Genomic DNA, 288358 nt, shown 5'->3' on the forward strand with positions numbered 1-288358 from the left:
TTTCTCTCTCTTTCTAAGGTTTTTCTAGACATCCATATCATAGAATCATAGTCATCACATCACAGGAAGGAATTCCATTCAGCCCATTGAGTCTATGGTGGCTCTCTGCACAGCATTCCTGTCAGTTCTGCTGCCCCACTCTATCCCAATAGAGCAGTGAATTTATTGTCTTCAATTGTCCATTCAATTTCCTTCAGAAATCATTCATCATCTTGTTCCATGGCCATTATGGGCAGCAAGTTCCTGGACATTACAACTTGCTATACAATTCTTTCTTCCTCCTCTTGCCCAGCATCTCTCACATCTGTGTCTCACAGATCTTGTGTCACCCCAAATGCTTTAAATTGTCTACCCCATTCAATCCAGCAATAACCTTCTACAGCTCTATCAAATTTACCATTGATCTCTTTTGATCCAAATCAAAAGGAAGAACCAACAAAACTTGGAAGTTACAACTGGTTCAAACTCATCTTGTGTATATTAATATGGAACTCCAGTTTGGACTAATCCTGTCTTTTCCAAGTTTTAGTTGTTTCTTCTACTTTCACCATGTAGCCTGTGCCTTAGCAAGCCTTAATCTTGTAAAATTCCCCATCCCTGGAATTTGTATCGCTGCTTTAGTTGATACCTGTTTCATATATTCCTGCCCCAAAAATGGCTTTTACAAATACCTCACCTGTTCCTCACTGCTTCACTGAAATAATCATAATTCTTATTACTGTTTCTGTGCCTGAGCAGGATGTGGTCTAGATTAAAAGGCCTCTGACTCAAACAATACACCCACTCCTTGGCAAGACTAACAGTTGCTTATCTACTTAAAACCATATTTCTATTTAAGGCAACAAGCCTTTTGCTATCTGACACTTGCTTGGACAGTGAGAAGACAAACCCTTCGCAATTAGGCAGTGGAGATGGAGACTAGATCATTTATTGCATTCTCACAGACTGCGCATAAAGTAAAGCCCATCCCTTATCTTTAAGTCAGCCCCAGCAAATACTTGATCATACCACACTCCATCTGAGACTATTACTAATCACATTGGAACATATATTCCTGAACACTGAAAACAGAATTTCAAATCTTCATGCACAGCCACTTGAAAGTTGCTGAAGCAGTGAGCTCATTTCTGTTCATTTGTGGCTCTGCGATTGTACTTTGACTCTCACTGGCGTTTCCCACAGCAGTCATACAAGCAGATGAATCATCCCTCACTCATTCCCCAAGTAAACAGGTGATATAAGAACATTTCAGCAAAGGAAATCAACAACTGGCTGAATAACTCTGTCATGGGACAGTGATGAAACAAGTGAGATTTTCTCATTTTTGCTTTGAGTGCAGGGGTGAGTGTGATCGGTGGCAGCTAAGATGTCACCCCTAAGAAGATTCATCTATCTCTGGAAAAAAAACAAGAGAAAATCAGAGTAAAGGAATGCTGTTCATGAACAGCAGCACTGACACTAGATTTATAATACTGGTATCTGTCACGGCAGTGCTCCTCAAATATCATCATACTCAGCTCCATGAGATATATGTATATTGAACATCTTTACTTACCCTCCATTCTCTCTGGCCCCAATACAGTCTCCACAGAGTACCTGACTCAGTCAGCACACTGATTTGCCATGGTAAGCCCTCCATACTCTCCAGGTGGGATAAATATTTCTGCAATCCTGAACCCCTAACCACTACTTGACATCCTACTTTTGCCCCTCCTGAACATTGCCTCACCCCTACACCATCTCATTCACCGCCCCCGCAACTGTTCTCAATCCCTTGCAATCTCTCCCTTACGCCAGATCTCACCCCCTGGCAACTACCATGAACTTCCAAATACCCTGCAACTACAATCTATCACTGTTCTTCTGCTCACTCCTCCGCTGTGTCTTTCTGTAGCGGGCTTTCCTAGTCAGGCTGTTTTCCATCCATTCAGGACCCAGCCCCACACTCCCGAACTCTGAATGTACAGCCCTTTAAAAACAGGGGCCAATGTCACCCCAGGCAGCAGAATGTGGATTTGTCATGTGCTCCAAATCCATCCAACTTAAAAATCAAAGCCCATATTTCAATTGCAATCAATTAAATAATTTAACAGTGAAAAATCATGATTATGTCACCAACATACTGACTGCATATTGAATTCCAAAGTAGCGAAGGCATTTTCATGCCTTAAGCATGATCCATGTGTCTTCAAGCTGGTGCAGTTAGTGGCAAAAATGATTACACCATCATGTTTGTAACTGATGTAAAATGCTAAACCTGTTGTCTTCAGCAAACAAACCTCAAAACATTTCCTCAACAAAATACTGCAATTATTGGTAAATAATGAACACAGTTCGCCTCGTCATCTGAAGTTAGATTTGCCATGAGTTTACAAACACCAGGCCGGAATCTACAAATTTTTAAAACTGAAATTTTAGCTAATCCCAAGGAATACCCAGAATCTTAAAAACCCAATCAGAGAGAATGCATCTAGTAATAGGAAATGGACCAAAATAGATAAATGAAGTAACTGCAGGGATTACTCTTTAAAAAAGCCCAGGAGTGGCATGGTGGCTCAGTGGTTTGCACTGCTGCCTCACAACACCAGGGACCCAGGTTCAATTCCAGCCTTGGGTAACTGTCTGTGTGGAGTTTGCACATTCTCCCTGTGTCTGTATGGGTTCCCTCCAGGTGCTCTGGTTTCCTACCACAATCCAAAGGTGTATAGGTGAATTGTTTGTGCTAAATTGCACATAGTGTTCAGGGATATTTATATTAGGTGCATTAGTCAGGGGTAAATGCTGGGTAATGAGTCTGGGTGGGATACTCTTCAGAGGGATGTTTTGGGCTGAAGGGACTGTTTCCACACAGTAGAGATTCTAAATGAAATCACAAGATATAGTTTGAAAATTACAGAAATAAGACAGAAGTCAATGTACTAAATTTGTGGAAAAAATTGAAAGGATGAAGAGGGAACAAGAACAAATTAAATGGGAATACTGGTGAAAATCAAGAAAATGGGAAAGCAGTGGGAAACCTTTGAAATGGTGACCAATAGAGTCCAGAAAACACATAACTCACTAAAAAGTGAAACAAACTCGCCAATAATTAACCACCAAGGAAAAATAAGGATACTGTATAAGGAAAACTTTTAAACCAATGGAAAAGACCTAGACAACAAAAGCAAGGATTACAAACTGAGATATTGAATGGTGGCAAAGGGTCAAAAACAATTAGGAAAGCAATGATAAGTCTCAAGGAAGAAGACAAAGAATTGTGATGTGTCACACGAACACATGATAACAAAAAAACTCAGGGGAAATTGCTGGTGGACTAGTTATCAGCTAATGTATTCCTATATCTAAAAAAGAAAGGAGTTAAGTGACATCAAGAGATCTATAACCAATTAACCTAATGCTGGTAGTAGGAAACGTCATGTAATTCCTACTGAAGGGCATAATTGAAATGGAAAGTGAAGTCAGACTGGACTGACTTCCTTCCATTCTTTGAAGAGATAACAAAAGATTAGACAAGGGTAATGTAGTAGAGACAATATACTTGGAATTTTCAAGTATTTCCACAGGGTACTGCATGGTAGATATATGACTAAGGTCAGAATATGTACAATTGGGATAAAGTAGACTGGACTGTAAGCTGGTTACGAAACAAGAAACATAAAGGAGGATTAAAAGGAGTCGCCCAGTTTTGGCAAAAAAGTGGGAAGTAATGTTCCACAAGAATCAGTTTTGGGACCACTATTCAACACAAAAAAGACTTGGATTTGGGAATTTGAAGCATAATTTTGAAGTGTGAGGTCAAAACAAAACTGGACTTTTGTTAATACTGTCAAGGACTGTGGCAAATACAGGAAGACATAAAAAAACTTGCAGAATAGATAGAGTCATAGAGATGTACAGCTAGGAAACAGACCCTTCGGTCCAACCTGTCTCTGTCGACCAGATATCCCAACCCAATCTAGTCCCACCTGCCAGCACCCGGCCCATATCCCTCCAAAACCTTCCTATTCATATACCCATCCAAATGCCTCTTAAATGTTGCAATTGTACCAGCCTCCACCACATCCTCTGGGAGCTCATTCCATACATATACCACCCTCTGCATGAAAACGTTGCCGCTTAGGTCTCTTTTGTATTTTTCCCCTCTCACCCTAAACCTATGCCCTCTAGTTCTGGACTCCCCCACCCCAGGGAAAAGACTTTGTCTATTTATCCTATCCATGCCCCTCATAATTTTGTAAACCTCTATAAGGTCACCCCTCAGCCTCCGACGCTCCAGGAAAAACAGCCCCAGCCTGTTCAGCCTCTCCCTCTAGCTCAAATCCTCCAACCCTGGCAACATCCCTGTAAATCTTTTCTGAACCCTTTCAAGTTTCATAACATCTATCCGATAGGAAGGAGACCAGAATTGCAAGCAATATTCCAACAGTGACCTAACCAATGTCCTGTACAGCCGCAACATGATCTCCCAACTCCTGCACCCAATACTCTGACCAATAAAGGAAAGCATACCAAACGCCTTCTTCACTATCCTATCTACCTGCGACTCCACTTTCAAGGAGCTGTGAACCTGCACTCCAGATGGGGTCCGTTTGGAGGTGGCGGAAATGACGAAGGATGATACGATGTATCTCTGGAGGTTGGTGGGGTGGTAGGTGAGGACCAGTGGGGTTCTGTCCTGGTGGCGATTGGAGGGGCGGGGCTCAAGGGCAAAGGAGCGGGAAGTGGAGGAGATGCGGTGGAGAGCACCAAGGATATATTTCCCTCCCCTCCCCTATCAGTGTTCCGGAAAGACCATTCCCTCCGCGACTCCCTTGACAGGTCTACACCCCCCACCAACCCAACCTCCACACCCGGCACCTTCCCCTGCAACCGCAAGAAATGTAAAACTTGCGCCCACACCTCCCCCCTGACTTCCCTCCAAGGCCCCAAGGGATCCTTCCATATCCGTCACAAATTCACCTGCACCTCCACACACAGCATTTATTGCATCCGCTGCACCCGATGTGGCCTCCTCTACATTGGGGAGACAGGCCGCCTACTTGCGGAACGTTTCAGGGAACACCTCTGGGACACATGCACCAACCAACCCAACCGTTCCGTGGCTGAACACTTTAACTCCCCCTCCCACTCCGCCAAAGACATGCAGGTCCTTGGCCTCCTCCATCGCCAGACCATGGCAACACGATGCCTGGAGGAAGAGTGCCTCATCTTCTGCCTAGGAACCCTCCAACCACAAGGGATGAATGCAGATTTCTCCAGCTTCTTCATTTCCCCTGCCCCCACCTTATCTCAGTCCCAACCCTCGGACTCAGCACTGCCTTCTTGACCTGCAAACTTCTCCCGACCTCTCCGTCCCCACCCCCTCTCCGGCCTATCACCCTCACCTTTACCTCCTTCCACCTATCACATTCCCAACGCCCCTTCCCCAAGTCCCTCCTCCCTACCTTTTATCTTAGCCTGCTTGGCACACCTTCCTCATTCCTGAAGAAGGGCTTATGCCTGAAACATCGATTCTCCTGCTCCTTGGATGCTGCCTGACCTGCTGCACTTTTCTAGCAACACATTTTTCAGTTCTGATCTCCAGCATCTGCAGTCCTCACTTTCTCCTTACCATTAAGTGTATAAGTCTTGCTAAGATTTGCTTTCCCAAAATGCAGCACCTCACATTTATCTGAATTAAACTCCATCTGCCACTCCTCAGCCCATTTGCCCATCTGGTCAAGATCCTGTTGTAATCTGAGGTAACCCTCTTCGCTGTCCACTACACTTCCAATTTTGGTGTCATCTGCAAACTTACTAACTGTACCTCTTAGATTACATTACATTACAGTGTGGAAACAGGCCCTTCGGCCCAACAAGTCCACACCGACCCGCCGAAGCGCAACCCACCCATACCCCTACATTTACCCATTACCTAACACTACGGGCAATTTAGCACGGCCAATTCACCTGACCTGCACATCTTTGGATTGTGGGAGGAAACCGGAGCACCCAGAAGAAACCCACGCAGACACAGGGAGAATGTGCAAACTCCACACAGTTAGTCGCCTGAGGCGGGAATTGAACCCAGGTCTCAGGCGCTGTGAGGCAGCAGTGCTAACCACTGTGCCACCGTGCTCGCATCCAAATCATTTATGTAAATTACAAAATGTAGAGGACCCAGCACAGATCCTTGTGGCACTCCACTGGTCACAGGCCTGCAGTCTGAAAACCAACCTACCACCACCACCCTCTGTCTTCTACTTTTAAGCCAGTTCTGTATCCAAATGGCTAGTTCTCCCTGTATTCCATGAGATCTAAACTTGCTAATCAGTCTCCCATGGGGAGCCTTGTCGAACGCCTTACTGAAGTCCATATAGATCACATCTACTGCTCTGCCCTCATCAATCTTCTTTGTTACTTCTTCAAAAAACTCAATCTAGTTTGTGAGACATGATTTCCCACGCACAAAGCCATGTTGACTATCCCGAATCAGTCCTTGTCTTTCCAAATACATGTACATCCTGTCCCTCAGGATTCCCTCCAACAACTTGTCCACCACTGAGGTCAGGCTCACCGGTCTATAGTTCCCTGGCTTGTCTTTACCGCCCTTCTTAAACAGTGGCACCACGTTTGCCAACCTCCAGTCTTCCGGCACCTCACCTGTGACTATCGATGATACAAATATCTCAGCAAGAGGCCCAGCAATCACTTCTCTAGCTTCCCACAGAGTTCTCGGGTACACCTGATCAGGTCCTAGGGATTTATCCACCTTTAACTGTTTCAAGACATCCAGCACTTTCTCCTCTGTAACCTGGACATTTTGCAAGATGTCACCATCTATTTCCCTACAGTGTATATCTTCCATATCCTTTTCCACAGTAAATACTGATGCAAAATATTCATTTAGTATCTCCCCCATTTTCTGTGGCTCCACACAAAGGCCGCCTTGCTGATCTTTGAGGGGCCCTATTCTCTCCCTAGTTACCCTTTTGTCCTTAATAGATTTGTAAAAAACCTTTGGATTCTCCTTAATTGTATTTGCCAAAGCTATCTCATGTCCCCTTTTTGCCCTCCTGATTTCCCACTTAAATATACTCCTACTTCCTTTATACGCTTCTAAGGATTCTCTCGACCTATCCTGTCTATAGCTGACATATGCTTCCTTCTTTTTCTAACCAAACCCTCAATTTTTTTAGTCATCCAGCATTCCATTTACCTACCAGCCTTCCCTTTCACCCTGACAGGAATATACTTTCTCTGGATTCTTGTTATCTCATTTCTGAAGGCTTCCCATTTTCCAGATGTGTGATTGTTGAATGACTGTTAACATATATGAATATAATTTAGTACATTTTTGGAAGGAAGAATGAGAAGCCCACATACTCTTTAAGAAAAATGTTTTGAAATGCAGAAGGATCTGGGGAACAGATAAATCACGAAAAGTAGTAATACAGGTTAGTAAAACTTTGACTTCTGTAACCACCTCATTGGTGACCCAGATTACCTCAGTCTTTGAGCCTGATTCAGATGGAGATGTGAGAAGTGTCCTTTTAGCAGAGACTTTAGTGCTTGCTGCCTCTACTTCTTTCATTGGTGGTTTTGCAGATCTATCAGCACTACGATGATGAGCTCTTAACCATTTAGAGACCTGGGTGATTGGTTTCTTTGGCCTTCCCAAAGAGGTGCTCGTGATATTCACATACACAGCACACACACGCTGGCACCCCTGACAGTATGGAACATCCTACAGAACGCACTTGAAATGGACCACACCATTTTATGTCTTTGGAGCTTTAGATTAGATTAGATTAGATTAGATTAGATTATTAGATTAGATTAGATGATTAGATTAGATTAGATTAGATTACTTACAGTGTGGAAACAGGCCCTTCGGCCCAACAAGTCCACACCGACCCGCCGAAGCGCAACCCACCCATACCTCTACATTTACCCCTTTAACCTAACATTACGGACAATTTAGCATGGCCAATTCACCTGACCCGCACATCTTTGGACTGTGGGAGGAAACCGGAGCACCCGGAGGAAACCCACGCAGACACGGGGAGAATGTGCAAACTCCACACAAGTCAATCGCCTGAGTCGGGAATTGAACCCGGGTCTCTGGCGCTGTGAGGCAGCAGTGCTAACCACTGTGCCACCGTGCCGCCCACTGGCACCAGTGTTGCTATGTCACAATCACCAAGCAATCAAGGATAGAACTAGCACTGAGGATGGAATTTTCTATTCTGGTGTACAGCTTTGGCAGAAGATGTGAGTGTGAGTGTCACTTATGTTTGAGGCAAGTCAACCTTCGCATGTTCAAAGCTACATGCTTCCTTTATCCTTTAAAGAGATTTATTGTGGAATATATTTTGAAACATTGCCTTCCCAAAAGTTTCACAATCATTAGATTAGATTACATTACAATGTGGAAACAGGCCCTTCGGCCCAACAAGTCCACACCGACCCGCCGAAGCGCAACCCACCCATACCCCTACATTTACCCCTTACCTAACACTACAGGCAATTCAGCGTGGCCAATTCACCTAACCTGCACATCTTTGGACTGTGGGAGGAAACCGGAGCACCCGAAGGAAACCCACGCAGACACGGGGAGAATATGCAAACTCCACACAGTCAGTCGCCTGAGTTGGGAATTGGACCCGGGTCTCTGGCGCTGTGAGGCAGCAGTGCTAACCACTGTGCCACCGTGCCGCCCACAATTGCTTCTTACAGCTTTGAAGCAATCACATCTGTGTCATCTCTAATACCACATTTTGCATGTACAATGCAGAAGTGTGTTCAGCATGAAGTCTTTACTGAAGGCATAGAGTCATACTGCAACGAAACAGACCTCTCAGTCCAACTAGTCAAAGCCGACCATGTTCCCAAACTAAACTTAGGCCCACTAGTTTCCTTTCATAAGAACTCAATAGTCATGCTGATTTGCAGAGACTCAACATCTAACATTTCTTGCTTCTGAGTTTCTGCAAGTGGACCACAAGAGGTGTTCCAGCAATGCTTCAATTCTCCAGAAACTTCCCAACCAGACACCAATGGGTCACTAATGCTTACAGTAACCAATGAGGGTGGTTTGGACAGCTTCATTGTTATTGTGAACTTAAAATATCTGCCTACAGTGTTTGAGCTTCATGGCAGAGGTCACATGACTATGGTAGACGAAGAAGAACATTTGTACAAGATTGCATTTCAATCCAAACAGTCAACAGTAACTCCTGGGAAATTGGTTGTCCATTCTAGGAGACTCTGGGCAAACTGACAGGGCTAAAGCTCTACCAGGGAAAGAAACAGACTGTCTATAATCTGCACAAATCAATGTTGTATTTGGTAGTGTATCCACCTACTGTGGCAGCACAATATTCTTGCTTATGAAATGATGTTCACTTGATGTCAGTTTTCAGCGTACAACTACGTGAAAAAATGAAAGGAAAATGTGGGAAGGATCATAGTTTGAACTGGGGCGACCATGGAAGGGATTTCTGCCATCATGGTCTGGTCTGGTCTATCCTTTAGGTTTGTCCCAGTCCCCTTAATGCTGATTCAGTTGGTAAATCTAGTCTGCTCTGCTGTACCAGTAACCTAGACATTGGCTGAAGTAATTCTAACTCTTTTACTACACCTTTGGTTAGAACCATATCTCTCTAAGTACAGAGTGTTTCTATCAATATCCTTTTCAGATTATCATGCTTATATATCACGGACCAATTTACATTGACCCTTGCTCCACAGACAGAGCACGTATTAATGAGTTCCTGAACCATTTAAGTAAGTACGACTTTCAGTTGACTACATCTTGCCAAAACTGCTTTGTTCAATTTCCAGAAGGAACATGTTATTGAAATATGTGTCCCATTGTGTTCTGTGAGATAAGACAAACAATCACTGGAATATGTTTCAAACAAAGCAGAAGGTCACAAAGGAAACAAACTTGAATTCATGAGGCCAGTTCAGACAAAACAGAATAAAACAGGCCACAGATCAGAAAATGGAGCAAACGCAAGTTTTTATTAATCCTTAAATGTCTTTGAGTTTTTAAAGTAAAAGTAAACAACTTTTTTTCTTTTGCCTAAGAAATTTAGAGATCACACAAGCAGAACAAGGAGGGAAAAGAAAACTAAAGAATAGAGAGAGAGAGGTACAAGAGATTTATGCATGTAGAGAGGGACTAACAGGTTTGATGATGGGGAGGGACTAGTGGGAATCACCATGACATGTTTGTCACTTACAAACTATGTTGATCACATTTATTAAGGTCATTTATGGGTTCCAAACTTTTCTCTGCTGGTTAAAGAGATGGTCGAACTACTTTGTAGAATAGTCTTGAGCCATTCATCATAAATGAAAAATATGTGTCACAAAATATGGTTTCCTTATAAAGTTATGTTTTGACTAGGATTTCGTAATTGAAATATAACTGCAATTTTGTGTGACCCCTTAAGAGAAAAGGCATGCATTGTCGTCAAATCCAAACTTTACGTTGTGCAGTTCTAACTTTGAAACTGCACTGGAGCAAGTGTGCAGTTAAAAGAAATGATTCTCTGGGAACCATGAGCCTGTGAAAAATATGAAACCAGAAGTAAGAAGACCAGATATAGGAAGCTATGACTGTTTTTTTTAAAAAAAGTGATTCAGCAATCCCCATGGTTCCTATGCATTCTCTAAAATGCTGTGTGACACCATTTTACATTCAACCTCGGTGTGTGTTGAGCACTTGCCTTTGTCAATGTTGAGAGCTATTTTCAGACTATGACTCATTTGTTCCTTGCTTTATTTTAACTTTATCAGCTGTGTTCTGGAGTCAGTTCAGGAATTCAACAAGGAGACAGAAGCAAAACAGAGGGGCCAGTCTTTTGTCTCAAAGAAGTACAGAAAAAGAAAACAGGGGAGAGAAAGAGATTGAGAGAAAGGTAGACATAGACATGTCACTGATGTTATACACCTGACATTAACCCAACCCAGTGAAGAGCTGTAAAGCATTGATGCAGAAGATTAAAAATATTGAAAATGAAATGCAAACCTTTGCCGTGCAACTTGCTGCCTAGTTATCCATCTTACCCCATTCTGTGCCAGTACCTCACACTTACTGTATTAATATACTGAAATTTTTACCCAGATAATCAGTAGAACATGGATTTTTCTCCCTCATGGAATGGCTGGAACATAGAAACTAGGAGCAGGAGTAGTCCATTCAGCCCTTCCATTCTGCTCCATCATCCAATGTTCATGGCTGATCCTTGATCACAGTATCATATTCCCACTTCCTCTCCATTCCAACTGATGCCTTTAATATCTGTAGAAAATGAGACAAATAGCAGAGCTGCATTTAAGGGGAAGTTAAAGATATTAATACAACAGAAATGAATGGAAAGACATGGTAATAGCATTAGAAAAAGTACATGAGGATCAAGCTGGTCTGAAGCACAAAAATATTGATAAAAATCAGTTGAGCCAAATGGCTTTTGTCTGTGTTGTAAATTCTACGTAATAGGTAAACTGAAATATTTTTCAGCTGCTTTTATGTGCCGTAACTCAGGAACACTCCTGCAAATGACTTGGGCATGAGGCTTAGGATCAGCCCGTGAGATAAACAATACTTGAAAATCCACAAGGCAGTGTTTTGCTAGTGTTGACATCTTTGGCCATAAATCCTGCTGACAGCGAATGGGTTAAGATCAATTTGTGGTTGCTGTACCAAGTACATGCACTGTTCGCAAGCTGGACACATGATGGAAAAGTACTAAAACAGGATAAGCTTTTAAGAACTGGAACATGACACAGCAGTTCGCAGTTTTGCGCCAAAACGTATCATGTGATATGCCAGTGAATTGAAAACTGGTTTAAGTCAGGGTTAGCAAAGGTGCAGCAGATGGTGCACCACTTGCACATTATCCTGCTACCAAAGTAAGTGCGTTTTAGTGAAACACATAAATATCGATGGATACCTGGAACTTTGTTACTCAAAGCTAAGAGTTGTCTTGACTTTGAGAAGATCATAGCTCCTGATAAATATCCTACTTGTGAGTATAATTGCTCCCATCACTCGTTTTTAAGAATGCATCCGTCCAAGACAACCTTATCACAGGCTGAGAGTTTCCAATGAAAATACTGGAGAATGTATCAGCATTGTTTGAATATGTGCATCCCACTGAGCAAGACTCCAAAAGTACACATTCAGACAACTGAGTTTTAGTGCTAGTACAGTCTTTGATCATGAGAATATCACAGCCAAGCCTGATTCCCTCCTCACACAATATTCTGGGAATCAAACCTTCCATCAGAAAGCGTTGGAGATCAGGAATGTGAACTGTGCTCCATTCATCACTCATGCCATGAACTCCAATGCCAAACATAGTGTCCCTACTGCCATATCCTTTGAGATCTTGTAACAGAATGTGCTAGAAGCTCTCCAATGAGATGTGTCTATAATGGGGTCAGACAGATTGAAAATCAACCTGCAAATCCTTCTAACAAATACTAAGGGTAGGCAGTAAGAGTGGGAGAGATTCCTGGTCAGTCACATAATGGAAAGAAAGTTGAAGTCTCTACCATCACTATCCATAACTCCAGACTACAACATTCATGTTGTCACAGTAACTCGACTTCACTGAGTAAACTGTTCTATGATCTCAACTGGACAAGTCAGATTACAGAACTCTGGCTTGAGGTATCATATGTTTAACCTTTGTAATTGGCTACTGTGTAATTTTTATTAATTGTAACTCGAATTAACTGTATCTGTACAGTGTAATTGTGACACACTGCTGTCATTCCAGCAGAGGTGAATTAGCTAAGCACTAGGTAAGAGTTAAACAGCAGTGATTCAGCAGTAATGAAAAAGAGAAATAAAAAAGACAAAGCAAGTTATTTAATTATATAAGACTATTAAAATGATCTTAAAATATTCAGCAAAACTCAGGGCAGTGATGGCCTCCTGATATTATCACGAGACTATTAATCTGGAGACCAGGTAGTGTTCTGGGTCCTGCCATGGCAGATGGTGGAACTTGAATTCAGTGATATGAAAATCTAGAATTAAAAATCTAATGATGATCATAAAACCATCACTGATTGCCAGGAGAAGCCCATCTGGTTCACTAATGTTGATTAGAGAAGGAAATCTGTCATCCTTACCTGGTCTGGCCTACATGTGACTCCAGACCTACAGCAATATGGTTTAACTCTTAATGCCCTCTGGTGTTTAGGGACTGGTAATGATTGCTAGCTTAGCCAGTAATGCCCACATCCTGTGAACGAATTAAAAAAACAAAGCTTCAATCTGTTTCCCAACATTACAGTGCCTCAAGTCTAGGGAAATTATATCTTTGTCTCAAGTTTTGAAGTTTCTACTTAATTGACTCTTTAGTTTCTTTGCTATGGACTGTGAAAACAACCAATTATTCTTTTCAAAGTTTTTTTTATTTCATTCTTGGAACATGGGCTTCGCTGCCTTTGCCATCATTTACAGTCCATTCCAATTGAGAAAGTTTTGGAGAGCTGCGTGGCTGCTCAGTCCATTTGGTGTAGGAGAGAGGGAGTTCCTGGATTTTGACAACTGAAGGAATGGCAATACATTCCCAAGTAAAGATGGTGTATGGCTTTGAGGAGAACTTGCAGATCCTTCCAGATGGTAGTGGTCATGGGTTTGGAAAGAGGTCCACTATTGGGAATCGGTGGAGGAAGGGATGGGCATTTGAGGATTTGGTGCCAATCAAATGGACTGCTTTGTCCTGGGAGATATCAAGATTCTTGTTGGAGCTGCATTCATTCAGGTAAGAGGGGAGTGTTCCATCATACTCCTGACTTGTGCCTTTTAGATGGTAGATAGGCTTTGAGGAATCAGGTGGTGAGTTACTTGCCATAATATTCCTAGCCTCTGACATGATCTTGCAGCCACAGTATTTATATGGTTTGTCCACTTCAGTTTCTCATCAGTGGTAACCCCCAAGATGTGGCCATCAAGGGATTGAGTGATGGTAACTTCATGAATGCCAAAGAGTGATGGTTAGACTACCTCTTTTTGGAGACATTCATTGCCAGAAGTAGTGGGTAGATGTTCCTGTAAAGTCTGCCAACATGAAGTTTTCACAAATCTGACAGCCTAAACTTTCTCAGTTCTATTAAACTGCAGACTTATAACTAAACTCTCCTGATTTGGACAGTCTTTTGCTGAAGTAATCAATACCCTGAACTGCCCTTGATCATTATAGAAGATAAATTAAACTTACTTATGAACTCAACTCTGGCAGTTTATGAACTGAATAATAAAAAATATTCAATCCTAGATTTGCCTGCATTGAAAACAAAGCTAGTGGTCTTAAGTGTTTATGTCACCTGTCATAAACCAAACTGTATAAACATCTTTCCATTAACACCACAGGGGTCTTTAGTAACCTGTTTTTCTACAATTATTAAAGTTAGGTCACTGCTCTGGATGCATTTTCGGACCTTTTTTCTATAAAAAGAAATTTACAGAAACAACCGATGTGCATCTGCTTTTATTTTGAAACCCCAATTCAGGAAATGATATTAATATACATAAATTATATACCTTTCATTCCGCTTTCTACGTGTTGGTCATTGTTTCTTTTGCCACTTATCTTAAATCTGTGCTTTCTTGTTCATGATCCCTTCATAAGTGAGAACAGTTTCTCCCGATTTATTTTGTCTAAACCCTTCATGATTCTGAATGTCTCTATCCAATCTCCACTCAGTCTTCTCTTCTTTGAAGGAAATAGTCACAACTTCTCCAATCTACCCCCATAGCTTCACGTCCTCATCCTCAGAAACATTCTTACTATTTTTTTCTGCTTTAGCTCTCATGCCTTCATAACTTCCCAAAACCGCAGCATCCAGAACTAGGTGCAATCCAGTAGAGACCAATGTTTTGGTGCTTTAAACTGAGAGGTCAAAGGAAACTTCCTGATCTTGCATGAATACGTTCAGTGCCCCCAGTACTTAAAGGCAGAACAAGTTGGAGGCAGGGCAACCTTAAAATTGATCTCCTTGCTGGGAGTACTGAATTTACCTTTATATCCCAATGTCACCCTAAGGAGTGCATTCATTAACTGAGTACTGGTGAGTCTTTATAATTTATTAGGTCAATGTGCATGCACAGGCTTTGTGAAATATTCATAGTGAATTATTAGACCTAACTCACTTCTGGTAATTGATGTTATCTCCTCGATGGACTGTAACTATTATTTACTCCAGAGCCAGGCTGACATAAAAAAAATTAAGATCACAGCTACCAGACTTTTGGTATTATAAATACATTGCTATAACTCCCAACAGCTGGGCTATCGTGTTAATGGAAGGTCAGGCTCCATGTCTATTCCTGACAAGTTTATATAGTTGCTTAGTAACATGTTACACAACAATATAAACACCACTGACTATCCAGAAGCCAGTTAGATGAGTTGATCATCATGTTCAGGCCTACGTAATCAATTGGAATAACCTAAATCAGAGTAGCTCAAAGGGAACAAATGGATGTGTTAAAATATGTGAAAGAATGTATGATGCACCTGTAAGGAGTTGGGATTTGCTTACTACTGTTTAATGCTGCAGTTGACATGCTGTGCTCTTTAACTAAATAAAAGGTACAATTTCATAGCAACACCTAACCCCATCTCTAACCAACTATCCTAGGCTTTTAAATAATACTGACTGACATCAATTAGTGTAACCCTCTAACCAAGTAGACCACTCCCATGAACTCTAACTAATAATTTCTGTGCTATCTCTAAGTAAGTAGCCTAAGCTAGCACCAACAATATGCAAGATTCTGAAGGCCGTGACAGAGATTTTGAGAGATTGTTTCCTCTAGCTGGAGAATCTAGAACAGAAGCATACAGCCTCAGGGTGATCATTTAAGACTGAGATAAGGCGAAAGCCCTTCAGTCAAAAGTTTGTGAATTTTTGAAATTCTTTACCCAAGCAGGGTCTAACTGTGGAAAGAAAGCAGATTTAATATTTCAGGTTCAGTGACCCTTCTTCAAAAGGGTCTGAAAAAGGGTCAAATGGACTCAAAACGTTAACTCTGTTTTCTCTCCACAGGTGCTGCCGGTGATCTTTTCCAGCAAATTTTGTTTCTGTTTCTGATTTTTAGCATCTGCAGTTCTTTGCATTTTTTTTGTCTAGGATCTGTCACTGTCATCTGTCTATTTTCTAAATGGTGAGAAAATTCCTAAAGCCAAAGTACAAAGGGATCTGGGAGTGTTAGTCCAGGATTCTCTAAAGTTGACTCGCAGGTTGAGTCCGTGGTTAAGAAAGCAAATGTAGTTGTCACTTATCTTAAGAGGGTTGGAATGTAAAAGCAGCGATCTGCTTCTGAGACTTTATAAAGCTCTGGTTAGGCCCCATTTAGAATACTGTCTCCAGTTTTGGGCCCCACACCTCAGGAAGGACATACTGGCTCTGGAGCGTGTCCAGCGGAGATTCACACGGATGATCCCTGGAATGGTAGGCCTAACATACCATGAATGGCTGAGGATCCTGGGATTGTATTCATTAGAGTTTAGAAGGTTGAGGGGAGATCTAATAGAAACTTACAAAATAATGCATGGCTTAGAAAGGTGGACGCTGGGAAGTTGTTTCTGTCAGGTGGGGATACTAGGACCCGTGGGCACAGCCTTAGAATTAGAGGGGGGTCATTTAAAACGGAAGTGCGGAAACATTTCTTCAGCCAGAGAGTGGTGGGCCTGTGGAATTCATTGCCACGAAGCGCAGTGGAGGCCGGGACATTAAATGTCTTCAAGGCAGAGATTGATAAATTCTTAATCTTGCCAGGACTTAAAGGATACGGGGAGAATGCGGATAAGTGGCATTGAAATGCCCATCAGCCATGATTGAATGGTGGAGTGGACTCAATGGGCCAAATGGCCTTACTTCCACTTCTATGTCTTAAGGTCTTATGGTCTTATTGAATGCAATTAAGGTTACAATAGGTCCGTGGGGGATTCAAGGGACACGGAGAATGAGCAAAGTTAAATTCCAACATCAGCTATGATCATGTTTAATGGAGAAGCAAGCCTGTTAGAAGCAGGATAGCCTACTCCTAATCAGTTACACTAACCCTACAAAACATGACAAGCAACCAGAACTAGTTCCTACTAGCAAACCAACAGTCATTGATTCCAGCCCACAAATCACAACTTCCAATCATTCTAGCCCAAGATTAGCTTAACCAACAACTACAACTTTATTAACTCCAGTATTCCCTGCTCCCACCAGATTCATCAAAAAACCCTAATACCTAACTCAAACCCATGACTATATCTCTCATTTTAGCTGGAGGTATAGCCCTAACCTAATCCCAGTCCTAACTGACTCTTCCAACAATTCTATGAGGGTAGCATAGTGGTCAGCACTGCTGCCTCACAGCGCCTGGAACCCAGGTTTGATTCCATCCAAAGGCACCGTATGTGTGGAGTTTACACATTCTCTGTGTCTGCGCTGGTTTCCTCCAAAGATGTACAGGCTAGGTGGGTTAGCCTTGGGAAATGCAGGGTTATAGGGATAGGATAGAGGGGTGGGTCTGTGTGGAATTCTCTTCAGACTGTCTGTTTCCTGTTGGCCTGTTTCCACACTGTAGGGATTCTATGAACAATGCTCCTCATTCGACAATAACTCCTGTACCTGACACTGTGATGTTTACCTGCATTGTGCTATCCACTGAGATATTTCTGGATCAGTATCGTGCTCATTTCCTTAAAGTCCCAAAATATGCCTGCTGGGGTCAGTGACCATTCTGGAATAACTGCAGTGTTCCATGGGACATTGTTATCTGATCAATTCATTCCATGTAGGGATATCAATTTAATAGTGAACATGCCAAACAGCACTCAGCTAAATATAAAGCTTTGAAAGAATCTCTCTAAAAGTTCAACGTGAGGCAGTGAAAGGAACTCCTTCAGTGCAATGGGACAAGGGAGTGATTATGTTTCTTAACTGCAACTATCTGCCTTGGAAAACAAGGGTCAGCCAACTTCAGTCCGCTACAATATCATTTGCTACTTGAGTCAGCTGGAAACAAAACCCTTGAGTCTAGTCAAAGGAAACTCATTCATTGGAATCAGAGTTCCAGGAATCCAGATTCCCTTTTATCGGTATTGCCGTGAATCCTGATCTAGTCCAGGTTCTTGCAAGTGTACTATATAAATAGTGGCTGGGTAGGAGTTTGAATGCATGCACAGTTTGTGTTGGGTATAGTTTGTTTCCTGTATGTTTGTGACTGTAATTGGAGACCATTCTTTATTAGCTAACCTATCTACAAATATAAATAGTCTAGCTTTTCCAATCGCAGGGAGGTTCAGACCCAAGCAGAAAAGGTACACTGAACCTTTATAGAACTCTATCTGGACTACAGCTCGAGTGTTGTCTGACTTTGGGCAACACATTTTTGGGAAGAGTGATGGGGCCTGGAGATAACACAAAGATAATTTATCAAATGACATCGGGGGAAGCTGGTGGCATGGTAGTAATATCATCGGACAAGGATTCCAGGCTAATGCTTTAATGACAGGTTCAAATCCAACCAGAGCTGGTAGATTTAATTCAATAAATCTGGAACTAAAAGCTAATTTCACTGATTGCCATGACAATTATCACTGATTACTGTAACAATCCATCTAGATTACTATATTCATTCACCAGTGAAGATTCAGCAGTGGTAATGGCCCTACCTCTGACCTAGAAGTTCAAGTCCCAACTGCTCAAGAGGTATGCCATAACATGTTTGAGCTGGTTCATTCATAGTATTTATGCACACACCATCCTGACTTGGAAATATATCCCCATTCCTTCAGTGTCACTGGGTAAAATCTTGGAATATTTTTCCCCTCATTGTATTGTTGGTTTATTGACACTGAATGAACTGCAGCAGTTCAATAAGGCAGCTCACCATCACCTTCTCAAGGGCAACTGGGGACAGCCCATGCAGAGGACCCACATACCCTAAATAATTAAATGGCTAGTGTCCCTAGAGAAGGGAATCTTCTATCCTTGTCTGGTCTAGCCTATTATAATTTCAGATCCCATGAGTCTTACTGACTTATAATTAGCCAGTCCTTCTCACCACCCCCATGTTATAATGTCAGATATAAGATACTGCCATTGATTTTTCTTGCTAGTCCTGGTCTAAGTTACTGATATCATGGGGTAAGGATGCCCACATGGCATCTTGGACAGTATATAAACTTAATTTATCTTCATAATTGAGCTTATTATATATAATAGGTAGCTACATTTCATCCAAAATATATGATTGCTTGTGAAACGTAGAAATATAGGAGGAGTAGGCTATTCAACCCATTCAATATGATCATGGCTGATCATCTAACTCAGCTTCCAGTTTAAACCTTCTCTCCATACCCTTTGATCCCTCTACCTTCTTAAAAACACTCACTGTTTTGCCCTAACCACAGAGAATTTCACACTCTTACTACTGTCTGGGTAAAAGCAATTCTCCTTATCATAGTCCTAAGTGACCTACCCCACATCCTTATATTGTGTTCTGGACTACTCCATCATTAAAATATCCTTCTGGCAGTTACCCTGTCTAGTTCTATTAGAATTTTATAGATTTTGGAGATCCTCACTATTCTTTTAAACTCCAACAAGTATAGTTCCAATCAATTCAATCTCTCTTGCTACATCAGTCCTTCCATTCCAGGAATCAGCCTGGCTAACCTTTGTTGCACTTCCTCCATAAGCAGAACATCTTTTCCCAAGAAGGAGAACAAAACACTACACAGTACTCTAGATATGTGTTACCAAGGGCCTGTACAATTGCAGCAAGACATTCCTGTTCCTCTATCAGGCTCACCTTAAGTGTAAGCTCCACTGCATTATTACTAATGCTCATACATTTACACACAGTATTGACAACAAACACATAATCAGAAGTTGAACAAGTTAGCCCTTCGCAGGAAGTCCTTTATATGCTGATAAGTGCAGCCTATTTCATGATGTCAGTTAATCCTTTCAGGTCCTAATACATGTTCTATATGTGACTCCAGGTCCACAGCTTTGATTCTTAATTGCCCTCTGAAATTTAGCAAGCCACTCAGTTCAAGGGAAATTAATGATGGATAACAAATGCTTGCTTCTCTAGTAATATCACCATCTAATACAAAAATAACAAGATAGAGTTGCTAATTCTAATTGGACACTGTATATATCAACACAGGAAGTGATGTAGCCTCATATGACCTTGTCTTTCTTGTAGCCTTGTGGAAGGATGATACCATAGTAAGATATTTCTTAATTAAAATGACTGTTTTCCTTATTTCAGCAGGTTACAAAAATTCTTTAGAAACAAAATGAGAGAAAATATAGATATCAGAGTTGAGGAAGTTTAGTTTGCCTTTATGAATCATTGAAATGACTGACACAAAAGGTAATACGAGGGGAAAAAAAAACATTTTTAATGTAGGGGTGGTTAGACTGTGTGTGTGTGTGGTGAAGATATCTTCGATCAAAACTTTCAAAAACTAATTGGGCAATTAAATGATGTGAAATCTTTTAAGGTCTACAAGGAAAAGTTAGGTGAGTGGGATTAGCTGAGTTGCTCTTCAGAGAGATGGGAAGGACATTAAGGTAGAACAAACTCCTTCTATTCTGTAACTATTCTCTGATTTGAAGGGCAAAGCTGGGTAGAATACAATGTGTCAACTGTATTGACTTTTCAATGGTTAGGCTGCCTACACAATTGCATCTTGCATTTCCAAGCCTTACCTTGAAGACATAAAGATTATCACTAGTCCATTACTGGGTGTTCTGCACACACTGTTAGGATGTTCTAATTTAAATTTATGGGTTTAGAGATCCTTAAAGCATCAAAGGCTACAGAAAGAAAATAGAAATATGATATTGAGATAGAGGATTTGCCAGGATCATGTTGAACAGTGGAAAAGGTTTGATGGGCTAAATGGCCTACTCCTGCCTGTATTTGCTATGTTTCTATGCATTGGTTTTTGATTCTTACCTCTAAGTCAAACTCCAATGCTGAGAGTTGAGTAGTTAATCTAAGCTGATACTCCAATGCAAAATATTGAGAGTCTGTACTGTGATTTTTTTTTTGGATGTGGTGTCAATCTGTGATATTAACTCAATTGTTAGGTGGATGTAAAAGATCTCCAGTACAATCTCCAGGTCCACAGCAGTCCTCAGCTAAATTAATCCAGTCACCAGAATTGCCAGAAATAACATATGTTCAGATAAATGGTCATTTTTCTGAAATCTTAACTCTGCTCCTCTTCACAGGTGATGCCAGGCCTGCAAAGTATTTCCATAATTTCTTTGGTTTTATTTCAGGTTTTCAGCATCAACAGTATTTTAATTTGCTATCACCATAAATAATCTGGTTATTATTTAGTGCTGTCTGTGAGACATTGCTGCGTGCACATTAGCTGTTACTTTTCCTGCATTCTAACAATGAATGCTTCTAAACTATTCAATCGGCTTTAAAGTGCTTTCAGATGTTCTGAGGTTGTGAAAGGCGGTATATAAATGCAAGTTGTTTCTTTCTAACTTGTCTGCTCTTTCGGTGTTTCTGGTCTTGCCATCATCTCCCATCCCTGCTCTGTTATGGCCAACAGATGCAACCTGAGCTACTGTTTTGCGCTTTGGCAATCAGTTTGTCACTTTTAGCCATGTCCCCATTCTTATCATTTCTGATAAGTAACCCACTACTTGTCCTCTCCCCTTCCCAAGTTTCCCTTATTAGTCATCTTCATAGGCTTTAACTGACCCTCACTGTGAACTTCTTTTGGTTCTGCTTTCCCACATACTGGTTAGAATGCCTGATCTCATGAACAGAGACTAATACTTTGGGCCTTCCAACTCCAGTTCTCCAGTAACACTTCAGACCCTCTCACCCATGGCCAGTATTGCAGAATTTGGACAGCAACAACTTCTCCATTCCAATAAGCAGCAGCAAAGACTACATTAAGTGACAGGACCTATACCATTGCATTTTTTGGCTACGCGGGTTGTTTTTTTATCTTTTTTTTTGCTAGTCCAGGGACAGTCCCCCTCAAGGAGGAGAGTCCCCGCACATGCACGCACACAGTCACACAGGCCGGTGCGCTGCTGGAATGTCTCTCCCCTCCAAGGGCTGGCACCACGCACCTGTTTTTTTTTATTACCCCCACACTACTGCCTAACTGCGGTAGTCCTTATTTTTCCCCAGCACCCATGGTGTGTGTGTGTAAATGTGAGACACAGTGAGAGACACAAGGTGCACAATCTTTATTCAAATTCCACCACCGGGAAGATAGGAAAACACCCGAGTGGCCAGTGACAAGCACTGCCCTTCACATCAAAGGGCAATGCTGTGTGATCAAAACAGTGAAGGGGAGGGTAGGGACTAAATCAAAATAGAGTTGGAGGGAGAAATAATGCACTCCACTCCCTGTGGCGCCCACCTCTCCCTGAACAACTCCAGGGTGTTGGTGGACACCGCGCGGGTTGTTTTTTAACTGGGGGAGGCACCGAGCCAGTTATTAGTAGGGACCTTCCCACAATGCGGACAGAATGTATTCTGTCTATAGTGCCTCGCAGTATTTGAAGGAGCAACTCCAATTTATCCCATTTCCCTGCTATTCCACATAAAAATTGGAAACTCAGATTAACTCAAATCCGTGTTTTATTCATACAGTGGGATCTTGTATTTCAAAAGCTCAATGACACCACCTGGTGTTTTACATGGGGTGATGTTTCCCTGTCTCCCCATTCACAATACGGCCAAAGCTGCAGCTTCAGCACTCCGTTCAGAATGCGCATGGTGAAAGCGAGCCCCGCCCCTTGAGGGCGCTGCCCTGCTCTAACCCCGCCCCTTGAGGGCGCAGATCCGTTGAAACCTTCCACGTTGAAAGTCAGATAGCAAAAGGAACCCCGCCCCTTGAGGTCGTCGGGCAGCCGAAGACCCGCCCCTTGATGGCGCCGCCCCTCTGCCCACTCACGGCGAGGAACCCCTCCTCTACCCCTGTAAGGGTGCGCATGCGCGATCGGCGCTTTCGTTGGTCGGGTGCGCGGGGCGAGCGTGTGGTCACGGGTTGAGGCGGGAGTGCGCGCGCGCGCCCTAACCGGTGAGAGCAGAGGGCCGGGCGTCAGCGGCGAGCCCCGGGGCCTGGGCTGGTCATTGGCGGCGAGGATGCTGAGGCAGCGAGTATGGAAACCCTGAAAGTGAAGGACCGGATCCTGGAGAACATCTCGCTGTCGGTGAAGCAGGTGAGAGGCTGTCGCGAGCAGCACCTTTACCGGCGGGTTTACTGCTGCCGACCCATTCGGTCGCCGGGCACCAGCGACTCAGACAGGGCGGTGCACACAGACTGGCTTCCATTTTTATTTGGAGCACTCCAGTGTTTTTAGGATCGCCTTGTACCATCCTGCCCGTTTTCCAAAGCAAACTACAGCCCGATGTTCTTTGTTGACAACTGCATTCTTCTTTTGGTGGGGGAAAGGCTCCAGGATTGAGCAATCACATTGGCCTGGTGAGCTGAATGGCCCTGACCTGTTTCTCACTTGGCTACAGTAGCCACGAAAGCGCTGCCTTTTCTTTTCAGATGCTTTGTCGTAGATTAGTAACCTTTCGACAAAAAGAAACTCCCTTGATCAAAATCTTACCATGTATGCATTCCCCACCACTTAGATATTGTCCGTGTTTATCACAGGCACCAGCCTTTGGCAAATAACCCTAGCTATTACCATTAAAGTAAATTGCAAAGGCGCTGGTTATCAAATATTAGATGTTATAGATCAATGGATCAATCGTTCATCACAGCCGTGGCTTGATATGAAATATAGGATGTGGATCCTCATGTCATGTTGTCATCAGTCATTACAATGAACTCGTTTGCTTAATACTTCATACTTTGTAAACTTATTAAATGAAACCTTAAAGAAACACTGATGCTGTAAATCAGAAGCAAAAGGCAGAAATTGCTAGAAACTCAGCAGGTCTGGCAGCATCTGTGCAGAGAAATCAGAATTAATATTTTGGGTCAAGTGAACCTTCCTCAGAACATACATTTAACAATACAATTTAATTTGGACTTATAAATGTTTTAAAATTGATTTAGCACAAAGCATTATAATGTATGGGCCACTACTTTAGTAAACTCTCAAATGGTTTATTAGCCATATATTTAGGCAGACAGATCATTTCACCTACTCATCAGCTAGATACGGTAGGAAATGTGTTCTGTGTGGATCATTGTCATCTTGCTGACTCGCACCTTATTGTCTGTCATGTTTGACATCTCTTAAAATGAAGGTTGAGGTTACTGGACAACAAGGTGCTTTCAATCATGCTTTCACATGACTGGTCTAAATTTGGTAAATTTTTGAAAGGAATGTTGAGACTGGAGATTGGAAGACTTTCTATTCTGGTCACCAATTGCCAGCATCAAACATGTTAAGTCAGACACTGGATAGGCTAGATATAGAGATCCATATCCTTTGTAATTGAATGGTATTCTGTCTGTTCAAACTAGAACATTCAGTTACCAACTTCAACATTGTACAGTTCTTCAGTGTATTGTCCAAAGCCAATGTATTTTAGCAAAGAAGAGAACATTTCATAGAAATGCTTATTCCAGAATTAATATTTGGATTAAATTAGTGTTAATCCATTCGCATTTGCTATAGTATGTAGTAACTGAACATATTTAAATACTTGTACCCTATACAAATACACATAGGTGTTGATCATTCTGCCACACTATAACTAGCAAAATGAAGCAGCAGTTGTTATATGCGGAAGAGGATCTCACTTATAGTGAGCAGATCCAATAATATATTGATGAATTTAATTGTGAGTTCTTTTAAAATAATATTTAATAGAAGTTCACCCAGGTGTTATCTGTGTCACATTTCTGCATAGGTTGCTTACTTCTCTAGAATTCGGAAGGTCAAGGGGTGATCTAATTGATGTCTTCAAGATATTAAGAGGAAAAGAAAGGGTAAATAAAGATAAACCTTTTCCATTGGTTGTGAATTCTAAAATTTGTGGGTATAATCTGAGAATTAGGGCCAGACAATTCAGAAGAGATGTCAGGAAGCATTTATACAGGATGGTAGAGATTTTGAACTCACTTCTATCAATGGCAGTGGATGCAGAATCATTTGTTAATTTTAAGTCTGAGATAAATTTTTATGAAGCAAAGGTATTAAGAGCTAATGACCAAAGGTAGATATATGGATTTATGCCACTGATCAGCCATTATCTTGTTGATGAAACAGGGTCAAGGAGCTGAATGGCTTATTTCTGTTTCTGTTTCCTAATTGAGTATATTTAATTGTCCGTGTTTTAAGAATAAATTGAATTTGTATGTTTATAGTCATGGAATTAATGGTTAAGTCAGTTGGACTGTTTTGAACAACATGGTTTTGTCTTTCGTTGGAGCTGATGATCTTTCATATTCTATAGTAGATGGTTTCTGGATTGGGGATTTGGAATCAAGTTGGTAAATCCTTTAGGTTTCAGCGTTTTGAGTCTAACATTAAAGTGTGTGAAGTGAATTGCATGGATTGTGTTTATTGACATCATGTCTGTTGTGACTCGCCATGGCTGAAAGCCACACTGATTCCAGGAGGAGTTCCTCAACCACAGGGAGGGGGTGGGTTGAGGAGGAACTTGGCAATGACCTTTCTAACAGTCAACAGCCGTGAGATTCCCCTCTAGTTACCACAGTTGGGCTTGTTCCCTTTCTTGAAATGCTCACAACTGTGGCATCTCGGAGCTTTCCTGAGATGCTCTCCTCCTTCCAGATAAGGAAATAAGGACATAAACAAGAGCACTTTGCTTCCACGCATCAATAGCTCAGCAGGGGTACTATCTCCTCCAGAAACATTGTTGTTCTTCACCTAGCGGATGGCATTCTCTACTTTGTGCAGAGCTGGGTGTTTGTGAGTTCGTGATGTGTAGCATGCGGTGGGATGCGTTCAAGAGTGCTTACATTGATAACAGAGCCCAAAAAGAAATAACAAATACCGCATTGCTAATGCAAATAGCAGAGGATGGCTTTCATCTCTCGACAGCTGCAGGAGAAATGCAGAGAGAAGAATCTACCCCAATACATGGCTTCCTTGATCTTACAAAGGCCTTTGACACTGTCAATCAGGAAGTATTGTGGAGTGTTCTTCTCTGCTTATGCCCGAAATGTCGATTCTCCTGTTCCCTGGATGCTGCCTGACCTGCTGCGCTTTTCTAGCAACACATTTTCAGCTCTGGTCACATCATCTGCATGTTCAATGCGAGATTCCCCAAGCAGGTGCTGAGCTCCCAGCTTCTAAACATCAGCTGAGCCCCAGGTAGATACGGAAAGTGCTTCAGTGATACTTCAAGGCCTCACTGAAGTGTGCCATTCCCAGACGCCTGGGAGTGACTGGCCCAACCGTCCAATGTTGGAGGAGTAGCATCCAGGACGGCGTCAAGCACCTCAAGACTTGCCGTTGGGGAAACTTGTGGAAGCTAGGTAAAAACAGTGTAAGAAGCGCACTGCCACAACAACACCCCACCCTCCCCAATGGAAGCCACTTCAGTCTGTACAGCAACCCACAGGCTTACTGAGGTTGGAAGAGAGTTATCCTTGTCTGAGGGACCACCAATGTTGGTATTTATTACATTTTTAAAAGGTAATTATATCCATCTCCACAACTAAAACATTTAAAAGGCATTTGGATGGGTGCATAGGAAGGATTTAAAAGAATATGGTTCAAACGCTGTCAGATGGGACTAGATCAGTTTAGGATATCTGGTTGGCATGGAAGGGTCTGTTTCCATGCTGTATATCTCTGACTCTAAAATGTTACTTCACACCATTCCTTTATTCCCTGGTACAGTATACGCAATGTGGACCAGATAGAGAATAAATTTCCATTTAGTGTTCCATGAAATATTCCCAGATTCAACACTGCATTTTAAAGCCCTTCTAAGTATGATACTTTAGCATGACAATCTGTTTGCATGCCCTGTTTAAGTGTGCTTTATTCTTTGATTTGGCTGGTCTCTGAGATGAAAAGACATTGCAATGCTAAAATTGCTGTATTAGGTTGATTTTTCTGTTTTTGAGATGCTTGCCAGCTAAAAGATATTTGATTTTTCTAGTTTTAAAAAATACTGCAACTCTTCTTAACTTTCTTTACTGTCAAAGTAAAATCTAGAGTTTGATGTCTGAATGTCTTGGCTTCTGGAGCTATTACTTTGGTCCTATGTGGATTATAGCCTTCTTCTTGGTCATACTTAAAAACAGCATTGCTCTCTATTGCCCACCTTCTACCAGTGGCCTTGGTTACATTTGTTATGATCTACACAAATTGTTAGGGTCCTGGTTCATTTTCTGATCTGTGCTTTGCAAGGCAGTTGTCATTGACAGGCAGTGAAGCACGTTGATGTCTTTTTTCCAGCAACAATCCTACAGAGCACCCCTTGTATAATTACACGTTGGAATTACAGAACCAGATATGTTCAAATACAGCATGAACATTGCACACTTAGTTTAAAAAGCAACCTGTTCTGCGATGTCATTACGTGCTTCCGAAGTAGGTTGGACTTGAACCTGGGCCTTCTGGTTCAGAGATAGAAACACTACCTCTGTGCCACAAGAGTCCTCTAAATTGACCACCAGTGCCAACACATTACTGACCATGTACTTTTTAATCTGCCTGATTGGAGATGTTCTGACACACACCTAGGGCAGTTGGGACTTGAATCCAAGCCTCATGGCTCAGGAAGGGACAAGAGCCCTATCAACATATTTTCTCATCAACCTTGTTGGCAGATGAAATTGTACACTGTTGAAACAGTGGGATTTGTATCTGGCCTCCTAGGCTAGAGGTAGGAATCTTACCACTATGCCACAACAGCCCAATCAATGGAACAAAGAAGAATTTGGAACAGCTGCTGCAGGCTAAATGCTCAGTTTAAGTAAGAGTTTGTCTCTCCAGCGATGCTGTAGGAAGGCATTCTATTTATAAAAGTTAAAAGCCATTCTTTGAGAGGGGGATGTTTCTGAGTCTTAACAGTTTGAACGGTCACCTGTCGATGTGCAAGGGTGAACGGTGTTAGTGACCTGCTCTCTAAAATAGCAAATGGTGGTATAGTGATTTTTGAGAAGATTTGTAGTTCAGGTTGATAAGTATGTAAGTTAGCTCGCTGAGCTTGAAGATTTGCTTTCAGACATTTTGTCACCACACTAGGTAACATCATCAGAGAGTCTCTCTTGAAGCCAGTGAAATGGTGGTATAAGCTAACCTGATTTTCTGCAGAGGGGACCTGTTATTGCTTGCCAATTTCCCCCATCCTCACCCAGGGTATTGCTTTAATAAGTAGTTTAAATTTCCCAGGTTGTGAGACGAACTAACTGTGTAGCTGGGTTATGTATCTGAGGTGAATTCCATTGCTATGTAATGTATATGCAGATTGTAAACAGGAGTGTTGAGAATCTGTATAATACTTCCAATTAAAAGAATGTAATCACAGACTCATCATAAGCAGCACCACAAGGCATCTGCTATAACTAAAAACTATAGCAAGTATGATTGAATGACATTGGCGTAAAGGAAACTTGTTCTCAACTTGTGCGCAAATCGTTTTACATAAAGTTTATTGGTAAATGTTGGATAACAATGGCAGTACAGTGAAAGGAAGCAATGTGGAATTCATTGAAGATTGGCTGAGTGGCAAGACAAGAGTGGACATTCAGAGTACTTGGAAGACATTGATCCTATAGCAATTAGACACTGCAGTAACACTGATTAACACTGATTACTGCACATTCAGTCATTGTTTTATACAGATTGAAAGGCACATCCTTAAATATTTTTAACTGGGATAGTAACTAAAAGAGCAAATCGTAAACAAGGCACAAAATATTTTTCTCCATCTGAGCAATCTAAATTAGTCCCATTTACTTGTTTATTCAAACATTCAGCAGTTTGTTTAAAGGAATTTGTGCAAACTTCTACAACAGTTTCCAAGAATTTCAAGTTCTAACTACCTCTGCAACAAACCTATTACATCCCCACGACAGTTCTTTTTCTGATCATCTTAAAATAGCGCCCATCATTGCAGTTCCAGATTAGTAAAGACCCTGTCATTATTTGTTATTGTAACCTGAAAACCCTATGTAGTCATCATTTAATGTTCTGAGCTGCAGCATAGAAAAACATCCTAACTTCTCAAATGTCTATAACAAGCCCCTCATCCGTTGTAGTTCATGTAGACACCCCATATCTGAAATCCGGAAAGCTCCAGAGTCCGAAAGTTTGTTTTTGTGAAGCTTTTTTCTCATTAACAAGGTTGTTTGACATGCAAACAGTTAACCCAAGTCCACCCCCACTCGGAGTGTCATTCAGATGTGACATTGGGGGGCATGGCCCAGTACTGACCGGCCTCAATTCTGTCTCAAGGCCCGTTTTACTCTCCGTGAGTCTATTCTTTGGAAAGATTTTTTAAAATTTCATAATTAAACTGCCATTTGTTCTGAAATTTGAAAAATTCTGAATTCTGAAAATCAGCCAGTCCCGAACATTTCAGATTGTGTACCTGTATTCAATTAAATTTGTTGCATTTTCAATTTCTGTTGTTAAAGTAATAAATTATACATGATTTCCAATTATAAGTTAAACCTGAGATATCTTCAAATCAACCTGTTCAGGGATGTATTTGCATGCTTCTGGACCAGGTGGATCTTGAACCTGGGCCTCCAAGTTCAACCTGGTATCATTGTCTCTTTGCTTTGATCCAAAACCAGTGAACCCAAAGACTGGCATTGTCTTCTTTCCAAGGGTTCCCTTCACCATTCTATTTAAAGTCCCATTATTTAAGATGTACTTCATTTCCCTGTTGTTACTTCTAAAGGGAGTTTCTTTACACATTGAATTATATCTACCAATCTTACCATAGGCTAAACTCTTCTGAAGAGCCTACATCATTTAAGTAGTCCCCCTAATGTGTCTGGAGTCATTTTTGACCAGGAGCTCAGAAGCCAAAGGTATCATTCTGGTAATGAAAGCGGACAGAAGCAGCATTCTTGTGCCAGGTGACTTGCCTGCTAACCCCACAAAACCTATCTAACCCCAGTATGTGTAAATGTAGAGTGTGATAAAATACTCATCATTGCCTAGTAAAGTGGAGAGCAACAATGCTTAAAGAATTTGACACTATCAAGATATAGTAGTTCACCTGACTGGTCCCTTTTCCCTGCACCACTGGCTACAATATGTTAGATCTTTCAGAATGTTATTTCAGCTGTAATGCCACCTCTCCTATAGTAGCAAACAGTATAAAGAGCAAAATAATGGGAAAATTAATTGGTCCACATTCCCCTCCAACATTAAATGTTAGAACAGGGTTTCACACCCCTAGGTGGATTTAGATTACAGGCTCAGAAACTACATTACAACGGATTCAAATTTTCTTAACATGTTTAAATACAAGGCAACATTGTGTGGATTATAGGCAAATGGTACTGCCTGGGGTTTAGATTAGAGTGATGCTGGAAAAGCACAGCAGGTCAGGCAGCATCCGAGGAGCAGGAAAATCGATGTTTCAGGCAAAACCCCTTCATCAGGAATGGAGGCAGGGAGCCTTCAGAGTGGAGAGATAAGGTGTTGGGGAGAAGGTAGCAAAGAGTACCTTCCCCCACCCCCCACCTTACCCCACCCCCACCTTACCCCAGTTCCAACCTTCCAGCTCAGCACTGTCCCCATGGCCTGTCCTACCTGCCAATCTCCCTTCCCACCTATGTGCTCCACCCTCCCCTCTGACCTATCACCTCCATCCCCACCCCCATTCACCTGTTTGTACTCTTTGCTACCTTTTCCCCACCCCCAACCCATCTCTCCACCCTGGAGGCCCCCTGCCTCCATTCCTGATGAAGAGCTTTTGTCCGAAACATCGATTTTCCTGCTCCTCAGATGCGGCCTGACCTGCTGTGCTTTTCCAGCACCACTCTGATCTAAACTTTGTTTCTAGCATCTGCAGTCCTCACTTTTGCCTAAATGGTACTGCCTGCCTAACTTGCCTGTGTTTATTTAGTCCAGGTTCTCATGTGACTGGAAAATCTAGTCCTGTATCCTGAGGGAGTGAAACATCTGGAACATTGTCAAAGATGTGTGCAATGGTGTTTTTGAATCTTTCCTGACAACATTGGAACACCTAATTCTTGAGCATAGTTGGAGCTCATTTATAGTGTAATTAAAATAGAAAATGCTGGAGGTACATAGGTCTTTTAGTATCTGAACAGGGAAAAGTAGTCAACATGTCTGTTTAATTACTGACAGACTTTTTAAAAAAAACTGCTAAAAATTCAGAATTAGAACAGAAAACACAGGAAATAAAAAATCAGTTATTTATGGGCACTATAGAATTGCAGTGATTAAGTGAAAAGTTTGAAGAGAAGAAAATTCTGTCTATGCTTCACTTTTTATATTTAATTGGTAAGTAATTGAATTAGTTTAGTGAGTGTCACTGAGCACCCTTCACCACAATATGGTATTGTTTGAGTTGTAGTTCAATGTTCAAAACCAGGTTTTGAGTTAAAATTGTACATCTCTCTATATATCTTGTGAATTTTTGAAAGGTTGACACTGTCTGGTTGTTTTGAATGGAAGAGGAAGGCATAGTAATGCTAATGTCCAAAATGGACATTGTCCCCACTGCTGCTTCCTTTCTTCCATTTACATGTGCAAAATATTGGCAAATTACATTTAGTATCTTCTGTAAACAAAAATGAAAATCATGTAAAAGTGCTTGGTTTCTCAGAAGTAGGGATTGAAGCTCAAAGTAACAACATCTGCATTGAAGGAGCAAAGAATCGAAGAGAAGGTATCCAGGACATGTATAAATCCAAGCATAGAGTTGGCATTGGAATAATATTCCTAGTGCCATTCTTAGGTCCTTTTCCCGAGGTTTCACTCACAAAATGCAATTCATACACACCAACTTCTGCGAACAGTTAACATAGAACAATACAGCACAGAACAGGCCCTTCAGCCCACGATGTTGTGCCGAACATTTGTCCTAGTTTAAGCACCTATCCATGTACCTATCCAATTGCCGCTTAAAGGTCACCAATGATTTGGACTCTGCCACTCCCACAGGCAGCGCATTCCATGCCCCCACCACTCTCTGGGTAAAGAACCTACCCCTGACATCCCCCCTATACCTTCCACCCTTCACCTTAAATTTATGTCCCCTTGTAATACTCTGTACCTGGGGAAAACGTCTCTGACTGTCTACTCTACCTATTCCCCTGATCATCTTATAAACCTCTATCAAGTCACCCCTCATCCTTCACTGTTCCAATGAGAAAAGGCCGAGCACTCTCAACCTATCCTCGTACGACCTATTCTCCATTCCAGGCAACATACTGGTAAACCTCCTCTGCACCCTCTCCAAAGCTTCCACATCTTTCTTAAAATGAGGCGACCAGAACTGCACACATTACTCCAAATGTGGCCTTACCAAGGTCCTGTACAGCTGCAACATCACCTCACGGCTCTTGAATTCAATCCCTCTGCTAATGCACGCTAATACACCATAGGCCTTCTTACAAGCTCTATCCACCTGAGTTGCAACTTTCAAAGAGCTATGAACATTGACCCCAAGATCCCTCTGCTCCTCCACCTTACTAAGAACCCTACCGTTAACCCTGTATTCCACATTCTTATTTGTCCTTCCAAAATGGACAACCTCACACTTGACAGGGTTGAACTCCATCTGCCACTCCTCAGCCCAGCTCTGCATCATATCTAAATCCCTTTGCAGCTGACAACAGCCCTCCTCACTATCCACAACTCCACCAATCTTCGTATCGTCTGCAAATTTACTGACCCACCCTTTGACTCCCTCTTCCAAGTCATTAATAAAAATTACAAACAGCAGAGGACCCAGAACTGATCCCTGCGGAACTCCACTTGTAACTGGGCTCCAGGCTGAATATCTACCATCTACCACCACTCTCTGACTTCAACCGGTTAGCCAGTTCGCTATCCAAATGGCCAAATTCCCCACTATCCCATGCCTCCTGACTTTCCGCATAAGCCTACCATGGGGAACCTTATCAAATGCCTTACTAAAATCCATGTACACTACATCCACTGCTCTACCCTCATCCACATGCTTGGTCACCTCCGCAAAGAATTCAATAAGACTTGTAAGGCAAGACCCACCCCTCACAAATCCGTGCTGGCTGTCCCTAATCAAGCAGTGTCTTTCTAGGTACTCATAAATCCTATCCTTCAGTACCCTTTCCATTATTTTGTCTACCACCGAAGTAAGACTCACTGGCCTGTAATTCTTGGGGTTATCCCTATTCCCTTTTTTGAACAGGGGCACAACATTCGCCACTCTCCAGTCCCCTGGTACCACCCCCGTTGACAGTGAAGACGAAAAGATCATTGCCAACGGCTCTGCAATTTCCTCTCTTGCTTCCCACATAATCCTAGGATGTATCCCGTCAGGCCCGGGGGACTTGTCTATCCTCAAATTTTTGAAATGCCCAACACATCTTCCTTCCTAACAAGTATCTCCTCTAGCTTACCAGTCCATTTCATACTCTCCTCTTCAACAATACTGTTGTCCAAGCTGCAAAGGGATTTAGATATGATGCAGAGCTGGGCTGAGGAGTGGCAGATGGAGTTCAACCCTGTCAAGTGTGAGGTTGTCCATTTTGGAAGGACAAATAAGAATGTGGAATACAGGGTTAACGGTAGGGTTCTTAGTTGTGGGCGGCACGGTGGCACAGTGGGCGGCACGGTGGTACAGTGGTTAGCACTGCTGCCTCGCAGCGCCAGAGACCCGGGTTCAATTCCCGCCTCAGGCGACTGACTGTGTGGAGTTTGCACATTCTCCTCGTGTCTGCGTGGGTTTCCTCCGGGCGCTCCGGTTTCCTCCCACAGTCCAAAGATGTGCACGTTAGGTGAATTGGCCATGTTAAATTATCCGTAATGTTAGGTAAGGGGTAAATGTAGGGGTATGCGCAAATGGGTGGTTTGCGCTTCGGCGGGCCGGTGTGGACTTGTTGGGCCGAAGGGCCTGTTTCCACACTGTAAAGTAATCTAATCTAATACGGTCCCTCATTTGTAAATACTGAAGAAAAGTACTCATTCAAGACCTATCTCTTCCGACTCAATACACAGTCTCCCACTACTGTCCTTGATCGGACCTATCCTCGTTCTCGTCATTCTCATGTTTTTCACATACGCATAAAAGGCCTTGGGGTTATCCTTGATCCTACCCGCCAAAGATTTTTCATGCCCTCTCTTAGCTCTCCTAATCCCTTTCTTCAGCTGCCTCCTGGCTATCCTGTATCCCTCCAACGCTCTGTCTGAACCTAGTTTCCTCAACCTTATGTAAGCCTCCTTCTTTCTCTTTACAAGACATTCAACCTCCCTCGTCAACCATGATTCCCTCACACGACCATCTCTTTCCTGCCTGACAGGTACATACATAACAAGGACACGTCGTATCTGTTCCTTGAAAAAGTTCCACATTTCAGCCACATCCTTCCCTGACAGCCTATGCTCCTCAGATCCTGTCTTGCTAGTTTATTAAAGCCTATACAAGCTAGGTGACTTCTTTGACCACCTTCACAGACGTGCAAAGTCGAGTCAAAAGAGGCCCTGAACAAAGGAAAATACATCCCCATTATACAGGTCAGTTAGTAATGCTCACAGATGCTCTGGCCATTCTCCCACAGTCACATGCCACTCAAGACAATCCCCAGCCACTCCCTCACAGTCACATGTTACCCCAGGTACAATGGTAGGATGATATCATCCTTGGACATCATGCAAATGTAAATGCCCTAATCCTGTGGAATCGTTATACAAATGACTTCCTGACTCAATGATTCCCCAAGACAATATAGTTGCAATATACCTAGCTTCAGGAGATGGTTAGAAAGCATTTCTGAATGGAAGAGATTGAATGATAGTTTAATTTGATAATAGTAGAGGAGTAGTAGCAAATGACTGTCCAAATGGAGTGGGGGTCTTGCATTAATATCGTCCCCACCCACTTCCAGAATGTTCATTAGTGTAGTTTAACTCTTTAATGTCCAGAGAGAGAGTGTCCCATTTAATTTTTTAACATTACACCATGCTCAGGGATACTGGATCACCTAGGTATGGAGTATATAGGGGAAAGCTGTTGATTAGTATTGTTTGTGTTATAGGAAGATTCTGCATTGACTACTAAGGAACTTTGAGAAGCATTGTTTACAGCAACAGGAATAGGCCTTTAAGCCCACATGAGGCCATTCCGAAAGATCATTACTTCCACTTTAATGCTTTATTTTTACCGCAACACAATCCCTATGTTCCTTTATGTTTTATGGTATTTAGAAATTTAATAGTCTCTAAACATTTTAAATGTTCTTCCATGGTCCTCTGTGGTCAAGAGTTTCAAAGATTAACAGCCCTTTGCGAAAAGTAAAACTTCACCTCAGTCGTGAAAAGCTCTCTCCTTATTTTGAAGTTGTACCCTTTTGTTCTCGACTCCCCAACCAGAGTGAACAACTTACCGGGTCTACCTTGTCTATCCTTTTAAGTAATTTGTAAGTTTCAATGAGGTCACCTTGTTCTTTGATTCCCTAGAATGCCCAGTTTTCCCAATGTTTCTTCACAAGACAGTCCCACCACCCCAGGAATAAGCCTGATGAACTTTTGTTCTACTCTTTCCATGGCAATAACATCCTTCCCAAGTTGAGGCTAAAATGACGCAGCTCTTCCAGATGCAGTCCAACTAAGGTCCTCTACAATGGAGAAAGGCTTTATTGCTCCTGTACTCCAATCCCCTTATAATAAATTGCTATGCCTTCATTGACTGTGTGCAGGTTATTTTAACACCAACACTTTCTAACCTCTTACCATTTAAGAAATACTCTGTCCATCTTCCTACCCAAATGGAAAACTTCACACTTGTTCACATTATATTTCATCTGCTATTTTCATGCCCACTCACTAAGTCTACCCAAATCCTCTTGGGGATGAGAGAATATCGTAAAAGCCTTCTGAAAATTCAAGTAAGCCATGCTCACCAATATCCCTCTAACAATTGTGATACATCCTCCAAACTCTGAGAGGCTCATCAAGCAATACAAACAAGCTGATTGTGCCCAGTCAGAACATTATTATCCAAAGTACTAATTTATCACATCTTTTCTGATAGATTGTAGGTTTTTTTTCTTAGTACTGATGTTAGGCTAACAAATTTGTTTCTCTGTTTTCTCTCTCAATCGCTTCTTAAATTTGGAGTATCATTTTTAGCCCTCCAATCTGCAGAAATTATTCCAGAACCCATAGAATTTTAGGAAATGATCATCAATGCATCCACCGTGTTTAAAGCTCCCTCATTCATTGTACTGGAATGTCAAATCAGGTTCTGTTGATTTATCAACCTTCAGTCACATTGATTTCTCCAGCACAGCTTTTCTACAAATGCTGATTCCCTTCAGTTTCTCATGCACCCTTGTTCCTTGCATCTCTAATTCTGGAGAAATTTCTTGAATTCATCTCCTTGATAGATGCAAAGTAAGCATTTACCATTTCATTATTCTCCATTATAAATTCTTCAGACTCTGCCTGTCTTGGATACAAATTTGTCTTAGCTAAATGTTTCCTTTTTGTGTACCTGTAAAAGCTTTTATAGTTTATTTTTGAGAGTTTCGTAGTTTACTTATTCTATACTCGTTCTATCAGTTTTTGGTCCTCATTTGCTGTATTCTAAATTGGGTTTACTATTATTTCAAGTAGCTTTGCAGACGTCTCTTTTAATCTTCTACCATCCTTAACTTTTGTTATTCATAGTTGCCGAATGGGATTTTGTATTTTGAAGGAACTTATAGTTGCTGTAAACTATGTAATAATTTGTTAAAGATTATCCATTACCTATGTACCATCATATCTGTTAAAGTATTGTCCCAATCCACCTCACCTAATTTGTACCTCATGCTTTATTCATTTCCTGTTTTCAAATTAAGCTTCCTGGCTTCAGATTATCTAACCCACTTTCAAACATAATGTAAAGTTTTTGTATCGTGCTGTACAGGACATTGGTAAGGCCTCTTCTGGAATAGTGTACCTCGATGTGGAAAGGATATTATTAAATTGAAAGGGTTCAAAAAAGATTTACCAGGATGTTGCCAGTAATGGAGTGTTTGAAATATAAAAATAGAGTAGATAGACTGGGACATTTTTCACTTGAACATAGAAGGTTGAGGGGTAACTTGTAGAGGTTTAAGGAACCTTGATGGGCATAGACAAGGTGAATAGCAAGGGTTTTTTCCCTCAGGAAGGGGGGTTCAAAACTAGGGAGCGTATTTTTAAGGTGAGAGAAGAAAGTTTTAAAAAGGACATGAAGGGCAATTTTTTTTTAAACACAGTAGTTCGTGTGTGGAATGAACTGCCAGAGGAAGTGATTGATGCAGGAATAGTGACAGCATTTAAAAGACATTTGGACAAGTACATGAATAGGAAAAGTTTGGGGGGACATGGGCCAAACGCAGTCCCTTCAGGACTGAAGGGTCTGTTTCCATGCTGTATGACTAAAGATTATTAATTAGACCTTTTTTTTTACTATATATTTCTTGATCTAAAACAGCTTGTTTGTCCCTGAATATATTGTTCTAGAAAACTATCCCAAATGTATTCCAGAAACTCATTCTCCACTGCACTGGTGCTTATTAGATTTGCCTGAGCCATATGTAGATTAAAATTACCCAAGCTGCGTGTTTCATTAATCTTCTGATTAATATCATACCCCACATCACCACTCCTGTTTGGTAGTCTATAAGCAACTCCTACCAATGTTAGCTATTTTTGTTTCTTATATCACAGTCATAGAAATTTACAGCATGGAAACAGATCCTTTGGTCCAACTCATCCAGGCTGACCAGATAGCCTAACCTAATCTTAGTCTAGTTTGCCAGTGCTTGACCCGTATCCCTCTAAACCCTTCCTATTCATATACCCATCCGGATGCCTTTTAAATGTTGTAATTGTACCAGCATCCGCCATTATCTTCTGTGTAACTAAACATTCCAGGCTTACAGGAGTGTTATTAAACACAGAAGGAGATATTAGAGCATGTGACCAAAAACGTGGTCAGAGGTAAAGCGCATCTTTAAAGTAGGGGAGCGCAGTAGAGAGATTTAGGCATGGAATTTGAGAGCTCAGGGCGTTGAGAGCTAAAGGCATGGCCAACAACAGTTAAACTATTTAAAATTAGGAATGCCTGAGAACTGTGTGGGAGTGAGAGGATTGATGAACATATATGGGGGCAAAATGGATGGTGGAACACTGGTGAAGAGTAGTAATAGATTGAGTTGAGATCATAGAAGATTTGACAACTGGAGTGAGGATTTTAAAATCAATGCAGTGTAGATCGGCAAGTAAGGAGGCATGAGGAAAGAACAAAAAGAAAGGTCTCTGAAAAGGTGAAAAGCAGTGAATAAATTCTAAAAGGGAGGATAATGGGACATACACAAAGACATAAAAGATGAGTCTGAAGTTGAAAATTACAACAGCAGAATCTTTTGCCAACTCCTGCTATTGGAATAAAATGGGAGTAGTATTATAATCTGACATTAAGTTCACAAATGTTAAGTTCAGACTTTGAAAGTGCCTAATTAAAGATAAGCTGCTGTTCCTCAACCTTTCATTGAGCTTCATTTTAGAACTATGTAGGAGGCTGAGATCAGAGTGGAAGAGAGAATTAAAATGACCAACAACCAGAAATTTGGATCTTGACTGCAGACTGAACAAGTGTGCTCTGCAAAATAATCACCCAGTTTACTTTTGATCTTCACAAAGTAGAGGAGAGTGTGTTGTGTGGAGCAAATATGGTCCACTAAACAAAATGATGTAGTAGTAAATTGCTATTTAAATGGAGAAAACATTTGGGGCTTTAGACAGTGAGAACATCAGGTGATGTATCCTTTATACTTGGGAAAGAAAGGGTTTATTGGGTGATTGAAGAGTGAAACCAGTGTTTGTTCTCCATCTCTGCTGCCTGATCTGCTGAGTATTTCTAGCTTTTCTTTTTCATTTTCAGGTTGTCAATATTGGTTAAGTTTTTAGTGGAAATAAGTCCTTTTTGTTTTTGATACCAAAATCGGGACTTGTAGTGAAGTGCCCTAGCCACTTATACCTCGACAAAGTCTCAACAGTGTTTTTCATTCATTATTCCATTTGCAAAGTTAATTCTTGGAAACTCTTGCTCATCCTTTTGATGTCAAAATGAGTTGCAATCACCTGGAAGCTAAAACAAAACTAATATATATTAGAAGTGTTCGAATTTAAAAATCTGTTCTAGCATTTGAATTGAATTAGGTTTATTGTCACATACTCTCACGAGTACAGTGAAAAGTTTACAAGTCATCACCTATGGTGCCACCTTAGATCCAAAGGGATCTAGGTACAGAAATTTAGGTACAAGCAGAAAGGAAACAAAGTTTAGTAAGGAAGACTGTAATGTTTAACTTTTTAAAAAGTAGAAAAACAAAGAAACAATGTAGCTCTTTTTATTTTGATAGCTTTCATCTATATTCTCTCTTTGATCACTTCCAATCTGACTACGATTTATCTGTTTGATGAATGCTCCGCACAAAAACATACATTTCCTTTTTCAAATGTATAATGCCAAAATATTTCATTTTACATAAAAGCTTTCTGGACTCGTGAGGTTGGGAAAGGCACAAACCTTCGGTTTCACTTGCACATACTATCCTTGTGAACTTTCAGCAGAAAATACAGGCAGGAATGATACTTCTTCTTTCCCAGCTACTCTGAAGCCACATTACTGTGTTCTGTTTCACAGAGCAAATCACTGATGGATTCCTAGTCTCATGCAGCAGAGGATTTATTCTTTCCCAACATATCAACTTCCTGTAAATCTGAGAGCGGTTTCTGATTACTGTACAAAACTGTGTAATGTTTCAAATTCTGTTCACATACAGTAATTTTATTGCCTCTTTGGTTTCTTGAGCATTGCATGTTGGGTTGTGGTTAAAGGATAGTTTGTAATTGAGCATGTTGTAGTTTTTGCAGTGTCAGCAGCCTTTCCTTATGTTGCTTGTTAACCAACCTCAGCTCAGAGCTGAGATCAGCAGCTCCATCACTGGGAAAGAATGGAATCCCCTTCAAAATGTCACTTATTCTTCTAATGTGGAGGTGCCAGTATTGGACTGGGGTGGGCAAAGTAAAAAATTATACGACACCGGATTATAGTCCGGTGCAAGCTTTCGGAGCTCTTGTTCCTTCAGGCAGCTAGTGAAAGAGATACATTGGGCACAGAATTTATTGTTAAAGATCAAAGAATCATATAACTTGTGTGAATGTATTGAACAAACCTAGGTGGCTATTAAGTGTTTAATTGGTTAGAATGGGGGTGCAGGTTTTGATTGATTATTCTTCTGACATAGCAGCTTTACACCTGGGAGCAATATCACATAACCTTGTTGAGTGCATACAGTATGTCTTTTTAAGAATGCAGAGAGGGTAGAGAGTGTAGAATGTTACTGTTTTGAAACAAATGACCATGAGAGAGCTATTTTCATTTGACGTTGAGTCATCAATCAAACAATAAATATAAGATTCTGGATTGGTGGTGCTGGAAGAGCCTCGGATGCTGCCTGAACTGCTGTGCTCTTCCAGCACCACTAATCCAGAATCTGGTTTCCAGCATCTGCAGTCATTGTTTTTACCTAATAAATATAAGAAACAAGAGTCAGCCTCCTTGCGATTTCAGAAAGCAAAACCTGATTCCATTGCTACATTTAGCATTTCAAATTGCATTGCAGCAGTGTTGTCAATGTTCCTTGGCTGGATTTTGTAGTCCTGAAAGTAGCAGTACTCCTCTTGGATTGGAGATGTCTGCAGACTCTACTGTTTGCAGAGAGCATTGCAACACTTGTGAGGATCTTGATCACTAAATAGTTTCATCTTAATTATTGATAAAATCATAGTTTAAAACATCTGATCATACTGCAAAATGTCAGATCATTGCCTGTCATCTATCCAAACATTTAAAGAAAAAGAATATATTAACATGGGTAGGATGCTGTACAGTTTAACTGTGATGGTCATGCTGACGTTTGCATGATGTTTGGTCAGTGTAGTAACATATGTAACAAGTCAAGAGGTTTTATCATATCCCTGCATTGCCTTGGGAAAGAGGTCTGACAACAACCTGATGTGAATTCTAATCCCCACCATTCCTGATCATGTGTCCGGTGCATGTACAGAATGAACTTACAGGGGAAATAGTGGAGGGTGGTAAAATTACAACATTTTAAAAGGCATCTGGATGGATATATAAATAGGAAGGATTTAGAGGGATATGGGCCAAATGCTAACAGATGGGACTGGATTAGTTTAGGATATCTGGTCAGTATGGACGAATTGGACTGAAGGGACTATTTCAATCTCTAACTCTATCTGATACAGTTCAAATAGAAACATGTAAGAATGTGAATTGCATAAAATTGCTTTGAGGAAAGAACCATTCTTGACACGTCGCTCTTTGCTACGAGCCTGCCTGTGTTGTAAGATAGATGGAGAAACCCAAGAGATAGTGAGCAATTTCTAAGTTTACCAAACTGGTGGTTTTCATTGTGTGAATATCACATGATAGTCAGCATTTTGGAAGAGGCAATGAGTCAAGAACTATTTCTCAATGCTTGGCAGAAAATGTGAGTCATATACATTTATGCCTCATTATTGAACATGAATATGGTAAACACTACATAGAGTGGGATTCAAGTGACAAATAAAGTTGACAGGAATCTGCTGTAACTTTCCTCAGGAAATTGCCAAATTAAATGAGATGCTCTTCTCTAAGTGTAAGGATGAGAAAAGATCAAATTTGATCTAATTTTTTACTTTTTTTAAAGAAACTGGCAAGACAGCCTCTAGGGACGATGAACAAAAACTCTAAAGTTCAATGGAAACTGTCAAAATAAACTTTTCAAAACTAAGATTAAAATGTCATTTCTAGTGTAATTTGCTTTCTGTCAACCTGTGGTCCTATTAAATGATGGAATTTTAACAATCAACCTTTATCAGTTAGTCCAGTGATTCTGAAATGGGATCTGCAGATCAGTGGGCTTAAAGGCATTTTCCACAATGTCTGCCGCACATAACCAGTGTGGGTGGGTTACTGCTTAAGGCACCATGATTAAGCCTAATTGATTTGAGTGGTGGCTGGAGGCATCTTAGTGGATCATCCACCTGCCCAGTTCCATCAACACATTGGGCTTCTTTGCCCCTAGTGATTTCACCCTTCTGCCAATAAAAGACAGAATGCAGCAAGAAATAGGTACACCATCTCACTAAGTGTAAGTAAATAACTTGTTTTCCTAATGGCATGATCAACACACTGTAAAAGCAGCATGTTTTATTTATGGATATTATGTAATGATGTGGATGTTTGTGATTGTTAATTCATTTGGAAGAAGGTCCTTCACCAAAAAAATAGTTTCAAGGAATGGTGTGTTAGTCTGCAGCAGTTAAGACATCTTGTACTGCAATGGTAGTGCCCCTACTCCTGGGCCAGAAGTTAATTAAGTTCCACTCCAGGACTTTATGATGATGGGAGGTATATTCATAATGTGATCTAACAGGCTAATTATCGGTCTGTAAATCCTCTAAAATGCTCCACAGATGATAAGTGGGAGAATTTCCTGGTCAGAAGACCATGACAGACCACTGCAGTACTTTACTAATAAAAATCAAAGACAGTCCAGTGTAAGTTCCAGTACCATCTTAGAGTTTGGTACTTGAAAGAGGAGGTGATCTCCTATGATGTGAGGGAAAATGTCATTATTGGAAACGTTTGTGAGCCAAAAATCAGAATTCAGTTGTTTTCCATGTACATTGCATGTCAAGTCTCAATTTTTCATGTAATGTATTTTCATATTTTCTGAAAGAATTGCTACCAAATTTGAATGACTCAATACTAATTGTTTGTACAATCTTCCAGTATTTCTGTCCATTGATTGACTGTTTGATCAATGAAATCATGTTTGCACATCTGCTGCCCTTGTTCTCTCTGATGCTAGAGGTTGAGAGTTTGGAAGTTGCTATTGAAAGATCTTTGGGAATTGCTTCCATGCACCTTGTATATGGTGCTGTTTTAGGCAAGATGAAACCGCTCCTCAGGGGTCCACGTTACCATTTTTCATTTCTTTGCAATCCTAAAAACAGTAATAGTATCACCTCTTGACCTTCTTTTACAATAAAACATAAATAGCTTACAAGATCTCTTAAAAGATCTTACAAGATAGCTTAAAGAATGCAATTTAATACACCACTAGTATTCAGCTGCTTGCTAATTAGAATGTTGATTGGTAAAACAAAGAATTGCAAATGCTGGAGATCTAAAAGGATAACCAAAATTGTTGGTGAAACTCAGCAGGTCTGTGGGAAGAAAGCAGAGTTAACATTTTGAGACTGGTAACTTTTTTTCATTAGAACTGATAGCTAGGAATATCTGGTATTTTTGTAGAGAATGAGGTTGGGAGAGGTGAGTGAATAGGTGGAGGTGGAGCCCACAGAGAGAGGGAGTGCAGTATGAAAGAGGTAGATAAACAAGGTTATTATGGTGGCAGGGCAGAAGAGAAACCGAAGAAGTGATAATGAGAGCTGAGGGTAGCAGAGAATTGGTAGTCTGTGCTGAAAGCAAACCATATAATGTGATAATACAAGTGGATGAAAATGGGTTGGCTGTGCTAAAAAGTAAAGCAGAAATTTACCTGTGCTTTATTCAATCTAGCCTACTGTATTTGCTGTTTAGTGTGGAATCCTCTACACTGGGGAGACAAGTGCAGTTTGCTTTTCAGAACTTCTACCTTCTCCGTAAAAATGACCCAGAGCTTCTAGTCACCTGATCTCTCCCCAGCTCCCCCACGACATCTTCAGCATAAATACTAGGATTTCCTAGCCGCTATCAGTTTTTCAAGAAGAGTCACCGGGCTCAAAACGTTAAATTTACTTATCTCCCATAGATGCTGCCAGACTTGCTCAATTCCTCCAGTAATTTCTGTCCTCGGCATAAATACCAAAATAATGTACGAGTGAGATGACTGTGAATAATGCATATTTGGAAATGGCACATATTGCTTTGAATATTATAGAGTTCAATATATTAAGAACTTTGCTCCACAGCATTGACTTCAGCTTGTTATACAATAACTGTACAACAACAATTAGTGTATTGTGGAATTCATTGTCTCGTGTGGTACTTAGATGCTGGGCTAGGTGCCAAATTCTGATGGTGTAAGACCTGAACATCTCATCTTTTTAACCAAAGTTTTGAAAGCCTCTAGTAATTTTGAACTAATGCCACGTTATCACTGACATTATCTTGTCCACCATATGGAGAAAGTTAAAAAGCACACCACTATCTGCAATATAATGCATGCTATCTTGAATATGCAGTAACTGTTTGGTTAAAGGCAAGGAAGTGGGCGAAGCTGAGGATCAAGAGCTGAAAGGAAGACATTATTAATTTTTTGTGAAGGTCTGTACTCAACATGTAAAGTTTGGCGTTTGAATACATTGATCACAGAGGATCACTGAGTTTTTTTCTGGTTAGCCGCGGATACTGCTGTCCAGAAACTTGCTTTTTTGCATCTCATTTTTGTTGACTTAAAACCATGTGGTGCGTATCAGTAATGATGACCATGAAACACTAGATTATCATTGTTTTAAAATAAATTTGGTTCTTAAATGTCCTTAGGGAAGGGAAGCTGCTACCCTTGCCTAAGAAGCGACCCAGATCCACAGTGATTTGACTGATACTTTATCTGTCCTCTGAATTGACCCAGCAAGTCAAATAGGCTACGTGGGATCAGGATCTGATCCCAATCACTTGAGGTACAATGAGTTTAAAGTTTTAATGCTATATGTTCTTTGGCCATTGATTTCTATTGATGAAGGCAAGATTGCCAGATTGTGATAGCCCAGAAATCTGGTAGATCTGTTTCTTGGATCTTATTTTGTGTGATTGATCTCGTGAAATATGGGATTGTATCCATGGGAGTACAGTTTTTCTTGATAAAAGGCATGCATCTTTGTGCGATGATCATATATGCATATGTCTCATACATGTTTGGCATGTTATACTAATTAGTTATCTAGGTGCAGTTACACTGGTCAGTTTGTATCCGTTATTGTGTACACTGCATTCCTGGTTCATGGGCATACTAAAAGTGTAATTTAGAGTCAACTTTGGGGAGTGCATTTCTAAATATCAAATGCACTGCGTTTAGTGTTAATTTAAAATTCCCTTTGCTGTTGAGTTGAATAATTATCTAGTATTCAGTCACCCTCGAAATGCTGACTTTTCTGAGTGTCCAAGTCTGTGTTTAGTATAAAGAATGGTTGTTTTCTTTCTTTCTCTCTCCTCCACACCCAAGATTCAGGGTTATTTTGCTGCCTGTGAGGAGGAGACACCAGCAATTCGAAACCATGACAAGGTGCTGCAGAGGCTGTGTGAACATCTGGATCATGCACTACTTTATGGGTAAGGAATGACTTAGTTGCTGGATTAGTGGTGCTGGAAGAGTACAGCAGTTCAGGCAGCATCCAAGGAGCAGCGAAATCGACGTTTCTGGCAAAAGCCCTTCAACAGGAATAAAGGCAGTGAGCCTGAAGCGTGGAGAGATAAGCTAGAGGAGGATGGGGGTGGGGAGAAAGTAGCATAGAGTACAATGGGTGAGTGGGGGAGGGGATGAAGGTGATAGGTCATGGAGGAGAGGGTGGAGTGGATAGGTGGAAAAGGAGATAGGCAGGTAGGACAAGTCCGGACAAGTCATGGGGACAGTGCTGAGCTGGAAGTTTGGAACTCGGGTGAGGTGGGGGAGGGGGAAATGAGGAAACTGTTGAAGTCCACATTGATGCCCTGGGGTTGAAGTGTTCCGAGGCGGAAGATGAGGCGTTCTTCCTCCAGGCGTCTGGTGGTGAGGGAGCGGCAGTGAAGGAGGCCCAGGACCTCCATGTCCTCGGCAGAGTGGGAGGGGGAGTTGAAATGTTGGGCCACGGGGCGGTGTGGTTGATTGGTGCGGGTGTCCCGGAGACGTTCCCTAAAGCGCTCTGCTAGGAGGCGCCCAGTCTCCCCAATGTAGAGGAGACCGCATCGGGAGCAACGGATACAATAAATGATATTAGTGGATGTGCAAGTAAAACTTTGGATGTGGAAGGCTCCTTTAGGGCCTTGGATAGAGGTGAGGGAGGAGGTGTGGGCGCAGGTTTTGCAGTTCCCGCGGTGGCAGGGGAAAGTGCCAGGATGGGAGGATGGGTTGTAGGGGGGGCGTGGACCTGACCAGGTAGTCACGGAGGGAACGGTCTTTGCGGAAGGCGGAAAGGTGTGGGGAGGGGAATATATCCCTGGTGGTGGGGTCTTTTTGGAGGTGGCAGAAATGTCGGCAGATGATTTGGTTTATGTGAAGGTTGGTAGGGTGGAAGGTGAGCACCAGGGGCGTTCTGTCCTTGTTACGGTTGGAGGGGTGGGGTCTGAGGGCGGAGGTGCGGGATGTGGATGAGATGCGTTGGAGGGCATCTTTAACCATGTAGGAAGGGAAATTGCAGTCTCTAAAGAAGGAGGCCATCTGATGTGTACTGTGGTGGAACTGGTCCTCCTGGGAGCAGATACGGCGGAGGCGGAGGAATTGGGAGTACGGGATGGCATTTTTGCAAGAGGTAGGGTGGGAAGAGATGTAATCCAGGTAGCTGTGGGAGTCGATGGGTTTGTAAAAAATGTCAGTGTCAAGTCGGTCGCCATTAATGGAGATGGAGAGGTCCAAGAAGGGGAGGGAGGTGTCAGAGATGGTCCAGGTAAATTTAAGGTCAGGGTGGAATGTGTTGGTGAAGTTGATGAATTGCTCAATCTCCTCGAGGAAGCACGAGGTGGCGCCAATGCAGTCATCAATGTAGCGGAGGAAGAGGTGGGGAGTGGTCCCGGTGTAATTACGGAAGATCAACTGCTCTACATAGCCAACAAAGAGACAGGCATAGCTGGGGCCCATACGTGTGCCCATGGCTACCCCTTTGGTCTGGAGGAAGTGGGAGGATTCAAAGGAGAAATTGTTAAGGGGTGAGGACCAGTTCAGCCAAACGAATGAGAGTGTCGGTGGATTACTTTGCACCTAACATCCAATGAGTTATCCTTGAAGTGTTGTCACTTGCTCTGTTAATGTTGTCTTTTAAACTTAGAACACCAGAGGAATTAGATTAAGGTCTGAGACTATTTCCATGAGCCAGCCCTTGCGTGCTATAAGCTAGAATATGACTTTACATATACTTTAAATATTAATCCTGAACCAGCGTATATACTGTAAAACTTGTACATTTTTTTCTACTGCTCAGGTAGTTGTCACATGTCACTTCCACGTTCTTTTCGTACATACTTTCTTGTCAATCTGTTCCGAGATATGACTCATCTCTGGAGCAGGTAGAACTTGAACCCAGGCCTCCTGACCCAGAGGTAGGTACACCAGCATCATACTGCAAAGGCCCATCCCAGGAGACCATATACAGATATAATGAAATTATGGTTTCCCTTTTTGAGTTTAATTTAATTTGATGTTAGGTGTTGCTGTTTCAACCACAAGTGTAACAATGGAAATTAATTTTTAAGATAAAAAATACATGCACGTGAATAAAATAAAAAATTATTTTTCTGCATATTTACAACTTTGGATGTGGGGACAAGTCCCTCCCGCTTCAACGCCTAATTCTGCCTTTTATTTGGAATTTTACTACATGCAATCATACAATCCTTTTCATTGTTAATAGCTTTGTATCTGAGCAGCATGATTACCAGCAATCTGTCACTTGATGTTGATATCAAGTCACAATTTATAAAAGTGCAACAGATGTGCCAAAGTTGCATATGTGTGTGGAATAACAGACTGACTGCAAACAGGAAACTGTCAAGAATGTATCCTTAGAGCATTTCTCAACAGTGGTGAAACATGGACAATATATGCTACGCAAGAGGAAAGGCTATCTGTTTCCACCCTTGCTGTCTTAGATATATCCTTAATAGCTCTTGGCAAGACAAGGCCACCAACCCAGGTCCTGGAGCATGCTGATCCAATCACTATTTCATCATTGCTAAGGCAATAGAATCTGCACTAGCTTGACCACAATTATCAGGTGGATGACAGCCCTAATCCCAAAATCCTTCCTTATGATGAAGTAGCCACACTGTTAGGATCTCCTAAGCATTCATGCCTCTGCTATACGGACACTTATGAACGAGATATTACGATTGTGGATATTGACATTGACAACTAGAAGATAGTTGCTGTCAGCTGTGATCTCTCAATGCTGACTGTTGGAAAGACGTTGGAGGTGGTGAGAAAAAACTTAAAGCTCGATGGGCCAGAAAGTCATGAACCTTCTCAACTCACTCCCTTTCTTCAGCATGCCAGGTATCTTCCTGAGGCACACCAGGTGATGCTCATGCAGTTGACTGCTATGCCAGAAGCCATCACCTTATGAAATGGAAGGCTGCGATCACCTTTGCTAAAGGGGCAGTATGTGACCTTGAACTTATTCTGTTCTTGTTACAGCAGTTTCACTTTGGCAACCAAGCATCTCCACACCTCATCCAAATGAAATCTCTGTGCAAGCCATCTTTGTCCCCTTTCTCCTGGGAGAGATTTTAAATGCAGAAACCATCTGAGTGAGGGCAACTTCAGAAAAAACAATGCTATTTACTCCAAAAGAGCATTATGAGATTGCAACCTAAGTTAACTTCTCTGCATAAATTAAAGTAGAACTGAAATGGGAAGGAATCTCAAAGTTATGAAAACATACTGATTTTACTTTAAAATTTCCATGTTAATTTTGCAGAAATGCAATGGTAGCAAGCAGTAGTATAAAATACCTAATTTAAAAAAATAAATTATGACACTAATTAATCTTAAGAAATACTGTTTTTTTTAAAATCAGCTTGTGTTGGAGTACCAAAGGATCTCCCATCCACAGCCCTTCGACCTCATAGTCCTGGAACTGTGCACTGCCTGGTTCTACCTCTTGCCCAAAATTCATAAACCTGACTGCCCTGGTCGACCCATTGTCTCCGCCTGCTCCTGCCCCACCAAACTTATTTCCTCATACCTTGACACCGTCCTGTTCCCTTTGGTCCAGGAACTCCCTACGTACATTTGGGACACCACCCTCCATGACTTTCATTTACCTGGCTCCAACATCTCAACTTCACCATGGTCATCCAATCCCTGAACACATCCATCCTCCAAGACCTCAGTTTCTTCTTCTCCCGCCGACCCAACCAGTATCCCTCCACTGACACACTCCTTTGAATGGCTGAACTGGTCCTCGCCCTCAACAGCTTCTCCTTTTGAATCCTTCCACTTCCTTCAGATCAAAGGAGTAACCATGGGCACTGGTATGGGCCCCAGCTATGCCTGCCTGTTTGGATATGTGGAACAGTCCATCTTCTGTAGTTACACCAATACTATTCCCCACCTTTTCCTCTGCTAATTTGATGACTGTATCAGCGCCACCTCATGCTCCCATGAGGAGATTGAACAGTTCATCAACTTCACAAACACCTTCCATCCTGACATCAAGTTCACCTAGACCATCTCAGAAACCTCCCTCCCCTTCCTGGATCTCTCTGTCTCCATTTCTGGTGACCGACTCAGCACGGACATCTCCATCAAACCCACCGACTCCCACAGCTACCTGGACTACACCTCCTCCCACCCCCCTCTTCCTGTAAAAACGATATTCCTTACCCTCAATTCCTCCACCTCTGCTGTATCTGCTCCCAGGAAGAGCAATTTCACTCCAGGTCATCCCAGATGGCCTCTTACTTCAAGGACCACAATTTCCCCTCCCACGTGGTCAACAATGCCCTCCAGTTAATCTCCTCCACTTCCTGCACCTCCGCTCTTGAACTCCACCCCTCCAACCGTAAACAGGATAGTACCCTCCTGGTCCTCCCCTCCCTTCCACCCCCCAATCTCTGGATACAACTCATTATCCTCCGCCTTTTCCAGCACTTACAGTCACACCCCACCACCAGAGAGATATTTCCCTCCCGATCCCATCAGCATTCCTCCGAGACCATTCCGTCCGTAACTCCTTTGTTAGGTCCACACCCCCACCAATCCACCCTCCACTCCTGGCAGCTTCCCTTGACACTGCAAGAAGTGTAAAACCTGTGCCCACACCTCCCCCTCACCTCCGTCCAGGGCTCCAAAGGATCCTTCCATATCCAACAGAGATTTTCTGTACCTCCAGACACCTTCTCTTCTGTGTCCATTGCTCTCGATGTGGTCTCCTCAACATTGCGGAGACAGGATGCCAACTCGCGGAACATCAGAGAACATCTCTGGAACACACACACCAAAAAAACCCCCACTGCCCTGTGGCCAATTACTACAACTTCCTCTCCCATTCTGCCAAGGATATGCAAGTCCTGGTCCGCCTCCACTGCCAAAACCTAGCCACCCGATGCCTGGAGGAAGAGAACCTTGAGCTTCATCTTCTGCCTTGGGACCCTCCAACCAAACGGCCAATGTCAATTTCACCAGTTTCCTCATCTCCCCTCCCCCACCGGATCTCAGATCCAACCCTCTAACTCGGCACCACCCTTTTGAACTATCCCATCTGTCCATCTTCCTTCCCACCTATCCACTCCACCCTCTGCTCTGACGTATCACCATGACCACCCCCACCTGCTTCTACCTTTTGCCTTTCACACCTCCTTCTCCTACTCCTCCCCTCTCCCCCAGATCCTTCGACTCTCCTATTTCTTGGATGCTGCCTGACCTGCCTTGCCTTTCCAGTAATTGGTTGAGCTGCTTTTGACATTTGTGCTTGTTGGTAATATAATTGATATGCTCACCATTATAAATTGGCCATTTTTGTATGTTTTTCTTTGCAGCATAGATGTCAGATATTCAGTTATTTCTGGTGCACAGTGTGTTCTGGCTTGTGCACAGAACTGAGCACTATTTTGATATTCTGACTGATGTCTCACTTGTGTGTCTTTATTGTGCTGCTTGTTACGATTCTAAATTTGCTGTTTAGTTTGCAGGACATTTCCTCTGGGTACTGGGTATTGGTCGTCCATTTTACACGGAGTGAAGCGGTGAAGCAGATTGACGTGCTGCAGCATGTAGCTACGAACCTTGGTCGCAGTGAGTTTCAAACTACAGATATGCATCTAATCTATATCATGAATTTACATTTGTACTGTTTGATTTAAGAATAAATTTAAATTCTTTACTTTTATTTTTCCCTGCCCTGTTTTCATCCTCCTCTCCAACTCTGTTTCAACACCCACCACTATCTACATGTCAGGTTTTACCATTACCAGACCAATGCTGCCAAGTTTGATCGTGTTGTCAAGCAGGGCTAACACCATACTTGTTATAGTACAGGTCTTGGAGTAGTGTTAAGAAGCGGGAATCATGCCTGATTTTACACCCTCTCAAAGTGGCCCTGATGCTGTCCTGGCTTATTCCTTCTTGACCTATCTCACTCAACCCTTTTTCAACCTCTTAGGTCGGGCCTGGCTGTACCTTGCATTAAACGAGAATTCTCTGGAAAGCTACCTGAGGTTATTCTGGGAAAATCAAAACCTGCTTCATAAGTACTACTTCAAGTAAGTCCAACCTCATCAGAGCAAGTAGAATTATTAAAACCAGCAACATGTTAATTTAGAATTAAAGATTGTAATTCCACAGGCTAGTGACATATCACTGGTAGGAAAGCAGTAAATTCTGTTGTACGTACAATATACACGGGTGTATAAATTGATCTTTGCCTCAAAATTCCTCCAAAAACAGGTGTTGACTTATTTGCTGAGTTTTAAAGTGAACCTGGGTGTTCATCATCAGTCTCATTTAGGCACTGGATCTGCTTTGTAACACAACCTGTATCATCTGCTTGATCCCTTACACTGAGTTATAAGATAGTAGGTAAAATATCTTGTTTGTAGGATGAAATATTGGGACTGGCTGCTAACCAAAATATAAACTGTCAAGAGCTGAAACGGGCACAACTTCTATGCTGAATATATGCAAAAACATAATTCTTGGGCTAATAAAATGGTATCTTGTATGACACACATTGTAATATACAGTAATCACAGTCAAAAGCACTAATCAGGCATAGGGATGTTGGAGAATGATGGGTAATGTTATCTGGTGGTTCGTTGTTATATAGAATCCTTTTTATCCTTTCTGTAGAAGTATAATGAAGCTTTGGTATCAATGCAAGGGATATGATATGCTCCCCAGTTACCTACAGCCAGCAATTTTAAATTCAAGAAATAATGACATCATTACTCTGGGTGTAACACAAGGATGAGCTGACAGCAAAAGTGCTGTGTCAAAAGTACTTGCATTAGATAAATGCATGACCTATCACGTCATATGACCACCAGGCTGGTGGTTATATAACGCGATAGTGTGCATTAAGACAAGGCTTGCATTCATCGATGGTGCAATCCAGAAAACCTATGTATCATTAAATTTGCTGTAGTCTGGCAACGGGGGCAGTAAGGGTTTTGTAGTGGAGCCACCAAGTAATTTCACAGGGGTAAAGGGCAAGTGAGTATGAAGATATGCTCCCCAGTATCATAAGCCATTAGCTCCTCATCTCCACTCTCCACAGTCATGTTTAAGTCTAGAAAGATTATAAGACTCGGTATACATAGAATATTGCTCACATCTGGAGAAATTATTCTGATAAGAATGAGAATTCCATACATTTTTGCAGTTGGCTTAATATCTTAGCAGCAGTTTAAGCCATAAAATCAAAGGAAAATAACTAACCAAGACGATCTCGTACATGTATACTGGATCTCTTAAAAAGTATTGCTCCTGTGTTGCCATGCCCTGTGAATTTTGTGATTGTTTACGTACAAAGCATAGTGGTAAAAGTAATTAGATTTTAGAAATGTATGTAGTTAAATCAGCACTGTTCTCAATATAAGTTGCTCAGTCTCCTTTATCAAGTGGCATTCTCCATTGTATCTAAAATAATACACAAAGTAAGACATTGCATTTGTAATAGAAGAAAGTAAAACACTTGGATAAACAGAGATCAATGATCTTGTAGATATGTGATATCTTACTGTCGTGTTTCTTTTGAACCCTAAGGAATGCCTTAGTCTGCAGTCATGATCACCTGACTCTCTTCCTCACATTAGTGTCTGGCCTGGAATTCATTCGATTTGAGTTGGAGTTGGTAAGGAACATGCATTTAAGTGATATAGTGTAAGTTCTTAAAATATATGAAGGAATAGCATAAGACAGCAATGAGCCTTAAATGATGAGAAGAAGTATTTTTCTCAGCATCGATATTGCAGGACTGTCGAGAAGATTGTTTGTTTAATGGAGCTAGTAAAGACACATTGAGTTAAATGGGCCCTTCTGTGCTCTGTACAAGTCAAAATGTGGAATAATTATCATCTATATGTCAATATCTGTTTGCATTACGGCCTTGTTAGTGGCACAGGCTCCCTTTCTGGGAGGTCCACATGGCTGGCTGAAAAATTCACCAAGAGCAGTTTTAAGAATGTTTTTTTCTTGGCAGTTAGATTATAAGCAAGTTTCTTCTTGATCTGTGGCTGTCTCCAAGATTCAGAATCTATAACAAATATCAATTTCATGTATCTTACACAGTGTGAATGTAATTCTAAACCTGAGTTGCCCAACCAAGAGAACGTTAGGCCTAGCGAATGAGTGAACCTGTGAGATGCATGACTTGTATTTATTTTGGAATCTTGACTTGATTTACTTTTTGACAGGGATAAAGTTCACTATTCCTTACCTCCCTTGAGATTAACAATATTAATAATAAAGCAAACTGTACATGCTTGTGGAAGGTCTGGATCTAATGCAAGTGAAAAACATTTCAATCCATGTTCTGAACTGCCTCTAATACTGATGAAAGTGCAGACTTTATTAATAAGGAAATTTGTTTTTTTTTATTGGATCTTCACCGTAAAACTTCACAGTTAAGATGTTTTGTTTTGGCTCCTGGTCACTGTCTATTCACATGTTTGTTTCTTTAAATCTAGGACGTTCCCTACCTGGACCTGGCTCCATATATGCCAGAATATTATAAGCCGCTGCACTTGCTGGACTTTGAAGAGCGCCTGCCCAATTCTGTGCATGGTTCTGACAGCCTGTCACTCAATTCATTCAACTCTGTCACCTCCACTAATCTAGAATGGGACGATAGTGCCATCGCACCCTCCAGTGAGGGTAAGTTCTAATCTTTTGCTGTATCCAAAGAATCCAGTCATCTCATTGTAAACTCGTTCACATTGAGTGTATTCATGTGTTTAAGCTTATAATACTTGCAGTGATTTGTGGGAGTTTTGGCTGTTATATGAATCATACAGTACAGAAGAAGCCTTTTGGCCCATCAAGTCTGTACTGCAAATATATACCACTGCCTATACTAGGCCCTGGAATATTATGACACTTCAGTTGTTCATCCAAGTGCGTTTTAAAAGTTGAGGTTACCAGCCTGAACTACCCTCCCAGCATTGTATTCCAGATGTCCACCTTTTGTGGTGTACGGAGAGTAAAACCTACCATCTCTAGATTTATGAACTAGCATATTCCCGTCCTAATCACAATTCAGTGACCATTCAAGAAAAGAATGTTGGCAAATGTGGGATTGGATCTGCATGTGCTGTCCTCTGTGGTAGAATAAATAGTGCAATAGTAGTCAAAATGAAGATAAATAGAGGGCTTTTTAAAACCTTTGTTCAGTGTTGCCATACACTGCCTTTCAAAGGAAAGGTGGGGGGCATTAGGAAGAGTCTTGGAAATCACCTTCCCTAACCCCTGTAAGAGGTGCCCCCTCCACACCCACACATACACCCACGCACGCACGTGCACACACACACACGCACACCCCACTCTCCCTACCCCCACCCTCAAACAGAGCTAGAAAATGACTTATTGGAAGAACTGATAAGCTCACCCTTCTGTCCCCAACCTAAGGAATGAGGAGGGTATGCAACTACAACATGAATAACCCTGAGCAAGTAGCTGAAAATGATTGAGTCATTTAAAAATATCTCTTACCAAAAAGAGAACTTAATCATGTGTTAATCAATGCCATTTCCAATTAAGTTGATTGTTGGTGAGCTATAGTAAGGGTAGAAAAAATTAAGGCATCCTCAGGTATGATCCTTTTGTATCATGCAAATGGTTCAGCGGTTAATAACATGAGCATATACTGGGGTATATGAATAGTAGAGCACAGATTGCAAAGATGTCCTTTTGTAATTGAAATGCTTTGAAATGCATTGTCCATTACAAACATTCATTGCAAGACCATGTACAGTTGCATTGCAATAATGCAGCAAATATTCAACATCTTGAAGTCTTCTGCTGGTTTTTGTAAGTCACTTTGAGAGAAACCTGGGTAAAGTGTAGCTTGTTAGGTGTTTGAAGTTTGAATTGCAGCCATGATTTCATTGCAAGTCATAGATCATGAATCCAAGGGTTAGACAACAGGATTCTGTACTCCAGTGGGGTCTGGGAGGTCATTGTGTACCTTCAAGACAAAGGTCATGACACTGAATACAAGGACATGGAGATAGTATGGGACGAAGGCATTAAGAAAGAAGATCAGCCATGATTTAAAATGGTGGAGCAGATTGAAGGCACTGAATGGCCTACTTCTGCTTGTATGTTCCTAACTATTTCCAGTCTTTGTGGAATTTTGGACTAAGTAGTATATATTTTTTTAATAAATTAGTCAGCCCTTTTGAGAATGAACTTTAGGAATAATTTCCTCATGGAAAAGGTTGTAGAAGTTTGGTACCCTCTTATGGAAATGGCAGTTGATACTAGATTCAATTTTAAAACTGATTGATAGGTTTTGTTTGCCATAGATATTAGGGGAAATGGGGCAAAGTTGACTATATGGAATTAATTTGTAGATTGACCGTGATCTCTTTGAATGGCCGAACCAGCACAGGAACATGATTAGCCGAATCCTTTTCTATCAGAGATGAACATTCACTTTGTCTCAGCGTTTCTGTCGTAGACCCCAAGAAGCATGCTTGGCAACTACCTTGCCTACTGACCCTGTACAGTACAGAATAGCTGCCAACCAGTAATTATTAAGTACAGATGTAACTATAACTGCTTTACAGGTAGTGGATACACAGTATCCCATCTTCAGCATCATGGGCACCAAGTCTATATCTATTATGAAAGGAGGACCACTATGCTGCCTAATCAAAAATAACTTCTGTTACCAACAGATACTACAAGCCTATATATACATCCAGTCATGCAATACTTGATCTAAGGAGACTGTGGGCAAAGCATAGTTTTCCTTCTGGAGTTAGTATGTTCCAAGCTACACAAATTGGTAGATTGCAGTGCAAACTCTTCAGTTTCAAAATCTATACAAATAATGACTGGAGCCGCAATTCAAGAATTGTCAATGCGTCAGCCAAGTCAAATGCATTAAGCTATAAAGTGTGCCATCAGCAAACTGAGACATCATTCGAGCCTATGGAACTCTCTGACGGTTTTTTCCACCTCAACTTTTACCCTTGAGTATAGAATTAGGATTACTTTGATTTTCTGAAAGTTTCCACAGCTGGGTCCTTGAGAGACATCAGATTTTATATTGGCTTTTGATGCATAATACCATTATGCAAAGCTCATTAACTTCCACTGCTAATTGCATTTACTTTTAACTGCAGATTCCAGAGTAGATGAGGTTCACATTAAACATTATATGCCATCAAGTGTCACAGACAGTTCCACCTCAAGCAACAATAGCATGAGCCACTAAAATAGTCACACCTGTGTCACACTGACTTGGAAAGTAGTTTCACTCCCACTGGCTAGACTGTCTTCCTTAAATAGGAAAGGATGCATCCTGTACTTCAAGGCACTTTGTTTTTGAGGGTTACTCTTTGGTTTTTTGGAGGTCACATTTTCATTCTTACTGTTTTATTAGGTCATGTGGTCACATAATGACATCATCTTGAATTAATGATTGAAGCTTATTTGAACTGCAGACATGATTTCATTCTAACCTTATAACAGAAGCAGAACTAGAAGAATTCATCAACATCCTCAGTTATCAACCCCATTAAAGTTAACATCACAATATACAAGGGAAACATTAATTTCCTAGATGCCACAGTATTTAAATTTGCACAAGACAAAAGGTATAAAATAACAAAAGTTTTTTTTTCAGCATAACTGACACACATTTCTACACAGAAAAAACATGACGGTAAACTCACTTTGGCCAGAAAATGCATTTCCATCAGATTTTCAAAAAGCTGGAATATTTTAACCAATCTCTTATTTGAATGTAACAATTGGTACAGTGTTTATTACAATAGCATCCATCATAATCTTTCTGTAGTGTAGCTCCTGAACACATGCAGCCTTAAGCTAGAGATAACCACATTTATTTGAAAATGATTCATTACGTCTGTTATTTCAGATTTTCCTAGTTATCCTGTCTGTGGCTTCCCTTTCTTCCAGCCTGTTCCTCTTTCACCCCCAAGCAGTGCCTTGTGGCCCCTCTGTCCTGTGCCCCACTCTGCATGTAACAATCTCATTATTCCCCATTTTAATCTGGTTAGTCGCTGAATAAAGGAAAATTTCTGGACAATTTGGGGATTTGTAGGGGAAGATTTGCCTCCTGCCCCAATGTATTTTGTGTTGCTATTCATAATCATGTGTTGCTATACTTAATCATCCTGTATTAAAATTAGGCCATTTGTATACTATAAGAGCTGCAGCTGGTAGTATTGTGCTGCCAAGAAACATCTCTGCAGTATTAGTCACGCAGACGATTTTTGTATGTTAAATCTTGGATGTTTCTAATTTGCTTATGTTGCAGAAAAAGTTAGTTTTGTAAGTTACAATGCCGTAAATTGGCAAGCTAGTTTTCAATAGAAAAACCAGGTACAATCATAAGATGGTGCTGATTATGAATACCATGTGGAGTAATGGGGAAGATGGCATGAATTAAAATCTTTCATTGTCCTCCCAACCCCAACAATTTAAAGACTTGGATAATGGAAACAAAGCGTTATACAATATGGAAATAGACCCTTTGGTCCAACTCATCCGCACCGACCAGACATCCCAATCTGACCTAATCCCATTTACTAGCATTTGGCCGATATCCCTCTCAACCTTTCCTATTTGCATACCCATCCAGATGCCTTTTAAAGCTTGTAATTGTACCTGCCTCCGCCACTTCCTCTGGCACCTTGTTCCATATACGTACCAACTTCTGTGTGAAAAGGTTACACCTCCGGTCCTTTTTAAGTATTTTCCCTCTCAACTTATACCTATCCCTTCTAATTTTGGACTCCCCACCCTAAGAAAAAGACATTGGCTATTCACCCTATCAATGCCCCTCATGATTTTTTAAACCTCTACAAGGTCATATGTTGCTCGAACGTAGTTGATGGAATGAGAAGGAAGGGTGAGACCACACACCAGAGATGGCGCTATGCCCCCAGCTATATTTTAGCCTGGATTGTTCTTTGTCTTACAACTGAACTTATCGACTTCTGTTGACTCATGCCAGCTACCTGGTCATTCTAACTGGTGAAATATAAACTTTTCTACCAAGCATTCAATATTTTTTATCAGGAAGTTATAAGATAATATAACCCAGTGGTGGTAACTACACAGTGTGAACGTTCTTACATTTGTTCCTGCAGTGCATTGGAGGGACAGCAATGTGATACGACCACTTATAGGTATGTCTTGTTTTTTAATTGGCAGGCTCTTCAACAAATAATAGAAACTTTTTTTGTTCCAATTCTATGGATAATTTATGAAGTGAGACCTGCTGAGCTTACTGCATTAGAGAGAAAATGATTTGAAGTGGGAAAGGACCATTTTTGTTCAAAAGGTTGATATTCAGACAATGTAAAGATTTAATGTTATTAAATTTCAGTCAGTGCAAATCCTGCCTACACAATTCACACGAGTTCATTTGAAAGACATGGTGAAGGACTGAAGAATGTCCAACTGTCAGATCTGCAGAACATTGAGTATGCAATTTCAGAATAGGGATCTCAATCATGCAGTGAATTCATTTAGAAGAATTATCTATCAACTTTGCAATTGGAATATCACTGGACATCATTTGGAGAGGCTGAATGGGCAATGATCTGTAATTTTATATGCTATGTATTCAATGTTTTTATTTTCTGTATAGCTGGCCAGATGCTGCACCTAGAAAATACTTCAAACTCCCATTAATGGCACATTCCTGAGAGAAGCTGCTGCAGTCTGACCATTGTTTGCTACGCTCAACATGTTGGAGATCCCAAGAATGGTCCAGCAGACTGTAATTTATTTTGCTTTTAGGCCAAAGAATAGTGACTAAATCATCACAGAGGTTTGTAATCAGCTGCACCACTCCCAATGAAATCAATTGTCACCGACACTTTGTTTTGGTGCACTGCCTTACAGGCATCAATGCCTGGATCTCTGGTTAATTGCAACTGTCCAATTTCAAATACTGAATGTGTTTTACAGCACAGCATATAATTCAGAACACAAACAGTGATGTTCCACCATTGCTATCTATTGGTTTGCTGCTATCATCTGTAATGAAAATAGGAAAAATTGGTGAGTCACTACGAACTAAGTGCAATTAGAGTCCTAGAGATGTACAGCATGGAAACAGGACCCTTTGGTCCAACCTGTCCATGCCGACCAGATATCCCAACCCAATCTAGTCTCACCTGCCAGCACCCGGCCCATATCCTTCCAAAAATCTTCCTATTCATATACCCATCCAAATGCCTCTTAAATGTTGCAATTGTACTAGCCTCCACCACATCCTCTGGCAGCTCATTCCATACACATATCACCCTCTGCGTGAAAAAATTTGGACCTTGGGTCTCTTTTAGATCTTATCCCCCTCTCACCCTAAACCTATGCCTCTCGTTCTGGACTCCCCAACTCCAGGGAAAAGACTTTGCCTATTTATCCTATCTCAATTGAGTAATAACCCACAGCAGGTGAAGAGGGTGGAGGCTCAGTAGCCTTGATAAATACCAGAGCTGCACAACAATATTTGTACGAGGAGCTTACAGCAGTGTATTTAAAATTATCCCATGCTGTTAAAGTATAGCTGTGTGTTTCTGTCAGCACTTTGTCTCTCCGGTGAGTCTTTTATTGATCAAGCAGAGGATACGGTATTGAAACAGAGCAATTTACTAATTTCATTAGTGTGTGTCAAGTTAGAGACAGTAAGTCGCCTCGCATTTACCAGTCATCTGTTGACTTTGTATGATTGCTATTTGGGGACACTGTTTTTGTATTGCAGCATCATGTCCAAACTCATTGCATCTGCACAATTGGTATGTCCAACAGTGCCTCTTTATTTCAGCTGTCTGTTCAAAATTAAAAGTCCCAGAATACAAAACATCATCCATTTCCTGTGGGGGTAGCTGTCCCATGTCATTCTATATCCAGCACCTGTACAAGGATGGTAGAAAGGCATTTGAAATTGGCTGCAGGCTTGCTGGAATAACCAACAATCATTTTGACATCCATGTACAATGGAAGTTCATCTCGTGCTATTTTAATATTGTACCATGATTTTCATTTGTTACAGATTTTGTTTCTTTTTTTGTTTCTGTCTCTTCTTTCCATTATAGATTATGATTTTGGAGATGTCTTTCCAGCAGCACAGTCCATACCCAGCACAGACTGGGAAGGTGGGACTCTTTTAGGCTTGTGTATCACACACTGTTGCTGCTTGCTGCATGCTTTGCCCCTAACACTCTCCCACATTGCATGCCTGCTAGGGCTGCTTAAATTGGTGTTTATTTGTGTATTTGGTGGGAATATGTCAGACAAAGGAAAATAGGTAATGGCTGAAAATCATGAATTGAAATCTTTAACATGATTCATAATTCTGTGGTGATGGGATTCACAATGGGAATCTGGCTCTTTTACAGAAATCAATTGCACTGTGTACTACTTTGATAAATACAACCATTTTAGTTCTTGCATTTTAACAACCTTTTTATATATTAAAGCACAGCTCAGGAGCATTGTCACTAGCACCTCAGGTAGATGGCTAGTACCTGGCAGCCATTGGGGAAGGCAATGCCAGATATCTCCTGCACACATTCATCTTTTGCATTGGCATAGGTTTCCATTAACCAAACATATCTTGCCTGTAAGAATAATATATAAATTACTAATATTGCTATAGTCCAATGTGTTGTGAATAGTTTATCTTTTACTGCTACTGTAATCCTGGATCACAGAGTAATATTGAGGGATTTTAATTTTACTTTGAATTAACTGCAGTCTCATTTTATTGTATCTTTACTGTAGAACTGTTGAGTAAAAGTTAAGAAACCTGAATATTGCTTAATATAATGCAGTTCCTCTATTGAAATAAGGCCCAGCTTTCCAGTGGAGAGTATCTGCATGGTCACATTTCCTTTTTAGATTTTTTTAAATTTGAGTTTGTTTTATATGCTGTAGCTCAACCCGGGCTAATCAGTGACTTTCCATAATATTAATTGTGTACAACCACTATCTGTGTTTTTTTAAATTAATTTTAATCCACCTTTTTTATGTCATTGTGACCTAATCAAGTTACAAAGTGTAACTAGATCTTTGCACTGTTGTAAGGCATAACTGTTCAAGCATAACTTCTGTTGCCACATGTTGGGCTCAGATTCTTTGCAGATGGAACTATCGATAAATATGGCTAAATGATTTTTCAAAGACCGATATGGAGGACATTGAGAATTTCAACATTAGGTTGCCCATTGCCAAGAATATTATAAACTTGAAGTTGCACACTGCCAAAATGATACAGTTCCACACTATCATTCACTTTGGTCTCGCTCTGCTTCATGTCTGTCTTTTGAGAATTCTGTCAGCTTAGGGTGATTGATTCCAGATATAAGAATTGATCATAAACTAACCCTTGGTCTTTATTTGTACAAGTGTTCAGAACCTTCCTCCATCTAGACATCCTCAACTACCTCACATCCACTATTCCTACTCCTGTTTTGTTGGCTTCAGTGGAATGGCAGGCATGTTATGTTCTTGAATTGCCCTTGATGAGCACATTCAGCAGTAAGCAGGAGATGATTTACATCATGGCCATGCCTTCAAAATCCAGTACACTGCCAGGAGATTCCATAATTTGCTTTTGAAGAAATTCTTCATAGCAAGGTGCCCTCATCCTGGGACATTCAACCCTGGCTTTGCTTTTTGGGCTGTCCAACCTTGAGACGTGAACTGGACAGTAGTCCTGGAAATGGCCTGTTAATTGACCACTGCTGATATAATACTGCCCCAGTGTCTCTTGTACACTGGAGTAGAGTCAACTTTTACTTTTATCCCTACTCTAGCTCCTCAAAAAAAAATCAACTCTTAGAATCTGGCTAAGATAAGTTTGTGTGTGGTCTTCAAAATGTTTGGTTGCTATTCCTCCTGATTTCCTTGGGTCTTTGCATTGGATCTGTATTGTTTTATATTTAATAGTTCCTGCATTATACCAGAGAAATGACTGAACCCTGTAGATTGGTGGCTTACTTGAATGAGAATCAATCATAGTTGTAAAGAATGGAAACAGACTCTTCAGTCCAACTAGACTCCGCCAACCATGTTCCCAAACCAAACTAGTCCCACTTTCCTGCGTTTGGCCCATATCCTTCCAAACGTTTCCTATTCATCTACTTATCTAAACGTTGTTTAAATATTGTAACTGTACCTACTTCCACCAGTTCTTCTGGCAGTTCATTCCACACACAAATCACTGTGTTTAAATCAAAAAGGTTCCTTCTCATTTCAATTTTAAATCTTTCTACTCTCGCCTTAAAAACATGCCCTCTAGTTCTGAATTCTGCCACCTCAGGGGAAAAACAACCTTGACTATTCACCTCATCAAAGCCCCTTGTGATTTTATAAACCTCTGAGGTCATCCCTCAATCTCCTACACTCCAGTGGAAGAAGTCACAGTCTATAACTCATTTCCCCCCTACTTTCACAGAAGAAATGAAAGCAGCTTAAGTATATTTCTGAGACAGCAATATCTTTATCTTCAAAATTCTGGATAATGAATCTCTCCACACAATATGGTATCGGTATTAAGTGAGTGGATGTACAACCCTAATTATAGGTTTACAGGTAATTGTGGGAAATGAACTCAATGGTACACTATCTCATCAGTCTTTCTTAAAATGCTGCTTCAAATAAATCCATTCTCCTTGTTGTTTTGTTAATTTAAGATAATATATATTTGCATTTGAATGAAAACAATTCCTAAAATAAACATTGGCTTCCATATTTTTGTATTTTTTTTCTCTAGAGGGTGAATTGACGGACACAGTCAGCAGCTGTCCCCGATCTGGAACTTCAGAGAGTCTGCCATCAAACAACAAAACTAGGAGTCCAACTCTGCGCTACAACCCCTTCAATAATGAGACCGAGGGATCTATCCTTACATCAAGTGACACTGTGGTGCCATGTTCTGAGCCCCAGAGAGAAGAGAGCACACCAGATCTCCAGGAGAATAGTGCAGACCTTGAAGTAATTAGGTCAGCCATTGTAAAACGGGCTTTACTGGGGAGTTGCCTGCAAACATATTAAAAGATTTATAATCCCAGCCTCTTAAAGACATTGGTATTAACTGCTTTCTATGCCTTTGAGGGCCAGACAGGGCTTTGTTTCCTCTGAAAGTCCTCACCAATAATTATTTCCCAGTTGATATCATGTTTTTTATAAAAATATATAATTCTAGCCACACCGCTGTTCGTGAGATTTTGTGAGGGAGTAGGTGATGACGTAATGGTATTATCACAAGACCATTAATCCAGAGATCCTGATAATGTTCTGGAAACCTGGATTTGAATCTTGCCATTGCACATGGTGTAATTTGAATTCAATAATACTCTGGAAATTGGAGACTAATGATGACCATGAAGCCATTGAGGCCAGTAACAAAAGTCCCATCTGGTTCACTAACGTCCTTTAGGGAAGGAAATCTGTCACCCTGACTTGGTCTGGCCTACATGTGAGTCCACAGCAATCTGGTTGACTCTTAACTGCTCTCTGGGTAATTAGGGATAATAAATGCTGGCCAAGCTAGTGACACCCACAAACCATTGAAAGAATTTTAAAAAGCTGACTTTTTTGCAAACTGTTTATAACAATAACTCTAATTCACCAAGAGCGTAGTTGTGCTAAAGTGAGTTGGAATGCTTTGAGGTTGTGAAAGCTGCTGTGTATGGTACAATTCCTTCCTGAAACATTGAAGGAGTTAATGTTTATAATCTTTGGTCATTTCAATTCCATAGATTGGCAAAGAAGAGGAGAATACCCAAAAAGAAGAGAACAAAATCCGAGGAACAAATTCTAGATTCTAAAACTACAGAGGTACAACTATTGACAGGAGAAAGTGCAAAGTCCAAACAGAGCAGTGATGCTGAACTAGAAGAACAGAATGAAAAACTGGGTTTACAGAAATCCCAAGGGATTGACACTGGTGAAGAGAATTGCAACTCCCAGGGCAAGATGTCACTAGTGACACATAGCGAGTCTGATGCGGATGCTCCTCAGCCAGGTCTGTTAATACCACAGATGAAGGACACTTCTATGAACAGTGTCGGGAATCCCTTGAGCAAGGTGATGGAGCAGCTCAATGGAACGTTGGATGCAAAAACCTGGATGTCAGATAGTGATCACCTACCTGAGCAGCCCTTTCGGACTTCTGTCCCGGGGGAAGCCCCGGATGAACCTCCGTTTAGCCAATATAGTGAGCGGATGCCACCTGCCGTGGATTTCTACAAGTTTACCGTCGAAAGTCCAAGTGCTCCTGGAACAGGTAGCTGCCACTATGACACTACAGGGGAAAGCCAATCAGCGCATGTTTTTAGTGGCCATGAAACTGCTGACGCAGAAATGTGCAAAGGAGAGAAAATCCCTCCTGTAGACGAGTCAGACAGCCACAGGACAGAAAATGCAGAGGTTCTTCCAGAACGGGATAAACAGGCTGATGTTGAAACCGGCAAAATATCAGAGGCCAGCTTGGAGCAATTGCAAATTCAGACCATGAGCTCTGAGAGTACAAAGGAGGAAGAGAAAGCTCAAAGCAGTCCCTCTGAATTAACCCATCCTGCTGACTTCAGGTAAAGTGGTGTGATCATTAAATATTCTAACCATATTTCATTTTAGTTGGAGTAAAGAATAAACAATATTAAGTTTAGTGCTTGTCTCATCGAAGCCGTAACACTTAACGGAAGCTGTTTGTGTTGGTGTTTGAGTCCTCCATCTCTGTAATTGGCACTGAAATGTGATTTCCAAATTCCAGTTGATGGTATAAAGTCCTGGATATCCCAAAATAAGTCAGTCTGAATTTCCAGACCATAAAAGGAGATTATAGTCAACCTGGCTGTTCCTAATATTCCTCAAGATCTTTCACACTGCTGCTTTCATTAAACAAAATACTATTCACCTCCCTCTTATTGATATCTCTGTCAATTTTCTCAATAATCAATCTGTCCTATACAGCATTAAGGTTCTGATCTGTGCTGTAGTTTCTGTGTATTAAGTTTCTCCATTCCAAGAGTTGCAGTCTAAAGATATGGGATAGGTCATTTAAGACATATGAGGCAACATTTATTCACGGAGGTTGGCTAACTTGTGGAATTTGCTAATGCATAAGGTTATGGAGACTAATTAAGAAAAGTTTTTTTATGCATAAGTATCATGGAGTATGGAAAGATAGGAATATGGCATTGAGATAGAGGATTATCCATGATATTAATGGCCTCCTCTTCTAGTTTCTGTATTTCTATGATATAATTGATTAGGTAATAACCCAAATCTCTCAATATTGAGGGACCTGGATAGAGTATTGGATTAATCATTCACCTCTGGAGACTGATTTGAGGGCAGCCCAAACTGGTAAAGTGAAACTGAATTTTGTATTCACTTATTATCGTCCTACATGGGAAAACATTTAGGTAGTATCAAAGCAGGTCATGTGATTGTGGACAAGATTATCCCTCGCTGATCATTTTACTTGAAGTGCTGACTACTGTAGTGAAAATATGTCACAATATTCTGCAACTAAAGTGCTCTATGTAAGTAAAAAATGTCACAGTCAGGGAGCACTTCAAGAATAATGATTGACTTATCATAAGGCTTAGATTGTACGGGGCCAAGAAAGGAGGAATGTAGAATAATAATACTTCACTAGAGGATGGTTAATTTTGGCTGAGACCAAATTTGGCCCCATAAATTGAAGCCAAAGATTGGGAGACAGCAATGTATTGGAGCAATTGTGGCTCCTTAAAGGACACATGGTTCAGGCGTAGTTCAAGTACCTTTCCATATATAAGGAACAGGACAGCAACCAAAGCCAGAGTTCTCTGCATTCCTAAACAGTTAGAGTAGGATAAAGCTGAAGTAAAGGATTTAGCAGGTACCAGTTTGATCAAATGCAGGAGCATCAGACTAAATATTAAAAATGCAGAAAGCAAATTAAAGGAATTGCATTACTTAAATTAACACGTCAATAGTAAAGTGGTTGTCAAGAGTGAAGGGACTGATTAAGGACCAAAGCGGGGATTTGCTGGTGGTGGGAAAGCATGGATAAAGTACTAAGTGAGTGCTCTGTGTTAATACTTGCTAAGTATTCCAATCCTGTTGGGGACCACAACATTTAAAGTAGTATTCCAAACAATTAACCCAACAGAACTGCATCACAGAATTTTGTGTGTTATAAACAAAATTGTTAATGTACTTCAAAAAAAATTTAAGCAGACCAAACACTATTATTCACAGTCAAAAAATCATACGACACCAGTTTATAGTCCAGTTTGAAAACACCAGCTTTCACAGCGCTGCACCTTCATCAGGTGCTGATGACAGAGGAAGATCTTAGACACAGAATTTATAAGGAACAGATTGAAGAGTCATATAACTACAGCTGATCAGGAAGACTTAAAGTGAAGGAACCCTTGGAGGCAACGATCATAATATGATAGAATTTACTCTGTAATTCGAGAGGGAGAAGGGGGAATCAGATGTGATACAGTTGAATAAAGACAACGACAGAGGCATGAGGGAGGAGCTGATCAGAATTGATTGGGGGAGGAACCTAGCAGGAAAGCCAGTGGAACAGCAATGGCAGGAGTTTCTGGGACCTATTAGAGAGCATAAATTCATCGTGAGGGAAAAAAAGGCATACTAAAGGGAGGATGAAGCAAACATGGCTGACCAGGGAAGTCAGGCACTGCCTAAAAGAAAGCCTATAATGTGGCAAAGGGAATTGGGAAGATTACAAAGATCAACAGAGGACAAAGAAGAAAGAAATAAGGAGGGAGAAGAGTAAATATGAGAGTAAGCTCGGGAAGTCATAATGAGGAACAAAGAAATGGCTGAGGAACTGAATAAGTGCTTTGCATCAGTCTTCACAGTGGAAGACTTGAATAATATCCTAAAAATTCAAGAGAGTCTGGGCTGGGGTGGGGGGAGACGCAGGGAGCAGAGATGAGTATGGTTGCCATCACTAAGGAGAATGTGTCAGAAAAACTGAAAGACCTGAATGTGGATGAATTGCCTGGACTAGATAAGCTACACCTTAGAGTTCTGAAGGAGATAGCTGAAATCTGATTGAAACTTACAGAATACTGAACGGCCTGGACAGAGTGGATGTTGGGAAGATGTTTTTATTGGTAGGAGAGACTAGGACCCGAGGGTGCAGCCTTAGAGTAAAGAGAAGATCTTTTAGAATGGAGATAAGGAGAATTTGTTTTTTTAGCCAGTGAGTGGTGAATCTGTGGAATTCATTGCCGTAGAAGCCAGGTATTTCAGTATATTTAAAACAGAGATAGATAAGTTCTTGATTCCCAAGGGGATCAAAGGTTACAGGAAGAAAGCAGGAAAATAAGGTTGAGAAACCTATAAGCAACGATTGAATGGCAAAACAAATTTACTCCTCTGTCTTATGATTTTATCATGACTATTATTCACAGTTTAGGTACAAAGACTTGCGTTGTTCCTTCTATGAAATTAAAAATAAAAGGGAAATTATGCTTTAGTTATACAAGTGAGATCATACCTGAAGTATTATGAGCAATGTTAGTGACTTTATTTAAAGAAGAACATAAATGCTTTGGAGGCAAATCGGAGAAGGTTTACAAAACTAATACCTGGAATGGAAAAGTTGTCCTGTGGGGAAAAGTTGGACAGGGTAGTAGACTGTCTTTGCTGAAGCGTAGAAAAATTAGAAGTGACTATTGGAACATAAAATCCTGAAATACCTTGATAGGGTAGATGTGGAGTGGCCGATTTGTCTTAATGGAGAATCTAGAATGAGGGATCACTGTTTTAAAAATCAGGGGGTTGCCCATTTAAAACCTATTAGGCAAATTGTTTTCTGAGTGTTGTGATTCTTTTGGAATTCTGTCCCTGAAATGATGATGGAAGCAGAGTGCTTGAATATTTTTAAGATCGAGGTAGATAGATTCTTGCTAAGCAGTTTATTGATGGTAGGCGGAAGTGTTGTTTTGAGGTTTTGATCAGCCACGATTCTTATTGAATTGTGGAGCAGGCTCCAGGGGTTGAATGCCTACCCCTATCCATATTCGTACAAAATCTCGATTGGTATTCCTGGGGCCAACCCCAAGGGTGTGCTGCCACTGTCTGGAATTTGCTTTTCTTGTTAGTACTCCAGCTGTTCCTCCGAGATAAGGTTCTATAGGAGTCTTTCCATTAGCTTTTCAGCTACGTGACCCACCACCTTTTCTTTATCAGCCTCACTATTGTGGATGCCTAAGCTCCTTGCTTGTAGTTCTATCCAATTGTCTTCCCCACAGTTTCCCAAGTTAACTCTGCTGCCTGTTTCTGTCATAGAATTCTGTGAGTACCAGTGTAGATTTCTTCCATAAGCTACAAACCATACAAATCCTCTGAAAATCCATACTAACAGCCACAACTGCATTCCGGTCATTGAATGTGAAGTTAGTATTTCCTCTGTTCAAAATGCACCCCTAACTGATAATTACCTGTTGGCTTTCTGAGTCTGATGAAATGCAGAGTTCACCATGACAAAGCTATTATTGCCTCTATCTGGTCCCACACTTATTGCCTGCTTCTATCAGTAGGTATGAAAGTAAATTTTAAATAAAGGAAATGCCCCGCTTCCTGTGATGCTTTCAAATAAATTATGACTAGAAGTTGATTAATCAAAACTTCTAACCTGTTCTGTCATATGATAAGATCATGACTGATCTGATTGTGGCCTCAATTCCACTTTGCTGCCTAACCCATATATTCACGAATCCATCTAACTCTGCCTTAAAAATATTGAACCTCATTTCCACCACTCTTTGGGGAAGAGAATTACATAGACTCTGAACCCTCTCTGTGTTTGAGCGAGAGAGAGAATATTTTCTCCCCTCTGTCTTATAAGCTCTTATTCTATCATCTCATTCATTTCAGCACTGAAGATTTGGTTGGAAGAATCCGGATAGACCAAAATAATTTTAAATGGCGTGCAAGAAGGGAGAGGAGTCTGTGAATGCTTGAGTATTGTATCCAGTTTTGGTGCTACACTCCAAGGATGTAAAGGCTGTGGGGATGGTTCAGAAGAGATTTTCTAGATTCTAGAGCAGAGACTAGGCTGAGTTGTCCAAAATCAGAAAGGAACTGTTTCAGTGGCCGAAGAGTCAATTACCAGAAAAGTTAGTTTTAAGGTAATTGGCAAAGGAACCAGAGGCAGCATGGAAAAATCTTATTTTTACACTAAATGTTAGAGTGGTCTGTGCTGTTCTATTGGTACTACAGTTCTAAAATTCATCATTACATTTACCTTGCCCCTCTTTTTTACCTGTATTTCTAGTTTCTGTCTGCCTCTCAGTCATTCCCAAAATATTCATCTTTGGACCCAACTGTTAATATTTAGGTTGCTTACTGCTGACCCAATGCTCTGTTGTCAGTCTACAGGTAATCAGTGACAGTAGCTCTTGATGATGTCGCCTCTAGGTTTTTTGTTCTGAAAACAGCACCACATAGATTTGAACTGAATAGAGAGAGAAAATTTGCATTTTTTTATTCTGTGGCATGTTGTTCTGGTGGAGGTATCCTCAACGTATACTTTGTGATCCTCATGCAAAATATTGTAAAGCTGATACTCCCCTCAATTTTCTTGTAATCGGTTTGATTTGACAAACAGCCTGGTGCATTGTTCCACTGCTTTACAACACCCTTTGCCATAGGTGGAGGCAGCAGTCTCATGATTAATGTTTCCATTCCTTTCCCCTCAGGGTTGACAATAATTTGCTGCTTTTGCTGATGATTCACGTTTTCAAGGAGAATGAAGAGCAACTTTATAAGGTGAGAGCACTCTGCAAGACTGCATTAGAAAATCACTTTGAATTTTTAAAATTACACACAAGAAACCTGAACTCCCTGTTCAGTGTCCAGTTTGTGCTGACCCATCATTTCCCACATGTCGCCACAGGAAGCAGGGTGTTTCCTTTATTTAAATTTACCTTCATACATACCTTCTTCATTTGCGATGAGGTAGCATTTGAGATATTACACTTCGTCGCAACACTGAGTTTTAGAGAGATCAAGATCTTTCATCTAAAATTACAACTTCTGATTGCTACCCAGTGACCTCTCCTGGAAAGTGTGAATATGAAATGAAGACCAGTTCAGGCTTCCGTATTTTGCTGCCACTTGCACATTATAAATGGCTCCTTGGATGAAACACTGGTTAATTGCCAGCACCAAGGAGTAGGGATAGGTGAAAATGATCCAAATGTGTTGAGTCCTCTGAAGAGATTGGCTGCCCTCAGTGTGAGTAAGAGGATCTCTTCTGTAGCTCTAACTTTCCAAGAGGAGAATCTTGGATTCTGTTGTCTCAAGACAACATGGAAAAAAAGCCACTCATTAAATAAATGAAAGCTCAGTAAAATATAAGAAAAAATATAAACAACTGATAGAACCTAAAACATGGCGATATCAACTGAGCAATACGAATCAGACAGAGAACTAACCTAGATTAATCAGAAAAACTCATCAGTGGACAAGTATTGCTTTTATAGGAAGCAAAAAGGGGCTTTATTTCAGACCCCCACTGGAAAGTGTGTTTTTTGGATTTGGTAGTGCTTTTGTCTCTGAATGAAAAATTTCTACAGTTGTGGAACAACTTATAAATTCTGTTGATCCAGATACTAGGCCAGAGCCTGGTTAACTGAAACATTCTTCATGTAAAAGTTTCTATTGCTCAATGTCACGAACAGGCTTCTAGTTTGAATTGTTGGCTTTTCTGTGGCTGTTCCTTTTTGATGAAACAGCTTGTGCTTCAAATTTTTAAAACATTTTTCTTTCTCTTCTAACATTGCTCCTTCTGTTTCTTTTGCCAGATGATGCAAATGTGGACAGGTCACATGGAAGGGAATTTACAGTTGCTTTATGTGTTGTTGACTGACTGTTACATCTACTTGTTGAGAAAAGGTAATTCTGTTGAGTTTGGGGTAGATGTCATACACTTGAGTGAAGTGCATCACCTTGAAGATCATATCCCAGCCCTTTGTTGAAATGGAAGACTCTCACTGTTTCTGTTTAAGATGAACAAATAAGTTGAGTTTTCTTCCAGTTCCAACATTTTGCAGAGCACATTCCACAATACTGCTACTTTTCAGTTTAATGCTAAAAGTCAATAGATTTGAAGGCAAATGGTTTGTGAATTGTGCAGCTGGCACAAATAGTGCATCTGTATTTGCTGAATTAGCAGCTGTTTCCCTTGGTACAAGTTTTTGCAATAGTCCCCTGGCTATAACAATATTGAGACCACTTATGAAAGATGCTTTGTCCACTCCTGCTGTACATAGCGAGAATCTGCACTTTCAAGTCATGAGGAGAAAATAAGGGCTTTGCAAAAGAACATTGCACTAGAGTAGTGAGTCTTGTTGGCTGAGATGTCTCGTGTAAATAAGAAAAGTTACGAGTTCTGCACCATTCAGATTATCTCTAAAATGAAGCTCAGTGTTGTACACAGAGAAGTTGTTTAAGTCATTGCAATAAAATCAGTGCTGTGAATTAGAATACCATGTCTTTGTCTAACTCAATCTGTTGGTCTACACAGGAGCTGCAGACAAGCCCTATGCATTGGAAGAAGCTGTGTCTTACAATGAGCTTGATTACATTTCGGTGAGTTTGCTGGAGAATATACAAGTAGTGGGTGTCAACTGAGGATGTACAAAACTTAGTTATGATGTCCTTATCCATTTTTGTTTCTATGTCCTACCAACCCTCCACTCTAATGTCCTACTGAGGCTCTTTGATCTCTTTCAATGAACAAAGGCCACTTGTGTCGGACACTGGAGGGCTTCTTTAACCTGTAGATTTAAAGATCAGCAAGACTGTGCATTCCAAATAAAATCAGAGGAAGGAAATTGCTGTAAAATTCAGTAATTGTGTGTACTGTGCAGACTCCTGTTGTGGATACAGTGACAAACTGTCTGTTACCCTGGAAATTTTTGTGGAGCTTCAGTAGGTAATTATAAAACTGTTGGAGAGAAAGGTTGCTCTCCAGTGGGTGGTCAGGAGGTAGAACGAATCTACTTACCTTTACAGCTAGAGAGAAAATACACAAGCAGGACATGCCATAGAAAACAACACTGTCCCAGAAATTTAGAAAGTTTTCATTGAACCATGGTCAATAACTGAGAGTTGATTTCATTTATTCACATTGCCTTAAGGAAAAAGGTTATAAAACAGGATCAATTATCATAAAAATACAGTTCCTGAGAAACCTTATTCTAAAGTATTGCAATATAATATCCTTCCGTCATTGGATCATCAGACACACACTGCACTGACTTCAAACTCCAAGAAGTTTGAATCTCTGATAGGATGCTCCCCACCCCCCAGGGCTGTCCAATAAAGTTTCTGACTGAGTTTGAATTGGAGGCAGATATCTGACAATGTGACTTATTTACCTGAATGGACAGAAACGTGTACAAGTCCTGGGTAAGTATGCAACTAACCCCCATCATTCACGTGTGCACATACCTGCCCCCCGCCACCGACTACTGTGCCCCACCTAGCCACTGTCCCACTAGCACACTAAGATATATAAAGTCTTACCCAAGCTAGAGCAGCTAGTGCTATAAAAGATGGGGCAGGGTGGGTGCTTGGATTCCCTTCTGTGAAATTTCTGAGATGTCCTGTGCTGAGTGAGTTTTGCAAGAGCCTCCATTCAGAGTTTGGTCAGAACTATCAGAGGAAGGTAAATGGTTAGCTTTTGTCTGATCAACATCAGAAACAGGAGTTTCTGCACTGACTGGGAGATTTGGTCCATAATGCTTTATTGTAATAATTTGCTGATTTATTATTTAGTTTAAATAAGTTTTGGTTTTGTGTGTGCTGACCTGTGTACAGTATTCAGTGTTTGCTATGTTTCACTCACTTTTCACTACTAAAGGTGGGGCTTGGTCAGCAGACCATTCAGCTTGTTTGCACCAACCGGCGGAGGCAGTTCCTACTTGACACAGCAGATGAATCTCTTACAGAGTAAGTGCAAATTGCAGTAATCGTTAATAATGCAGTGTGGTGTCACCACATCATTTCCTTGAACAAACCCCTGCCAGACATTGTGATCATAAACAGTCTACAATCTTGCACACACCAAGGTATTTTTGAGATGAATGCATAAATTAAGAGGGAGGAATTGGCCTCTCAGCCCCTTGAGCCTGTTCTGCCATCAATAAAATCTTAGCTGATCTGATTTCTCCATTTCCCAGATGACTTTTACACCCAGTGCTTATCAAGAATTTATCGCTGGTTTAAAAATATTCCACAACTGTGTCTCCTCCACATTTGGGGAAGAAAGTTCTCAATTCTCAACAGCCTGTGAGAAAAATATTCTCCTCATCTCTGTCCTAAATGGGCTACCTTTTACTTTGACCCTAGTTCTAGATTCTCCTGCAAGAGGAGACATCATTTCCATATCCACTCTGTGAGCACCTCTCAGAATCTTGTATGTTTCAAATTAAGTCACCACTAACTCTTCCAAACAGGATTCCTGGGTTTATACAGGTATTTGTGTTTTGAGTTTGAAATAAATATTGAAGACATCTGCTTTGAATCAAATTGTCTGTGTATATAATTACGTTGTCTTAAACCTTAAACTTGTCTTGTAATGATACTGTAACGAGCCACTCTCCAAGATGCTTATCACTAGCTTTTTGTGCTTATCTCAAGAGTCTGATTAGTAACATTTGTATAGAAGTTGTTAATTTACACTCACAAGCCTGCTCAGCCATTTATTGAGATTATGACTGTCTGATTGGTGACCATCTCCATATTTCTCTGCCCACTTCATACTTTTTTAGTTAACAAATATTTATCAACCTCCATTTTATAATTGACAACTTGATTCATAATCAAGTTTTTTTTGTAGAACAGGGTTCCAAACCTCAATCACTTGCATGTAACAATGATTCCTAACTTGTACTAGGCTCACACTAAAGAGAGTTTTTTTACATGTCTGGGTGACAATCCTAAATCTGTAATTTTTCTGAAAATTAGTGAAGCGTACTTATATTTGCAGCCTCTATCACTTAGTGCCAATCTAAAAGTTTGCTGATCTCAGTCAAAATTTGTAAGGAGCAAGCTTCAATGACATTGGCCAGTTCATAAATTTAGCTCTGTCTCCCAAACCCAATTGGAGATTCGTGTGTCGGACACTGATAAAATATGCTCAGTTGTGCTGTCCACAACCCTAAAGAATACATTGCTTTCAAAATGCAACCATGCATATCTAGTGGGTTGAGGTATTAAGAGGATGTTTGGCATCTATAGAACTGCATGTCAAAACAAGCATGTCTTTTCTCCTGAAGGGGGAGCATTGGGTCAAGGAAACTGCTGATCAATTCCAGTATTTATCAGCAACAGCAATAGCAGTGTGATTAATGAACCTGTAGTACTAAAGGTAATGCCTCTAACTAGTTATTTTAGCTTAGTCACATTTTGTTTGAGCACCAATTATAGTGTTTTCCTTATTTTTCCTGATGTTTAGGTTTTTCCTTGCTGCCTTGAGATCTGCCATGATTAAGGGCTGCAGAGAGCCTCCATATCCCAGCATCCTTACTGATGCAACTATGCAGAAACTGGCACTGACTAAGTTTGTGGCCCAGGAGTCAAGCTGTGAGGTAATGTGATAACTGAGCTGGATGATCTGCTGGATGATTTTTCCTTCTGGTAAACGAGCAGAACAAACTTTGCTGTTTAGTCTCAACTTGGGAATGTGCACTGCTGGGCAATTAAGCTAAGGCTCCTATAGGCCATGTGATGGGAAAGAGCGACAGGGTTCCATTTCATTGTGGATGAAGTATCAGTTGTTAGCTCTTAGCAAAGGGAGAATGAGTGATGGTGAGAAAAAGAAATGGGTTGAAAAATGTCTACAAAGCCAAGATAAAGAATCAAGATCCTTTGTGCAGGACACAAAGTTTTACTAAATTGATGCAAAAAAAATCTTTGTTTTAGCAAGAAGTTAGGCCAAGGTAGGGAATGGAATCTTTTTTTTTGCAGTTTAATATCTTGGTAAAAGCTGAGGTCAAACAATAAAATGAAATGCAAGTAAGAGGAAAATCATATGCCATTTTGAAACAGAAGATAGCAATAAGTTGACAGGCAATGCTCAAGGGGAGAAGGATCAGAAGAGTTTTTCGAAAGTGGAATGAAAGTTGTTTTCCGTACGTGTCTCTTTTGCACCAGTCTTGTTGCAGCTGCTACTGTGCCTGACTTGTGGATATATTTTCAGGGGTCAGAAGTGACTATCCATCTCTACAGTTTGATTCATTGGGAGGATCCCATGGATGTAACTGCAGGGCCCCAGAGGAATGTCTACATGGCACATGGAAATACTGTTACAAAAGAAGGAATTCTGCATTACAAGGCTGGCACCAGTTATTTGGGCTCACCAATCTGGAAGTCCTCATATGTAGTGCTTAGGTAAGGTTCTCCACATCAGATTTGAGCACCATATTCAATTTTTTCTCTTGATTCTGTGGACCTGTGGATGTACTTGGCAAGAATAGTGAATATTTATAGACTAGCAAGATTTCTATTTTTATTTCAGTATTTTCCTTCCACTGCTTCCCTGTAGACATTGATTGTTGCTGAATATCTGTACCTATGCATGACTTCTCCCTGGTTTCTGTGCTTATTGTGTGATCTGAGACATACAGTTTAGATTGAACAACTCGACCATAGATGGCATCGTAATCGCCCAGAGCTTGGTGTCCTAATACAGTTGATTGGTTCAGTAGTTGTTTCCTATAGCAATGGGGTATTTAGTGCATTGGCTGCAAGTACCTAACTCAAGACAGGCATAGTGTTGAATAGGAGTTTAAGCTTGCAATAGTTTGTCTTGAGTAAGTTGTCATAGGTCACTGAGCTTCTACAATTCTTGTAGTAATGTTACTTCAGAATAGATTCTGACCCAGTGACTCTTAAAGAACAGTGATTTATACGTCCAAGTCAGAACATTCTGTGACTCTGGCTACTTCAAATGATGTCCAATTACCCGCAAAAGATCCTTGAGCCAACAAGAAGTGCTGTATAGTTCCATCCTATTCACATTGCTTCCCTGCACAAGCTGCAGCTTGCTTTCCATCACACTTACTTTTATATTGAACTCCTACTATCCCGTTGATGTGACGTTTGGAAATGACCTCTCTGATTTCTCTAATATTATGGGAAAATGTAGATATTTTGACATAAAATCAGGGTATTTATGATAACGTAGATTGCTGTGAAATGGAATTTAAACTGTTTAGGAATGAATTATTTCCATATTCCAAGGAAGGATATATTTGCAGTGAAAATGGTACAGCAAAGATTCAGTAGATTGATTCCTGGATTTAAAGGGATTGTCCCTTAACGTGAGGCGAAGTGAACTGAATCTGGTGTTTAGAATAATAGGAGGTAAATTCACTGAGACATGCACGTTCTTAAAGTGGTTCGCAGTACAGACACAGTTAAGTTGTTTCCACTGGCTGGGAATCTAGCATACTGGTATGGTCTCATTCATTAATTATTTAGAACTGAGATGCAAAATTTCTTCACTCAGACAAAATTTCTGGTGTTGTTATGTTTGAGAATAGCCAGCCGGTGCCATTCTATTAATGAAGTTGTTTTATTTCTGTAGCAACGGAATCCTCTACCAGTATCCCGACAGGATAGATGTAACGCCACTTATGTCAGTAAACTTGGCGTAAGTACTTCTGTGAAAAACTGAGCAGTTCATCTCTGTTTACGTTTGCCTCTGATGTGCATGTTTATGTGTCTCGTGCACTTTTTTTTTCTCTCTCGCGCGCTCTGTCTTGCGCGCGCTCTCTCAAAGATGGGAAAGATACTAAATGAGTATTTTCGATCAGTGTTTACTGTGGAGAAGATCGTGGAACATGTAGAATGTGGGGAAATACATAGTGACATCTTGAAAAATGTCCATATTACAGAGGAGGTGGTGCTGGGTGTTGTAGAATGCATAAAAGTGGATAAATCCCCAGAACCTAATCAGGTGTACCTTTGAACTCTGTGGGAAGCTAGGGAAGTGATTGCTGGGCTCCTTGCTGAGATATTTGTATCATCAATAGTTACAAGTGAGGTACCAGAAGACTGGAAGGTGGACCAGTGAGCCTATATCGGTGGTGGGCAAATTGTTGGAGGGAATCCTGAGGGACGGGATTTACACATATTTGAAAAGACAGTGACTGATCAGGGATAGTCAACATTGCTTTGTGCGTGGGAAATCATGTCTCTCGAACTTGATTTGAGTTTTTCAAGAAGTAACAAAGAGGATTGACGAGGGCAGGGCGGTGGACGTGATCTGTATGGACTTCAGTAAGGTGTTCGACAAGGTTCCCAATGGGAGACTGGTTAGCAAACTTAGATCTCATAGAATACAGAGAGAACTATCCATTTGGGTACAGAACTGGCTCGAAGATAGAAGACAGAGGGTGGAGGTGGAGAGTTGCCTTTCAGACTGGAGGTCTGTGACCAGTGAGATTGGTGCTGAGTCCACTGCTTTTCGTCATTTATATAAATAATTTGGATGTGAACATAGGAGGTATAGTTAGTAAGTTTGCAGATGACACTAAAATTGGAGGTATAGTGGACAGCAAAGAAGGTTACCTCGGCGTACAACGGGATCTTGATCAGATGGGCCAATGGGCTGAGGAGTGGCAGTTAATTTAGATAAATGTGAGGTGCTGCATTTTGGAAAGGCAAATCAAAGCAGTACCTATACAGTTAATGGCAAGGTTCTGGGGAGTGTTGCTGAACAAAGACCTTTTGTGAAGGAGGTGTTTGGTATGCTTTCCTTTATTGGTCAGAGCATTGAGTATTGGTGTTGGACTGTAATGTTGCAGCTGTACAGGACATTGGACCTTTTGGAATATTGTGTGTAATTCTGGTCTCAAGCCTGTTGGAAGGATGTTGTGAAACTTGAAATGATTTACAAGGGTGTTGCTGGGGTTGGAGGGTTTGAGTTGTCAGGAAAGGCTGAATAGGCTGGGGCTGTTTTCCCTGGAGCATCGGAGGCTGAGGGGTGACCTTATAGAGGTTTATAAAATCGTGAGGGGCATGTATAGGATAAATGGACAAGGTCTTTCCCCTGGGGTGGGGAATCCAGAATTAGAGGGCATAGGTTTAGGGTGAGGGTGAAAGATTTAAAAGGGACCTAAGGGGCAATTTTTTAATGCAGAGGGTGGTGCGTGTATGGAATGAGCTGCCAGAGGAAGTGGTGGAGGCTGGTACAATTGCAACATTTAAAAGGCATCTGGATGAGTATATGAATATTAAGTGTTTAGAGGGATATGAGCCAAGTGCTGGCAGATGGACTACATTAGGTTATGATGGCTGGTTGGCACAGACGAGTTGGACTGAAGGGTCTGTTTCCGTGCTGTACATCTCTATGACTTTAATTGAAAGGAATCCAATTGCAAATTCCTATAGCAAAAAACATTAGAGATGTCATGAAAGTCCAAATCTATTGTTCATCCTTGTTTGTTTTGTTTTTAGCACAGTCATGCTGTTTTTGAAGGTCGCACCCCAACCCCCTTTGCTGTTTGTATTGTAGTGGAGAACAGTGTGGAGGCTGTCGCAGGTCCAGCACAACTGAGCGACCGCACACGTTCCAGGTGATTCTAACTGCGCGCCTGGCTTTGGAACTCAGTGCTGAGAATGAAGAAGAGATGGCTGACTGGATGCAGCACCTTTGTCAGGCAGTATCAAAAGGGGTAAGTCAGCTACAGCTGCAATGAGATCCCAGTCACAAAAAGCACAAAATACATTTCCTGCAATTGAATAGGGTATGGTATTCCATCCATTATTTATTGCAGCTATTTTGTTTCATTCTGTTGCACTGTCTTTTCTGATTGCGAATATTAAATATCATATTTCTGTCTTCAAGTGACCAACCTTCAAAGGTGCTTTGTTTTTTTATGAAATGTTTAATGTAGCATTTTATCATGAAGGCTGAGACATAATGCACTGGGCACCCTGCAGTAGCACTCTCATGTACCTCTTCTTCATTGTGAACCCAGATAATGATAGTTACCATACTAGACTATCCCATTTTTACCACCCATAATTCTGTCCTTAGAGAATCCAAAGAATCTTGCATTTCATGAGGAATTACTGGATATTAAATTGTGGAATCCCTGGGATCAGCTAACCCAGCCCTAAAAATGGTCAGTTACCCATCGGGACATTTGTAAATTTTTGAGGGCAGTGGAGCAGATGGCGATTCGATTTCTTTTCTGAGTTACTTATAAAGTAGGTGTAGTCTGTCCTATCCTTTACAGTATAATAAATAGTGGTAGTGTTTGGCTTTTCTTGACTTCCCCTTGCCAACAGTTAAGGCCACAAAGGAATTGTAAAAAGGTGTTAATGCTATAATACTGAACACTGCAGGGGGTTAATGTTCCATTCTGTACTAGGACTCGCAAATGAATAAAAAGATATTTTACACTGCTGCTGTTGGGTAATCATTGCGCTGATTGCCTGTTTGGTTATAGACATGATTTAATTATGACCTCACAAAACAATGTCTTTCATCCCTCTTTCCAGATCCTGTAGCAGCTAATTCAACATTATCTGCCATTGTTAACTTCCTAAAAGCTCAATATTTGAAATACCCATAAATCCTTCTGTGTACCAGAGACAATGTGTACACCTGGTGGAAGACAATAGCTTGTGTTAAATAACAACAGGCACTTTATGGTGTCATTGATATCATTGCATATGCAACAACTGCGATGACAGAGTCCACGGTGAATTTGAATCTTGAGTAGAGTGAGCAGACTGATTCCAGAGTCTTCCACCTGAATTTTTGATTTTTTTGTTTGTTTGCCCTTCAGTTAGCAGTAACTGTTGAGCGTATTAACTGTTGTGTTGTCAGATCATTCCCCAGGGCATTTCACCCTCTCCATGCATCCCATGCTGCCTCGTTGTGACTGACAGGATGCTGATTACTTGCCATGAGGACTCTCAGACCAGCTTCTTCCGATTATTGGGCAGCGCTGAACTAACGAGTGTCAACAGCATCTCCACCAGTCCTGGCAGAGAGTACTGTGTGATGGTGGGTAACACTTCAGTATCTTATACTTAGTAATTTTCTTGTTAGAAAATGTTTTGATTTTGCAAATTTTGTTCCTGTCTCTATTGCAAAGGATCTTATTGTTGCTGGGCTACAATTGATCATAGAATCCTACAGTGTGGAATCAGGCCATTCGGCCCATTGAGTCCACACTGATCTTCTGAAGGGCATCCCACACCGATCCATCCCCCGTCCCTGTAACCCTGCATTTCCCATGGGTAATCCACCTAGCATGCACATCTTTGGACTGTGTAAGGAAACCCAGGCAGATACCGGAAGAAAGTGCAAACTCCGCACAGACTATCGCCAGAGGGTGGAATTGAACACGGGTCCCTGGCACCTTGAGGCAGTAGTGCTAACCACTGAGCCACCATGCTGACATAAATGTCCTGTGGTTTTCCTTAATTTGCAGCATGGTGGGTGGAATTTTAAGTTTAGAAGGCAGAGGGCTGCGAGGGTCACCTGCAAGGAGTAACAACTAAAGCTGTCTCTACAAATTGGTGAAAAGTTTATTCAGAATTCCAGAAGTTTTAAAATTATTGTTTCTGCTGTGCAGTTACAGTGCTGTGTCTACACCTTATTAAAGCTCTACAGCCTCTGTTGACTTGCTTGGCATTGTATGTAGAATAAAGGAACAATCCTGATCATCATAGCTTTGTATATTTTGTAGAAGAAGCACAAATGATTTTAATGTATAATTCTTGAGATCTCCCTGAACCGTGAGAACTGACACTCTGTTTTTCTCAGGGCATGTGGCTATCTGTAACCCATCACTGGGAGTACAATCCAAGTTCACTTGCTTTTCCATCAAGTTGAAAAGTGCCTGTTCTCTGCTGTATTTATGACAAGAAAGTACCATTTAAGAAATGGCAGACTGCAGAGCAGTGGGGCTTGAAGCCATGGGGTTATACTCATTAGTGTTTGTGTTTAACTTTTTTGTATTTTTTAAAATCTTCTTTCTCAGAGGCAGCTCTCAGAGTGAGCAGAACCTCTGACACTCCTGTTTGTTTTTTTTTCTTTTATTCCCACACTAACGCCTAACAGCGGTAGTGCTTATTTTTCCCCAGCATCCAAGTGTTTGTGTTTTAATTCTCAAGATTGAGGAGCCCCTGCCAGTGTGATTGATTAAGCTAAATAATTTAGTTACTATTTTGGTGAACTAATGATAAAATTAAAGAAATTACGTAGGGGTAGTTTTCCTAAGTAGCATGTGGCTGTTGGAAGGTGGAATATACAGGGGAACAATGAGCTCCACCTCCTCGTTTTCACAAATCAGTTGAAAGGTTGATCCCACTACCAGAACCAACTGGCAATCCTTGATGTTAGTAGCCACATAACTTCACAAATTGTTTTCTCACAACAGAAATATGAGAAGAGAAATAGAACATTCAGCCCCTCATCTGTCCTGTTCTTTGGTTAAATTATGACTGATGTGTATCTTAAGCTCTCCTATTAAGTGAGTAGTTGAACTTGAGCAAAAGAAGAGTTGCAATATAAATTGGACATAAAATCCTCATCTTGAATAAAATATTCTAGTTTTTTGAATGCACACTATCCCTACCCTGTCCAAGATTGGAATGGTACAGCTACCATAGTTGGTATTATCCAACACTTAGATATCTTTTAGTTGGCTAGATAATTGCCTGTTGTGCTGCTGTTGCCTTGTATTACATTTTCGCTTATTCTAGTGTTTCTCAAATTGTGTTCTAGGAGATGTCTGATGATCAGAAATCTCCTCCGTGGTTCCTGTATTTCAGTTGTGCTGAAGAGCTGCAACATTTTCTTACTGCATTGAACATTGCATGGAGGAAGATCTACCAGGTAAGCTGGAATGTGCAGAATACTTCACCAGTAATGAGCAGTGCAAGTAGTAGGATTTTACCTGCCATTGCATGTTCACATATCAAAAGGATAATCTCTCCTGTTATCTTGGGTTATTTAAGCTGTCTGCCAGACAATCCCCTGATGACCATGTTAATGCAATATGTCGTGCATTAAAAGTAGGGAAAATCTCCAATTCAATCCATATTGAGTTGTTTTCAGCTATCCACTATGATATTGGAGCGGTTTATTTAAACTCAACTGTGCTGTACTTTCCCACTTCCTGGGTTTGGAACAAATATAGCAAACCAGATTCCTGCTCATAACTCTTGTTCCAATATCTGTGTATAGTCCTTGGGTAAGGACAGGACTAGAACTTGAATCGATGCTTTTATTATTTTCAGTAGTGTTGCATTTTGACTTGTGCTAATTCTCCTTTCGAGGTGGATCTACCTCAGAAATCGCTTCAAGATCCCTCCATTCAGAAGAAATGTGATGACGCAGTCCTGCTCATTCGGACCACGTGGCAGCGAAGTGATAGTCTTTCACGTGGACGTGCTGAACGTGAACCATGGTGTTGAGCACCTTGGAACACTGGCCATATGGTGCAATAATGCTGCAACTGTTACTGACTTCCTGCATTTCCAAATGTGTGAGAGCAGTGGTCTTCCTGGAGGTGTGGAGAGGAAAATGGGATGTAAAAGGAAATGGTACCAATCCAAATGGACAAACTGACAATTCTTTGGAAATACATCAACAATGTCATTTATTAGAAAGGATGAAGAGGAGGGAACGGAAGAGATTTTGAATGAAACTCTGCTTATTGAGCTGGGAATAGGTGTGCTTTCACACTTTCACTTGTGAAATGTGTGCATTCTCAATGAATTTGTCTGATGGCTTCACCAAGATACATTCAATGAACATCACATCTCTGAAAGCTTGTTACCTAACTGCATGACTGTCTCCTTCATTAAGAGTTTTTTTTTATATAAAGAGTTGCTTGAGCAAAATCAAATCATTTCTTCTTTGGAGAAGTTCAAGGACTAGTGTGCAAAGATCAAGGGAACCTGAGAAACACTTCTCTCTGAATCACTGCCTTTTGTTGCTGAAACACTCACCTATGTTTCTAAAATGGAACAGGTGATGTTTTAAATGTCTTTGCATCCCAGTCTCTGAATGCCTACTTGTAACAGTCTGAAGGTTTTAGGGAATTTTTGTTTTCCCCAATGTCAGTGACTTAAAAGACTGGATATCATCATGTGATGTATAATCACAGCTTTGGGCCTTTCCAGATTTTAGGATCTAATTTTTATAGACAAAAGTGCTTTTATTAAGTTATACTGTTTAAGTCTGGCTGCACTCCAGTCACTTTTAAATGAAGCCTCTTAAGGTTTAATCTGTAAATATGTTTCAGTTGTGTCCCATGAGGTCAGTGTCTATAAAGCTCAGTTTCTGACCTTCTTCCTGGTAAATGGAGAATCTTGCACAAGATATTTTTCATTAATGGAGACTCTCTGGACTGTGGTTCCTATCTTTACATCTGGTGAAGCAACCACTGCATCCTCTGCTTTAATTCGAGTGTCAAAGATGCTGTTTAAATGCAAATGCACTACTAGATTGAACTGATAATTGGTAATATGACGAAAGCATTTTTATTTTCAGCCAACTCAGTGAGGTTGGATTTTCCAACTATATGTCAGAAAAAATCATATGCAAGAAATGGCAGGTAGGAAAGAGTTGTTGATCTGTAGCTCAAGTTAGATGTTGTATTTTGAGTCGTGTCAAAAATTCAAAGCTTTCCCCACTTATATCATGTATTTTACTAAATGATTCATTCATTTAAAGTACAGGTAGACAATCCTTTATACGAAATCCTTGGGACCAGCTGTCTTTTGGATTTCGGAATTTTTTTTGGATAAAGGATTAAATTACATTTTCATAGTAAAATAAAAAAATTACCAAACAGCAGACCTGCCTGTGATTACTACGAGTGCTGAGACAGAATTGACGCCTGCCCAGTGCTGGGCAACACTGCTACTTCACATCTGAGCAACGTAGGTTGAGTGGGTATGGAGTTGGGTTAACTGTTTGCATGCCAAACAACCTTGTTCTGGAGAGAAAAAGCTTCACGATAAATGTTCGGATTTCGGAATTTCAGATAAAGGATTGTCTACCTGTGGTAGTTCTAACCTGGAAACAGTTCCATTGCTGAGATTGTAGATAGGTAATAGACATTAGGTGCAGGAGTAGGCCATTCTGCCCTTCGAGCCTGCACCACCATTCAATATGATCATGGCTGATCATCCTTAATCAGTAGTGGAATAGTGTGCAAATAACAAATACATGCACCAATGTTTACAAGAGCTCCTGTATAACAGTAACATTTACAGTGGTATGTTTGAAAGTTTCTCAGGCAAAGGTACCAACTCCTTGGCCAGAAGGCCCAGGCCTATGCGGACCAAGCAAATCTCAGTGCTGTTTTCAGCCAGTTATTATCTGTGTTGTATAACGATATAAACTCTCTTCTTTTGCTGCCACTAGGCACTGTGAATATACTGCAGTGTAGTGTTCATTACCCCATCTCAATCTAGTGGCAGTATCTCAATGTTGCAGAACATTTTGTAGTCTACCTCTATTTATACACTAACCCAAGTATTGCTTGTTCCTGTGAGCTCAGCAATAAATGTGCACATTACCTTCATTTTTCCTTTTGCAATTTTTGAATTCTGAAGAAATATAGTAATATGCAGGCTGAGGGAATATTGAGATTTGGGCAAATAATGGTTTTTGCAGTTTAATGGAAACTCAGCTTTTGTTTCCTAGCATGGTAACTATATACTCTTCTGTCTGAGGCTTGCATTTGCTGTATAGTTCAGGATGAAAATTCACCTCCCTGGTGACAACTGTTGACAAATGCTAAACTCAGGGTAGCTGATCAAGTGATCTATCGGTGTCTATGCAATAATAACCACCCAGAGCTGACACCCATAAAAAACAGGATCCTTGAAATCTTTTATCACAACAAGAATCAGAGCCCTTGGAAATCTGTATTTCAGCAGAGTTCGTGTTCGTAGAATTTGAAAATTAAAATGAGCACCTTCATGATGGAGAAGAGGGAGAAAACTCCAAAGTCACTAGTTTCTCTCGCCAAACTGTATCTAAGCTTCCTCTCTCCTAGCGTTAAATAATGCATTAGTGGCAGTTAAGATGTTTTCGAAATGCTTAACTCTATATAATTTTGTTCAGAACTGCTCAAACCTGATCATTGTATTGAGAAGTCACCTGATTATATTCTGATCAACCAAACTCAACTTGTAATCCTATTTGTTTTCTACACATTAATAGGCAGAAAGAGCTGCACGTTGTAGCTGGGGTACTGGCGAAGCATTATGTAAAGAAAACCTTTAAATAATAGAAATCAAATACGTGGAACTGTCTGTGGGTGACCTATTCCTTGTGAATGCTTTGCTTACATGCTTAAAAGAAAAAGAGTCAGTTATACTGACAACAACCAAAAGCCATGTAGCTACAACAAATGAGTGATTAAAAACAATAAACCCAATATAACTAAATAGTAAAGGATTTAAAACCCGAGGATTTATGACTTTTTTTTACCAGAGCCAAGCCACAGTTAATATATTTTCAAAAGCACCAACATTGGAGTAATGGAAGGACTGAGTGGTTAATTAACACTGAATCAAAAATGTTTTTGAACCCTACAAGAACAAAAATGTACACCCTACTTTGGAGAGTCTGATCTGGTTAATCAATTTGTGCATTTCTTAGATCAATGCTTCCCAAACCCCCTCCTGTTGTGAAAGTTGCTGAGATAGTAGACCTGTGGAAGTGGAAAGAAAAGCTGTTTACGCCAGAGTTTTTTCAGTCAAATGCATCTACCTTTCCATTATGTTTTCCTGGACAGGATTGAGTAATTAAGCCATTCCCACTATTAAGTGAACCTGGAGGGTGGAAAGGGGTCACATAGCTATTGATACTTGGTCAGAGATTCACAGCAGCTATTGCTGCCTCAGAGTGAGGTTGTGACCCACCGATTGGGAAGCCTTGACTTGGCAGTTGTGCAAAAATTAAACTTTATTTGCCACCATGTTTTTAAGCTCTGCAGATTGCACCTTGTTTTGTAAAACTCCTATGTTACACTGCCTCAACTGAGCGAGGATGAGTTGAAACCAAAAGGTGACCCATTACATTGACAAAGGACTATGTAAGTGTTCAGTCTATTAACTCCTGTATTTGAGTATTTCATAACAATCCAGAACTCTTGTACTTTCCATTTGTCAAAGTGAAGGGTCACCTAAAATGAAATCAGTATTAAAACTGGATTTTTAGAGGTGCTGATTTTTGGGATTCTGATATAGACTTGCTATATAATTTTAGATGTTTTTAGATTTTGATTTAACTAAACTCCCTCAGACCCTTGACTGATGTGAATCTTGACAACCCAAATGTGGGAATGTTCTTTTATTGCATTCTGCTTGTAAGATATTGTTTAAAGTTAAGTGTGAGGTTTCCTCTTTTCACCCAATATCTCAGCAAGTTTAAGCATAGAGCAGCTGAGTCTTACAAATCAGGAGGATCCCGGGTTCAGTATTTGATTCATGCTTGGAAGACTGATCTCTGGGATAGCAAATGGGGTGCTAGAGTTTGCAGTGATGTAGAATTCGTGAGGTTTCTACACTGACTGACTAGCACTAGAAAACAATGTACACTATGTGGATCTTTGAGTCTTTGGTTGATAATGTTACTGATGTTTACTGGCATGTTTACAGGCAACATTTATTGCTCATCCTTAATTGCCCTTTAGAAGGAGTTGGTGTTCTTCTGCCTTGAACTGCTAATGCATTTGTATCTAAAATACTGCCCATAGAATTGTACCTGATAACATATGCCCAATCCCACATTGAATTGTACCTAATAGTGAGTCTACACTGGCACTTGTAAACCTACCCAAAAATAAGTCTTGTGCAAGAACCATAGAACAGTACTCAGCTGAAGCCATTTTGGTATCTGTGGAATTTAGCACAATTTAACACCTTCATTTAAGCTTCACTCATTAGTGGCATTCTCACTTGGTTCATCAAACTTTACTCCAGAGCTTAGAACATTAACTCCTGTGATTTCCCAGTGCAGTATAGAGAAGTGCTGCATTTACAGTTGCTGTCTTTCACATGAGATGTTGACACACTACCCCACATTCCTGTTCAGATGGATGACATTTTTCAAAGAAAACCAGGATTGTTTGTGTCTCCTGAGCAAGACTTCTTAACCAATGCCACGAGAACCAAATCAACTGGTAATTTATCTATGTTGTTTTTGGGACAAGCTGTGTACAGGTTGGCTGTAGTTTTTGCCTACATAACAACAATGACAACATTTAATTGGTCCTGAAGGTCTTAGGGTCATCCTAAATCTAATGACATTTATGTAAGTCCCTTCCCCTGTCTTTTAGCAGGGAGGTGAATGATTGAAAGTTAAAAAGGAAGAGGATACTATACAAACAGTTACAGTATGGAGATTCTAGATGAACACATACAATCGAGTAGGGTGCTAATATTCAAGTATACTAATTTGCTACACCATGTACTTAATTTAAAAAAAAGTCTATTGTAATTTTATGCACGTTATTAAAGAAAGGAAAATGCTGATGATATTGGATTCAGTATGTACTGGAATCATCAATTTCCATAGCTGTTAGGACTACAGTTAGGTTGGGATTTTTAGAAGCAAGGTTAATGTGTGATGGTTGGAATCTCCTACAGAGGTGTTGGGTTAAATGTTCAAAAAGAACTGCGATTTGTTTTCTCTCCATATATACACAAATAACCACCCCATGTGCAAGGGTATTTAAGAATATGTGGTATATTTTGTTTTGCAAGAGTTTTCATCTTGTAAGATATTTATGTGATGCAGAGTGGCAGAGTTCTCCACCTTGAAGTCTTTGTTTTGTGTAGTGTCCAAAAACAGCCCTGGTTGCAATTTGTAATGTGTGAATGATGAACACCTTACTAACTTGGTCCATGTTATTTTGTTACCGAACCCACAAAGTGAAATGTGCAATCCAATTATCTTCTCATCTTTTTAATGAGATTTGCTTTTGTATGCACTGTAGGGTTTGTTTTGTAACTCCAATCTAGAGGTCAAAGTTTACTGGTTCTAGAAGTAGAAAACTCCACAGTAGATATTGCACCAATCTGAACTAAGTAGAATTGTTAGATGAATTGAATGATAATATGTTACAATAAGGTTTTTTCCCAACTGTGGGAATTGAAAGTATCTAATCATTTAAAATATTTCCAAGTGCTTTGTAAAAAGTGGGGTTAGTGTCATTTTATAGGAATGATGTCCTGTTCAAGCATTTATGGTTGTGACCTGATTGTGTTATTAATTACTTTGATTCATAAGCATAGATCAGAGACTATTTAATATGTTGCAGAGTTAGATCAAGAAAGGCTTCATATTTGTGTAAAAACACCTCATGATTACTCTTAGCAAGTTGTCTACTATCTTGAGATATTGAACCTTGAAATTAGACCTTTACACTACCCGCTCAAATCCTTCAGTGTCTAAGCTAAAGAAGGTATTCTGTTAAACTTCAGGTGACTGTTAGGTAATCTGTGTACAGCAAGAAGAAAGTTACTTTAATGGAAAAGTTACTCATTGTATTTAAGCAAAGGGGCTATTAAACTGTGCCTTGAATCCAATCCATTTTCTATGTTTACAATTTTTTTAAATTAGATTTAATTCCCTACAGTGTGGAAACTGTAGGAAATTAAATTGCTCTTTAAACCAGAAGATCGAGGAGTGTAGCTAATTAATTTGCCCCAAGGTTTGAGCCCTCAAATCCAGTGTAATCACATTCAGTACAGAAACATGACATTGTCTTGGTGTGAAAATATACCAGGGAAACAGCAAGCCTGGAAAGGGCAAAGAAAGGTTGATTTAAATACGTTTAAGATATTTTTTACCTTTACATTGCTCTTTCTTTTAAAATAAACAGTACTCCTCTAAACACCAGAAAGATATCTTCAGTTTTGTTTAAAGTTTTAAGACTATAAAGTCATTAATAGTAGTTCTGTGGTGATAAACTAGTTAATTTCAATGAGGAATTATTAGATCAATTTACCTGACTGCAAATATGAAAATTGGTTCCATCCCATCTCAAAATAATGAATAACAAAGTGTGTTTTGCCAGTGATTAGGTGTTGCATTGTCTCTATCACTTGACAAGTAAAGCTAACTTGGTTTAGTTTGCCTACTGTTGGTCTATAGATTTTTGCATCTTTCTTTCCTGCCTTTGCTATATTACTCAATGATATTAATACAGATGTGTAATGTGAGGTAAAACAGACTGAAAAAGACTGATCATCTATTATATCACTAATATTGAATGGTACAACTTTTGAGGCATACGTAATTCGACAGATCCTGGAGAATTTTCACTACTTGTGTAATATACTATAACCTAAAAGTGTGTACATTAACGTTGATGCAATCTTTAGGTGCCCAGTACTTATACTTATCAATGCATGTTTTGTGTTTATACAATGTAAATGCAGTGTTTATTGTATATAACTTAATGTAAATAGAATGGAATTAATAAAGGTATTGGTCTCCTATTTCCTGTCCGAAAGAGAAAAACCTTTATTGTTCTGTTTTTATCAGAGGTGTATCTCTGTGCATCTTCATCTACGTACTGTCTTTGGGGAGACAGTCTAAAATACATTTAGTTCAAGCGCAATTAGGAATAGGCGACACATCCTGTGAAACAATAAATGGATAACCTGGCCGCCCTCCTGTGTCATTGCCCCGCTTGGGAATGACAGTGGGTGCGATTCTTTCAGGGGCGCGGTGCATGTCCGCTTCCCATTGGCTTCCTCTGTGGGGGTGTGCATGTAAGGGGCGGGCCGAGTGGTGATCGACGTGCTCCCGAGTCCCAGCTTACCGGCAATCGCCTCCGGTGCTAGGAGCGGCGTGTCCGCTGTCATCCCAGCCCCGGAGGGGGACTGGCTGGGCGCGGCCTGGCCTGACCCGGACCGGGACGATGCAACAGCGGAGGCAGGCGCTGGACTTCGCGCTGGGCGGCGCGGCGGCGGCTGGGGCTTGTGTGCTGACCAACCCGCTGGAGGTGGTGAAGACACGGATGCAGCTTCAGGGGGAGCTCCGCGCCCGGGGCTCCTACCCCCGGCTCTACCGCAACGCCTTCCACGCCCTGGTGCTGATCGCCCGGGAGGACGGGCTGCTCGGGCTGCAGAAGGGGCTGGGGGCCGCCATCCTCTACCAGGCGCTGATGAACGGGGTCCGGCTCGGCGCCTACTCACAGCTGGAGGCGCTGGGTTTCACCCGGGAGCAGGGCGGCAGAGTGAGCACCAGCTGCAGCATCGCGGCCGGGGCAGTTGCCGGAGCCATGGGCGCTGTGCTGGGTAGCCCTGCCTATCTGGTGAGTCCCTTGGTGTTTGCTGTCACCTGACACACTGGGGCTTGTTTATCCCTGTCGCGATCACATTTCCCTCCACAGGTGCTGCAGGATCTGCTGTGTCTTCAGGATTTTCTGTTTTTTTTTAAATTAGATTCCCAACAGTGTGGAAACAGGCCCTTCGGCCCAACAAGTCCACACCGACCCTCTGAAGAGTAACCCACCCAGACCCATTTCCCTCTTACTTAATGCACCTAACACTGTGGGCAATTTAGCATTTGTTTTCATCCTTTTTGTTTACTACTTATCTCCAACGTCCAGTGTATTTTGCATTATTCCACCCCCGCGTCACCCAGTCAGTGGTTATTTCTGGCTAAACTTGCAGAGTTGCTAACGTTCAGCAGCAATGCTTGTCAATAATATCAAAACTCGGGGTCATTAGTTTAAGGTGACTGAACAAGTCCAATTCGGTTTCTCTTACCCAGGTTTCCAGTTTATACCGGCGGTGTTTGGTGAAGAGTAGAACATAGGGTTCTGTTTCTTTTTTAAGTGACACTGGAATTTCGCTTTTTTTTTGAAGAAAACCAGATTTGGCGAGAATGGGGTTATTTTGCGATTGTTAATAATTGGGCAAAAGGAATTGAACAGAATCAGTATCCGAGGCTGTGGCTTTCGCCTTGTCTCACAGTATAAAGGCTGATTATCAATTGCTATAACTTTGTTTTTTTTTTAATGTATTCTTCATTGTAGTTTATCTTGCTGAGTGATAATTTTGTGCAGTAGACTGTACTTGGTTGATGTGATCTGAGCTGGAACAAATGGAATGAAAGTAGTGCGATTTTCCCCTCTGCGTAATTGCATCTTGCACCTTTTGACTTCCATGAGTAAAAGAACCTTTGAAACGGCAGATAGCGTCATGTGCCCCTTGCCCTGGTAGGTAATTTGTAATAACTTTATGAATCTAATGAGGAAGATTAAACTGAGATTATACTTATTAAACTGGAATGGATGCAAAAAAAAATTACAAGGACGTTACCGAGACGGGGAAGTTGAGTTCTCAGTTATATTTAGCCTGGGGCTGCTTTTCCCTGGAGTATACTGGGCTGAGAGGTGACCTTTATAGGGGTTTATAAAACCACGAGGGGCATAGATGAGGTGAATACCAAGGCTTTTCCCCAGGGTAGGTGAGTCCAAAACCAGAGGGCATAGGTTTAAGGTGAGGAGGGAAAGATTTAAAAGGGACTTAAGGGGTAACCCATTCACAGAGGATGGTGTGTGTGTTTTGAACGAGCTACTGGAGGAAGTGGTAGAGGTGAATGTAATTACAACATTTAAAAGACACTTGGACAGGTACATGAGTAGGAAAGGTTTAGAAGGATATGGGACGAGTTCAGTTTAGGAAATCTGGTTGGCATGGTTGAGTTGGCCGAAGGGCCTTTTTCTATGCTGTATGACTGTGATTCATAAGCATGTGAAAATTGAAATAGCTTTACAGCACAGGCTGTAAGGAAAACCGTACCACCTTGGTATAAAAACTCCACTAACATTAGATCCATTCACAGAGATCTTTATGAAAATACTTACCACGTCATTTGAATGCCATCAGGAGTTCTCTCCTCTCCTCTCTCATATATTTGTATGAAATAGGAGCAGGTTTATGGCAATCGACCCTTGACCCTGCTGTGCCAGTTGACAAGATCATGACTGATCTGATTGTAGCCTAACATGGGAGGCAATTACCTCTGTCTTAAAAATATTCAGCAACATTCCCTCCAAACCTTTTTCTGGGGAAAAGAGTTCCACGGGTGTTCAAACCTCAAAGGAAAAATAAATCTTCTCATGTCCATCTTAAAAAGGCTTTTTATGTGTTTGTGTCATTTGTCCACTAGTTCTAATCTCTCCCACAATAGGAAATCATCCTTTCAGCATTCACTCTATTAAGGCCACTCAGTCTTATAAAATAAAAATGCTAGAGAAATTCAGCAGGTCTGGCAACATCTGAGGAGAGAGAAAGTTAACATTACCAGTCTGCCAAAGAAGAGTCATACTGGACCTGAAATGTTAACTCTGTTTCTGTAGCACATATTTCTATTTCCTATCTTCAGGAGTATTCTGCTTTTATTTCAGGATTTTATACATTTCAAAACAGCACCTCTCAATCCAAAGGATTTAAGCCCAACCAGTTGAAGCTTTCTTCATAAGAACATCTCTCCTTCCCAGGAATCACTCTAGGTTACTTTGTCTGAGCTTCTAATGCAGTTATGTTCTTTCTTAAGTAAGGAAATCAAAACAAAATTCTCCAGATTCAGTCTCACCAATGCCCTGTACATCTGTAGTCAAACTTCTCTACTTTTATATTTTATTCCAGTTGCCGCCTTAATCACTTGTGTCTACATACTATTTGTTTTGTAATTCATTTCCAAGGACACCCAGATTACTCAAGTCCATTTAAGAATGTCTCAGACAACTATCTCTGACAAATTAAGCTAGTATTGTAAAATTGAACTGTTGGAACTGAATAACAAGTTTAACTGGTGATAAATATTTTGCAACCAAAACATTGAAATTGAATGGTGTTCCCATCACTGAATCCTCCCCTATCATCCATAGACAAGAGATTACATTGGATTAGCCATATCAATGCATTGGCTACAATGGCAGATCAGAGGCTAGGAATCCTGATGGGAGTAACTCGCACCCTGACTCCCCAAAAGCCTGTCCACCATCTACAAGGCACAGTCAGGAGTGGGATGGAATACTTCCCATTTGCCTGGATGGGTGCAGGTCCCAGAGCACTCAGGAAGTTTGACACCATCCAGGACAAAGCAGCTCATTTGGCACCACATCCACAGGACTCACGCCCTCCTCCACTGACATTCAGGTGGTGGCAGTAGCAATCACTCATTGACGAGTATTATTGTCCACCCAGGAAATTTGGTTCTATGTGGACACTTTGAGGGATATGTTTTAACATGGGAATCAGCAGACACATAGTCTTTGACAGAAGGTTGTGGCAAGGAAACCTGAACGACTGGGTATTTCCCTACTGCTGCAGCCTTTAGCCACTGCCGCAGCTGTTTGTATCACACAAGTACCTTCCACCTGGATCTCCATGGAAGATTTGTTTTGGATTGCAATTTGGTGAGAACTCCTGACTGTATCACTCTAGGGATCAACAGAACACTCAGGCAACCCCACCACAGCAAGCTCTCAATGCATCCATAGAAAGTTGACATTCAGTAACAGCAGTGTGTACCCTCTACAAAGTGAACCAAGGGTCCTCAGACAGTGTTTTCCAACCCCAAGACCACCACCATCTGGAAAGGTTTTTCTCAAGTATATTCCCATCCAAGCACTGAGCATCCTGATTTGGGAATATATCGCCATTCCTTCTGTGTTACTGGCTCAAAATCCTGGATTTCCACCCTAACTGCATTGGAGCTCTACATTATGCTGTGTGCCATTCTAATCACTACATTACAGGAAGCAAGTAATTGCTCTGGAGAGAATGCAGAGAAGATTTGTTCCAATGTTGCCGAGGCTGGAGAATTATAGCTACCGGGAGAGATTGGAGAGGTTGGTGTTGTCTTCCTTGGAACAGAGGAAGCTGAGGGGTGACATGATTGAGGTGCATAAAATTGTGAGATATAGAGCAGACAGGAGCAACCTGTTGCCCTTGGTAGGGAGTTCAAAAAAAACAGGAGTCGTAGATTCAAGTTAAGTGGCAGAGTAATTAGAGGGGATGTGAGGAAAATCATTTTACACAGAGAGTGGTAGGTATCTGGAATTCACTGCCTGAGTTGGTGGTGGAGGCAGAGACACTAAACTCCTTTAAGAAGTATCCAGATCTGGACCTTCAGTGCTGTAAGCTGTAGGGCAATGGGCCGTGTGCAGGAAGATGGGATTAGAAAAGGCATCTGCGTGTCTTTGTGTCACCATGGACAAGATAGGCCAAAAAAAAGGTTGTGTTTTGATAGCACTATTTCTGTCCTAGTGTCGGATATGTTGGCATCTTTTTCTCTTTCTCTGTTTCATTCCATTTTTCCAAGAAGACCGGAGGCATCATTTATTAATTTCAAGCACTTACACCTGAGACAGGTGATGTTGAAAATGATATCCCATTATAGGAACTTCCAAAAGTTGATTGGCTGTTCACAGATTGGGAGACTTTTAAAATGAGATAATGAGAGTTCAGAGACAATACGTTCCTGTTATGGTGAACGGCAAGGCTGGAAGGTGTAGAGAATGCTGAATGACTAGAGGCTGTAGTCAAGAGAAAAAAGGCATAAATCAGGTATAGACAGCTGGGATCAAGTGAATCCCAAGAAGAGTACAAAGGCAGTGGGAGTATACTTAAGAGGGAAATCTGGAGGACAAAAAGGGGACATAAGATAGCTTTAGCCAGTAGAGTTAAGGAGATTCCAAAGAGATTCCATAAATGCATTAAGGCAACACTGTAACTAGGGAGAGAATAGGACCCCTAAAATATCAATGTGGCCATCTATGTGTGGAACCACAGGAGATGAGTGAGATACTAAATAAAATTTAATGTCAGCATTTACTGTGGAGAGGGATATGGAAAGTAGGTAACTTATGGAAATAAATAGTGATGTTTTTAAAAGAGTTAATATTGCAGAATAAGAGCCGCTGGAGGTCTTAAAATGCATAAAGTAGATAAATTCCGGGACCTGATGAGGTGTTTCCCGGAACTTTATGGCAAGCTAGGGAAGAGATTGCTGGGACCCTTGATATTTGTGTTATCACCTGCCACGGGTGAGGTGCTGGAAGACTGGAGATTGGCTAATGTGGTGCCATTATTTAAGAAAAGCTATAAGAAAAAGCCAGGGAACTACAGACAATTAAGCCTAACATTGGTGGTGGGTAAGTTGTTGGACAGGATTCTGATGGACAGGATTTACATGCATTTGGAAAGGCAAGGACTTATTAGGGATAGTCAGCATGGCTTTGTACGTGAGAAATTGTGTTTCACTAACTTGATTGAATTTTTTAAAGAGGGGACAAAGAAGATTGATGAAAGCAGAGCAGTAGACATTGTCTATATAGACTTCAGCAAAGAGTTTGACAAGGTTCCGCATGGTAGACTAGTTAGTAAGGTTAGATTACATGGGATCCAGGGGCAGGTAGCCAGTTGGATGCAAAATTGTTTTGAAGGTGGGGAGTTGGGGAGGGTTGTTTACCAGACCAGAGGCGTGTGACCAGCGATGTGCCGCAAAGATCAGTGCTGGGTCAACTGCTTTTCGTCATTTACATAAATGATTCGGATGTGAATATAAGAGGTAAGGTTAGTAAGTTTGACACCAAAATAGATGGTGCAGTGGTCAGTGGTGAAGATTATCTCAGTACAATGGGACCTTGCTTAGATGGGCCAATAGGCTGAGGAATGGCTGAGGAGTTTAATCTAGATAAATGTGAGGTGTCGCATTTTGGAAAGGGAAACCAGGACAGGACTTGTACAGTTAATAGTAGAGCTCTGTGGAGTGTTGACAAACAGAGGCCCGGACTTGCAGGCGCATAGTTCCTTGTAAGTGGAGTCGCGGGTAGACAGGCTGGTGAAGAAGACAATTGGCACACTTGCCTTCATTGGTTGTAATACTGAGTATAGGAGTTGGGATATCATGTTGCAGCTGTACAGGACATTAATGAGGCCACTATTCAAGTACTGTATACAAGTCTACTTGCCCCTCTATAGGAAAGATGTTGTTAAACTTTAGATGGTGCAGTAAAGATTTACAAGGATGTTGCCGGAATTGCAGAGTTTCAGCTATAGGAAGCGGCTGAGTAGCCTTGGGCTTTTTTCCCTGGAGCATCAGAGACTGAAGGATGACCTTACAGAAGTTTATAAAATCATGAGGGACATAGGATAGGGTGAATAGCCAAGGCATTTTTCCTAGGGTGGGGGAGTCCGAAACTGGAGGACATAGGTTTAAGGTGAGAGAGGAAAGATTTAAAAGGGACCTAAGGGGCAACCTTTTCCACATAGAGGGTGGTGTGTGTATGGAACCAGCTGCTAGAAGAAGTGGTGGAGGTGGTTACAATTACAACATTTAAAAGGCATCTGGATATATACATGAATAGGAAGGGTTTAAGGGGATATGGACCAAATGCTGGCAAATGGGACTAGATCAGTTTTGGATACCTGGTTGGTACAGATGAGTTGGACTGAAGGGTCTGTTTTCATGCTCTGTGATTCCATGTTGGGCTAATAGAGTTGATGAGAGATTTTGACATAGTAGACAAAAAAAAAATCCGTCTGACAAATAGGTCAATAACTAGAGATCATATATTCAAATCATTAGCAAAAGATCCAGAGGAGATGAGAAGAATATTTTTCACCAAGAGAGTTTTTGGGATCTGGCTGACCTGAAAAAGCATGGAAACCATTTCATTGAGGAGGAGTTAATCAGCTGTTTGAGAATGAGGAACCAGCAGTGTTACAGACAAAAAAACAGGATTTCTAGCAGATGTGCCAAACAGCCTTCTACACTATTCTCTTTTACTGTTCAGTGAAGCTTGCTGATGGTCAATACTGGAAGGTTGTGCAGCTTTATTTTAGTTTAGGCTTTGCCCACCTGCACAGATTTAGTATCCTGATTTTTTTTTTCCAACCTATTCCTAAGTAGCCTTGGCCTCTTTAAAGAGTGCTTCCTGTCAAGGTAAAGGATGCAACAGGTATTGGTCAATCACAAGGTTGGTCTCTGAGAGTTTCTCTGTTCTCTGATTTTGGTGATGAGTTTATGCATCTTACATAAACACGGTTGTCTAAAACAAAAAAATTAAACACCTCTGTATCAATTTTAAATAAAAGTGGCTGGAGCATTCATCTTAAAGCATTGCTTCTTCCCCCAAGAATAAACGACTGGTTAAAAACATCTGATAACAATGCGCATCTGTCACATGATCAGAATATTAATTTAACCTCTCCAAAATTTTGCGTATGGTTCCTCGTTGGCACCAATTGAAAATGGCAGAGCATTCCTTAACAAGCCTCCTTTGGGAGTCATTGATCAGGTAACAAAGAGGTATTTTGGTTTGTGGTAAAAGTAAACTACAAGCTGTCAACCCTTATCCTGATTTGGAGGTGCTGGTATTGGACTGGGGTGGACAAAGTTAAAAATCACATGACACCAGGTTATAGTCCAATAGGTTTATTTGGAAGCACTAGCTTTCGAAGCACTGCTCCTTCATCAGGTGGTTGTGGAGCAGGACCATAAGTCACAGAGTTTATAGCAAAAGGTTACAGTATCATGTGGCTGAAATATATTAAACAAACTTAGATTAAGATCTTTCATTTTTTAGAACGGTTTTGCTAGTTTTGGTTCATTAATATTTAAATGCCAGAACTCCAAGATAACTTTAGGTTTCTAACAAAATGTGTCATGTCAGCTCAGACAGTGCATTAAAGATGTGAGGTTAAAGTCTGTCTGTGTCCCCATCTTGAGTCAGACTGGTTCGAATTCTAAAGTGGAATTTACAGAATCTTACGTAGTTTGACTGTAAGTTATGCATTTTTTGAGCAAAATAAAATATAATTCTGCAAATACAGATTCACCCCATAAACTTGTATGTGTGTGCATGCAGGAGAGACAGAGTGAGTGAGTGTGAGTGAGGGACTTTTTAATCCATCAGTCTATGTAGATATTTGGTCATGCTAAGTGAAATTATGCTCTTTTATTAGAATGGCAAGTATATTGAACCATACAATGTACAGTATATCATTCTTTCATAAGGTTAGCATTATGTCTTTAAGACCACAATATCGAATTATTGTAAAAATTAACTCAGCTTCAGGTCACTATGTTAGACTGAGTTTGGTCAAGAAACCAAATGAGATAATGAGATTGATCATTTTAAGGTTGAAGCTCAGAAATATTTATCATTTTAAGATTGCTCAGATTCTGTAACGACATGGGGGAAAAAAAAAGTGCTCATATCTATTGCAAAACACTTATAATAACAAGGCTCCCAGTGATACTAGCTGTGAGTGAAAGGTTATGTGATTTGAAAAGACATCTGGGATGGGGATGCGGTATGTTCACAGTTGATGGTGATTGCACATCTTGAATCTGAGCATTTGGAATGAATTTCCTGGGAATTCTGTCCAGAGTCAATGAAGCAAGTGCTTTTTGATTGATTCTTGGAAAGTAAATAATTGTTGTTTTCTTTACCCACTACAGCAAAATAATTACTTTAATTTTACAGCTACGTAATTAAATCCTGGTGAGCTATGATTTCAAATTCTCTGTATGAACAACAAAGACATGTTGTTTTCATCGTCTCATATCTCTCGCTCTCATGTCATTTTGGAAAACAAACTCTAAAACGCTATTACTCCCTAAGGAATTTTTGCTTTGCAATAATGGAGATCCTCCACACAATAAATGCTCACAAAAAACAGTCAAAAATACTTGCTTCATCAATGTGGCAGGTTTCTCTGAAAATTTATTTCAAATTCTCGGAGCTGTCCAGCCACCATCTCCCACTATGACCATTCCACATTCACACTCTTTGCAATTGCATGACCTTTTGAATAATGTCATGACTACTTTGTCAATAATATCATTTAAAAAGCATGCCAGCAGACACAATCCTTACTTCTGCTATCATGTGTTCTTACAGAATCAAAGCAAATGTAATTGCTGAATAATATTCTGGGAAATGCAAAAATAGCTGTAGTTGTTACATCTCTAGCTAATCGACCATAAGACATAGGAGCAGAAATTAGGCCATTCAGCCCATTGAGTCTGCTCCACTGTCAATCATGGCTAATAAGTTTCTCAACCCCATTCTCCCACTTCCTCCCCGTAACACTTGATCCCATTGATACTCAAGAACCTATCTATCTCAGCGTAAATAAACTCCACGGCCTTCTAGGTAATGAATTCCATAGATTCACCACCTTCTGGCTGAAGAAGTTTCTCCTTATCTCCGTTCTAAAAGGTCTTCCCTTTACTCTAAGGCTCTACCCTTGGGTCCTAGTCTGACCTAACAATGGAAACAACTTCCCAACATCTACTCTGTCCAGGCCGTTCAGTATTCTGTATGTTTCAATTAGATCCCAACCACCCGTCCTTCTAAGCTCCATCGAGTATAAAGCCAGAGTTCTCAAACTCTCCTCATATATTAAGCTTTTCATTCCTGGGACCATTCTCGTGAACCTCCTCTGAACACAGTGCAGAGCCAGTACATCCTTCCTGAGATGTGGAGCCCAAAACTGCACACAGTACTCCAAACGTGGTCTGACCAGAACTTATAGAGCCTCTGAAGTACATCCCTGCTTTAACATTCAAGTCCTCTCAAAATAAATGCTATCATTGCAATTGCCTTCCTAACTATTGACTCAACCTGCAAGTTTACCTTGAGAGAATCCTGGACTAGAATTCCCATCTCTTTGCACTTCAGACTTATGAATTTTCTCCCCATTTAGAAAATAATCCATGCCTCTATTCTTCCCACCAAAGTGCATGAGCTCACACTTTCCCATACTATACTCCATCTGCCACTTAGAGTCATAGAGATGTACAGCATGGAAACAGACCCTTCAGTCCAACCTGTCCACGCCGACCAGATATCCCAACCCAATCTAGTCCCACCTGCCAGCACCCGGCCCATATCCCTCCAAACCCTTCCTATTCATATACCCATCCAAATGCCTCTTAAATGTTGCAATTGTACCAGCCTCCACCACTTCCTCTGGCAGCTCATTCCATACACGTACCACCCTCTGTGAAAACGTTGCCCCTTAGGTCTCTTTTATATCCTTCCCCTCTCACCCTAAACCTATGCCCTCTAGTTCTGGACACCCCGACCCCAGGGAAAAGTTTTTGTCTATTTATCCTATCCATGCCCATCATAATTTTGTAAACCTCCTATAAGGTCACCCCTCAGCCTCCGATGCTCCAGGGAAAACAGCCCCAGCCTGTTCAGCCTCTCCCTGTAGCTCAAATCAACCAACCCTGGCAACATCCTTGTAAATCTTTTCTGAACCCTTTCAAGTTTCACAACAGAGTATATGAATAAGAAGGGTTTGGAGGGATATGGGCCGGGTGCTGGCAGATGGGACTAGATTGGGTTGGGATATCTGGTCGGCATGGACAGATTGGACCGAAGGATCTGTTTCCATGCTGTACATCTCTATGACTCTATCTTTCTGATAGGAAGGTGACTAGAATTGCACGCAATATTCCAACAGTGGCCTAACCAATATCCTGGACAGCCGCAACATGACCTCCCAAATCCTGTACTCAATACTCTGACCAATAAAGGAAAGCATACCAAATGCCATCTTCACTATTCTATCTACCTGCGACTCCACTTTCAAGGAGCTATGAACCTGCACTCAAAGGTCTCTTTGTTCAGCAACACTCCCTAGGACCTTACCATTAAGTGTATAAGTCTTGCTAAGATTTGCTTTCCCAAAATGCAGCACCTCGCATTTATCTGAATTAAACTCCATCTGCCACTTCTCAGCCCATTGGCCCATCTGGTCCAGATCCTGTTGTAATCTGAGGTAACCCTCTTCGCTGACCACTACACCTCCAATTTTGGTGTCATCTGCAAACTTACTAACTGTACCTCTTATGCTCGCATCCAAATCATTTATGTAAATGACAAAAAGTAGAGGACCCAGCACCGATCCTTGTGGCACTCCACTGGTCACAGGCCTCCAGTCAGAAAAACAACCCTCCACCACCACCCTCTGTCTTCTACCTTTGAGCCAGTTCTGTATCCAAATGGCTAGTTTTCCATGAGATCTAACCTTGCTAATCAGACTCCCATGGGGAACCTTGTCGAACGCCTTACTGAAGTCCATATAGATCACATCTACTGCTCTGCCTTCATCAATCTTCTTTGTTAGTTCTTCAAAAAACTCAATCAAGTTTGTGAGACATGATTTCCCATGCACAAAGCCATGTTGACTATCCTGAATCAGTCCTTGCCTTTCCAAATAATGTGTCCTGTCCCTCAGGATTCCCTCCAACAACTTGTCCACCACTGAGGTCAGGCTCACTGGTCTGTAGTTCCCTGGCTTGTCTTTACCACCCTTCTTAAACAGTGGCACCACGTTTGCCAACCTCCAGTCTGATTCTGTGTTGTGAACTTTGCCCAAACCGGTTCCTCCAAGATTAGTTGTGAAATTCGCTGTTTGTTATCTTTGCCCATTCCCCTAACCTGTCCAAATCCTTCTGCAGGATCCCCACCTCCTCAATGCTATCAGTCCCTTTACCTATCTTTATATTGTCTGCAAATTTAGCCAGAATACCCTCAGTTCCTTCATCTAGATTATTAATGTCTAAGATGAAAATTTGTGGTTCTATAATTAGTTCAAAATCATGCTTCATGAAGTTAGTCATGGCTGACATCACCTCTAGCCTACCCAATTGCCTTGATCCTTTGCAATTCATCTACTGGCGCAATAGGTCCACAGCAGATGTCTTCTCCCTAGCACAACACTTATCCCTGGGACATTTAAATAATGAGGATACCTATGTCTGGCTCCTACTTATTGAATACAGTCCGCCTTTAGCATCATAGTTCCAAACAAACTCATCTCTGAACTCCAAGACCCCAAGTCACGGCTCCTCCTCTGTTACTGGATCCTCAACTTCCTGACCCAGAGACCACAATTAGTAAGAATAGGTGACAACACTTCCTCTACCATAATCCTCAACACAGGTGCCCCACAAGGTTGGGTACTCAGGCCTCCACTAGACTCCTATACACACATGACAGTGTGGCCAAATTTCACCCCAACTGCATTTACAAGTTTGCGGATGACACCACCTTTGTAGGCCAGATCTCCAAAAACGAGACTGAATACAGGAAAGGGATTGAATGCTTAGTGGCATGTTGTAATGACAGCAATTTCTCCCTCGGCATCAGCAAAATGAAGGAGCTGGTCATTGACTTTAGAAAGCAGAGTGTTGGGCACGCTTCTGTCTGCATCATTGGTGCTGAGGCAACGATGGTAGAGTGTGTCAGGTTCCTGTGAGTGATTATCACCAACAATTTGACCTGGTCCACCTATGTCAACGAGATGGTCAAGAAAGTACAATGATGTCTTTGCTTCCTTAGAAGGCTAAGGAAAATTGGCATGTCCACAAGGACTCTTACCATTTTTTATAGATGCTCCATAGAAAGCACCCTATCTGGATGCATCATAGCGTGGTTTGGCAATTGCTCTTCCCAAGACCGCAAGAAACTACAGAGTCATAAACACAGTCCAGTCCATCCACCCAACCCAGCCTTCCATCCATTGACTCCATCTATATTTCCCACTGCCTCAGGAAAGCAACTAACATTTAAAGACCCCTCCCACTTCAATTATACTCTCTTCCACCCTCTTCGATTTGGTAGAAGATATAAAAGTTTGTATACACGTATGAATAGATTCAAGAACAGCTTTCCTGCTGTTATCAGACTCTTAAACAGACCTTGCAAATGTTAATTCTTATCTCTTTCTGTCTCACACACTCTCTCTCTCTCTCTCTCTCTCTGCACCTTCTCTGTGGCTGTAACACTGTATTCTGCTCTCTGTTCTGCTACCCTAGTGCACTATAGGTGGTATGATCTGCCTGGATAGCACACAAAACAATGCTTTTCATTGTACCTCAGTACATGTGACAACAATAAATCAATCAATCAATTACTGAGGACTATCAACTCCAACTGAGGCTTCCATGTCAAATGATTTGGAGATGCCAGTGATGGACTGGGGTGTACAAAGTTAAAAATCATACAACACCAGGTTATAGTCCAACAAGTTTAATTGGAAGCACTAGCTTTCGGAGCGCTGCTCCTTCATTAGATGGTTGTGGCTTTCACAATTGTAAGACACAGAATTTGCTATAAAGTCTGTGCCTTACAGTTGTGTACTCCACAACCACCTGATGAAGGAGCTGCGATCCGAAAGCTAGTGTGCTTCCAATTAAATCAGTTGGACTATAAACTGGTGTTGTGTGATTTTTATCCATGTCAAATGTTCATGCAATTGTACAGTCACCAAAATCCTATAGTACAAGTAATTGTCTTAATTTTGGGATACGTTAATATTACATTTTCTTTAAGCTTGGCGGAAAGGACCTGTAAGTGGATAGGACAGCTTATGCTGTGTCAGAAACCTGATGTTCTGAAGAAAGAAGAAAGAAACTTGCATTTAAATAGCACCTTTTCCAACCTCAGGATGTTCCACATATTCTACAGCCAATAAAGTACTTCTTAAAGAAGAATCACAATTGTAATGTAGGAAATATCAGTCAATTTATGCACAGTAAAACCCCACAAATAATAAGGTGATAATGAACTCATGAAATGATTTGTTTTAGTGATGTTGGTTGAGGGATAAATATTAGGTAAGACATTGTAGAAATCTCTGGTGTTCTTCCTCAAACTGATACCATGGAATCTTCCATGTCCACCTGAAAAGATATATTGGGCTGCAGTTTAACATCTCATCCAAAAGGCAACAATACCTCTGACTACTTCAGTTCTCCATCTGAAATGTCAGCCTTGTTTTTGAGCTCAAATCTCAATTCTCATAATCTTCTTCTCTCTACATTTCTCCTTTGTCCTTTTTAAAGGATGTTGGTAAGACAGACTAAATAATCCTGAGCATGCTAAGAATTACACTAACAACCAATTCAAGATTGTCAGTCAGGCTTGCAGAGTGGCATGCTTGTGCACAGAGGAAATTACATCTATTAATACACAGGGCCCTGTTCTTTGCAGATAGAAAGAACATGTACACACATTGTGCCTGTTTCACCTTTACAAAACAGGAGATGGCCACTCTCCCAAATCATTCTTCAGGCAATGCCTTGACTAATCAAAACAAATTTGCCCAGTTTCAGTTGAAACATACGGCAGTAAACTGCCAATTGTCATTCAGCTGGTGCATTCTCCATGGCAATGCTCTACCAATCACAATTCATTTGCCAATAAATCAGCATTTCTTTTCATATAGCATAAAATGGATTTCCCCTTTCTATAGGTAATCTTGCCAATGTCTTAATGAATGTAAGACAAAAAGCTTCAATAAATTCAGCCATACTCAAGTTCTGTACTACCAAACTTCATGAATTGTAAAGGTTTGGAAGGATATGGGCCAAACGCAGGCAAATGGGACTAGTTTAGTTTGGGAACATGCTCAGCATAGACTAGTTGGACCAAAGGGTCCGTTTCCATGCTGTGTGACTCTATAAATGTCAATGGAATTCAGTGCTTTGTTAAGCAGTAGAGCTGAGCTTTCTGTGACTCTTTTAATATTTAGCCTGTGATAAATTGTTTAATGGAAGGTGATGTTGTCAGACCTGGTACACTAGATTCTTTGATGATTGTCACCTTATGAAATTGTGGGAAATTGAGTTCAAAATGGTATTATTCATCAGTCTGAGGGCATCATTTTCAGTACAGAATAACCTGCACCTGTAACCCTCTCCCTTTACACTCTGTGCACTGATCGCAGATGTGGACTAGGCAAGAGAGAGTGCCGTGACCTGGTTTTCATGCATTTTCATTTGTTCCTGCAGTTCCTTTGAACGAGTTCTTATCATCTTACTTAAAGGAAAACTTAGATGAGGCTGGGATTTAAATAGTATTTGGTCATGTGAACAGCAAGATCTGTTCCAATGAATTAGCACATTTATAAAGTGAAGGAAAACAACAGCTGCTCACTTCACTTACTGTGCCTGACTCTTTCAGCGTGGCTTTGTTAAGTAAATGTGTCCCTTCATGTGTAGTTTGTGGGAGCAGTTCAGGCTCACCTTTAGCTATTCTGTCACAATTTATTGACAATGCACATGGTCTAAACTCACTTCCCTCATGTAAGACTTTACACTCATTCTACCTTACATTTCTTCTATGTTATTTTCTTTATATTCATATTTTGTTCTACAAAACATACATTCTTCAATTTTAGAACCAGTTATTTTAATACTCGGAGGTGCTTTTACACACCACCAAATTCTTCCACCATTAAATCATCCAACTGGTTTATACAGGAGCTGCAGAGAAGCCCTATGAAATGGAAGAAGCTGTGTCTTACAATGAGCTTGTTTACAATTTGGTGAGTTACTGGAGAATGCACAAGTATTGGGTGTCGGCTAAGGATGTACAAAACTTAATTATGATATCCTTATCCTTTTTATTTCTACATCTCACTTCAACTCTAATATCCTACTGAGGCTCTTTGATCTCTTTTAATGAACAAAGGCCATGTGTTTTGGACACTGGAGAGCTTCTGTCACCTGTAGAAAGTTAAAAATCACACAACACCTGGTTATAGTCCAACTGGTTTATTTGGCTTCCAAATAAACCTGTTGGACTATAACCAGGTGTTGTGTGATTTTTAACTTTGTCCACCCCAGTCCAACACTGGCACCTCCAAGTCATAGTCACCTGTAGAGGCAAGACTGTGCCTTCCAGATAAAATCAGAGGAAGGAAATTGCGGTAAAATTCAGTAATTGTGTGTACTGTTCAGAGTCCTGTTGTGGTTACAGTGTCAAACCTGTCCGTTACCAGCAAATCTCTTGTGAAGCTTCAGTAGATAATTCTAAAACTGTTGGAGAGAAAGGTTACTCTCCAACGGGTGGTCAGGAGGCAGAGTGAATCTGCTTGTTTTTCTGATAGAGAGAAAATACACAAGCGGAACATACCATACCATGTTACCTTTACAGTCTCAGAACTTACTGCATGGTAGACTGGTTAACAGAGTTAGATCACATGGAATACAAGGAGAGCTAACCATATGGATACAAAATTGGCTCAATCCAATGGACTCCCTGGTCATCAGGGCGTCCTTCCTGCGTTTATCTAGTCCTGTTAGAAAATTATAATTTCATTCTCAAAATGTCAGTGAATGTAGTCCTACTCAATCCAATCTCTCTTCATATATCAGTCCTGTCATCCCAGGAATCTGTCCAGTAAAGCTTCATTGCAGTCCTTCCATTGCCAGAACATTCTTCCTCGGACAAGGAGATCAAAACTGCACACAATACTCCAGGCCCTGTATAATTGCATCATGACACCCCTGCTCCTGTATTTGAATACTCTCACTATGAAGCAAACATCCAATTTACCTTCTTCAATACCTGCTGTACCTGCATGCTTACTTTCAGTGACTGATGTACAAGGACACATTGGTGTCGAGACAGCTCCCCCTCTTCCAATCTATCAACATTCAGATATTTGACTTGATTTGATTTTGCATAACCTCACATTTACCTGCCATGAAATTGCCACTCCCTCAACTTGCTCGTGAATGGGCTTTTTACCAACAGAGGAGAGGGTGGGGGAGGAAGCTGCAGCTGGAGCAACTTTGAGTTAATTCTCATAAACACAGAAATCCCAGTGGGAAGTTCATTGTGCTTGTGGATCTGGTTCTATGGTGTCAGATGATCCCAATGGTAATTACAGTTTTTTGAATATTACTTGTAAAATAATAAATATGATGCTGTCAAGTGCACACCTAAAAGATTATGTGCCAGTGTGGTAGTTGGACAGTGTTAGTCATTCATTAAGCATTTTACAATTCATGGGTACAATAATTTGGAATTATTTGGAATTTCCCAAGAGCTGATTTTTGATTCCTCTTCTGTCTGGTCTAAATGAGATGTGACTGTTTTGTGCTTTGCTTACTCTCAGGTAAAGACTCACCTTCAGGCCCAGTCAGCAGCTATCATCGCTGTGGGACACCAACATAACCATCAGGTACACACTGCTTTGGAAAAAAAGGCTTGTATTTAGACAGCAAAATTAATCAAATTTCTTTACATCCATGAATGTGTCGAGAGTGTAGTGCTGGAAAGACACAGCTGATCAGGCAGCATCCGAGGAGCAGGAGAGTCGACGGTTCGGGCATAAGCCCTTCATGCCTAAAACGTCAATTCTCCTGCTCCTCGGATGCTGCTTGACCTGCTGTGTCTTTCCAACACCACACTCTCGATTCTGATCTCCAACATCTGCACTCAAATTTGTAAACTCATGTACTGTACTTGATGCCTAGTATTAGATATTTCTAATACTGCATCTTGTACCCCTGCTTCTACACTATCATGTGCTTTAATTTTAAAGGAGGAAGATTAAATGCCTGGAATGCATTTGGATCCAAACCTGGGAAATAAGAGAATCTAAAATGATTGGAATAATGCCAACAGAACAGAATTGGGCACAGCCTGGCAGTACCTGGGTCTCTGGTGAAAGTTCATTATGTTAGGACGGTAATTGGTGCTAAAAGATCCTAATATGCTGACTCTGTGCTCCTGCTGTTACTAATGGCTTGTTGTGTTGGAGCCAGTCAGTGTTTCCCTGTGGTAAAGGTCATTAATGACGTTGCAATTCCGATGCAGTCAGTTATTAACTACGGTTGAAGTTCCCATTGTTTCTGTAACTGTGAACATTTTACTGATTGGAGGAAGGGGTTGAGGGTCAACTCCAGGAGAGCTGAATTTACGTTCCCCATCCTAATGTTAAATCCTAAAAGATTACTGCGGCTTTGCAGCTTGTTTTCCTTACAGATTGTCCATTGACCCAGGGAGCTGACCAGGGAATTGATCACAGCTTTACATCACTCTAAAATTAGTCCTGGTTTGCTGCAAGTGAATGTTAATAGATTAAAGTAGACCTTACAATTAAATTGCACATCACGACAAACCAGTCATGGCTCAGGTCAACAATTAATGCTTTCAAAAACCATCTCCCTGGTGTCCGCCTGCCTGCCTCACCCCAACAGCATTGATTTCCAGTTCTGTTTTGCTTTCAAATCTCAGCCCTATGTTTCTCCTTGACTTAAGAATGTGTCCCATAACCTTCATAACTGTAATCCTGGTTGACTACTCTCTGACTGGACCTCTGCTCTTCCTGCTGTCTCTCTTCTCCTCTGACTAATCATTGCTTCCACCCCACCCCCCCCCCCCTCCCCCCACCAGGTTCTCTGACTGGATCACTGCATTTCCCACTGTCTGTTCCTCCGACTGGATCAATGCATCTCCCCTGCCACATTTCCTACAGATCTGCCTCTAGGATCACAGTCCTCCACACACACACAGACCCTCTGCTCCTCTATCAGAGACTGATCTCTCAGTCAGTGTATCTCAGCTCTTTGGAAGACTCTTTTTGAGACACTTTGTCTTGCAACTTATACACCCCTTACACGAGCACCACCAACACCAACCTCCTCCCCCCCCCCCCCCCCCCCCCCCCCCCCCCCCCCCCATTTCTATGATCTCTTCCACCATCTTCTGGTCACCTTCCTCTTCAATTGTTACTCACTCTGCATAACATTCTCCAACATGACCAGGCTGGGTAATTCCAGGCATATATTTTGTTCCGTGAAGCTCTCCTTGTCAGATGAGCATGACCTCATTGTGTCTTCAATCCCAGGGAGTCACAACTGCCTTCTTGACAATCTACAGACAACAAGGGATTCTGGGCCTGTGGCGAGGGGTCAGTGCTGCTGTGCCAAGGGTGATGGTTGGATCTGCAGCACAGCTCGCTACGTTTGACTCTGCCAAGCAGTTAGTCAAGGATCAGCAGGTGAGTGCATATCAAGTTGGGATTGTTACATATCACGGAGAAGGACAATGATTGATAGCTGCAGTCTTGAATACAATCTGCCTTCAGGACCAGGATTGGTGATTCAGAGTCATAGAGATATACAGCACAGAAACAGACCCTTCAGTCCAACTCGTCCATGCCAACTAGATATTCTAAATTAATGCTGGTCAATGGGACTAGGTTTCGCCCATATCCCTCTAAACCCTTTCAATTCATATATCCATCCAGATGCCTTTTAAATGTTGTAATTGTATCAGCCTCCACCACTTCCTAGCAAGTTGACAGGGTCACAGCGCAACAACTCATCAGACCTCAAGAGGGTCCCTGAAGTGACAGACCTCCTTGGCGTTGTTGGAGATAGAAAATTCAGTGATCCAAAGGATTTTTTTTTTGTTCAGATCTTCATGCTCCGGGCGCTGTTCGTAATGGTTTAATAACTTTATCTGAGGTTTGTTGCCTGTTTTTGGTTGAGGTGGTGGCAGAGGCTGTCCTATCCTGCCCCATTTCAAAAGGTGCCCATGTGGCCATCAGCTTCCCCACTCCAGTCAATCTGCTCTTGGTAAATTACTAGTAAATTAGCCTTTGCCTATGAATCCTCAGGGAGAAAGTGAGCACTGCAGATGCTGGGATCAGAGTCAAAAAGTGTGGTGCTGGAAAAGCACAGCAGGTCAGGCAGCATCCGAGGAGCAGGAGAGTTGAAGTTTCGGATATAAGCCCTTATTGCCCGAAATGTCGATTCTCCTGCTCCTCGGATGCTGCCTGACCTGCTGTGCTTTTCCAGCACCATGCTTTCTGAGCCTGACTCCTCTGGCCTGATTCCAAACTGGCCGTCAGTAAAATGCCCTATTTGCTGAACGTGGTTGGCAAGTCAAGCTCCCAAGGTTCACCAAAATGTTACACACACCCTCACATTTTCCACCTTCTGAGACCAGTACAATCTGCCCAATGATCCTATGAGATTAAGAATAAATTTAATGGACTGCATCAGATTAATTGGCATTCATGTTCAGCCCTGATCTGAATTTCTAACCATCCATTCTCCAAAAGACAGTCTACTTCCACTGCCATCTGTGTCTATCCAACACACCTTAGGAAGACTATATTGGCTTTGGAAGGAATGCAGTGTAAATTTACTATCTAGACTCCAAGGCCTAAATAATGGGGAAAGATAATTTAAACCAGGATCATATTTCTTGGAATTTGGGATGGATGAGTAGTAATTTATTGAAGTTTTCAAGCTATTAAGGGGAACAGAAATGTATAATACAGCCAAAAGCAAATTGTTGTGGTTCAAGTGAGCACCTTCAACATTGAATCCTAAATTCTTTAATTCATTCCTTGGTGGAGCAGCAGGTATTAATTAGCTGTCAGATCCGTTTAAAAGTTGAATTGGATAAAGAGGAGTTCATGAGCTTTAACACAAGTTGATTTTGTGATATTATTAATACTTGCAGTGGTTCAGCAATGATAGCTGGATGGTCGGTTTGGCAGGAGGAATGATGAGCAGCGTTGCTGTGGTGATCACTATGACTCCCTTTGATGTCATCAGTACGAGACTCTACAACCAACCAGTCGATGAGGTCGGCAAGGTATGTCCTCCCCCGTCATCAAATCACACGCCCAGTGCCCATGGTGTGACCTCTACAACTTGTTGTTCTTTCCCCTCCCAGCAGCACACCAGCTTATAGGGAGAACAAGACCAGCCAGAATGCCAGTGGTATCTCGAAATCCACACCTAATAAAACCACAATGTACTTCAATGATTTTTTGAGGAAGCAAGGTGTGTGTCTATGTGCATCCATCTGTCTCTAGCCATTCATATATACAGGACATTCAGGGTCATAGAGATGTACAGCATGGAAACAGACCCTTCAGTCTGACCTGTCCACGCCGACCAGATATCCCAACCCAATCTAGTCTCACCTGCCAGCACCCGGCCCATATCCCTCCAAAACCTTCCTATTCATATACCCATCCAAATGCCTCTTAAATGTTGCAATTGTACCAGCCTCCACCACATCCTCTGGCAGCTCATTCCATACACGTACTACCCTCTGCGTGAAAAAGTTGCCCCTTAGGTCTCTTTTATATATTTCCCGTCTCACCGCAAACCTACACACTCTAGTTCTGGACTCCCCCACCCCAGGGAAAAGACTTTGTCTATTTATCCTATCCATGCCCCTCATAATTTTGTAAACCTTTATAATGTCACCCCTCAGCCTCCGACACTGCAGGGAAAACAGCCCCAGCCTGTTCATCCTCTCCCTGTAGCTCAGATCCTCCAACCCTTGCAACATCTTTGTAAATCTTTTCTGAACCCTTTCAAGTTTCACAACATCGTTCCGATAGGAAGGAGACCAGAATTGCATGCAATATTCCAACAGTGGCCTAACCAATGCCCTGTACAGCTGCAACATGACCTCCCAACTCCTGTACTCAATACTCTGACCAATAAAGGAAAGCATACCAAACGCCGCCTTCACTATCCTATCTACCTACGACTCCACTTTCAAGGAGCTATGAACCTGCACTCAAAGGTCTCTTTGTTCAGCAACACTCCCAAGGACCTTACCATTAAGTGTATAAGTCTTGCTAAGATTTGCTTTCCCAAAATGCAGCACCTCACATTTATCTGAATTAAACTCCATCTGCCACTTCTCAGCCCATTGGCCCATCTGGTCCAGATCCTGTTGTAATCTGAGGTAACCCTCTTCGCTGTCCACCACACCTCCAATTTTGGTGTCATCTGCAAACTCACTAACTGCACCTCTTTTGCTCGCATCCAAATCATTTATGTAAATGACAAAAAGTAGAGGGCCCAGCACTGATCCTTGTGGCACTCCACTGGTCACAGGCCTCCAGTCAGAAAAACAACCCTCCACCACCACCCTCTGTCTTCTACCTTTGAGCCACTTCTGTATCCAAATGTCTAGTTCTCCCTGTATTCCATAAGATCTAAACTTGCTAATCAGTCTCCCATGGGGAACCTTGTCGAACGCCTTACTGAAGTCCATATAGATCATATCTGCCCTCATCAATCTTCTTTGTTACTTTTTCCAAAAATTCAATCAAGTTTGTGAGACATGATTTCCCATGCACAACGCCATGTTAACTATCCCGAATCAGTCCTTGCCTTTCCAAATACATGTACATCCTGGCCCTCAGGATTCCCTCCAACAACTTGTCCACCACTGAGGTCAGGCTCACCGGTCTATAGTTCCCTGGCTTGTCTTTACCACCCTTCTTAAACAGTGGCACCACGTTTGCCAACCTCCAGTCTTCCGGCGCCTCACCTGTGACTATCGGATGATTCAAATATCTCAGCAAGAGGCCCAGCAGTCACTTCTCTAGCTTCCCACAGAGTTCTCGGGTACACCTGATCAGGTCCTAGGGATTTATCCACCTTTAACCGTTTCAAGACATCCAGCACTTCCTCCTCTGTAATCTGGACATTTTGCAAGATGTCACCATCTATTTCCCTACAGTCTATATCTTCCATATCCTTTTCCACAGTAAATACTGATGCAAAATATTCATTTAGTATCTCCCCCATTTTCTGTGGCTCCACACAAAGGCCGTCTTGGTGATCTTTGAGGGGTCCTATTCTCTCCCAAGGTACCCTTTTGTCCTTAATATATTTGTAAAAACCCTTTGGATTCTCCTTAATTCTATTTGCCAAAGCTATCTCATGTTCCCGTTTTGCCCTCCTGATTTCCCTCTTAAGTATACTCCTACTTTCTTTATACTCTTCTCAGGATTCACTCGATTTATCTTGTCTATAGCTGACATATGCTTCCTTCTTTTTCTTAACCAAACCCTCAATTTCTTTAGTCATCCAGCATTCCCTATAGCTACCAGCCTTCCCTTTCACCCTATCAGGAATATACTTTCTCTGGATTCTTGTTATCTCATTTCTGAAGGCTTTCCATTTTCCAGCCATCCCTTTGCCTGCAACATCTGCCTCCAATCAGCTTTCAAAAGTTCTTGCCTAATACCGTCAAAATTAGTCTTTTTCCAATTTAGAACTTCAATTTTTAGATCTGGTCTATCCTTTTCCATCACTATTTTAAAACGAGTAGAATTATGGTTTCTGGCCCCAAAGTGCTTCCCCACTGACACCTCAGTCACCTGCCCTGTCTTACTTCCCAAGAGTAGGTCAAGTTTTACACCTTCTCTAGTAGGTACATCCACATACTGAATCAGAAAATTGTCTTGTACACACTTAAATTCCTCTCCATCTTAACCTTTAACACTATGGCAGTCCCAGTTGATGTTTGGAAAGTTAAAATCCCCTACCATAACTACCCTATTATTCTTACAGATGGCTGAGATCTCCTTACAAGTTTGTTTCTCAATTTCCCTCTGACTATTGGGGGGGGTCTATAATACAATCCCAATAATGTGATCATCCCTTTTTTACTTCTCAGTTCCACCCAAATAACTTCCCTGGATGTATTTCCAGGAATATCCTCCCTCAGCACAGCTGTAATGCTATCATTTATCAAAAAAGCCACTCCCCCTTCTCACTTGCTTCCCATTCTATCCTTCCTGTAGCATTTGTATCCTGGAACATTAAGCTGCCAGTCCTGCCCAGGCGTGAGCCATGTTTCCATAATTGCTATAATATCCCAGTCCCATGTTCCTAACCATGCCCTGAGTTCATCTGCCTTCCCTGTTAGGCCCCTTGCATTGAAATAAACGCAGTTTAATTTATTAGTCCTACCTTGTCCCTGCCTGCCCTGACTGTTTGACTCACTTCTGTTCTCAACTGTACCCGTCTCAGACCGATCTCTTTCCTCATTATCTCCCTGGGTCTCACCCCCCCACCTTACTAGTTTAAATCCTCCCAAGCAGTTCTAGCAAATTTCCCTGCCAGTATGTTAGTCCCTTTCCAATTTAGGTGCAATCCGTCCTTCTTGTACAGGTCACTTCTACCCCAAAAGAGATTCCAATGATCCAAAAATGTGAATCCTTCTCCCATACACCAGCTCCTCAGCCATGCATTCATCTGCTCCAACCTCCTATTCCTGTCCTCACTAGCTCGTAGCACTGGGAGTAATCTAGATTTTACTACACTTAAGGACCTCCTTTTTAAATTTCTGCCTAACTCTCTGTAATCTCCCTTCAGAATCTCAACCTTTTCCTTTCCAATGCCGTTGGTTCCAATGTGGACAATGACCTCCTGCTGGCCCCTCTCCCCCGTGAGAACATTCTGCACCCTCTCTGAGACATCCTTGATCCTGGCACCAGGGAAATAACACACCATTCTGCTTTTTCTCTGCTGGTCACAGAAACGCCTGTCAGTACCTCGGACTACAGAATCCCCTAACACAATTGATCTCTTGGACACCGACGTACCCCTCGTTGCATTACAGCCAGTCTCAATACCAGAAACTTGGCTGTTCGTGCTACGTTCCCCTGAGAATCCATCGCCCCCTACATTTTCCAAAACAGCATACCTGTTTGAAATGGGTATATCCACAAAAGACTCCTGCTCTAGCTGCCTACCTCTCTTACCCTTCCTGGAGTTAACCCATCTATGTGACTGTATCTGAGACTTGCCCCCCCTTTCTATAACTGCCATCCAGCACATACTGTTGCTGTTGCAAATTCCTCATCGCTTCTATCTGTCTTTCCAACCGATCCACTTGATCTGATAAGATTCGCATTCAACAGCATTTATGGCAGATATAATCCGCAGTAACTCTTAAACTCTCTTTAAACTCCCACATCTGACAAGAAGTACATATCACTGCAAAGGCCATTTTTGCTCCTTCACAATCTACAGACCCAAAAAATAACACCATCTTATTCCTCTACAAACACTGCCCCAGGTTAAATTAATAGCTATGGCTTATATTTTAAGTTTAATCAAGAAACTTATCTCCAAAAATATATAATCAAGAAAGAATCCACTATACTCACTACTGCAGCCTTTCTCTTGGACAGACTTAAAACACCAATTAACTTGTCTGATTCTGTGTTGTGAACTTCCAACAGTTCCTCCAAGATTAGTTGTGAAATTCACTGTTTGTTAATTGTCCCAGGTGCACTCCGATGTCCAGCGACACATGAATTCAAAAACAGCAAAGGTAGTAACTGTGCAGGTTCGTTCGTTCTCTCTCTCTCTCTCTCTCGCTCTCCTGCACTGTCCTCACCATGTGCTTCCTTTGTCTGCTCTTCTCCCTTTTAAAACTGCTGTTGTTTTGACTTTTTTTTTTCCAAAGTTCCAAAACAATGCAACAGCATATAAAACAGTAATTGCTGCTCCTGGAATTCAAGAAAATCACCTCCAGCACCTAAAATACCTCAAAAAAAGGAGCAGCTCTTACAGCCAGAAATTTTTCCCGTCCTCCATCTTGGATTACCCAGAATCCTCATGTAGGGTTGTGACAGCTGCTTGGAAAAATTCCAGGAGCATTCAACAGGTGACCTCTGCCCACCGCATGCCTCCACTCCCACCATTGGTTATCCCATTATGTCCAACTTCAGGCTTCACAGCCTCCTCAAGCCAATTGCAGAAGATGTTGTCAAGGTTGGACATCAGAATGTTGAGCTGCAGTCCTGCCTCTCCCAGTGACAGTCAATAAGGATAGTTGCACAGGAAAGTCTTTAATAGTACGGCGAAAGGGAATGCAGACGGTTCAAACAGACTCCCTGATGGCTGATTTGGTGAGTCAGCTCTGAGGGTGGTTACAGATCTTCCAGGTCTTAACACCTTGCTTGTGCTGGGTTTGCTGAAGGCTAGGGAGGGGAATAAATTCAAACTGGATTCTAACTTTGACCACACCGCAGTCCCTTTGCTGGTTGTGAATCTCGAGTAAGATTGGTAAAAACAGTCAAGCCGGTATTCACTAATCCATGACGAATGATTATTTGGATAAGATGTCAGAAACTAGCTGCTGCCTGTAAAACCATAGCAGGAGTCACATTAAAAGGTTGATGTAGCATTACCCTAACTCCAGCTATTGTTGTACAAAATGCCATTCATTTTTAAAATGCACGGTTGATTTTTCTCCTGTATGCCAAACAACCGCTTATCCAGTGCTTGGGGTTTGGATTTGATTGTAAGTGCTCTTTCTGGCATCATGTTCAGGTTGGTAGCCTTCCTGCCTCTCTTACTTAAGCAAGAGCCTGAACACCATTATAGATAGGAATTGTTTGTAGCCTGCACATTGCTTTTGAAGGGACTGGAAGATCCTCTGTGGTGAGTCTTCAACCTACCTTGCTGGCAAATACTACTGCTGAATTCTGAAGCCTCACCAGGTTTGCTGGTTTGGACCACCACTTTGGGACCCGAATTTAAATAAGGTCACCGAGGCACTTTGTCGCGGGAAGGGGTGGCCAATCACCGCGTTATATCAGTCATCTGTCCAAAAGAGTCAAAATGTACACTGTTTGTTTAAATGGTGCTGTTCATTGAGCACTTTATGTTGATAAAGCAAGTGTAGTGTCCCTTTAAGAAGGATCTACCTGATATGAAACACTTTTATTCCTTGCAGGGTAGGCTTTATAGAGGATTCTGGGATTGCTTGCTGAAGGTCTCGTGTAAGGAGGGAGTCCTGGGTCTATACAAGGGAATTGGACCTGCCTACTTTCGCTTGGGCCCACACACAGTTTTCAGTCTGCTGTTCTGGGATGAGCTCAAGAAACTAGCCTATCCTGACTACCGTGAGAAAATCTGAGGCACCCGCTACAGATACTGAGTGTCTATGTCAATGGGGCGAAGCCTCCAGTAGAAACAGGGGGAGTGTGTGGTCTCCATCAACATTGAGCCAGAGGAGTTGGCAGACCTGCCTGTTGAGTTTCTAAGGGTGACCAAGAAGAGAGTGTTTCCATTCACAGGTCAGGAAGAAAATCCATTTTTCCTCAAATTACACTGGAACCATCTGAGTAAAGATCCACTCCTTCCTACTGATACTTTTCTCACTTCATCAGCAACAATTTGATGGAATGAGTGATTGCTACAGAAATTCAGATAGGGCCCCAAGCCTGGTCACTGTCCGCATCCTGTGGTAATGAGGAAATGATGCCAACGGCAATGGTGGGCCATTTGGAAGAACGTTATCACATAGATAGACCGATTCATATACTGGTCTTGGAGTAACATCAAAGACAAAGCAGCGACTAAATTATAAACCATCACCTTGTATTTATCTGTTGATCAGTCTCATCACATTCAGGTCCATTTTGAAGCCTTGCTTTGGCCACTTAATTCCCTCACCCTCGCTGCTTGTTCCAGATTCCTCTTTCTCCCACTGTGCAGCCTCAAATTACTAATTTTATAATTCCAAGGTAAAATTAATGTAAGAATTGCTGAATTTTCTCTGCTCCCTGACTCCTTTGAATACAAAACCCACTTTGCAATTTCCCACTGCCCTGCAGCTCTCTGTTTAACAGTCTACTTTTATTAAAAAAACTTTCCATTTGTTTGTACCCATCGGGGAAGTTGGCGTAGTGTGATACACCTTCTGTTATAAGCACCCAGTGTCCACATCAAGCAGTCCTGGGTCAGATCCGTCTGCACTGTCTCTCAAACATTGCCAGGTGGTCAAAAGCACATATTAGTTGTATATTAATGGTCTCAATAAAACATTAACAATACCGGTTAAATATAGAGTAAAGCTCCTCTACAAATCCTGAATATGTGTCTCTATTTCATTTTCAGAAAAATCCTAATGTGAAAATTTAATATTTTGTACACTTTCTAACAGTTGCTGCTTTTAATTGGATTATCAAATTAGTGCTCAAACCCACCAAGGACTAGATTGCAATTGCCCCCATCTCATTTCATAGAGGATGCATGTAGGAACTTACAACCTGCCATCAGACTGGTTGTGAACAGCATCCTCAATGTGTGTTGCACAAATGGGACCTGCAACTGATATCTGAAAACAAGTTTTGCTTAGTTTTGTCTTTTTGACATTCAGGATACATAAAACATGCAACTGTCAGCATCTCTATGCAGTCTCAGATGTGACACTTTGGTAACTTCTATTTTTTGACTTCTTACTCAAATGAACAGTTAAAGTGAGCCATGGATAGCAATGGCTTTGCACACTTATTCATGAACAACGTTTGACGAAAAGCATTGTTTTTTTTTGCTGAAGTTGAGAGGCTGAGTAGTCTTACAACTGCAATGTTAGACTTCTAACTCATAGTAATGATGTAGAACAAGGAACTGGACCAAACTAAGCCAATGGAATGGAACCTCCAATACATATATGGTGTTACTGACCTCTGATCAAAACAGTGTATTGATTTTCTGTAAGGGAGAAACTGAGTTAATTTATATTGTGTGTTAGCATCTAGACTATTTAATTTCCCAATGAAAGTGCCTTTCATTGTAGTCTTCGTATCCTAACACTGAATTTTGTCACATCCAAGAAAGCTGGAACTGCCCATCACAAATGCCTAAAGGATCACTAGTCCTGCCCACACTGAGGATCACTAACCTTGCCTTCATCGGGGATCACTGTCCTCCTCGAGATCACTGTGTGCCTTCCAATGTGTTCCTGTAATGCTGCAAAAAAGAAAATTAAAATAAGAATTGTGAATAAGAGTTGAATGTTACTTTTTTTAACATCACTACAATGGGAAGTTGTTAATCAATGAAATTTGCAACAAATCAAGGGACTACTCCAACTAAACTTCAAACCATGTTTCTAATTAGTTCCTGCAGGACTACCTCAGGGTAGTGTCCTAGGCCCAACCATCTTCAGCTGTTTCATCAATGACCTTTGCTCCATCACAAGATCAGAAGTGGGGATGGTCACTGATGATTGCACAATGTTCAGCACCATTCATGACTCCTCAGACACTGAAACTGTTCATGTTCAAATACAAAATCTGGACAATATCCAGGCTTGGGCTGAGAAGTAATAAGTAATAGTTGTATCACACAATTATCAGGCCATAACCATCATGAATAAGAGACAATCTAACCACTGCCCTTTGACATTCAATGGTGTTACCATCACTGAATCCACCACTATTAAACCCTGGGTTACCATTGACCAGAAACTCAACTAGACTCACCACATAAATACACTGGTTACAAAAGCAGATCAAAGGCTACGAATACTGTAGCGAGTAACTCATCCCCAAAGCTTGTCCACCATCTACAAGGCACAAGTAAAGAGTGTGATGGAATACTTCCCCACTTGCCTGGATGGGCTCCAATAACACTCAAGAAGGTGACAACGTCAAAGATAACACAGTCAAATGATTGGTACATCTACAAACATACACACCTTCCATCACTGATGTTCAATGACATCATGTTGTGGCTGTTGGAAGTCAGTAATTTCAGCTTCCGGACATTTCTGCAGGAGTTTCTCAGGTAATAAGTTGTGCTATGTCCTGTTGTCAAAACAACAGTGTGTATAAATGTAAACTTCTGACTTCTAATTAAGTCTCTGTTGGTGAGGGTGCAGAGAAGAAAGGCAAGGTACCAAATTATAAGATTTATTGGGAGGCAAAAGTTAAATTACAGGAGAAATGTTGCAGATTTTAAAATGCAGAGAGTATTGGATACTGATAGCCAATTAATATAAGTGATGGACAAAGAGCCAATGAACAGGAGTACAAGAAAAACAGTATTGGCTACATTCGCATGCACATATGCAATAGTGGATTGTACAATCGAGGAGGAAGATAGATATTGTGCTCGAGTGTGTTCACTTATCCCACTGATAGACCTTCACAATGCACTGAAATAAGCACACTTTACATGAATGATGAATGAAGATCATATTTTAAAAATAACTAGTATTTAAACAGGCTAAAGATTCAATGAAATAAAGGTACTGAAGATACAAGAAATCTAAAATAAAAACAAAGTGCTGAGAGAACTACTGTTAATGCTTTGGAGTCCAACATGACTCTTCTTTGGAACAGATATAATTTACTATATCATTTATTTACACATTCACCAGCCAGAACACCATAAAGTAGTTAAAAGTAACCTATTTCTGTGCTTAACTTATAAGCTTATGACTATATCCTGACAAGCCTGAACAATTTATCCACTTCCTTAAACTCTTGAATAATATCTCTCATCAGCCTTCTCTTACACAAAACCCCAGGCTCTTAACCTCATCCAGGTAGCCCAGTTGCCTGAAACCAGATATCAGTTTGTTTTTCTCATTTTGCACTGCAATGCAGGTTTGCTTCCTATAGTGTCACACTGAGAATTTATACATATATGTCCATGGGTGACTAGACGAGCAACTTCTACATAATCATCCATTGTGATTTTGCTGTAGTCCTTTGGCTACATATCCTACGATCTATTTAGTTATATCCATTTGATTTCAGTGAGCTAACCTCCTAACATCCACAATTCCCTCCCCTGAGTTTAGTTTATATTCCTGCTGTCTATTTCATTCTACTAGTCTTATGATTTTGTATTTTTCTATATCATTCAGCAGTGCATTTCCTTAATGTTAAATTTGGATCCTTTCTGATCTGTTCTTTATATCCTATTTGTTTAAAGCATCCTACCCAACTTGGGATCGACTGCAAATTTAAACCGGTTTGTTTCTGTACCAAATGGCCATATCATTTATTTAAACTGCACATGCACAAATAAAATTTTAAACTAACATTCTGTCTCAGGTAGCAAAAAACTCCCATGGCTTCTTGCATATCTCAATTTTCTTTGTTCCACAGTTGTCAGCAATATCTTCAGCTGCCTAAACTCTAGAATTCCCTCCTTAAGCCCTTTGCCTTTCTTACCATCATGTAATCTTTGAAACTATCTCTTTGACAAAGCTTTTACCCATCTGTCTGATTAATTTTTATTTGGTTCAGTATCAAATTATGCATGATAATCACTTCCATGAAGAGTTTGGGGTGTTTTACCATGTGAGTGGCAGTACTGTATATAAAAGCACAGATTGTTGGTGTGTTAATGGAAGTACAGTTGGGGAAGTTCCCTCTGATGCCTTGCTCGCCATTACCCACTGAATTCACTTGACCCTTTGGAATGTCTAAAGGCACAAAAGGTACCAAGAAATAAAAAAGGTTCCTACCACCTGACTCCTGAGACACCCTATTACTGAGCATGTTGATGAAATTTGATTTCTAACTATCATTTAGTTTGCAAAATTTGGTTAGCATGGACTGGTTGGACTGAAGGCTTTGTTTCCATGCTGTGTGACTCTATGGCTCTATATTTTGTTTCTCTTCCACCATTTATTTTCACAAGGCACAATCAGTCAGTTCATCCTGAAGATAGGGTTGAAGTTTGAGGCCCAAGTACAGCAGAGTCTCAAGCCTCTTTGTTTGGGCATGTCTCTCACATGTCACCAATTATAATCTTGATCCGTATGAATCTAGAGAAGGGGAGAGTTTTCTTTCCCTCTTTGCTGAAGTGATGTCTGTGGTACACTCCACGGCTTCTGAGTGCTCCAATGTAACTTGCCCAAGTGATCATGTGGGACCTAAGATTGTTGACAGGCTGACAAACGTTTACCTGCATCCTGACCAGTCATCCAAAATGGTCAAAGGTTGAATGGAAGAAGGATACAGGGGATTCCAGGCTAGGGAGAAAGGGAAATGGAAGTGTTGAATGATTGTGTGATAGCATCAGTTTTGGAATGACTGAATGGTGACTTCGGGAAGTTGGGGGGCAATTGTGGCCGATATTAGGAATTGAAGTGGCTTAATAATATTACAGGGAACTTGCAGACAATTGGACTTATTGAGAGTCTTTCAGGATTTTGAATATAATGGCTGGTGATTTTGGGTAGGATGAAGAGAGGACTTGGAGATATAAATGATATGGAAGATATTGGTGGGAATTAGGGAAGCCTAGGGCATTTAAGAATATTTAGAGTTATTAATTATGTACAGCATTATTTGCACTACTTCGTGTAAGGTTCAGGAAAAAAATTGCAATGTTTGGGAATATCTTCCTATTTGTGTGGTATTTATTGTTTGAGAGTTTTTAAAATACGTATTTCAGATTTTAAGTGGTTATATTTGAAATTGCAGACTGTGAATTGGGTATTTTAAGTTTCTGGATCGTTTATTTGCGAGTTGCAGGGGTGGGTATATCTGTATGTTTGGGTGGAGTGCCGGAGGTAATGTGTGATGTTCACTCTCGCTCGGGTTACCACCAGGCGGTGTTGTATTAAACAGGCGGACCCACTCGGACTTTAGACCGTGAACCCGAGTTCGACAGAGCGGCGTGGAGCCTGGAAATGTGGCGCTTTCTGCGATGGTGCATTCCGAACTTTGGGTGGATTTCCCTGACCTCAAAATCCATCGACAGCCTGCTGCAGGGTGAGGAGGAGACTAGGCTGGGGAGCCCTGGGCTGGAAGCTCAACAATGGGATTCTGTTTGACTCTAACCCCACTTTCTGTTCCCAGGTGTGATCGCGGCTTGTGCTGTCTCTATCCTCAACCGTTTGCTGCGGATTCACCTTCACATCCAGGGCTTGAAGTAAGTTTCTTCGTTTTCTTTCCTGGGTATGGTTCTATCGGTTCCCCGAGAGAGACTTTCTGTCGGTTTTTATGCAGTCTGCTGATGAGTTTGTGTCAAATTCCAAGTCATCTTGAAGTGGTTATATGGAAAGGGGCGACAGACTGGTGTGAGGGGATGAACCTGAAAGATTTTAAATAGCTCCCTCTTCTGGGATATAGAGACGCAAAGTCTGCAGAACTGCTTTAGCAGCTGAGAATGTAGACCAAAGATTTATATTTGTGAATAAAATACAGTTTTTGCAATAAAAAAAGATTGTTTGCAATTGTATTAGTATTGTTAAAAAGGATTGCTGGGGTCCAGTCATTCCTTCCAGGACCTTCCTAATAAAGGGCTTATGTCCGAAATTTAGACTGTCCTTCTCCTGGGATGCTGCCTGACATGCTGTGCTTTTCCAGCGCCACGCTTTTTGATTCTAGTGGTACAGTCTCTACCTGTGAGGCCTAAGGTCAGGGTTCACAGAATGTCCTAATGGGTTGATAAAAATAACCATCAGGTCATTGGAAATATTGTCCTCAAACCCCTTTTCAGATTTTAAAAGGCTCTGGAGGTGTGGTGTAGTGTCCCTACCTCTGAGGCATAAGGTCCGGCTGCTCCAGAAGTGTGTTGTGACATAGAATCATAGAGATGTACAGAATGGAAGCAGACCCTTTGGTCCAACTCGATGATACCGACCATGATACTCTAAATTAATCTAGTCCCATTTGCCAGCATTTGGCCCAAATCCCTCTAAACTCTTTTATTCATATATCCATCCAGATGCCTTTTAAATGTTGTATTTGTACCAGCATCCATCACTTCCTCCTGCAGCTCATTCCATACACTCACCACCCTCAGTATGAAAATGTTACCCCTTAAGTCCCGTTTAAATCATTCCCCCCTCATCATAAACACATGTCCTCTAGTTTTGGACTCGCCCGCTCCAGGGGAAAAGACCTTGTCTTTTCATCCTATCCATGCCTTCATGAACCTCTATAAGGTCACCCCTCAGCCTCCAACACTCCAGGGAAAATAGCGCCAGCCTATTCACCCTCTCCCTATAGCTCAAACCCTCCAACTCTGGCAGCATCCTTGTAGACCTTTTCGGAACCCTTTCAAGTTTCACAACATCCAACAGTGGCCTAACCAATGTCCTGTACAGCCGCTACATGACCTCCAACTTCTATACTCAATGTCTGACCAGTAAAGGAAAGCATACCAAACGCCGTCTTCACTATCCTATCTATCTGTGACTCCACTTTCAAGGAACTGTGAACCTGCACTCCAAGGTTGCTTCGTTCAGCAACACTCCCCAAGACCTTACCATTAAGTGTATAAATCATGTTCTGATTTGCTTTCACAAAATGCAGCACCTCAGATTTTTCTAAATTCAACTCCTTCTGCCACTCCATTGGCCCATCTAATCAAGATCCCGTTGTAATCTGAGGTGACCTTCTTTGCTCCAGTTTTAGTGTCATCTGCAAACTTACTAACCATACCTCCTATGTTCGCATCCAAATCATTTATATTTATGATAAAAAGCACTGATCCTTGTGGCACACCGCTAGTCACAGGCCTCCAATCTGAAAAGTAACCCTCCACCACCACCCTCTGTCTTCTACCATTGAGCCAGTTCTGTATCCAAATAGCTAGTTCTCCCTGTATTCCATGTGATCTCGCATTGCTAACCAGTCTACCATGAGGAACCTTGCTGAATGCCTTACTGAACTCCATACAAATCACGTCCATTGCTCTGCTCTCATCAATTCTCTTTGTTACTTCTTCAAAAAACTCAAATGAAGTTAGACACGATTTCCCGCACGCAAAGCCATGTTGACTATCCCTAATCAATCCTTGCCTTTTCAAATATATGTAAATCCTGTCCCTCGGGATTCCCTCCAACAACTTGTCCACCACCAATGTCAGGCTCACTGGAGTATAGTTCACAGCTTTTCTTCATCACCTTTCTTAAATAGTGGCACCACATTAGCCAACTCTGAGCAAGTTGATTTGCCAGCAAGTTCCAATTTAAGTTCAATGTGCAAATCTGGCACATTTATAAAAATAGCAGAGAGGTTGAGAAGGAATCTCCGGGTTGGTGAGGCTATCAGCGGAGTTGTGTAAGTTATCTATCAGAATTGATATGGTATATCTCCCTTGGCATAAGTTGCTAGGTGATTCTTTTTTATGTTAAAAGTGACATTGACATCTAAACTTGCTGTTATTTTGGTAGAATATCTACAGCAATATTAATAAGGAAAGGCCTCAATGCAACTGGAATAATTGTTCGCATCTTTGTTTTACTAGTCATATTTAACATAATGCACCACTGGTGGTAACGCCTTCTAGTTCACTCACCCCTTTAATGTAACGCTTCAAAACCTGTTCCACACCTCTGTGTGACAATCTTTTGATACCACCATCCAATAGTACCGTCGGCAGATCCTATCCACCTCACTGTAACTTTAACATCCACGCCATCTGAAATTCGTGGAGCAGTGTGAAGAAGTTGCTGCAGTCAGAAATGTGTGGCAACTGTCTGACATGCAATACTGATCGCCCAGTTCACGTTAAAGTGGTTGACTCTTTTCTCATCCATTATTATCTTGTAACTCTGAGATTGGATGAAGTAAGAGCTGAAGTAAAGTTTTTGTCCTCTCTCCAGTGTACTCCTGGCAATAAAACCATGGCTGATCTGATTTGACCTTAACTCAGCTTTCCTGCCTGCCCCCATGATCCTCGCTTTCCTTGTCAATACAAAAACCTTAACAACTTTTTGGGCTCAATATTGAGTTCAGTACCTTCAAATTGTGAACCCATTCATTCCCTTGCTTTAGCTTTGCTACATTCTCTGTCGCCATATCTTCTCTCCCCTCCCTTCATTCCAGTGAGACTGTCTGTTCTTTCCAGTCTGACAGTTAGACACACCACAGTTCTACCCTTTTCGCATTCCGATCACTTAATCTGAACTATCAACATCCTTTCTCCTCCAGCAGTCCAACCACCCCCACCCCACCTCCCCACCCCACCCCCAACCCAACCTATTGCATAAATGCAGCCCTCTCCACACTTCACTTTGGCTCTGATAAAGAGACATCTAGATTCAACATTAGCTTATGTTTTCTCCATGGATGCTGCCTGACCTGCCGTGATCTCCAGCACGTTTTGTTTTCAATCCAAAAATCTGTCTAATTCATCCTTGAGTACTGTTTTATTGCAGCATACTTTACAAAATCTCACACCCTCAATACCACATTTCCAGATACGTCATCCATTTCTTTATTGTAGTTGTCAGTTATATTGTCACACTCCTCATTGTAGCAGTTTCTGATATATCTCACAACTACAATGGTACTGTCTCTGAAATGCTAAGCTCCTCAGTACGATAATCTTTGACCCTGCATCCTTGTTGCAGCACGCTGATACATTGCATACTTTAATAGACATAGTCAAGCTACTCCCATAATATGAGACATGTTCCATTTTTGGCTCCATGGGTCAGGGCCAGCGTAGAAAATTTAGAATAACGTACATCCTGTTTTCTTCCCCCAATTCCTCATTTGTCTCACTCATCATGTGACAACCAGACACAGTAGTTCCTGTTTATGCTTTTGAGAATCAGAACTAACTATTCTTATCTCAAATGAAGACAGATTGTTTAAATGTTCCAAATTTCATATGGTACACTACTTGCACATACTGAGGAATTCAAACCCAAACCCCTTTCAAATTCTGCTTTGGAATTTTAATATCTAAGGCGATATGTAACAGTTCTTACTGTAGAGTTCAGAGAAAGCAGAAAAGTTTATCGTTTTGTCCAGCACATGTGATGGTTTTTAACTGAATACAGTGCTCTCTTAACTGACCTCTATCACTCTCTTTCCAAAAACCTGATGCCATCCAAAACTCTGGCTGTATCCTCTCACATCAAGTCCTGTAAACCCATCATTCCAAAGGTCACTGAGCTGTAAAAGCTCCTAGTGCTGCAACAGCTCAAATTTAACATTCTCAACTTTGTGTTAAGATTACTTCTTTTGTTCCTAACTAACTCTGTATGGTCCTGCAACTTTTCATTAATTCTGCATTCCTCCAACTCTAACCATTTGTGTGTCCCCATCTTCCTTTGTCCTACTGTTGGCAGCTCTGCCTTCAGCAGACTGAATCCTGAATTCTGGAATTTGCCAACCCTTACCTTACCAAACCTCTGTAATTCTCTCTCTTCTTGTAGGACACTCCTTAAAACCTGTTTTTTTAATCAAGTTTTTGCCACCTGTCTCCTTTCTTGGATCGGTGTCAATTTCTTGAAGTAATCACCTGTAAAATGACGTTTTACTATGTTAAAGGTACTATATAATGTAGGTTGTTATGGAATAAATACTGGGTAATCGGTCACATGTGGTAAAATCATTAACTTTGAACAGAGAAGTATCTTTGTGACTGAGACATTAACTTCAATTTTGGAAACAAAATGCTTCCTATCCAGTTTACAGCTTACTGTTCCCCCTAACCCAGTTCACTTTCTATGTATGCTTTGAAGATGTTCCCCACACTCCCTAAAACTACTTATGGCTCCATTTCTTAATACAGTTGAACATATGACCTAGGAGTAGGACGAGGCCGCTCAAACCTACTGTGCCATTCACTAAGATCATGGCTAGTCAGATTATTCCATGTTCCTATCTTCCCCCATAAACTTTCACTTTCTTGTTAATCATGAATCTTTGCCTTGAAAATAGTCAAAGACTCTGATCCCACCCACTTTTGAGGAAGAGCTTTCTAAAGACTTGCAACCCACTGTCAGGAAAAAACACCTCACCATACCTCAGTCATAAATGGTTTAACTCTGATTCTGAATGCTCCCAGAAGAGGAAGCATCCTTTCCACATCCACATCAAGGCCATTTATGTTTGAATCAAGTTACCTTTTACTCATCTAAACTCTATTAGATACAAGCATTGTCTGTCCAATCTTTCCTTAGAAAACAATCCAGCCATTTTCTGTATTAGTATAGTAAACCTGCTCTGAACTTCTTTCAAAGTGTTTATGTGTTTTCTTAAATAATGAGTCCAAGACTGTAACCAGTATGGCAGGTATGGTCTCACTAATGCCACATACAACTGAAACTCCCTACATTTGTGTTAAATTCCTCTCTCAGTCACTATATTTCCTCAGCAGTTTCTTTTCTTATCCCACAAAGTCACTTCTAAGACTCTATTCTTCCTAAGCAACATCTACATGCTGTCTTTCAATAATGTCTTCAACAAATTTGAAATCCTCCTTTGTATGTGCACTTAGCTTTATCTCTCTTCCATTAACATTAGCTCCAGAGCCACAGTTGACGTGTTTGATTGTCAGTCTGATCTTTGATCTTTGATCTTGGATGATTCATAACATCCAGTAGATCAATGTACAACATTTTACACCCTACCTCTTCTCCTGTTTTGATGATCAGTTGCTGTAAGGCCATCCTTGTTCAAATGAGATATTAATCCAGTGCCTTGCCTTGATACCTTGAATGTTTACGAACATGTGGCAACTATAGAGTCATAAAGATGTACAGTATGGAAACAGATCCTTCGGTCCAACCAGTCCATGCCGACCAGATATCCCAATCCAATCTAGTCCCACCTGCCAGCGCCCGGCCCATATCCCTCCAAACCCTTCCTATTCATATACCCATCCAAATGCCTCTTAAATTATGCAATTGTACCAGCCTCCACCACTTCCTCTGGCAGCTCATTCCATGCACATACCACTCTCTGTGTGAAAAAGTTGCCCCATAGGTCTCTTTTATATCTTTCCCCTCTCACCCTAAACCTATGCCCTCTAGTTCTGGACTCCCCCATCCCAGGGAAAAGACTTTGCCTATTTACCCTATCCATGCCCCTCATAATTTTGTAAATCTCTATAAGGTCACCCCTCAGCCTCCAATGCTCCAAGGAAAACAGCCCCAGCCTGTTCAGCTTCTCCCTATAGCTAACATCCTCCAACAAACCTAGCAACATCCTTGTAAATCTTTTCTGAACCCTTTCAAGTTTCGCAACATCTTTCTGATAGGAAGGACACCAGAATTGCATGCAGTATTCCAACAGTGGCCTAACCAATGTCCTGTACAGCCGCAACATGACCTCCCAACTTCTGTACTCAATACTCTGACCAATAAAGGAAAGCATACCAGACGTCTTCTTCACTATCCTATCTACCTGCGACTTCACTTTCAAGGAGCTATGAACCTGCACTCCAAGGTCTCTTTGTTCAGCAACACTCCCTGGGACCTTACCATTAAGTGTATAAGTCCTGCTAAGATTTGCTTTCCCAAAATGCAGCACCTCACATTTATCTGAATTAAACTCCATCTACCACTTCTCAGCCCATTGGCCCTGTCAAACAAGAGTGAGGAATTATCCCAGTTTCCTGACATATATTCATTATATAAAACCAGGAGAATAAACAAAATTGTAATTCATGTCATTGATTTTAGTACATCTTTCTGTGTGCAATACAGCTGCCACATTTGCGAATGTAAAAAATAAATAATTGTGTGTACAGTGCTTTGATTACCTCTTAGAGAGAATCCATTAGACAGTTGTGTTCTGCAGTAATTGTTTGCTGCTGCTTGTTTATAGAATGGCAGAAAATATTTAAATAGCAATAAAAAAATTGAGATTTCATCCCTTTTCATCCTGAGAAATCATTGGAAACAACAGAGAGGGAACGGGGAGTGTTGGCATTTATATCTCATCTCACCCTGATGAGAAAGCACGATGGAAGACAGTCATCTCACAACCATTCTCTGGCCCTGCCAGCAACCAGACTAGGAGCGCAGTCAAACCAGGAACTCTTTAGGCTTCTGTAGTGTGAAGGATTCAAGAGTGTGGGAGGAAAAAAAAGAGCTTGAATCAATGATGAGGAAAATCTGCCATTTTATTGTTTCAGTGAACCTACCCGAGCTGGGGTCAGAGCTGCAAAATTGAATTCCCGGCAACAAATTCTGGATTCTCTATATTTTTGCATCCTGACTGTCCTGTTCTCTGTTGTGGGATACAGAGTATCTTCCCTGATAGTACTCGAATTCTCCCTTCGAATCATTTCTACGCTACTTTCCAACAAAGATGTAAGTTTCTTTGGTCTTATTATGTTCCACAAGGTGACACACAGAGTCAGTGAACAATAGCCATACAGATCTCTGCCCTTCCAGAGTATAGGGTTCAAAGGTCACATAGGTAATCAGTCACCTTGATACTGTTATAACTTCGGGAGATAAGAGCTAGTGGTGAATTCTGGGCGAAGTACGTGTCAGTTTTTACTCATGCCTCATGCCATTTTTGCATGACTCATTCTGGTCTGTGAGCCATTAGTTGCAGGATCTCACAGGAACTGTATAATATTTTAAGTTTTAAACATTAACCATCTCACCAGACTCAAATTCGATTCCCCCTCTTCAATAGGCAGAACATTCACCTGAGCAAAGCCCCCACTAACTTAGGTTCTTTCACAGAGTGTGAGTGGTATGTTCCCAGCTGGATGTGGAGCTCAGCTGTTCCTGTCCCATCTGAGGTCAACACCTCGCAGCCTCGCAAATGGGGGTCTCTGTATGGGAGTCAGGAGCAGGAATCCTGATTTTTACCTTTCACAATCCCAGATGTGTCTAGATCAGTTAAACCCCTGCTGTTAGCTAAACCATGTAGTGCAGAGCAGTCATCAGACTTGGAATCATGCTGTGTAGCTTAGTATACTTATCAGCTGGGCCATTTGATCAGAATCAGTCAAGAGCTGAGAGTTAGTGCAGACATGAAAATTGCAAGAGTACAATCTAAGGACCAAGCTGAAGGAGATGGACTTTTAAGTCTTTGAAACTAACTGAGAGGAGTGTTCACAGAATTAAGTATAATTGAAAATTAAAACAGAAACTCTGGAACATCACAGACAATTGATTGCAAGAAACTAAACAGATACAGGGTATAAGTAGGTAAATGGGCACATTGTGACCAGAGGTAACAGGGGTACAAAGTGACAGGCAATTGTTCCTTGTCTTTAAAGTTAATTTGCTATTAAGTTGAAAACAGACAGATATAAAAAGTTGTAAGACTGAACTTTTAAACTGGTTTTCAGGGAACCTCCAGGACACAGACCTTCCTATTGTGCCAGTTCTCTGTGGGTTGTGGAATGACAACCAGCCTGAGCTTCCTGAATGATGGAGCTCCTCACTCGACGCTAAGCTTGGTGCTTAGTGCTAGCCTCGCCAGTCTCCTCATGTGGTATGTTTGGAAACTGGCAAAGCACATCAACACAATGTATGAATTACACAGTAAGGAGCGATACTGTGGGGTGTGCATCCTGCTCCTGACCACCTGGCATCAGATTCCTAGGCTGCTGTGCAATGCCTTGAAGGTTGTGTTCATCGTGGCAGATACAGCAGCCATCTTCCTCATTAACAGCGACTTCATCACTACATCCGAGGCAATAAGATTTTGGACTCCCCTTACCATCTGCTACACATTGCTGATTATTTACATGCAAGGTGAGAATTGACAGTATAGCGACAGAGGAATTAGTAATCTACTAGATTGATAGCAAGGAAGTGAAAGGGGGAAGCCATGGCCATCTATCCTTACTCCACAGTGACTTAATGGACTACCTGGTGTGACACCGTGCTATACAGACTCACAAGGTTCCAGTTTCTATCAACCGTTTGTGTTGAGTTGACTGATCTAAACCAAAGATGGCTGTTGGGATTTTGGTAGCTCAGGATTAAAGCACATGGAGCGGGGGGGGGGGGGGGGGGGTGCAGTTCTTGTGATGCAATGGTGATGTCCCCATCTCTGAGCTAGGATGTCCAGATTCAGGTGCCAAGGGGGTTGGGAATAAATCCGACAAGGTTCTAAGCCTGATCAGTGTCCAGTATTCCTTTTCAGAGGTTGTGCAGTGTGAGGGGTGTGGTAGGCTCAAGTCAGCTGTGAAATTCCTATCAGAGAATTTATCCTAACAAGTCTTATTGCTTGGCAGCATATGTAACATAGGGATGGAATACCCCTAATGTGGTAGCCAGTAGTTGTGAAACCTAAGCCAAAGGAAGGAGTTTATGTCCTCAGGAAAAGAAAGGGTAAAATGGGACAAAATGTAAGAATTCTGTCAAAACTTCAGTTTGACCTCCCTTCTTTGAAAGCAAGATCCTGTTGATTTCTATTCTTGTTAACTGGCTATTTAATATAAGGTTCTCCAGTTGACCCTTCAGTGTACTGTTCTATGGCCCTGCTGTTTCTATAATCTGTGGAAACTTTGAAATGTAGAAGTTTAGAAGGAATTGTAAGCTAAGAGAGGCAAGTGCAGTATGAGTTATATTCAGCAAAAGGGACATGGTCTTTGCAACCATGAAGAGAAATAATAAAAACCAGGAAGTTTTTAGTAGATGGTGAAGCCCTAAGCTGCCTCACTGATATTTCCTTTGCCTAATGCACAACTCTGCTGTGTAACATCCCAGCCTTGCTCTCTCCCTCCTATTGGTAACGAACCTTTAGCTTTCTCATTGATACACTTGGTTATTCCTCGTTAAACAAACCCATCCATCCACTTTTAAAAAATCTTTGACTCAGCTGTCACGTATTAATATCTTCCTTTTGTGATTAGTGTTTCTTTTCTCTATCCCTATTGGGTAGTATTGACACAGAATTGTACGATACAAAGATGGCTCATTCTGTCTAACTGATCAATGGCAGTTTTTATACACCACACTGTAATCCTAGTGGAGTCAAAGCCCCAACTTCACACTGAGATATCATGTTGTGTGGAAATATCACAGTGCAAATTGGGACAGACTTCAAACAGATCTAGCAACTCAAGACTGGGCATTCAAGAGGTACTGTGGGCAATCAACAGCAACAGAACTGTACTCCAGTATAATCTGTAACCTCATGGCCTGGTATATCAATTTATCATCAAGCCAGGGGATCTACCCTGGTTCAATTTAGAGTGTATGTCAGGAGCATGTTAATGACACCTTCCAATGGATTCAGATTTAAGCTCTGTAGTTCTGCCACATCCAGTCTTGAATGGAGGTGGACAATTAAATAAATCGCTGGAGGAAGAGCCTCCATAAGTATCCCCATCCTCAATAATGGAAGAACCTAACATATTGGTGCAAAAGACTAGGCAATCTTTAGCCAGAAGTGCTAAACGGATGATGTTATGGACTAAGCCAGACCATTCAAAACATTCTTAAGCAGGCAGCTCAGACCATACTTTGCAATTTGTTTCAGTAAGTGTACAGTGAAATTACCCAGATTATGTTAGCTACTAGATTTTAAAACAGACAAAAATTTATTCACAAAATTATACAATGAAACACAAAGAACAGAATAAAGAACCCCTACAGAACTCAGTCTATCCAACTCGACTTAATTATGTTGTTCTGAACATACACAACAAGCAAACTCCCTCTAAAAACCGGTATAAATAGAACACATGCTTACAGGTTGAAGCTGAAGGGGAGAAAGAGAGAGAGAGTTTCCACGCAGCTCCCTGTTGAACTTCCAACCAACTCAAGACTGAACTAAAACTGCTCAGCTCATTGTTGTGGTTCTGTTCACCGAGCTGGAAGTTTTTGTTGCAAACGTTTTGTCCCCTGGCTAGGCGACATCATCAGTGCTTGGGAGCCTCCTGCGAAGCGCTTCTTTGATGTTTCCTCCGGTGTTTATAGTGGTCTGTCCCTGCCGCTTCTGGTTGTCAGTTTCAGCTGTCCGCTGTAGTGGTTGGTATATTGGGTCCAGGTCGATGTGTTTGTTGATGGAGTTTGTGAATGAATTCCCAGCCAGGGAATTGTTTGGCTTGTCCTATAATAGTAGTGTTGTCCTAGAAGCATGGCACTCATCCACAGATTCAATCAATAAGCACATCGACCTGGACCCAATATACCGACCACTGTAGCAGACAGCTGGAACTGACAACCGGAAGCGGCAGATTCAAACCACTACAAGTGCCGGAGGAAAGATCACAAAAGCGCTTCACAGGAGGCTCCCAAGCACTGAGGATGTCACCTAGACAGGGGACGAAACGTCTGCAACACAAACTCCCAGCTCGGCGAACAGAACCACAACAACGAGCACCTGAGCTACAAATCTTCTCACAAACTTTGAACTGCTCAGCTCAGCTAGAGAGCTGACCACTCCTCTTTCATTGTACAGGTCACTTCTTTGACCTGAAGTCTCATAAGTTTACATATAAACAAAAGGCCTCTCAAAATCCTTTTCAGCTCTGTACTAAACCAGATTGATTGGAGCCCAGCCCAGTGTATTGCCACTTTGAAAAAAAGCAAGGACATAGTCTCCTTGAGCCAAGGAACAGTTTTTAGACAAAAAAGGGACTAGCTTTGTGACAATTATCCAACTTGGTCTTGACCAATGGTTCCCAGCATCACACATACCAGTCATCAGCCAATTCATTTCATTCCAAATGATATCAAGAAATAGTCAGAGGCACTGGATACTGCAAAGGCTTGAGGTCTTGACAACATTCTGGCCATACTATTGAAGTCTTGTGCTTCAGAACTTGCTACTCCCCTAACCAAGCTCTTCAAGTATAGTTATAACACTGGCATCTCCCTGACAATGTGGAAAATTGGACAGGTATGTCCTGTACACAAAAAGCAGGACAAATCCAACCCAGCCAAATACTACTCCATCAGACTACCTTGATCATGAGTAAAATGGTGGAAGCCGTCATCAACAGTGCTATCGAGCAGCACCTTCTCAGCACTAAGGTGCTCAGTGACACCCAATTTGGGTTCTGCCAGGACCACTCAGCTCCTGACCTCATTACAGCCTTGGTTCTAATATCGTCAAGAGAGCTGAATTCCAGAGGGGAGATGAAAGTGACAGCCCTTCACATTGAGGCTGCTCTTGACTGAGTGTGGCATCAAGGAGCTGGAATGAATGGGTATCAGGGGCAAACTCTCCACTGGTTGGATTGTACCTGGCACATAGGAAGATGATTGTTTTTGTTGGAGGTCAGTTATTTCAGCTCCAGGGCATCTCTGCAGAAGTTCCTCCATCGATTCTAGGCCCAAACCATCTTCAGCTGCTTTATCAATAACCTCCCCTCTATCATAAGGTCAGAAGTCAGGATGTGCAATCATCAGACAACAATGTTCAATACCATTCCCAACTCCTCAGATTTCGAAGCAGTGCAAAAGGATCTGGACAATATCCAGGCTTTGGCTAACACCTGGCAAGTAACATTTGTGCCACACAAATGCCAGCCAATGACCATCTCCAATAAGAGACAATCTAACCTCCGTACCTTGACATTCAATGGTGTTACACTCACTGAATCCTCCACCATCAACATTGACCAGAAACTCAACTGGACTCGCCACACAAACAAGTGGCTCCAAGAGCAGGTCAAAGGTCAGGAATACTCTGGTGAGTAACCCACCTCCTGACTCCCCATTGTGATGGAATACTTCTCACTTGTCTGGATAAGTGCACCTCCCAACAACACTCAAGAAGTTTGACAGCATCCAGGACAAAGCAGCCCACTTGATTGGCACCACGGTCACAAACATCCACTCCCTCCACCACCGATACTCGGTCACAGCAGTGTGTGCTATCTACAAGATGTACTGCAGAAAATCACCAAATATCCTCTGAGAACACCTTACATACCCTTGACCACTTCCATTTAGAAGGACAAAGGCAGCAGTTACATGAGAACACCACCACATGCAAGTTCCCCTCCAAGCCACTCACCATCCTGACTTGGAAATATAATCAACATTCCTCAGTGTGACTGGGTCAAAATGCCAGAATTCCCTCCCTAAGGGCATTGTGGGTCTACCTACAGCACATGGACTGTAGAGGTTCAAGAAGGCAGCTCACTACCACATTCTCAGTGGCAACTAGGAACAGGGAATAAATTCTGGCCAATGATACCTACGTCCCATGAGTGAATTAAAATACACAAGGCTCATTTCGCCATGTTTATCTCAATCCATCAACATATCCATCTATTCTTTTCTCCCTCATCTGTTTGTCTAGCTTCTCCTTAAATTCATCTATCCATGCTACTCAGTTCAACTACTTAATGTGGTAGAAAGTTCTATGTTCTTACCAGTCTCTGGGCATATGAGTTTCTGGTTATTTTCTTATTTGATTTGATTTATTATTGTCACATGTACTGAGATACAGTGGAAAGTATTATTTTGCTTACTAACCAGACAAATCATACCTTAAATTAATACATCAGGGTAATAGAACAGAATAAAGTGTTACAGCTGCAGAGAATTGGATTTATAGTGACAACACTATATCAATGGTCTATAACTTTGAATTCACCCCCTCTCCCCTCCTCACAAAGTGGAAATATCTATTCTAAATCTACCACAATCAGACCCCTTCATAATTTTAAAGGCCTTAATCAGATAATTGCTCAGGTATTTCTAGAGAGAAGGATTCAACATGTTCAGTCCTTCATTAGAACATCTCAGCTCTGGCACCATCTTTTTAAATCATGCCTATTTTTAAAATTCTCAAACTTGTTTTCAAATCACTTCACAGTTTTGTCTTCTCTCTGTCAAAATATCAGCAATCTTCTCATTTTGACCACCTGAACATTCCTGATTTTAATTGCTCCATAGTTGGTGGTAATACCTTCAGCTGCTTAGGCCCTTGAATTCTCTTTTAAAACCTCTATGCCTTTTGACCACTCTTTTCTCCTTTAAGATATCACTTACTTAAAACCCATTTCGACTAAGGTCATCTGCCCTGATTTCTCCTTATATGGCTTGGTGCCTCATTTCGTTTTATAATGCTCCCGCAAAGTGCTTTGGGACCTTCTTTTATGTTAAAGGTGCTATACAAATGCAAGCTGTGGTTGTAAATTATGTTTTGTACTTCCTCCAGTTTTTCGACATTTTTTTCTTGGAAGACCAGAAAAGTCTTCCAGTGCAGTTCAATGGAATTTCTGTATAACAAAAAATCTCTGCTTTTTAATTTGTTTCCTCTTTATATGAACTTAGGTGTTTTGTTAAAATGTTTAAATGGCTTTGTTAACCTGCTTTACTACTTGGAATGACTCTTGAATCTGTGCCTTTAAAAATTCCCGGATTTGTAAATGACCTTGGAACTCTTTTATATTAAACAATTCGATGGTGCAAACCTTTCTATTTCGGTGCCATTGTAAATGATCTCTTTATTTTTCAGAGGAGCAGAAGCAGAATCCAACTGAGCAAACTGTCTATCAGACAGTGGGTGTGAGGATGGGTGGGCTGCTGATTTTGACCCTGACTATTGGGAAGTGGATGGATGTGTTGCATGTGATCTTATCACTGATCGGAGAGCTGTTATGTCTTCTTCAAGCAGGGCAAATGCGGGAGGCCTGCAGACAACAGGTACATAAGGCAGTAGTTTCTCAGCTTGTCCTTCATATCAGAGGTGACTAGATCAGACCACATCTTCGAGTGAGGTGGAAACCCTTCAGATGTTGATTAGCAGAAAACACTGTGTCCAAGAAGCTAATTTTGTACACAGCTTTGAAAGACTCATATAAAGATTTATGGAAAAGCGCAGCAGGTCAGACAGCATCCAGGGAACAGGAGAATCGACGTTTCGGGCATAAGCCCTTCTTCAGGAATCAGGGCTTATGCCCGAAACGTCGATTCTCCTGTTCCCTGGATGCTGTCTGACCTGCTGCGCTTTTCCAGCAACACATTTCCAGCTCTGATCTCCAGCATCTGCAGACCTCACTTTCTCCTCATATAAAGATTTAGTCCAGTATGTCTCCTCACTGTACCTAATTTCTTGTCTGTGTTTTAGACACTTAGTTATTTTTAAAGTTGATGATGTGTCTATATTTCTCATGTAATGTCATTCATGTATCTCTTCGTTAAATACAAGAACATGGTAATATTGATGAGGAAGGACATATTTTGTCCAAAGCTTTGTGCCTTGGACTCATCAGACCAATTTGCACTAATACCAATGTCAGGTAAAATCAACATTTATACTGTAGCAGAGACGAGTGTTAATTGGTTGACAAGAACACTCTGATTGTTAGACGTGTTGTAGTGGATAATACACCAGATAATGATGACTGACAGTTGATGGCTATGTTTTATTTAAATTTTCAACCAGGCAGATTGATTCTGATTGTCCATAGTAATGCCTTGAGAAATGAATCAGCGAATGACTGCCATGTATCTTGTTGAGTTGAAACAGATGCAGTGTGTATCGATCTGGTCTCTGTCTGCAAAGAACAGAGCCCAGTGTAATAATAATAGTAATAGTAATATTATGTAAGGCCCTGTTCTTACCAGTTCTGTGTTCACTGCTTGCAGACCAAACTCCTGTTGATGACACAGATGTTCATATTTGCCTGTACACAGAAGCCATGTTCACTTTCATCTATTTGCATGTACTCTTCCTTCCATATTTACATACGTGAACATTTATTGGACAGATTCCCTGTCCTGGTGTTACATGTCTTTTCTATGTTTAGATATGAAGCTTTTCATTCTTTTAAGGTTTCCTAATCTATCAATACAATACAATCGAAAGAATGTCTGAGAAATAATTTTCAAATTCACCTGTTAAGTTAATGGTGAACAGCTTGTACTTGGGTACTGAACCTGAAGAATAGTTTACATCTTCAGTGACAGGGGTGAGGGCAAATTTATTTTAAAAAAAACAAAGTACTTAGATTTATATAATGCTTTTCATAACTATGGATGTCTCAAAGCACCTGATACCCAATTAAGTACATTTTGAAGGGGTAGTCACTGTTGCCAGTTTGCACATAGTAAACTCTCACAAATAATAATGTGATAATGACCAGACAATCTGCCTTTGTGATGTTTATTGAGAAATAAATATTGTCCAAGACACTCAAAATAGTGTCTATAATCTATTTCACTTCATATTAGAATTTAACTTCCGCAGGGAGTTGAACCCTGAACATTTGAGTCCGATGTGAGAGTGCCACCAACTGAGTCAGAGTTGACACATTAAAATGTCATTAAACAAAAATAAATTATATTTTACAGGATTCCTCAGGAGCCAATCACAGTACCACAGCCTTCAGTACCACAATAAGATCAACCCAGCAGCGTGCACAGCAGAGGTCAAGAGCATCTGACACATAACCTGTGGGTGACTATGAAGATGTCAGCTGAATGAGAAATGGACCCAGATCCAGCACTCAAGACTTGCTGATTTAGCAGCCTGCTGCAGCTTGATCAATTCTGAGCTTCAGCTCCTTTCAATTAATGTTTACTTGGCTGTTTGTAGACTGTAGAGTCTTGGAGAAAGGGGAACTGGTTGCAAGCAATCATACTGGGATGATACCTTTCTCTCAATCATACCTTTCTCTCAATATTAGTGTTTGTTGCTATGTATAATTGAAAACTGAAAGCATAGCAGAAAATGTCAGTTTTAAGATTATCATTGACTCATTATCATATTACTAATAATATGGGTAATTGAGCTGGGGAGTGAGCATTTCATCTTCAAGCAACATTTCAAAGCCCCAGTTGGTCACAAATGGCCAACTCACGCTGTTTACTGCTTAATTATTAAATCTGACAACCACCCCAGACCCCTTCTTCACCTACATGCTCTGTGGGTGATGGCTGTGATAATAAAATGAGAAGATACCATGTCTGGTCCTTTGATTTTGCAGTAAGCATCGACCTGAGTGGGAGCAGTGCTAAAGGTACTACAATGAACATAAGCATCCAGAGGCAGAAAAGGAAAAAAAAATTGCCAGAAATCACTGCTCAAAAATGAGGTGAAGGATTGGTTTCAGTTTTAATTTTCCCAAGAGTCAAACACTCTGCTGATACTCAATATCTAGGTCGGGGGGGGGGGTGTGATACTGGAGGTGTAGGAAGTGGAAAATTGGATGAAAAGGTTACGAACTCAGTAATATGGCACCTATAAGTGATTTAAAGTGAATTAGTCTAGTTACCTGGCCATTAGTTGTTTGTGTCTATTCCCAGTTTGCATCAGGAATATTTTGTATAAAGTTAATGAAAGTGTATCAGTGGATACTGTCAGATGACTGCATTGTCAGTGGAATTGCACTAGTATGCTGCTGCGAATGGATGCACCCCTGTGGGATGGCTACAATACTATGCATATCCCAGAAGGCTCTTTGACCCTGGAACCTAGGTGACTGCCAATCTGTGCATCCAAGAATTTGGCAGCTTTGTAAATGCTGAGTTTTACTTTATTCTGTGGAAACTCAGTTGTATTTGTGAAATAAAACAAAGAACACTGGATGGTGGAGCTCTGAAACAAATATGGAAATTGCAGCAAATTGTGGGGAGAAAGCAGAATTAACATTTTGAGTTCTGATGAAGACTCACCGAACCCAAGACGATGCTGAATTTCGCCAGCAATTTCTGTTTCTGTTTCTGGGTATTTGTGACTCTTTTTTGCAGACTAACTTTCAGCAACCCGATTGGATTCTACAAGACACAGGATGAAAATCAGAATGTGTTAAAGAATTGCATTTTCCTAATGACATTAGGGAAGGTGTGGATTTTCCAGCAGGAATCGCTCGTAATTATGTCATCTGTCCACTGGATGGCAGGGTTAATTCAGTTCAGTTTATTTTGTTAGAATATTATTTGTCACATTTCCAATTTCCTTCACTGCCCCCCCTCTCTTTCAGAACCTGCTGTAGAAATACTGGGACAAGATAGGACTTGACACTGAATGCAGAAGAGATATTAATTGTTCATGGAAATGTAATGTTGCTGCATTTCCTGTAGACTTGTCTGCAATGTACACATGGAGAAGGAAAGAATGCCCAGGCAAAGTTCCATCTCCAAATTCAATGAAATAAAAGCAGAAACTCCTAAGCAACATAACAGATTTTCAGCTGAAGGGAAATCAAGCAATCAAACAGTATTATGTTTTTATTGGAATCCTGCATTGATAAAATGTCCTTATTCTTTCAGATGCCAGCATATACAGTATAAGATTCTCAAGGTTCATCTATTCCTTTTTATCTGTTACAGCCCTAATAGCATAAGAATTCACTCCACTAAAATCTTACATAAATAAATGAGTGTGATAACACATTAGATGTATCTGGAGTGAGTTTTGTGTTGTTAAATCAAATTAATACAAAAATACATGCATTTATATCAATGTATTTCATTATCATAATGTGTCTTCCAGCCAAAGAAGTACATTTGCAAGGTAGTCATTATTGAGAATGTGAAACACTTATCACACAAGATAGTTAGAGAAGCAGGTTTTTTAAAAAAAGACTAAAATGACCTCTTATGATTAAGCACAGAATTTATCCAATTAACGAATTTCATAAATGCAGTGGTGCAAATTATCCAGTGGTCACCTGTGAAAGTACTTGTCTATTTTGCAGCAACAGCTCATCCCAGGCAGCAGGAATTAAAATTGGTTGATCTGATCTGGTATAGAGAATGACGTGAAACGCACTGATGGTCAATGTCTCAAAAAGTCTGTCGTCAATCCCATCAGCATAACCTTCGCCTGTAAATGTAGTAAGCCAGGGACATGGCACCCAGCAGGAGTAACATTCCACAGCAAGCTCGGAAGACAGTATGTTCAGGCTCTTCCTTCTTAGCAAAACGCTCTATGAAACCAGACTGAGGAAAAAAGAAAGAAGCACAGTTCTTGTGTGAAGAAATCGTTGATTTATATTATTACCTTATCATGTGATTCAAGAATACCTCAACCTGTGCAACAAAACAGCAATGAAATGAATGACCAGTTCTTCATGCTGTTAATGCAAGAAAGATTATTAACCAGGAGAATTCTATTGTCATTTTCAAACAATTGTCATTTGGGAGCTTTGTGTTCACTAATTTAGCCCTGGCAGTGTTTCTATGTTTTAAAATTCAATAATTATTTACATATTGCGCCCACTTCCCTCGACTCGAGTAAAGTTGGATTCGGGTGATTGCGAACAAGGAGGTTTGCGCATGTGTTGAACTCTTGTTCTGTCTGTACCTGGCGCAGCCGACATTTGACCATTCAATGAGGTATTTTAGAAACTTTACCCACCCATTTTATCAATGGGCGAGGTGTAACATTTGCAGTTTGTTTGAGGTGAGCCACCGAGTGTGCAGGGAAGCTGGATTTCATTCATAAGTAAGGAGGTCACATGTAATAAAAAGCTGGATTCTTAGAAATTGAGACACTAGTTGTTGCTTTTCTAACATAGAGCCATAGAATGGTTACAACACAGAAGATGGCAATTTGACCTGTGGTATCCATACTGGCTACCTGAAAAAACAATCCTACTTCCAACCTTTTCTCCTGTGACTTTTCTAATTATTTTCTATGCAAATAATTATCCAGTTCCCTTTTGAAAACTGTGATTGAATCTGTCACATTCCCAGGCAATGCAATCTAGATCACAATCACTCGCTACACAAAAAGATTTTCCTCCTGGTCCTTTTGCCACTCACCTCAATCTTGTATCCTCTGCTCTCAATCATTCCACCAATAGGCACTGCTTCTCCATCCAGCCCCTTCAAGATTTTGAAAACCTGTATCAAATCTCTCAATCTTCTGGAATGGTCTCCTTAATCTATTCACACAAGTGAAGTTCTTCATTCCTGGAATCACTTTAATCTTTAAAAAATGATGTGAAGGCAGTAGAAATTTAAGTATGTCCAGATTTAGATGCAGGTCACGAGCTGAAGCCAATGTGTTACAAAGGTTCACCATAATTTATTTGATTTTGAACCCCATGCCTCCATTTACTAAGCCCAGTATCCCATATGCTTTATTAACCATTTTCTGAACCTGCCCTTCTACCTTCATTGACTTTTGCAAATGTATGGCAGGTATCTTTGCTTTTACACTTCCAGCAGAATTAAATTCTTTATATTGTCTCCTTGTTCTACTTCCAAAGATATCCCTTTACTTCTTTAAAATTCATCACTACATGGCTGCCTATTCCATCAATCTTTTATATAATCGTTTAAAGTTTGCCACTATCTTCCTCACAGTCCACATTACTTTCAGTTTGAAGTTAGCTACAAATTTTGAAATTGTGGTCTGTCACCAAAGACCATGTCATTAATATAAATCAAGAAAAGCAGTGGCCCATTATAGCTTCCTCCGATCCAAAAAGCATCTATTCACTACAACTCTCTACTTCCCTGTCACTCAGCCAATTTTGTATCCAAGCTGCCACTGTCCCCTTTTATTCAATGGGCTTTCCCAACTTACCAGTAACATTAAAGCAAGTGGAGTAAATCAGAGAGTGTTTCAGTGAGAGGTGAGGGTTATTAGATTCCCTACAAAGGCCCAGCAAGTCCACATTGACCCTCCGAAGAGTCACCCACCCAGACCCATTCCCCTATCCTATATTTACCCCTGACTAATTCACCCAACACTATGGGCAATTTAGCATGGCCAATTCACCTGACCTGCACATCTTTGGATTGTGGGAGGAAACCAGAGCACCCGGAGGGGACCCATGCAGACACAGGGAGAATGTGCAAACTCCAGACAATCACCCAAGGCAGGAATCAAACCTTGGTCCCTGGTGCTGTGAGGCAGCAGTGCTAACCACTGAACCACTGTGCCGCCCATGTCGGGGAGTGTTACAGTGAAGGATGTTGATAATAGGAGTGTTACAATGAGGACATGTTCTGCAGTTTTCTCTCTTTGTTCACTGTTAATCTTCCTCAATGTCTTCAGTCAATGTTTTTATTTGTATTTTTATTAAATGGTTGTGAGGGCAGGATATACTCAAGAACTTAGAGTGCTGAAAGATCCAGTGAAGTGGGTTACAGTTTGTTAAAGGATGCAATTAAGATGATGAATGGGATTACAATTATCGATTAATTTATCTGGTGTATAGTTAGTTTAGTTATAGTTGTTTGGGGCATGATTGGGGAGTGATCATGTCTGTATGTTGCTGTATGTTACCTTTTGAGAGAATTCACCTTTAAAGACGCCATGTACTGTGTGTATACAATGTTGTGACACTTCCTGACCAGTTAGTTTGTTATGATCGTGCAACCTGTACACATAAATCAATTGGTTTGCTATAATGTCTGCTTCATAGCTTATGTGTTTTACTGTTTAAAATAAACTAACCAATGAAGCTAATCAATCCATGACAATCCCTGATAGCTAGACCATTATCATTAAAATGAACTATGTATGTTTGAATCTATTTTTGATGGGATAAATGTTTTGGCATATCTCAATTGATAAACAAGCCAAGTATAAAATAACCAATTTGAAAGGCGAAAAATGCAAAAACATAACTTGACCAATGATGAACAGTCAATGGCTCGATATGTCACTGCTGGCACAAGGTATCAAACAGGTTCTGTTACTGAAAAAAAAAGTAAGTGACCCAAACCAAAAAAAAGGCTTGTGTCTGTTTGGGTACAGATAATTATAAGTCATGCAGTGTCTGGAATGTCACATTGGTTGGAGTCAGACTGAATCAAGGTGAAGGAACATATTACATTTTTCATTATTTATTTGTTAAATACAAGTAACAATAAATCATTCCATTAAATTCAATTCAAATTCCAGCCTGGAGGCAAGTCAAACCACGAACACACTGATTGGTGCAGCTTCTCAGAACCTCATTGTTGCTAGACGGTAAGCTACATGATGATTAGGACATTTAAACAATTTGATTCCATCAGAGCCACTGAATGAGAGCTATTTATTTCAGTGATACTTACCCATCCTCCCTTTTCTTTAATATGTGGACACACTTTTCTCTCCACGTACTGACCCACATTGAATTCCAGCTCCTCGAGCACAGACTCCATGCCATTCGCCTGGCAGTGTTTGGCCAGCTGTCCTGCCAGGACATAAATGGAAAGTATCCCACTCCAGGTAAGCTCCTTCTTTTGCCAAGGTTTCTCTGGTTGGAAATGCTCATCCAACAACTTGAATAAGTAATCGCAGGCGTCATCAGAACAAACTTCCCTGAAAATCCGGGGCCATCGCTTAAAGAAGATGGGATATTTCTCCAGGAGATCATCGCCTGCATGTCTCAGGGCTGCTGAAGCCTTGCTAGGAGCTGGTTTTGATGTCCTTCCAGTCACATATCTGATGTAATCCTGTGACATTACATAGGCCTCCTTCACCACATGATCATTGCTTTGTTCTGATTTCATTTGAAGTGGCCACGGCCTGTGAAATCTGTTTGGTGGGTGAGCTACTCTGCTGTTTTGATGGCATTGGCCTCTCATATATCAGAGGGCAGCTTACAGCATCTAAAAATAACTGGTGCAGCATCAGGGTAACCACGCCAGGGATTTAACCTGGCTAAATATCACTGCCAATATTCAGAAATACCATGAGCAGAGTTTTCAGTGATGAGAAATTCAAAACAATCAAGCTGCTACATTGATTGTATTTCTTATCTGCTTTACTGGATAATTTTGAAAATAGTGACAAACTGAGCAAATGTGAAATTTTGGAACACCAACAGGAGGCAGCGTGGGATCTTCCTTTAGTTCAAAAGCTAAACGTCCACACGACACTGCCGCTCGCTCCTCCCATTCCCTCACATTGCACTGCTTACCTCGGTGACCCCTGCTGGCATGCATGGGAGTGTACAGAGAGGATTGGACTCGGAATATTCTGCTGACTCTCCAAGTTTAGGCTGAAATGTAGGGAATGGTCACCTGGCCGAGAGTCTCGGAGGTGCCATTCCTCAGGGGATCGGCTTGAGTCAGCAAGAAAATGTCGAGATAATTTCATACTTTATTAAATGAATGGTTTTAATTCTGTCAGAAATATGGGACTGTCACGAGTGGAATGCAACTAGGCAGGATTAGATTGCCTGATCATTATCAGGTTTCCTGTATAAGGCATCAACATCATCCCACAAAGAACGATGAGATAATTTACTAATCAAGAAATAATTATCAGGCAAATGAAGAGCTCATGTTCGAAATGTCGACTCTTTTGCTCCTCAGATGCTGCCTGACTGGCTGTGCTTTTCCAGCACCACACTTTTCGACTCTGATCTCCAGCATCTGCAGTTCTCACTTTCTCCAAGACAGTTGCCTGTTGGTCTTTTAGATCCATTTAAAAGGCAAATAGCATTTTGAGTTAATTTCTCATCTTAAAGATGGCACCTACAACAATACAACATTCCCCCAGCACTGCAGTGGAGTGATTAATTACTCACATCCCAAGAACTGAAATCAAATCTATGGACTTCTGATTTAGGAATGACTGCTGCTATTGACAAGAGACATAAATAGAACAGTCACAAATAAGTCCCAGAAATAATGTAAGCAACAATTCAATGCTAAGTGTGAGACTTCGGGATAATTTACGATGAGCCATAGGATATTCTTCATGTCTGTTTATCTAGTGTAATCTCTTTGCTTTTCCTTTGTCTGTGCATGCCTGTCATGGTTCACAGTGAATTCTATTTTAAACGTAGCTTTTATTAACTGCAACAGAGCCCAGCTGCTATGCCTATGTAAGGAAGATATTACAAGCATAAATAAGATCCTCAGTTTCTTGGGACAGATTTTAGATTTTCAATTTTTTCCCCATTGAGGATAATGTCACTAACAGAAAGATAGAATTAAAAAGTCCTTGGTTGGAACTGTAGAGGTCAGCACCCAAAGGTGCTAGGCGATAAGTATTTTTTGGAGGACATAGAGTTTTGGCTAGGCTGTGATATAAGGATATATCCTTTGTCATTTCCGCCACCTCCAAATAGACCCCACCACCAAGGATATATTTCCCTCCCCTCCCCTATCAGCGTTCCGGAAAGACCACTCCCTCCGCAACTCCCTCATCAGGTCCACACCCCCCACCAACCCAACCTCCACTCCTGGCACCTTCCCCTGCAACCGCAAGAAATGCAAAACTTGCGCCCACACCTCCCCCCTCACTTCCCTCTAAGGCCCCAATGGATCCTTCCATATTCGTCATAAATTCACCTGCACCTCCACACACATCATTTACTGTATCCGTTGCACCCGATGTGGCCTCCTCTACATTGGGGAGACAGGCCGCCTACTTGCGGAACGTTTCAGAGAACAACTCTGGGACACCCGCACCAACCAACCCAACCGCCCTGTAACTGAACACTTTAACTCCCCCTCCCACTCTGCCAAGGACATGCAGGTCCTTGGCCTCCTCCATCGCCAAACCATGGCAACACGACGCCTGGAGGAAGAGCGCCTCATCTTCTGCCTAGGAACCCTCCAACCACAAGGGATGAATGCAGATTTCCCCAGCTTCCTCATTTCCCCTCCCCTTATCTCAGTCCCAACCCTCAGACTCAGCACCGCCTTCTTGACCTGCAATCTTCTTCCCAACCTCTCCACTCCCACCCCCTCTCCGGCCTATCACCCTCACCTTAACCTCCTTCCGCCTATCGCATTCCCAACGCCCCTCCCCCAAGTCCCTCCTCCCTATCTTTAATCTTAGGCTGCTTGGCACACCTTCCTCATTCCTGAAGAAGGGCTTATGCCCGAAACGTCGATTCTCCTGCTCCTTGGATGCTGCCTGACCTGCTGCGCTTTTCCAGCAACACATTTTTCAGCTCTGATCTCCAGCATCTGCAGTCCTCACTTTCTCCTATAAGGATATATCACACATCACAGCAAAAGCAAACATCACCACAGTTAGAGACAGCAATGAAGGGCAAACAGTGTCAGGGACTGCACAATACCATGAATGAAGGGCTTTTGACCGAAACGTCGATTCTCCTGCTCCTCGGATGCTGCCTGACCTGCTGTGCCTTTTCAACACCACATTCTTTACTTAAATCTCCAGCACCTGAAGTTCTCACTTTCGCCCCGCTCATGAGAAGTCTCATGTAGCTCCTAAACACTGACAGTGTTAGTAGGGGCTAAAGCACAACAAGGTCAACAGGTCTCCCAAGCGAGACAACCACCCTGCTGACACCCGCACACCCAAGTGGGGCTTAACTCTAAAGGAAAGACCATCATCAAAGTCTTTCTGCCAAAGTTAAATGTGGGCCTATTCAGTTATCACACCCTCCCGCTACCTTGGATATTTGTAAATGTAGTTTTGTGTAAACAAGAAATGCCTTGGGTTTTTTTGTTCTACATATGTAAAGATTGTGTACAGAATCAAACTTCCCTAGCGACAATGTATTCATGTTAAAATTTTAAGAATAAAGTATGGTTTTGCAATAAGAAAACTCAAAAGGGCTCTTAAGTCCTAGGTTCAAAAAAAGGAGAGTTAGGCAGAAAGGAACAGTAAGCATTAGAAATTAAAGGATCACAGGGAGGATCCTAGGGAATGGAGGGAGGAAACCAGGATGCAGACCAGAAAATCACATTGATCGGGGCAATTTGGGCAAGGAAAGGTGGGAGCTGTATGTTTGGGTTGGAGAACATCATAGGACATTTAGGTGAACTAGGCAGGGAGAAAGAGTGGGTAAAGTAAATAAAGGGTGATGTAAGGGTCAGGTCAGGCACAGGGATCCGAATAAGAGTGGGATCGGGGGAATATCATGGAGAAGAGTGAAAGGGTGGGTGGTCACAGTGAGGACCTAAAATCTGGAATTAGACCGTTGTCAGGAGTAACCATTTTATGCATGGTTTTAATAACCACAAAATGGCTTCTCAATGCAAAGTAACATAACAGAGTGGGTTCAGGCTGCAAATTAATACTGTGTTTAAAATGGCTTCTCACCCTGCTAAAACCTGCATTCCTGCCTTGCTGAGCTAACCGAATCAAAAGATAAAGCAAACAATGGAGCCTTCACAGGATGGAATTAACTAAGCTAGATAAGTCATTACTAAACATCCTAACTAACCTTGAAATGCAGGTGGGAAGAGATAATGGGTGGTAAACAATTTTGTTTCCCAGGAAATATCATTGGGTTAACCTGCTGACCATTATGTCATTTTATTACACTTTATTGGATTTACTCTCCAATTAAGGCTGTACTACTTCTTAAGAAACATATAAAAATTGCCTTTGTTCCAAGTGAAATTGCACAGTTTTCTCCAAGGAATACAGAAGCTTTTAACATCCATGTTGCTGGACAAACCTGTACCCGGCTGTTACTCATGCAAGTGTGAAGTCTTGTTGAAGCAGACCATACTCCTGTTATTTATTTGACCAATCACAGAACCGAGAGGCCCCTCCCGGGGGTTGAGATTAAAGAACAGAGGGTATGCCAGTGGAAGGGAGAAGGCCATCTACAGTGAAGAAAGTAGAGGGTGAGTGAAACAAATAAAAAGTTGATAACAACCATCTCTCTCCTAAATTTTCTCCTAAAGAACCTCTCAGAGAGAATGCATGGTTCCAATTGATGGATCCCTAGATCTGTTTCACATGTTCCTGCATAGGACAAACACATCCAAATGAGGGAATTGAAACAGAAACTGAAAGATAGCAATGTGTGAGCACTTGGTTAAGGGCTTCACGCTGAAGGGAAGCATTTACCACAGGATGAACTCCTACAGCTTCCATCACCATATCCCAACCATGTCCCATGATTTATTTAACTCTGAAAAGAAGGACACCAAGATTTCCCAACTGTAGTGATGGTGATTGAATGGGGGAGGAGGGAGCATTATTCCTCATATAGCCATTCAGAAGCATTCATAGGCTGTTTATCTAAAAGTTAAGGACATGGAGATGAAACGTTCTACAGGTTATAGATTCTAAGGTTGTAGGCCAGGGGATAATGAAACCCTGATCAGTCACATTGAGCAATATCTGCATGCATGGAAAGTAAAGACCAAGGCTACAAAAATCTTGTGCATGGCAGAATAAGGAAGAGGAAATCCTAGGATACCTCCAAAAGGCATGGCTAATGACACCAGTATGAAAGCTTCAGACTGATGATGAAATGCACAACAATGCTGCCCATTTATCCATTTGGGACATAATTGAATGGACAATTCTTCTTCTGAAGGTGCAATTCCAATGTTTAGACCACTCAGGAGGAGCAACTCACCACACAATCTCCAGATTAGTGATTGTTTGCTGTGCCCTGCACAGCCTTACTCTGTCCTGAAAATGTGTTGCTGGAAAAGCGCAGCAGGTCAGGCAGCATCCAAGGAGCAGGAGAATCGACGTTTCGGGCATGAGCCCTTCTTCAGGAATGTATGTGACAGGGTGAGAACTTAGAAGAGAGGGAGATGCACCTGTAACCTATCTCTACAAGCAATGTTGAAGAGCAGTCTGACGGAGATGCTGAGGGAGACAAAGCTGATGATGTGACAGCTGAGGAAAGTAGTGAGACAAGGTAGACAGACCTGAGAGAACCTGAAAGCGGCTAGACTTTGCATTGGTAGAAATGAATAATAAGAACTCTAAGCCAATTACGCTGCAAAGGAACCCCTGTTCTCAAGAATGCTTTTGTTGTACCTTTAAAATATTAATCTACTTTGCTTGACACTAAATATAATTAACTAATTCCCTTAGCAACAATAACATCCTAGGTAGAAGTAGGTACTGCAGATGCTGGAGATTAGAGTCAAGATTAGAGTGGTGCTGGACATTCTGGACAAAAGCCCTTCATCAGGATGCTGATGAAGGGATTTTGCTCGAAACCGATTTTCCTGCTCCTCGGATGCTGCCTGACCTGCTGTGCTTTTCCAGCACCACTCTAATCTTAACAATTACATCCTGTTCAGTTTCTGATCACAGCATCAATATGGAGTTATGCATGTTTACATGGGAGGTGTGACTCAAACCGCAATTTGCAAGAATCAGTCATCCATTACAGAGATGTCAAGGGGCTAAATGAATCTGATTGACTCCAGAAACCCAAACAAACATCAATTTTTAAGTTTCCACTTTCCGGACTTCATGTTCCTCATAGAGGACAGAATAGATAACAGCCTCAACATCTTTTGCAGTAGCCCATGTGTCATACATGTGAGTGTGTATCGTGATCAGCACACCTGAAGGTAGTCTGCAAGGAAAACATAAATATTCTGAAGCCTTCGAAGTGAATTTGCCAAAGGATCGCTGTACCAAATGTGATAATATCAAGTATCAGGTTCTAGAGGATGCTGATACCCATGCACCCACTGTGTCTTCAGTGTTCTTTAAACTTTCTTGTCATACTAACAAAGGGAAGGTGATGCAACAGGGACCCTCTGGCATGTCCTGAGGTAATAATCCCTGAGTGCCTGCTTGTCACACCTCCTCCCTGCCAATGCGCAATGACACCTCTCTCATTCCTTGAGGGGATGAGCATCGGAGAAGAGGTCAAGGTCCTCCAGCCACCTCTCACCCATACAGTAAATGAATGTATCCAAGGCTTGGGTGACAGAGTGAAGGTTCCTGTGCATATCTGGCAAACACTGATTGTTCTTTTTGGATTGGCTCACCACAGCTTCCTCTACCTGTTACACGCAGGCAGCATGTACACTCGCATTCTGAATCTTCCTGCCCTTCTGCCTGTAAAATTGGATGTTTTGCCCATACGTGCGTACATAATGAGCTGAGGAGAATGTAATCGCACCCGAAAATCTGAAGCAGAAGCAAGCACTACCTTTGAATAAAGGGAGATAAAGAAGGAAACAGAGGTCAGTCTGACCTGGCATTGGCTGGACAGATTGGTCAAATCTGGAAAGATTTTCAAAAAGATAGGATTTTGACCTGGTTTGGAGGGCAGAAATATGAAGATAGGGAAACCATTACGCATTGTAGATTACCCATTGAAGGTCACATTCATTTAGATTAGATTAGATTAGATTAGATTACTTACAGTGTGGAAACAGGCCCTTCGGCCCAACAAGTCCACACCGACCCGCCGAAGCGTAACCAACCCAGACCCATTCTCCTACATTTATCCCTTCACCTAACACTACGGGCAATTTAGCGTGGCCAATTCACCTCATCTAATTCACCAATTAGATGAGGCCGAAACCTGAAAACGTACAGTCTCAATACTGATCTTCAAAATCCTGAGCACGTTGGATAGAATATATACAAAGAAACTGTTCTTTTTAAAATTAATTTGTAGGGTGTGAGCGTCGCTGGCTGGCCAGGATTTATTGTCCATCTCTAGTTGCCCTTGATAAAGTGGTGCTAAGCTATCTTCTTGCTGCAGTCCACCTGCTGTGGATTGACCCACAATGCCAACAGGGAGGGAATTTCAGGATTTTGACCCAGTGACAGTAAAGGAACTCTGATTCCTAGGACGCCCCACCAGTGGGTTCAGATTGCTGCCACTTTTCTCCAAAACATCTACAATCCAAGTTAGATTGGAAGCAGCAGTGACACCATTTTTGCTCCCTCTGCCTACCACCTACATATCTCACTGAATTCCAGACAAGAACAACAGGTGAGATTCCAAAACATTTTCAGTAAAAAAAAGCCACATTCAAATGATCAAGTTAACATCTGGAAACCAAACCAATCTATGAATCTGCAGCCAGTGGCAGCTCTTTACAATTTGAACTTGTCAGTCTTTCATAAGGTTGTAGCACACACCACTCTGGAAACCAGCATCAGTCTGCTAACAGAGTGGGAACTGCCACCTGCATATGCCAGGCTTCAGGAAAAAGCTCAGGATCTTCTGGGATGCAATCAGCAGCCACTCTGGTCCAGGAGCAGGTGTTCATTGGGCTTGTTTCAGTACCTTTGCCAATTGGAATGCATAAGTAGGACTTGTGGAAATTTCTATATCACTTTCTCCTGTTTCTGTTCTTTTACCAGAGGTGGATGATGGATGCTGTGTGTTGGTGGGAGCGCTGGTCAGAAGTTAAACAGACCCACAGCAGTGTGGTTGACTCTTAACTGCTCTTTGGGCAATTAGAGATGGTAATAAATGCTGGCCTAGCCAGTGATGCCCTCATCCCATGTATAAAAGAAAAATTATTTAGACAGGAAGCTAACAGATGCAAACATATGAACTAGGAATAGATGTAGGCTACTCAGCCCTTCAAGTTTACTCTGTCATTTGCTAAGATCATGACTGATGTAAATGTACCCTCAGTTCCACCTTTCTGTCTGCACTAATACCCTTTGACTTCCTTGTCAAGAATCTATCTATTTATCTATATCTTAAAAATTTTCAAAGACACGACCTCGTCCACACTGTGGGGAAGTAAATTCCGTAGAACCATCAAATCTGATCAGTGAAAAATAGACCAAGATACCTTCCTTTCTTTTTGTTTCTTTCAATATACCTTTCTTTGAGGAAAGAGTACACTATCTGACAACTCTTTCCACAGTACTAGTACCACCTGTTTCTCCTTTAGATATTTACTAGCAAAGCCCATTAAGGACAATGCAAACCATCAAAAGTGAAAAGGGGGTATTGGGAGAGCAGGAAGGTTCTACTTCAAGATGGAGTTGAGGGGAAAATAAAATATTATATCCCCTGCAATGCCCACCTCTCTCTAAAGGTGTTGAGAGCATGGATGGGAACCACATGCTCCCTCTCCAGTGAAACCCAGGCATGAACATAACTGCGGAAGAGGGGCAGACAGTCAGCAGAGATGAACCCCTCCACAGCCCATTGCTTGAACCTGTTTATAGCCAGCCTGGACAGTTTTGTTCCTCCTTTATATCTACCCTATCAATGAATTAGCAATTTAACCCAATTACCTGCTGCATTCCTTATTCTATTACCAAGACTCTTGATCCTGTGAGAGAAAAAGAATGCCTCCTCATCTCCACCTTAAATGGAAGACCCTTATTTTTCAAATGTGTCCCTTAGTTTTTGTCTCTCGCACAGGGAAAAACATTCTTGATAAGTCCCCTCAAGATTTCATTCATTTCATTAAGATTATCCAATATTCTTCTAAACTACAAAGGATACAATCCCAGTGTGTCCAACCTCTCCTTATAAGACAAGCCTTTCATCTAGGACCAATTCAAATGAGCAGCAGGGTGGGACTCATTCAAGATAAAGTACCTGATTGAGGGATCCAGCATTTAGAACTGGAGACCCTGCTGAGAGATGCCATCTGCCTCCCATGTGATCCCTTGGCACAACCCTGCTGTCTCCACCTCTGTACTGGCCCTTGACAATCCTGACCCCCGATAGGTGCAGAACTGGTGACTTCAACTGCTCCCCTAGTGGTGTTGCTGAGCAATGCATTACTGCAGGGCTGAGATTGGCCAGGAGGTCTCTTGGGAAGGGGATGATTCCTGATCACAAGGAAGGCCTACCAGTGTCCAAGTAAGGCCCTGGTTGGCATTTAATTTGGAAAACGTTCCCATAAAGAGCTGATGAGTAGGCTCACGTCAGCTCTCCAACCAACAGGCAAGATTTCCATCTCTCCATTAAGTTTCACTTTGTGTTCAAAATGGAAAGTATTTCATTTCCACAGACTAATGCCCCAATTGAATGAGAAAATATATTTAGGTTCCATTTTGTGGTTTTCCCAGATGAGTCTTGACTTTAGAAACTTATCAAAGAACTATGCTCAGTTTTAAAACAAAAAGCTGACAATTATGTGCTTCCGGAACTGAAAGGGTTAACAAAATTGCTAGTTCTAACCTCAGCTGGTAGCTAATTTAAAGGAAATTCTGGAGGATGGGTGGAAGATTTCTTTGTAAATGGTTTAGCTCTAATTTTTTCCTTCTCTAAATAAAATTAACCACATACGTTTAAATTGGGTAGGGAGCAATTCTTAGATAATGATCAAATAAATGCTTCAATTGGAGCAGTTTGCAAAACCAACAGCAGAGCAAGCTATTTCTTGTCAGAGTCATGTCATTTGCCAACCAACTTCCAAAGAAATTAATCTTATCTTAGAATTACTTTATAATATATTTATGACAGCAGTGTGTGACTGGATGAAAACAAGTCTGTGAGGAGTGGGAAGATTAGGAGCAACTTCCTGTTTGCTGCACTAATGCCCCAGGAATTCATTTTCCTTTTATGGTAAAGTAAAGCAGAGGTAGGCGGACAGAATTCTCCGGGTAAAAGAGTGAGATGATCAGAAGCAATTCAGACTCGCTGCAGTTTAGGCTCCAGGCTCTGAAAGAGGTATGCTAGTGGAACAAAACCGACGAGACTATACCGTCAGACACTAAAACTCCTTGTTTGGTAAGTGTTCCAGGGAATTCTGAATGGGATGAATTTCTAGGTGTTAACTTTTAGTCAGCTAGACACCTTAGTTATGTACAGTGGTACTTTCAGGAAATCTTGGGCATGTGTTATAAGACTTTAAGCAGCTCTATATAAAGATGTGTGTTTTACTTTTGTTCCTGCAAATATTCTACCACCTTTTGCAGAATGTGCTGATGTTTGCTGGGATAAAGTATATTAGCGCCCAGCCACCCTCACACGGATATAGGTATTCTTCATGCACAAGCCCAAATAGCAAGTGTTGTTATACAGGATCTTCACCCCAGTTGATAGCCATACACATGCATCTTGCAACAGAAGCCATTGGACTGTGATCAAGGGTGTGAATCCTTACTGATTTATTCCCCTTACCTATATCACCAGTCCAATTACAACCTTCCAGTAACAGCACATACCTAATCTCTATGTACTATGTTGGGTGGGGCTTCCACTAAACATTTTAATAGCTCTTTGATGTCTGTAGCTACCTTACACTGTAAAAATTTCAGGAAATTCCACGTTCACATTTCTACAATCTTTTATTGGTCCATTTCTACCGATCCTGAGATCCTTTTGTTGGTAATAGTAAGGACCATAACGTACAAAATGTTGGATTTGTGAGTTTTCATTTCTGTATCAAGGTCTGCCATTACAGCTATGACCTTCTAATTGGTCACATGGTGTAGAGAGAACAGAACAGTTTGGGTTCTCACGCCCACAAGTATGGTGTTTAATTAAAATGACCATATGACACTTTTATACCTTTAAACTATTTGAACTGATGCCACAAGTATCAGTGCAGCTTACCATGCCACAGCAATGCAGTTTACAACCTCATTAACTTTATTGCTAGCTGAGTCTTGCTAGAAGTGAAAACTTCCTTGATATGGTTCATTCCGAAGTAACAGTTGAAACCAATCTAAAATGACACATCCTTTCCCAGGAAACTATTTGTATTCACCTCATTAAGGAGATAGTCAATTGCTTCCAGCTAAAATATATTACAGAAAAGAAGAAATATTGTAAGAGTAGGGAGAAAGATTCAAAGCTAAGCAAGGAAGTTAAAGATAAAATCAAGACAAAAATGAAGGCGTATCATATTGCAAAAGTGAGTGACAGGCTGGAAGATTGCGAAACTTTTAAAGATCAACAAAGGATAACTAAAAAAAGTCATAAAAAGAGCAAAGGCAAACTATGAAAGAAAACTAGTGCAAAGGCTTCGATAAGTATGTAACAGGGAGGAGAGTAGTTAAAGTGAATGTTCGTCCCTTGGAGGATGAGACTGGGCAGTTAGCAGTGGGGAACACAGAAATTGCAGAGTTGCTAAATCAATACCCTGCTTCTGCTTTCATGGTAGGGGACATCAGTACTAGCCCAATAGTCACAGGTAAGGCAGAGGTTCTAGAAAGGGAGGAACTTAGAACAATCATCATCATTAAGGAAAAAGTACTGAACAAGCTATTCAGATTGAAAACAAACAAGTTCTCAGGGCCTGACTGCCATTTTTTCACATTTGTGGCTCACGAGCATTGCTGGTTTGGCAGCATTTATTGTTCAGGGAGAAAGTGAGGACTGCAGATGCTGGAGATCAGAGCTGAAAATGTGTTGCTGGAAAAGCGCACCAGGTCAGGCAGCATCCAAGGAGCAGGAGAATCGATGTTTCGGGCATGAGCCCTTCTTCAGGAATGAGGAAAGTGTGCCCAGCAGGCTGAGATAAAAGGTAGGGAGGAGAGACTTGGGGGAGGGACTTTGGAAATGCGATAGGGTGGAAGGAGGTCAAGGTGAGGGTGATAGGCCAGAGTGGGGGTGGGGGCGGAGAGGTCAGGAAGGAGATTGCAGGTTAGGAAGGCGGTGCTGAGTTTGAGGGATTTGACTGAGACAAGGTGGGGGGAGGGGAAATAAGGAAACTGGAGAAATCTGAGTTCATCCCTTGTGGTTGGAGGGTTCCTAGGCGGAACTCAGCACCTCGAACTCAGCACCGCCTTCCTAACCTGCAATCTCCTTCCTGACCTCTCCGCCCCCACCCCTACTCTGGCCTATCACCCTCACCTTGACCTCCTTCTATCCTATCGCATTTCCAACGCCCCTCCCCCAAATCCCTCCTCCCTACCTTTTATCTTAGCCTGCTGGACACACTTTCCTCATTCCTGAAGAAGGGCTCATGCCCGAAACGTCGATTCTCCTGCTCCTTGGATGCTGTCTGACCTGCTGCGCTTTTCCAGCAACACATTTTCAGCATTTATTGTTCAGCCCTAATTGCCCTTGAGAAGGTGCTGGTGATGCACTTCCTTCTTGAGCTGCAGACCACCTGCTGTGGGTTGACCCATAATGCCCTTAGGGAGGGAATGCAAGATTTTCACCCAGCGACAGAGAAGGAAATGCAATATACTTCCTAGTCAGAATGGTGAGTGGCTTAGAGAGCAGCTTGCAGGTAGTGGTGTTCCCATGTATCAGATGTCCTTGTCCTTCTAAATGGGAGTGGTTGTGTGTATGGAAGGTGCAATATGAGGTTCATTGGACAACAATAAGCTTTGAATTTCTGAAGTGCATCTTGTAGATAGTACATACTGCGGCGAATGAGCATTAGTGATAGAGGGAGTGGATGTTTGTTAGTGTCATACCTACGAAACAAGCTGTTTTGTCCTGGATGGTGTCAAGTTTCTTGAGTATGTTGGAGCTGCACCCATCCAAGTAAGTAGGGAGTATTCTATCACACAGGAGAAAGTGAGGACTGCAGATGCTGGAGATCAGAGCTGAAAATGTGTTGCTGGAAAAGCGCAGCAGGTCAGGCAGCATCCAGGGAACAGGAGAATCGACGTTTCGGGCATAAGCCCTTCTTCAGGATTCCTGAAGAAGGGCTTATGCCCGAAACATCGATTCTCCTGTTCCCTGGATGCTGCCTGACCTGCTGCGCTTTTCCAGCAACACATTTTCAGCAGTATTCTATCACACTCCTGACTTGCGCCTTGCAGATGGTGCAAGGACTTCCCAGGCTTTGGGAAGTCAGGTGTGAGTTACTCACGATAGTATTCCTAGCTCTGATTTGCTCTTGTTGCCACTGTGTTTATGTGACGGGTCCAGTTGAGTTTCTGGTCAATAGTAATACCAAGGATGTTGACAGTGAGGGATTCAGTGATGGTAACACCATTGAATATCAAGGGGTGGTGATTAAATTATTTCTTTTTGTTGATAATCATAGCCTGGCATTTGTGTGGCATGAATGTTACTTGCCACTTGTCAGCCCAAGCCTGGATATCGTCCAGATCTTGTTGCATTGAACATGTATTGCTTCAGTACCTGAGGAGTTGTGAATAGTGCTGGACATGGTGCAATCATCAGCAAACATCCCAGGGTCCTAAAGGAAGTGGCACCAAAGATAATCCATTGATTATAATATTCCAAAATTCCCTGGATGGTGAAAAGCTTCTAGTGGATTTGAAAAAGTGCTAACATAGCATCTTTATTCAAAAAGCGAGGGGGGCAGAAATTAGGAAACTACAGACCAGTAGTTCAACATGTGTCATTGGGAAAATGTTATATCCCATTATTAAGGAAGTTAAAATACATTCTATCAGAGTCAGCATGGTTTTATGAAGGAGAAATTACGTTGACTAATTTGCAAGAGTTCATTGAACATGTAATAACACCAATAATGGGATTCCTGTGAAGGTAGTTTATCTGAATTTCCAGAAGGCTTTTGATAGGTGCTACAAGAAGCTTACATATACAAGGTAAGACCACATAGGGTGAGGAATAATTTATTCGCTTGGATAGAGAACAAACAACAGTGAGTTGGGATAAATGGATTTTTTTTATTGGCAATATGTAACCAGTTGTGTGCCACAGTCTTCGGTCTTCAGGCCCCAACATTTTACAATCTATATATTAATGAATTGTGTGCAGGAATACAAAGTACTATAGTTAAATTTGCAGATGATACTAAAGTAAGTGAGAAAGTAAGTTACAATGCAGAAATAAGAAACTTACAATTGACTAAAGATAGGACCAAATTTTGACAGATGAAACTTAACATGAATAATCTGAGGTTATCAATTTTGCTCAGAGGAATAGAAAGACAACTTCTTGTCTAAATGGAGAGAAACTTCAGGAGAACTTCGGTGCAGAGGAATCTGGGTCTCCTCATGCATGAATTGTAGAAAACTAGTATGCAAGTACAACTGGTAATAAGGAAGGCAAATGGAATTTTGACATTTATTGTTAGAGGAATGGAGTATAAAAGTAGGGAAGTGTTGCTGCAGCTGTACAGGTCATTAGTGAAACAGCCTTTGGAGTACTGCATACAATTTTGGTCTCCCTGAGGAGGGATGGAGTTGTTTTGGTGACATTACAGAGGAGGGGCTCTAGATTGATTCCAGAGATGAGGGGTTTGTCTCAGGAAGAGAAATTGAACAGTTAGGCCTATGTTCTCTGGAGTTTAGAAAAATGAGTGGTTAGCACTGCTGCCTCACAGCACCAGAGACCCGGGTTCAATTCCCCGTCTTAGGCGACTGTCTGTGTGGAGTTTGCACATTCTCCCCGTGTCTGCATGGGTTTCCTCTGGCCGCTCCGGTTTCCTCCCACAGTCCAAAAATGTGCACGTTAGGTGAATTGCTAAATTGCCATGCTAAATAGCCCGTAGTGTTAGGTGAAGGGGTAAATGTAGGGGAATGGGTCTGGGTGGGTTGTGCTTCGGTGGGTCGGTGTGGACTTGTTGGGTCGAAGGGCCTGTTTCCACACTGTAAGTAATCTAATTTAACCTAATCTAATCGAGGTATATAAGATGCTAAAGAAGTTTGACAAAGCAGACATAAAATGTTTCCTCATCTAGAACAATTTAGAATGAGAGGTTATAGTTTTTGGATAACGGGTAGCGAATCTGAAACAGATAAGGAGAAATTACTTCTCAAAATTTGTAAATTTGTGGAATTCACCACCCCAAAGTGGCGGGACTTTGAGTAAATTTAAAGAAGAGATAGACAGATTTTTAATTCGTAATGTATTGAAAGGTTATGGAGACTGGGCATGAAAGTGGAGTTGAGGCCAAGTTGAGATCAGCTGTGATCTTAACAAATGTCGGAGCAGGCTTGAGAAATTGAATTGCCTCCTCCTGCTCCTAATTCTTACATTCATTCATTAAGCAGCTTCCACCAAAAACAATTCTACTGATTTGGTTTTAGAGTTCTGCAGCAACATAAATGTCACAGGGAGAGAAAGGCCAGATTTGGTTGCAATATGTATGGACATAGTAAATGTGCCACAAGAAATTTTTCTGTTTGGCATTTGCAGCAAAGGTTGTCAACCAAAAGGCAACACCATGAGGTCAATTACATGCTGTCAATGTGTTTAATGATCATGAAATTCACTCCAGGACCTTCTCGTTCTTTCTCTTTCTACAGTTGCCAAGGGAACACGTTATCTCACTTTTGTCAGTATAGCTTATCAGTGATCAAAGGTTGGTAATTCCCTCTCAGTTTTCCACTGATGACACTCTGAAATTAACCACCAAAAAGGGTGTAGTGAGACCTGGAGAGGGCAGAGCCAGAATCAAGCTTTCTGAATGATGCCTGGTTGAGACTGCAAATTAGGTGAATCGGGGAAACAGTTCTTGTGATCAATCATTCATTCATTTGACAATGAATGACTTTGTTCTGAAAGAATTCTTAAAAGAAAACCATTTCTCCAACTTTCTCTCTCCATAGTACCAGTTCTTCTCACCCTGATACATTGACCATTTTCATTTTTAAAATCTCTATAATTCCTAGAACACTACAAAATGAGACCTGGATCTAATTAAAAATGTAGTATCACACTATGTTACCTGTATTTTCAGATATTATAAATGAAAGATGTCTCAGATAAAGAAGGTCTCTTCAGTTTACATTCAACTTGTTACTCCTGGGAGAATCAACACTCCAAAGACGTACAACTCTGTTGAAGCCTCAAGGGCAGACAAGCATCTACCGCAAAATCCAGTGCTGACAGCACCCAAACCTGCGAGAAATCCATACAGCTATGGAAATAAAGGAAGGAAAGGCACAGATCCATCAGCTTATAATTCTGCTGATGAAGGTAAGAAGTGTACTATGTCCATCTGTTTCAGTTACTACTCATCAGCGAAGGATTCAGATGCTATAAATTGTGCAGCTCTTGGGTGAATTTGGGAGCAATGTTGTCAAAATAGCTGTCCAGATTGAAATTGTTTTGAGTTTTTTAAAAAAATGGAGATGCAGGACAAAAGAAGCAATCAAGGGACTGTACACATTACAACGTTGTTTATTCTTTCATGGCCTGTGCACATCACTGGCTATGCCAGCATTTATTGTCTATCTACAATTGACCATGAGAAGGTGGTGCACCACTTTCATGAACCATTGCAGTCCATAAGGTATAGATACTCTCACAGCACTCTCAGGAAGGGAGTTCCAGGATTTTGATCCAGCAACAGAGAAGGAACGGCTACCGCATTACATTATCATACAGGAGTCAGGAGGTGAATTACTTGCCACATAATTCCCAGTTTCTGACCTGCTCTTCTGGTCACAATATTCATGCATCTGGTTCAGTATTGGAGCAGAACATGCAGATAGTGGTGTTTCTGTACATCTGCTGCCCTTGTCCTTCCAAATAGTAGAAGCTATGGTTTGGAAGATGATGCCTAAAAAACTTAGGTGGGTTGATGTTGTGCACTTTGTGAATGGTACACACTGCTGCCATTGTGCATCGAGATTGATGGTGTGAATGTTGAAAGTGTTAGATTAGATGCCAAACAAGCGTGTTGCTTTGTCCTGGATGGTGTCAAGCTTCTTAAGTGTTGTTGGAACTGCATATTCAGATAAGCAGAGTATTTTATCACACTCTTGATTTGTGCCTTATAGGCGTATAGGAGTCAGAAGGTGAATTACTTGCCACATAATTCCCAGTCTCTGACCTGCTCTTGTGGTCACAATATTCATACATCTGGTCCAGTTCAATCTGTAGGCAAAGGTATCCTCTCGGATATTGATAGTGGCTGATTCAGCAGTGGTAATGCACCCTGGGGTTATCATTGAACAGAACCTGAAATAGACTAGTCATTATAAATGCACTGGTTATAAATTAGTCAAAGGCTAAAATCTAGCAGTGCATAACTCACCTCCTGACTCCCCAAAGCCAGTTCACCATCTACAAGGCACAAGCCAGGAATGTGTTGGAATACTACCCACTTGCCTGGATGAGCACATCACCAACAACACTCAAGAAGCTTGACACCATTCAGGACGAAGCAGCCCGCTTGATTAGCATCATATCCACAAACATTCAATCTCTCCACCACTGATGCTCAGTAGCAGCAGTGTGTACTATCTCCACTATGCTATGCAGTAATTCACCAGGTTTGTTAGTAGCTTCGAAACACATGAGCACAACTGCATAGAAGGACAAGGGCTGCAGATACATGGGAATACCCATGCAAGACGCCCTCTAAGCCACTCTAAACCTAACTTGGAAATATATTTTAAAATCACACAACACCAGGTTATGTAAAAGTATCTATTGTGAAATATGTGCCTCCAGCATGAGAAGGAAGTACTGCCACACATTCCATAAGTGTTATCACCTTATTTACACTGATCCATTGATGCTAAGAACAGATGTCCCCAATTCTTCTGAATAAGCACTTGCCCTCATTCTCTGCAGCAAATGTGTCACATTTACGGCTACCCGCTTTCTCCTTCCCTCCTTTTATCATTTCATGATAACAATACAGCATATACAAGTATATTTAGTCAATTCATTCCATTTGTATTTTCAACAAGTTGAGTGCCTCTTCTTGTGAGTCGTATCCAGAAGAGCATAGTCACTAACATACCTGATTTCAACATAAAAGTTCGGACATGGAGGTACAGGAGTGAACAAAAGTCGATTAACAAGATTAGCTTAGGCGAAAAGCAATGCACGGTCCATTTTATGCATAAGCGGACAACAATGTATATTCCTAGGATGAGACCAAGGATTATCAGTGCATCCCACATGAACCATCCACACATTGACCATAGCCAGCAGGTAGGACTCCATCCACATGAGTGGAGCAAATATCTTCCCTGCGTCTTCACCTGTTTTGTTGATGACATCTGTGTCATATACAATGTCTTTAGAGAAGTCGTCTATGTAAGTGCAACGTTGTGGGCCAATGACAGAACAAGCGTCTCCTTCTTTAGCAAGGAGGAAATCTAGCATTAATTGATTATGAAGCATCATCATCCGGTCTCCTATGGTTCTTTGTTCATTCGTTTCAATGCGTGAACAGTTGAGTTTGTCAGTTTCTCAACGTCATATGCAAGGTCACCTATCTGATCTAGGGCTATCTCAACACTCGAGCCACGAATATGGCCTCCCATCAACCTAGACCACCAGGTTTGTTGATGGAAGAAGTCATGCAAGTCTCGTTTTTTCTTCCTCTAATTTTTGTCCCGTAGCAATTCACATATTGGGGGGCTTTCCATTCGTCATCTACCTTAGACATTTTATGGTGGATGGTAAAAATTGGTAAGGTTGCACTAAAGTATAACGTCTACACCAGTGATTGGATAAATATGGGAAGGCCTTGTTTTCGCATAGCCAATGAAGACTAAATGGAGTTCTGAGGCCACACTTCTGTGAATGAATGATGAGTCCACTCAGAGCGAGGGCTGAATCTTTAACAGTGGGTGTTATCAAACGTTTAGTTATCCAAGTGCATTAACGGATGGAGAGTAGGAGTATGACCAGTGTGTTTCATAACATTTTTACACAGTACTTGCTTCACTTGCCCCATGTCATGGGTATAGGAAGTTCTTTCAATGCACAATTCTAACAGTGGAATAAGGTTAACGTTGAGTCCTTTAGGTTTGCTGGTGCACTTCACACAGCGACATGCTACTTCTACCGAATGGGTTTTTTCATTGCAGGTGAGGGGTTGCATAATTGGGTGAGTCTTATTCATCCATTGTATATCAGAATAATGGAAGAGTGAGCAGACAACACATTCATTGAGGAGTTTAGTGTGAATAAAGAAACCATTGGCAACAGAAGTGAGATTAGGGGTGCTTAGTATTTTTGGTCTTTCTTCACCTTTCCAGCTTGTCTTGTTAACTACAGTAGCTACTGTTGGCAGAAGTTGAATAAAAGTATTTCTGCCAGTAGCAGTAGGTTGGACAAGGGAAGGTTCCTTCAAGAAGGTATAGGTTGACAGTCTCAGAGCAATAGATGTCTTAGGGTTCTGCAATTTTGATAATATGTGTTCAATACTGCAATTTGTGTAGTTCCTTTTGGGAGAGAAACAGTCAAACATTTCGGCTGATCTAGTGGATGAAGCTATGGAATCATGCCATCTCATGACAACTGGCATAGATGTGTTGTGAGGGTGACAATAATATCGAAAGTGATGTTTGGATGTGCAATGTAAATAGTTAAAATGAGTTTCAGCTGGGTAGCTGCATTCATAGCTTCCAACAGTATTGGTACAAGTTTGAAGAAGCTGACAAATTCTATCTTCAAGGAGAGCAGTGGGGAAAATAATACATTCATTATTATTGGAGTATCCCAAAGCACCAATGCCATTGCCAGTGTAGCTGTGATTACACTGGCATTCTACACCTAAATTGTTGGTTTTGTTTCTGCAAGTGGCATTGGGGTGATAAGTGGGACACGTTAGTGTTCTCATGGTATCAAGGGTATGGAACGTCCTTCCATTTTTACTGCACTTTCAGTTGTCAGAAGAACTTGATAAGGACCTTTACAGTGAGGGCCCAATTTGCCACGATTAAAGTCTTTCAATAGTACGTAGTTACCAGGGTTGATGTCTTTAAACATTTGAGCTCTTACTTCTTCCTTCCCTGGTACCTGATAGGTGACTTTGACCAGTTGATGATAAGACTGCAATGCTTTGGTTAGCTTAATCAGGTGTCTGTGCATTTCTTCTGCCATGACATGCACATAAACAAGATGTTAGGCCATCAGTAGTGCAGATCAGGGAGTCCTCAGGGACTTTCCATATACTAGTTCAGCTGCCGAGAATTCTGTCTTTTTCTGGATCACAGTTCTCATATTTAAAAAGGGCAATTGGGAGTACTTGCAGCCAATTAAGGCCCGTTTCCTCTATCAACTTGCTTAGCTGGCCTTTCAAAGTACAATTGGCTCTTTCTACAATTCCCACTGCTTGGGTACGGACGGCACAATGGAATCTCTGATTCATATTCAGACTCTTGCATAGTTCCTTATTTAGCTCAGCTCAGAAGTGGGGGCCATTATCGGAAGAGACTGTTACTGGTATTCCAAACCTGGGTATGATTTTCTCTAGTAGAATTTTACAGATAGTTTTTGCTGTGCAGTCAGTACATGGATAAGCTTCAATCCATCTACTAAATGCATCAATAATCACTACGCAATACTTATAACAATGACATTTAGGTAATTCTATAAAATCTAACTGGATAGTATCAAAAGGTACACTTGGCAAGGGAGTTTCACCTGGTGGACACTTTACTCCTTTCCCAGGACTATGCTTTTGACAAATTAGGCAATTTGCAGCTGCTTGTTTTGCTTTTTCTTGCAGATGGGGATTCCACCAAGTTTGGAGAATTCTATCCACCATTCCCTCCTTACCTACATGCAAATGCATATGAACATGGTAAACTAGAAGAGGCAAAAATGAATCAGATAGACATGTCTGTCCTCCCGGCATAACCCAAAGTTCAGTCTAACTATTTTACATAACAACCATGGTTCATCCATCTTTGTTTTTCCTCATCAGAGGTGTCCCCCAGATGGGTCTGTATTTACGTTAGGTCAGGCATGATCAGGATATCAGAAGAGGAAAAAGGAGGATCTCCCTAATTCAATATTATGACCATTAAGGATTAGCATTGGTTCATCCTCAGGGCTAAAGGTAACCACGGAAAGATTCAAGGGAGGATAATGACTTACATCAGGGAGTCAGTTTCAGAAACGGTACTGCAGTAAAAGGGGCAAATTGCTGGGGTTCCTGTGTAGGGTGAATCATAAAGTTACTAGCTTCTTCCATTTCAGTGATCAACAGGGGGCTGCCTTGGGAAAGGGCAGTTCTTGGACCAATGTCCCAGGCTGATTACAGTTGAAGCTAATATCTGGTCGTTTGGTGGCTCTAGGAAGTGAGAGAGGCAGAGAGGAATAGGAGGAGGATGTATAAGGGGTAAGGGTCATCATGGACTGTTGGGGAGGGTACAATAGAGGACCCCAAGGTCCATAGGGATGTTGTTGATGTACGGTATCAACCCTATTGTCTTGCCATACTGGGTGACAGTATAAGGGTTCCATTCAATAGCTTGGCTGGCTTTGTAGATGGGAAGATCAGTTCTGGGTTTAGGTCTAGCGTCTACAGTTTGGGAAAATTTGGTCTTGACCTTAACTGTTGAGGCCTTACTGTCGGGGTCCTTTAGTTCCCAGAAGTAACATACTTCTCGGCTGAATTGTTCAATATCGGCATCTTGCCAGTGCATATTACGGGTTTTGATAGCTTTCTGTACCTGGTCAGGAAGGACAGTCATACATAAGGCATTAAGTTGGGGCGATTGTCCTTGTGGGTACTGAGGGTCACCAGACTAAGCACCATAGCAGTCCTTTAAGCGGACAAGGAACTCCTCAGCTCCTTCGCCTGAGCGAGGTTTACATGTGAGGATCTTATGTCGATTGCACGGCGCACTGCTTAACAGAGGCAGGTAATAATTCAGTCTGATTTATTAGGTTTACCTGGATGCATAAGCATGCATTGGGTATGATTATTACATTGTAAAATTTCTAAGAAGATAGTCCATTTTTCAGGTGAAAGAGCACATTCTATGATGTTAAGTAAGTCTTGGGAGACTGCATTGTAAATGGTCCTAGTCCTATTAATATAATTAATGAATCCTTCGGGATTTTTTCCATAACCTGGAGCCTTATTGTTGATACTAGAGAGTTCATGAGGCTTCCAAGGTTGATAAAGATTAACAAATGGATTTTGTCTCTGATTCTGGGGCAAGCGGGTTAGGGATTCTTCTAGTCGGGAAATTTTCCTTTGGCCATTTCATATCAGGGTGAGTGCGAGGACTAACATTAAGGTTACTAAACTTTGATTATAATTCATAAATGTCTTCAGGACTCATTTGTAGTGGGGCAGTGGCCCTCAAAGGTGCCCTTTCAGGGTTCCCTTCGTCTTAATCTTAGTTGATCCCTATGCGGGTGGCAATGGGATGATGGTAACCTTGATCATCCGAATTCTCATTATGCTGGACAGGAGAGGCAAATGAGGAGAAAAGGTATGGGCCTTGGCACGTTCATCCTCAGAATAGGGAGTGGGGTTTCAGGTGCTTTCGTTTCATAGTAAGTGTTCGCTTTGATTATACTACAGGTGGATTTCGAGGAAGTCCCTGTTGGGGAACCGGAAGAGGTCGGTTAACAGGAAGGGGGCCATAATAAAAGATCTCCTCCTCTGAATCTGATTCAAATTCCTCGCTTGCAGGAGAATCATTGTCCTCCAGTAATGGGCCTTTGGGATAGGTGGCATATAAGAAGTTGTCCCTTTTATCTGTCTGATCCAGTGCAGCTGTAGCTGCAGGCTGATTTTTATTTACAGGTTTCTCTTTTCCTTGGGACTACTGAAATTTCAGATTAGGTTGTCGTTCTCTGCCTTCTTTATTTTTTGCTATTGTTTCTCTAACCAACTCCAATTCAGTTTCTAAATCATGTGCTTCACATTTGCATTTTAGTTCTGTCCAATCTAATTCAAATCCTTCCTCAGTTAATGGACTGAGACCCTTTTTAATACTGTTTTGTCTCCAAGATGATTGCATGGATTTTTCCCATTTTTCTTTAGCTACATTTTTTCACACTGATCTGGCTTCTTTCTTTTTAGTCCCACAACCTTTTCTCCATATCTCTTGTTCAACTTTCATAAGTACTTTTAGATCATATGTGTCTTCCAGAGGCCAGTTCTTATTCTGTTGGGCAGCTGTACCCGATATTCATCTTACTTGTTTCTCATAATTAGGATACATACTCACTATCTCTGTTAAGGGAATTTGCCCTCTATCTTGTCTGGGGTTGCACCCATATTTATCCTATTTATTGTATACCTTCACAAAATTCTTACCATTGTCTCTTACCTTCACAAGATCTCTATTTCTACTGCCTATTTAAACAATCTCATTTGGGATTCAGTCAGGGTATGTGAGAGTGAAATGGGAGAAGCGGCACACAAAGATGCAGACAGAGAGCAACAAAGGTATACCTTACCTTGTGGGCCTGTTGGTCTCGAGTCCAACCTTTAGATGAAGCACCTGTTTTCCAGTTTCACTCACACATACCCCTTGTTGGAACCCTGCTCACAGCGCCAAATTGTTAAAGTCCCTATTTGAGATGGCTCAGGGAATCCCTGATGGACTCTACCTGGAGCCTCTCTTGGTTCGTCCTGGAGATTGTACTCTGTGGTAGTCTGGAATATAAAACTCTTCCACACAGTTTCGTTTAAATTATTACCTTTATTTACCAATGGCATCAATGTTACACTATAACGTAGAGACTTACAAGCCAGGCTTGAGTTAAGGTTCTAAAACCATTAGCAGAGAAGGGGTGCCAGCTCTTACCCCTAAGAGCTCTCTCAGGCTACTCCCCTTATTGCTGTAAACAAGCTGTCTTTATACAGAATTTAGTATTAAAATTACAAAAATGCCACATGGCCTTAATCAGATAAGCAGTAATAAAATGGCAAAAGTTTGCAGAGGAAGAGAAATTAATTGACAGGTCTGAGTATGCTTGACTAATTAAGCCACATGCACATCAAAGTGGGAAATCTTGATCTAGCCAGGCCCAAATGGTCAATTTGCTTTGGCTCATAAATCATAATGAGAGACGAGACTAAACTATGTGAAAAAGGTCATGGGGTCACCTCGCTCAGCTAACATTTCCAGTATCAAAGTCCTACAAAATGGTCTTCTAAAATTCATAATATTCCTGGATCTCGAGCTCCCGGGAACAACACACAAACATTCAATCCATGACAAGCCAGTGTTCACTCAAATCAGACCACAAAGGGTTAATTTTCCACCAGCTTCTGACCTCTCTCTCTCTCTCTCTCTCTCTTACTCTCTCTCTCTCTCTGTCTCAGTATCCCTTGAACCCTTCAGTGAGTGAATTTAATTTACAGAAGAATATTTTCTCTCTCTGACTCACACATAAACATCTTCCAATTTCCTTACTATGTCAGTTTTTGCCTAGTCTTTTTTTGCCTAGCCTTTAAGGGTAATGAGGCATTCACGTTCCAGCACAGTCAAGATGAGGAAACTCAGAATTTCAAATCTAATCAGTGTGGTATATAAAAATGTATCAGGATTGTTCTATTACATGCATATTCCACACAGCTTATTAAATTACAAGTTCTTTTTCTATTGAGTATGAGTTTTGTTATGAGTCTTTGATAATCCAGCAATTTAGTTATTGTACATCCTATTGTGAAATATGCACCTCTGGTGTGGAAGGAAGTACTGCCACACATTCCACAAGTGAACAAATGTTATCACCTTATTTACACCAATCCATTGACGTGAAGAACAGATGTCCCGAGTTGTTCTGAACAAGCACTTCCGTACATTCTCTGCAGCAAATGTGTCACATTTACGGCTACATGCTTTCTTAGTTATAGTCCAATAGGTGTATTTGGAAGCACTAACCTTTGAAGCGCTGCTTCTTCATCAGGTGGTTGTGGATTAAGACCATAAGACACAGAATTTATAGCAAAAGATTACAGTGTCGAGCAAGTAAAATGATATACTGAACAAACCTCAATTGTTGTTAAACCTTTCATCTTTTAGAATGAGTTACAGATTTCAGTTCATTAATATGTAAATCCCAGAACTTCTTTTAAATCACATTCTCAAGATAAGTTAAGGTTTTAGAAAAAAAAGTGTGTTTGCGTGTGCAAGCTTGGTAAAGTGCGTGTGTGAGTGTGATGGGGTGTAAGCCTGTGAGAGGGTGCGTGCCTAGGTGAGTGTAGGGGTGTATGTGTGCGTGTACGAGAGAGAGTGTTTGAATGAGAGAGGGTCTGTGTGAGTGTGTGAGCAGGTGAGTGTGTGTGTGTGTGTATGTTTGCTTGTGTGTACCCTGGGTCACGGTACATTGGCGAGACCAAGCAGATGCTACAATAATGATCAACTGGACACCGCACAACAGTCACTAGACAGGGGTGTTCCCTCCCAGTCGGGTAACACTTCAGCAGTCTGGGACATTCAACCTCGGATTTTTGGGTGACCATCATCCAAGGTGAACTTCGGGACAGGCAACAATGCAAAGTAGCCGTGCAGAGGCTGATAGCCAAGCTCGGTACCCATGAGGATGGCCTCAACCGGGACTTTGGATTCATGTCACACTACAGGTGACCCCACTACACTATACACTCTCTTTCATACAAGCACATATACACACTCTCTCTTACACATCACACACTCACACAGACCTTCTCTCATACACACACTCTCTTTCATACACACATACATACACCCCTACGCTCACAAACACATCCACTCACGGGCTTCTAACCCATCACACTCACTTACACACTTTACCAAACTTGCACACACACAAATGCACACTCTCTCCCATGCACTCACACACACTCACATGCACGTAGTCTCTCTCGCTCTCTCTCTCTCCTGCACGTGCATACACATAAATGTCTATGGGGTGAATTTGTATTTGCAGAATTATATTTACAGATACATTCTATTTTTCTCAAAAAATACACAACCAGCAGGCAGTCAATGCAGACAGTCAATCCATATATTTTGTAAACTCCACTTTGGAAATAGAACCAGTCTGAGTCAACTTTGGGATACAGACAAACTCTGACCTCATACCTTTTAAGGCATTGTCTGAGCTGAGGGGGTCACTTTTTTTAATAAAACCTTAACTTATCTTGAGAATATGACTTAAAAGACATTCTGGGATTTACATATTAATGAACCGAAACCTGTAACTCATTCTAAAAGATGAAAGGCTTAACAACAATCGAGGTTTGTTAAATATATCATTTTACTTGCATGACACTGGAATCATTTGCTACAAAATCTGCATCTTATGGTCCTGCTCCACAACCACCTGAAGAAGGAGTGGCACTCTGAAAGCTAGTGCTTCCATATAAGCCTTTTGGACTATAACCTGGTGTTGTGTGATTTTTAACTTTGTCCACCACAGTCCAACACTGGCTGCTCCACATTATGGAAATATATTGCCATTCCTTCAGTGCCACGGGGCAAAATCTTGGAATTCCCTCTCTAAGCCAAATGAACTGAAGCAGAAGAAAGTTTAGAGTGGTGCTGGAAAAGCATAGCAGTTTAGGCAGCATCCGAGGAGCAGGAAAATTGACATTTTGGGCAGGAGCCCTTCATCAGGAATGAGGCTGCAAGTCTCAGGTGTGGAGAGATAAATGGGAGTGGGTGAGGCTAGGGAGAAGGTAGTTGAGAGTGCAATAGGTGGATGGAGGAAGGGGTAAAGGTGATAGGTCGGAGAGGAGGGTGGAGCAGATAGGTGGGAAGGAAGATTGACAGGTGGGACAGGTCATGAGGATGATGCTGAGCTGGAGGTTTGGAGCTGTGGTAAGGTGGGGTGAGGAGAAATGAGGAAACTGGTGAAGTCCATATTGATGCCCTGGGGTTGAAGGGTCCTGAGGCAGAAGATGAAGCATTCTTCCTCCAGGCATTGGGTGGTGAGGGAGTGGTGGTGGAGGAGACGTAGGACCTGCATGTCCTCAGCAGTGTGGGAGGGGGAGTTGAAATGTTCAGCGACAGGGCGGTGGGTTTGATTGGTGCGGGTGTCCCAGAGGTGTTCTCTGAAGCGCTCTGTGAGAAGGCATCCAGTCTCCCCAATGTAAAGGAGACCTCATCGCGAGCAACGGATGCAATAAATGACATTTGTGGAAGTGCAGGTGAAACGTTAATGGATGTAGAAGGCTCCTTTGGGGCCTTGGATGGAGTTGAGGGGGGAGGTATGGGCACAAATTTTGCAATTCCTGCGGTGGCAGGTGAAGGTGCCAGGAGGGGAGGGTGGGTTATTGGGAGGCGTGGACCTGACCAGGTAGTTACAGAGGGAACGGTCTTTGTGGAAAGCAGATAGGAGTGGGGAGGGAAATATATCCCTGGTGGTGGGGTCAGTTTGTGGGTGGTGGAAATGTTGGTGGATGATGCAGTTTATGCAGAGGTTGGAGGGGTGGAAGGTGAGGACCAGGGGGTTTCTGTCCTTGTTGTGGTTGGAAGGCAGAGGTGGGGACGTGGATGAGATGCATTGGAGGGCACCTTCAATATGTGGGAGGGGAAATTACGGTCTTTAAAGAAGGAGGCCATCTGGTGTATTCTGTGGCAGAACTGGTCCTCCTGGGAGCAGATACGACAGAGGCAGAGGAATTGGGAATACAGAATAGCATTTTTGCAGGAGGTAGGGTGGGTGGAGGTGTAATCCAGGTAGCCGTGGGAGTCGGTGGGTTTGTAAAACATGTCAGTGTTGAGTCAATTGTCATTGATGGAGATGGAGAGGTCCAAGAAGGGGAGGGAGGTGTCAGAGATGGTCCAAGTAGAAGAAAGATCACCACCACCTACTCTAGGACAATAGGAATGGGCAACCAATTCTGACTCAGCTAATGATACCTACATCCCATTTAAAAAAAAAATAGAATGTCAAGAGGCAATGGTTAGATTTTCCTTTATTGGAAACGATTATCATGTGGCACTTGTATCACACAAATGCTATTTTCTACTTATTAGTGTGAGCTTGAATGTTGTCCAGCTGTTTTTGCACTTGGACACAGGGCAGAATTGCATTCCTGCCTGGTATGACAAGCAATGGCAAGGTAGGTGAAAAGATACAGGAGAATGACAGAATCAGAATCTCTATATCAAGAAAATATTTTGCAACTTTCCCCTTGTCTTCAAATATCAACTTCAGAATCTTGCCATTGAGCCTCGACCACCTTATTTCCACACCATTGTATCTCATTAAACTTGCCTCATTTAGATTAGATTCCCTCCAGTGTGGAAACAGGCCCTTCGGCCCAACAAGTCCACACCAACCCTCTGAAGAGCAACCCACTCAGACCCATTCCCCTACATTCACCCCTGACTAATGCACCTAACACTATGGGCAATTTAGCAATTCACCTAAACTTCACATCTTTGGACTGTGGGAAGAAACCGGAGCACCCGGAGGAAACCCACACAGACACGGGGAGAATGTGCAAACTCCACACAGACAGTTGCCCAAGGTGGGAATTGAACCCGAGTCCCTGGTGCTGTGAGGCAGCAGTGCTAACCACTGAGCTTTTCCATTTTTCCCCCACTCTCCCAAGAAACTAGACAATGCGAACTCCCAACATGTAAATCAGAGGAGGTACCCGGCAGCTACAACTCACCAAGTGCTTGTCCTGGTCATCATTCAACTGTTACTTCATCATAATGTCATTTAATGCTCCATGGCCCCCACCCTTCTCAACCCTTCATCGACAAATGTAAGCAGTGATGAACCACCAGCCTCATCACATCATCACGCAAGCTCTCAGACCAACTCCCAAACTATTTCAGCCCTTCAACACTTTACAATGGAGTTCAGGGACACCAATGACTTACATGCTTCTGTCAAAAATCACACAACACCAGGTTATAGTCCAACAGGTTTAATTGGAAGCACTAGATTTCGGAGCACTGCTCCTTCATCAGGTGGTTGTGAAGTACACACCTGTAAGACACAGAATTTATAGCAAAATTTTACAGTATGATGTAACTGAAATTATACATTGAAAATTACCTTAATTGTTTGTTAAGTATCTCATCTGTTAGAATGACCATGTTAGTTTCACTTCTTTCATATGTAAATCGCAAAACTTTTTAAAAAGTATTACATTCTCAGGTGAACTTTAACAGCCAACATTAAACCTGCAGCATGTGCCAACTGTAACACCGTAAACATTCTGTTTCAAGCAAATTATCATGTGTGAAAGTCAAAAGGGAGCAGTCTTTAATGGGGTGAAGGGAGACTGTGGTCAGTCAGTTGGTATTTCCAGAATCAGTCAAGGGGCTGATCCTATTCCTGTCCAGGGGTTGGCTGCAGTCAGTCAGGCATTTGGTTCTACAAGAGTCCAGGGATCCCTGTCCTTGCAATCTGGGGATTGAGCTCTGGTCAGTTCTACTGATCAAGTACAATCATTCTGAGGATTATACCTCGGTCAGTCAGGATGCCACTGTGGACACATCAGTCTGTGAATTTAGCCTATCTATGAGCAGTGGTAGTGATAGAATGAGTCATGGCCCTGTGAAGTTTAGGTTGCAGATAGAAGATGGTGGTGTTAACCTTTGCAAAGCATAAAAGATTATTGACATCTTTTCCTGCACTGCTGGGCCTCCTGCTTCACCCAGGGCATTGCACTAACTGAGCTGCAATTTGGAACCAAGCTGACTTGGTCTGGTGGCATGGCTTTCTGTGGCAGTCTGCCCTTCTCTCCACCATCCACCCTATTAAGACCTCAGGCTCCTGTCTGCACAACAAGGAGTAAGCTTGCCTTTCTTCAGCACTATGCTAACAGTCAAGTGCCACAGAGTGAGGGTCAGTTTCTGGCTTGCAATGTTTGAAATGGCATGCAGCTGGCCTATAAATGTGCCAGTACCTTGAATGCTAGAAGATGCTGGCAGTGGTGAGCATCTCCACCACGTCTCCAGCCATGCAATTCCCTGAGAATGGTACCCAAAAGTTCAATTGATAACTAATAGGGTGAAGAGTGGAAGATTGCATAAGAAAAGTCATTCCGAGCCATGGCAGACTGGACACTATGAATCTCACTTAACAAAAGGCTTTAACTGAAAATGGGAAAATTCCACACAGTTATTCTCACAAAATCATTCCTCACAGACACTGCCATCAGCATCCCTGAGTATGTTCTGGCCCACCAACAATATGCAATTGGAAAGGCTGTCCTAATTATAGGGTGAGAAATGCATTGTTATGCCGCTAACCTAAACTGACAGAGAAAGTTTCAGTTCAATTCTGTATTGATGAAAAATTAGTCAGTCACAGTAAAGTGATGCTCGGGGGAGGGAGAAGGTGGAAAATGCTCCATGCAAACACCCCTATCTCACTTCACCTGATGAAGAACCAGCACTCTGAAAGCTTGTGTTTCAAATAAGTGTTGAGTGACTTCTGACCTTGTTTTCTCTGTTTAGGTGGACATCAACTAGGATTTATGCTCTTCATGATTAATGTGCAGTGCTTTTTACCATGAAATACATGTCTACAAGACATTAGGTGGATATAGGAGTGGGCTTGGCTAACATAGCTTCATGGCCATACATCTTGCCAATACTCAATCATTTCAAATGAAAAGTATGCGCTTTGGTGTAGAATGACGTGAACCAGAATCTATACAGTAGATTGACAATCCTCTAAAGAAGAGGGAAAGAAATTGAAAAAGAACTGTTCCAGTTTTTTCCAAAAATTTCAAAACTATTTGCGGATGAGGTTACTTTTAATCTCAAAAATTACTTAAAAGAAATGTTTAACATTTTTAATCACATATGGCACTGCCATGAATGGTTTTATCATCTGGCTTATATGGCAGCTTTGCTTAAACAGTAAGAGAGAGTATGTGTCCCAGCAACTTCACATGGATTGCCCTGGGACTATACAACTTTGGCCTTCAGAGTCGCTATTATATGCTTTCTCTTTGCAGATTTTCCCCTACCACCACCACCACCTGCTCCAGAGAAGGCAAAAGATGCCTTTTACTCCAATGAGATGCCTCTTCCTCCTCCACCTCTGCAAGCCTGTGAAGAACCAGTCCCATCCTTAACTGATTCCAAACAAAGCAGGCTGCTGAAATCAAATGTTGGAACAAGTCCAAAGCAGCAGGTAGGAAATGCAAACAAGTTTTTTTCTTCTTCAGCCTCCTGTCTTGAAAGTGTTGTTTCTCAACAGAATACATTTTCCTTGGAAACTTCAACACTTGATGGGTGAACCCAGACAGGTGAATGAATGGAATACAATGTAAGGGCATCACGGCCGCACACAATCTTGATTTCCAATATTTCAGGAAATGAGAGACAAATTAAACAAAGCAGATTCAAATACATTATTTGCTTTCTTTTGATGTATTCCTTCTTTGAATCAGGAATTTTCCCCGTCCTCCAAACCTGCAAGATTTGATCAGAAAGATTCCCTGACTCAAATAATGAATGACAAGTTGAATGGATTACCAGATTCAGGGCAAGGTAGGTGGCCGACACGACATAGAATAATAAATACATTCACCTACTCTCTGCTTTGAAGGTATTGCTGGGAGAACTGCGTAGTGAGTCCAGTGTGCAGTCAGTTGAACAATTCATCTCTTAATAGAAGGAAGGTACTGTTCATGCTGGAAATCAGAAATAAAAACAAAGTGCTAGAGAAGATCAGCAGATCTATCAGCACTCATGAAGAGATAAAGAAAATTAATATTTCAAGTTTGATATGAGTTTTGTTTTGGAATTCCATAAAAGCTTCATATCGAATTTACATCTTACATCTGCTGTTATTCATTACCATATTGTTTAAATAATTAGAATGATTTTCAGCAAACACCTCAAAATCAATTACTAATTTGGTCAGCTGGACTGTGTAAAACTTGTAATGAAGAGTGGAGCATAAGGAGTCTTTAAACACCACTGCAATTAATTTGAAAATTCCACTTTAAATAAGGGGGCTGGATGATGCAGTAGGCTGACTAATGTGATCAATTCATTAGCTACTAGCCATATGTGGCTGACTGAAACTCAAAATGTAATTTATTGAGTTTCTGATTAGTAAATTTAACATGGTATGGTCATTGGGTGTATCATCTAAAAAAATCTGCATTCATGGATGTATACCTTTGAATTTAAATCTTTGTGTGCATGGGTTAATGAAATGATTGGAGAAAGTGAGGACTGCAGATGCTGGAGATCAGAGCTGAAAATGTGTTGCTGGAAAAGCGCAGCAGGTCAGGCAGCATCCAAGGAGCAGGAGAATCGACGTTTCGGGCATGAGCCCTTCTTCAGGAAGGGTTTCCTGAAGAAGGGCTCATGTCCGAAACGTCGATTCTCCTGCTCCTTGGATGCTGCCTGACCTGCTGTGCTTTTCCAGCAACACATTTTCAGCATTGATGAAATGATAACAAATTATAAAAGCTCTTTTGTTTTCGAATGTTGTGCTTCCTTTGCTACTCACTTAAGGTAATTGTTGAGCAAATAGACACTTATTGTGTGACTATATACATATGCTTGCTTAGTGCATGAATGCTAAAATAGGGTGGTCCTGCTGCAATGGCAAATGGACAACTTCTGTTTGACAATATTGGATTATCTGTTCACCTGAGACTGTTGAAAATCTTCAACATGTTTATACTACTTGAACCAAGTTGTAGAGAATGTACACCCGTAATATCCTACCAACTATATTGTAATGCTCATTATGTGGCGTAAATAGAAGACCATCACTGTGGTCCAAGAGTTAGCTTTTGGAGTAAAAATAAACACACATTTTGTTGGAAAAGTAGAGAAGGAATGTTATGTTTTATTTAACTCCTGCTTTATTAGATCTGAGCATGTCTGGTAATGGTAATTGGGTGTATGAAATGGAATATATTTAATCTCCCTAAACAGAAATATTGTTCTTTTAGTGATCACAAAAAAAAGTTCAGTAAAACATGTGCTCTGTAATAGAGGGTTGTGATTCTAGAGAGCAGTACAAATAACTTTAGTTCCTTAACTAAAACTAGTACAGAAAATACAGCAACATTAAATTATGTTTTTGACTTCTCTGCTAAAACCAAACAAACCCCATTTGAATTGTTGGCTTCAAAACAATGCTAACAATTTGTGGTGAAAAATTAATTATCTTTAGCAGCACTGAATATTGCTAGAAAATGCAGTGATTACCAGCATTAATAACAAGGCCACGCCACTCCCCTAAATTAGAAACTTAAACAGTGAAAAACACGTTAGAAGGCTTTGTAGAGATGTAAAAGAAATAATGGCGTATCGGTTTGGATAATCAAATGCTTTGCTAAAGCAATAGGTATAATAAGACTTCAAAAGATTAATGAAGACTAAAAAGATAGAGGGAGAAGTGTCAGAGCATGGGAACTAGGTTTCTAAAGGAAAGGGAAAACCACAGAATGTATGAAACTTAGATTTTCAGCTGTGGTTTCTCATATGCTGAGTACCTTATCTCATGTGGCTACTTAAATAGTGTCCTGCTGAGAGTGTGTATTAGTTTTGGCAAGGTTGAGGCCCCTAGTTTCTGTGAGGCCTGCAGAGTTCTGCAAGTTTTTATGAATCTTGACCTGTCCAAAATGTGCTACCCTTTTGAATCTTAGCCTGACTGGAATCTGTTAGCCCAGGATTCCTTATCGGGCACTAAAATATTATTATCTCTATTGTAATTAGGCTGAGATGCAGTAGAGTCATAGTCATAGTCACGCAGCACGGAAAACATACCCTTTGGTCCAACAAGTCCATGTTCCCAAACTAAACTAGTCCCACCTTCCTGATCTTGGCCCATATCTCTCTAAATCTTTCCTCTTCATGCACTTATCCAAATGTCTTTTGAACATTGCAATTGTACCCACATCCACCACCTCCTCAGGAACTTCATTCCACACGTAAAACACCCAGTGTAAAAAAAATTGCCCCTCATGTCTTTTTTAAATCTCTCTCCTCTCACCTTAAAATTCTGCCCTCCGTCTTGAAATCCCCCATCCTAGGGAAAAGACAACTACCATTAACTCTATCTGTACCCCTCATTATTTTATAAACTGCTATAAGGTCACCTCTCAACCACCTAACCCTGATTCTCTTGGGACATGCTAATCTCTGTAAGCTAATGCCACAGTTTTCTCCCTCTCTTAGATATCTGTGCATTTTGCAACCGGCTTATTCCACCAACAATACCAGTCGTTGAAGCCATGGGCAAAATATTCCATGAGGATTGCTTGAAATGTAGAAAATGTCAGTGCAAACTGGTGGGAAAAATCTATTACAATTTGGATGATAACCCTCACTGTGACTCCTGCTACCGGGTACAGCAGCTATTTCTTTCATATTGAATAGCTTATTTTCTTTTTATAAAGGGTCCTACTTCTCTCCTTTAGAAGGCACTGATTTTTTCCTTGTAATATGATTATTAATCTAAGATAGTGTTGGAATGTTATTTGCTTTGGTTACATCATTACAGACAATGACGCTATGCCTACTGAATAGACACTAACCTCACACCAGGACATGAATGAGAAATTAGCAATCTTTTTTAAAAGGTCATGTTAATTTCTCCTTGAATATTAATTGTTTTTCCATTTTCCCATGTTGGATGCCCTCCAGAAGATGGAATGGAGCTGGCAGTCAAATCTTTCCTTTCTTATAACATGGGGAAAGGAAGTTTATTTTTCTCTCAAAATATCCTCTGTACAATAGCCTCAACATGGTATTTGGATTGTGCTTTATGGGACACACAGAATATGAAAAAGATCAAACTGGGATATGCATTATGCAGATAAGAGTGGGACATTCACTCTAATAAGATCTTTCCTTTTGCACCATTTCAAACACTGTCATCCTTTCTACAGTAAGGAACAAACTGTTTGTAAAAAGACTGAACAAAGTGACCTAATCTGATACGATGTATGCAATATAGTGCCTTAGACTCCCTCCATCTCAAATGTGTGAGGGTGCTTACTGTGTATTTTCTGCTACAATTTAAATTACAGGACACCATGGAGAAATGTGAAAAATGCAGAAAACCAATAATGGATCAGATTACAAGAGCCATGGATAAGGCTTTCCATTCTGAGTGCTTCAGATGTGTTGTCTGTAACCGGCTCATTGGAAGTGAACGTTTTGGACTGAACAAGGATAAGGAGATTTACTGCCTCGAAGATTTCCAGAGGTATGATTTCAACATTCCTACATAGTACTGAAATGATTATTTCAGCAAATAATATGAATATGAAAATGATTATTTCAGCATTGTCTGCTTTGTTCTCACCTGTTCAGCTTGGAGTTGGAAAACCATGCCTTACCTTGAGTATTGCAGATTTGTTTAACATCTCTTATACATTCCTTGATTTTGAAATGGTTTGGTGAATAAATGTACTATATGGTAGCGTGCTGATCTCAATTTGTACTCTGAGATGAGCTTATAGGATAGTGTGGCCTCAGCAACCCTGGTTATCATATGAGGAGTGAAGGTTCAGCTGTGATTTATTAATTTAGATATACACAATCCAGGAAGGCCATTATTGTATCAACTCGTTTCTTAGTAGCATCCAGGGATTCTACCTCCACCTCTACCCAGAGGTACATTCTAGGTTTTTTTTGTAAATTTCATTGTGAAAAATGTACTGATATAAATAAGTTAGTCAAAACATTAAATTGAAGAAGTCTTCTGTATTTGCTATTTCCGACAAATGTGCAACCTTGTTGAAAGCAATCAGGTAAGGATAGCAAATTATTCATAGTGTAACCTTTGCAATTCATGATGACTCAAAATATAACCAGATTTAATTGGACATCTTGTATAAGATTGCAACACCATTTATCATCTCCACGTGGCACTGTTGCGTTTTGGTTCTACTGCACCGACCAATCACACACTGGGTTTCCCAATGTTTTGTGATATTTACTGCTACACATCACTAATAGAATTTTATTACAAACACGTATTACTTAATTGTTATATGGCTCCTAATGCATGTCATTCAATAGTTCTCCATAATGCTCAGAAATAACTGGGACATCACAGTGTCAAGTGGTCTATATGCTTTTTAAAATCCAAAGTGAATTTGTAAAAGTTAGCACTGTAAAGAGACTTCCACCAGGAGTCACTAAATATACTTCAGACTGCATGTCATACCTTTGACCTGGGACTACAGAAATTTGTCATATTTTCACATTCTTATAAGTGGATAGTTTGAGATTCACTCAATTTTGCAGGCCTGCAACTAAAACAGGAATGTAATAGAAAAATCACTTTCATACTTATGATCGGTTGAAAAAAAAATAGCTTGTAGACGTTGAAAGACAGCAGCATCAGGTTTGGGTCTCGAGTCAAAAAATCTGCTGATGCACGCTATCTGGATCTGAATACATGTTAGTGACAAGAACCCAGAGGACCTGTGTGTCTCCCAAATCAAGTTTGGGAAAAATTCAGTGGGGTGAAGTAAATTAATCCCTTTTTAAAATCTTGTGACAGTTTCTGAGAACAATAATTTTTATTAATATCTGTATAGTTTTAGAACATAGAACAGTAAAGCACAGTACATGCCCTTCGGCCACAATGTTAGTCATAGTCATAGTCATGTAGCACGGAAAACAGACCCTTTGGTCCAACAAGTCCATGCCGAACATAATCCCAAACTAAACTAGTCCCACCTGCCTGATCTTGGCCCATATCTCTCTAAATCTTTCCTCTTCATGCGCTTATCCAAATGTCTTTTAAACATTGTCATTGTACCCACTTCCTCAGGAAGTTCATTCCACATGCGAACCACCCTGTGTAAAAAAAAATGCCCCTCGTATCTTTTTTGAATCTCTCTCCTCTCATCTTGATGTTGTGCCGAGCATTTATCTGAAACTAAAATCAAACTGAACTACACACCCCTCAATTTACTGCCGTTCATATGCTTGTCCAGCAGTCACTTAAATGTCCCTGACTTTACACAGAGAGTGGTGGGTACATGGAATATACCGCCAGCGGTGGTAGTAAAGAACCTACCTCTGACTTTCCCCCGACCATAGATTGCTCCCATCACCTTAAAATTATGACCACTCATGACAGCCATTTCTGCCCTGGGGAAAAGTCTGTTGCTATCTCCTCTATTTATGCCTTTTATTGCCTTATACACCTCTATCAAGTCACCTCTCTCTTCTGTCTTCTCTCCAGTGTGAAAAGTCTTAGCTCACTCAACCTCTCTTCATAAGACAAGCCCTGCAATCCAGGCAGCATCCTGGTAAATCTCCTCTGCACCCTGTCTAAAGAGGTGACCTGAACTGGATACAGTATTCCAAGTGTGGTCTAACCAGGATTTTATAGAGCTGCAATAAAACCTCACACCTCTCAAACTCAATACCCCTGTTAATGAAAGTCAAAATACCACACCCCTTCTTAACAACCCTGTCAACTCGGGTAGTAACTTTCAGGGATTAATGTACATAGACACCACGATCCCGCTGATCCTCAACACTGCCAAGAATCCTGTCTTTAACCCTGTATTCAGCATTCAAATTCGACCTTCCAAAATGAATCACTTCACATTTAACCAGGTTGAACTCCATCTGCCACTTGTCAGCCCAACTCTGCAACCTGTCAATGTCTTGTTACAGCCTGCAATAGCCCCCGACACTATCTATAACACCAGCAACCTTTGTATCATTGGCAAACTTACTAACCTACCCTCTCAATTTTTGGTCCAAGTCATTTATAAAAACTACAAAGAGCAGAGGCCCAAGAACCTCTGCAGGACACTACTGGTCATCGACCTCCAGGCAGAATACTTTCCATCCACTATCACTTGCTGGCTTCTTTTGGCCAGTCAATTCTGTATCCAGACACCCAAATTTCCCTGTATCCCATTCCTCCTACCTTTCTTAATGAGCCTATTGTGGGGAACCTTGGCTTGGCACGGTGGCTCAGTGGTTAGCACTGCTGCCTCTCAGTGCCAGGGACCTGGGTTCAATTCCCACCTTGGGCGACTTCTATGTGGAGTTTGGACATTTTCCCCATGTCTGCTTGGATTTCTTCCAGGTGCTCAGGTTTCTTCCCATAATCCAAAGACATGCAGGTCAGGTGAATTGGCTATGCTAAATTGCCCATGGTGTTAGGTGCATTAGATTAGATTATTTACAGTGTGGAAACAGGCAATTCTGCCCAACAAGTCCACACCCACCATCCGAAGAGCAACCCACCCACACCCCTACATTTATCCCTCACCTAACTCTACGGTCAATTTTGCATGGCCAATTCACCTAACCTGCACATTTTTGGACTGTGGGAGGAAACCGGAGCACCTGGAGGAAACCCACGCAGATATGGGGAGAATGAGCAAACTCCACACAGACAGTTGCCTGAGGCGGGAATTGAACCTGGGTCTCTGGCGCATTAGTCAGGGGTAAATATAGGGTAGGGAAATCGGTCTGGGTGGGTCACTCTTTGGAGGGTCAGTGTGGACTTGTTGGGCTGAAGGGCCTGTTTCCATACTGTAGGGAATCTAGTCTAATCTAAATGCCTTACTGAAATCCATATACATTGGATTTGTGATGTTTGTCTCTTGTGTCTGCAGGCGATATGCCCCACAATGTTCTGTATGTGAAAAGCCAATTATACCAGAAACTGCAAAGGAGGAGTGCCTCAACATTGAACTATTTGGGCGCCACTTTCATGTCAATTGCTACAGATGTGAGGTGAGATCCTACATACAGACAAAGAGATTCTGGGTGAGCAGAAAGCTCATGATTATTCTTTCACTGCGCTACTAGAAGTGGATATATTTGTTGCGATCAGACCCTGGCCAAAACTTCCAAATTCTTACTGTTCCAGACTGAATAGCCTAACATTGTCAAGCTCCCAGGTGAGAGGGGATGTACTGTCACTCCCTCCTTTATTCACCCACATCTTCAATTGTTCACAACAACATTTATTTACAAAGGATATCATTCTCCCAGACCAAATGAATTTATGTTTTAAAGGGAGTCAATTTAATCAGGCTTTTCTGAGTTAACAAAAGAGCAATTATATTAGGTACTAAATGTACAGAGAAACAATAATGCAACACACTGATTAGAAATGTTAAATGAGTCCAAAAAAGATAAAATTTAGAACATGTATGGTTTAGTCGCTGCATTGCTTGTGAAAAGTAGATAGTGGATCGTTGATAGTCGAGAAGTTGATTTTAAAGATTCTTAGCTTTGCAGATTAATTGAAATTCTTTTGTTGTGTTTTTTTTTGCTAGCTTCTACCACTCAGAGCAAGACTAGTGGTTGTTTCTTCAACTGTGACCTTCACAGTGTATTGGTTCTTGAATACAGGCTATTATACAAGTATCTTGGCTCACTAGGCACACCTTAGTCCACTAGTGCCAGGGTTGAATTGGCTTTTAACTCCTTGTGTATGCTTTAAAAAGGAAACACACAAAACACACTTTGTTGTCAAGGCTGCTCTTTTTTTTTGAAAAACCATTATGTTCTTAATCTGAAATATTCACAGGGGATTACAGTTCAGCTCAAAGTACATTTCTCCCTTTTGAAGCTTCCTTGACAGCTTCAGGTGTGACATTCCAGAATTTCTCATGCAAAAGCCACTAGATTTATATCGGATTTCATTTTGGCTGTATCATTTTGTTTAAAAGAAATATATAGTGGGAACTTAAATGTCCTTACGTGATCTGGAGTTATGATCTGTGGTCATGACAGTTAACTCAATGAGACGTTGAACTTTACATACAATGGAGATCAAGCTTTGACTTTTGTCTCTCTGCAGAGTTAATTAATCTCATCTAAGCAGTGTTTGGGGCACTATACTTATCCTCAAGATCTTGAGTTAGGAAAGTAAACTAAATCTCTATTCCCACTTGCATGACAAGTGTATATGTGACTCAGATAAAGACAAAGCTGACCTGTGATAACCCAAGGAGGTTTACAGGTCCACATAGTATGCAACCATTGCTGAAAGACTTCTTGTGACATGCTTTCTATTGCTTCAAATTTACTATTCTCGGCCAGCCTTAGTTTTGACTGGCTGAAATTCTCTGGTTATCTGTATTAATGTGATGAACACTGAAAGTTTTCTTTGTGTTCCACGTTGTTCTAGTCCATTAAACAACCTCAGTACAATTTGATTTTCACAATCCTAATGGGATTTTGCAATTTTAATGTCAACATCACACAAAGCAAAACAGCCTCAATTGCAGCATTCAAATGAATGTGCACACTCTGACCACTGGACTTCTGGAACAGGTATAGTGTAGCAAACCAAAGGGCTCAATAAGATATACTGTTAAAGAGATGAAGTAAAAATGACAAGTGGTTTGGCAACCCCTGCATTTATATCCCAGTCTCGTGAGTTTAGTTTCCAAGGAAACCCGAGATACCTTTTTAGTGAGTGACTTCTCTTTGCTAAAAGTGCAATCTAGGAAAGATGGAAAGTTAATACAGCTTGGTTACATCTATCAGACAACACCACACCCAGGAAGAACTAAATTGACCTTTGTGAAATTCCTGTGTAGTTTCAGCTTCACTCATTACGAGAAAAAGCTGCATGCCAAAATTTTCAGCTGTTGAATTCTGGAAATAATACAGGAAATGACAGACCTCAATATGCAACTCTGTTCAGTCTTCTAAGGTGTGGGAATGGAAACATTTAGCTGATGTTCCCCAAGCAGTTCAAATTCATAATTAGGATATGGGCTCAAAAGAGGTGGGATGGAAAAGTCTAGATGTTTTGGGGGGAGAGAATATTTAATTACATTGTTCTTTCGCCTATTTTTCTATGGTCAATTCCTTAATAGGCTTATGAACAAGTCTGTAGATTTATCTTTCCACTAGGGAAGGACTGTCAGACAGGGTGACCTAAACAGATGTTGGATTTGCTCTTTCCTCCAAATAACGAAGTTGTGGGTTTGATCCATAATTGAATTTGGGCAAGTAGAGGATGAATTTTTATGAATATTCTCCTGTTCATCAAACATAACTTTGGCAAGGGAGCTACAGAAATTCTGTAAAAATGATGTAAACAGCACTTACACTTTTCTTTAGTATTTCCAAGCCTCTTCTGCCATAATTACAGCAGACAATTTAGAGAACACTTGTAAAAAAAAATCCACCTTTATAATCTAGCTTGACATTACATGGAGCTTGCTACTTTTTATAACAGGTACTATTCAGATGAAAACTTAAGCTGCCCATTTAGATGGACTTTATCAATCCCATTACATTATTTGAAGAGGTACACATTCTCTTTGCATCCTGACCAAAATTTCTTCCTCAACAACATCAGCAAAAACAAATTAACAGGTCACTCAACTCCTGTTTGAGGAATGTTGCTGTTGCAGAATAGCTGTTCCGTTAACCCCCAAAGCAATAGTCTCTGCATTTGAAATTATTTGGAAAAAGAGACATTTTGAATGTGAGAAAGTTCCATATAAATACAGGATATTTTAAAATAAAAATTTCATGGCACTTGCCAACTTACTTGCAGCATTTATGCATTGCTAAAACATTGCTTGTGTATTTTGTTATGCATTTTTTTAGTCTTTGAACACTGATTAATCAATTCAAATGAATGCAGAGCAACCCTTAGACTGAAGTCAATGTCACATGGTGCAGTATCAGCTAAACATTGGAGGGCTCAAAGTGCAAAAATTGCTTACTGAATAAACACAGCACACATGATAGTGAGTCATACAGACCAGGAAAGTCCCAGGTTCCAGTCCCAGCCTGTGCTGGGTAGATGTGATATTAGGGCTCTACAATTGGCTTTCGAGTTCAGAAGGGGATAAAAGTACTTTTGTACTCTGAATCATTTTCTCTTTGAAGATGGATGTCAATTGAAGGCAGAATGAAACTTAGCGAGAATGTCCTTGCCTCCCACTCCATCTCTCTTCCCCCTTACCAAGGAATCCCTACAGTGTAGAAACAGGCCATATGGCCCAACAAATTCACACTGATCATCCGAAGAGTATCCTATCCAGACCCATTCCCCTACCCTATAACCCCTGACTAATGCACCTAACCTACACATTGCTGAACACTGGGCAGTTTAGCATGGCCAATTCACCTAACCTGCACATCTTTGGACTGTGGCAGGAAACCAGTGCACCCAGGGGAAACGTGTACAGACACAGGGAGAATGGAGAATGTGCAAACTTCACACAGTCGCCCAAGGCTAGAATCGAATGTGGTTCCCTGATGCTGTGAGGCAAAAAAGTGCTAACCACTGCTGCCCCTGCACTAATGTTAATGGCAAAAGTCAGTTTATTTAACCCACCATTGGTTTGTCCCACCCTGATGTCAAAATTCATCCTGTTATCAACACATTGATAATTTCTACATGAAAACCTGTTTCTAAAAAAAAAACTGTAGGCAGTGCTACCTTTAAAACTAGACAGTCACACTTGAAGGTAGAACTTGAGGTAATTATAACTTTTTTGGGATATTTTGGATAACTGCTGATGAATCTTTTGTTGTTCCAAGAATTAATGTTACAAGTTTAAGCAGGAAGACATCTCTTACAAAGGAAACACAAGCAGCCAACACTTCTCATCTCATTCATAACTTTCACTGTATTTGGTTCCTTTGCCCTAATCTTTTAAATATGCTGGGTGGTAGTAAAACTACAATTACTGTATTTACAGTTATTCTGAAGGCATGTTTAGGGCAGTGTAGTTCTATTTATAATTCACCCCTGCTATGAGAGTATGTTCCATTCAACCTTCATCCACCTAATGCCCCTAATTTCACTGTAGATATTGTCTATATAAACCTGTTCAGAGATGTTATGACATATTCTTGGAGGTGGAATTTAAAACTGGGCCTCCTAACTCAGAGGTAAGGACAGTACCATCTATTTTTTTTCCCATAGATATTTTCTAATCAACCTGTTCAGAGGTATTATGAGACACCTCTAGAGCAAGTAGGACATTAACCTGTGCCTCCTTGCTCAGAGGGATGGACACTACCACTCCACTGCAGGAGCCCCCTAAAAAGGTATTTTTTCAAAAAAAAATTACAAGGTATGGATATTTTTAATCCATCTATCCAGACATCTTTTAGATTAGGTTAGATTCCCTACAGTATGGAAAGAGGCCCTTCAACCAAACAAGTCCACACCAACCCTGCAAAGAGTAACCCACCCAAACCAATTCCCATCCCCATATTCACCCCAGACTAATGCATCTAACATTATGGGCAATTTAGCATGGTCAGTTCACTTGAACCTGCACATCTTTGGATTGTGGGAGGAAACCCGCACAGACACGGGGAGAATGTGCAAACTCCACACAGGTGGTCGCTTGTGACCTAAGGCAGGGATCAAACTTGGATCTCTAGTGCTGTGAAGCAGTAGTACTAGCCACTGAGCCACCGTGTCACCCTAAAGCAATGACAAACATCGACCCTGCAAGTGTGAACCTGCAACTTGCAAACCCCAATGCTACACCTGGTCAGTGTGGGACTGAACCCACAATCTTAGCATTACTAGCACCATGCTCTAATCATTTGAGCTAACAGACCAACATGTTAAGGCACACCCGTGGAATGGCTAGGACCTCAACCCAGGTCTCCTAGCTCAAAAGTAGGAGACACTGCACCACAAGAATCTCTATAGTCCATTTAAAAACACCTATTGCTAGATTTGTTTGTGCCCATTTTTTTGTCTCCAGTGATTAGAAGTATAAGCTGATAATGATACAAGGGAATCAGGTAAACAAACTGTGCACCTCTTGAAATAATCAGACTGAAGGACTAAGAAGTAAACAGACAAAGGACAGAAATAAGTGAAGATTAGAATGCTTGAATTAACATTCAAGTCTTCTACAGAAAAATAGAGGGAGAAAGGGAGGCCAAAGTGTAAACATTTAAAATATTTGACTTTTTTTAAAATTCTACTCATAACCCCTAAAGGAATTAGACTCTACACTTCATTGATTCAATGCCAGAGGTTGACTGGCAGTAATTAACCATCATGTTGTTAATAAGTTACTTATGCTCACGACGACACAAACTTTGTGACAAGTCTAGTTAACATCTACTGTGCAAATACAACAACCTAAATATATTCAATACAGCTAATTGGCAAAGCAGATGGTAAAAAGTTGTTTTCATAAAGCCCAGTTTGAGCAGCACATCACAGAGCATCTGTTCTTTGTCCTTAGTATTCCATCAACCTCAGTTTCTTCAAAATTCAATTACAGGCTGTGACAAGGTTATTATTTATTGCCTACCCACCACATGTTCTTTTTAGAGTACAATTGAATGGCTTGTTAGGCAATTCAGGGCAGTTAAGAGTTCACCACACTGCCCTGAGTCTGAAGTCACTTTGGCCAGACCAGAAGAGATTAGCAGATTTCATTTCCCAAAGAACATTAATGAAGCAAATACCTTTCTACAACAATCCAATCACATGACCAATACTAACTTCTTATTTTGTCAAGAAATTCTGGATCATTGTCTTAATTTTATTTTTGTAAATGCACTTCAGGGAGTTAGGGGAGTTACTTGCTGCAAAGTTCCTAGGTTCTGAGCTACTCTTGTAGCCACATTATTTATGTGCCTAGTCCTTTTCAGTTTCTGGTCAATGATAAGAGTCAAGGGGTGGAGCTGGAAAAAGTGCAGCAGCTCAAGCAACATCACAGGAGTAGGAGAGTCGACATTTCAGGTTGCAACCTTTCATCAGATTCAAAGGTCCCAACTGGAAACATTGACTCTTCTGCTCCTCTGATGCTGCTTGATCTACTGTGCTTTTTCCAGCTCCACACTTTATCGATTCACTATTTCTGGTCAATGGTAACCCTTAAGATGTTGTTGGTGATGGTGGATTCAGCATTGGTTAAGCTATTGAATATCAGGGAGAAAGGGTTAGATTTTCTCTTAAGAGTTGGTCATTCCTGTCATTTGTGTATCATTGATATCACTTGTCACGTTATCCCAAACCTGGATAGTATCCATGTCTTACTGCTTTTGAACAGGGACTGCTTCAATGTAAGGATTCATGAATGGTGCCCAGTGTTATGCAATCGTCGTTGAACATATCCACTTCTGATCATCTTATTTAGTATGGTGGGATTACCTTATGAGCAAAGGTTAAATAGGCTGAATTTTACTCAGTGGAGTTTAATAGAATGAGAAATGATCTCATTGAAACATATAGGATTCTTTAAGGGGCTTGACAAGGTATATGCTGAGAGATATTTCCCCTCCTAGGAGAGTTTAGGACCAGAGGGCAGAGTCTCAGAATAAATAGGAGCCAATTTAAGACTGAAATGAGAAGGACTTTCTTCTGAGGGTTGAGTTTTTGCCACACAGTTGTGGGGGTTAGAGTTCCTGAGTATATTTTAAGGCTGAGATAGATAGATACTTAAATCAGTAAGGAAAGCAAGGGTCAATGGCCATGATCCTATTGAATTGTGGAGCAGGCTCAAGGTGCTGAAAGGCCTGCTCCTGTCATTATGGCCTTGTATAGGGATGGTCAGACGAAGCAGCTGAAGATTGTTGGACCTGGGTCACCATCCTGAGGAATCCTTGAGATATTCAAGAACTGAGTTAATTGACCTTCAACAGCCACAACCATCTTCCTTTTGTCCAGTGTATCTATTCCCTCAGTTCACAATGATTCCAGTTTTGCTACAATCAATCCAGTTTTGGTTTTCTAAAAATAAAGAGTGCAAGTATAAAGTAGTATTGATATATATTGATCAAATCTTGGTTTCTGCAGTTTCAGGGGTTCCATTCTATAAAAAGAACATTTAGTTAAAATCAGATTTGCCATAATATTATTGAATGGTAGAGCAGGCTTGAAGAGGCAAGTGGCCTACACTGGTTCCTTATTGCTGTGTTCATGGAGAGTATACAATATAAATTCAACAGTATTTGTGGCATGGGTAACAAATTATAGTAAGGATAAAACAAAGGACTGTAGATCCTGGAAACCTGAAACAGAAATTGCTGGAGAACTTCAGCAGGTTTAGCAGCATGAGTTTCTGCCACAATTTCTGTCTTTGTTATCATTACAAGGGGATGCTTGATATATTGGGATTATTTATATGGAACAGACAAGACAAAGAAGAGTTAACATCTTTTGTCTTTAAAAAATGAAGTACTTTTACAGAAGAATAGTAAGAGCCCATCTTGTGCTTGAGAAGTCCATAATGAGGGATCACCAATTTAAAATTTGCTACCAAAGGGAGTAAGGGCAGAGGTTATGGAAAATGTATTTACACTGTAAGCTAAAAAAAGCAGACTCTCTCAAGAAATGGTTAGCGATTGTTCCAGCTTTTAAGGAAAAATTGGATAAATGTCTGAGGCAAATTAATCTCACCTGCTACTATGAGATTAGCTGGCAGAGACATGACTGAGCAAATGGTCTGATATAATTATCTATGGTTTTACCAGATGTCTTGTTTTTGACCACAAAGCACACTCCTTTACCATTGTTTTTAAGAGTAGTTGTGCTCACTAAATAATTGACATGTTTTGACCCTTGCTTAATGAATAGAAAACACCAACAATTCCTCTTGTGCAAGATATAAGGTAAGTGCATTGCCACAATCTTGTCTGAAGTGTGATAATATACTCCCTCACTGACAGATGGTTATGTTGGTTAGAAGTGTAGAGTCGCAGAAACTGTTTCCTTCTCTCCAAAAACCACCAGAGTAGATCTTGAAAATCTTTGATTTGTAAGCATATTGCTTATAATTCTAACCTCAGTACTAGAAGCTGCCAGCTTGACCACAAGTTTCTTGCCAGTTAATGATCAGCAACTACTCTGTACATGGAGAAAGATCTATGCAGACATGTTAAATACTTTACATTTTCAGATCACCAATTGCTTAATCCAGGTTCTTATACAAAGGCTTGCTACTGCATAATCTCATCTATATTTGTAGTTAAGATTGTATATTGTACAAAATAAGGTGAATTAAATACACATTGCTCAATGCATGAATGATAAAGCCCAGTAAAAGTAAAAAAGCAATGTCAGAACACTTAAAACCACTATTCTAAGTGTAATACTAGCAGATGGAGATGAAGTCTGGAATACTGCACAACTGACAGCAAACTGCTATCCAGAGGACATAATGTGTGAATTGTATATGAGTTGAAGCATCAAGCTTCATAGCAAAATGAGAAACAATAATATGGAGATGTTTTGGTGAATAACAAACAGATTGGAGTGGAGTGTTCATGAAGGCATGGTATTACAATGGGGTATATTTCATTGTGAATTGGAATGGTATTTTACAAACATTGTGCTCGATAGGAGGGATGAAATGTTTCTCACTTCTGACACCTAATGCTAGAATTGAGCACTCCCACATCAGGTATAGCAGTCATATACTGAGTAAACCATCACCTAATGTGTCCAGAAATTAATTAATGTGAATTAGGTACAATTTTGAACCATGTTCAAAGCATGTAGTGTCTTCAAGGGACTAGATTTTAAATTGCCCAAGCTTTTTTCATACAGGCCTTTAAAATCAAAACCAGACTCATTACAATAATCATTAGATTTGGACGTAACTGAGGCTAGTTGCCAAGATTGGTATATCAAGTGAAAATGTTGAAACATAATTCTGCTTATACATTTTGTATTACAGAAATGTGGACTTCTTTTATCTCCTGATGCAACCGAAGAAGGGTGCTTTCCACTGAATAAGCACATACTTTGCAAGACTTGCTATTTGCAGAGCACGAGCTCCACTGCCTGAAGATTCTAGAATATTAGCTGCAATTTTATTTTTGTGAACTGCCAAATAACTTCAATCAAATTTATCCTGGTATGGTTCACCATTTTCAGTTACACTTAATAACATCCATGAATGATCATTTTGATTAGGTTTAGTTTATTGCTCAAGGCCCACTCATATTAAGCAATGCAAAACTAAAATTTTAGGCTTGGATCCTAATATGTAATGGTCTTAATTGGCATCTGCTATAGCAGCTTTATAATTGTGATCAATGCGCTTGAACTAGGGTAAACAACTAAATTAACCAAGGCTTCCACTCCTCAACTATAAACAGCAAGTTCTATTGAAAACACTCAAACAATGGGTCTGCTTGTAAATTTTTGTAAGACCGAATCTACTACCATCTTGGCTTGCATATGAAGAATGGTCACTTGGCAAAAGTACTGAAGACAACTGGTGCCCACCTGATTCTCTCAGAAGATGAAGTGTTCTTAATTATATCAAATCACCATTGTCAAAAGGATTTAGTTTAGTATTTCTAATAATATCTACTATGCTACTTCTGGAATTCTTTTCACAAATTGAATTGCAATTCTCATCCTCTTCATTGAAAAGTAATTCTGTATAAACTGCTAATACTTTAACAAGTTTATTAAAAAAAAGTTCTTCCACAGCAAGAGAAATGGACCAGCCTCTGATTCTGCTTCTATTGACAAAGCAATATGAGACTATGTCATTTAAACTAATAAAAGGGATGATCTATTTAAAGCTTAAAGTTGTTTTCTTTGGGTGTTAGCTTTCAATGGTATAAAGAGTATTGTGGAGGCATTGGTCACCTTGGAAGAAAAAGCAGTGACTGAGAAAACTAACTGGCCATCTTGACAGCAGTTAAATGTGCTCCCCTGTATTGTGGTAATACCACAATACATTGTGTTATGACATTGCGCTGTTTTACCACTAATCTATGCTCATGTTTATCAAAGTTGAAACTTTATTGCTGGAACAGCACAGCAGGTCAGGCAGCATCCAGGGAACAGGAGATTCGACGTTTCGGGCACAGGCCCTTCTTGCAATTACAGTCAATACACCAGCACAGTATAATTGATTTATTCCCTACATATTATGGATGTCACTGTTCACTTGCACTCAAGTTCCAAATGTTGGTAATTAAAACATTTTAGACTGATCTAATAATTCTAATATGTTTAAAACTTTTACTTTTGCCAATGCTGGCCTATTCATTATTTTCATGAATGCTATTTTCTTCTATGGATTGATAGCACAAATGTTTGATTACTTACTACTGTACAAAGATTCATTTTAACATTACACTGTATATGGAGCAGGAGAATCGACGTTTCGGGCATAAGCTCCCATTCCTGAAGAAGGGCTTATGCCCGAAACGTCGATTCTTCTGCTCCTTGGATGCTGCCTGACCTGCTGCACTTTTCCAGCAACACATTTTTCAGCTCTGATCTCCAGCATCTGCAGTCCTCACTTTCTCCTATTACACTGTATAGGACTGGCAACTTTGCTTGAACCTTCAGGAAAGACTATTAACATCTGTCCAGTTAAAAATTGTCTAAAAACTTAGTAGATTGAATTCCAAAAGCTTGATTTTCTAAAGTAAGATTTTCAATTTCACATTAGTAATATTTCTGAATTTGCACCATTAGCAAAGGAGCACAAAACAATTTCTGCTCCATTATTCAAGGACTTCCGCGAATGAAACAAATATCAAGGCTTCAAAATTAATTATCAATGTTTTAAAATTTAAATAATTCACTTGATAGAGCTTAATAATTTTAACCATCATAGCAGCATTCATTATTTTCCAGAAGGCTATGGGTTGCATCAAAGCTTGTTTTGGAGTTTTTTTTGCAGACACTACCAGCATTTCTGTTTGAAGTGATAGAAAGCAATGATTTTCTTGTCTACTTTCATGTTTACTTTTTGTTGTTATGTATAAATTTATTTCATTAGCAGATGGAACTTTTGATGTATGTTTGTCATTTCATAAATTTAGAATGTAACTCGTGCTTATTGTTGCCCAGGCAAACTTTGAGGATTGATGAAAATCAGCTATGCAGTATAGACATTCAAATTTCAATGAACTTGTAACAAAGGCATAATCAGCATCACTACACTTTAATTCAGTTAACTCAGACCAGTAAATCATTTCTAGAACTGCCCTAATCAGCTGATTTACTGTGAAGCCGAGCAATATATTTAGCAATGGTCACTGTCTAATGGTCTGTGGTATTTGAAATGTTGACATCATCCTGGACTTACAATTGTTCATGTTTTGAATGTTCAATGCCAAATATCACAAACTTTTGCCCCTCAGCTCACAAAATGAATCTGGCACTATACTCAAATCACAGTGCACCACATTTGAGGATGATAATCTCCCTATCCAATACTACACATGCATTGTCCAGCTTGACTCTAGATAGAAATCAGGCACAATTACATTGATTGATTTTATGTTCCACGTAACAAGGAAAAGGTATATGAGACAACTAAAGTGATACAACTGAAATACAGAGTGTGTATTTTTAGATCCCAGCCTAGAAAGTAAGCAGTCAAAATTGAACAAGGGGCTTTCCTATCCCAAACTGATGCTAAATTGCAGATAGCAAGGGCATCCACCTGAATTCTAAGGTCGTGGCCAATTAGATCAGCTGTATGAAGCAGATTTGTTCATGACACTACCAATCAAACCAAAGTTTCATATAATCAGCCCTTTTCACTATTGACTTCCTTGACTCTACCTGCCTACAGGTTTCTTCCTGGGAATTCACTTCAAGTTAGCATGAGGTGCTAACTAGTAACGCGTGAAAGCGAAACAAGAGATCTCAACTACTCATTTAGCAAAGCAGTAAATTAAATGTTAATACAATGAGAACTTAAAAATGAAGGACAATGTGTATGTCACAACTATCTACATGTCTATGGGGTTTTTGTACAGGGAACCAAAGTATTTCAGTGGTATATAAACTAAGCAGTGCAAAATGGATCCTGGTGCAGCAAACCTTCCAGGAAATTGTGGTTAGGAAAGGGGCTGGATAATCTCGACATTTCCTTGTTAGACCTGGAGCAGAGATCCAGTATCCACAGAAACTACTTAAAAAAAAAATTACTCCCCTGGATGCGGATTTAATAAATCTTTGATGATAAAAATCTGCATGCTTAAAATGAATACAACCTTAAATAAAGTAGTGCTAGTAGTTGACGTCTGATTTGCACATGACATCCACATGCAATTATGTAAAAACTCAGTATTGAAAGCTCCAACACCCAGCTCAACTCAAAACAAGATCAGGTCTCTATTGTTCCTAATGTCTTCATTATAAGAAATGGTTTGAATCTATCTTATCACATTATTTTCATATTTAAAACAAATGGATCAAGCTACTGTTTAATGACCTGCACTCGAAGGTTTTTTTTAAATTTAAGCTTCAGGTGAGTATCCTTGTTACCTACAGTTTAAAATTGCAGTCAACCAGTTCAGGTAGGCTGGGGTTTAAAATTTCCCCTACCCAAGAACCTTACTCAGCTACTTCAAAAGGCAGCTCAGTATAAACCACATTACTCAGGATCTGGGATCATATATAGGCCAAACTGGATAAGGGTGGTAATTTCCTTGCCTAAATATTGATCAGGACTGAGCAGTAGACATTTACTTGGAATCTAGCGAAGTTTTTGTTAATCTGCATAGCAGATTAATTAAAGTTAGATTATATGGGATTCAGAGCAAGCTTGCCAACTGGTTAGAAAATTGGCATTATGATAGGAGACAGGAGGGTGGTAGAGGATTGTTTTTCAGACTGGAAGCCCATGACAGTGGTGTTCCACAGTGATCGATACCAGATCCCCTTTTGTCTGACATTTATATAAATGTGTATGTGGATGAGAACATACAAGGTATAAGTAAGTTTGCAGATGACACCAAAATTGGTAGTATTGTGAGCAGTGAAGGTAATCTAAGATTACAAAGAGAGTTTGATCAATTGGGTCAATGGACTGAGAAGTGACAGATGGAGTTTAATTTGGATAAATGTGAGGTATAGCATTTTGGTAAAACAAACAAAGGTAGGAGATATACAACTAATGGTAGGGCCCTGGATAGTCTTGATGAACAGAGACCTAGTGGTTCTGGTACATAATTCTTTGAAGTGTGTATTACAGATACACAGGGTGGTTTAAAAAGCATGTTTGCCTTCATTGCTCAGACAACTGAGTTGGGACATCAGGTTGATATTGTACAGAATGTTGGTGAAGCTAACTTCTGGAGTACTATGTGCAGTTCTGATCATCCTGTCACATGAAGGATATTACTAAACTGGAGAGAGTCTAGAAAATATTTACCAATATGTCACCAGGAATGGAGAGTTTGAATTATAATAAGCTGGATAGGGCAGGGACTTTTTTTTCACTGGAGCACAAGATGTTAAGGGGTATCCTTCTAGAAGTTTATAAAACCATGACGGGCGTAAATAAGATAAATAGCAAAGATCTCTTCCCTAAGGTGGGAGGGACTTCAAATCTCCGGGGCATATTTCTAAGGTGAGAGATTTAAGATTATGGGGGACTTTTTTTTTTAAAAGCACAGTGGTTAGTGTGCAGAATGAACTGCCAGAGAAAGTGGTGGATTCTGGTACAGTTACAATGTTAAAAGGCATTTGGATAAGTATATGAACAGGAAAGTTTGGAGGGACATGGGCCAAATACAGGTAAGTCAGATCAGTTTTGATTGGGAACATGGTCGGTGTGAGCTTATTGTACCAAAGGATCTGTCTCTACAACTCTAGTTAATTAGAAATGAAGTGGCGATAGTATATTTTATCTGGGGCAAAGAAATAATTAGTTACTAGTCCTGAATGCTCCCCAGCAATCCTTGCTTCTACATTCATAACTGGTGCTCATATTGGGATTCAACATTGCCTAAGTCATTTAGTATTCTGCAAATATTTTTCCATACATTAAGAATTGGAACATGAACAAGATATGAATGAATAGCTGTTAAACTACACAATATAAATGACCACTGATTTGTGGTCAAGAGTGTGGTGCTGGAAAGGCACAGGTCAGGCAGCATCGAAGGTGCAGGAGAATTGACCTTTTGGGCAAGAGGTCAATCGGGATGCTGCCTGACCTGCTGTGCTTTTCCAGTACCACACACTCACCTCTGATCTCCAGCATCTGCAGTCCTCACTTTCTCCACTAATGCCTGTTTTCACTATATTTTATTTTTCCCTCCTCCATACTAAGAAGTATTGAAGCCAATTGTACGTTAAACAGCTAATTAAATTTTGACAATTTATCTTACCTCATGTTTTTTAAAATGAATAAAAAAATTGATATGGCGCGTGCATTCTGTATACACTTATGCCCAATTGTATAATATAAAGTAGTTATAGAACTTCATTGAGGGGTCTTTACTTTTACAACAGTCAACAATGGTATAAATTATAACTTAAAACCTGATTGCTACATACTAAAACTCATTTCATATCAAGAAGGCAATGAGTATAAATGAAAAGATTTTAAATTTTGGCGTGGACAGTATGCTAAGTGACTAATCAACATACTTTTGTTAAAAGATTTCAGAGTTTCAACTGGCTGAGTCAGTATTTATTGCTCATGCTAATCAGAAGTGGTAGTAAGCAGTCTTCTTCAGCCACTGCAGTTTATTTGGTGTAGGTATACCAATGGTGCAATTTTTTTGTAATAAGAAAGGTGCTAGAAATAGAACATTTATGATGCGAGCAATAAAATTGTGAATGGCCATGATAATTCCTACAAATGAATGGCTTGCCACCATGGATAACTGTGCTCCAAGTTGGTATCTGCAGCAGAGAGGTTTGAATAGCAAATAAACTAGCAAAAAGCCAGTGTCAAAGCATTTTAAAATCACAGTATACACTGAAAAATCCAATTAAACACAACCAGTCTAATATAAAGAACAAGAGGATTCCTTCTGTACTAAATACCTATTTTAAATAGAAATAAATGAATAATGCAATTTTACTCATTAATGTCAAACCAATTACAGATCTTTTGCTCAAATCTTTGAAACTTCTCTTCAGTTAAAGCTTCAGTGCCAGACAAAGCAATTTAACACAGTTGTGGCAGATGGATAACGGTATTTCCAACAGGAACAGATGTTCTAACAGACGGAAAAAAATCTCAAAAACCTGTCAACTTTATAAAAGTGCATTTTTGGACAAGTTTGAAATACCCAACATTTCCCCATCCAATCCCCACTTATCCACAACCAGGGCTTTAACATTGCACCTCTGGTAGCTGGGAATATCACACATGAAACAATGGATCCTCAAGTAAATTTCACATTACCATATTTCACATTACCATTCTTCACATGAACCTAAAGTATGAAAACATTTTCCCTCCCCAGCTCAATTGTTTCAAGGTTAATTGTACTTCAAACTACTATCCAGCCCAAGACATTTCAACATTTGTATCCTTTGGTTCCATTTCACGTATTTTGCAGTAGAGATTACAACCACATCATAAATTAGCCATCATTCATTAGATATACTTGTGCATAGATGTTATTGAGCATTTTAACTCAACCTTTCACAATTATATGCAAATTCTAAAACAAATGGAAAAGGTACTGTCAAAATGACATTGGAAATTTACTAATGCACATATTGAAGAGGCACGACATTACAAATTAGCAAAGATTCCCAGCAAAGTTACTTTCATACAAAATTCACCCTTTTACTCTTCTTCACTTTGTAAGTGATAAAATATATTGAATCGTATATCCAGCACTGTCAACTACAGCACAGTTGGTTGCACTTGTTTCCAAGCCAGAAGGTTTTGGGTTCAAGTTCCACTCCAGTTGTGTACAAGATGGCTGACCGGTGAATGCTGTGCTACTTAGTCAGCAGTGCTATCTTCTGAACAAGATATTAGACAGAAACCCTTGCAGGTAGACACAAAACATCCTACGACACTATTTTGAAGAGCAGAGCATTATCCTTGAGCAATATTTATCCCTCACTGAACATTACAAAATGATTTGCTATCAATCACAACATTGCTCATGGAAGCTTGTTGCATGGAAACTGGTTGAGTTTCCCACAATAATGACTACACTTCATAAGTATTTTGAGGTGGCCACTGTGTATAAAAGACATTACGTAAACATTTTCTTCTCTTAAAGTGTCACCTTCCACATTTCAAAGAGCCTGATGTAAATACTAAATTAAGCCACCAAGGTTTATTAAGACAGGGTTCACATGAACAAATGCTCCAATGCACAGATGGTTCCAAATACTGTCCACACTTCGGAGGATACTGCATGTTAATACAGATTATGATTTCAAGGCTAGTTTTTCTCTTGCTCCTTTTCATTTTGAGTCAGGAAAACGTAACTAGATGCAGTTTTAAGTTCAAAGTAACACCATTCAAATCTATAAATTATAAGCATACTCATTTTTAAAAAATGTACTTTGGCATTTTGTTCAAGTGGAATAATCAAAACATAAATTGGTTAGAATTTTGAAAGGCAGGATTGCAGTTGAGGTATTTTAAAAATTAGCTTTAATATCCTTTAATTATGGAAATAAATAGCATTTGTAACTGTTTGCTATGTAACTACCCCTGTTGGTAAGCAAATACATATGGATGTCAAGATCAAGTTGATCCATGAAGCACTCTAGGACTTAACAATATACTAACACAAAAAAAATGGTCTGTTTGTGAAGTATTGGAAAAGCATCAGAGCTTACACAACACCACAAAAAAAACTTTCAGGAGAGAAAAGCAAAATGGTACAAAAACCTGGAGAAGTTTTTTTTTAATTTTGAGATGTTTATTTTCACAAATGGACAAACAGAAGTTCAAAATTCCACACCTTCTCAGACGACGTGGTGAAAATCAAAATTTGTGTAATAATGCTCATCCTTGCACAAGATGAAAATGGACATAGAAGGGATGAAAAATTCAGTTAATCAAAGATTTTCTGGTTTGTCTGACTGCTCCCAGTCCATTAAGGAACTTACAAACTGAGCTTTACATTCCATTTTGATTTTTAAAAAAACCCCTGTGCAAGCAGCAGACTGAAAATTCAAAGTCAGAATATCAGAGGAGATGCACAACCATGCAATGCAAAGGATGCAACCCAGTTTGAGCCACAGCATAGCGCTGTTACACATTGCTTCTGCTAAGTGCGTAAAAAATGATGCAGTGCACAAGGTATCCACAACATTTTGTAGCATTGATAAATGTTCGTATCGCTCAATCTTTAATCCATCAAGCCAAGTTATTCAGCTGCAAAGATACAACAATAGTTGATGGTCTCCAGTCTTACTTCAATATCTCTTGTATTTAAGCACATTGTTCAAATTGAACCCTCCTCAACCCCCTCATATCAGAAACCAAGAAAGAATGAAACATTTCTCATTTGCAATTTGGGAGTCAGCCTTGCCAGTCTTTTCTTCCTCCTCTGCATTCAATTGGCATCTTGAAAATTCTGATAGCATTTAGTTAAAAACCAGATCGTACTGAATCAGCATAATACCACTTAAGATAAGGACATATCCAATTTTGAAATTCTCATTTCTGAAGAACAATGGACATTTTCCACCTTGTAAAAGGTTATGGTCACAAAAACTTCAATTGTCCTATGCAACCTGGAAAGAATGGCAATGAGACACTGATTCTGGGTCACAATAATGAAGGGAATTGCAAATCGAGGGAAGAATAATTCAGTAGAATACTCAAAAACATTGTACACCATTGCAAATATTTACATTATGTTTTGAATCAGTAACTAAATGTTAACATTTACATGCAACTGCAATGAAGAGTCAATGTTTTGTTTCTGAAGCACAGTTTCCATAACACAGGTTGCTGGGAAACATTGGATGTATTGCAAAACATTTCCTACTGCACACCCCAGTGGATAATGAAGCTAAACTGCAGAATGTGTGAGAATGACAATCTCAAAAGTACATCCCAAGAGCCTATACATATACCCAATGTGCACCGCTCTTTGAAGGATTTGACTCGGTGCTTGTTTTGGTGATTTTAAAGGTATTCCAACATCATGCCTCCCAGAAGAGTAAATAAAACGAATACAAAGAATAATTAACATCAAAGGTTCACCAGAAGTGTTGGCTAAACAACAGTGCTGTCTAAAATTACATTGGCCTGTGGAACATACATTCAAGGCTATGTATGTTTAATGTACAAAAAATGCCTTAAAGCAAAGATTGCTATACAGAAAATTTATCAATGATCATTCAATATCATTTTACCATTTATTTCAGGTGAGAGGCCTTATACAGCATCACCAAATGGTTTAATGAAAACAAATCCTCCCTAAATTCCCAAAACATTTGCATTCGCCCACAAAGCTTTTCCTCTTTCCATCTTCAGAAAGCCCTACTGCAGATAATATTACTGAGAAGCACACATTTCAAAAAAGAATCCCATCAACCCAATGTTATCTGCAATGTTCTTTTTGTAAAAAAAGACCCAATGTCATGGCCACAAAACACAATATTGATCAATTGTTAGACCACAATTCCACAATAGAAGGATAATTTATTGGCCATTCAAGTTAAAAATTTAAAACCAAAGTGGAAGAATAGGAGACTTTAAATGCAGACTTCTGCACTAATCAGGATGCATAATTAGTCCAGCCTTTACATAAATCGCTGAATAAACATACTGGGTGAATTCCAAGAGACAAAGAGCAAGCTCAGGAAAAATATGTACATCACGAGTGAGCTGTTTTCATTACTCAAAACAATTACAAACATTTAAATGCCAAGTTAAAGCATTATCAGCTTTTTAGTGGATCTTCTCAATATGGATATCCTGCACCATGGGTGTTGGCCTTCAGTGTCACATCCTTGAGAAGAGTTTAAACCTCTAAAAAACCCTTAATAGATAAAACGGTAAATTTTGAAAAACAATGTTAAGTTTTTTTGTGATTATGCTAATTTTCAGGACACCAAATACATTTTATCAAAACAAAACCTTGTAAGTTCAACTCGTTGTGAAAGTCCAGACTTTTGCAATGACCAAAATGTGGTTATTGCATCACATTCACCATCTCAAGACTAACATTGTAACTAGACTGAATCATAATTTGCAGTTTGTCAACACTGAAGAAAAATATGGCCCCTATCCAAGCACGCAACTGCTCACCAAAAAGAGACCTATGCTGACGGTAGATTTTTACACAAGTTTCTGGTATTTTCTGTGTAATAAAATTTTAAATTTACAACCAGAACAAGAAAAATCCACCAGGCTATGTTGGTACTTATGACTGCAGATGTATGTTTGAAGGGTGACGTAGAAACTTTAAATGCAAAAATAAAGAGTATTCATTTGCTTTCTGAAACACTTACTGTACAGTGGCATCACTAACCAAACTGTTGCTCTTTCCCCAGAGAATTGTTTCCTTCTCTCCAATCTGATATAAATTTAACATATCCTACTATTTTACGCGAGCTTGTATCAGTTGATCTGTATAGGTTGCACGTAAAGCCAGCTTTATTTAGTGCTATTATTAAACGAAATAGCACCTTCCAAGAAAGACCAGGTTTTTAGATCGCATGGGGTGCTAATTGCTTGTTCCACTATTTTTAAGCCACAAAGTAGACTACATCCCTGGTATTCCAGCACTGTATGTGCGCAGCACTCCCTGTTAAGGCAGAACACTGCTCGCCACAAAATGGCGGATTCTCCAGAACTTTCCATCACCTTAAAATGGCGCCCAAATGGATAAGGAGAGGGGGAGGGGAACAAAGACAGGGACAAAGAGGACTGAAAAATGGTGGAATGACGATATTCCTGTAAGAAAACCCCATTCTGAACGAACACAGCAGCTTTCTGATAAGAAGTAAGTTAATGGTAACAAGTTTTTTCAAAGTTGTATTTCCTCATATCGGTCATTTCGGCGTTCAAGCCATCTAAAAATCTTCCCAAATCGTTCATAATATCCAAATTTTAGAATTAGTCGAAGGAGGCACTTATACACAGGTTAAACAGATCTATTCTTTAAATGAAATAGTGCAAATCCCTGGAATAGCGCTTTCTCAGATTCCTCTCTATTCATCGTGCTCCAGCACCGACAGCAGCTTTTCGAGAACTTTCCTCCCAGACACTGGAGTAAGCTAAATACCAAGTCTGCGCACTTGCGCAGAAAATACACCCCGGTCACTTTCTGCACATGCGTATTTCTCCTCCGAGTTTCTGCTGCGGTCTGTACCCTTGGGCAGCGCACCGTGCCGCATTTTCCGCGCATGCGTAGATTGCAAGCTTCGCCCGGGGAGTGGAAAAGAAATGTTCACCGGGTGTCACGCAAGCGCAGTTGGCGCTCGTTCTTTTGGCTGGGAAGGGGGAGGGGAGGGGTGGAGAAAAGGGCGAGGATTTCCTTGGCGCCTGCGTGCTACCACGGCGAGCTGTGGCGACCCGGGGTTTCGTGGCGCTTGCGCGCTCGCGGCGACGGATCCCGCGCATGCGCAATGTGGCTCAATTTCGGGTCTGGGGACGAACTGTTAGCGTCTCGAGGAAAAAAAACCGCGTCAGGTCGGGTGGCGCGAGCGAGAAAGAGTGTGTGCGCGTTAGCCGAATGGTGGGATTTACCTCAAGGATTAACCCGGGCTGAGCTGACAGGAACCATCGCCAACGCAAAACCGGACTTTCACTCGCACAGAAAAGGAGCCTTATGACTCGCTAAGGATGGTACGAGAAACCAGGCATCTCTGGGTGGGGAATTTGCCGGAAAATGTGCGCGAAGATAAGATTATCGAGCATTTTAAACGGTAAGTGTGGACTGCGCCGTGTGCGGTATACGCTGTGGAGTGTATAATGTGGGCCTAGCCTCGAGGCCCGTCAGGGTAAACTGAAACCAGAGAAAGTGCCGGCTTCTTGCTGCAGCTGTGTATGAGATCGCGCATACACACGCACGCAAGCTGTTGGTTAAGTTCATATCCTTCATTCCGTAAAAGGGGTCACTGATTGTCTTACAGTATTTCTATTGTTGTGTGACATTGCCAGGATCTTGAGTCGATCTTCTCCAGTCTGCTTTCTGATGCTACCTAATAGCTTTTAATCACTCAGGAGTGGAGGAACACCATTCACTAAAAAGGGAAATGAAACAAACACATTTCGATTTTTGTTCTTGCCCGTGACTTGGCTAAATGTGATTGTGGGAATCTTGTGTATGTTTTTGAAGCTGTTGTACCCTGTGTTCTTCAGTCATAAAGTTTACAACTGTTTCATGTTAATACTGTAAATATTGATGGTTTTGCAAACTGCCTCCCCAAGAGAGAGAAAGATATGAAGATCTGTTTTAGACACATGGGAGCTATAATGGAGGACAGGGGCTGTCTGTGGGAAACTGAGCTGGGGGAGGGGAACACAACACATTCACTGATAGCAAAGGTCCAAACTGGCGCTCATCTGCGATCAGATACTGTTTGGCCTTGTACAACAGAAACAAATACAAGCACAAGAAAGATTTCAATTTGGTCAATTTATGTATCGTATTTTAATTAAAGGCAATAATTTGGTATGATATTAAAGGTACCTCTGCAAAATATGCTTCAGCTTACCTGAGAGGTTCGGATTTTCATGTAGGATTGCTGAATTTCGCACAAGCTTATTTATATACGAGACAGGAAGCAGCGATCCAAAGTGCAACCAATGCATCGTGTAATGAACAGATGCAAATTGAAAACAATTCTGATTATGAAACCAGAAAAAAAGGTGAAAGGGAGCTATTGAAGTCGCAAGTTGTTTCTAATGTAAAAATGAGCAGAATGTTTTTATTCTTAAATGAAGTATTGGTGCAAAAAGGAAATGATAAAATAGCAGTGCAGAGCGTAGCGTGTGGTGCTCAGCGTGAGTAAAATGGCGGACTCATTCTCAGTATCAAGCCTCACGTTTGGCATTTGAAGCATGCACTTGTACCTACCCGGCAGAAGATGTGTAGCAAAGCTTGATTTATCATATCTCGTTTTTTTGGGGGCTTAGAAAGAACTTTTACATACCTAATTGCAAAACACTGCCTGATAAGTGATAATTTGCTTTTCAAAAATAAGAATATAGTTTTTACATTTATTTTATGTTTAACCTTGCATTTTTGAATATGAATGAATGGAAGTAATAGATCAATGGTAACTTTTGAAGCTCGGCCTTTGGGGATATCTTTGAATATTGGGGAAGACTCATGGACTATTTTCAAGGATGAGCACATGAGCTGATATTAATGAATTCTCAGACATGTTTAGGAATTTAATTCTGATTTCTTTCACCATATTATGTACGTAATGTTAAAAAAATCTGTTGGATATTTTAAAATTCAACAAAACCTAAACGCAATTAATCGAATCAGATTGCAATAAAATTTCTGCCCCATGTTTAAAATAATGTCATGTTATTTTTAAAAGTATCTTTTATGTATTAAACTGTTAAATTTCAGGAGTAAAGTTGATTGTGGTTTCAGCATTTGTCAGTCTGTATCATTTGGTTCAATTTAAGACTAATGGTAGTGTGGAGATTGCCCAATACATACACACAAACTTCAGTGCTTTAGGTAAAAGATTTTAACGGACTCCTATCTTTTAGTTGAGTGCTGAAGTTGCCTTGTTACTGTTGGTTGGTGACTTTTTAAAAAATTAATTGTCAGTGTGTGAAGTAAGATCTCATTTGCATTGGATAGGAATTTTGTATAAATCATACACTTGCACTTATGTTTATGCTATACTTGTTTAAAAGTAGAATATAAAAAGAGATTTTTCCTAATCCAACCAGATAAAAATGAAAAAAAACACATCATTCTATGACATAGAGGAAATAGGTTTCCACTATGAGCACTTTTTAAAACAGGATTATGGTGATTTAGAAAAATACTGTTATTAAAACCATTTTAAGATATTTTTAGCAGTGCTGTCGTGGTTACAAAAATTATTGAGAGTGATCTGCGGTTGATAGACTCTCTAGTGTCTATTGCTATGTTTAATTATAGAAGAAGACTGTGTATTTTCTGTTATACCAGTTTGAAATGCAAATAAACCAGTTCCCACCCCTCCCCCACCAGAGAACGAGAGGGAAACGCAAAGGGGAGGGTGCAGTAGGTTTCAGCTAGAAATGATCTGGAACACGTTCTACCTGAAAGAAAATCTCCAAACAAAGTAGATAGCTTGTGAAATCAAGCTTTAAACACTAATTCATTTGGTACAACAACATTTAATATATTTAGTGCCCTTTTCATTGTATTTTAGGTCGGCCTATTCTGTAACGTGGCGGGTGTTAGGAAATCATTGGCATAACTCATACCTCATTAGATTCTGTTTTTATGCATTGCACTTTTGTATTGGCCAGAGTTAGGGCACTGTACTTGTCCTAACAAAATGCACAATTAATGTAAGTAGCAAGAATCGTATTCTGAGAGGTGAAATATGGCGTAGGTGTTTAGCATCAGTTAATTTTACTTGCCCAAGTAATGTTGTCACTTTTCTGTATGGAAACAGTAGTCAGATGCTGTGGGTAGAATGAGTTTTCCTTGTGGTCTGTATTTTATTTTGCTGAAGTAAGAATGTTAAGATGAAGATAGTTAAACATGACTTGATTGAACTAGCACTCTAAGGGGAGGAATTATTCAGAGTTAAGAGACATGCAAACTATGCAGAAAATGTTGCTATTTGATTATAATAGCACTATTTTCCAGTCAATATATGAATTTTGGTAATATTGCACTCCGGCAAAACACATTATGTAATGAGTGATACTAGATAGTTCAGCCTTTTAACGTACAAAATTATCTTCTAAGAAGGTTTTGATATTTTTCTTTCCCACCAAAAGAAAGGGACTTGCTTTTAGGAGATGGATTGCCTGTCCATTTACATTGACATCAGAAGACCTGAAATGGATTAGAAATATGCCATATTTGACATCTGTAAGTCAAATTTTGACTGTTAAATTGATCTGTTTCAAAATTGAATCATATCAGAGACAGATTGATACAAATAGTATCAGGAATCTAGCTGTCTAATCTTTTTCACATCTTTTGCAACAAAAGCTGAGAAATCGTTATCTTCCCTTCCCTTCACCATCCCCACCCCAAGAAAGTTGCTCACTCTGTTTAATTGGTATTGGGGTTAGCTTTCAGAAATCTAGTTTTATGAACAGAGAAATGCCACACAATAACAGATTCATAAATAGATTGTGAAAGTAGTTTCATTATAATATAATGATACTTTTGTCTTTCATCTGTTTAGCCACCCCCGATTGAACTTAAAGCCAGATTCAAATTGGATGTTTTCCACCTGTGTGATAGCAGTCATTAACTTCTTGAAAGTGATCGTTAGCAACATTAGGTCTCCAGATGTGAACAAATAAAAATTAATTTGGCATCTGCTGTCATGTTATACACATTTCTGATCTGTGCGTATATTTTAGTTGTGCAAAAATCGAGGAAATCATTCATAGGACAGCGAAATAATACATTTGGCCTTGGCATTGCATGGCTGACAGTCACAAAATGAATAATGAACTCTGACCCTTTTGTCCAAATGTGCTGGCTTCAAAATACCAGTTGTGGTTCTGGCATAACAGGCAACAAAAGTGCCAGCTGCTCCTAGCTGCCATGTCTGAATGACAAGAGTTGCAGTTTTGTGTACAAATGAAATAGCTCCCTGCAGATTACAAGAGTACCAGTGGTGTTTAAATTCAATTAATCAACTTTTAATCTTAAGGAAGAATTCAGGCATTTCAAAATTTGTTACGATTTACATTGGGTGGCAGCCCTTAGCATGTAAGTCCCTCTCTTGAGGTTTAGCATTAAGAGATGAGTCAGAAGGTCATTGGATTGAAGCCCTGTTATAGAATATTAGACAGTATTGGGTCAGCACTCAAATGGCTATTCTTGTTGGGTTGCTGCTACATTTTGACCCATTAAGTTGAAAACCTGTCTGTTCAGACTGATATAAATTTCCAATTTTGGAAAGTAAGATAATTTGGTCACTTATGAAATTGTCTGCAGTAGATTGTTGTGCAAAGGTTTTACCTTGCAATAATGTCTGAATTTTAAGTAGTAATTTCTGTGATGTAGAACACCAAAGGTACTGTCTAAATGCAGTTTCTTTATTTGAGGAACATTTGTTTATGAAAAAAAGAACTGCAGATGCTGGATGTCAGAAACAAAAACAAATTGCTGGGAAAATGTATCCGGTCTGGCAGCATCTGCAGAGAGAAAGCAGAGTTTGGATCCAATAATGCTTTTTCAGAACTGATGATAGCTCGGAAAAGTTTGTTACATATGTTGAAGGTGAGGTTGGGGTGCAGCGATAGGTGGAGCTGAAGCCCAGAGAGAGAGAGACAATAGTTGGACAGATAAAGAAACTGGTAGAGGTCAATTTGGGAAAATCAATGGATACTAATTGGGACTATTAGTAGCAGACAATGGGATGGTTATCGTAGCAGCCCATGTAATGACAAGGTCTTGTATTTGGAGGGGGTTGGGGTAAAGGCATGGAAGAGCTGCTGAGGTCCTAAAAATTTAAAAGAAATAATGAATCCAGAAGGTTGCATGCCATTCAGTGGAAAGTGAAATGCTGTCCTTCCAGCTTTGCTGCAGCAAGCCCAAAACAGGTGTTGGCCAGGGAACACAGTGGTGTGTTGAAGTGACAGGCAACGGGAAGCATGGGGTAATTTTTTCAGACAGATCCGGGGTATTCTGCAAATTGGATGCGCAGTCTGTGTTTCATCTTTCCAATGTAGAGACTACTTTGTGAGCAAAAAAACTGTAGACTACTTTGAGCGAAGTGCGGGTGAATAACTGCTTCACCTGGAAGGTATTTCTGGGGCCTTTGGTAGTTCCTGCCTCTGCATTATCTGTTTCAAAAAACAACCTATTGTGAGGGGCACAAAATGTTTGCAGCCGTTCTGTGGCTGAAAATAATTTTTAAAACTTCAGTTTATGGAATTTTTGGTCGAGAGCGTATTTGTTGCATTTAATGTTCAAGAAATAATATTTGATTTTATGTACACTTTAATTTTGTGTGCATTAGAACAATCCTCCTCAATCAGAATGACATCGACCTTGTTTAGATACAAGTATGTATAATCAAAATTTTGATCAGGAATTTTACGCCTTTAATTTACTTAAACCCATCTCTGCAAGAAAAAGACTATCAACCTCATCAAAGTTGGAAATTCTTAACTTTTGAGCCTAGGTATGAAGTTTTATCAAGACTGTTTATTTTATCTTGGAAGACATCGCAACTTAGTCAAGTTCTGCTTTTCCTTACCTATTGAAAACACGCACACACATCCCGCATCTTCTTTTGCTTCACACCCCTAAATCTATCACCCTGATTCAGATTTAGTGAGGCCACTATTCCACCTGGCTATGATTAACACCAATCATGGAATGAAGTTGGGATTTTAAGCCTAGGTTTTATATTCAGCAGTATTTGCTATTTTGAAGGAGGACTAAATAATGACTTTCTTGTGATCAGATCTTTTTGACTGATGTCTCCCAAATCTGACCTAATGTATTTGGAATCTCAGTAAGAAAACACCTTCATAAGAACATTGGGAATAGGTGGTTCAACCCCTCACATCTGCTCTGCCGTTGAATACAATCATGCCTGATCTATTTTGGCCTTCATGCCACTTTTCTGTGTGTTCCTCATCATCCTTTAACCCATTGCTAATTAAAAATCTATTCACCCTTAAATTTATTTGGGTCCTGGTGTCCACTGTCCATCAGGGTAGGGAGTTCCACTGATTCATGACCCATTGACAGAAGTAATTCCTCATCATCTCTATTTGAAATCTGCAACCCCGTATCCTAAAGTTATAACCTCTTGTTATAGATGGCAAACGGCCTGATTATTGTAGATATGAAGCGTTGGGTGAAATGCAACAACTTTCATTTCTTGAATAATAAAACCTTTTAAGATGAGTGTTATCAAAGCAGGTTTCACACTGCTGGGACCTGTGATCGAATACATGGATAAATGAAGTGTTTTCAAGATGAAAGGGGAGCTAGAGAAGTATGTGTAACAAGATAGCTGAAGTGATGACTGCCACTGGTAGAACAATTAAAATTGGGGACAAACAAGGCGAGAATGCAATTTGATACAAATTATGTTTCTTCTAATCGATGATTCTTGCAATCCATCAGTCTGTTTATCATATGTATTCTATTGTTATTGCACATTAATGGTAGAACTAGGAATGTTGATAAATGACTGAACTGAAAATGTTATGTTGGCTGGTTATACATAATGGAGGAGAAAGTGAGGACTGCAGATGCTGGAGATCAGAGCTGAAAATGTGTTGCTGGAAAAGCGCAGCAGGTCAGGCAGCATCCAAGGAGCAGGAGAATCGACGTTTCGGGCATGAGCTCTTCTTCAGGAATCATAATGGAAGATTATTTCAAAACTATTCATTTGTCCTTTGCACGTGTTGCAGATTTGATCTTGTAAATATAGTTTGATTTAAAACAGGGCAAGAACAATAATTGCTATGAGTTCTTTGTGATCAAATCAAACCTGACTGGTTTTATAACTGAAATATTTTTTTAATATAGAATGCCTAAATTATTGATGTTAGATATGTCATTTATCTAACGATTCATTGAACTATGTAGTCATGAATTTGTTTTGATGTTGGGTGTGCTTGTTGAATACATGCATCCAATATGCACTTGCTAAGTATTCTCACTATGTCAAGCATACAAATGAGAAACACTATTTTAATACTGTATGTTAGAAGTAGACAAAAGTGTCGATATGGAAAAGTAGATCAGTGGTTTGAATTTAAGGATTTAACTTGTTTCATTGTGATCAGCTCATAGGGTTTTAGAGAACATGTTTGTTTTGGACATTGGACCTAAATTGCTAATAGTTGCAATGTAAATAAGATGTCCATATATCCTGAAAAAGATAACATCTATCTATTGCAAATGTTTAGTATTTTATGTATTATGCAATTCCCAGCAGTCACAAATGGTTGTTTTCTGCTGATTGGTTTGTGGTAATCTGATTGTGCCCACTTGTTCAGATATAAGTTTAAACTGTTAAAGTTCCTGTGGTTATTAAATTGTCTGGGAGTTTGATTCAATGGGACTCAACACACGAGTAACAGGTCTCTTGTCGTCCAGCATTCCAGGTAATTAATTTTTCCTAATGCTTTGCCTATTGGTGAATACCTATCCTCTGATTGTTTGATTATCTAATTAAGTTCTCAGCATAAGTGCACCGTGTTTTTTTAAAAAAAAACAACTTTTTTTAAATGGACTGTGAAGTTAGGATCTGGAATACATAAGCTATGACACTGATTGATGTATTTGTGGCTTAAAAAGAGAATTGGTTAAGCACCTAAAGTGAGGGTATTTGCACGACTGTCCAGGACAGTGGTGCTAGCTGAGCTGCTCTTGCAGGGAGCTGTCATTGACAGGAGGAGCTGAAAAGCCATTTTTTTGCACTGTAACTGTTCTATGATTCAGTTTCCTCTTGTTCAGATAATATCTTTGTATCTACCATTGAATTGCTTGATCAGTTTAAACATCTGTAGGTTGTTCTGAATTTGAGGGAATGTACTGCAGGCTCATGGCTAATCAGAATTTAGCACTTTAGACTCATTCTGGTGAATTAGTGGACTCCTGCTCTCTGCCACCTAATTTATTGCTGTACTGTGGGGGAATCTTGCCGTCAACTACCAAGACCCAAATCCTATTGTCTGTACTGTTCCACATTTTAGGACATTGCTTGAAGCCTGCATCTTTGTGCATGCTTTTGGTCACCTACCATAGTATCATTTTATGTGGCTCAGTGTCATATTTTGCTTTGTAATGCTCCTGTGAAGTGCGGTGGGATGTTTTGTATAAATGTAAGTTGTTGCATCATATCTCTCCCAGTGCCAGTGTATTCTGATGGGCGATGCTGTAAATGGACCATGATTTGCACTCTGCAAGTGAGGCTTGGCTTCCTCGTTTTTGAATTTCATGCCTTTTTTTAAAACAAAGGTTGGCGTTCCACTAGTCTTTCTGATTACAGTTTTGTACCCAGGGATCAATTTTTAGCAATTTAATGCATCAGGATATCTAAGTTTTATTGTCCTCCGCAGTTGATCTAGCACAATTAAGAAAATACTCTTGATTGGTGTTTCTTAGATCACATCTGATTTTATCTTAGTCGCCCCTTTACCGTTGTAACTTCCTCCTCCTACCAGTATAAACTTACTATGGTTCCTGACTTCAACTAATTTTCAAATTTCTATAGGCAATCCCCTATACCTTTGTTCAAGTCATTAATTTGTTCAGTGAACCGTTGAGGCTCTAATATAATTCTTAGGGAATGCCATTTGAAACAACTAGCTACTCGACCAATTCCTACTCTCTCATCCTCCAAACAATATCCCAGTTAGATGTATAAATCTATCTAAATTTGATGATTTCTCATGTATTTATTTCTAAAATAGCTTACAGAAATTCATAGGAATGGCATGTCTGTTTTCCTATCCTTTTCCTATTTATCATGCTAGATATCAGCTGCTTGTTTAAGTGGATTAGTCACACATGACCTAAGCTTCTCAAATCTTTGCACACTTCTATCAGTTTGTATCTTGAGCAAATTTAAGTAATATGACATGGGTGTCTCTGCAAGATCGGAACTTATGACTTAACCCTAATTCCTCCTGAGAAGATATGTTTTAATAGTGAACCACCTTTTCTCACTGTTGTAGTCTGCTTGGTGAAGCTACTCAAACAAAAAACGAACAGCAATACAGTACATGTCTGGACCCTTTTTTTTTCCTAGGAGGCAAAGATCAGAGATTTGGAAGATGATGTTGAAGAAACCTTGTTGAGTTGTGGTAGTAGATGTTGTAAATGGTATCAACTATAGTCAAATTGCACAGGTGCTGGCAGGACTGAATGCCTGAAAAGTGATGCTTTGTCCAAGTAGTGTTGAATTTCTTGATGGTAGTTAGATGAGTTCAGACCCAAGCAGCTAGAAAATATTTTATTACACCCCTGACGTATCTTGTAAATTATGGAAATGCTTTGGGAAGTTGGGAGGTATGATATTTGTCATTGAATACCCAAACTCTGACCTAATCTTGTTGTAGAATTGTATGCATGAAGATGCCTGGAGCAATGAATAGCAATAGTAGAAGCTTTAACCTTTTTCATCGAGGCAAAGACATGCTTACCATATCTATTAGAATTATTTGAGCAGTTATGAGCAAGTTAGAGAAAGGAGAACCAGTTGATGTGATCTGTTTAGATTTCTAAAAGACATTTGACAAGGTGCCGCACAAGAACCTACTAAGTACGATAAAAGCCAGTGATGTTACGGGCTAGGTACTGGCTTGGATAAAGGATTGGTTGACTGACATAAGGCAAAGAGTGGAGATAAAGAAATCTTTTTCAGGATAGTAGTCAGTGACTAGTTTGGTTTTGCAGGAGTCATTGTTGGGACCGCAACTATTCATGTTATACATTAATAATCTGGACAAAGAAACTGGGAGCACTGTTGTTAAGTTTATAGAAGGGAAATGCTAAATAGTTTTTTTTTAAGTTTAAGGGACAGGTAGTGTTGAGAAAGTAGGGAGGTTGGAGGAGGACTTGAACAGGCTAGGAGGGTGGACAAGTAAGTGGCAGATGGAATACAATATGGGAATATATGAGGTTATGTACTTTGTAAAGAATAGTAGCAAAGACTATTTTCTAAATGGGGAAAGGCTTCAGAAATTTGAAGTGCAAAGGAACTTCCAAGCCCTAGTTTAGGATTCTCATGATGCTAACATGCGCATTCAGGAAGGCAAATTTCAAAAGGGTTAGGATACGAGAGCACGGATGTGAAGTTGAAGCTGCATAAGGCTCTGGTCTGACTGCATTTGGAATATTGTGACCGGTTCTAGACCCCATATCTAAGAAAGGATGTGCTGGTGTTGGAGAGGGTCCAGCGGAGGTTTACAAGTATGACCCTGGGGGTGAAGGGCTTGTCACATGAGGAGCAGTTGAAGACTTCAGGTCAATACTCGACAGAGTTTAGAAGGATGAGTGTGGATCTGATTGAAATGTAGAGAATATTGAGAGGATAGAATGAATGTGGAGATGATGTTTGCACTGGTGGGAGAGACTAGGACCTGAGGGCACAACTTCAGAGTGAAAAGATGACCCTTTAGAGTTGAGATGAGGAAGAGATTCTTCAGATCGAGCATGGTCAGTCTGTAGAACTGTGTATCACTCCTGTGATACACTTATCACAACATAAAAAGACTGACTAATGTACAATCTTGATAATGTATAAATTTAGTCAAGATAAACCTCTGGATGAAAAGCAGTTCTGTATAATTATTACAGTTCTTTTTATTAAAAAAGATCAAGCTCCATGATGTGTATTTCCTTATAGTATTGAAGTTATTATTAGTGAGGCTGAGTAAAGTTCCAAATATTTTTTGAGAATCATGCATTTGGTGCTTTGTTTATTGTGTTGCCTAGTTTATTGCCTGTGTTTGCTCTGTTAAAATTGTGATGCAAGTTTTCACAATCTTTAGGCCGTTTAAAAAGCAAAGTAGTTTCTGTGATGGTTCAGTTGGTGAAGACAGGGTGTAACTGAACACTTCAATGTTTTCTCATCTGCTTAATTAGTTACTCTCAACCCAAGCAACATTTTGTGTGCTACAATTGGTCTCTGACCAGACTATTAATGGCAAAATCTGTTACTTTTTGGTTGCCCAGTAACTATCATCAATCTAGAAAGTATTTGCATGTGAACATGCAGTTAGAACAGAATTATATATCGGTTGTGATTGGATACTAAGCTGACAGTCTCAGTCTTGAGTTTTCACATTACATATTTGGTACTCCTTTAGAAATATTGGAAATTTCAACAAGTTAGGGTTCAACTTGGTATTGAAATGGGGATAATGAATAGCTGGGTGGCAGTGTTCAACTTGAATAAAATATAGTTGCAAATTAGTTGACATCTGTCTATACCTCAGTGGGAGTACTAGAGATCATCAATTCAGGCAAAATAAATTGTCAGATTGAAAAAAAATACTGTTAGTAAAATGGAGCTATCTGATAATTTGTTCAGCAAGGGATGGGGGAGGAGGCCAAAAAGGTGAATTTTCTGGCCTAGTAGAGGGGGGCGGGGTTGACTAATGCTCATCGCACACTGCACATCCATGGGTCTACATTTCTACTGCGGTGTCTTTCATGCTACATAGTTTTTTTCCCCTAATGAATCTGTTCAGAAATGTTATTACACCCCTCTGGGAGCATGTGGGATTTGAACCTGGACCTCCTGGCAGAGAGGTTCGGATGTTACCATTGCACCACACCAGCCCCATCAATCAGATTTTTCTTTGCTTGGAAATCTTCCAATTTCACGTTCCATTCTGATCCCTAATTTAAAGGGCAATTTGTTAATCAGTCCTGTTTGATATTTTCTCTGGCAACAGATTTTGTCATTCTTTTTAAAAACTGTTTCTACTTTTGATTTTAAGGATATTTTAACCGTGGAACATAATACTTTTGCATGATCCTTCTGATGTCTCCGATGAGATGCCTGCAAGTTTGGGTTATTACATAACCTTAAGCCAATTCCCATCAATGTTGATGTGTTGAATAATGCTATGTTGACAGCCCCACCTACTGGTGCGGTATTTTTAGAGTCTTGAAATTGCTAATTATTTGAATATTGAATATGTAGTGCTGCCACTGAGGAGAAGATCCAGTTATGAGTAATTTTACATACACAGTTTATATTATACATTCTTATACCCCCATTTATAAATAAACATGAAATTTGTTTATATAGTTTCCTTTACCACCCCAACATTCCCAAAACCTGTCACACCCAATTAAGCATTTGTGATGTGTAGTCACTGTTAAACAAAATCAGGAAAACGTTTGCAGGACATGAACATAAATGCAAAATATTTACTTTATTATGGATGTGTACATAACTGTTTCAAAAATGATGTATTAACTGCAAAATGAACATGGAAAATCTGAAATAACCAGAAATTGTTAAGCAATATGAAAATGCCATTTAAGTTGGGATCTTATTTCAAATTTGTGGTCTCCGATTAACCTTCAGCAGTGTTGTGCAGTCAGGTGTAATTAACATGGCTGGAAAATGTGATTCAGCTGTTCCACCTGTGAAAGATGGTAGTTGATTAACTTTGTAAGTGCTATGTGCTGGGGGAGGGGATGTCCAAATCTTTTATTTACAAACTGCTATATCACAGTTTATTGCATCTTCTCTTCAAAGGCTCGATAGCATATGATTAGACCATAAGACATAGGAGCGGAAGTAAGGCCATTCGGCCCATCGAGTCCACTCCGCCATTCAATCATGGCTGATGGGCACTTCAACTCCACTTACCCGCATTCTCCCCGTAGCCCTTATTTCCTTGTGACATCAAGAATTTATCAATTTCTGCCTTGAAGACATTTAGCGTCCCAGCCTCCACTGCACTCTGTGGCGATGAATTCCACAAGCCCACCACTCTCTGGCTGAAGAAATGTCTCCGCATTTCTGTTCTGACTTTACCCCCTCTAATTCTAAGGCTGTGTCCACGGGTCCTAGTCTCCTCGCCTAACGGAAACAATTTCTTAGCATCCACCCTTTCCAAACCACGTATTATCTTATAAGTTTCTATTAAATCTCCCCTTAATCTTCTAAACTCCAATGAATACAATCCCAGGATCCTCAGCCGTTCCTTGTATGTTAGACCAACCATTGATTGATGGATAAGATGTGCCACACTGACATCATGCATTAACAAATGCATTCTGATTATGCTCGACTTTGTTTCTCACCAGTCTGAGTGACAACCTGACAACCTTAAACTTTCATTCTATTTTCCATTATGTAGCCAGTTGCTACCGATTCTGATGCTTTTACCTTGACACCACATTCTATGATCTTCGGCATTCTCTTATTGAAGGCATTTTAAAGTCCATGTATATCAAACCCATTGCATTACCTTTGTATACTTGTTACTTTATTTTAGAATCGGTGGTTAACATTCCATTTTTTGTTTTCTAGATTTTTTTTTCTTCTGTTGTATCTTTAAGAAGTGATTCCATTATTTTTCCTATCATTGACAAATTAATTATCATTGCAAATGCTCCATTTGGCTATGAGGTGAACTTCAGGTACATTTCATGGATGTCAAATGTTTTTGTGGTGTTTCGAGTTAGATGTGTTTTCGAGGGCTATCTTTGAGAGAATTGATAATTTGAGACTTGGGTAAATGCTGTAAACTGAAAACTAACCAAAAAAATAGATTTATATAATGACAGTTCATGTGGATGTTGCAGACCTTCGTGCCATTATTAAACTTTAGGAGAACAGAGTATTTCTATTGCTGTAACTATTACTGTTCAAGATTTGCAGATTGTTTACCTAAAATACTCGAGTTCAAGCTTTCCCTTTAAAAACTTTCCAGATTTAAATAGTTTACTCCACTAATTTATTTGAACAGAAAAAAAAGTTCACAACCAAAAGCATGTATTGAAGGGACATCTGTGTAAAATGCACAGATTATAATATTTTTTCTAAATTAGATTATACTTTTTTAGTTTGAAATAAGATATTCCTCGGTCTTTCATTGTAAGGCAGAAAACATTCGAGCCTTAAATTATACACAGTACCGATGTGCGGTGATTTTTGTTTTGTATGAATTAGAAGAAGCTGCACCTATTCGCCTCATTCATTGTGCTTGTCGGTTGTGGCCCCACACTAGGACATTATATTCCTGGATAATTGCAAGAATCTTCATTTTGCATCTGTATTTAAATCGAATATCGTGATTTTCGTTTTGAAGTGATGGATAGTCCTCCGCGTATGCAGCCGATATGTACATTTCAAACCGATTAAATTACTGCCAAGGAGAAGCTGTTGCGATTGTCCTTTTGTCATTTTCCCTCCCCCATAGTTGTTTGTTTGGATCGGCTATGTTAACGTTTGGTGTGACTCTAGTATAACAATAAAATGCTACAATACTTCGGGCAGGGGTTACTTTTGGTCTTTTTTTAATGTTGCAAATGTGGATCTGTCGATTGGATTACTTGATTGTCCAAAACCATTTTAAAACAGCGTTTTTCGTTAGCGAGAGCTATTCCGAGCACAGAAAGGAGAATTGTTTTGATTCTGCAGTGTATTATGTAAAAATGTGTGGCATTCACTTGTCTCAAGAGACTTGGCTAGAAAAAAACGAGGCTGCACAATCCAATGCTAATACCACGCTCGTTAATTAAAAAGAAAAATCGCATTATTCGAGAACAGCATTGTACAGAACAGTCATATCTGATAGCGGTAGGACACCTAAGTACATGTCTGTTCTCAGAAATAGGGAACAACCGTTTGAATGTATATGAATTAGAGAGAAATCTACAAATTAGGCATACCGCAATGAAATCCTGCTATATTCCCAACGTATCATGTGATATCGCTGTCGAGCCACCCAGTTCCAGAAAGGTAATTTAATTGATGACTACGTCCAATGCGAATACTATCAAGGATTATGTCCATGAAATAATAAAAATCGTTATGCGTTAACAAAAGATTACTTTGGGAAAATGAAGTTACATTTTAACACCGGATTGTGCACATATTCTAAATCTAGCTGGCCATTTTTCTTTACAACATTGGCATATTCTGCTAACAGTGTTCAAGTCATGTCTTTTTTTCTCTCTCGATCTCCCGCCATTACATGGATCTGTTGGATCCCTGTGATGTATCCCGCCATTTTACAGCATTGCACCGCCAGTCGGCTGCGAGATTGCAGCAACTGGAGAACTTGGAAGGCAGCCACGAGGTGCGTCCATGTAGCCAGTTCAGCTCAGTTGAGGGAATGCGCGTTATTATTCCTCTCGGCATTTAACCAAAGTGCAGCCTCTTGTGTAAACGGCCTTGACTTTTGAAGTGACACGAACCCTGTAAACAGACAGAAACGTTTATGTTTAATCTGGGTTCAAATAACAAATCGAGCCGCAGTTAGTGAATGGGTGGCGTATTACTTCGATTATTTTAATTACAATGTGTTGCATACATGCGTTGTAAATTAAAAACGTTTGAGATAACATTTCACAACTTTAATGACAAAAATAGTTTTCGCTTCGGTTGTGTTTTACTTAATGGGAGGATTAATAATTACTTTGGGTGAGGCTGAGAATAACTGATACTTGAAGGAAGCGTGTACAAAGACATAGAGCCATACAGCATAGAAACTGGCACTTCGGCTATGTCAATGAGATCAACAAACGCCAAACCGCAGCCAAATGGGATTAGTTTACTTGGTCCACAGTTTGATCCACAGCCCTGGCATTTTAAGTACTTATCCAGATGCTGCTTAAATGCTGCAATAATACCTGCTTCCACCAACCTTTTCAGGCAGCATTGGAATTTGTCTACCATCCTCTGGGTCAAAGGGTTTTCTCAGATTTCCTCGAAACCACTTGCTCCTCGCGTTAAACGTATGCCCTCTAGTTTTGGAACCGTCTGCTAAAGGGAAGAGATTCTTCTGATCTATCTGTGCCTCATAATTAAATAAGAAAAGTTTAATAAAATTAATTTTTCTGATCAACTGTTCAGAGAAATGTTATTACACACCTCTGGAGCAGGTGGAATTTGAACCTATGGCTTCCAGTCAGGACTAGGAAACTACCACTGTACCACATATACCTCAACCAGACCACTCCCTTTGCCGCATCTGTGCCATGGAAACAAACCCAGCCGGACAGGCTTTTCACTCCAGGCAACATCCTGGACAAGACTCTTGCATATATGTTTTGCGAAGCAGGAATTTGGAATTTGGTGTCTTGTAACATAACAGATCTGGTGTTTACAAATTGAGGAGATGCTTGATATGTGTTTTGAAAATTTCTAGTTTCAGTAGGGCTAGATTGTATCTAAAAACTTTAGTTTCCTGTCACTGATTTATTTTTCTATACTGCTGTTAGCCAGAAGCTTAGTGGAAATCTATCAAAATGTTAAGTTTAGGATTTTTAAAGCATCGCCATTAATGGAAAAATCAACAGATCACCGAGCCAGTAATATTTACAGCAACCTTCATTTGAAAACAATATGCTGAAAATGGTGACAGTGATTAAACATCGTCCATTCAGGGAATAGCTGAAACTTACAGATCAGGGTCCCTAGTCTGTTCTGACTTGGATGATTGGATCCTGTTCAATACCATTCACCACTGACGGGTTGGACAGAAGGGCCTGTTTCCATGCTGTACATCTCTATGACTGACTCTATAACTTCTCAGGTACTGAAGGATTCTGTGTCCCTGTAAAGGAAGACTGCGAGCATGCATGGGTTGATAAATGGCAAATAAAACAATTTCACTTCGCACAAGTGCCAGACATCCAACATCTCTGGCATGAGAAAACTGAAGCATCATCCCTTGATAGTAAATGGCATACCATTGCTGAATCAACATTCTTAATCTGAAACTTGCCAGAACTAGCATTTTAAATACCATGACTACGAGAGCAGATCAGAGGCTGGGAATTCTATGGAGACTCCTTAAAGTCTATCACAATCTATAAGGCAGAAGTCAGGAATGTGGTAGAATAATTTCTGCTTGTCTGAATGAGTGCAGGTCTAGCAATACACAAGCTCAACAGCAGCCCACTTGAACATGCACTCTCTCCATTCTTAATCCATGTTCTGCATACAAGATGTCCTGGAACAACTTTCAAAGGATCTTTTTACTAACCTGTGATCTCCACTAGCTCAAAGGTAAAGGCAGCAGATGCGCAGAACTAGCTCCATCTGCACGTTCCCCTCCACCCATATATAATCCTGGTTTGAAGCTACATTACTCTGTTAACAGTTGCTAGGTCAGAAACTTCCTTCCAAACAGCAACATCTTGGTTTCTCAGTAGAATCTCTGCCATGGAGTTTGTGCAGTTTAAGTGGGCATGTTGTCACCACTATATCAAAGGCAGTTATAATGGGTATAAATGCTAGCCTTGCAAGCAATGTTCAGATTTCATGAATAAATTTTAAAAGTAACTACAGATTGTGGGTTGGCAGTGCCAAGGTTGCACACTCATGCAGGTGGCACTGGTGAGCTCATGTAACCAAAACAAAGCCATGGACAAAAGAATGCATTTTAAAGTCATAGAGATATGTCGCATAGGAAGCAGATCCTTCATCCAACATGTCCATGCTGATCAGATATCCTAAATTAATCTAGTCCCATTTGCCAGCATTTGGCCAATATCGCTCTAAACCCTTCGTATTCATATACCTATCCAGATGTCTTTTAAATGTTGTAATTGTACCAGCCTCCATCACCACCTCTGGCAGCTCATTGCATACGCACACCACCACCTGTGTGAAAAAGTTGCCTCTTGAGTCCCTTTTTAAATCTTTTCCCCTTTCACCGTAAACCTGCATCCTGTAGTTTTGGACTCCCCTACCCCTGGGAAAAAGCCTTAACTATTCATCTTATCTATGCCCCTCATAAACTTCTCAGGCTTCAACGCTCCTGGAAAAATAATCCCAACCCTGCAGCCTCTCCTTTAACTCAAACCCTCCAGCCATAGCAACATCCTTGTAAATCTTTTCTATTAGCAGGGAGACCAGAATTGAATGAAGTATTCCAAATGTAGCAAAATCAACGTCCTATATTGCTGCAACCTGAACTTCCACTCCAGTACTGAATGCACTGAGTATATGTACCAAACGCTGCCTTCACTTTCCTGTCCACCTGTGGCTCCACTTTCAAGGAACTATGAACCTACGCCCCAAGGTCTCTTTGTTTGGCAACCCTCCCCGAGGACCTCACTTTAAGCGTATAAGTCCTGCCCCGATTTGCTTTTCCAAAATGTAGCACCTCACGTTTATCTAAATTAAATTTAATCTGCCACTCCTCGGCCCATTTGCCCATCTGATCAAAGTCCTATTGTGCTTTAAGATAATCTTCTTTGCTGACCACTGCACCTCCAATTTTGGTGTCATCTGCAAACTTACTAACCATACCTCCTATGTTCACATCCAAATCATTTGTAAATAATTTTATAATTCACTAAATAGAAGAAGCCAACATTCAGGCTTGAACAATAGCACTTTGAATGTGAGTGTCATGGTCCAATGTGCAAACATGAACCTGATGAGTTCTCAGATCTTTGTCTGATTTAGGTAGGTTTTCAGTAGAGCATAAGGCATCAGTCGTCGTGTTCAGGAAATGAACCACATATAATTGGGTTGGTGGTGATGGGAAGACAAAGAAAGAATGTTGATAAAACGAAGAGGGTGGTTCATTCCACCTCACCCACGTGTACTCCCAACATTGGGCTCCAACATATTCCTCAAAGGGAGGGATACCTCATAACCCTGAGTGATTTTGTATTTGTTACCTCCATTTATACAATAACATTTTTAAGAACTATATCCCTGACGACTCGTTCCAGTCCCTGTTTGTATGTAATCCCCTCTTCAAATTATGCCAATTAGTGTGATCATATGGGCAGCACTATTTTGGTTCCTGGCAATTGCTGTTTCTGGTCACCGTGCCACGTAGTTGTGGTGATGTCAATAAATACTGACGAAGCACTCTGGTGGTGGGGTGGGTTAATATTATGATTGACATCAATTAAATGGGTTCTTGTTTCTAGTTGTAATATACCTGCTAGAAATATACAATTCTTTACTTTATTGATGTATGTCATTTCCGTGGTCTAGAAAATTGTATGGATCCAGCACAACCAGCAATTATGAAATGAGTTTGCCAACTCTTACCAAATCTGGCACATTTACTGGCTGTATGAGACTCGTGTTTTGAGAGCTAGTGTACTGACATATCAATGTAGAAGTGGTCTATATAGACATCAGAGGAGCATAAAATCAAGCTTCACTATGTTTTATTACCAAAATTCATAAATAAGACCTATTTGAATAATGCATAGGAGAACAATTATGGAAAAGACTTTAGTCCTTCACAATCACAAGACTAACCAAAGCACTTCAGTTAACAAAATACTTTTGAAGTATTGTCACTGTTTTAATGTAGAAAGCATGGTAGCCAATATCTGCACACCAATACCCTACAAACAGCAAGGACCAGATGGTCAATTTTAATCATGCTAGTTGAGGAATGCATGTTCAACAGGACACTGGTGAATTCTTCTGCTCTTATTCAAATGATGTCATAGGAATTTTTATTTCACCCGAGAAGCCAGGTGGGGTTTAGGTTTAGTACATTATCTGGAAGATGGTGGTTTTGATAGTACGGTACTCCTTCAGTACTGCACTGGAATTTTAATTTTATGCTCCAGTCTCTGAAGTGAGAGCTGAACCCAAATCAGTCTGCCTCAAATAAATGTGTTATTATCGACCATGGGTGAAACATACAAAAATAATAATTCAAAGCTTTCATTCAAAGAATAGCAAGGATGGACCCTTGCTTTGTATTTTAAAATAATAGCCTTTTGACAAAAAAATTAAAATTTATAACAAGTTTAGATTTTCTATTTCTGATTGCTTTACTTTGTCTTGATTTATTTTTGCAATTATTCATTAAATGATATGTTTATTTCCATTTTAGCAACGCTTTACTTTTTAAAAAAAAAATATTTTGAGAAAAATGAGTCTTTTCAAAAATCTAGAACACTGAAAAAAAAAGTAAAGGTCAATGTATTCTTAAGTAGGAGAAAGTGAGGACTGCAGATGCTGGAGTACCAGAGTTGAAAAATGTGGTGCTGGAAAAATACTGCAGGCCAGGTAGCATCTCCTGTTCCTCGGATGCTGCCTGGCCTGCTGTGTTTTTCCAGCACCACATTTTTCAACTAATGTATTCTTAAGTGTTTTAATGAATGTTTGATATTGTATCTGACCATTGCCCTGCACTCTAATCAATTTTCTGCCTCAGGCCTAACTTTGTAGAAGGATCCATACATGAGTTAATTTAAATAAACAAGGGCTACTTGTCAGAAAGTAAATGAGCATTTTATGGCTACTTTTTGATGGAAAGTAGCAGATGTTCCTTTATGCAACTATGTTACAAGTCAATACAATGATCTAAATTCTAGTGATCAGGCATAGAGAATGTTTGTGTTTAAGAAATGGTGCCAGCTTAGAATCTGGCACTCTTGTCAAATTACAGAAGTGCTTAGTCCATGATATCAATAGTCATTTGGTATTACAGAACTTTTTAGTATTGCTGATAAAAGGCATATTTTGAAGCTTTTTTCGGTAATATTGATATACTTTGTTTTGAGATTAGAATTAATTAATATGTATTTCTTTGGAAGCCATATTAATATTAACACTACAATTTTTTCTTGTGCAGTGAACAAAGTGGTAAAAGTGATACAATATGAATTTGCAGATTGTTATACAGCCCCTCAACTGTTATCACGTCCTGGGAGATTTGTACTGTGCATATTTATTTATCGTTGTCCTTGACTGGTTAAGTCTTATTTAAATTTAATACATTAATGCTAATTTTTTTCTTTTACTTTCAGATATGGCCGTGTGGAAAGTGTCAAAATTCTTCCCAAAAGGGGCTCAGAAGGTGGAGTGGCAGCCTTTGTGGATTTTGTGGACATCAAAAGTGCGCAAAAAGCACACAATTCTGTCAACAAAATGGGAGACAGGGATCTGCGAACGGATTACAATGAGCCTGGCACTATTCCTAGTGCTGCTCGGGGATTAGATGATACCGTTCCTATAGGAACTCGTACTAGAGAGGTTTCAGGGTTCAGGGGAGGTGGTGGGGGGCCAACATATGGACCGCCACCATCACTACATGGACGGGAAGGACGTTATGAACGGAGACTTGATGGGTAAGTTCCAAGGTTTCTCTAGGCAGGGTTTTGATAAATGGTATGATGAGAAGCAGCAACTCATGTATAGGTTACCCAGATGGATTTATTGAGGAATGCTATACATTCGTGCCATTGTTGGATATGGAAGAGAATTGAAACCAGTAGCAGCTCTGGCCTATTCGCAGTGGATCTATTCTGTAGCTGGCTGGATGACTACTCCTGGGATAAGTTTGGTTAGTTTGATGGAAGGTTCTGTCAGTTAATTTGGTGTTAATCCTCGTAATATGCTTCCCTTTACTCCCTGGATTGCAAGCGGTTCCCTCTGGATGTATCCCTTCGATCGAATGGCTATAATAATATTGTCTGGTACAACTGACCTGAGGAATGCTATGGGATTACCAGACCTACTTTTTGAGGCAATACTGAAGTATTTGAAGACTTCCTGCAGTATTATATTTTGGCTTTGGTTTAAAATATAAAGTATTGATGCACATTCTTTGGATATGAAAGATTTTCTATGAAGATAGAGTACTTTTGCGATCTACTATTTCCTGGAAGGATATTACATCCAATGATTGCGACAGGAATACATGCAAGAAAAAATGAAGAATGAGGATGTAACAGATGCAGTTATCATGGGTCTACAAATCTGTACTGTTTGCTTTGTTTCCCTCTGAGTGGATCTTATGGATATTTATGGGCTAAAGATAAAATATTAGAAACTTGTAAACATTTGGAATGTTACTTTTCCTGTATAATGGAATAGAAGTCATTATTTCTTCAACATGGGATTATATGGAACCTTTAAATAGTTGTGTGGCAGAATGGATTACCTGGTTTGTGTTTGACATACTTCTTGATTTTTACCATATTGTACCAATGGACTACCACACAAGGGAAAAGTGTTAGTGGATACGTTGCATTTTAACTTGCAGATCAAATGTGAAGAGACTTCATAACAATTGAATGGCTACTGACTGCTAGAAAATGGATAATAAATGCCTTCTACTAGAAGAAAGCACTTTGCCCTAGGAATAACGGGTATAGTTGCTTAATATCGACTCCAGGATCGGGATACATCTATCCATCGACACGATCAGATTGAACGCACTCCGCCATCTCAGAAAGGTCTTGGGGTTTGGGATTTACTTTTTAACTTTGGGAGCTATCTGTTTTCAGGCGAATGTACTTAACACTGGCAAATGGAAGTTTATCTTTCTTGGGCGTTCAGTTTTTTTGATACAATCCCCAAAACAATGCGGCACTAGCACTATCCGAAGTTGGATTACCCCTTTAAGAGGGGACCAAATTGGGAATGTTTGTACACTTTTCTCTCCCTAGATTTAATTGGGATTTAGGTCGTGTTTACTGCAGTCTTAAAAGGTTGGTATGTCCTGCCATGTATATCTTAGCCCCTCTCCTAACCCAGTCAACCCTTCCTTTCCACTAACTCCAGTAGTCATTAGTACTGCTAGAAAATCAAACCGCACTTTAGTCAATAGAATCTCACTGACTTACAGCTTTATTAGCTCCTCTGCCTGTCTGTGTGTCTTTCGTGGATTAGGAGTTTGTATTTTTTTGTATGTCAGCTGATGGCAGTAACGCTTTCGAATCAGCTTGCTGCTTCTGATTGCTGAAAGGTCAGTGTAAAATGATTCCACAGTATTTTGTAAGATTAATTCTGTAACTGTAGCTTAAAGTCAAGTTGACACTGCATAGTTTAGTGTTTGGCTGCTCAATGTTTCTTGAATCTATAAAATGTTAATAGAGATGTAGTGATTTTTTTTAAAAATAACTTGTGTAGGAAAAGTGTAGAATGCAAAGGGGCAAAAATAACGAGAACAAAAATGAAGTAATATAAATAAGTGGACAGGACAGAATTAATATAAACTCCAGGCATTAAAATAAGAACTTTTAAAAATATAAATAGCACATTGCTATTGAAGTAAAATATTTAGTAATTTATTCGCCTTTGTTTAATCAAGCTCTGTAATAATCTCTCTGATATCTTTAATGCCTGATAATTAAGAAATACAATGAACTAAATAAAATTGTAGTATACCTTAATCATAAATTAAAAAGTAACTAACTACAAAGAATAGATTTTGGAAGAAAGCAGTTTTTCTTAAAGGAAATAATTTTCCTGAATAAGGTCAAAATTAAATCTGTGTGATTGTGTTTTTGTTTGAGTCTAAAAACTGAATGTTAGCAATGATAATCTCAATGAATCAGGCTTTTTTAAAAATGTTTTTGCACTCCTTAAGCCGATGATAAGTAACCAATTATGTCACTTAATTTTTGATACAAATTTCAAGTTCTGCATTGCAGACTTCACGTGGAAGTTTGGACAACGGTTGATCTTCCAGTGAGTGTCATGTGATTGTAACACCTTTGACAACACACGGGTTTAGTCAGTTTCAGACTTTGAAAAGTGAACTATCGACTAGTATAGATAACCAGCACAACATCAGTTGCTCAATTTCTGCTTTCTTCCAAAAGTGAGTATCTAATTAAATACAGGCTACAGGATAGGTTTTCTTCTAGTTTGAGATTTGAGATGAGAGCCTGCGAGTTGATTTTGTTTATAAAATATATACATGATTTTTAAAAACTTCTTAAATAGCTTTTAAATAGTCAGTTATGTAATTTTAAAGTAATAAAGCAGAAGGAACAGATAAGGAAAATTCTTGACATGAAAATATCAACATGTCTTTAATACAAATATTACTTTTAGCACTTGGGAATTGGAAAGCACAAACTTCACAAACGCAGAACAAAGTTCACCTGATGCCAATTATTATAGAATGCTAATTAATTGCTATCATTGCTGTTGCTAAATTCTCCGTTCTCTTTATTGTTTCATGTATTCTTTAGTTAAAATTCATATGCTTATTTTTTCAGAGGTTAGTAGGCAAAATTTGCTGATACTTGACAGATCTTTTTTTTTCCCCCCTCCCTATCCCCAAAACACAGGGCTTCTGATAACAGGGAGCGTACTTATGATCACAGTGCCTATGGACACCACGATCGTACAACAGCAGGGTTTGATCGCCCAAGGCATTATGAGCAGGATTACTATAGAGATCCTCGAGATCGAACTATACAACATGGAGTTTATTATGGGTCAAGAAGTCGAAGTCCAACTCGATTTGAAGCTCATGATCCACGTTATGAACAAAGAGGGAGGGAACAGTTTGCAATATCAAGTGTAGTGCACAGAGATCTCTACAGGGAAGACATTACGCGGGAAGTAAGGGGGAGACGACAAGAAAAAAATTATCAGCACAGCAGGAGTCGATCCCCACATTCCTCACGGTCAGGAAACCAATCCCCACAGCGGTCTAGCCAAGCATCGAGGTCACGGCGTTCTCCCAGTGGCAGTGGGTCGCGAAGTAGGTCATCAAGCAGTGATTCTGTCAGCAGCAGCAGTAGTACCAGCAGTGACAGGTAGGTGAAGAGGAATGTAACGCCAATAGTTCTCACCGTATGACATCAGAGCAAAGAGAAACATGTAGGTATTGTTTTACCAATCCTTGGAAAAGGCGAAGTGTCTAAGTTAATAAATAAGTGTTGCTTTTTGTTGCTAGTTCTTTTTACTGCAAAATGATTGTTTTAACCTTTTTTTATCTTGAAAGATTTTGAAAATCATGTTGCTTATTTTCACAAAACCTGTGATAGAGAACTAATGAATGCATAGCTCTAGTTGGAATTTCAGTGAATGAAGGTGATTTTTCTGTGGTGACCTCTGAAATTGTTGAAAACATTTAAACAAACACTTAACAGTACAATAGTATAGTCACCCTTTAGCAAATGGATTGTTTCTGGAAGGATCATTTTATATGAAATAGTGAATTACTTGTGATTGGAGCAGTTTGACATGATGATTCTTGGGGCTCAAGGGATCAAAAGGTATAGGGTGAAAGCGGGTACAGGGTGCAGAGTAGGGTGATCAACCATTATCATTAAATGGTGAAGTGGGCTCGAAGGGCCAATTAGGAGAAAGTGAGGACTGCAGAAGAACGAATTAGCTTACTTCAGTTCCTTTTTAAAAAATGTTTCTATAACATAGCGTTTTCCCCCATTTAACATTCTGGTACTAATAAATTTAGCAATACTTGCAAGTAGGCCCTCATCATAGGTGCCACCAAGCTGGTTGTAGCTGCTTAGTGCATTGGCTCATTTGGCTTGAGGCTGGAGTAGGGCTGTTGCTGTGGATGAGCATTCAGAAACATTCAAGTCATTAGCATACCCACTTCTGGGAAGAAATGGATGTATAGCATTCATAACTCTAGTTAAAATTTTTGGAAACAACATTTTTAGTACTTTTATTTATGTAATTACTCTTTTGGACTCCTCTGGTTCTAACAGAATAGGTCAAAACTAGGGTATGTGGTGTCGAAAAGAGATAAATTAATAAAGCAGATATACCTCCAGCTAATTTTTATGTTATGTAAAAATAGCTTTAGAATTACATAGCATTTGCGGCCTACAACATGGCCCCAATAGATCGTTGATGTTTATGCTACTCCCACTGTACTTTATCTAAACACATCATATCCCTTTATTCCTTTCTTAATACTCATCTTATTTTGTCTTAATTGCAATTGTTATTTGTCTAAATATGTGTTTCCTGGTTTCTGTTGGATTTATTAAAGGGTATTTTATGATCTTTTGAGTTTTTCAAAATTCCCTCTTCTTTTCTGCAGCTCCTCTGATAAATTCCTTAATAGTTTTAAAGACCCCTGTTAGATTATCCTTCAGCCTCTTCTAGAGAAAAGAGCTATAACCCATTTAGTCTTACCTAATAATTGCAATCTTTCAATAAACAGAATAACAATATGGGCTAATGTACTCTGAGCTAGCGCTTTTACTGCAGTATTGCATGATAGTATTAAAACAGCGACCATATCATCTAAATTTGCACCCTTAATTAGTTTTAACTGCTGTTAATGATGTGTGAAATTATTAAAAGGTATTCTGGATGCACTTCATTCTTGGATAAATTTATTTACCTTACTACTATTGATTTGATTTAATTCAGAAGTGGATGAGTGCAGTAGATCACTCACTTTGTGAACCCCCCAAGTTACAAAGCTGGAGTTTCATAGCAGAAATAAAAGGTGTGAATCTCCACCATATGTAATTTTAGTTCTGTAGCGAGTTAAGTCAAAGTGCATTCTTTTGAGTTTTTTAAAAATTCAGCCAAACCAATTTGCGTAGTGGGAGGCACAAGTAAGAATGGATGTTGTTACTTGGCAAATCAAATGGGACGGTCATAATTTTTGGATGCCTACCAACAATTTCTAATATCTGTATGTTGCAGTATTGCTCTTTTATTTCAGCAACCCATTACTTTTGATTAATGAGGTAGATGTAGTTTTTGACCACAACGGAATCTTGATAAACAATAGATACACAATGTCTAAATAATACTTAATATGCAAAAAAAGTTGATATTTCACAGATGCATAAGGAATCTTAACGTTGGGCCAAAGGAGTTGATGTTGGTCTGGCAAAAATTGAGTTTCAAGAGAAGTCTTAAAGTTACATGGATACCATGGGTTTAAGTGGAGAATGTTTACGTGGCTATTGGCACAACCACTGATGATAATGTGAAGGAAAACTGATCTTGTCTAAAAATGTTCATCTTAGATCTGGGTGCTTGATTGAATTGTGCAGTTTGCTCACATTATTTATAAAGTTCTGGAATCAGTGCAACCTCCCTAATAATACTAGATAAATGTTCTTTTCGTATGCTTAATCGTTGCATTCATAATGTTACCAATGAGTGCTTTTGTGATTTTTGTGTATTTACATTTGTCTCCTCTGTCTACAAGTGCCATGTATCTTTTTCATGTGATAGGTCGCCTGTTTGTTCATTTAGCTTTGTTCCTTCATTACATGTTCAGCTTTGAAAAAATGTATGAGCAATCTGGAAATACAGTGTGCATTAGCCTTTCCCTTTGTTTTTAGGATAAACTTAGCTTCTATTCAGGAACAAACTTATGATGAGTAATTAGGAGATACTTTTATTCTGTAGTTTTGTGGTGCAATGAGTGGTTTTATGTAAAACACTGTTCACTAAGCCATCTAAGTTTGAAGCATTTATTCAGTAAAAATTGGACTACTTGTCTCGCATTGGTTAAAATTGTGGTGCGTTGCACCTTTCTTGCCACGAGCCCAGCTTTCTTCCTCACTATGCAAAATATTCATAACAAGTTGTTGGTTTCCACTGGCTTTTGTAAGCAACTTTGTTCATTGTTTTGTGAAAGAATCTGATAATATTTTGAGTGACTTTTGATTGGGTCACAAAAAGTTTGCTATGTTCAAGGAGAGCACTCTTATGCTGTAGAGGCCAGAAATCCTTGCATAAGCACAACCGAATTCCATGGACTTCGGAACAAGTTTTAAACAAATATATGTGTTGACCATGTAAAGTTTTTGTTACACTACAGTGTTATTTGGGCATTTGTTCTGTCATCTCGTTTGCCCCCTCAGTCGAAGCTCAGAGGTGTGGTATAGTTTTACCTCCTGCATCTTTATTCAGCGCCGTGGAGGGAGAGAGAATGATCACCCATGTGCACAGAGGCATGAGTTCACAGTCTTCTCTGGAATAGCAGTTTCTTAATGCATTATATATTCATTATACATTGAGGAGCATTAGTGAGGCAACATACATATTAATTGGGTGACTGTTAGAATCAACAAGTATCAATAGCAGAAACCAAGCCCTTTACTATTATATAATGAATGTTCTTAACCTTATTAACTGGATTCATACAATGGATACCTTTTCCCCATGTGAGCTGACCTTGCATACTGAATGCTTCCAATATTGTTAAATGGCTCTACATAATGTCCTGCTTTTCCACCTTGTTAACCCATTACCCTTCCCTCCAACACCCCATTGCTAACTCTAAGTTCTTACCTGATCTGAGTCCTGCTCAGATGAAGCTCTTGTTTCACAAAACTCAGAACTTAACTCTTTCCCTGCTTGCCTATACCCTATACACATTCTCAGTTCAACAGCCATGTTGTTTTCAATTTCAGCAGTCAGTTTTCTTTATCTCGACCTTCCACTAAATAGAGATTTACACCAATACTGTACAAAATTAGATGCATTATCATTCCCAAGTTTTAGATTTCTGTGATAGTTTCAAACAGCCTGTTGTATTTAGCATTTTTATATATAGGGCAAATTTGTGGCATTCCATTTCAGTCACTACTATCCTGAGTTCAGCAATTATTGTTAAGCAGGAATTGATACTTAAATTTCTTGGTCTTTCACATTTTGAAAAATGGCAGAATTAATTACTGAGCACCCAGCTTGAGAAATTGGCAAAAAATGTGACTGAGGACAGAAACTGCCTGTATGTTCAGCTGTTTCTTTGTTATTGCTGTTTCTTTGTTACTGCTAGGACAGGCTTAAGAGTGATTGTACTTGCTTTTAAATTTGCCCAAATAAGTGCATTTGCATGGTATCAGTTAATTAAGTCCTTAATGCCAGTCCCATACTTAATAAATCAAAAAACATTCAAAAATAGTTAATGTCCTAAACTATTTAATGACTGGGATTTAATTTTGAACAGATATTTTTATATTTTGTTGGTTTTGAATCCGTGTTGAAGTGATACTATAAAATTTTGTAGGCAGAATAATGCATTCTGTCTTGCTAATATCTATCAAAATTTTTCCTCATTGCATTTTTACCCATGATATTATGTACAAACTGATGAGGATAAAAATTTGCTCAACTGGCAAATGTTTTTATTTAAATAGAACTGCAGGTTCATAGTTGCTTGAACATGGAGTTGCAGGTAGAAAGGATGGTGAAGCTGACGTTTGGTATGCTTGTCTTTATTGGTCATTGAGTATAAGAGTTGAGAGGTAATATTGCGGCTGCACAGGACATTGGTTAGGCCACTATTGGAATATTGCATACAATTCTGGTCTCCCTGCTATAGAAAGGATGTTGTGAAACTTGAAAAGGTTCAGAAAAGATTTATAAAAGATGTTGCCAGGGTTAGAGGGTTTGAGTTACATGGAGATGCTGAATATACTGAGGCTCTTTTTCCCTGGAGCATCGGAAGCTGAGGGCTGACCTTGTAGAGGTTTATAAAATTATGAGGGGCCTGGATAGGGTAAAAAGACAGGGTTTTTTCCCTGGTTTGGGAGTCTGGAACTAGAGGACATAGGTTTAAAGTGAGAGGGGAAAGATTTAAAAGAGACATAAGGAGCAACTTTTTCATGCAGAGTGTGCTGTGTGTATGGAATAAGCTGCCAGAGGAAGTAGTGGATGCTGGTACAATTACAACATTTAAAAAGCATCTGGATGTGTACATGAATAGGAAGGGTTTAGAAGGTATGGGTCAAATGCTGGCAAATGGGACTAGATTAATTTAGAATATCTAGTTGACATGGATGAGTTGGACTGAAGTTGGACTGTCTGTATATCCCTGTGACTGCATGACTCTTTCGTTGAAGAAATTGACAATTTTTTCTTTGTCTTCTACATTTTGAATTGCAAAGCTGAAAATCTTTTGAAACTGAAGTGACTTTGAATTGGGAGGCAGAAATGGAGGCTGATAGTGAAATTAAAAAAAAACTTTAGATGTGTGCTGCAAAACTAAAAGATTGAGTCTGAAGTTGGAAATAGCAACTGATACAAATAGCACTATAGTTATTGTAATTGTGAGAAGATGTTGAAATATCTCTTTTGACATTTGCTGTCTGTAATTCATGCACGTGAGCTGTAATGGCCTACCAACATACCTCCAACTACCCTTAGCTGGATTAAGTGTCTTTCGCCATGATATGGTCCACTCTCTTGGTACATCTAAATTTGTTGCATTTGCTTGCATACCTTTATTGTCCTAACCCTTGCAAGATATTGGTGCCATCTGTAGAGTTAGTGATTATATTTTCAATGTGATTGAACTCTCTTTGTTTCTTTTGCTGAAGGATGTATGTTTTCTATTATTTGGTGTTTATTTTGAGATATCAGTGAACGATGTCTGGAATGAAGAGCAGTACTGAGGGCATCTGGCTCTTTTTTTTCTGAATAAAAATATTTTATGAAGATTTATAAAGGCTTAATAGAAATTGCTTGCATCTGTTGTGTAAAGATATAAACAATGGTGAATTTGTGGTGAAAGGATATTGGACCTCTGGAAGTTCCTGGTTATCTAAAATTTGAATATGTACTTTGCAAATAAGCCAATTCCTTTACAGTCACTTCTAATGGATGCTAACTTTAATTGAACTAGATTCAATTCTTTCTTTCATACTACATTTTTTTTTAGCCATTTAAACAAAGGTGTTGTGGGACTGTAATCTTATACTTTTGAAAATTGTCATCCAATGATAATTGACAGTAAGATAGAGATGATGTAGTATTGATAAATCTTCCCCACTGACTTCATAACTGTTAGAAATAGTTCTTTATTAATTTTTTAACAAATATCCATGATTTAAACCACCCCCAATAAACTTGCTTTCATCACTGTCTGTTCCAATGGAATTGGGTGCAGTATGTATAATTTCTTATAATTTTGGTTTTTGTTCCATCATATAATGCTGATGAATGTACATTGTACATTACATTAAATGGCTTTAATCTCCTACCTTTTATGTTATAGAGTAACCAAGGCTTGTGCCATGTCTGTGCTGAACATGATGTCATTCTAAACTAATTCCATCTGTCTGCCCATGGTTGGTATCCCTCTATTCCCTGCCTGTTCATGTGTCTGTCTAAAACTTTTTTTTACGTAAAATGCATGCATCTATTCCACATAACTTTTTAACTTATTTGTCTTCCTGAATTATTTTGCAGTCCTTGCTATCTGCAAGTTTCAATATCATGTCCCAAACCCTTTCAATATGAACAACACTCCACTCCTGTTATCCCCAGTTCTGTTTCCTGTCCATAGGTAAATCATCTTGTTGATTTTATCTGAATTACGGATTTCAAGGAATTTACTTTCAACTGACACTAACTATTTTTCCTCCACCATCCTTTTCTACAACATGCTTTTTTTGGTTGTTCTGTTCTCCTCAGTGTGATTTGTTTATCGAAGGAAGATTATTGTTCTTACAGCTGAAAGGTCCTGGTTCTTGAGTTTATTGCAGTGCTTTTGTATAATTTGTGTCCTTTGAATAATGAGCAGAGTTCAGTATTGAAATTGTTGTTCTGTAGAAAGTGCTTCTAGCAGTGATTTTTGGGTGGTTAATTGTTAACTAAATCTTTTCGGAAGGACTGTAACCTGGTCTGATTTTTATCCCCCTTCTTTTAAAAGCATGTCTGAGTCAGAATTGCTGAGTCACTGAAGATAGTGCATATGCACACAAGGTATCAGCAGATACTGACTGAAAAGTCACATTGTTTGAGACATGGGTATTTGGTATGTAGTGTAATGACACTTCATCCAGAAGGACTGGGATACAGATTCATATTCCATTATAGAGCTGGTGGGATTTAAATTTGGTTAATAAATTTGGAGTTATAAAACTAGTCTTAGTAATGTTGACCATGGCAGCTATCATTATTTGTTGATAAACCCATCTAGTTCACTGATTTCCTTCTGAAAAGAAAATGTGACACCCATACCCAGTTTGGCCTACATGCGACTCCAGCAAATCCTTTTGAAAAAGCTTAGCGAGCCACATTTCATGAAAAAAATAAAAAAAAGCTCAAGGTCAAAGCTAGTTTGAGTCGTTCATAGCTGGTGGGAGAACATATTTTGACTATGTTTTTTCAAAAATGCAATATGGTTTGGCAAGACTTCATATAATATCTATTTGTTAGCTATGGGTTTTTGTCTAATTCTGTTGCAGTTCAAATTCTGCATCTGTCAATCAAATCATTTCTAACTCTTTTCTAAATTCCATTAGATAAAGCCTAATCTTTCCTTAGAAGCCAACTTGCCGATATCAGTGATAATAATGTTCTATTGGCATCCCTAGTTACTTGCTGTACCTGCATACTAACCTGTTGTAAATCATGCAAAATGGCTTCCAGATCCCTATGCCTCCCAGAGGCAATGTCTGGACATTTAGATAATACTGTTTTATTCTCACTGCCAAACTGCATAATTTTATATTTTCCCAAATTATAAATCTTTGCCTAATCATATAACCTACCTAAAGGTTTTTGTAACCTCCTTTTAAGATGTGGAGGTGCCAGTGTTGATCTGGGGTGGACAGGGTCAGAAGTCACACAACACCAGATTATAGTCCAACAGGTTTATTTGAAATCACAAGCTTTGAGTGTTGCTTCTTAGTCATATGTTATGTGACTTCTGACCACATCTCCTTCAAAACTAACTTACTTTCCTCTATATATTTGTGTCAAAGCAATTTTGGTAACTATGTCTCCCATCATTTCATCCAGGTCATCTGTATAAATTGTAAAGAGTTGCGGCCCCAGCAGTGTTCCCTATGGCACCTTCTTCATTGTATCTTTCCAACCTAATAAGATGCATTTATGTCTATCCTTTGTTTTCTGTTCATTAATCTTTTGTTTCAAGTGGTAACGTTTATGGTTCCTTAAATACCTTTAGAATTCTTAGTGCATCCACTGATACCCCTTCCTTCAATTGTTATCTCCTTGAAAAAAACTGCAACAGGTTAGTCAGACATGATTTCCCTTTCACAAATCCATGGTAACTCATCCTGATTATTTTGAACTTATCTAAGTGCCCTGCTATAACCTTCTCAATAATAGCTTCTAATATTTTCCCTATGGCAGATGTTCCCACGATTCTGCCTCCCTTTTTTTTAAAAAAAAAAGTTACGCTCGCTATTTGCCAAACTAACAGGACCATGACTAAATTGAGAGAGTTCTGGAAAATTAACACCAATGCTTCACTATCTCACTAACTACTTTGTTTTAAGACCTCAGGTTGTAGTCCATCAGCATCTGGGTATTTGTCAGCCTGCAGTTTACTCAGTACCACTTCTCCCAGTGATTGTGAAACTCAAGAGTTCCTAATTTATCGCTGCTTCTAGAATGGTACTTGTATCCTCTATAGTGAAGACTGATGGAAATGATCTGTTCCACTCATCTCCTATTTCCCTATTTTCCATTATTAATTCTCCTGTAGCATCTTCCATAGGACCAGTGCTCACTTCGATGACTCTTTTCTCTAAATATTTGTAGAAAGTTGTTGTTTTTATTTATTATTAAGTTGAATTTCATTAGGAAGCAAAATTTCTCTGATAGCTACTTAATCTATACTGGAAATACTTTGTAGCTGACCTTATGGCCACTCTTAATGAAAACTAAATGTGTTTCAGTAATTAACTTAGTCTTTCACTCTTTCATCCTGTACCTTTTTAAACAGGCACATTCTCAGTTAAATGTCAAACAGTTGAAGAAACATGAATCCTCAAATTATCATTCTCTGTGTGCTTTGGAGTACTAGTGAAATTGTACTCTCATATTAAAATACAATTATGCAGAAATCTATAGTTTAAATTAGCATTCTTCAAAATATGGTATTGAATCTGTATTACCTGATTGTAATCTCTCAACAAACTTGGCTTCTTGGATCTTTTCGGTTTGCACTGCCTCCATCATACTGCCTTTGTTCAGTGAAATACCTTTTAGTCTTTTAAAAAGAAATCTGCTTTGGCAATAAGTATTTCCAACATTATTTCATTTTTGACCAATTAAATCATTAACATTTTAATGATGTGTTATGTAATATGTTTGTAAAACAGGTAGCATGAAAAGGAAGGTGATAGTTTTGCCTATATTATACAATATATGACATTGGTTGGGCATTTTAGCAACATCCATACAGTCTGAGTTGTGCTAAAAGCTGTGGAGTGAAGGTTATCGGGGCTGTTGTCCTTAATGATAATTTAATAAGTTCTTGTTGAATAAGACACCACAAAGAATTGAAAATTAGCTGCTTTCTTAATAAAAACTTGTAAATTTGTGCGGATTTAAAAATGTGGTCCACTAATGTCCTTTAGTTGAAGGAAACTGCCATTCTTACCTGGTCTGGCCTAAATGTGACTCCAGACCCACAGCAATGAGATTGCTCAAAGGATAGTCTAATAGTCAATTAGGGACGGGCAATAAATGTAGGCCTAGCTAGCGATACTGCCCTCCTGTGAATGAATAAACAAAAAAAAGTTCAACATTTCAAAACAGTCTGCAGAATTCAAATTTAATATTATTTATCAGTTTTTGAATTTACTTAGAGACTGTATAAGGCACACTTCTTGTGTGCTTTTGACATTATTTCCATATTTGCGACTATATGATTCTAATGGGAATTAACACAAATGACAAATGCCAAGGTAGTTAAGTATATGGAGAGAGCTTGGTGATTTTTGAACCTTGAAAAGTCAAAGCTGATTATATCTTGTATCTTTCATTTCATGAAGCTTTTATCATCTGAAAACCTTTTGACTTGATGCTTTGAATGTGTTTTGGGAGAACCTCAGATTGCTTGGTGCAGATTGGTCAGCTTGGCATCATTTGGTTTGCTGACTGCTCGCTGAAGCAAGTTATGTGGCTGTCAGATTGAAATGACAGATGAAACTACTTCTAAATTCAAACGCACAAATGTGTGAAGCACAATTTGACATCTTAAGAATTTTGTCCCCCTTTTTAATCTGATATATTTGAATTTGTACCCACTGTGCTTTGTGTACTGCATAATAAAGAGAACCCATCTGGCTTTTAAATTAGATATACTTAAATGCCTGGAGATTTAGTTAAACATGGTAAACATTATACATAAAAGCCCAAGTGGATCATTTTTGGAAGGCTGTTGTGTCACATGAATTTTGTGAAAAATAAGCCTGTTTGTTGCAGAACGCAGAAATAGCTTCAGCATAGTTTTATTTTCTGTTCATTTTGATTAACATGCTCAGATTGTAATTTTAATTAGAAGTTTTTGTGTTTGAAAATTTTATAAAGCAAGAAGCACAGAAGTGAATGTGATCCGCAGACAAAGGAAAGTGATTGATTTCTGCAACTTGTGTGCATTGGTGAAGAACTATATCGGCGAAATAGACTGAATTCCAGAATGCTGTAATGTTTTATATTTTTATTCTAAAGTTTGAGGTTGGAAAGGGAATGTCACTATTTCAGGAATATAATACTGTAGTAACATTATGTGACTGAATATTGTGTTATGGAGTTTTATTTGGCAAACTGTGTTGAAAGGCTTGCATCTGAATACAGCAAAAGCTTGAACTACTTGTTTGGCTTCTCAGCTAGTTTGAACTGGAAATATCCAGTTTGACTTGGCAGCTGGCCATGTCACAGTGGTAATATGAACTTCACTTCCTTCTCTGATGGAGTCCTTGTGGTGCAAGGGGAAAGGATAGAGGGGAGGAGGCATGTGACTGGCAGGAGTCTGTGGTTAACCGAGAGAGAGGAGGGATTATATTCTCAGTCACTGCCTGTCAGTATACTTGCAGATGTTATTGCCACCCCAGTACAGTAGAGCTGATGTTGTGGGGGTGGGGTGGGGTGGAGAGGAGGAGTAGCGGAGTGCTGTGGAAATGTCTTTAGAGAATAAATGTCTTTTTTACGAGGGATTTGGAAGAGATGTTCATGCTGTAATTTGGAAAAATATTGCATGTTATTTTTGAATTTCAAAATATATCTTGGGATTTTCATGACATTTGGCTAAAAAACTTCAAGTGTATTTTAGGCATTTAATGAGTACAATTTATACATTTTTAAGATAAGAGTTGTGGCTTTGGGTAATTTATAAAACTTAACATAATATTCATGTATATGTATGTTTAACTCAATTCAATTGCATTTTTATTAAACAGTTTCCTTTTCCCTTCCATACATAATCACTTTCAACGATCACTAAGAGTCACTGTTATAAAATTGTGACAGACTGTTTGTTTTTGTCTCCATACATATTGTGCTTTTAAGTCCCTACTGCACTTTTGCAAAATAAGTCACTTAGCCTTCATGATTGAGCTGCTTATATCTGCAGAAACTTTTACAATGCACTTTAATGGGTCTCGTCTGTTCAGGCTTTCATTCCTCCTATACATGCATGGGCATTGTGTTTTAGTGTAAAGTTAATTCAGTTGCCTAAAACATCTTTTACAGATGCCATTTAAAGCAATTGCACAATTTACAGAGGGTCTCTATTAACATCCTACTAAATTCCTTCCAGGATGATATTAACTTACAGTTAACAATGTTGGAAATGCTAATTGTTATCAAATCTAAAACAAAGTCTATGCTTAACCCATTGTCAATATATACAAATACTTGATTCATTGATTTGGAATGTGCCTATTTAACTTAAGTTGACTACTGGCCTGTACAGTCTCATCATTTAAGTTTTGACATTGCCTTAGAAAGTAAGTTTTTTTCAACAGCCATTTCTTTTCCTTTGCAATTGAAAGTTGTTCAGAATGTTCAAAAAAATGTAACCAATGTTAGAAGATATTTATTTTGCAATAATATGATTGAATTTATCCATTGGGTTGTTCTTTGTGTCCTCTAATGCCTTCAATTCAAATTTTGCTATCCTAGAAAAATAGGAGCAGGAGCAGGCCATTCGGCCCTTCAGGCCTATTCCGCCATCCATGACGATCATGGCTGATGGTCCAACTCAATAGCCTAATCCTGCTTTCTCCCTAGAACGTTTAATCCTATTCGCCCCAAGTGCTATATCTAGCTGCTTCTTGAATGCATTCAGTGTTTTGGCATCAATTGCTTCCTGTGGTAATGAATTCCTCCTGTAGTAAGGACTTGCTTCTTGCAAAGCTCAGACTTGAAGTTGATGTTTTGGCCCAGAGCTGTGGAATAGTAGTGTCTTGAGCTTAAGCTCTGCATTCTTAATTCCTACGATATATTAGTATTGTCGGAAAACTGTATTGGAATCTTTTGCTTTTTAGAGTTCCTTACAGTTTCCAATTGTTGTTCCTTAAAATTATTTGAAAAATTGCTCAAAAATCAATTCCAAAATCAGCACTGAGATAAAATTCATAGCATTCTTTATAAAGTGCGACATGGTGTGAAAAGAAGAGAGAGAAGTAGGTCAGACAGGAAAAGAGTTAAGGCGGAGAAAGTCAGTTCTCTCTCTAGAGTTAATTCAACAAAAGATTTTTGAAGCCAGCTAATTACTTAGCCTGTATTTTCTTCAAAATTAGAAAGATTAATATTAATGTGACAAAACTTTCTAATGAAACATAACATGAGTTCGATGGAATTCTCTAAATTAGCAGGCACACAAATCATTCCAGTTTATTTTTAAAGCATAGTGAGTTTTTAAAGCCAAGAAGACATAATCGTAGGAAATGGATGGAGGTGAGTTGGATCATAAGTGAGGCTTCTGGCCTTTTGGGTGCGCATTGTTGAAAGAAATGAATGAAGGATTAAGGGTGAGTTGAGTGAAGTGGCACAAAGAGGAGTGAAGTGGCACAAATAGGGTAAAGTGGTTGAGCAGGCTGTTCAGAAGGGAGCCAATTGAGAGGGTTGATGGGAATGGATAGTGAGCAGGTTTGGGAGGGGGGGATAGACAAAGGGAGCACGTTATCATGGAGGAGCACAAGTTGTTGGGAATGGGGATTAGATAAAAGCCATTGTTTACCATTTAAAAAAATCTACTTCAAATGAGTATTCATGTCCCTGTTCTCTTCCTCGCTGTCAGTCCCTGTCTTTCCCTTGCTCTTCTTCCCCCTCCACCCCTGCCGTGCTCTCCTCGCTCCCCTCCCTACACAGATGAGAAAGTGAGAGAACTTGGGGGTATGGGTCTGAATGATGCAGAAACAGCAGTTTTAGGCACTTAAATAAAGTACCATGTTTTCTGACTTAACACTGGCATCATCATGGTGTTCAATTGCTTACACATTTCCATCATTATATATTTCTCATTTCAATTACTCCCTTGCTGGCACATACAGCACCTTTCCAATATTTTCATGTGTATTTATAAATAGTCCTATTCAATCAGTGCAATACAACAGATATGTAGGTAATACATAACAAAAGGTTTATAGAACTAAGCCTTTAATTCTATGTCTTTTAAAAGATGTTGCCTGATTTAAAAACAGAAAATGGTTAAAATAATGCAAATAATATCAAGTCAAAGTGCAATTTAAAGTTAGAGTAGTTCTTACATGGATTGACTAATCATTGGAGGTCTTATTCCAATTTTGCCTCATCACCTGAAATCTACATCTTGGATCTTGAGTTTTTAACTGATTATGTACAAGAGGCTTCTTGTGTGCACATACTGGAGAAATTGAGGTTTTGGTTAAGAAAAAGGAGGAAAGAAATGTCATGTATAGACAGCAGAGATCATGAATCCTTAGAATATAAAGGCAGTCGGAGTATATTTGAGGAAAATCAATAGGGCAAAAGAGGGACATGAGGTAGCTTTGGCAAACAAGGTTAAGGAGAATCCAAAGGGATTTTATAAATACGTTAACGGCAAAGGGGTAACTAGGAAGAGAATTGGCCCCCTCAAACATCAAATGGAGGGCCTATGTGTAGAACTGCAGGAGATATGGGAGTTACTAAATGAGAATTTTGCATCCGTCTTTATTGTGGAGAAGGACATAGAAGATATAAAATGTGTGGAAATAGATGGTAACATCTTGAATAAATGTCCATATTTCAGAGGAGGAGGTGCTGGATATCTTAAAACACATAAAGGGGGTAAGTCTCCAGAACCTTAAGTGTACCCTTGAGTACTATGGGAAGTTAGGGAAGTGATTACAGCCCCTTGCTGAGATATTTGTATCATCGATCTTCACAAATGAGGTGAGAAGACTGGAGATTGGCTAACATGGTGCCACTATTTAAGAAAGGTGGTAAGGAAAAACCAGGGAGCTGTAGACTGGTGAGCTGGACATCAGTGGTGGGTGAGTTGTTGGAGGGAATCCTGAGGCACAGGATTTGCATATATTTGGATAGGCAAGGACTGATTAGGAATAGTTAACATGACTTTCAGCATGGGAAATCATGTCTCAAACTTAATTGAGTTTTTTGAAGAAATAACAAAGAGGATTGATGAGGGCAGAGCGATGGATGTGATCTATATGGACTTCAGTAAGGCGTTCAACAACGTTCTTCATGATAGACTGGTTAGCAAGGTTAGATCAGATGGAATACAGGGAAAACTAGCCATTTGGATATACAACTGGCTCAAAGATAGGAGACAGCAAGTAGTGGTAGATGATTGCTATTCATATTGGAGACCTATGACCAGTGGTATGCCACAAAGATTGGTGCTGGGACCTTGCTTTTTATCATTTATATAAATGATTTGGATGTGAACATAGGAGGTATAGTTAGTAAGTTTGCAGATGACACCAAAATTGGAGATGTAGTGGACAGCGAGGAAGGTTACTTCAAAGTTCAGTGGGATTTTGATCATGTGCCAATAGGCTAAGGAGTTGCAGATGGAATTTAGATAAATGTGAGGTTCTGCATTTTGGAAAGGCAAATCAGGGCAGGGCTTGTACACTTAATGATAAGATCCTGCAGAGTGTCGCTGAACAAGGTGATCTCTGAGTGCAGGTTCATAGTTTCTTGAAAGTAAAGTCGCAGTTAGATAGGATAGTGAAGAAAGTGTTTGGTATGCTCACTTTTTATTGGTCAGAGCACTGAGTATAGGAGTTGGCAGGTCATGGCTGTACAGGACATTTGGCTCGGCCACTTTTGGAATATTATGTGCAATTCTGGTCTCCCTCCTATTGGAAGGATGTTGTGAAACTTGAAAGGGTTCAGAAAAGATTTACAAGGATGTTGCTGGGGTTGGAGGATTTGAGCTATAAGGCAAGACTGAATAGGCTGGGGCTATTTTCTCTGGCGCATTGGAGACTGAGGGGTGACCTCACAGAGGTTTATAAAATCATGAGTTGCATGGGTAGGGTAAATAGGCAAGTTTATTCCTCTGGGGTGGGGGAGTCTAGAACTAGAGGGCATAGACTTGGGGTGAGAGTTGAAAGATTTTAAAAGTGACCTAAGGGCAACTTTTTCACGCAGAGGCTGGTGCGTTACACAAAAGCATCTCTTTCCGTGTAGTACCTCTCTCTGACTTGATTTATATCACATTGTCAAATCAAATTTCTATTCTTCATTGAGAGAAAGAAAATAAACAAAGCAGAAAAGCCTGCACTGGAAGATGCCAGAACCACAGCCTTGCCATCTTTTAGATGAAACACATGTCCACTCAGGTGAAGGTAACAACTCCTGTACAAAGAGGTGTCTTAAAAGAATCTGATTGCCTATCAATATTTACCCCGCAACCCAAACAGATTACATGATTTTATAACATTGATTGACAAATTCTCTGCCCAAGTTCGCTGCTATTTCCTGAGCAATTATGTTTCAAATATACTTAACTGAATTGCTTTGGGTTAATTTGAGATTTTGAAGGATGTTGTATAAATAAATACTGTCCTCTTTCTTAACTGACCTTCCACAAAGCTATGGTTTTGATCCCAGGTCTGAATAACCGATAACCTTGTGAATGAACCCATCCAGTTTTCACTTTTTTTGTTAGTCTTTGTAGCCTTAGAGGGACACACTTTAACAGAAGAGTGATACGTTACATTTTGTGATACAATTTTTATACCTTTCGTGAATAGCCCCAATATCGTAAGACATGCTAAGTTCCCTATATCATGTGTATATTTGTGACTGTCATGTATAAAGATGTATCTGACCACATTTTGATCATACCCACTTCAGATCCACGACCTCTTCATTGCCATCACTGTCAACTTTCATCTCTACATCATTGCCCATCTCTGATCTCAACTCATCTGTTGAGTCACTTACCCACCGTTGTTACTTTCAGCTTGTCTGTTCCAGTGCTTGAGTAGAGCTGAACATGTACAGTGGCTAATTGTGTGAGACGCTGAGGCTGATCACATGTACAGAATTTTTAAGATTGAAAAATGTTAGTGGTGTGTTTTTAATTTTAATGTATGCAGGATAGAAGAATTGCTGGGCCAACATCTCTCCTGCTTTGTGTAGCTTTGCAGAGCATCAATTGATTGGTTAGAGTTGTAACAATTATAGCCAGAGCATTTCTTATGATGGTTTATTTTCCCATTTTACTTTGTCAACTCTTGAATGTACCCACAATTATCCTTGGCATTTCTCAGTCCTTATTTGAATGCTAGTTGATGACGTCCAAAGCTTTGGCAAGTGTGTGCATAAAACTTGATTATGTCCATCTCTGCACTTCCATCACTTCTGTTGACATCAAACAGTTTGATATCCTGCCTTAGATGAGTCTTAATGTGAGGTTCCCTTCTTGAGATTCTTACATGCCTAATGCAACTGCAATATGCCAACTTCAGTGAACAACCATGATTTATTTCAGCAAGTACAAGCTTTTTTGGAGGATTACTTAAGACTTCATGAGGCTTGCGGAGCTGTATCCAGAGAGGCTCCCTGAACAAAGGAACCGTCCTCCCTTTATACAGGGTCTTGCATCACAGTCAGTCATGCACGCAAGGCACAACTCCCTCCTACTCCCCCATAGTCACATGCCACCCAAAAACAATGTGTGAGTAGATTATTCCTTAAACGTCAGCATTTGCAGAGTATGATTAGATTGTCACATTCTGCCTGCAAGAATCTGCTGGGACATCCAATTTCTTACATGTCAGCAGAACAAATGAACCCTTTTACATCTCATTAACATACTTGAAATTAAACACTGTGAAAACTCTGTACTCATGTTACCAAGGTTGTCTTTTCTGACCATCATGTCATTATGATGATGATCTAGGACTACTTACAATGTTTTGCTCTTGAGCTGAACTTCTAATGTTATTATCTTTGCTTAAAAGAAAGTCATCATCAACCCACTTTTCTATAATGCTGCTAAACCACTATCACTATTACCAGCAATCCTTAACTATCAAACCCCAAAATTGCCCTTCTCCCCTCCCCCACATTACACTGAAAACTCTACTCCTCAAAACAGCCATATCCCATCATTTGCTTCTTTCTCCACTGCTGTAGCTACTTTTTAAATCTATCACACCACATATCAAAACACTTCCGCTTCTTTCATTTATCTTAACACATTTTTGAGCTGCTATTTTTCAGTGGATGCTGAAAAGGCAAAAGGAAAAATTTGTATTTGCGATTTTCACAAAAATGTGGATATAAATTGCAATATGAACCTGGAGTTAGTAGAAACCCTTCTTGAAACGTTCGGTTTCCAGGGAGATTGATTCAGATTAGAGACTTTGAATGTGGAAATCAAATCTTGTTTCTGAATCTAATTATGTATATAAAGGCGTTTATTTGGCTACTTACATGATTCACTGCAGTATTTCAAAATGGGCGTAGATTATTAATGGAATGGAATATTAAGAAAACTTATTGAAAGCATTCTAAGAATTTAAATTCATTTCCCGTTCTAAAGAACACACCATTGTGTTGCTTGTTATTTCAATAATTGACCAGATTTGTAGCCTGGCTCTGAATAAATATTGCAGTACTTTTTCTTTGCAGCATTTGTGTAGTGACTGAAGTCACTGCTTTGCCTGAACAGTAGTAATGCATCATACAACTTACTCAGACAAGCAGTTGTAAATTTCATTAGCAGCCGTAAAATGGATGTCGTCAGCATACAACTGGAACCCAATTCCATAATTTTGGATGATGTCACCAAAGCAAGTATATCGCTGATGGACTGGGGTTCTTGTTGTATAGTTGTGGTATTCCACCCTCTCGGCCAGAAGACATTGGTTCAAGTTGTAGCTGTTCCAGAGATGTGTCAAAACATCCTTGAACAGGTTAAATTAAAAAATACAACTAGATGATAAAGGAGGGAAAAGCAGTGAAGCCTGGTAGTACACTAGCAGAAATCATATATAGCTGAGATAAACTAATGAATAATATGTTGTGTCACCAATGGTCTCAGTGGTACCAATGGAAAACTGTGCTAGTGAGGTGAGAGATGTTAAAGGAAGACAGTGATACCTCACTCTTAACAACTTCTCCTTCCAATCCCCCCACTTCCTCCAAACCAAAGGAGTAGCCATGGGCACCCGCATGGGCCCCAGCTATGCTTGCCTCTTCGTCGGACATGTGGAACAGTCCATCTTCCGCAGCTACACTGGCACCATCCCCAACCTTTTCCTCAGCTACATCGGTGATTGTATTGGCGCTACCTTGTGCTCCCACGAGGAGGTTGAACAGTTCATCCACTTTACTAACACCTTCCACCCCGACCTCAAATTTACCTGGACCATCTCAGACTCCTCCCTCCCCTTCCTAGACCCCTCCATTTCTATCTTGGGCGACCGACTCAACACAGACATTTACTACAAACCGACCGACTCCCACAGCTACCTAGATTACACTACCTCCCACCCTGCCCCCTGTAAAAATGCCATCCCATTTTCCCAATTCCTTCGCCTCCGCCGCATCTGCTCCCAGGAAAACCAATTCCACTACCGGACAGCCCAAATGGCCTCCTTCAAAGACCGCAATTTCCCCTCCGATGTGGTCGACGATGCTCTCCATCGCATCTCCTCCACTTCCCGCACCTCTGCCCTTGAGCCCCGCCCCTCCAGTCGCCACCAGGACAGAACCCCACTGGTCCTCGCCTTCCACCCCAACAAACTCCGGATACATCGTATCATCCTCTGTCAGTTCCGCCACCTCCAAACAGACCCCACCACCAGGGATATATTTCCCTCCCCACCTCTATCAGCGTTCCGGAGAGACCACTCCCTCCGCGACTCACTCGTCAGGTCCACATCCCCCATCAACCCCTGCACCTTCCCCTGCAGTCGCAAGAAGCGCAAAACTTGCGCCCACACCTTCCCTTCACCTCCGTCCAAGGCCCCAGTGGATCCTTCCATATCCGTCGCAAATTCACCTGCACCTCCACACTCATCATTTACTGTATCCGCTGCACCCGATGTGGTCTCCTCTACATTGGGGAGACAGGCCGCCTACTTGCGGAACGTTTCAGGGAACACCTCTGGGACACCCGCAGCAACCAACCCAACCGCCCCGTGGTTGAACACTTTAACTCCCCCTCCCACTCCGCCAAGGACATGCAGGTCCTTGGCCTCCTCCATCACTAGACCACACGACGCCTGGAGGAAGAGCGCCTCATCTTCCGCCTAGGAACCCTCCAACCACACGGGATGAATGTAGATTTCTCCAGCTTCCTCATTTCCCCTCCCCAAACCTTATCTCAGTCCCAAACCCCAGATTCAGAACCGCCCTCTTGACCTGCAATCTTCTTCCCAACCTCTCCGTCCGCACCCCTCTCCGGCCTATCACCGTCACCCTCACTTCCTTCCACCTATTGTGTTCCCAGCGCTTCCCCCCCCCCCACCACCTTTTATCTCCGCCCGCATGGCACACCAGCCTCATTCCTGAAAAATGGCTTATGCCCGAAACGTCGATTCTCCTGTTTCTCGGATGCTGCCTGGCCTGCTGCGCTTTTCTAGCACCACACTTTTCAACTCTGGTCTCCAGCATCTGCAGTCCTTACTTTTTCCTAGTGATACATAGTGTCAAAGTTAAAGCAAATACGATGTGTAAGAACAAGAATTTTAGTCACAGTAGCAGAGGAAAATGGAGAAAACCTATGAAATAGAGAGATTGGGCAACAGAGACATTTTCAAAAAGTCCTAGAGATGTACAGCATGGAAACTGACCCTTCGGTGCTACTCGTCCATGCCGACCAGATATCCCAACCCAATCTAGTCCCACCTGCCAGCACCTGGCCCACATCCCTCCAAACCCTTCCTATTCATATGCCCATCCAGATGCCTTTTAAATGTTGCAGTTGTACTGGCCTCCACCACTTCCTTTGGCAGCTCATTCCATACACTTAGCATGAACTCAGTCTTTGTACTTAACATGAGTGATCATTTATTTTAAATAAATAGACTAGCTACAGGTAAGCAATTATTAATCATCAGTATATAACTGAGTTAAAATTCTAACACTATTATAAATTCCTCCCTATACCTACATACAGACCAATATAGATAGACACAAAACAAAGCAAGACTTATGGGTGGAGCGGAAGGTTGGGAAGTTCAGTGGTTCCTGTCCACAGGTTTTGCTGACATGGTCCTTATGCTGATTAGAATGCTGCTTTAAGGTCTTCCTTCATTTGTTTGTAGGAGGCACAAGGTGATCCCCAGTTATAAAGCTCTTTGACTTAACAGTCAAACATCACAGCTTATATCAACCGGAAATGAGAAGTAAAATGGCTATAACAAGCAAAAACAGTCTCTTCTCTTCCATGGGTTTTTGCCAGAACATCCACTACTGCCCACAAAAAAACTGTTCATCTACCTTTAGGCAATCATATTTGTTCCAAGCAGGTGCATTTGCCATCAATAACTCATCACCAGTCCATAGGCTAATCAGTTACTTGCTGCCAGCCAAAGCACCACTTGTACACATACCTTGGCTCAGGCTCATTTGCAAACTGCTTCCAATACTTCTTAAACAAGCTAATGTGTAAACATACTTTTAATGAGAGTTGGATTAGTTGCTTTGTTTTTCAAAATGCAGCAATCCTTCAATAATCTTTGTTTCATAAAATAGTTCTGTTCCAATTTCAGTTTACAATCAAAATAAAAAAAAAAGATATAATCTTTATATTTGTAACTTAAAAAGAAGTTCAATTTTGTCTAAGGATAAAGCAACATGCTTTTTGCAATATTGCAGCAATATTGGGCTGCAGCTGAGTGGATCTATCCATGCTAAAAGTCTCTGAAGAATTATTGAATCTTACAGTCAGGAATCTGTCATTTGGCCCAAATGTTGTGCAAACCCTTTGAAACAGCTATTGAAGTCACCCTAGTCTTTTCCTGCAATTTTTTTTCCCTTTTCAAGTAAAAATCTAATTCATTTCTGAAAATTAATATTGAATTGCATACAATATAACAGTCTTTTCATTTAGAACATAAGGAGAAAAATGAACTAAGAGGAATGGGAAAGCAGTTGGGAGTTTGAAGTTATTTTTATTGTAATAATCCCAAAAATCTTGTGGATAGAAGGAGAATTCTGCAAATTTACTGCTTGCTATGGTTTATTTTGTCATTTGCTGCTTAAATTTTAGTGTTACTTCGTTTTCACTTACAGAAGCTAATGTCTGAGAGGGAAAACATAATCAGTTATCTGGGTACCTCAGGATTAGTATTTTCTTGCTTATTTGTAGAGTGTATGGCAGTATTGGGAATACCAAGCTTTTGGTTTTTTATCCTAATATCATAGTCATGCAGCATGGAAACAGACCTTTTGGTCCAAATAATCTATGGTAGTCCATGTTCCCAAATTAAACTAAACTAATCCCACTTGCCTGCACTTGGCCCATATCCCTCCAAACCTTTCCTATTCGAGAACTTGTCCAAATGTCATTTAAATGTTGTAGCTGTACCTGCATCCAGCACTTCCTTTGGCAATTCATTTCATATATAGAACCAGTTGTGCTATTAAAGAAAAATGGTCCCTCATGTTCTTTTTGAAACTTTCCCCTTTCATCCTAAAAAAACCTGTAATTTTGAACTCTTTTAACCCCTCCATGAGGGAAAAGATTGTGATTTTATAAACCTCTATAAGGTCACCCCTCAACTCCGATGCTCCATGAAAAATGTCTCAGCCTACCCAACCTATTTTTATAACTCAAATCCTTCATTACTGGCACCATCCTGGTAAACCTTTTCCGGACACACTCCAGTTTGATATTATCTTTCCTATAACAGGGCAACCAGTGCTGTATACAGTACTCTTAAAGAGGTCTCACCAATTTTCTGTACAGCCTCAACATGATGTTCCAACTCCTATACTCAAAAGGTCTGAGCAATGAAGGCAAGCATGCTAAATGTCTTTTTAACCACCCTGTCTACATGATGCAAATTTCAAAGAATTATGTACTTGGGTCCAGTTATTCTCTGTGGTTTAACATTCTTATGGAAATACCTTTCACATTTTGCTTAGTTAAAGGTGCTGTATAAATGTGCCATTTTGTTGTAAAGTTAGTGTTTCCAATGTTTTTTTAACAAATTGGGCCAAATGCACTTTCCTAGTAAAATGAGTTGCTTTGTTTTTTAACTGGGTGTTCCACCGATGCCTGAAATCTGCATTTGGCTGGGTAGTAATTCAAACCTTTCTTAGGGACTCCTACAGTTACATGCGTTGGTGTTGTAAATCTGTTCTTAACATAGTTGAGGAATATTTATCTTGCTTGTAATGACTGTGTTTTTATTCAAAAGTAGATATAATGACTGCCAAGAATTTTTCAATTAAGCATAGTGTTAGAAATAATTTCAAACAATGCCATACTATTACTTTGCATGTACGTACAAAAGCAGCCAGTCAACCCAGTTGGCCTTCTGTTCCCTTCTCCCTTGTGTTAATTGAACTTCCCTTTCTATGCACCTGTTTATAGCTTTCCACTGTGCTCATAGTTTGTTATTTTTAGATACGTACTTACTGTTGTTTTGATGTGGGTGGATTAGATCACTGTATGGGAGGATGACTTATTCCATAACACAATTTATGCTCAAGTATGAGGATGTAAAGAACTCTATCAGTTTCAACAATTTAAGAAAATCGTGTTTATGAAATTGATAATTTGCAGTCAATTTCTAGCCTCTTATCATTCAGGCAAAATGCATTCTCTAGGAGGTCATAGATTGAAGTTTGAATGCCAAATCTTGTTGAAATAGCACATCTCATTACATGCACTAATATTTGAACATCTTGCTGCATCAGTCAAATCAATTGTAATTTGGAACTTTACTAATTTGAAGTGCAAGTATGTAACAGTGTGGCAAGGGTAATGGGTGTCAGGGACTTTAATGATGCCAGAATAACTTGTTAAGATTTAAGAATTGAGAAAAATGGAGGAACAGCAGAAGTAAACAGCAAATTAGCTCGGATAATATGAAGTTAAACTGAGTGAAGAAAGATTGGATTACCAGAGAGGCAAGTGCAAAGTTTTTTTATAAAGCACCATTTTAATCTTTTTTAAAAATATACTTGTACTATTAAATACATGCCCTAATTTTCTGTAACAGGTGCAATGACCTAATGAAGTACAATTCTAGCAAGCTTTTAAAAATTACATGGAGATTGAGGAAACTTATGCAGTGATTGGTAGAGTCCTAGGGAGTGTCACAGAGCAAAAATACCTAGGGGGTGCAGGTGCATAGTTCCTTGAAAGTGGAGTCGCAGGTAGATAGGGTGGTGAAGAAGGCGATTGGCAGGCTTGCCTTCATTGATCAGATCATTGAGTGTAGGAGTTGGGAAGTCATGTTGCAGCTGTACAAGATTTTGGTGAGGCCACTTTAAGAATGCTGTGTACAATCCTAGTCACCCTTTTATAGGAAGGATGTTGTTAAACTCGAGACGGTTCAGAAAAGATTTACAAGAATTTTGCCAGGTCTAGAAGGGATGAGCTAAATGGAGAGGCTGAATAGGCTGTGGCATTGGAGGTTGAGGGGTGATTTATAGAGGTTTATAAAATCATGCAGGGGCATGGATAAGTTGAATAGCCAAGGTGTATGGGAGTCCAAAACTAAAGAGCAAAGGTTTAAGGTGAGAGGGAAAAGATTGACAAAGGACCTGAGGGGTAACACTCTCTTGCATTTGGAACAAGTTGCCAGAGGAAGTGGTAGAGGGGGATACAATTACAACATTCAAAAGGCACTTGGATAGATGTATGAATAGGAAAAGTTTAGACGTTTGTGGGCCAAGTGATGTCAAGTGGGACTAGGTCAAACTCCGATGTCTGGTCGGTGTGGACAAGCTGGACTGAAGAGTCTATTTCTGTGCTCTATGAATCTTAAATGGAAGATTTGGTCCATTATCAAGATTTCAGAAGTTGTGTTATGGATTTTGGATAAATGACCAGTTATTCATATAATTTACAGATTGACAAAAGCATTTTGGACTCTTACCATTTTAGTTTATGTTGATATTTTTTGACTTTTTATATCCTGTTAATCCAGCCTGCTGTGGAAAATGCTTGTGGCACCAATCTATATTGATTCAATGATGACTCCACTTCAGGAATACTTCATTGTCTGCAAATATTTTGAGATGAACTGAGATTGTAAAAGGCATTACAGAAATAGAAATGAACTGTTTTTCATTTATTGTAGAATGTCTGGTTATGCACTTCCAACTAACCACTGGTTTGTTTGATGGGCATCTGTAGGGTCAGCCTCTGCTTCACCTGATTTTAGTTTGCAGTAGTTACATTTTGAGTCCATCTAGTATATTGGACTGTTGCTTAATGAAACTAGTCTGCAGGAATGGTCTTTAAAATACCTAAACCTTTTTTTTTCTCATGCCATTGTGAAGCAGTGTTTTCCTAATTTAAGATTCTCTGATGCAAATTATTTACAAGTTATTGACTGTAGGAGCTCAGACAGTGCTGTGTGTAGGAAGACTGCTTTAATATACCTTTATTCCAGTTGTGTGAGTAATATGCGTGCTAGTGAACTGACAGTTTAATTGAGCTGGAAATTAATGAAATTGCTACATTCTCTTTTTTTTCTCCTAACTTTATATTAAAAGACACTTTTTTCCCTTAGCATTCCAGAAATGTTGCTATCTAAAACCTATTTAAATATTGTTCTGCAGAAAATAAATGTAGCTCATGATGCAGTCAATATGTTTCCAAACAGATTGTTTCAAACTGTGCACTAATAATAGCTGGTTGTTGGGAGTTCCCTCCTCTAGTACTCTGGATGAAGGGAGTAAATCTGATTTTGAAGTATTTTTGTATCAGTCCTCAGTCAGAGTGGAATGCGGTTGACTTGCATGGCTGTTTGAATTGCTACTACTCATGTTGAGTGCTAATCAGCTTCTGCCTTTTTCAGTTAAAACATTTCTGGAATTAACCATATGTGGCATTTTGACTATCTGTAACAGTGGCCATGTTGTCAATAGTAATTTGATGAAAAAGTCATTTTTCAGAGTTCTATTAAAGATATAAAACCTGACCAGTTAAAGATTATATTTCTTAATGGTTCATTTCATTTCTGAGATGCTTGTCCAGTATTGCACCAGCTGTTTGCTCTCTTTGTACTGAGTTCAGTTTACCAGTTGAGTTCCTGAGCACAATCTTTGTTATACTGACCCTTTTTTTGTGACTCCGTGTTGCTTTCAGGTCTGTGTGCGTCATTTATCCTTTCTTACTATGGAGATAGCGCCTTTTTGTTTTTTATTCCATAGCCGCCTTTCACAACCAATCAGCATGGTGTGTATTCTTCCAAACTGGACCTTGTAAAAAACGTGAGTGGCAGATAGTTGAAGGGGATGTTCAAACAGAATTAAACGTTGGCACTTTATCAGTAAAACATAGGTTTCCATTGATATCAGATTCATATAGATTACGGAAATATGGATTTTGATATTGTTTTAATTGTTGGACATGAGAGAAAAACAACATTTGCAAAACACGGAAGCTGCTATGTAGTTGAGTCAGTGGTGATTAGATGATTGGCACAGTGATAAGTACGATTGCGATGTTTCAATATTTTGTGAAGCAGTCTGATTTTTGACGAAGTTGGAGCTATTTTTCTCTCAAAGGAAATAAGTGAGTGCATTAAGGGGCAACGCATACCCCAGATCTAACCTACTCTATCCCTGTAACCCTACATTTCCCGTGGCTGATCCATCTAGCCTGTACATCCATGGACTAATTGGGCAATGTAACATGGTCAGTGCACCTAACCTGCTCGTCTTTGGACTGTGGGATGAAACCAGAGCATTTGAAGGAAACCCATGCAGACACAGGGACAGTGTGTGCAAACTCTATAGTGACAGTCACCCAAGGGCAGAAGGGTCCCTGAGGCAGCAGTGCGAACCATTTGAGCAACCGTGGAAGGCAGGAAAGGTTAAATGACCACAAGAATAATGGTGAAAGGCAAAAGGGGATTGTAATGGGACAAGCAAAGAAACAAAAGCTGAGTATGAAGGAGTTGTCAATGGAAGTCATGAAATCATTGTCAGAAGGTGCTGTCTGAAAAGAATGATAGTAGTTTTGATCTGAAATTGTTGAACTCCTAGTTGAGCCTGGAATGCTGTAAAGTACCTAATCAAAATATGAAACACTGTTGCTTCATTTTCCACTGAGATCAGAGTGGAACAATAAATTAAAATGACAGGCAACTGGAAATTAACAGTCATACTTGTGCCTGAGCCATTTATTTGACAAAGCGATTACCCAACTTATATTTGTTCATTAGTGTAGAAGAAACTATTGTGAGCCATAAATACGTTGTGCGAAGTGGAAAGAAGTATAAATAAATTAATGTTTTACTTGGAGGAAGTGTTTGAGGCCCTGGATACTGGGAAAGGAGATGGTAAGAAAACAGCTGTTATTCTTTCAACAGTTGTGTGGAAAGTGATTTGGGAAGGAAGAGCCTATTGGTGAATAAGAAGTGCAAGAATAAGTAGTTGGGAGGGGCGGCAAGTTGTGCCTTTGGACAAGGTGAACTGGCAAAGGTTTGCTTTTTTGATTATAGGAGCTGGTGGGTGGAATGTGAGGGCAAGGAAAATTCTAGTGTGGCTCAAGTAGGGGAAAGTGTGGAGAAATAGAATGGCAGAGCATCAAAAAAATTATGGAGGTCTGTTTGACAAACATTGTTTACCTGTGATTTTTTTTTTGCCAGTGATACAAAGCCCTCATGAGGCTTTGAACCTCAGGGTACTACGTAGTATTTATCCTCATGAGTTACAGCAAAACCTCTGCCAAGGCCATCTTGATTTTAGATTGGGACAGCAGAGTTGTTTTGCGTTGCTGTTGTGCTTAGCAATTTTGCATGCATTGGTTCCAAGTGCTTATGTCGACTGAGAAAAATGTGGGTCTGCAATTAGGAAATTGGAGTTGATTTTAGTAATGTAAATATAGGTTTTAAATACATGGATTTTGTTTTCCTCAGACTCAAACTAGACATGAGATAAACGTAACAGAACCTCATCATTTGGACACATTTATTTCTGCGTTATGTTACTTTCTTAATCTTTCTCATGTCCATTTTTCTGTTTTGTTGTCACTTTCATTTTTATGCACATGCTCACACTCTCTATCTTGCTTCCCCCTACCCCTGCAAAAGGTAAACAGCAATTCCTGTCATTTTCTATTTGTGTAAGCACCAAATGGAGATATCTTTTTTTTTGTTTAGATCTGCAGAGCGTGTATAGTAGAAGGCCCCCTCCAATATCTGCGGGGGATACATTCCAAGACCTAGTACGGATGGCTGAAACTATGGATAGTAACAAACCCATCTATTTAAATGGGAAATTTACCTCCCAGCAGCCCAGAGGTCACTGGTTCTTGTAACGTTCCATGTGATGTGTTTAGGCTATGGTAAACCGTGTGTAATTGAAACCACGGTAACTCGGCCTGCAGATACGGTGGTCATCCTGTATTAGGTGAGAGAGTTCGGAGAAATTGATTTAAAAATTGTATAAACAATAGCAAAAGAGAGTGACTCATTCTGAACCGGATACGTTCTTTTGAGGAATAAAATCTCCATCAGAAAAGTGCCATGTAAGTGGCTAACTGCAGTAGTTACACATAATGCTAGATTGCTAGAGTCTTGCAATGTTTGTAGAAATTTTAGTAGGATGGAGGGTTTAAAATTGAGCAAAGGATGAACAAGAAAGTGATAGAGGGAGAAAGTGGATCATGAAAGCCAGATAGTTTTGAAGTATCAAAACACGTTGTAAGAACTTTTGGAAGTATGCAAAAATAAAGAGATTGGTAAAAGTAAGTGTGGGTTCCTTCGAGGTAGAAACAGGAGAAACTATTTTTGAGAAAAAGGAAATGGCAGACAATAAACATATTTTGTATCTCTCGCCACGTGAAGTACACCACAAATTGAGGATCTGAAGGTCCAATGTGAAAGAAGAACTTGTTCATAATTAATATTATTAAAGAAAAAGTCCTGGAGAAATTAATGGAAATAAAATTCAACAGATTCCCTAGAATTTACGGTCTATTCCCAGAATTCTAAAAGAAGTGGATGGAGGGATAATAGGTGCATTGGTTAGGTCACACCTGGAGTACTGTGTGAAGTTCTGATCTCCACACTATAGGAAGGATTGTGTTTGAGGGGATGCAGAGAAGATTTACTGGGATGTTGCCTGAGACAGAGCACTTCAGCTATGAAGAGAGGCTGGATAAGCCTGGGTTGTTTTCTGTGGAGCAGAGAACATTGAGGTGTATAAGATCATGAGGGGGGTGGACAAGGTGAATAGAAAGCAGCTGCTCTCTTTAGTTGTCAGGTCAGTATCAAATGGGCATAATTTTAAAATGAAAGGCTGTTTGTTTAGTGGGGATTTCACGAAAAACTTTCTCGCTTGGGTGGCAGTCGTGTCTGGGATGCACTGTCTGGAATGGTAATTGAGGTGGGTAACCTCACAACCGTTAAAAGGTACTTGGATGAGCATTTGAAATGTCATTACATTCAAGGTTATGGGCATGATGCGAGAATGTAGACTTAGTATAGATTTAGTGTAGTTTTGGTGGTGCAGACTTGATGTGCCAAAAGGACTGTCATCTGTGCTGTATAATTCTAGGGCTGTAGATCAGTTATCCTGACATCAATGGTAGGGAATATTCAAGAATTTTTTATTATAGTAACTGGACACATACAAAATCATATGATTAGGCAGAATCAACAGGATTTTATGAAAGGAAAATTATGTGACAAATCGAGTGGAGCTTTTTCATGCAGCTAGATAAGGGGGTAGCCAGTAGAGACATACTTTGATTTTTCAGTCGGCATTTATTAAGGTGCCATGGTATTGTGTAGCATGATGCTAAATGAGACAGACTTCAAACATATCTTTCAACTTGAAACTGGATGCCCACATGATGCTAGATGCATCAGTAGCAAAGTTATATTCAGTTATATTCTGCAACTTTATGGTCTGGTATATTCCCTGATCAACCCTGGAATGCGAAGGGCTTGCTAAGTGCAACATCAGGTATACCTAAAAATGAGGCGTCACCCTGGTGAAGCTGTAACAAGGCAACAGGCACTCTAAACTGTGGAAACTGCAATCGATAGACTGCTAAGCAATCCCACAACCATTGGACAAGATCAAATTGTGAGGTTTTGCTGCAGCTCTGCAAGACCACACTTGGAATATTGTGTTGCCCTATTATAGGAAAGATATAGAGGTTTTGGAGGGGGTGCAAAGAAGGTTTACCAGAATGCTGCCTGGTTGGAAAGCTTGTCTTAAAAAGAGACTAAGCTTGGAAATCCTCTCTCTAGAGAGGAGGCGAGGGGACCTGATCGAGGTATACAAGGTAATGAGAAGCATGGATGGAGTCGATAACCAGAGACTTTTCCGCAGGGCAGGATTGAATGGCACATGAGATCATAGTTTTAAGGTGTTAGGAGGAAGGTATAGAGGAGACGTGAGGGGGTAGGTTCTTTACACAGTTGTGAATGCATGGAATGCGTTGCCAGCAATGGTCGTGGAAGCAGAGCCATAAGGGACAATTAAGCGACTGCTGGACATTCACATGGACAGCAGTGAATTGAGGGGTGCGTCGGTTAAGTTTTTTTATTTTAGATTAGGAATAATCCTCGGCACAACGTCGTGGGCTGAAGGGCCTGTTCTGTGCTGTACTTTTCTATGTTATATGTTGTTCTAAAGCTCTGCAGTGCTGCCACATCCAGTCATGAATTGTGGTGGATAACGCAATATATAACAAGAGGAGGTGGCTCCACAAATATCCCTATCAATGATGAGGGAATCTACCCCACAGATGTCAAATGTTGAAATATTTGCATCCATCTTCAGCCAGAAGTGCTGAGTTGCTCATCTGTCTCTGCCCCCTCCTGAGGTCCCTGCACTACAGATGCCAGTCGTCTTCTAATTTGATCTACTCCACGTGATATCAAGACAGCAATGAAGGAGCTGAATACTGCTAAGTGTATTGGGTTCTGACAATGTTCCACCAAAATCTTGAGTTACAGAACTAACTCTGCCTCTAGCCAAGCTGTTTTCAGAGAGAGGGGAAAGCGCAAAACAAAACGCAGGATAAATCCAATCCAGCTACTTAATGCCCAACTGAAGTATTGTCATTCATCAACATAGGACCGTCACAACACTTTTCATCACTATCAAGCGGTACTTACACAGGAAAGGCACTCAGATTGGGTTCCAGAGGGGAGGTGAAAGTGATTCTCTTAATGTCAAGTTGGAATTTGATTGTAGCATCAAGGGGCCCTAACAAAACTTGATAGCGGGAATCTGGCAGAAAACTCTCCTCTAGTAGGAGACATACCTAACTCAAAGGATTGTTGTTGCAAGTCAATCATCTTTGCTCCAGGACATGATGACAGGTGTTTCTCCTGTTAATGTCATAAGCCTGACCATCTTCAGCTGTTTCATTAATGACCTTCCCTTCATAAGGTCATGTGAGGATGTTTGGGGAAAGTGAGGACTGCGGGTGCTGGAGATCAGAGTCAAAAAGTGCAGCACTGGAAAAGTACAGCTGGTCAGGCAGCATCTGAGGAGCAGCAGGAGAGCCTACATTTCAAGCATAAGGTCTTCATCAGGATTGTGGGGTCCCAACTCTCCTGCTGCTCCTCAGATGCTGCCTGACTGGCTGTGCTTTTCCAGCGCTGCACTATTTGACATGTGAGGATGTTTGCCAATAATTACACAATATTCATCACCATTTTTGTGTTGTCAGTCACCGAAGTCATCTATGTCCATATGCAGTAAAACCTGGAAAACATCTAGGCTTAAACTGATATGTGGCATAAATGTTACCTGCCACTTGAGTGCCAGGCAATGACCTTTTTCTACAAAAAAATTAACTCTGTCCTAAGCCCCATGTCATTCTGATTCCTAGAACTTGGAGTCATAATCTCACAATAAGGAGTCAGTGATTCATGACTGAGATGATGAGAAATTTCTGCATGTAAGATTTGTGAATCTTTGAAAATCTAACCCATAGGGGTTTGGATACTGTCATTGGATATATAAGACCAAGAAGCAAGCCAATTTGGGAATAGAGCAGAAAAGTGGAATTGTTATCGATGTTCAATGTGATCTTAGTGAATGGTTTGAGCAGGCTGAAGGTGTTTAGTATCCTACTCCTAATTTTTATATTCTTAGTCTGTGTTGTTGTTTATTCTTGACATTAACAGCAGTCCTTACTCTTGAGTCCCCACTGTTCCCTTATCCTATTATTCTCCTTTCCTTTAGCCACTTGTCTAGTCTGGTTAACTGACTAAAATTTGCTGTCAAATTAGTGAAGCTAAACCAATGTCAATATGAAATCATGCATTTTGACCATAAATAACTGTTGAACTGCACTATCTCTGGTGTCATCTCTGGTTGTGTATGAATGTCCAGCTTGTTTCAGGTTTTGAAAATAGAGCAATAGGAAGTTTTACATTTGATGGAATTTTCTGACCCAGCATCTCTCCGTTCTAATCAAGTTGCAATGAAACCTTCTGAATTCTGTCCACATACTTTAGTGTACAAACTTTAAAACCGCAGTAACCACTAGATTAGGTCAAATGTTGATCTCTAATTTCATTTGAGAGTTTGTGCTCGCTGCAGAATGGAATGTTATTGCCTTTTCCAGTACGAGCTAGGGATTGTTCCCATGTTACATGCAGTAAAGTGAGAGGGATTATTCTTTAGTATCTAATGCTTATTCAAAGATGACTATTAAAAATGAAAGTCATTTATGTAGAAAAAATCTGGGCTTATCGCAAAATTCCATTTCATAATGCTGTTGGAATGTGATAGAAAAGACATTCAGCACAACCAGTCCATGTTGGCATTTCATTTTTACTTATCTAACATTATCGACATAACCCCTTATTCCTTATCTCTTTTAAAAAAAAAAATCACTTGTGGGATATGTAGGATTTGCTGATTGCTCTATCCCCATTTGACCTTGAAAGATGATAATGAGCTGCCATCTTGAACTACCACGGTTCATTTAGTGTAGATATACCCACAGGACCGTTAGGAAGTTAGAGACTGACTCAGTAGTACTGAAGGAATGGCTATATATGTTTTCAAGTCAGGATGGTGAGTGGCTTGGAGGGGATATGGTGGTGTTCCCATGTAGCTACTGTTCTGATAATAGTGGTAATGGATTTGAAAGCTGCTGACTAAGGATCCTTAGTGTTTTTCTGCAGTGCATTAGTGCATACTGCTGCTCCTGAGTGTCAGTGATTGTACAGAGTGCATGGCTTGGATATGGTGCCAATCAAGTAGACTGCACTGACTTGGGTGTCACAGTTGTTGGAGTGGCACTCATCCAGGCAAGTGGGGAGTAGTCCATCACACTCCTGACTTGTGCTTTGTAGATGATAGGTGAATCCGGAGGTGAGTTTCATGCTAAAGGTTCCTGGTCTCTGACCTGCCCCTATAGCCCAAGTATTTATATGGCTGGTCGAGTTCAGTTTCTGGTTAATAATAACCTTCAGGATAGTGATAAATGCCTCTGCTTGCTGAGTGCTAACCACTTGGGAGATTTGCTTTTGAGAGGACCCCACATGCATGGTTTGTCCTGCCAGATGATGCCTAGAATGCACCACAAACCATGACATCAGAAGTTAAGCTTTTTTTCCATAACTGCAGTAAGCTTCCGTGTTTCACAAAGATCTGAGAAGACAGGCCTTCTGCATCTCCACTCTCAGAACTCTGGTCTGAGCAGGCCCCACTTCCCCAGGGTTCTCTGGATGTCAGTGCTAATTTAGCAATTCTCACTGCTCCAATCAAAGGTACTTTCTCTCCCATATTTTGTTTCTTGCTAGCAAGCGTCAAATATAGACTGGGAGATGTCTGTCTGACAGGAGTACAGCTCACAGTAGGGTTCAACTTAGTGGAATATTGATTTACCTTTCTTGGTGAGTGCTTTACTGCCTGATTTCAGGGGAGCAACTTCATAAATAGATCTAAACTATTCACCCTCTATTTTAAACATGTTCATTTATTCTAGTCTCATTTCCAATGTTGCATCCATTTGATCCATCTGCATGAAAGTATTGAAGCAAAATCACTTCTAAATTCTACTCTATCTTTGCTCCTACCCTTGAGTGTTTTGCGTTATGTACATTGCAGAAAAGTAAAGGTTCCTGTTCGGAGGCAGACCTTCTGCCTGATGATGGGTAAATGGATCAGTCTTGAGTTTATTCCTTTTTTATGAACGGCTATGTGTCTTCATGTTTCCTAGCTTGTGCTGAGATGAAAAAAAGCTGGATTGAATGTCAATATGTGATGCTGGCTCTGTAGGGAGAAAAACAGATCTTCACAGAGGAAAATTACCAGTACTTCTCTTTAATGTTGAACTAATTAGTATGTCTATGTTCATGTGTATCTCTTAAGCATAACTAATTTTAAAATTAAGTCGATGCCTCATTTTTGACCTCCTTATTGATACACAGATCTAGCTATTTCCTTGTCTTGTTTGCATAGATATTTTATAGGAAACCTGAAGTTTCAATCATTTTGAATATTTTTTGGAATAGATGATTTATGAAAGATTGGTATTTATCTGTGGTTGAATACAGTTTAGCATAATTTACTTGCATTTTTATTTGTATGCATTGCAAGTGCAAAGTGGCTAGCTGCTTCAAGTCACAAAGGAGGTTGAGCATTGTGTGATATTCCAGCACTGACAAATATTTTTAGAAATTTCCAAGAATATTTCTGTTTGCACCAGCATTCTGCTTTTCATTTTATGAGAAATAAACAAGGAGTTTAGTATTTTGGATGAAGTATGTGTTTATCTAAAGTCGGTGTCACTGTTGATGATTGCAGCAGCCATTTATCATTCCAGTTAATGCTGATGTAAGAACTAAATCAATTCACTGATTCAGCTGCTGAGATTCTCTAAAGTGTGAAGTTATTTTTTTAAATAAGGTTAGCTTGATCTCAGACTGTAGATCCGATATGCCAGATTCCTGAATCAGCAGAGTTCAATATGCGGCCACCAACTGACTTGTCTTACTATGACTATTTGCTTTGAACCGTTTGTTGTTTTCAGGCATGTAGGATGCCTCACTTCCTGCTGAGTGTTCCTAATTTGATTTTACATTTATTTGAGACTAAAAACAGATTGTGCTTGTCTAATTATGTTACTCATAAAGTTTGTATGGTTAATGACAGAATGAGCCTTTTTCTAGCCAGTATTTATTGATGAAGATCCACTATAGATATGTTTTGACTGTTTTTTGCCTCATTACATATGAAACTAAATTCTGCAAATATAATGAAGTGTGAAGATAACTTTTTTTCTATTCCCCATGTCTTATGAAAATTAGCTTTGTTTAAAACCAGTCGCAAAATAAAAAGTGAATTAAACTAACCAAGTTTTGTGCATGTGGTTAATTTTGAATGCTTAGTTCAGAAACATGCTACATTATCATGGAGCTATATTTATGCTAAGATGGTATTAATCCAAGGTTGTATAAGTGAGTTGTACTAATATTTCATAACTGTTAGAATGAGAAGATGAGTATTTACTTTGTTCCTCTATTGTGAGTCCCTATTGAGAAATATAGGCTTGTATTAGGTGTGGTTACAAAATGTTGCAAATAGACTGGTCATATTATTTAGTTTGTTTTTAATCAACAGGAATGTATACTGGGCTAACTGAGAGTTACATTAAGCTTTTTGGAGAAATTCTCGCTGTAAGTCCCAGTGAAATTATTCACTTACCAAAGTCATCTCATTAACTACCTACTCTGCCCTGCAGCATCCCTCACACATCTGATTATTGCCCCACCTTACCAAGCGCTGTTCCCAGAACAACTTGGCATTAGCAGGTATCCACTGAAAGACCAATATTTCTTGTACCCAACCATCTCTGTGAAGCAGCCATGCACCCGAAAGGGGTGGCAGCCAGTGTTGCCTCTTACTGTCAGTGTAATAGCACAGCAGCCCTGAAGCAACGCTACCCATGACATGCAGCTGACAAGGCTGACACTTACTTCCTTGGGCATGCAACCCCATTCTCTCATCCTAGTCTCTATTTAACTGCCAGGCCATGCACTTTACCTATCCTTGAACACATCCTGTCTGAAGACCTTTCCTGTTACTCATACCCCAAAGCATTGCATCTTGTCATTGTCCAATAGGGAAACATCACATATTGGCAAGAGTTTGGACAGGTATAAACCTGAGCTTTTATTGGCAGCCAGCAAAAGAAGAACATGAAAGCAAGTAGAGGTTGCAGTTCATACCAACAGTGCAAACCGAATGCTGGCATCTTGACCTTGATAGTCCATGATGGTCTAGGTAGGATCTACTGGAACTGAGTATCATTCAAGTGCTGTCTGCCTTGTAATACCTAATCACTTGAGCTCTGTCATCCATAAGGCCACCTTCCTCCAGCTCAGTGTCCTTATCCTTCTCCTCAAATGACTTCCTGTTCTCTTGGTTCCTAAGCATCTATCACGTCACCTTGTTATCTGCCCCAGTTGTGCAGAGGATAGTACGGCACACAGTCTGGATTATGCTGTGATGTGGAAGTGGAGGTGCTGGTGTTGGACTGGGGTGGACAAAGTTAAAAATCACACAACACCAGATTATGATCCAACAGGTTTATTTGAAAGTGCAAGCTTTCGGAGCGCTGTTAGTTCACCAGGTATCTCGTGGGGCAGGATCATAGAACACAGAATTTATAGTAAAAGATCAAAGTGCCATACAGCTGATATGATGTATTAGACAGATCTCGATGGCTGTTAAGTCTTTAATCATCTAGAATGGGGATGCAGGTTTCAATTTATTTAACATGTAACTCCCAAAATTTCTTTCAAGTCTCCATCCTGAGATAGTCTTTCAGATTTATCAGTATATGTCAAAAAAAATCTCAGCTCAGGCATGCACTAAAGGTGTGAGGTTAGAGTTTGTCTGTATCCCAACCTTGAGTCAGACTGGTTCAGGTTCCAAAATAGGAATTCATAAAATGTCACATTGACTAACTGCCTACAGTTTGTGTGCTTTTTGAATAACATCGAATGTATCTGCAAATTCACTCCATAGACTTAGACTTATATATGTCTGTCTGTGCGTGTGTGTGTGCGTGCAATTGTGGCGGAGTATATGCCTGTGAGAGAGTGTGAATCTGTATGTATGTGTGAGAGCATATGTATGAAAGGGTCTGTGTGATTGAGTGTGTATAGCGTAGTGGGATCACCTGTAGTGTGACATGAAGCAAAGATTCTAGTTGAGACCATCATCACGGGTACTGAACTTCGCTATCAGCCTCTGCTCGGCAACTTTGCGTTGTTGCATATCCTGACCTCTGCCATGGAGGACAGTCACCCGAAGATCCAAGGCCTCAGGTCTTTGTGACCATTCCCCAAGGTGGACTTCAGGATGCACAACAATGCAGAGTTGCCGAGCAGAGGCCGATAGCCAAGTTTGGTACCCATGACGATGGTCTCAACCAGAATCTTGGCTTCATGTCACACTACAGGTGATCCCACTACGCTATACACTCTCATACACAATCACACAGACCCTTTCATACATATGCTCTCTCACATACATACAGATTCACACTCTCACACAGGCATATACTCCGCCACACTTGTGTGCACGCACACCATTTAAGCACGTTCGTTCATACACACAGACACACACACTCACACATGCTTAGACATATAGAAATCTAAGTCTGTTGAGTGAATTTGCAGATACATTCGATGTTATTCAAAAAGCTCACAATCTGTAGGCAGTTAGTCAATGTGACCCCCCCCCCCCCTTTGCGATTATCAGACTAGTATTGTGTAGGGGAAAGTAAAAGATAGGTTAGAGGAAGGAGTTGTAAATAGTTGTTGGTCAATTATTCTCTTTTAATAAAATTGTTAATTTTTACTTTAAATAGTGCTTGGTCTCTTGAACTTTCACAGTTATCTGCACAGAATAAATCTTTTCTATGTTGCGGGTTTACATTAAGCAGAAGAGTTTACCACGTGTCGTAACACTGCTAACTTCTGCATTGTTGAGATGACAATGTCAGTTTAGCTAGCACCAATGACATTATACAATTCACGTCTTGAGTAACGTTTGGAGTCTAAGCACATATATTCATAAATGCAAAGAAATGTTTAGCTAGGAAATGTAACTTCATGTACTTGCACTTTTGATGTCCCTGTCATGCTCCTATCACCCATCAAACTGATGTTGACTTTACATATCCTGGGTGTTGTCCCAGCCATGTTTTAGTTTCATTGTGCATCAAGAGCATAGTAAATGATGACAGGGACTGCAGCTCGCAGTGCATTTCTATCAGCACGGTGGCTCACTGGTTTGCACAGCTGTTTCACAGCACCAGGGACCCAGGTTCAATTCCCGCCTCGGGCAACTGTCTGTGTGGAGTTTGCACATTCTCCCCGTGTCTGTTGTGGGTTTCCTCCAGGTGCTCAGGTTTCCTCCCACAATCCAAAGGTGTGCAGGTCAGGTGATTTGGCTACGTAAATTGCCCATACTGTTAGATGCATTAGTCAGGGGTAAATATAGGGAAGGGGAATGGGTCTGGGTGGGTTACTCTTCGGAAGGGCAGTGTGGACATGTTAAGCCTAAGGGCCTGTTTCCATAGTGTAGAGAATCTAATTAATCAGTAAAAAAGCACTAAGCCCCAGCTGGGTGGGAGGTAACCCTCAGGTCCCAATTTACCTCATATTTTGCCTCCAACTGTACGCCTTGCCCCCTGACCATTACACCTGAATAATGCCCTCCTTGCTCTTTGCTGTTTACTCTGTGAAGACCATAGTGGCGGTCCCTATCATTGACGTCTCGCCCTACGGACTACCAGACCTTCTACTGTTCTTTATACCCCCATACAGATTGAGTTTCCCCTGTCATAGTCATACAGAAACAGACCCTTTACTCCATGTCGACCATAATCCCAAACTAAATTAGCCCCACCTGTCTACTCCTGGGCCATATCCCTCCAAACCTTTCCTATTTATGTACTTATACAAATGTCTTTTAAATGTTGTAATTTTACCCACATCCGCCAGTTTCTCAAAGTTCATTCCACATGTGTTTTTAAAAAAAAATTTGCAACTTGTTTCCACTTTCACATAAGCCTCTGCTTCCCTTCTTTTTTCTCACTCTCTGCGCGCTCTATCACTTTGCGCTCATGCGCGCACACGCACACACACACACTTGTGCTCTCTGTATTGCATGCCTTCTCGCTCGCGCTCTCTGTTCTGCTGTCTCGCTCTCATACTCGCTCTCCCTGTCTGTCTGGCTCTCTCTGAACCCCACATCCCCAATCCATCAATATCCCTCTCATCCTCTGTTCCCTTTCCCCTCCCTAAAAAGCTTTACCTCCCTCACTTGTTTTGGCAATGATCTGCCTGCTTGCCCATACAAGCCTCCCTTAAGCACCCGAGTGAACAACAGATGGACATCCAGGATTTTATTCGCCCCTGATATGACTGACATACCCGGGCGCTGTCTTTGCAGCTCCCAGCTGGTGATATGTTTTCCTGACATGATACTGACCTTCCCAGGTTGGCTGTAACCAAACCTGTAAATTGTGCATGAAATGTGCCCCTGACCCACTCTGCTAGGATCCCTGTTAGATTGACGTCTTTCTTGTATTCCCGGACAGATTCTTAATGACAAACAGCCAGTCTGCTTTGATGCAAAAGAGCGCAGCACATTGGCACTTCAGCTAGAGACCGAGATTAATAGGCATGGCAAGCCAAAGCTAGGCATGGATCCTGTGAGCATGCAAGTAGGTACTGGGTATGAAGGCAGCCCTGAGGTGCAACCTGGTCCAATCTGTGAGCTGGGTGTCTGTCCCCATGTGCAAGTGTCCCTGTTGCAGCCTTTCAGAACTAGTTGCCAGTGAGCCCTGCAATGCAAGTCTGTTCTTCCTAATATCCTTCAAGTGGATCGGAGAGGTGGTGTGATAGGTTGGCAAATACTTGCCAACGTCCATTGAAGGGAAGTATATGTGTGGCTGTTGCCAACGGATTGTGCCCTGTGATGCAGTTTGGGGCTGATCTGCATGAAGGCTTGCTGCAGCCAGTGGTGAGCTGAAGTTGCTGTGTACCTGCTGTGATTTCCATATCATGATTTCTTTACGCCTGGCTTGTTTGACACATTTGGTAAGATAGGAATCTGAATATTAATTTGGCAAGTTGCATTATTAATAAGGAGTTTTAAAGCAATAATCGCCTTTGATTGGCAGCTCGCCATTCTCTCGTGATAAACTTGTCTCGCCACCTGGCAAAGGCATAAAAAGATGCTCCTGGACTAAATGTACAATTATGCGACAATCATATCATAGTCTACATTGCTCAGACCCCTATGAGATTCTGCCTACTGTATAGATTTGGAGATTATTATACATTGCATGACATTTTAATAGAATAATAGATTAATTTTCTTAACAAGCAACTCTTAAATAATTAGTACTGTAATTAACATTCTTGAAGCAAGAGATGAGTTGAATGATTTTTAGCTTTTAATCTTTAAGATGGAATGACAGTTTGGTAGAAATTTCCCAAAATTTCAGACTGCATTTTTTTTAAGCAAAAGAAAACAGCTGCTTGTTGAATTTTTACAACTCAGTTGTGGAATAATCCTCCAGGTATTAGAACTTTGGCAGCTTAGCATGATCTGACCTTGCTGTTGCAGTGTGTTTTGCAGCACTGCTAGAAGTCGGTGAGGCTTGGATATCACTCGGTGGGACAAGGGAATAAATAGTGGAACCAACCAGAGAACATTGTTTTTGATTTTGTGATTGTTAAATTTCATGAATGGATTATACTGGACATTATGAATTTATTTTAGAATTGCTTGGCATTTTATTTTAGTTAAATGAAAGATTTTGTGGCTTTGAAATACACCCAAACAGACTGATAATTATCAAGTGAGGACCACACCTTGTATGAACATTTTGATTAATGTTTAATTAAAATTTAACCCAGGAATAATTTCTAAATTTGTAGTACATGTAGATTAAAACAATTATGTTAATTTTGAATCAAAAATTTCCAGTTGATTGTTTTCAGATATGACAATTGTATGCAGTAAAATAATGTTGGCAGCATTTGTGAAGGGAATGTATTGAAATCTTTAGTTACTGCCCTTTTATTAGAATTGAAACTGTTCAAATCTGTTGTCTTGTTATATGATATATCTTGTTATTCCAGCACTTATACTTCCAGAATTTTATAATTTTTGCTTCTATATTTTGTTACATGTGTAATGTCATAATGCACAATACATGCCCCCATAACCATACCTGGATGAAAATAGAATTGAAATGGAAATAAAACAGAAAATGTATTCTTTGTTAATTTTGAATGTATTTTGATTTCACTGAATAACAATTGGATTTTAGTTTGAAAAGCTCAGATATTGGGACAACCTATTGTGTAGTAAATAAATATTGCCAGATGGGGAACATATCACATGATTAACTTGGTTAGGCTGCAAGGGCAAAATGGTAATTTTAGTTTCAATTGCTTGCCTACAGATACACTGAAAATCTTCTATTCACTCCAGAACTCTCTTTAAGCAGGAGACCTTGGTCTTCAGTTACCTTCTCAGTAGTTAGCCATTCAATTTTACATGTGCAGATTCCAGTCAGTAGTTAACATTTGAAAAATTTCATGTCACTTATCACTTTGATAACATGAATACTAGATAATCTATTATATATAGTATTGGCAATTATTCCTGCTTTAGAATAGCATAGTGTGTTTTTTTCTGTTCAGCTATCTTTGAATTAATTCCTGTCGCACCTAAAATGTTCTGTTGGAATGATGATTAATATTTGAACAAATAAGGTTCGATGGCTTTAAAAGGTTGTTAATGTTTGGGGATTAAACAACGCTGTAACTAGAGCAGTTTACGTTATGTGCAGGAATCTGACACAGGGGAGATTCCTGGAAGAAAAAGTAACATTAACACATCGTTGATGCAGTCCTTCATTGACTTTGTTCTAGCTGAGTATTTTTAGCTGCCTTGCCAGTTGGATCCAATTATTACTTTATACCAATTAATTCTTCTCTACCCCTAATTAACACTAATTTTACAAAAGCACGTTAGTTAGGATGTTAAAAACAAAATAAAAGAAAAGGTTCTTTGGCCCCCAATGGATTTGTTCTTTTAAGAGCCAAAATATATTCTGCTCTATTGTGAACTCTAACCTCCAATTTTGTATTCTGCAAACCTGAAATTGAATTAACTAAATTTCAGAAAAATTAATTCAATTTTTACCTTCAATATTAAATCCCTGATCACCTGTCCTCCAAAACCCTCCCTTCCCCAACTCATGTTGCTTTAACAGTTCTGCATCATCGAATATTACCTCAGTCTGTACTTGATCTCTACTGTATGCAGGCCCTTAAGCGATAAGATATTTGTCTATCTCCCTTTATGAAAGGCCTGATGAATACAGCATCAACAGATTTTGTTAGGAGTCAGTTAATATGACTGATACTTAAGGTAGTAGGTTAATTGAGATTTACTACTTTGATCCTGTGCTCCCAAGTCATACATATGCAGTGTAGGGACAGTCTGTGCAAAGTTACATTGTCTGCAATGTTTTGGAGATTACCCTCACTGGAAATATTGAGCCATTAGGCTTACAGATTCTAAATTTATTTTTCTCAACTGCTTTGGCTAACATTTCATCATGTAATCCTATGCAGTTAAAAGAAAATAATGTTAATTGGTTATTAGATTAGATTACTTAGTGTGGAAACAGGCCCTTTGGCCCATAACTACAAATTACGACTATGATTAACAGAATTCTTCCCATTCGACCCTGACCGGATCAATTATTATTTCTTTAGAATAGAGATAAGAATTGTAGATGTGAACTGCTCAATGTGTGCATGTTGAAGGGCCTGTTCTATGCTGTATCACTCTGCCTCTTTGACTACATTTGAATAAGTCTCAGTGCTGGAATCTTCACTGCATTTGACTCCTGTCATAAGTGCTTATGTGGTTTGCTTGAAAGGAATTTATAAAGATGCAACAATATATTTGCATTCCTGAAAAACACAGGCTGTTTACTCTTGAAGAGATCTCATAGTATGATGTGTAGAATTCTATATATTATAACATTTTAAATGTAAAAACAATTCTGATGGTTAAATTAGATTCCCTACAGTGTGGAAACAGGCGCTTTGGCCCAACAAGTTCACACTGACCCTCTGAAGAGTAACCCACCCAGGCCCATTTCCCTCGGCTAATGCACCCAACTCCATGGCCAATTCACCTGACCTGCATATCTTTGGACTGTGGGAGGAAACCCACGCAGACACAAGGAGAATGTGCAATCTCAACACAGTCGCCCAAGACTGGAATCGAACCTGGGTCCCTGACTGTCAGGCAGCAGTGCTAACCAGTGAGCGACCGTGCCACATTCAATAACAATGTTGAATAATATTGTGGAACCCAACAAGCTTTGTTTCACAGTTTCTATTTATTAGATCTATTGTAGTTATAAAATTAATTGCAATTCCAATTTTGGAGGTGAGCTCTTGAGTGTGGGACTCCTGTTTAAAGATATTAATAATTTTTTATGTATCTAACATTGTTACGTGGTGTATTTTATATCTCTGGTTACCTTGTAAATGATCTAATTTGTATCTGACTGCTGGGCAACCTATTTGTATATTATTCTTGACATCTCAAAATTAAGCTTTTGAGAGGCTGTAAATTTTTATGTACATGTAGTTGCCTTCAGCAAAATCTTAGGCCACCTCATTGCATGATTGAGGTTTAAGTGAAGTTTAATGTTCTCTATTTCACAGCTATGGTGGAAATCTTATTATACACATTTATATCGAACATTAGCTAGTAATATCCTCCTCCATTTTGCCAAACAAGAATCTTTCTTACATTTTATGGTTCAAGAACAAATATATCACTGGAAGCAGTCGGTCAATTCAAACTTCTAACCAATGGCTTTCCTTTGCAGTAGTGATTCTAGCAGCAGTTCCAGTGATGAATCTCCAGCAAGATCCGTTCAGTCTGCTGCAGTCCCTGCACCGCCAGTTCAACTCCCAACACCTGTGGAAAAGGATGAACCACGTAAGAGCTATGGAATCAAAGTCCAAAATTTGCCTGTACGCTCTACTGGTGAGTAAATACTGTGTCTAAAAGCAATTTGAACTTTCAGGAGTTGAAATGTTTTTTCCAGTTCTATTCGACATAACTCAATTTCTAAAGTTCTGAAGAAAAGTCAAATGAGACTCCAAATATTACCTTAATGTCTCCAAAGATGCTGCCAGACCTGAGTTTTTCTAGTACTATTTTTATTTCAGAACTCCAGCACCTACAGTTTTTTGCTTAAATTTAACTCAGTTTCTGGAACAAACCTGACATGGTTTTTAAAAAGTTATAAGAACCACCTGGCAACCAATTTTGAATTTTTTTAAAGGCCAGAATATTTTAATTTATGGAATACTGTAATGTTATTTTTTGGAAATGATTATACATAGTTTACAATAGATGAGTTCCTTCATGTGACGCTTAACAGTATTTTAACTTCACTGCACAAATCGTTTTCAGTTTTTAAATCAGGCACTTCAATCCAGTTTAAAATTATCAGTTGGTAGCTTCTTGGCTATTTGTACTCACTGTGACTTCTTCAATTTTTCATGTGAGCATTGCAAAGTCTTTCTGCTTTAGCTAGAATTTTCTGAGGAAAAATATAAATTAGACTTAAATTGTAGAGGAAAAGAAGAAATCGTGCAGTTTATCTGTGGAAATTACAAAATCAAAATCTGCTGATAGATTGGAAAATAAGTGAAAAGGATCCAAGGAGGCTACAAAGGGGAATGAATATGTTATGTGAGTGGACAAAGATCTAGCAAGTGGAATATTGTGTGGAAAAATGTGATATTCTGTTTTGTAGGAAAAATAAAAGCAGCATTATAAATTAAATGTTGAGAGATGGTAGAGCTCTGAGATGCTTGGGTATGTGATTGTATTAGTGCATGAATCATGGAAAACTGGTATGCTGGTACAGCAAGTAATTAGGCAAGTTAGAGTGCTATCCCTTATTGCAAAGGGACTTTGGACACAAAGTAGAAAGATTATGTTTCAATTATGAGGAGCTCTGGTGGGATCACATCTGGAATATTGGTACAACATTGGTCACCTTATTTAAGAAAAGAAGTGAAAGTTTGCTACACTAATATCTGGACTAATCAGATCCCCTCAAAATGAAGGGTGAGACCAGCTCGACTTGTATCTGCTGGAGTTCAGAAATGTAAAATTTCATTTGATTGACACCTAAGGGAAATCAGTTGGGTGTGGAAAGAATGTTTCCATTTATGAAATAATCTAGAACTAGGGATCATTGTTTAAAACTAAGAGGTTACCCGTTTAAAACAGATGTGGCTAAATTATTTCCGTCAAGGATGGGAGTCTTTGGACCACTCTTCCTGAAAAGCAGTGGAAGCAGAGTCTTTAAATATTTGTAAGGCAGAAGTGGACAGGTTCTTGGGAAGGTTGAAAGCTGACCAGCAGTAGACATGATTGAGGATTTGAAGGCACAGTCCATTCAGACATAGTTATACAGCACAGAAACAGACCCTTCAGTCCAACCAGTCCATGCCAAACTAAACTAGTCCCACCTGCTTAATCCTGGACCATATCCCTGCAGATCTTTCCTATTCATGTACTTATCCAAATGTTTTTTAAACTTTGATATTGTACCCACATTCACAGCTTCCTCAGGAATTTAATTCCACACATAAATCATCCTCTTTTTTTTTTAAAGAAAGTGCCCCCATATCTTTTTTTAATCTCCCTCCTCTCAAAAATGTGCCCCCTAGTCTTGAAATCCTCCATCCTAGAGAAAAGAGAATTACCATTAACTATCTATACTCATTATTTTATAAAGTTCTATACGGTCATCTCTCAACCTCCTACACTCCAGTGAAAAAGGTCCCAGCCTTTCTTCATAACTCAAACCTTCCATTCCTGGCAACATCCTAGTAAATCTCTTCTGAACCGTCTCCAGCTTATTAATATCCTTCCTCGAACTGGGTGACCACAACAGGACACAGTATTCCAGAGGAGGTCTCACCAATGTCCTATACAATCTCAACATGACTTCCCAATTCCTATAATCAAAGGACGGAGCAATGAAGGCAAGTGTGTCAAACATCTTTTTAACCACCCTGCCTCTACGTGACAAAAACTTCAAAGAATTATATACCTGCACCCCTAGGTCCCTCTGTTCTACAACACTATCCAAGGCCCTACCATTAATTGTATAAGCCTTAGTCTTACTTGTTGTACCAAAGTGCAATACCTCGCATTTGTCTAGATTTGAACTCCCATCTGACATTTTTCAGCCTATTGACCCATTTGTAATCTTCAAAAACCTTCTTCACTGTCCACTGTGCCATTCATTTTGGTGTCGTCCACAACTTACTAACGATGCCTTGTAAATTCAATTCAAAATCATTTATATAAATGAGTCAAAAGAGGATTCTGAAATGATCCCTGTAGAACATCGCTGGTCACTGGCCTCCAGTCCGTGAAGCAGCCCTCCATCCCATTGTTTCCTGTTGTTAAGCCAATTATGTATCCAATTGGCAGGCTCACCTTGAATTTCATGTAACCTAATTTTACTAATTAGTCGGCTATGTGGAACCTTATTGAAGGCTTTACTAAAGTCAAAGTAAACAATGTCAACTGTTCTGCTCTCAATCTTTTTGGTAACTTCCTCAAAAAACTCGATTAAGTTTGTGAGACACTATTTTCTTTGGGTAAAATCATGCTGACTATCCTTGATCAATTTTTGCCTCTCTAAATGTCCTATTTGTTTTATAGTCGCCTTCAACAATTTACCCACAACCACAGTCAGGCTCTCAGGTCTGTTATTCTCCAGTTTCTTCTTGCAACCTTTCTTTAAGCAAGGTACAACATTAGCTACCCTCCAGTCATTAGGCACCTCATCCATAGTTATAGATGATCCAAATATTTCTGTACGGGGTCTCGCAATTTCCTCACTTACTTCCCACAATGTTCTGGAATACATTAGATTTGTCCTGGAGATTTTGTCACCTTTTTATATTCTCCAAGACCTCCCTGATATTATGAAATGGCAGAGCAGGCTTGATGGACCAAATGGTCCAATCCTGCATTCTGTTCATGAAAGCATATTTGAACTGTTTAGTGTGCCCTGAAGTTAAGCAGATGGAAATAAAGACTTGATTTTAAAAAGCATTTGCCAATTCATATCAAATATTTCCAATTTTTATAGCATATTGAAAATCAAAAATAACACTGCAACAGAATATTAGAATATGTCATTACAAAAACATTCGGCAAAAGCACGCTGGTGGCAAAACAGTTTTAGGCAAAGAGTAAAACAATTATGTAGGTCACAGTTCTAGATTTAATTCCCTGTATCTGTAATTAGCTGGTGTTTGTTAGCATGGCCAAAGTCAATCTACAGTCCACCATGTTATAGAAAATTGGGCCACATTTCCTGATTGTGATTCTTGTCTAATAGCCCTGCTGAAAATGCATGTATAACAGTTGGATGAGGGTGGAATCTGTTGATGACCCCACATTATTGAATAGCCTGGCAGCACTTGTACAGATTACATTTGAAAAATGGCCAGTTTTGCAAGTCCTGAAAGCCATTTCAAAAGTTATACCCCAGTAAGGACGAAATATTTTTGGATGTGAGGGAAACATTTAACAGGAAAATGAGAAAGAACAAATGGTACATATACTTGTGAGTTTTGAGAAGATTTGTAGCTCAGGTTGAGGTTCTGGATGTAAGTTTGCTCGCTGAGCTGGAAGGTTTATTTTCAGATGTTTCGTCACCATACTAGGCAACATCTCCAGAAACCATAGCCACTGTCTCCTACATCAAAGACATCTTGGAAATGATTGCCAGACTACTCAGACCCCTTGGCATCATGGTAGCCCATAAACCCACCAACACACTAAAACGGCAGCTAATGAACATGAAAGACCCTATACAGACAACAAGCAAAACTAATGTCATTTACAAAATACCTTGCAAGAACCGTAACAAACACTACATTGGACAAACAGGCAGAAAACTAGCCACCAGGGTACATGAACATTAACTAGTCACAAAATGACATGACCCACTCTCACTAGTTTCCTTACATGTGGATGAGGAAGGACACCACTTCGACTGGAACAACACATCCATCCTAGGACCAGCCAAACAGACACGCACGAGAACTCCTAGAAGCATGGCATTCCAACCGGAAATCTATCAACAAACAGATTGACTTGGATCCCATTTACTACCCCCTGAGAAAAAGAACAGGAAATCATATCACCACAGGAAATGGTGTCACACGCCCTAGGAAACTCAAACATATAACTAGAAAGTGGGCTACACCACCAGTGCTTCATTTGGAGGCTCACTGAAGATGTTGCCTGGTATGGTGACGAAACAACTGAAAACAAACATTCCAGCTCAACGAGCAAACCTACATCCAGTACGTATACTTTTAACCCTGCATGCTTGTATTCTAGCATTTCAAGCAATTTTAATTATGTAATAATCAGACTTAATTTTTGTGATTATTAAAAGCCTAAGTAATCTATCTCTTATGATTTAGTTGAATGTTGTTGGAAATTAAAATAGTCCAAAGTTCACAGCTTTCATGCTTAATCTGAAAATATTCTGAATAAATTGAAACTGGATAATTGGGCCAAAGGCAGTGTACAGAATTTAAAGTGAAGGCTCGCAAAGTTGATGCCTGCTTCATTTCAACAGAAGTATGCAATGGAAATTGTAAATTTTGTATAATAGAAGAGTGGCATACCTTATAATCTCTCAACTGGCCATAATTAAATAATACTCATATAGAAATTGCAATTTTACATTTGAGATTTTCTGTTTTTGGAGATCTGAATCTTCACTGCATTTCTAACTTATTAAACTGCTGACCAATTGCTTACTGAAGTGTATAGAAAAGATCTGACTTGAAATAGAGGAAGCTCCAGCAATTAAAATTATTTGTCACAAGTCACTTTGGATAGCTTGGTTCAGTTTCTCCCTCCAATTAGTTTAACAGAGGTTGTCATTGTCTCTCTACTTCCTGAATCAATGACTAATACTAGCCTGTCTCAAGATTTTGGTAGCTCTCCGATGGCACTCACTAAAAATGAAGAGTACCTTCTAGCCCAGATCAGAAGCATGTTTTTAAAATTGGAAATAGCTAACTAACTTGAAGGGCAGATACCTTGTATTGCATATTTTCACTGAAAGGTTTCATTTTTGCATTTAGATACAAGCCTTAAAGATGGTCTTTTCCATGAATTTAAAAAGTATGGGAAAGTAACATCTGTGCAAATCCATGGTGCATCTGAAGAACGCTATGGTCTCGTATTCTTTCGACAACAGGAAGACCAAGAGAAGGCCATGAATGCATCAAAGGGGAAGTTATTTTTTGGTATGCAGATTGAAGTTACTGCGTGGACAGGCCCAGGTAGGTGTTTACTGAGCAGCAGCAAAGTTTTGAGAGGAAGGATGTGAAAGTATAGACCACATCATGGCAAAGGCATAGTGACAATAAGGAATATCTGAGTTTTGAATTATTTTTATTTTTTGGATTTGCAAATCAGTTGTGTATTCTTTTTTTATCTTGCTGAAACACCAAGATGCATAGACAATTGTTGTTACTCCTGATGTTCCAGTGCTTAGCCCACTGAAATATTTTGTGGAAATCAGTTCTTGGAAATATACTGCAGGATAGTGGGGTGTGGATGTGCATGCAAGGTTCCCTTCTATTGGGTGCCTGGTTTCAATCCTGACTTAGAAAGTTACTGATCTGATTCAATGGGAAGAAATGTAGGATCAATAGTTCCATTAAACTATACCTATAGTACATAATCCTGATGGTATTTTCATTTCCCTTATGGATTTTGCATCAAGTATGCTCTAATAGCATTTCCCATACTTGACAGAGGAAGGAATATTTTCCCTGGCATATTTTAAGGTTGAGAAGGATGTAAATTGTGTTCTGGATATGCAGAAAATAAGAAAAGATCTGCATGGGCAACAGATAAAGAGGCAGGGATCTAAATGGTCCATGAATTATATTACAAGTATCAGTGACTTGGTTGACTTTCTGTGAATGTTAGCTTGATCTTGACATCCTGCAAGATAATGTAAAATTAGAATCAGTGATTGATAAATATGTGGCGCAGCGTATTGTCTAGTTAATTACAGCTGTTACAGAAATGAATGAGGATTGGAGAAAGGATACTGATGGCATCCCCATGATGAAATAGCTTTTGTAACGTATATTGTCAAATTTGTTCTGGTGACATAATGTTTTCAATTTTTTATTCATTTGGGACCCCTTGCAGAAACTGAAAGTGAAAATGAATTTCGACCATTGGATGACCGAATAGATGAGTTTCATCCCAAGGCCACAAGAACATTATTTATTGGAAATCTGGAGAAAACCACAACCTATGGAGATCTCCGAAACATCTTTGAACGATTCGGGGAAATTGTGGTATGTATGTTACTTGGGTTGATCACTATGGTGTTGATTGGAATTCATTCCTTCTAAGAACTCCATCACTGGGAGGTGTAAATTATTTAAAGTTTTTTTTAAGGCATTCATTATCTACCTTTTGCTTATCCTCCATTTTGATTATCTTTCAGAACTTTTGCAGCACATGGCCATGTGTAGAACATTACTGCATTTCAAGCTATTTTTATGAGTTGTGTTGAATCCTTTTTTTCTCCCCACAGTGAATAACCTACATCTGTTGTTTATTTTGTGTGTGTGATTTCATTCATCCCTGCGGGTGGACAACATCGGTCACACTTATTGAGATGATGTGCCTGATGTTGGAAATATGAAACTGAGTCAACTCTCTGACAGGCTCCTAATACTTGAAGTGGGCAGGTCCACAGTCTTTCAGTGCATCGTTCAGGATTTATAAATTTTTAATAGCACCTATTATGTCTTTAAAAAAGGACAGTGTGACTGTGAAGGGATTTAAACATGAGTTTCAGAACGTTGAAGTTAAGATGCTTTGAATCTGGTAACCATTGTAGGTGAGTAAGGAACAGCTTAATGGATTAGCAGGACTTGGTGAGGGTTCTTATATGGGCAGCAGAGATTGAAGAGCTTGTGTTAATTTTATTGTTTCACACCAGATGGACCCCATCAAACTCTAATGGCCCGTGACCTGACACCTCGCTGGGTCGAAAGGCCTTTTTCTGTGCTGTGAGGCTCTGAGACCATTTGTGTAATTGAAACTTAGGGCTTCATTTTGCAAAGTGACTTGTACAAGAATGTAAAAGTATTCAATTTTCCAAATTGTCATAAATGAAGAATGGCTCAAAGATTCTGAGGAGTTTGAAATTGATCTTTAATCAGTAATGAATTTTAACATTACTAAAGCACCACCACCCACAAGGAGAAATGAGGCTGATTTTTGCACCAACTTATCAACAGCTAACTGACAAAAGGCACTGAATATATTATTCAGGCAGGTATCTTACAATTCAGATGTAGTACTGTATTTCCTCAATAGCTATCTCCTTCCTTTTCTTTCTACTCCCTCAAACCCTATTTCAAATGACAATGGATTAACATGGTACACTTTTTTACTTTTAGAAAAAGTATTTAAACTACAACTAATGTTACTTTCACTCCCCCATTTGTTACAACAAGGAAAGCAAAAATCAAATTTTTTTTATTTAACATGACAGGATATTGACATCAAGAAGGTAAATGGGGTTCCTCAGTACGCCTTCCTACAGTACTGTGACATTGCAAGTGTCTGCAAAGCCATCAAGAAAATGGACGGAGAGTACTTAGGAAATAATCGGCTCAAGGTCAGGAAGGAGAAATACAGTCATTTGCTTATCAGGAATATTCACTTATCAGGAATTCACAGTGAAATATTAGTAAGAATTTTCTGTTGAACAATTTCTTGTATACTGTTTTTTGTTGTAACTTTACTTTTGTAATATTCCCCTTTGTTTTCTTGAGTTACTTCTCTATTTCCTCCCTCCAAGTTTAATATTGTTCTCCTTGGCATGTTAGGTAGAATGTCCAACCTGCACAGATGTTTCTGTGAATGCAATCAGTGTTACTTTTGGTCGTCCAACCTGGCCTGTGATTGAGCAGTATGTTAAGGTAAACATCACTGTTCCTATCTCAGATGGGGTTGAGACAAGCAAGGTTGAACTGAGTTCTGGGGAATGCCCAAGTCCAACTGCTACCTGAAACTGGTCTCTCCTGAATGACCATCCATTGATTTAGGTTGGTAGGATTGGTCAGCTTTGTTTTCCTCTTTGCTGCAAATTATTTTTCACGCATGTATCACACTTCAGCTGATGTGCTGTACTTGGCAAATTAATTTCTCCCTGGCAACTGTGATTAAAAAAATCTATATAATTTGTAATGTACCAGAATCATCTCAATAAATTCATGATTGAATTTCTCACTTCCGTTCAGAAAATTACTTTTTCCTTAATTAGTAGTTTGGCTGAGATTGGCAACTCACTGTGTGGAAAATCCTGGAAGAAGAATCTATGACCTGCATCCACTGCCCTTGCTTACATTTTGTAATTGCAATTAAAAGCAAAGGCTCACCAAATTGATGCACATTTTGCAGTACGTTTAACTGACGAATTTCCATGGCTTGTAAAAACAAAATCTAGCCAATGAGATGTCTTGTATAGAAAGTGAGTACAAATTGGGCCATCATTCTTCTAATACAGAATCTAATCAGAGCAATTTCTCAGTAAAAATATCAGTTGAAATTCAGTTAGCCTAAGTGAACGTGATGGCATCGACAAAAAAATTTATTGATATTATTTCAATTACTATTCAGTTAATAAACTTATTATGTAATCCCTGAAGTAGGATTGAGAATAAGTCCAAAAACAAGTTGAGGGATTCCCAGAGTAATGTTTATCTGTGAAATGTCTGCTTTCTTATGCTATTCAAACCATATTGGTCTTCTGTACAAATGTAAGAATGTTTTTCAGTTAGACTGTTGCACTAATGTGGGAAAGTAGTATTAGGTTGTACAGGTAGTACAACCCTTTATCCAAAAAGCACCAAAGTTGGAAGGTTTTTTCTCATTAACAAGGTTGTTTGGTGTGCGAACAGTTAACCCAAGTTGACATCCACTTGATGTGTGTCACTCAAATGTGACCTGGGGGGGGGGGGTGGCCGGCCCAGCAGTGGTAGACCTCTGTTTTGTTTCAGGGCCTGTTTCACTCAGTGAGTCTGCTCCTCTGGTAAGATTTTTAAAAATTTCACAATCAAACTGTCACTTATTCTGAAATTCGAAAAATTCTGAATTCCGAAAACTAGCTGCTCCCGAGCATTTCTGATAAAGGATTGTGCACCTGTAGTATAATTTTTTTTGGTGGTACAGACTTAATGGGCTGAAGGGCTTCTTCTGTACTGTATGATTTTATGTTAGTACTTCACATTATGGCCTGAAATTATCAAAAATGGGGTTCGTGTCATTGCTTTGAGTAATAATTTCAGCTCTGATGGAAAGGAGAACCATTACCCTAAATGGAATGACAGAAATTTGAATTGTTTCTGAAATCAATGTGTGCATTTAAAGACCAGTTCCAGAAGAATGTTGAAAGGCTGAGACTTTGTTTCAGCTGTTAAATATTGAATGATCTAAAGATACCTGAAAGGAAGTGAGATGAATAAGATGTTCGCAGCACAATATGCATTATTTATAAAGTTGCATCATATTTCTGTACCAGTTATCTCCTGTGAAGATCTCTTGTGCTGCATTGTGTTTTACAGTGAAGGCCAGTAGTGTTTGTAAATTTGGGGGGTCAGTGAAGTAGTTTTGTTAAACATATATGAAAATCTCTAATATAGCTTTAGTTCTCGTGTATTCAGGTCAGTGAGTTTTGTTACAGTTAAATACACCTCTCTCCCTCTCTCTTTTTCCAGTTGGGATTTGGAAAGAGCATGCCAACTAACTGTGTCTGGCTGGATGGTCTGTCTTCAAACATTACTGAACAATACTTATCCAGACATTTCTGTCGTTATGGACCTGTGCTCAAAGTAAGTGTCTTGTTGCACCATTCACTTACATTTTCACAACTTATTAACAGCTGGCAGCAAAAATGTCATAATTTTTCCAATTTAATTCTGAAAAATTGAGTAACTAAGAGGGTTATGGACAAAATTATGATTTCAGGTTTCTTCTCCAAAATACTCCATATTTCATGTTCTGATAGGAGCAAATTACATACAGTACATGGCTATGAACATGCTGATATAGTTAGCTTTCCACTTCATATACTAAGAACCTACAGTGGAAAAATAGCATTTCAATCATATCACTTGAATATGACTTTTTGTTTGAGTTTACAATTCCTGTTTTAATCAGTTTAGTTCCAAAATGGGACTACATTTGCTTCCTTAAGCAGTTTAAATATTAGAATGCTGGAAGCTAACTTATTTGTCTGCCTCTCTTGATGTCACCCTTCCAACAATCTATTTCATGTTTATTTTTTCTCTTTACAATTCAACAAAGAATAGTCCACACATTCAGAATCTGAAATGAAAACAGAAGGCATTGGAAATGCAGCAGTTCAGTGGCTTGGTGCAGATCCTACCACAGAACTTACTTTTAATGAAGGTTCCCTCCTGAAGCTTTGAGTTGTCCCCTGTCTTTCAGATGTTGGTTGACCCACTACCTATTTCCAACCATTCTGCTGTTTTTGTCAAAATGCTCTGTGTGAAACAGTCTGAAACTGTTCCTTGTTATCTGTCCATTTCGCAATTTGAAGTGGATATGTGGAATTGACCTTTATTGGCAATAAAGTGCCACTGTTTAGACTGTAATCCATGTTGGGTGATGTCAGAGAATAATGGTTTTGGCTAACAGCATTGTAAGGTTTAAAACTGACGGAACAACAATAATTCCTTAATTGTTCTAGGTAGTTTCTGAAAAGGATATTGCAATGAATAACTAGTATCTAAGTCTTATTCAAAAATTCTATTTTTCACTTCAGCTGCTCCAAGGTTTTAAAGATAACTGAAACCAGAGCCAAAGTACACTGCCTCCACAATATAGCATTCTCTATATCTATAATCCTTCTATCAATCTGCTGTTTACTGTATCACTCTGATACATTTTCTCTCTAATAACAGATTTTGTTGCAGGTCACTCACTGATGGACAATCTTTATAAAACCTGCTTTTTATAGTATATCCTTCATTGTCATCTCTGTTGATAAGATCTCTGATAATACACTCTGTATTTATGTCTGTCTTACTAGCAGGCAATTTATATCAACCATCATCTCTATTACTCGTCCCTTCTTATTATACACATTTGTATGGATCCCCAGGACAATAGTCTAGAGAGGTTCTGCTGTATATCTATCAGTTACTTGCCATTCCTATTTGGGGAACTAGCTGACTTCTTTCTTTACCTCCTGGGACAGATTGTGTTGGATCGTCAGAAAGGAATGGCTCTGGTGTTGTACGATGAAATTGAATGTGCACAAACTGCGGTGCAGGAGACCAAGGGCAGGAAGATTGGAGGAAATAGAATAAAGGTTAGTATAAGAGAGTTCATGGGGATACAAACAATGCACTTCTTGTTCTCTTCACTCTTACATCCTTCTTTTCTCTTTTGTTTTTCTCTCTCTCTCTCTCTCTCTCTCTCTCTCTCTCTCTCTCCCCCTCCCTCTGTGCGCAGGTACATACACAATAGTGTTCTCCATCTTCTCAGATGCACACCCTTTTCCAACCCCTCCCCAGTTCCATGGCATTGCACAAGACAAAAGACAAGATGCATTTTATGTAAAAAACCAGAGCATGAAATAGTAGCAAGTATTGAGGGGGAATGGAAGGTTAAACTCAGCAAGTTAAAACTAGCATTCTGCAATTTTACAAGCAGAGTTATTGGCATCCTGCAGTTCAAAGTGGCGTGGTTGGCATGAAAACTGGAAAATCGGTTTAATGCCTTATAAGGATCAGAAGCATGTTTTTAAAGAAAAAAAACATTTGCTGCCAGTTCAACTTTGCAATTATATATTTAATTGTATATGTTTACCATCTTTAATAAGTATTGTCTTCACTTTTAATATCTAACAATGAGACTCCTCCTTTTTAGGTGGATTTTGCAAATCGTGAGAGTCAGCTGGCATTTTATCGTTCTATGGAAGTCTCTGGGCAGGACATCAGAGATTTATATGAAATCTTCGCTGAGAGAAGGCAAGTGAAATGTTTCTAAAAAGTTTCTTAAATGATAATATAGTCATATCAAAGTGTTGGTTTTTATTATAGATATGTTAAATGATGGAATGCATTTAAATATTTTATTTAATTAACGTTTAGAAAATTTGTTAAACTGTGAAGTCCAAGAATGTCAAATTAATTTTGGCAAAGGTTGAGGAATCATGACATGTAAAGTAAAATGAAAACAGTCCAAGGAAAAGAAATGTTTTCTACAGATTAAACATTTTTTTTGTGTCTAATGACATTGTTTGAAACTAAAACCTTCCTGTAACCTTTTTTCACTGGGCTTCTAACTGCTGTCATTCATATACCAGTTTAAACTTTTTATAAACGTGCTTAGAACATAGAACATAGAACAATACAGCACAGAACAGGCCCTTCGGCCCACAATGTTGTGCCGAACATTTGTCCTAGCTTAAGCACCCATCCATGTACCTATCCAATTGCCGCTTAAAGGTCACCAAAGATTCTGACTCTACCACTCCCACAGGCAGCGCATTCCATGCCCCCACCACTCTCTGGGTAAAGAACCCACCCCTGACATCTCCCCTATACCTTCCACCCTTCACCTTAAATTTATGTCCCCTTGTAACACTCTGTTGCACCCGGGGAAAAAGTTTCTGACTGTCTACTCTATCTATTCCTCTGATCATCTTATACACCTCTATCAAGTCACCCCTCATCCTTCATCGTTCCAATGAGAAAAGGCCTAGCACTCTCAACCTATCCTCGTACGACCTATTCTCCATTCCAGGCAACATCCTGGTAAATCTTCTCTGCACCCTCTCCAAAGCTTCCACATCTTTCCTGAAGTGAGGCGACCAGAACTGCACACAGTACTCCAAATGTGGCCTAACCAAAGTCCTGTACAGTTGCAACATTACTTCACGACTCTTGAATTCAATCCCTCTGCTAATGAACGCTAATACACCATAGGCCTTCTTACAAGCTCTATCCACCTGAGTGGCAACCTTCAAAGACCTATGAACATAGACCCCAGATCCCTCTGTTCCTCCACCTCACTAAGAACCCTACCGTTAACCCTGTATTCCGCATTCTTACTTGTCTTTCCAAAATGGACAACCTCACACTTGGCAGGGTTGAACTCCATCTGCCACTCCTCAGCCCAGCTCTGCATCATATCCAAGTCCCTTTGCAGCCGACAACAGCCCTCCTCACTATCCACAACTCCACCAATCTTCGTATCATCTGCAAATTTACTGACCCACCCTTCGACTCCCTCATCCAAGTCATTAATAAAAATTAAGAACAGCAGAGGACCCAGAACTGATCCCTGCGGAACTCCACTTATAACTGGGCTCCAGGCTGAATATTTACCATCTACCACCACTCTCTGACTTCGACCGGTTAGCCAGTTTTCTATCCAATTGGCCAAATTTCCCTCTATCCCATGCCTCCTGACTTTCTGCATAAGCCTAACATGGGGAACCTTATCAAATGCCTTACTAAAATCCATGTATACTACATCCACTGCTCTACCCTCATCCACATGCTTGGTCACCTCCTCAAAGAATTCAATCAGACTTGTAAGGCAAGACCGACCCCTCACAAATCCGTGCTGGCTGTCCCTAATCAAGCAGTGCCTTTCCAGATACTCATAAATCCTATCCCTCAGTACCCTTTCCATTACTTTACCTACCACCGAAGTAAGACTAACTGGCCTGTAATTCCCGGGGTTATCCCGATTCCCTTTTTTGAACAGGGGCACAACATTCGCCACTCTCCAGTCCCCTGGTACCACCCCTGTTGACAGTGAAGATGAAAAGATCATTGCCAACGGTACTGCAATTTCCTCTCTCGTTTCCCACATAATCCTAGGATATATCCCATCAGGCCCGGGGGACTTGTCTATCCTCAAGTTGTTCAAAATGTCCAACACATCTTCCTTCCTAACATGTATCCCCTCTAGCTTACCAGTCCGTTTCACACTCACCTCTTCAACCTTATACGGTTGCTTGATATAATGCAGTTAGGATTAAATGCAATTTTAAGAGAAATTATCATTCCACTGAACTGAGGATAACTGAGGGTTAGGGTACACCCCTCTGTAGAATTCCAGGGAAAGTGTTGGGGGAGAGAGAGGGTGGGAGGTCAGTCATTTGGAGACTGTGCCTGTTTAATCACTGTCAACAAAAGACGCGATCACTGCTGGATACACGTCTTTGATGTAATGTTTCTATCAGGACCTCGAGATCTCCTTTAGATAATCCGATTTTCGGATTATTGGTATTCGGATAATCGAGTTTCCTCTGTAGATGGGTAATGTTCCATGCTGTCTCCATACCCTGTGTTGTAAAGGCCACAGAAGGTCAACATTGAACCAGTACACTTTGTCCCCCAGATTTTGCTCTTTTTGTTTAATTTAGACGGAGTGTTTCTGTTTTGTCTCTTTGCAGGTACGTTTTGTTTCCAGAGCCAGTCAGTCTTTGTTTTCTTCAATTTTGTATTTTTTTTTGTAAATTTGGAGCATTTACCAGTCCTGGAACAAATATTACAGAAGCACCACTGTCTTTTCAAACTGTTAGAAAAGAAACAAATGAAATTCATGCTGTTATCTGGTTTGCAGATTTAACTACAAGTGTTGTAGTCTTTTCAAACTCTATGGTAATAGCTACCAGCTCTGCAGATAGCTTCAGAGAGGGCTTTAAGAGCAGGCATAGAAAATAAGCACAACCAATATGCACTTCACCGGATTGAAATAGAAAAATGTAATTTTAACTGTCAGCCTAAGTTGTCTTCCAGTTAGGCTATCATTATGACATATTGCCTATATCATAGAAAAACAGACTTTGGGAAAGGCAATCAACACAAACCTCTGAAAAATTTAAATAAATTCTGAAAGTGTTAGATCATACTCCATTGTTGATTAGCAAATTTAAGAATAAAATATTTATTGTGAACATATCACCACGGCCTTGAGTTCTCAAGCTCAGCTGCACAAAGGAAAGATGAACCTGTTAATCTCACATTATTCAAGACAGAAATGAGAAACCATGTAAACAAAAGACGGGTTGCATGCAGTCTGGAATTGTTGATCTCCATAAACAAGACTACTTGCAGTTAGCCATTTCCCAAGATTCACCAGTGCAAAGTTTCTGATCTAGTGCTGAGTTTTATTTTGAGAAAACATCAAAATAAATGTGAACCCTTGAAGTGCGGGGTGGGGGATTCCATTACCAATATATTTTGATAGCACTCCGCTACAATTCCAAGAACCATTCAAGTTACGTTGATGTCTGTAATGGGAGAGGAATATATATTACTTCACAGAGCAAAAGTAAAGTCATAAAAGTATACAGCATAGAAATAGACCCTTCAGTCCAACTCATTCCTGCTGACCAGATGTCCTAAATAAATCTAGTCCCATTTGCCAGCATTTGGCCCATATCCCTCTAAACCTTTTTTATTCATATACCCATCCAGATGCTTTTTAAATATTGTAATTGTACCAGCCTCTAACATTTCCTCTGGCTGCTCATTTCCACACTATCTGCACAAAAACGTTGCCCCTTAGGTCCCTTTAAAATCCACACTCCCTGTCCCCACTCTAAATCTATACCCTAGTTTTGGATTCCCCCATTCCAGGGAAAAACTATGTTTATTTACCCTATCCATACACCTCATAATTTTATAAACCTCTATAAGGTCATCCCTCAGCCTCTGACACTCCAGGGGAAAAGCCCCAGTCTATTCAGCCTCACCCCATAGCCCAAACCCTCCAACCCCGGCAAAATCCTTATAAATCTTTTCTGAACCTTTTCAAGTTTCACAATGCTTTCCTATAACCAGGAGACCAGAATTGCATGCAGTATTCCAATAGTAGCCTAAACAAT

The 288358-nt window shown here is 40.2% G+C and overlaps 6 protein-coding genes across 28 annotated transcripts in view; 5 read left to right on the top strand and 1 right to left on the bottom strand.

Moving 5' to 3' along the window:
- The first annotated feature begins 23077 nt into the window (after window positions 1-23077).
- Window positions 23078-90146, top strand: plekhm2 (pleckstrin homology and RUN domain containing M2). 3 transcript variants are annotated; one of them, XM_087980487.1, is made up of 21 exons: window positions 23078-23235; window positions 45432-45538; window positions 51082-51191; window positions 51559-51658; window positions 53160-53247; window positions 54083-54269; window positions 58739-58777; window positions 60695-60754; window positions 63376-63604; window positions 64364-65194; window positions 70340-70409; window positions 71447-71537; window positions 72169-72233; window positions 73510-73598; window positions 75106-75238; window positions 75850-76040; window positions 77239-77304; window positions 79171-79330; window positions 80494-80673; window positions 82402-82512; window positions 82956-90146. In XM_087980487.1, the coding sequence occupies exons 1-21, from the start codon at window positions 23176-23178 to the stop codon at window positions 83091-83093; spliced, it is 3105 nt and encodes a 1034-aa protein (XP_087836613.1). In that variant the 5' UTR covers window positions 23078-23175; the 3' UTR covers window positions 83094-90146. The 3 variants fall into 3 exon arrangements, with proteins under 3 accessions (XP_087836613.1, XP_087836614.1, XP_087836615.1); XM_087980488.1 differs by lacking the exon at window positions 58739-58777; XM_087980489.1 differs by lacking the exons at window positions 58739-58777; window positions 60695-60754.
- A 287-nt stretch (window positions 90147-90433) lies between these two features.
- Window positions 90434-119076, top strand: LOC122540268 (solute carrier family 25 member 35-like). 2 transcript variants are annotated; one of them, XM_087980490.1, is made up of 5 exons: window positions 90434-90967; window positions 107604-107669; window positions 109341-109493; window positions 110969-111103; window positions 117022-117164. In XM_087980490.1, the coding sequence occupies exons 1-5, from the start codon at window positions 90572-90574 to the stop codon at window positions 117028-117030; spliced, it is 759 nt and encodes a 252-aa protein (XP_087836616.1). In that variant the 5' UTR covers window positions 90434-90571; the 3' UTR covers window positions 117031-117164. The 2 variants fall into 2 exon arrangements, with proteins under 2 accessions (XP_087836616.1, XP_043531665.1); XM_043675730.2 differs by having other exon boundaries at window positions 90449-90967; window positions 117017-119076.
- A 3576-nt stretch (window positions 119077-122652) lies between these two features.
- On the top strand, window positions 122653-140880 carry tmem82 (transmembrane protein 82). Of its 3 annotated transcripts, XM_043675728.2 has the most exons (6): window positions 122653-122804; window positions 122892-122964; window positions 129919-130096; window positions 131095-131503; window positions 137178-137365; window positions 139016-140880. In XM_043675728.2, exons 1-6 carry the CDS (start codon window positions 122723-122725, stop codon window positions 139112-139114), a joined length of 1029 nt encoding a protein of 342 aa, XP_043531663.2. In that variant the 5' UTR covers window positions 122653-122722; the 3' UTR covers window positions 139115-140880. The 3 variants fall into 3 exon arrangements, with proteins under 3 accessions (XP_043531663.2, XP_087836633.1, XP_043531664.2); XM_087980507.1 differs by lacking the exon at window positions 137178-137365; XM_043675729.2 differs by lacking the exon at window positions 129919-130096.
- bcl2l16 (BCL2 like 16) lies at window positions 140879-145246 on the bottom strand. The gene is made up of 2 exons (XM_043675408.2): window positions 144683-145246; window positions 140879-141607 (listed from the first exon to the last, which is right to left on the bottom strand). Exons 1-2 carry the CDS (start codon window positions 145196-145198, stop codon window positions 141476-141478), a joined length of 648 nt encoding a protein of 215 aa, XP_043531343.2. The 5' UTR covers window positions 145199-145246; the 3' UTR covers window positions 140879-141475.
- Window positions 145247-154824: 9578 nt separating this feature from the next.
- Window positions 154825-193241, top strand: fblim1 (filamin binding LIM protein 1). 3 transcript variants are annotated; one of them, XM_043675724.2, is made up of 8 exons: window positions 154825-154980; window positions 160832-161070; window positions 175733-175911; window positions 176171-176270; window positions 178926-179095; window positions 179780-179958; window positions 183350-183503; window positions 192377-193241. In XM_043675724.2, exons 2-8 carry the CDS (start codon window positions 160848-160850, stop codon window positions 192485-192487), a joined length of 1116 nt encoding a protein of 371 aa, XP_043531659.2. In that variant the 5' UTR covers window positions 154825-154980; window positions 160832-160847; the 3' UTR covers window positions 192488-193241. The 3 variants fall into 3 exon arrangements, with proteins under 3 accessions (XP_043531659.2, XP_043531660.2, XP_043531661.2); XM_043675725.2 differs by having other exon boundaries at window positions 183350-183470; XM_043675726.2 differs by lacking the exon at window positions 183350-183503.
- Window positions 193242-203603: 10362 nt separating this feature from the next.
- The window catches only part of LOC122540264 (msx2-interacting protein), a 104905-nt gene continuing 20150 nt past the window's right edge, over window positions 203604-288358 (top strand). For 2 of the 16 annotated variants that reach the window (XR_015753467.1, XM_087980506.1), the window contains exons 1-11: window positions 203604-204282; window positions 224979-225299; window positions 228255-228728; window positions 272204-272364; window positions 277527-277726; window positions 278598-278762; window positions 279974-280171; window positions 280311-280403; window positions 282201-282314; window positions 283706-283819; window positions 284380-284484. Coding sequence is in view for 15 of the 16 variants with exons in the window: in XM_087980506.1 (XP_087836632.1) it covers window positions 204200-204282; window positions 224979-225299; window positions 228255-228728; window positions 272204-272364; window positions 277527-277726; window positions 278598-278762; window positions 279974-280171; window positions 280311-280403; window positions 282201-282314; window positions 283706-283819; window positions 284380-284484 (2028 nt within the window). In the remaining variant the exon portion in view is untranslated. Of the gene's footprint in view, window positions 204283-224978; window positions 225300-225356; window positions 226665-228254; window positions 228729-272203; window positions 272365-277526; window positions 277728-278597; window positions 278763-279973; window positions 280172-280310; window positions 280404-282200; window positions 282315-283705; window positions 283820-284379; window positions 284485-288358 lie in introns of those variants that run through there. The other 14 variants (XM_087980494.1, XM_087980491.1, XM_087980492.1 and 11 more) reach the window with 14 other exon arrangements.

This window comes from Chiloscyllium plagiosum, unplaced genomic scaffold (genome assembly GCF_037043375.1).
Source record: "Chiloscyllium plagiosum isolate Xiang-an unplaced genomic scaffold, Cpla_swu_hap1 HiC_scaffold_37, whole genome shotgun sequence".
In the NCBI taxonomy this organism is placed as follows: Eukaryota; Metazoa; Chordata; class Chondrichthyes; order Orectolobiformes; family Hemiscylliidae; genus Chiloscyllium; species Chiloscyllium plagiosum.

Bases quoted from the DNA above. Each gene is read 5' to 3' on its own strand.
- plekhm2 (XM_087980487.1), top strand. From the start codon at position 23,176: ATGGAAACCCTGAAAGTGAAGGACCGGATCCTGGAGAACATCTCGCTG. The intron at 60,755-63,375 runs GTGGGACTCTTT...TTTTTTCTCTAG, and splicing joins ACCCAGCACAGACTGGGAAG to AGGGTGAATTGACGGACACA. The intron at 73,599-75,105 runs GTAAGTGCAAAT...CCTGATGTTTAG, and splicing joins GCAGATGAATCTCTTACAGA to GTTTTTCCTTGCTGCCTTGA.
- LOC122540268 (XM_043675730.2), top strand. From the start codon at position 90,572: ATGCAACAGCGGAGGCAGGCGCTGGACTTCGCGCTGGGCGGCGCGGCG. The intron at 109,494-110,968 runs GTGAGTGCATAT...TAATACTTGCAG, and splicing joins AGTTAGTCAAGGATCAGCAG to TGGTTCAGCAATGATAGCTG. The intron at 111,104-117,016 runs GTATGTCCTCCC...TATTCCTTGCAG, and splicing joins CAGTCGATGAGGTCGGCAAG to GGTAGGCTTTATAGAGGATT.
- tmem82 (XM_043675728.2), top strand. From the start codon at position 122,723: ATGTGGCGCTTTCTGCGATGGTGCATTCCGAACTTTGGGTGGATTTCC. The intron at 130,097-131,094 runs GTAAGTTTCTTT...ACTGGTTTTCAG, and splicing joins CGCTACTTTCCAACAAAGAT to GGAACCTCCAGGACACAGAC. The intron at 137,366-139,015 runs GTACATAAGGCA...TATATTTTACAG, and splicing joins GGGAGGCCTGCAGACAACAG to GATTCCTCAGGAGCCAATCA.
- bcl2l16 (XM_043675408.2), bottom strand. From the start codon at position 145,198: ATGAGAGGCCAATGCCATCAAAACAGCAGAGTAGCTCACCCACCAAAC. The intron at 141,608-144,682 runs GTAAGTATCACT...TTTTTTCCTCAG, and splicing joins TTAAAGAAAAGGGAGGATGG to TCTGGTTTCATAGAGCGTTT.
- fblim1 (XM_043675724.2), top strand. From the start codon at position 160,848: ATGTCTCAGATAAAGAAGGTCTCTTCAGTTTACATTCAACTTGTTACT. The intron at 179,959-183,349 runs GTATGATTTCAA...TTGTGTCTGCAG, and splicing joins TGCCTCGAAGATTTCCAGAG to GCGATATGCCCCACAATGTT. The intron at 183,504-192,376 runs GTGAGCAGAAAG...TTTGTATTACAG, and splicing joins TACAGACAAAGAGATTCTGG to AAATGTGGACTTCTTTTATC.